The sequence below is a fragment of the Gopherus flavomarginatus genome, chromosome 22, assembly GCF_025201925.1.
Source record: "Gopherus flavomarginatus isolate rGopFla2 chromosome 22, rGopFla2.mat.asm, whole genome shotgun sequence".
Classification (NCBI taxonomy): Eukaryota; Metazoa; Chordata; order Testudines; family Testudinidae; genus Gopherus; species Gopherus flavomarginatus.
The window spans coordinates 12,659,730-12,939,485 of record NC_066638.1 but is presented as its reverse complement, the minus strand read 5'-3'; the positions used below and the strand labels follow the sequence as shown (position 1 = coordinate 12,939,485).

Genomic DNA, 279,756 nt, shown 5'->3' with positions numbered 1-279,756 from the left:
TTATGGCCATTAGATAAGTTATTGTAGCCTGAAAGGATGAAATTTCTCTTCTGCTTTCATGCCTCTAAACTTTTGGAGCCTCCTGTATTCCTGTGCAAGGCAAAGAATGTGGGAAAGCCCCCAGGGGAAGGGCTCGAGAGTTATTTAAATTCCATGAGCCGGATTTGCTATTGCACTGCTCCAGTTTTATTCTGGCAGAACTCCAGTGGAATCAGTGGAGTTACATCTGTGGGAAACTGGACCATACCACCGTCATCTTAATTCCCCACCCATGAGTTGTTTGTAGAGAACTTTTGGAGGCTCAATCTCCTGGCAACCAGGAAAGATGTGCCAAAATGACGCCCATATAAGTGGCTCTGGAATGATGCAGGAGGGCAGACAGCAGGCGGTTGATATTTTGTACTGGCACCAATTTCAAGGGGACAATTTTGCATCCACAATTAACTGCAGTAGAGGCAGAAATGGCTGTGGGCATTTACTCCAGAGGTTTTCCAAGCTGCCTGGAGGAACTAGAAGCCAAGTTTCCCATGGGATTAGCAGGAGTTGCACATTTTGTAAAATCTCAGCCTGCCAGACTATATGGCCGCCGCTGCAGACCACTTTGACCCCCTTTTAGGGACCAATTCACCGCTTCACTCTGCCTTGCGTTTCCATTTACACCAGCGCAAAGGGGTGTAAATCAGAACTGTAAGACATTACACCAACTGCAGGGGTGGATGTGTGACTAAACCCAAAATCTGCTACTCTGTAACTCAGAACTTCTCGCCACACAGATGGGCAGCAGCTTAACTCAAGGAGATGTGAAACCCATTTAGTTAAACCAATGCAAAAGGTTTTATTCCTGTAACAAGGTGGCTCACTCCTTAACAGCTGGAGGGCCTGGGGCTGGCCAGCCCTGATTGCTAAAGGGCGTATACCTGTGTGAGCAGTAGCCAGTAGGTAGCTGCAGTGAGGGGAAGATCCTCAGGAGCATGAGAAGCTGCAGCTGGCCCCCCATACACACATTAATGGGAGAGAGACACTGAACTGGGGGTTGGGACCTGGCTGGCCGGTTTATACCTAAGGACTGAATACAGTAGACTCCAGGTGAGGAAATGCTTTAGCTTCCTTTGGACTGTGTGGAGTTTGTTTGAGGAGCTCTGAAGAAGGGGAAAGCAGGTGGCCACTGACCCTGCTACAGTTTGGGTTTAGCTTAGGGCAGTTAGGAACAGGCTCCAGCTAAAACCAAACAAAGCCACTGGTAAACCAGAATGAAAGTGTCCATAAAGCGGTTTGTAACCCTGTAAATAAACTGGTGCAGATGTGTGTGTGGACAGGCCTGGGTTCATAAATCCAAAAGGGAGCTGGGGGGGGGCTCAGCAGAGCAGGGGGAATGTCTTTCACGTCCCAGGTCAGGTGGCCGTGCCTTGTTCGCAGGTACACTGCTGGAGGCAGCTCCTGCCGGGAAGGGATATTTCGATTGTAAGGTCTTCATGGCAGGGGCTGTCTGCTGGTCTCTATCTGTGTAGAGCCTAACACCCTGGGACCCCACTTTTAGGTGGCCCTGACTCACTGCTGTCATGAATGTGATCAGTAAGGTCACATATCCTCCTGTGGATGTAACTATGGTGCCTTCAAGCAGCTGGAGACTTCATTAAAGGTGCTGCTCCTTTAGCTTGAGTGGTAGTGTAAAGCTAACAGACCCTAGTCATCAGCAGGATGGATTGAACCTGGAACCTAGTGTATGAGCCTCTACCACGTGGGCCAAAACCCAACTGGCTGCTAGCTCAGGCTGTAGAGAGAAGTGGTCTCCGTGCCACTAAATGGGACAGAGCACCACCCCTAGCCCACGGTTTTAGAGCCCAAGGTTTCCAGCTCTGGTAGGATGGTGTCCCTGGCCACAGATCTGGGGCCTCCGTGCCCACAGTGTGCCATTTCCCTTGCTACAGTGACTCGTTCCAACAGCAGGGCGGCCGCGAGATCCTTCACCAGGCCTTCCCCGTTGCAGGGGAGGAAGGCATGGGGGATAGTGTGCATTCACCTTCTAAACATCCCATCTGCCATGTCTTATTAATCAGTAATTGTTACCACACCCAGGCAGCTACTCTGCCAGCAGCAGCTCTCCTTCTGCAAGCTGGAGAAAGGGCCCTGTTTTAAAGCCATGTGTTAGGCAGAGCATGACTCCTCATGTGATAACAGGACAGTTTCTGATGTGCAGAGGCAGCTGATAAAAAAACCAAGGCTAGTGACTAAGCCAAGAGATGCTTGACACGATACATCCCAGGCTTTTACCTCACACTCTGTCCAAGATCTAAATCAAGATTCCACGAGGCCGAGCTCCCCGCTCATCAATTGCAATACGAGGCAAGGCTTTGAAAATGACAAGAAGCTTTCCAACGCAGAAGCTGAGATTTAAAAGTGAAAAAAACAACGCTCTGGGATGTTATTAGGGCACTTCACATATATGCTGGGTATATTTAAAGAGGACAGGAGCTGAGGAAATGACTAATGGTGAGTAATTCAGTGAAAGAGAGTCTATATTCCTAGCAGGACAAATGTTCTCTTTCACCGGCAAGGCGGCATTATTTTAGCTCTGCTTAATGCTATCATACCCTCATCCTGTTCTAGCAATACCTGCTCCCAGCTCGTATCCTGATGGACATGTGCAAGGGCAGTTAATAGCAGAGATGGTCAAAGCATCTCCATCCCCGAGCTGATTAAGCGAGCACAAGTTGAAGCCCCAGATCCCAGTAATGTGGCACGGAAGAGCGGGGCTGCCCAGAGGATTCAGGGGGCCTGGGGCAAAGCAATTTCAGGGGCCCTTTACATAACAAAAAGTTGCAATACTATAGAATACTATATTTTCATGGGGGCCCCTTTGGGGCCTGGGGCAAATTGCCCTACTTGCCCCCCTCCAGGCAGCCCTGTGGCAGAGGACCTTACCAATCCCAGGGCAACAATAGCATAGCTTAGCAGGTAGGTCTGTCTGTGTACCGTCCAGGAGAGAGGTCACTGAGTCCAGCTGGCAAAATATCCACTCGCAACCGATATGCCAGGTTTTAATCCCCATCTTCCAGTAAAAAGAGGGCGAAGGGCCTGATTTTAAAGGTATTTAGGTGCTTAACTCCCATGGAAATCAATAGCAGCTAAGTGCCTAAACAGCTTTAAAACTCTGGTTCTAAGGACTCTATTATTACAAGTAGTGGGGGTCTGAAAGTTGTCAGCACCAGAGCCCCCACTCAGTGAATAAACGCTGCCACCTCCCAAGCCCAGGTCCAGTAACACCCTGGTTATTCATTATTATTAATAATCCCGTTTATTGCGGTTGTGCCTAGGCATCGATCAGGAATGGGGTCCCATGTGTGTGAGGCCCTGCTCTTGCATAGAGTAACAGCGTCCCTGACAGACCCTCCTCGCTCGGCTATAACACAATCTCCAGGATCATGCAGCTAACCAGTCAGCGAGCTGCATCATCATCAACCACTCCCGAAACAGAGAGTGATTCCTGGAGCTAAATCAATGCCTCTGACCAAACCCACCTCTCCCCAGGCTCATGCTGAAAAGCTCCCCTGAGCCCTGCTGGTTTGGGCTTCAGGAACGTGACTGACACCAGCATGATGAAGGAGGAAGCTTTTAACGAGCATTAGTAATAACGGATGGCAGGACCGGCGCTAGGGGTTTGAGTGCCCTAGGTGGACGGCAATTTGGCTGCCCCACGCGCAAGCTGCCGCAGTGGTATCTGCTGAGGGTCCGGTGCTCCGTGGCTCCGGTGGAGCTGCCGCAGGCATGCCTGCAGGAGGTCCACCGGACCCGCGCGAGGAGCCGACCATCCGCAGGCACCACTGCGGCAGCTCCACCGGAGCCGCCTGCCGCCCCTTCTGGCAAAACGGCTCCCACCACTTATTCTGGCGCCCTAGGCGATTGCCTAGGCTGCCTAAATGGTAGCGCCGGCCATGACGGATGGACAGTGACAGGGTTGTTTTCCCCTCCGCAGCCCACAGAGAGGTAGGGCTGATGCTCCCGTAGGTCAGACTCTGCCTCTCAGCTTCTCAGTGCTCGATCGTGCTAGATCAACCCGAACAAGGCCTGGGCCCAGTTCTGCAGCCCCTGGTGAAAGACATCTCATGGAAGGCACTAGGACTCCTTGTGGAAGGAGGGAGGCTACACAGACAGGAAAAGGTTCACAGGATCCAGCCAGAGCAGCGCGATTGCGTCGGTTCCTCTCACTAGTGGCACTTCCTCGCTCCAGGCAAGCAGGCTGTGGTGCCCGCACATGGCCCCAGGGTGGCGCAGCTGGGCACTCTGCCACAACAGGAGCACTGCACACGTTGCCAAAGGGAAGGGTTTTCCGAAAGTCCTTGAGAGACACAGCACGTGGGGCAAACGGACACTACACAATATAGGGCAGGACCTCCTCCCACCTCCATCCTAACAAAGACCATTCCCTGCCCCTGGGCAAGACGGAACACCTTCCTTAGCCCGGATTTCTGCTGATCCATTTCCCCTTTTCCCCTTCTTTATGGAGGCAGCCTGACATATTTCCCCTCCAAACAACAACCAAAGATTTTTAAATTTGGGGGAGCTGGGGGGATGTTTTGTTCCTAACAGCTTGGTGGAGGGGAGTTATCTTACATATATCGGGAACATCAGGTCTTGTCCTCCCTGTGTTTCCTGGATAGCTCTTTGGAGGACACAGGTGTGGTCTGGGAATCTTCCCAATTCCAAGTTTTCCCTGGGGGAAGGCGATCAATTCTTTTAGCAAAAGGAATTTTATCCCTACTGTTAAACAGGTGTTTGAGTTAAATAGATGCACACAAAAACAAACACCTTTTTAAACAGGCTGACTGCAAACTGCTTCCTCTCCCAAGTGAGCAGATTTCACACACGTCTGTGGTTTCCTGCAGTGATGTAAACCTAGCAGGTCTCCAACTGGCCACAGAATCTTCCAGGAAAAATGCGGCAGACAAGACCTGAATCTCTAATGTAGAACAAGCTGGGTTGGGGGAAGAAATCGCAAGGCTGTTAAAATCCTTTCTCTGGCCTTCTTCAGCTAGTATAAGGAAGCAACAAAGAGGAGTCATCCATTATTTGTTTTTCCTTTGCAAGTCACCTTTTCAAGATACAGACAGCTCCTCTTTCCCGCAGTGGGATCATTCCTTGTACTGCTGGGCAGCCTCGTCACATTGGCCAAGATGACAAATTCACAGCTGGTGTTTTGCTTTGCTTCATGTTAAAATACATATATAAATGCTGCTCCGTATTCCCTCTGCTGGGGCTTGATAAGGGATATTGAACAACAAGGAGTTATGGCAGGGAACTAAGAGGGAGACGAAAGCCTGTTACGTTTGGTGGCTCTTTGAGGAGTCCAGGTGGGAGAAGGGAAAGACACCCACAGTGAGGCACTTGAAGAGTTTGGTGCTTGGGCCAAATTGTCAAAAGGCCCCGCCCACGTCCACCCATTGCCACCACGACCCTTCTGCCCTGTGCGCACGGCTGCAGAGCCAGGCACATGCAGACCCCTCAGCTGCGTGGCGACCGTGTAAAGCCCTCTGCACCGGGCACTAATGGGGAGCTGCACCGCCACTGGCGCACTTCTCATCCGAGTGCAGCACTATCCATTCCATCACCGGAAGGCTCAAGCCGTTGGTGCAAAACGCTTGTCCATTTCCTCTGCACAGGGCCTGGTTTACCTGCTTCCCTTCCAGGCTGCACTGCAACAATGGTTTTACTTTTCTGAGCATGGGACGCACGCTAGCTGCCCAGCCATGCGGTATGCAAGCCTTCTTCCCCACCCTCCCTCTGAGGGCCTTAGCTAAAGCTCACTGGGACTTCATGTGGCTTTGAATCAAGCCCCGAGAGCCCCCACACATAGCTCTGCTCCTGCATTTGAGTCCTGAGCTCTAACACGTTTGCCATTCCATGGGGCCTCCCCTGCACAGAGATTGCCGCTATGGGCCACTCGGCAATACTGACAGTGATCCGACCAACAGGAGAACCAGGCCGCCACTGATAAAGGACATGCTCTCTCTATGTGAACGTAGTGGTGGTGAACAGTGCTGGATTGAAAATCCCGAAGAGGGAACGTCTCCGGGACCGATCTCCTTTAAACCGCTGTCCACCTGGATTAGCTCCAGCGAAGCAAAAAGAGTTACTCCACATTGACACTGATATGAGAGTAGAACCAGCAGTAGCGGATGTAGTGGAGGCAGCCGCAGGGCACTGATGGGCCAGTGTACCCCCCTCCTGACCTGGAGATGAGGGGAAATCAAGGTCCACTCACTCCTTGACCTGTCTCTTGAGGCTGCCAAGAAAGGAACCCAGACCCAATGGCTCTTTGTTACAAACATCTGTCCACTACCAGTCTCCTGAGCCAGAGCCTGCTCAGATTGTACAGCACCTAGCACAATGAGATCCTGGCCCAAAACTAGGGCTCCTAGGCGCTATGGTGATACCAATAACAATTAACTTGAGGGGCTAAAATTAATCTCTGCTGTAAGACTAGAGTGGCCCCAGGGCTGAATCTAGCCCGGTGCTTGTGAAGGGAGCCCTGTTGCACAGTCAGTTTTGACATTTGCTGGTGCTTGTTGAAAGCACAATAGCAGCGAAAGGGAAAGGAAACAAACCACAGGATTCTGTAAAGTCTCTTTGGCGATTGTTAATACCATAAGCTCTGAAATAATCTATTGACTTAAAAAGTATTTCCTCCCTGCTTTCTTCTGAGTAATTTCTGGTTTTGTTCTGCCAATAAATATTCGTTCCATAAAAGCCCTAAAATCTTCTTGGGCTGTTTTTTAATCTCAACTGCAAACGGCCAGGCAATGGGTGCCAGCTTTCACACCATGGCCAGCGCTCCAGGACAGATAGGTGCGTATGGCCGCAGAGCACAGATCAGAATCCTGGTCCAGATCCTCAGCTGGGGTAAATCAATGGAGCTGCACTGACTTCACTGGAGCTGTATCAGTTTACACCAGCTCAGGATCCAGCCCTGAGCATGTGGAGCTGTGGATCAACATGCAGGTGGCGTTTAGAGAGGGACAGCTGTGCCCATTCTCACTGGGTATGTCTTCACTGCAGAGCGAGGCTAACCCAGGTGCCAATTGTCTAGGCCAGGGGTCGGCAACCTTTCAGAAGTGCTGTGCGAGTCTTCATTCATTCACTCTAATTTAAGGTTTCACATGCCAGTAGTACATTTGAACATTTTTAGAAGGGCTCTTTCTGTAAGTCTATAGTATATAACTAAACTATTGTTGTATGTAAAGTAAATAAGGTTTTTAAAATGTTTGAGAAGCTTCATTTAAAATTAAATTAAAATGCAGAGCCCCCTGGACCGGTGGCCAGGGTCCAGGCAGTGTGAGTGCCACTGAAAATCAGCTTGTGTGCTGCCTTCGGCACGTGTGCCATTGGTTGCCTACCCCGGTCTAGGCTAACTGGGGTGTGAGCTGTGCAGCCAGCCCACAGAGCCCTGTCTGAGTGATTGGGTCATCCTTGGGCTCCAGGGGGAATTACAGACCAGTTAGTTTAACTTCTGTGCCAGGGAAGATAATGGAGCAAGTAATGAAGGAAATCATCTGCAAACACTTGGAAGGTGGTAAGGTGATAGGTCAGTGGTCCCCAACGCGGTGCCCATGGGTGCCATGCGCCCACGGAGGCATCTTAATGCACCTGTGTCCTGGCCCCCAGGAGAGCACCAGCCGAAATGCAGCCGAATTTCAGCGAGATTTCGGCGGGGACACCTCTCGATGGCACCGCTTGCCATCGACAAGTGACATCATCGAGAGGCGTCGCCCCTGAATTTCGGTGGCAACACCTCTCAATGATGCCGCTTGTCGTCAAGAGAGATCATCGAGTGGCGTTGCCTCTGAAATGCCGCCGAAATTCAGAGGCATTTTGGCAGGTGCTCCACTGCCGCAGCAATCCTTCATCTGGCACCCGCCAGACGAAAAGTTTGGGGACCACTGTGACAAGGAATAGCCAGCATGGATTTGTAAAGAACAAATCATGTCAAACTAATCTGATAGCTTTCTTTGGTAGGATAACGAGTCTTGTGGATAAGGGAGAAGCAGTGGATGTGATATACCTGGACTTTAGGAAAGCATCTGATATGATCTCGCGTGATAGTCTTGTCAATAAACTAGGCCAGTGTTTCCCAAACTTGGGACATCGCTTGTGTAGGGAAAGCTGCTGGCGGACCAGGCCGGTTTGTTTACCTGCCACGTCCACAGGTTCGGCCGATCGCGGCTCCCACTGGCCGCGGTTCGCTGCTCCAGGCCAATGGGAGCTGCTGAAAGTGTCACGGCCTGAGGGACGTACTGGCCGCCACTTCCAGCAGCCCCCATTGGCCTGGAGCAGCGAACCGCGGCCACTGGGAGCCGTGATCGGCTGGACCTGCGGATGCGACAGATAAACAAACCAGCCTGGCCCAGCCCACCATGGGCTTTCCCTGAACAAGTAGCGTCCCAAATTTGGGAAACACTGAACTAGGCAAATACAATTTAGATGGGGCTACTATAAGGTGGGTGCATAACTGGCTGGATAACAGTACTCAGAGAGTAGTTATTAATGGTTCCCAATCCTGCTGGAAAGGTATAACAAGTGGGTTCTGCAGGGGTCTGTTTTGGGACCGGCTCTGTTCAATATCTTCATCAACGACTTAGATGTTGGCATAGAAAGTACGCTTGTTAAGTTTGCAGATGATACCAAACTGAGAGGGATTGCAACTGCTTTGGAGGACAGGGTCATAATTCAAAATGATCCAGACAAATTGGAGAAATGGTCTGAGCTAAACAGGATGAAGTTTAACAAAAGACAAATATGAGTCAACAGTGTGATGCTGTTGCAAAAAAAAGCAAACATGATTCTGGGATGCATTAACAGGTGTGTTGTAAACAAGACACGAGAAGTCATTCTTCTGCTCTACTCTGCGCTGGTTAGGCCTCAACTGGAGTATTGTGTCCAGTTCTGGGCACCGCATTTCAAGAAAGATGTGGAGAAATTGGAGAGGGTCCAGAGAAGAGCAGTAAGAATGATTAAAGGTCCAGAGAACATGACCTATGAAGGAAGGCTGAAAGAATTGGGTTTGTTTAGTTTGGAAAAGAGAAGATGGAGAGGGGACATGATAGCAGTTTTCAGGTATCTAAAAGGGTGTCATCAGGAGGAGGGAGAAACTTGTTCATCTTAGCCTCTAATTATAGAACAAGAAGCAATGGGCTTAAACTGCAGCAAGGGAAGTTTAGGTTGGACATCAGGAAAAAGTTCCTAACTGTCAGGGTGGTTAAACACTGGAATAAATGGCCTAGGGAGGTTGTGGAATCTCATCTCTGGAGATATTTAAGAGTAGGTTAGATAAATGTCTATCGGGGATGGTCTGGACAGTATTTGGTCCTGTCATGAGAGCAGGGGACTGGACTCAATGACCTCTCGAGGTCCCTTCCAGCCCTAGAATCTATCCCACGTTTCTCTAGGGTGCTATGAGCTGAGCTGCTCTGGGATCCTTTCCCAAGGCATTTTGGGAGAACTTGTCTGTCCATCTGGGCACACGGGGGAATTGTGGGAAAGGGCTGGAGGACTATCAGCAGAGTGGTTTAGCCTGCGTCCACACTGCAAAGCAAGTGGGTTACCAGACTGCATGAAATCCAAGCTTTAACCTATAACCCAGGATAAGCCAGCTAGCCTGGGCTGAAAGCACCATCACACTAGGACTGGGAGGGATGGGGGGGTTAATGAGCGGGGCATTATGGGGCAACACCTGAGCACGAGCCCGCTTACTTCTGCACTGGAGACAGACCCACCCCATTTCACTACAAAACCGCCACACTCACTCAGTAAACCAGGCTGAGATTTTCAAAGAGCCGAGGAGAGCTGCGTACCCAACTTCCGTTCTGTTCCACTCTTGTAAAGCCAAACTGCTTCCTGACCCACTCAGTGACTTTTGACTAATGAACACAAACAATTTTGCCTGACGAGGGGCCCTGAAGCATGTGAGCAGAGCGAAATAAAGATGGGACTGAAGTTAAAGCACTGGACAGGGACTCAGGAGATCAGGGTTATATTTCTGGCTCTGCCACAATCTCCCTACGTGAGGTTGGCTTAATCACTCTGCCCCTCTGTGTCTCAGTTTCCTCATTTGTAACTGGGATGATGCTCCCTCTTCTCCCTGGGATGCTGTGGGGATGAATCCATTAATGGCTATGGAGTACTCGGATAGCATGGTGATGGGGCAAGAAGTCACTAGACAGGCAATGGATAAACAGCACAACAGAATTTCTGTCTCCCAACCAGATTATTTCCATGGTATAACTGCAGAATGAGGCTTCCTTTCATCATCTCGCTGGCAGAGAATCAGAACTCATCAATTCTCAGTTTTCATTTTTTTTTTTAAAACAGCAATGACAGCAAAACAATTCAAAGCCGAGAAATCTGAGTGGGCTCAGAAAGTGCAGACAGAATTCCTCCGAAGTGTTTATAAAACTAACCCGACCCTGGTCCTTTGAAAGACTCTTGTGAAAGATCTGTTTGTGAGCATGGCACTGATGCGGGGCACGTCACAGGCGTGTCTTTTGGGTAAAGGAGCTTGAATTAAATAGAAATGATGGGCTTGCCTGGTCCCTTTAGCAGTGGTGTTAAATGAGGATTTGGTGATAAACCACAGATTACGGCACGTCGTTCTTTACGGAAAATGTGACTTTTTATTTTAAAATTCCGGCATGTCTAATAAAAAGCAAATCAACTGATCTCGATGACTCCTTTCACTTCCAGCGAGATGGAGATTAGCCAGCTCCATTGTTTTCGGATGAACATAGCCCCGGCTCAGCGACAGCAGCAGCTTCACTGTGTCTTTAGAGGCCCTCCAGCCTCTGTTGTGCAGCACCAGGCCTCTGACAGATACCACTAAAACTCAGGAGTTGCAGGGGGCGGGGGGACAAACAGAAATGGATTAAACTGTGCCCCCTCGAAGCTAGTATTGCAACAGTCTTGAACCAGGCCCCATGGACAGTCACTGCCCCAAGGCGCTTACAATCTCTCCTGCACACCCCATGATGAGTCTATGCTCTTCTGCTGGGAGCAAGGTTCTCATTAACACTAAGGCCTTAAAGCTGGCTTAATCTTACACCTTTATGGCTTCATTACGCTGCCCAAGAGGCGTACAGGGGCCGGAGTGCCAATGAAAATTAGCCCCTTGAGGTTTACGTGCAAACAGCCTGTTTCATCAATATGGATCTGCTAGCACAGGCACCCACCGCAGGGCAGTGTCATCGGGCAGCTGCCCCACTCCAGTAAAAAGGGGTTCGAGCAGCCCTGCAGAGGACTGCGGCTGGGAAAAGCTGGGCTGATGAGGAAAGCAGCCACAGCTGTGGCCAGCTCAGTCAGGGCCCAGCTGGCCCTTATGAGAGGACTGCGGGCCAGAAGAAGAGACTCTCTCTCTAGCTTCTGAGAGAGAAGAGCCTGGCTGCCTGGGAGCTGAGCAGGGCACCTAGGGTGGAGCAGGGCTGGGGAAGGGCAGAGGGAGCTGGGGAGCTCCAGCCTAGTAAAACCCCAGGCTGCAGGCCTAGTTGAAGGCCCACAAAGGGGTACTGGGGCTGCAGAGGGGCAGCCCCCCCTGCCAATGATGAGTGGTTTACAGACTGCGTCTGCCCCAGTGAGCCGGGGGCTAGATGGGGACTGGCAGTAGCCACTGAGGCTAGGTGGGGATAGAGGGTTGGGGGTTCCCCTGGGAAAGGAGACCCAGATTGTGGATTACTGCTGGGGGCAGAACATAGAGGGACATGGGGGCCAGCGGCAGGTGAGACACAGGCCAGCAGAGGGCGCTCTGGGCTGGAAGAGCTAATTCCCAGGATGACCAGCAGGAGGCGCCACGCTGGTGAGTCTTTGCTTCACTACAGGCAGGATTTTACTCAAAGGGTCCAAGTTACCCCAGTGGCACCCCACGTGGCCCTATGGAAGACACTGGGATTGTGTGGAGTGACAGTCAGTGCAGACTGACTCACTTCACAAAGTCTAAGGCCAGAAGGGACCTTGGATCCTCTAGTCTGAGCTCCTGTATGGCACAGGCCATTCCATTTCACCAGCTACAGCTGCATTTCAGTCCCCGGGAGACTGTGTGCCATGACCAGAGAATAGGACAGAGTGGGGCCAGGGCTATGCCAGAAAATTGTCAGCCTAACTCTGTAGCTCAGGGGGGGTGAAAAATCCACACCCGAGGGCATTGTTAAGACAACCTAACCCCCGTGTAGGCAGTGCTAGGTTGATGGAAGAAGTCTCCTATCGGCCTAGCTGCTGCCTCTCGGGGAGGTGGATTATGGGAAATCCTCTCCCACTGGCGTCGGTAGCGTCTGCACTGATGCGCTACAGCTCTGCTATTGTAGCCTTTCATGTGCACACACGCGCCTGAGGTGCCAGCAATGCCCATGGCACCGGCGATGGTTGGATTCCTATAGCTACAAAAACTGTCCGTTAAAAGTTACGGGAAAGTCCAGAGATTCGTACAAGTCTGCCAGTGAAAGCCAGCAGGGAACGGCATGCGTCCCAGGCTCACATTCAAATGTGAACTCTGACTTCTCCAGAGTTCAGCTGAGGGTACCTTGGATCTGGGCTTTGGGTTTAGACCACAACAGAGATTAGTGCAAACTTCTGATCCAGCAGCCCATTGGCTTAAAACAAGCTCCTGATCGAATCTAGATGCTGTCTGTCCTTGCTGGTGGAGGAGGTTTTGTTTTCAGTCTTGGGCTCGGCTCGGGGGTGCAACGCAGGGAACCCCAAGCTGGGGGTCTAAGCTCCCTAAACCCCCAGAAGGACTTGATTTAGGGGTTCTGACTGTACCTACACATTCCGCTTAGGACTGTGTTCCTGTCATCTAATAAACCTTCTGCTGTACTAGCTGGCTGAGAGTCACGGTGAATCTCAGGAAGAGGGGTGCAGGGCCCTGACTTCCCCATGCTCTGTGACACCAGGTGATTAGAGAGACAAGGTGGCTGGGGGAATATCTTTTAGTGAACCAACTTCTGGTGGTGAGAAAGACAAGCTTTCGCGCTACACGGAGCTCTTTGTCAGGTCTGGGAAAGGTACTCCCAATGTCACAGTTAAATACAAGGTGGAACAGGCTGTTTAGCAGAAGTAGTTCATGTATAGTCTAAGAGCACATCTACCCCACAAACTTTTGCTGACCTAAGATACATCCGCACCAAGCTGCTGCAGTTAGTATATCACTCGTCTGCGGACATACTTGGCTCCTCGTGGTGGCACTGGGCGTACCACCCAGGAGTGCTTGTGTTGATGCACAGAGGGGTGCACCATGGGTGAGCATCCCAGCATACAATGTGCCACCATCTAGCAATCCGTGGTGGGGCAGAAACGAGCTGCAGCAGGATGGCTGGGACTGCAGGGTCAATTTCCCACCATGCAATTTTCTCCAGCCCATAATTTTTGCACCTATTTTGAAAATCCCACAAACCTGCACCGCAATTCTAGCTGTCCGCCATCTGTGACAGGTGCATGGAGCCTACATGGCTCTGCACAGCTGTCATGAGCAGGAAAGGTGAACCGCGGGCACTGGGAGTTATGGGGGCCTGTGCATGCAGACGGTTAACATCAGCAAAATGTCTTGTGGCCTACAATCAGCCTGCCCCAATGGGCCGCAGGTTGCCCATCACTGCAGTAGAGGTTCCTGTGTTTAGAGTCAGATGTCCTGGGTTCAATCCCAGCTGCAACCCACGCACCCAGAGCCATGGTGCTAACACTAGCGCGGCCCAGTTGGACAGTGAACAGCCATCGCCCAACCCTTAAACTCTGCTCAGTCGCATCACCTCCACCTAAAACCAGGGCTCTGTTATTGCCATGCTTGTCCAGTCACTCCCCACCCCATCAGCTCAGGGGCTCTCTCAATTAACCCAGTAGCCGGATGCCATCTCCTGGGGCTTAGCTGTAGCAGTAGATGGGTCAGACTGCTCATCCGTCACTTTCCTTCTCAGACTGGAGGACAAAGTGGCGGGCACCAGAAGACGAGGATTTTAGAAAAAAGTTTAAGGGAGTTGGAGTGTCCCTCCCGCAGCTAGTCTCGTTATATGGGGCTGTTTCACCCATTTGCCTGCGCAGTAAGTATGCAGGTCTGGGAGGGTGTCTAGGCTTTGAGATATTACTGCCATCTAGAGGAAGAAGAGCAGAATCACAACACCATTCCTAGCTGAGATAGCACCCAGTCCATCCTAAAAAGGAGTTTCCTCCAAACTTTTGCCATGGAGCTGTGAACAGGCTCTATAGGTTATTTGGAGTCAGCTTCTGGCCTTTAGTAATAAGGGCAATGATTGGAAACAGCAGGAGCAAGATAAAAATAGAGACAGAAAAGGCCACATATATTGGGAGATGAAAACAGGATGGCAGGAGCTGTTTCACAAGACAGAACAGCTGAGTCATCAAATCAGAAAGAAGCAATATAGAATGGATACCGCTAACAAAAGGGATGCAGGGAGGCAGCAGAGTCTAGTGGTTAGACAGGGAGTGGAGAAAACAAGATGCCTGAGTTCTGTTCCCAGCTCTGTCACCAGCCTGTTGGGTGAGCTTAAGCAGGTCAGTTCTCCCCTGTGTCTCAGTTTACCCCCTCTGCAAAATGGGCATAATGATACTTACATTTGCAAAGTGCTTTCAGATCCTGGGAAGTTCCAGAAGACTGGAAGAAAGCTAATATTGTGCCAGTTTTTAAGAAGGGTAAACAGGATGACCCATATAGGCCTGTCAGTCTGACATTAACCCCAGGCCAGGTAATAGAGTATCTGACGTGGGACATGATTAATAAAGAATTAAAGGAGAGTGATGTAATTAATGCAAATCAACATGGGTTCATAGACAATTGATCCTGTTACTCTAACTTGATTTTTTTAATGAAATTACCTTTATCAACCCAATATGTGATATTGTTGATGTAACAGACTTAGATGTGTGTAAGGCGTTTCACTTGGTATCACATGACATTTTGATTAAAAAACTAGAATGATATCAAATTAACCTGGCACACATTACATGGATTAAAAACTGGCTAACTGATAGGTCTCCAAATATAGTTGTAAACAGGGAATCATCAAGTAAGTGTTTTCATGGGGTCCTGCAGGGATCAGTTCTTGGCCCTATGTTTTTTAACATTTTCATCAATGACAGGGAAGCAAACCAAGTCACTGGTAAAGTTGGTAGGTGACAAAAATTGGGGGGAGTGGTAAATAATGCAGGGGACAGGTCACTGATTCAAAGTGATCTGGATCAATTGGTAAACTGGGCACAAGCAAACAATATGCTTTTTAATATGAGTAAATGTAAACGTATGCATCTAGGGACCCAGAACGTAAGCCAGACTTAGAGGCTGGCGAAAATCGCTCCTGGGAAGCAGTGACTCTGAAAAAGATTTGGGGAGTTGTGGATAATCCGCTGGACATGAGTGCTTGATGTGACGCTGTGGCCAAAAGAGCTAATGTGATCCTGAGTTGTACAAACAGGGGAATCTCGGGAAGGAATAGAGGAATTATTTTACCTCTGTATTTCGCACTGGTGCAACTACTGCTGGAATACAGTGACCAGCTCTGGTGCCCACAATTCAAGGATACTGATAAAATTTTTACTCCTAGTGGAATTCTGCACCAAAAAAAATAAAATTCTGTGAGCAATATTTCAAAATTCTGCATACTTTTTGTCAAAATAATGCAATATAATCCAGCTAGTTTTAATTATTTTGGTCATTTATTTAAACTACAATACAGTGGATGGGAATGGGAGTGGGGAGCATTGGAGGAAGTCACCAAACCCACTCTGTCTAAAGTAGTGTAGCTAGTGTTGACCCTTCTAGTTATTAGTCAAAACAAATAGATGCAGCCATACGCTGTGTTACATCATAGGCAAGTGAAGAGCAAATGAGGGCTGGGGACTCAAACTCACAATTTATGGTGGCTACTGAGCATAGGTCAGTAGCAAACAGTTCATGGAGCACATTTTGACAGGAAATTTTTTCAGTCCAAAAATGGTGACCAGTTCGAATCACTAAAGCACCATAAGCATTATAAGGCCATGCTGTCCTTTACAATAAGGCTCCTTCACACCACTCTGGCATGTAAAGGAGCCTTACATTTTAACACCTGTTTTATGCTCCAGGGGGAATTCACTAAAAACAATGGGAACAAGTCACTAACCAGCTAGGCTGCTATATTCTCCTCTGCCAGAGGCAACAGAGCCTGCCCTGCGCCTACCTCTTCAGAAATACCCCAAAGCCCTGCCTCTCCACGCCGAGCGTGCTGTAATAGCGAGCAAGAGAGACAGTTTCTCTCTCACACACACACACACAACTACCAGGGCCGGTGCGAGGACGTTTCGCGCCCTAGGCAAAACTTCCACCTTGCGCCTCCCCCTACGCCCCCGCCCTGAGGAGCCTCCCCCCCAGCAGCAGTTCCTCTCCTCCGCCCTGAGGCTCCCCCCTTGCGGCAGCTCCCCGCCCTGAGGCACCCCCCAGCCCCAGCTCACACCCACTCCGCACACAAGCACGAGCACAATCACGCCATCGCTGCTTCACTTCTCCCGTCTCCCAGGCTGGCGGTGCCAATCAGCTTAGGCGCTGCCAGCCTGGGAGGCGAAAGAAGTGAAGCGGCCACGGCGTGCTCATGGAGGAAGCGGAGCAGGGATGAGGAGTTCCCCTGCGCGCCACCCTCCCCTTACTTGCTGCAGGAAGCCTTCCCCGCGCTCCCCTGCCCCAGCTCCCTCTGCCTAAACGCTGGCAGCGACCAGGGAGGCCGAAGATCCGTCCGCCGCGGTCGCTGCCGAAGAAAATGGCGCCCCCCAAATCCTAGTGCCCTAGGCGACCGCCTAGGTCACCTAAATGGTTGCACCAGCCCTGATGACTACCCAGCTCCTGCCTCGCCAGGTGGTGATTTATGTCTCTACTGGCTGCTCTGGATGCCCAAATCAACCTATCTGCACTGCCAGGGCACGGGTGCATGACTGCTCTTGCAGCTGCTCTTTCCTTCCCCGTCAGAAGTCATTTTTCTGCAGGCAACCAAAGAAATCGGGGGGTGGGGGGGCATTAATTCTGCGCACTCTCGGTGACACAGAATTCCCCCAGGAGTATAAACTGGGGAGGATTCAGAGAAGAGCCACGAGAATGATTAAAGGCTTAGAACACCGGCCTTATATTGATTGAGCTCCTGGAGTCTATTTAGCTTAAAGAGAAGGTGACTTGAGGTCTATAAGTACCTACAGGAAGAACAAATATTTAATAATGGGTTCTTCAATCTAGCTGAGAAGGGTATAATGTGATCCAGTGGCTGGAAGCTGAAACTAAACACATTCAAACCAGAACTAAGGCATAAATTTTTAATGATGAGTAATTAACAATTGGAACAACTTACCAAGGGTCATGGCGGATTCTCCATCACTGACAATTTTAAAATCAAAATGGGATGTTTTTTCTTAGAGCTCGGTTCCAGGAATTATTCTGGGGATGTTCTCTCGCCTGTGTTATACAGAAGGTCAGACTAGATGATCACAATGGTGTCTCTTGGCCTTGGAATCGTCCGATGAATGTGAGGGCTAAGTACTCTTGAAAAACAGCTTACTCCATTGCTACTGCAGAACCTATCTAGAGATTTGGGCCCAGATCCTCAGAGACATTTAGGTGCCTAACTCCAAATACCTTTGAGGAGCTGGTCCCTGGTGCATTAACTTCAAAGGCCAACAGAGGTTCCTGATTTGCCCCCCAGGGGTGGAGCTCACGCATTTTAATAGACCTGCACATAATAAGCCAACATAAGCAATTACAGCCAAGTTCTATTCTCATTAGTAGAATTATGGTAGAACCCAGAGGCCCCATTCAGGATCAGCACCCCATTGTGCTAGGCGCTGTACATACAGATCAGAAGCCATGGAAGAGATTACACTGCCCTGATGTCTTTTGGCTCCTACTGAAGCCAACATGCCTTAGCCGCGTCAACCCGATAAGCCATTGCCACGGGGGAATTTTGACTACAAAGCCATCTGACCGCTGTTTGTGGCCTGTGTAATACATGGCCAGTGGAGAACTCAGCTCAGACAGCAAGTTTCATCACCTCAGTGGACTCTCCCTTTGCTGCCAACCTCACTAGAGAGGATGAGCATTCAATGGGGCATGGAGGGGGGAAGCTCCCCTCTCACCTGAGAGGTGTGCTGCAGCCCAGAGCTGAAGCAGACATTGGCACATTAGCATATGGGGGCAGATGAGCTACTCCAGTCCTTGACGCTGCCCCTCCAGCACCTTTCACCAGCATTACATTTGCTTAATGCTTTTTAAAAAAATAAATCCACCAGCCCGTTAGCAACACTTCAGCTTTCAGGACATGAACAAGCAGGAATTATTCATATCAATCAACGGTCATGATAAATCATCAGCTCATAATTAACAATAATGGTTATTAGCCAGGAAAGGCAGAAGGCAGCCAACAGCATAATTTATCTATGCACTGGCCGCTTTCTTTGGAGGAACAGGACCTACAATTAGCAAACAGCTCTTTGCATAGGCAGAGTCTATTTCCCCTCCTCTCATGCCTCACCACCCAACCCCCCCCAAACACAAATTAGATTTGCACGTGTCTTTTAAAAGCCATGCAATTTCAAGAGATGAAAAAATCATCAATCATAGAAAATTGTACTTGTTACTGGAAATACATTAACAAAATAATCATAAATTGTCTGCCAGCCCTGATTTGCAAATGCATACATTTCTAACAATATGGAAAGGAATCTCATCTTGCTGGTGTAATTAATTATTAACCCTTTGCCTCAAGCTCTAAAAGGCTGAGGTTGGTTGACTATCACACTGCACAAGTCCTGTTTTCCTCCCTGGTACTCTTGATAGATACCTGCCAAGTCCCTAGCCATTGGCCGTCTTCTCAAAAGTTGTTCGCTTTGACCACCTGAGCAGACTTTCACTCCTTAAAGCAAAACAGGGGCAGGTGAATATAATGAGTGCCACGCTGGTTCAACTCAAGGGCCATCCTCGGTGCTAGAGAAACTCAGCATTTCTGCTAGACCAACCACGGAATAATTAGGATATAGAGTAGTTGACGCAGTGAGAGGAAAGGGGGTGTTAACATCTAAGCCAACAAGCCAAATTCATCCAGGTGCAGAAGGATCAATGGTGTTAAACCAGGGATTTAGTTGAAGTGGGTTCTGCTGTCTCAGTGACACAGGTAGCTCATTACCCCACCTGGATGCAAGACAGAGGCTTTCTGGGGAGAGGGGAGGTAGGGTGTGTGGACTGAACAGACCTGAAGAAGCCAAATTGGGAGCAGCTCAGCCAGTGTTGTCAAATTTGGGTTGGATGGATTCCTGGAGCTTTCATCACAACATAGTGGTTAATTGAAGACTGATCTTTAATTCTTGGAGACTCCAGAACATCCTGGGGGAGTTGGCAACCCTAGCCCCAGACTGGAGATGAGGCCTGAGGTGAATTTTATGTTACCTCGCTGATTTCTTTGTTAAGAAAGCCAAAGCCCAGGGAGGGGGGAATTTGGAGAGCTGTGTATGCAGAGAAAGCTGGGAAAGGCTCCCAGTCATACAAAATAACAAACCTAGCTGGTGACTCAGGGGAGCTGGAGTGGACACTTGCTGGGTATCAGAGACAGAAAACAAATGAGATGGAGGGAAGCGGAGGAGAGAATAGGAGAGGGAGACAAGGGGAGCCTAGGCCAACAGAGCGCTCCACAAATTCAAACCAAGACACCGACGCAGGGTGAATTTTAAAACTGTCACTGGGGAGCTGTGACTTGCCTGCTTGACACTGACACAGCAAATCCCCTCCGGTCTCAGGGCCTTAATTGGCAGCCAGCTGGGCCTTAGCAGCTCCTGAACAGGAGTTCCAGCTTATTAGGCACATGCTGACTTGTCGTGTTGTCAGGAGCCGCATCTCTTTCCAACTCTTTTTTTGGATGGGGGTGGGAAGGGAGGAGAAAATTGGCTCCTGAGCCTCGCCCACACCAGCATAGGAGACCAGCAATATCCTGCATTTATAGAGCACTTGTCAAAGGCATGGTTAGAAAAGGCATTATCAGCCTCCCTGGCAGCATGCACTCACCACGGCACACTAGGCTGTCCTCAGCCAACAGCAGGTCTGCTTCTTTTCACAACTAGGCCCTCTAGCCAAGCCACTTGTAGTCCCACTTCCTGCAGGTAACAAGGAGCCCAATAACCAGTTGGGCCAAGTCTTCAGCCCAGGTCCCAACTCACTAGTCTCCCTCCCCCCCCGTACTCCATTCTCCTGGATCTTTGTGCTACTTTGTCTGGTAGCCCATAGGTGAACCCAGGTCCTGCTTCTCTTGGTTCCACTGATAAACAGCCAAGGTCTGTCTAGCCAGGCTTCCTGTTTCCACCTCCCCATACATCCTCCTACCTCATGCCTGGAGGCCTTCCCCACTCCCCAGCCCCTTCGCATGCCTGTCTTCCTCTCAGGTTCCCCCCTTGCTTCAGGGCCATGGCTCACAGGATTCCCCTGGGATTTCCCCAGCAATTCCCAAAGAAAAAGCACAACTAAGACCATGTCCACCAGTCCAGACTGCAGCCTTAGTCCTTCCGAGGTCTTCCCACTGCTCTGCTCCAGAGCCAAATATTGACACCACAGCTGCCCCACGGGAGCTTTCCCTTAGCTTGAAACCCCTGCCCCAAAGCTGTAGCATTGACACTTCTTGCTCAGATGGAAGGGGGTTTTCCATCAATATAGTAAATTCACACCCTTGAGAGGCAGTTGCTAGGCTGACAGATGAATTCTTCCAGCAAACTAGCTGCATCTACAATTGGCATTAGGTCAGCCTAACTACTGCACACAGTATGAATTTTTTCACAACCCTGAGCAATGTAGTCATGCCATAGCTACAGCACTGCAGACCTACCCAGAGAGGGTTAACAGAAGCCTGGCTGAGAACTAAATTATCCCCCTGCTGGCACCTGCAGAGGTGGTAAGAGGGTCAATTAGCAGGTGCACCTGGGAAACAGTCAGTTTTTCCTTACAAGCACTGAGCTCTTGGAGGCAGAAATGGTGGGGAGCTGGGAGACAGGAAAAGTTGCTTCTGGGTAGTCTCAAGCTAGAGGAATGCTCCAGAGAGGTAGTTAGGGGTTTGATTTTACTGACATATTGGTATAATGCCTTGTGTGGATGCAGTTATACTGGTATGAATGTATTTATGGTGGGTATAGCTTATCCACCATTCCTGCACAGGAACAGTGACACTTGTATCAAGCAGCTGTATTCCCTGCTATGAGGATGGATCTGCTTTAACTGCACTTAAGTGGTACAACTCAGGTGTATACAGTAGGCCTATGTCTTTCTGAAGGAGAAGTGTGGTGGGGTGGTTACAGGTGAGTTACAAAAGATTTTTAAATAATTAGGCCTAAACTCTCTCTTTTTTTTTTTTTTTTTTTTTTTTTTTTTTGCATCTTTATGGGGGAAAAAGGAGGCCTGGAAGTGTCTTATTTATTACAACTGTCCTTGTTTTGTTGTTTTAACTTTAAAACTACCAGGTCTTGTCTGCACCCTAAAGTTATAAAACTTTTGTTGTTTTGGTATAGTTAAAGTGATACAATTTCCCCCCTCCTCCCTACACACAGCCAGCATAAAGGTAGTTATACAGGTATAAAGGGGTGTAGGGGACCCCAGAAGACATTGTTAAGGTTTAGCTAGGGCCTGCGCTTTCTCAAGGAGGGGTTATTAGCGGACAGAAGTTGCTAGCAGCTGCTGTTTCTAACCGGTTAGAACTGCCCTGTGTGGGAAGCCCCGGTGTTTTGGGGAACTGCAGAAAGTCCCTGGCCCGAGGCCAGGGGAGGCGGACATTGCTATTGGAAAGTCCCCCATTGCATATGTAGAGACTGCTTTGCATGCTATTAGCATAATGCTATAATTGCTATGGGCTGGAGCTTGCGCGTTGGACTTAGCACCTGACCGGATGTTCGGACGTTGGACTCCCCAAGCCAGTGGCAGCAACGCATGGAGTCCCCGTTGCGGGTGTGTCACTTAACCTTCATTAAAGCCAATTAATTCACCTGTGTGTGTGGGCCTCGTCCTTGCAGAGCATCCAGGCACGCAACAAGGGGTTTATACTGGGATAGCTCAGGTTGTGTCTCCCAATAAAATATTTATTGGTGTAGCTCTGCTGGAAAACCTTCCTATTCCCCTATGAGAATAAGGGCTGGGCTGCACTCATAAGTTTTGCTGACATAGCCATGTTGGTTAGGGGTGGAGGTTTCTGATGCCATAGCTGTGCCAGCAAAAGCCCTGGTGCAGATGCAGTTACACTGGCAAATAAAGTCCTTTTGTCAGTATAGCTCATTTCACTGGGGAACTAGATTAAGGCTTGGTCTGCAGTAACCCAGCTACAGTGCTCAGGGGTGTGAAAAATCCTCAGCCCTGAGCAACACGGTTAAGCCAACCTAACATAACCCATGGTGTAGACAGCCCTAGGTTGACGGAAGAATTCTTCTGTCCACTTAGCTACCACCACCTGGGGAGGTGGATTAGCTGTGGTGAGGGAAGAATCTCTCTCGTCCTAGAGTGAGTGTCTACACTGAAGCAGCCATAGTCTGTACCTGTACTGCTGTAGAGGTTTAAGTGTAGACAGAGCCTGAGTTTCCTCCACAGTCACTTTTAAGGCATGGGGTTGGGACTCAGGAGTCAGTTCCTGGCTCTGCCACACCATAGAGTGCCAGGTGTCCAGTTTGCAACCAATCACCTGGTTGAAAAGGGGCCCTCCCCAGCCCAGTGAAAGTGAGTGAGCGAGGGTGGGGGATGTTGTCAGATTCTACCAGTGTGGTGCTCTGCTCTGTTCAATGTCGATATCGCTCGGCTGTGTGCGTGTATTCCCTCTGTGTGCTGTCCCAGCTCTTTGAAGATAGCTGACACAGCAGACCCGAAGAGAACCCCCAATGACCACAGAGTCTAGTAAGGTACGAAGGCACATCGGCCAGGTTTATTGCCGTATTGGACACAATGATAGTTCCCTGTAGATTTCTTAGTCTAACTCAGGGCATACTATAAATATGTGCCCACGGTCAATGGACTCAGCTCAGTCAGTGGCGGGACTTTCCACTGCCCCCTCAGCTGGACAAAGACACCGCCCCAGGGATGCATTCTTATACACAGGTACAAACAAGTTACACATCACTCCTGACGTATGAGGTGCAAGCCCTCTAGGTAGCGAGGTGCAACCCCTCTACGCAGTAAGGTGACGCCTCTCACCTTGTACGTGTTGTTAGAACAAAACAAGAATATCCATCATATTACCCTTTTGGCCCTGTCATTGGGATGAGTCTGCCTGTTCCTTGTTATCTGTGTGGAATGTGCAAGTATGTGAATGTTCTGATATCTGGTGCCCAGTATCTTTTAGGTATGTCTCTTTCTGCAGCATCAGCCCTTTCCTTGCCAGCTTCTGTGAGCAGGGCCTGCCTCTGGCTCACAGCTTAACTTTGCTTTATGTTAGTAAAGTCTTGACCATTACTTTAGTTCAGGCCTGTCATAAACAGATAGTTAAGGGTTAATGTCTCTTTCATCTGTAAAGGGTTAATGAACAGTGAACTTGGAACACTTGACCAGAGGACCAATCGGGAGACAAGATACTTTCAAATCTTGGTGGAGGGAAGTCTTTGTTTGTGTGTTCTTTCTTTCTTTGTGTTCCCTCTGGGTTCTGAGAGGGACCAGATATGTAAGCAGATTCTTCCAATCTTTCTGAAAAAATCTCTTCTGTTCTAATTTTAGAAAGTACCAGGAAAAAGGTGAGTTTAGTCTTTTAATTGTTTTCTGTATTTGCAAATGTGTATTTTGCTGGAAGTATTTTAAATTGTATTTTTGCTGGGGGGAGGCTTCTCTGTAGTGTCTATAAGCTGAAAGACCCTGTAATATACCATCTTGAATTTACAGAGATGATCTTTACTCTTTCTTTTATTAAAAGTTTTCTTTTTAAAAGACCTGATTGATTTTCCCCTTGTTAAGGCTCAAAGGAAATTGAGTCAGTACTCACCAGGGAATTGGTGGGAGAGAGGAGGGGTGGAGGTGGAATTCCTCTGTGTTTTAAAATTCAAGGAGTTTGAATCACAGTGACCTTCCAGGGTAACTCAGGGAGGGGAAGCCTGGGAGAGGCAATAGTGGGGGAAAGCGTTTACTTTCCTTGTGTCAAGATCCAGGGGATCTGGGTCTTGGGGACTCCAGGGAAGGTTTTGGGGGGACCAGAGTGTACCAGGCACTGTAAGTTCTGGTTGGTGGCAGCCTGTTAGATCTAAGCTGGTAATTGAGCTTAGAGGAATTCATGCTGGTACCCCCACCTTTTGGACTCTAAGGTTCAGATTGGGGATTTAGGCCATGACAAGGCCTCATACCGAGCCTCTGATACCAAGGTTTATATCTTAGGGCCTCTACTTACTACAGGGGATGGCAAGTGATGGAGGGGAGAACAGGGTGGGGCCTCAGAAGGGGAGGGCAAGTGTGTTCGGTTTTGTTTGGTCAGAAAGTTGGTAACCTTAGATTCCTTTCTGGTCTTGAGCAAGTAACTTAATCTCTTGGTGCCTCAGTTTCCCCTCTTCTGAAAAACAGGGATAACGCTACTTTCCATCCCAGGGGTGGTGTAAGGAACAGATCGTTACTACATGGGAGCTGCTCAGATACTATAGTGATGGGGTGGGCATATACGTAGATGAGTCCAGACTACTTTGGAATGTTCCAAATAGTCTTTCCCACGGGGCACTAGTCCCCAGCCCCAGAGCCTTCTTGGGGATCTGTGGCATTCTCCCTCCTCTTCAGGCTAGCGGATAATTCTAAATTCCAAAGCAATTATGTCTTTCACAACCATTCCCTTACACTGCAGCATTTGTACTAGGGCAATTGGCCTTCCCCCCCCCCCCCCGCCCCGCCCCGAAAGTGACTAAAAATGACTGTTTTCATTGTCCGAAAGCAAATTGCTAAGTGGCAAAAAGTAAATCAGATCATCTCCATTGTTTCGCTTTTCATAATCTATTATAGCAACCCAGCCGAGGAAATTTGTTCTGAAATGGAAATGAATTGTCCATCACATTACACCAGTTTCATTCCAGTGGCAGTCCATTAACCTCAAGAGCTGCCCACTGGCCCAAGACTATCAGGCACCGGATTGTTCACCCGACAGCATCCAAATTGATGAACTCAGAAGGCAGCTTCAGTGCCTCTGGGAGCAATGAGAGAATTCCTGGAGGTGTCAGTAGCACAGGCAACCATCAGCTGCCCGCACACTCCTGTCTGGTGTAGTGGAGAAGAGAAGCCAGTGCTACCTCCAAAGCAGCTTAAAAGTGCCCAAGGTCCGAGTCCTCCCTTCCCAAAGAGCAGCAGTTCAGATTTCAGAGCCTTGTCAGAATCAAGCGGCTACAGTAGTAGGCCTGGCAGAGGGTGCTCTGGTTCTGTCGGAGGAGGCAGAGATGAGGGGCTATGGGTGGGGGAGACAGGAATGGCAGGTCAGAGGAATGATGGGTGGAATCAGAAAATAAGAAGAAAGAACACAGGAGAAAGGGGTAGCACAATGGAGCCCTGCTCTCGGTTGGTGCCTGTGCACTAACATAATCGATCACCGTACCATAACATACACACAAGTGGAAGAACTGAGCCTTGAGCCTGCAGTAGCAACCCTAATTCTGGCATTTCCTAACTTAACTCACAAAACATCCCTAAACCACTGATACAAGAGGACTGTTCCTCTCATCAGGGGAAGAACACAGTTTTTAGAAAAAAGCTTGAAAATCACCAGGTAATGCAAGGGTTAATAAATAGCATTTACCGTTTTCTGAGCATCTCTTTCTCTCTCTCTCTCTCTCTCCCTGTCCACATTTAGAAGTGGAAGGGGAAGGACTTTATTCTCTATCTGTGAAACAAAACGCCCACGTTGTAAGCTGATTTTTTTTTTCTTTACAAGCTGGCGTGTGTAGGAGGGCAAATATGCATAGCAATGTGCTTTTCCTACAGGACTCCAGCATCTTTTCAGAGCATGGGTCTGAATTTCCATATGGGTGGGCTTAAAATTCTCAACCCAAGCATTTTCTAGCACTTTGCATCGATACTGCACTTTTTATCAGAGCATCTTGACGTGCTTTACAAAATCTTTAAGTCCCACAGCACCCTGGGAGACAGACAAGAGTTATACACATGCCAGAATTCAAGTGTTATGATTAGGGTTGCCAGTTTTGGTTGGACATATTCCTGGAGGTCTAATCACATGACACAACCTTGTATTAAAGCTTAATCTTTAATTCCTGGAGACTCCAGGACAATCCTGGAGGGTTGGCAACCCCAGTTTATGATAAGCCCCTAAAAATGTGTATTTTACTCATATGGGGCCTAGGGGACAGAGTCATAGACTAAGGCAGGGCCGTCCTTATCTATACTCAAAGTACGCAATTGCATGCTGTTCCGGCCCCTGCTCTGGCTCTTCCCCATGGCCTCTGCCCCACTCCACCCCTTCCCCTGAGGACTGCAGCAGGGGTCAGGCCTGCCCCGCACTCACCAGGCAGCAGTAAGTGGAGCGACTTGGCCCCAGACCACTGGAGCCATGTCGCTGGGGAGCGGTTCACCCGGCCTCCCAAGCCTGGAAACCAGGGGAGTGGAGTGAAGCGAGCTGAGGCCGGATCACTCCATTTCCCGCTGCCCCATGAGTGCAGGGTCCGGCCTGCCCTGGACTCACCGGGCGTCAGGAAGTGGAGCAACCTGGCCCCAACCTGCTCCGCTGGCTCGTGCTGGGGGGCGGTTCCCCCTTGCCCCCCAAGCCTGCTGCTGCCCCCTGTGGAGGCCTGGGGCTAGCCCCCCCTTTCAGGGGGGCTGCATAAGGCATCAAAATGGCTAGAGACAGCTCTAGGGCTCAGAAGACCTGGCTCTGTTTCCAGCTCTGTCCCTGTCATCTCCCTGTGCCTCTGTTTTCCCATCTATAAAATGGGGAGAGTTATGCTTATTTCCTTTGTAAAGCACTTAGAGATCTACAGATGAAAGGAGTGAGGTGTTATCGTTGTTACTATAAAATACCACACAGCCCTACACAATGTCTGGAAAATTGACTAGACCAGTCACAAAAGATACTTGCCCATCTCGTGATAGTGGGATGTGGGAGACATAATTTAGTTATTCATTTTACTTTCAAGGTTGGTCTGGTATTTAAAGGGACAACTTCAACTTGGAAATCACAGTTGTCTGAAAATTGTTTACACCTCCTTGTATTACGAAGGACATCTATGTTTTATGTTACTGAAAAGAGTGAGTGAGAAAAGTTATTTTTTCCCTTTCCTACCCCGTTTGTTTACCTTAAAACTTTGACAGCACTTTGTGTAGAGCCAATTTTTCTGTTTCCCCTTTAGAATCAGTCTCTTGCTTCCTTCAAACATCACCAGAGGAGCAGAAAAATCCTGATCAGCATCTCTGCAAAGAATTTTTTTTTTTTTTTTAAATCTGGGCTTGTGTCTCTGTTTGAATCTTTATGGTGCACAAAGAAGGTCTGCAAGATGGCTGATTTTATTATTTTTTGGATTTTTTTTTAAAATCATTCAAATATCAGCCAGGTTGACTCTAGATCTGATGGAGAATCTATTAGGATGTGTATTGTTAGCTGGCTCACCTGTATTGAAGAGGTGGAGATGTTTGAATTTTTCGCAGTGACTTCTGTTCTCCACAAAGTTAATTAGTCGTTTAAGTTAGTATAAACAAAGCCAAAAAACTAAGAGTTGGAAATAGCTGGCTAATAATTCCCTTTGTCCCTCCAGTGTTCAACTTTCACTCTCTTTAACTTTTTTGATGTAATTTTACTTGTTCTTCAGTCATGATGGACTCTTCCAGGGAGCCAGGATATACATTTATAACATATATAAAAATAAGCAGCATAATGGAGGGGAAAAAAATCCTTCACACAGCAAGCCATCTGGAAGGCCTTCTTTACGTGTCATAAAGACACAAACGAAAGCCCATTTTTATTCCAAATACTTTGCTGCTTGTTAATTGGTGCTCAAGAATCCGGAGAGTTTAAAATATTTGTCAATTAGACAAAAATTATTTGAAGATGTCCCTTTAAGGATGTGGCTGGGAGTCAGGACAACATGGTTCTATCTCTGGCACTGCCAATTGACTCTTTATGGTGTGGGCAAGTTAGTGCAGGCTAGATTTTCAGTTTCTGAGCTCCCACAATCAGGGGCAGATTTTCAAAAGACCTCAGTAATATTGCCAACACCAAGCATTCAAAAATTATTAGTCAGCCCCCCAGTAATCATGAGACTGGCCTAAAAATCATGGCCACCTAAACATAATACATTTGGAGTTCTTTTTTTATTTGCCTTCTGAATTTTGAGCTCTTAGGGTTCATGTTTTCAAGCTTTTCTCTGCAACCAGAAAGGCTAGAAATCTAAATTTCATTTCAGTGAAAGCTGGGAGTCTGATGTGATCACCTGACTCCAAGAGCTAGAGCTTTCGGCAAAACATTGTGATAAAATTACAAGAGTTTGCAATACTAGCTCACTCCCATTCAGGCACCTAATTAAGGGACAGATTTTCCAAAGGGCTTAGAACCTGGCAGCTCCCATCGTTACAGTTATGGCCAGATTTGGCGCTGAGCTGTTTTGAAACTCGATTGTTCTAGTGTAGACACTGCCCTTACATTTGCTCCTAGCTGTGTTTCACCTGAGGCTGCAGCACTCTGTTACATAACAGTACACTAGAATTTAGTCATGTTAGTTAAAAGGTATGGGTACACTGCACACTCCTTTTGGCAGAGTGCAGAGTACATACACTACCCACTGCAAAGGCATAAATAGCAGTAGATGGTGAGGCACTGCTTAGCTGAAGAGAGTAGAGACATGCCTGAACCCTGCGGATATGTATCCTATACAGCTCTATACATGACATAGGAATGGCCCTACTGGGTCAGATCAAAGGTCCATCTAGCCCAATATCCTGTCGGGCGACAGTGGCCAATGCCAGGTGCCCCAGAGGGAGTGAACCTAACAGGTAATGATCAAGTGATCTCTCTCCTGCCATCCATCTCCACCCTCTGACAAATAGAGGCTAGGGACACCATTCCTTACCCAGCCTGGCTAATAGCTATTAATGGACTTAACCTCCATGAATTTATCGGGTTCTCTTTTATCCAGTTCTCTAGTTCTTTTTTGAACCCTGTTATGACCTTGGCCTTCACAACATCCTCTGGCAAAGAGTTCCACAGATTGACTGTGCGCTGCGTGAAGAAATACTTCCTTTTATTTGTTTTAAACCTCCTGCCTATTAATTTCATTTGGTGACCCCTAGCTCACCATGCATTGCCTCCCCTGTCTACACTGCTATCTTTAGCAGTGAAGTTTCCTGCTGCCTCCCCAAAGCTGGAGCTTTTCCACACTTTAAGGAGCTGCCAGAACCTTTCCCCGCTGCAGCAGGGAAAGACTCCGGCAGCATGGTAAGGCTCTGGTGAGGGAAGCCAGTAAAGAGAGTGTCCAGAAATCCCTCTCCGCCAAGCCTTTCTCCGCTACCTCCCCCTACCAGAGCCTTTCAGTGATGCATGTAGCTACACCACACAGTGTGGACACAGCCTGCTTTTCACGGGAGTCACTACACGTACTCGACACACCACCACAAGAGGTGTGCAGTTTAGATGTAGCCAAAAGGTGTTAAAACAGGACTACTACTTAAAGGGAGGCAGCCAACTGGAGAGTGGGTGGAGAGGGCCAGTTTGTTCAGCATCATTTTGTGTTACTTTCTAAATCGGGGGTTCTCAAACTGGGGGTTGGGACCGCTCAGGGGGTCACGAGGCTATTACATGGGGGGTCGCAAGCCGTCAGCTTCCACCCCAAACCCTGCTTTGCATCCAGCATTTATAATGGTGTTAAATATATAAAAACGTGTTTTTTAATGTATAAGGGGGGTCACACTCAGAGGCTTGCTGTGTGAACGGTGTCACTAGTACAAAAGATGGAGAACCACTGTTCTAAATGGATGTGAAATACCTTCTTGGATTGCCAAGCACAAGCTGACTGCACAGGCTCTCCAGACACACGTGCACACCAGACAACCATTTAAGCAAAGACAGCTATATTCCAGCTGAGTTTCAAAGTCATGGACCTTAATAAAAATAAAGGATCGGTGAGGTTTTAAATCTAAAAGGCTCTAGAGTCACACTTTGGACTTTCCCTTCATCAGGCTCCTGATTCCGGTGTAAATCAGGACAAACGCCATGATGTCAGCAGAGTTACACAGATAAGAAACTGATGTAAGAGGAGACATGGGTCTCAAGGGTTTAATAAAACACCCTTTTGGCTGAAACTCACCTCATCAGCCTAAGGACCGTAACATGGTAAATGCTCAAGGTGAAATCCTGGCCCTGGTGGAGTCAATAAGAGTTTTGCCAAACTTCCTCCAAGCTATTGCAGAACAAGGGACTGATTAATCTTGTGACTCTCCCAAACAGTTTGCTCTTGGCTCTCTTTAGCACAAGTTACTTGGCTCTGCATTTCCTAATTAACCAGCATTCCCTGTCCATGTTCTGTACGCCTTGTTGTTCACCCAGCTGCCTCTGTTCCACCCCAGAGGTGGCTGCAGGGCAGTGATGGTTGTAATGATTCCTGTATCTACAGTTTGGAAAGTGCCTTTGCATCCTTTGGAATGAAATCAAAGTTCCCTTGAGACCATGTCTACATTACAGACCTATACCAGTATAACTATGTCACTCCAAGGTGTGAAAAATCCAGACCTTTGAGTGACGTAATTATACCTACCATAGACACCAACTTTCTCCGGTGCCAGTGAGCGCCTGTGCCCCTTGCCCTGATTCCACTCCATCTCTGCCCCGGCCCTACCCTCATTCCAACCCATCCCCAAAGTCCCCACCCTAATTCCACCCCCTCCCTGCCCCTGTTGGGTCCTTCCCCAAATTCCTGCCCTGGCCCTGCCTCTTCCCCCACTGTGCCATGTTCTCCCTCTCTGCCCCACGAATCAGCTGTTTCACAGTGCAAGCACTGCGAGGGAGAGGGGAGAAGCAGGATGCGGTGGCGTGCTTGCAGAGGAGGCAGAGATGAGCTGGAGGAACGGGGCAGGACAGGGCCCTGGGGAACTGCCGGTGGGTGCTGAGCACCCACCAATTTTTTTCCGTGCGTGCTCCAGCCCCGGAATCGGTGCCTACGATACCTACTGAAGTCCCTATGTAGATAGTGCTATGTTGCAAGGAGAGCTTCGCCTGTTGCCATAGCTACCGCCTCTCAGGGAGGTGGATTAACTACGCCCATGGGACAGAGCTCTGTCTTGTCGGCATAGAGCGTCCTCATTAAAGCAATATAGCGCACTTCAAGTGGCTCGTTGGGCTGACACGGTTAAGGCACGTTAGTTTCACAAGCCAGCATCACATCCAATCCCCTTTGACTACCCTGAGCCGATGGATCTGGTACCTATTTTGCAGCTGAATCAGCTGGCAGGGAGGCCTTTCAGTGTGAGCACACGTGAGATGAAATGCATGTGCGACATTATTCATTATGTCATTATTGGGGTGGTTCTGCCTCCAAACCCCCTAGGGTGCCCGTAACCTGCCTGGTGTCCAGCAGCTCAGAGTCAAGCACCATAGGCACTTCAGCAGCTAGACCAGGGGTAGGCAACCTATGGCATGGGTGCCGAAGGCGGCACGTGAGCTGATTTTCAGTGGCACTCACACTGCCCGGGTCCTGGCCACCAGTCCGGGGGCTCTGCATTTTAATTTAATTTTAAATGAAGCTTCTTAAACATTTTAAAAACCTTATTTACTTTACATACAACAATAGTTTAGTTGTATATTATAGACTTATGGAAAGAGACCTTCTAAAAACATTAATGTATGACCGGCACGCGAAACCTTAAATTAGAGTGAATAAATGAAGACTCAGCACAGCACTTCTGAAAGGTTGCTGACTCCTGAGCCAGGGCTGGCGCTTCCATTAGGCGACCCTAGGCGGTCGCCTAGGGCGCCAGGATTCAGGGGGCTGCATTTTCTGCTCTCCCCACGAGGGGCACAGGAGCTTCTGGTTCCACTCCAGTCGCACCGCCGAAGAAGGACCTTCTGCCAACGTGCCGCGGAAAACAGTGGCAGGCAATTGAGCAGTTCAATGACTGCTGTTGTCACCTGCGGCATTTCAGCAGAGGGTCCTTCTTCGGCGGTGTAACGGGAGCAAAACCAGAAGCTCCCATGCGCCCTGTGGGGAGCACACAAAATGCCACCCCCAAATTCTGCCTAGGGCGCCAGAGTTTCTGGCGCCCTTCCTGCCCTGAGATAGACCTTGTAGGCGGTAGTCCCGGGGGATCCCGATAACCGCTCAGACACAGGGCCAGGGTAAAGATTTGACTGGGGCTGGCTGGAAAGGGAAGGTACACAGAGGCTTAACAGTGACAGTTCAAAGTAGCAGCAGTGGTTCCACTCTGGGTCAGCCCTGTCGAGGGTCAGGGCTCTTCAAGCCCAGGGTGTGGGCTGCCCTCTCCAGTCCCATCTCTAGCAAGCAAATTAAAGCATCGGGGGGTTTCCCAGCCAGGCTCAATCAGGGTCTCTCATTGGAGCCCCTTTGCGCTGCCCAGCTGCTCCCACGTAAGGCATATACAGACCCATGTAATGCTGACAGACCCCAGTAACCTTGCTCAGGTTAGTCCTGCCCACTGCCTCGGAGACCCTGCCCCTCGCCTAGGTTAGCCCCTCCCCTCTATTTAAAGTCACTGAGTGATTAGGTGCTTGGTGCTGCCAGGGCCCCCTCCCTTCCCAAGAGGACTGCAAATTGAGGGCTTCTGCCAAGCCTGCTGAGCGGGGATGTTGCCTCTGGGGTGCAGGGCCTAGGCTGGGAATTGTGGGGCATCTGGGGGTGCATGGGCAGAAGGCAAAGGTTCCCTGGAGCTAAAACCTATAAGATCAGCCCCCAACCCCTGTGGGTGCAAGGCTGTGCCCCTCCAGTTACTGTATGAATGGGCACCACAAGGTAAGCACACACTGATTGGTGCAAAGAATCTCTGAGCCTTCCCAGCAGCTCCACTGGAAGCTCCTCAAATGGGATTGCTCAGGGTTGCTTTCCTGGTGTTTTTCCCCCCTGCTAAAAGCCTGTAGGAAATGAAATTCTGTGTTGAACCATCATCCTCCATTCCTACTTTTCTGTGAAGGGATCATTGCTGCAATTACTTACCATTGAGTGAAATATTACTGACCCCAAAGAGTCTGGACCTAAAAAAAAATCATTATTTTAAAATAAATAAATAAATATTGGGTTCTCTTTACTGGCCCTTCTGGTTTTTCAGCCTTTTGGGATATTGTCATGCAATAACATGATTCCAGCAGCTGGGGCTTTAAGAAATACATTAAAATCATGGGACTGTTTACATTAAGGAAATTTGCAAAGGTTTTGTTACACCACTGGAAATTTCCCTTCACCTCCACAATATAAATATGCTGAACTGGTGCAATTTATGCTGATGTGGCTCGGTAATTTATCAAAGTAAACTCCACTAATTCAAATTATCTAGTTACATAGGCGTAGCTATGCTAGTGTAAATTTCCTAGTGTAGACAGGCCTGTAGTTTCCTTGATTTCAGTGGGATGACTCATGATGCTAAGCACTAGTAAGTTTTGGTAGGATTGAGTTCTGAAGACTGATTTTATGGCCTCAGTTTTGCACATGCTGACCATTCACAGGTCCGACTAAAGTCAATGGAGTTGTTTGCGTTCAGCAAGTCTGAAAACAGGCCAGTCCCGTCATCCTCATTCATGCACATTAGTTGAAATCAATGGGAGTTTTGCCTGAGCAAGGACTCCAGGATCAGCCTTGGATTTGCAGTGTGGATGAGCTATGGTTGCTGTTGGAATCTTTAATTGATTGATTTCCTCGCTTATTTAATAAATGAAAAATCAATGCACTTCTTTGCATTAATATAAGTACATAAACAAAAGCCATTTTCATGTTCCTAAATCTATTTCATGTAGCAGCAAAACTTTCTTAGGGCCAGATCCTGACAGGCAATGAGCATCAACGACTTCCAGAGCTAAGGGTGCTCAGCACCACACTGAAACTGGCTCTGAACAAGGAAAAACATTTTCTTGCAACTAGGTTTGCTGCTAACAAGTGTGGCTTATATGTAGGAAATGTTGCATACGAATGTTAATCGGATGTTTATTTAAAACAGTAGATGCTTGACACGAAAGCAATAAAAAGTGCTAATAGTAATTTAATTCAGTGTTTTACATAACTCCCTCCAGGGAAAGATCTCATTTATTCTTTATAATTAAAAGCAATTATAAAGGGGGAAAAAAACCAAAAAGAATAAAAGAAAACAACCCACAGGAACACTAGAATGTCTCATTTACAGATCAGCTTGTCACAACAGGCCAAATAGCATTTTTAAAAATAATTTCTTATTTCATGTATAGATTTGACTTCCTGACTAAACTGTAGAAACAAGTCAATACATCATCAGCCTTCTCCTTCCTCCTCCTCTCGGATCAGGCTACAAGTAAATGAGGCAATCTGCAGGCAAAATAATTTGGCGTAGACTGTAAGACCTGGGGAGCTCAGCGGGGAATACAAGGTGACCACTTTTGCTGTTGCAGCACCTCTAGGACAGTGTAAACATTTCCTCCCTGGCAGAACATTGGAGAGGAGATGAAAAAGGAGCTGAGGAAATGAAGGAGATGTTCTTGGCACTATCCAATTAAAAAATGAAAAAGCCAGGAAAGATCTGAAACTTGGCTGGGTTGGAGCATGGCTGCTCTGGTTTTTGAAGAGGTATGATCCCCCGGTGAAACATTGGCTGGGAAGGTAGCAGATCAATTACCTTGACAAGCCAAGTCTCCCAATGATCAATTTCCCTTTAAGACTTTTCTGATTGCTCTCAGTTCTGTTCCTCCAAGCTCTGGCTTTTCAGGCAACCACATCAGCTTATTCGTACCAGCCAGCAACCTCCTTATGCCCTTTCTAAGGCCAATGTCTTTCTTGGCTCTGTTCCTCTCCCCAGTTGTCCCCACTTCCCCTGAAAACAAGGATCCCTTGCAGCTTGTTACCCCTTTGTCCCGGTCTGTTTCTGTGCCTCCAACAACATCCTTGCTTAGTGCTGAATTCAGAGCCCACCTTCTAGAGACTCCAGGGTGTAGTTGCTATTTGTCTGTTATTCATCTGTGTGCACTCCAACCCCAGAGCCCACTAGGTTACACAGACTGATTTGGAGCCTTTCAAGATGCATAGTGGGTTAAAATCCACACCGATTGAATGGGAAGCATCCCAGAAAATATTGGGAGAGCAGATCATTGGACCCAAAAGTCAGTCAGTTTTTCCTTGGTCAAACTCCTTTTCAGTGGGAGTTTTGTCTGAGTATAAACTAATTAGAAACTGAGTACGACCTCCAATTTGGGGCCTAGTGGGATTGCAAAGAACCAGTCAATTACCAGCAATACTGGCCACAGCTTGAAGTACCAGCACTGGGCTATACACCAGTGTTTGGTACCACCAGCTGCATGGGAGGAAGGCAGGCAGGTCTGGTGGTTAGAGCACAGGAGATCTGGGTTCTGCCCACAGCTCTGCTACTAACTTGTGGTGTGACCTTAGCCAAGTCATCATCCCTTTCTGTGCCTCAGTTTCCCCTGCTGTAAAATTGGGGTAATAAGATTTACCTGCTTCAAAGGAGAGTTATGAGGCTTACTTCATGTTTGTAAAGTGTGTTGGAATCCTCAGCTAGAAGATACAAGAGAAGAACCAAGTATTTTTGTTAAAAAGGGAGGGAACATCTTAAAATGAAGCTTACATTAACAGCAAGGCTTAAGAAATACCATCCAAATAAAAAGATTTTGCCTGGTTCACATGATGGATAGGGCTGTGTGGAATCAAATTACTGCAGGGGCAGAGATCAGCTCTTTTAGAGGTGCCCTGGGAATAATCTCCTACTGTGCCATTGCGGGGGTCGGATGAAAAATTGGTGCAATGAGGTGCATAGACACATGAGAGAAGCAAAGTGGTTTTCTTAATATTTTTGATGGCACTGGATTCAGAAATGTGAGCTAGCTTTCGGAAGACACCTCCTATCTATGGCCTATAGAGGGGTTTGTGAGCTTTGATGGACAAAGTAAAAGCAAGGACAGTTTCCTAATCAATGAAAGTAAGTAACCCCATCCTCTCCCCCAAACTAGGTGATGATGGGAGGAGATGTGAATGCATTCCTTCTTATTTCCCAGTTCCCTTCCCACCATGGCCACTGAACAGCTGCGTGACCTTGGACAAGTCACTTTCAGTCTCTATTTCCCCTCCCACCCTTTGTCTTGTCTCTTTAAATTGCCTCCTTTTTGGGGCGGCAGCTGTCTCTCATTGTGGGTTTGTTCATCACCTAGAACAAGGGGTCCCTGATCTCTGTTGCAACCCCTTGTTATAATATTAAATGGCAGTGTGGAGTAGGCTTGTGATAGAACATCTGTCCATGAGGAGCGAGAACCACCAACTCCTATCACCTAGGCCACTCCACAGCAGATGGTAACAGCTTTCAGTTATTTCTGACCCGTGCTCGCTTCTAACTGATAAAGCAGTGTAAGCCAGTGGGTCAGCTTGCCAGCCAGTACATCAAAATACTCAGTGCCCATAGGATTCCAGACTCATTTCTTTAGGGTTTGACTTTTATTTCTCCCAAATAAGATAGTTTAACATAAATTCCACCCACAATCCACGTCCTTTCCCTTGCCTGCAGGAGCCTATCTACTCCCTGTGGGTCTCACTGCCCCAGCCTGGGAGGTAAGGCAAGTCCCTCTACTCTCTTCTGCTGCAGCTTTCCCCCAACAGACTGGCTTCCAGCAGGGTTGCACTCTCAGGCCCCAAACTGGGCACCAAGGAGAACCTCCCTGTACTCAGCCTACCCTTTATATCCCAGCAGGATTGGCTCCGAGTCCCACTTCTACCACATCACCCTGGCACTCCCTTCACCTGGGAAGGTGAGCTGAGCCTGGCACAGGGTGCAATTGAACCCCAAATGCTTTAAAGGTTAGCTAACCCTGCGCACCAACCTGAAAGGCTCCCTACCCCAGACCTCCATCCCTGCAGCATCTGCTTTCCCAGGGTGTTATCTTCTCTTTGATGTTATTGCTGTAATGATCTTATCTGAATGGAATCAAAATAAAATGAAAGAGAAAGCACTTAGCCACTGAGCGATATCATAACCACTAGCCTTTTCAAGCCCCTCCGGCTGCTTTCAATTTAGGGACGGGTGTGACATTATTGATAAAATCTGGGACAATATAGGACATGGTTGCAACCAAGGTTCTGTAGAGGCACCAAATCTTATGTAAAGGGGGGTCATATAAAGTGTCTAAGATCAGGTTATGGGTTGCTGGTTATGATTATGGTGTCTATATGTATGTATCATTTCGTAGTTGAAGTTATGAGTATTGGATCTATACTGTCTGTATTTCAAATTCGTGCTGTGTTTCTGGGAAACATCCCAGACAAGTTGGTGTTAGCTCTGCCTAGCCTGCTTGATGGCCCATTAAGGACCATCAGCTACACAATTAAGCCATGGAGAGAAGGCAGATACGCCTTGTAACTCAGCAAAGTATGCAGGGACTTGCCCATGTGACTCCAGACTCCATTTTGCTGTAAAGCCTATAAAAGGCTGATGCCTCATCTCCATTTTGTCTTCAGTCCTGCTTCTTACCTTTGGAGGGACTTTGCTACAAACTGAAGATCTGAACAAAGGACTTTTGACCCATCCCAGCTGTGGATGTTCCAGAGACTTGATTTGAACCTGCAGTTTACTCCATCACTGCTACAAGCCTGAACTAAGAACTTTGCCATTACTGGATGTAATTGATTCCATTTAACCAAATGTAGCTCTCATCTCTACCTTTTCCCATTTATGAATAAACCTTTAGATTCTAAAGGACTGGCAACAGCGTGATTTGTGAGTAAGATCTGATATGTATATTGACCTGGGTCTGGGGCTCGATCCTTTGGGATCGAGAGAACCGTTTTCTTTTATCGGGGTGTTGGTTTTCATAAACATTCATCCCCAGGACGGGTGGGACTGGTGGTGATACTGGGAGACTGGAGTTTCTAAGGAAATTGCTTATGTGACTTGTGGATGGCCAGTGGGGTAAAACCAAAGTCTTCTTTGTCTGGCTGGTTTGGTTTCCCTTAGAGGTGGAAAAACCCCAGCCTAAGGCTGTAACTGCCCTGTTTAAGCAATTGGTCCTGAACTGGCACTCTCAGTTGGGTCCCGCCAGAACCGCATCATTACAGGGTGTCTTTGCCCAGACTCTACTGTAGCGAGGGGTGAGCTCTCCCTGGCAGTGGACATGGCTATCTGGAGCGAGGGGAGAGGCGGGGTCTCCCTGGCAGTGGGCGGGGCTATCTGAAGTGAGGGCGGGATCTCCTGGGAAGTGGGTGGGGCTATTTGGACAGAGGGGAGGGGTGGAGGGGTTCTCCTGGGCAGTGGGAGAGTAATCTGGAATGAAGGGTGAGGTCTCCCGGGCAGTGGGGGGGGGGGGCGCTAGCTGGAACAAGGGGCGGGGTCTCCTGGGCAGCAGGCAGGGCTATCTGGGGTGAGGGGCGAGGGGCGAGGTCTCCTGGAAAGCGGGCGGGGGTCTCCGTGGCAGTGGGCGGGGCTATCTGGAGTGAGGGCGGGGTCTCCTGGGAAGAGGGCGGGGTCTCCTGGGAAGCGGGCGGGGCTATTTGGAGCGAGGGGAGAGGCAGGGGTGGTCTCGTGGGCAGTGGGGCGGGTAATTGGAATGAAGGGCGGGGTCTCCTGGGCAGAGGGCGGGGCTATCTGGGGCGAGGGGCGGGGTCTCGGTCCCCCGGGCAGCGGGCGGGGCTATCTGGGGCGAGGGGCGGGGTCTCGGTCTCCCTGGCAGTGGGCGGGGCTATCTGGAGTGAGGGCGGGGTCTCCTGGGAAGCGGGCGGGGCTATTTGGAGCGAGGGGAGAGGCAGGGGTGGTCTCGTGGGCAGTGGGGCGGGTAATTGGAATGAAGGGCGGGGTCTCCCGGGCAGCAGGCAGGGCTATCTGGGGTGAGGGGCGAGGGGCGGGGTCTCCTGGGAAGCGGGCGGGGTCTCCCGGGCAGCGGGCGGGGCTATCTGGGGCGAGGGGCGGGGTCTCGGTCTCCCGGGCAGCGGGCGGGGCTATCTGGGGCGAGGGGCGGGGTCTCGGTCTCTCTGGCAGTGGGCAGGGCTATCTGGAGTGAGGGCGGGGTCTCCTGGGAAGCGGGCGGGGCTATCTGGAGCGAGGGGAGAGGCAGGGGTGGTCTCCTGGGCAGTGGGGCGGGTAATTGGAATGAAGGGCGGGGTCTCCTGGGCAGAGGGCGGGGCTATCTGGGGCGAGGGGCGGGGTCTCGGTCTCCCGGGCAGCGGGCGGGGCTATCTGGGGCGAGGGGCGGGGTCTCCTGGGCAGCGGGCGGGGCTCCCGGCCGTGACGCGCATTGCAGTGGCCGCCTGGCAGAGCCGGCCGCGGGCTGCAGGATGCGGCTGGCGAAGGGGCCGGGGTTGTTCCGCGGGGCTCGGCCCCTCCTGGGCACCTTCCTGCGCCCCCGGGCAGCTGTGACGGCGGCAGCCCCGGCCCGCTCCCTGGCGCTGGTCTATGCGCAGCACGGGGAGCCGGCTCGGGTTCTACAGTAAGGGCGGGCTGGGCGGGGGATCGCGGGCTGGGGCAGGGCTGGAGGAGGTGGGGGGGGCACGCTGGAGGGCAGGGGGGCTCCCGGGCAGGACTCCAGGAGATGCTGGGGGGCGTGTAGGGGAGTCCTAGGCTGGGGGCAGGGGTAGAGCAGGGCTGGAGGGGGTAGGTGGAGGGCAGGCAGGGGTATAGCGGGGCTGGAGGAGGCAGGTGAGGAGGTAGACAGGTGGGTAGAGGGGGATCCTGGGTTGGGGGCAGGGCTGGAGGAGGTAGGTGGGGGGCAGGCAGGGGTATAGCAGGGCTGGAGGAGGCAGGTGAGGAGGTAGACAGGTGGGTAGAGGGGGATCCTGGGTTGGGGGCAGGGCTGGAGGAGGTAGGTGGGGGGCAGGCAGGGGTATAGCAGGGCTGGAGGAGGCAGGTGAGGAGGTAGACAGGTGGGTAGAGGGGGATCCTGGGTTGGGGGCAGGGCTGGAGGAGGTAGGTGGAGGGCAGGCAGGGGTATAGCGGGGCTGGAGGAGGCAGGTGAGGAGGTAGACAGGTGGATAGAGAGGGATCCTGGGGTAGGGGGTAGAGGGGCCTTCCAGGCAGGGCTGGAGGAGGCAGGTGGGTAGAGGGGAATCCTGGGTTGGGGGGCAGGGCTGGAAGAGGTAGGTGGGGGACATGCTGGGAGGCTAGAGTGACCAGATGTCCCGATTTTATAGGGACAGTCCTGATTTTGGGGGCTTTTTCTTCTATGGGCACCTATTACCCCCCCATCTCGATTTTTCACACTTGCTGGCTGGTCACCCTATGGGGGGCAGGGGGGCTCCTGGGCAGGGCTGGAGGATGTATATAGGGGGCAGGCAGGTGGTTAGAGAGGTATCCTGGGATGGGGGTTATATTTAGCAAAATGGCTGGTTGGCAGTGTGGGCTGGTCTCCTGCATTTCCCCTGTAGAGTGGGGCAGGCCAGTGGCTCAGGGGAAAGGATCCTGATTGAGCATCCATGCCCTGCTGCACGGCCCCCATTGCCCTGGCAGAAGAAGGTGCAGTAAGAGACCTGCTGATTAATGCCGTGGCTGCCCCGTTGCATTCCTAGCTGGGGTGTGATGGTGCCAGGGCCACTGCAAATGCTTTGTACCAAGCCTCCTCTGGAACATGAAGTTTCCAGGATGTGCACATGCTAGCTCCTCAAATCCCAGCATCCTGGCCTCTGTTCCAAATGTGGGTTGGATCTGAGAGATGGGAAAGGCCCGTGGTACTGTGGAGCCTGTGTAGGACCAGAGACTCATCTCACTTATGCTGCGGTGAATATGGTTTAACCTCAGTGACTTCACTGAGACAGGGATCTGGCCTGCTGCTCTTGTGGCTGACATTTGGCATGGTTCCCCTCTGGAAGTAGAGGAGATGCTGAGTGCACTAGCTAGAGGACGAAGTTGAAACTCTTCGATTTCTGTAGCTAAGTGACCTTGATCACTCACGCTATTACTGTATTTTCTGTAATATACATGTTGCCACCTCCAGTACTGTCAGGGTTAAGTAAAGACGTGCTGTCAGGTCCAAATTGAAAAATCACAGATTCTGATCGAGTCCCCTTTATATAGTTTTCCTGAAACTTTTTTATAAGTTTCTTTAAAGAAATGTAAAATGGAGATTTTTTGCTCCCCTGATTATGTTTGTAAGGGTCAGCAACAGTGAAATAGACTGGCTATACCAGTGGCTTTCAACCTTTTTTAAATTTGCAGACCCCTAAAAAATCTCAAATGGCCTGTCTTGACAAAGTCCTGGCTGGGATGTGGTTGGTCCTGCTTTGAGTTTGGGGTTGGACTAGATGACCTCCTGAGGTCTCTTCCATCCCTAATATTCTATGATTCTATGTGGACCCCTTTGGAAATCTTAGACATAGTCTGCAGACCCCCAGAGGTCCGCAGCCCACAGGTTGAAAAGCACGGTTCTATGGTAACAGCAACCTTTTGCAGACCCCGTAGACATAGTGTGTGGACCCCCAGGGGTGTGCGGAACACAGACTGAAAACCACTGGGCTATATGAATGAAACAGACCTTACACAAAGTGCTGCCAAATGCCTAAAGTAAATCAACTGGGGGAAAAAAAAAAAAAAGAAATCTTTGTTAACTTTCCATTGCCATGATTTTAAGTGGTGTTTGTTAATGCAACATTTTTAGGCGGATGTAATTTTGCAAAGATGACTGTATGTCTAACGTTTGCACAATCGTTGCATGGTCAATATATGCGTAAGTCTCACTTGGCACTGGTGGCTCATCTGATTCATTTTCAAAACTGTTAGACCATTCACACTTGGCTGGGCAATCTTTATTTCCCGCAGTTAAGCATTTGGTGGAGTTGGATGCTGTGAAGCTGAAGCTATGGACTGATTATTGATTCTTGTCATATCTTTAGCTGAGTGAGGCTAGTAATACATTACTGGGTCAGTTGGAAAATAAACTAAAAACAGGCCTGCTAAACCCAGGGTTGAGAGTTCAATCCTTGAGGGGGGCCACTTAGGGAGCTGGGGCAAAATCAGTACTTGGTCCTGCTAGTGAAGGCAGGGGGCTGGACTCAATGACCTTTCAGGGTCCCTTCCAGTTCTAGGAGATAGGATAGGTACTTGTAGTATAAGCCAACTGCCAAATCATATAATTGATTATCACTGGGAGTTTATTCTGCCCTCTGAGAATCCCACTTTTTAATAAAAACAATGAGGAATCCAGTGGCACCTTAAAGACTAACAGATTTATTTGGGCATAAGCTTTAGTGGGTAAGTGGCTTTTTACCCACAAAAGCTTAAGTCCTCCTTGTTGTTTTTGTGGATACAGACTAACACGGCTACCCCCTGATACTTGGCACCACTTTTTAATATAATATTTTGGTCTCTAGCAAGAGTTACAACTCCATTTGAAGATGTTGGTATTTGTGCTGTTTTAAGTTAGATTTTATTATTGATGATTTTAAACAGCATGTGCATACTGGCAACTGTACAGCTTTTTAAATTATGACCTTGTTTTTTCTCTTTCTCTGCGGAATTCAAGCTGTGGGCAATGTGAAGGAATCAGCATTACTATGTCTAGTTATGTATTACATCCAGACCACAAAGTGAGCACTTTCCCCAGGGAAAGAGAGTGCAGATTCTGTGTCCCAGTTGTACTTCAGAACAATCCATGGCTGTACACCTACACACCAGTTGTCATATGACAACACATAGGGTACGTCTACACTACAGGATAATTTCAAATTAACTTAAACTGGTTTTATTAAACAGATATTATAAAGTCGATTGCACGCGTCCACACTAGGCACATTAATTCGGCGGTGTGTGTCCATGGTCCGAGGCTAGCATTGATTTCCGGAGCGTTGCACTGTGGGTAGCTATCACTATAACTATCCGGCCAATAACTTCGATTTGCGGCCACACTAACCCTAAATCGATATGTTAATATCGATTTTAGCGTTACTCCTCTCGTTGGGGAGGAGTACAGAAATTGATTTTAAGAGCCCTTTAAATCGATTTAAAGTGCTTTGTAGTGTGGACTGGTACAGCGTTAAATTGATTTAACGCTGTTAAAATCGGTTTAACAGTGTAGTGTGGACCAAGCCATAGACAAGTTAGCCAGTGAACGGTGTCAATAGTGGGAACTAAGACACTGAAGCAGATCCAACGTATTCCATCCAGTAGAGAGCAGTTATAACCGGTATATTAATCTTACTGCTCCTCACCTGGTGTGACAGTACGACTCAATCTGTCCTGGTGGATGGTATGCATGTTTGATTCAGTTTATGGCTGACACATACATCTTAATGAGTGCTCCTGTCTCCACTTCAAATGGGAGAGGGAGGCAGTTTAAGAAACATATATTTGCAAGGTTTTTATATGATCTTTATGACTCTTCCCCCCACCCCACACTCTGTCCCCTGGTTCCCAGTAGTGTCCTCGCCAGTAGCGCCTGCTGAAGGTCCCAGACTCCCAACAGCAGTGGAAAATACTGGGAGAAGCGGGTGCTTAAATATCATCCCCCACCTCCAAAATGACTGGTGCTGCGAGCACATGGCATGAATGCAGTGGCGCAGTTGACGTAAGGGCTTGTCTGCACTACAGATGCTTTGGCTGGCGTAGCTATGCTGGCGAAACCCGCTAGTGGAGATGCAGCTTACGCTGACTCAGGGAGTTCTTTTGCCGCTAAAGGTGCCAGCATAGTTAAATCACCTCTGCAAACAACATAAGCTATGCCAGCACAAGGGCTTCTTTGCTAGGACAACTGCATATACACACGGGCTTTTGTCAGCATCACTCTGTTGGTTTGGGGGAGGAGAGGATCTTTTCTTTCCATGTTCCTCGCTGACATAGCTTTTCTGTCAAAACTTTGTACTGTAGGCCACGCTTATACTTTTTAACCCTACTGAGGCTTTAAATGTTGGCATTTCTCTGGTATCTTAGAGTTTGGGGAGTGACTTTTTTTCTCTTCTGCTTAAATGTATGAAAGTTCTTCACTTCTGCGTGGTCCAGGGGTTTGCTGAGCATCTTCAGCTCTCACTGAAGTCAATGGCAATTGCAGGTGTCTAGCATGCCCTAAATGCCCTGAAGCTGTGATCCTTGAGAATTCTGGGTCCAGTCTTTATGCTCTAAGTGGTATTGGAGAAAACATCCTAGACTTGTGCGATTGTACCTATATCCCTAGATGACCCAGCAAGCGTGTGTTCTGGGGACATACAGGTACGTATTCAAGGGCTTTTTGTATGGCTTGTAAGGGATTTGAGCTAAAACATGTTTCACACCCGCTGGGTAAACATACCCTGAAACAAAGAGAGGAAAGAAGAAGTTATCGAACAAATGTACTAAAGCTTTTTCCCCTGTTTCTTGCATAAGAGTAAATCTTGCCTAATGATGATCTGGCTCTCTATTTTTCCAAATCCTGTCCTGCTTTCTGAAAGTGCCAGTGCTGCTACCATATGCAACTTCCTCCTGACACCAAAGCAAGTGCAATGTTATCAGTGAAATATGCAACCAACATTTCCTAGATTAAGCAATGGATTTCTTACACTATTTCCTGATTAGTTAAGGCTAGTGACCATTATTCAGCTAGATGTCATAATAATGCCAAAGTTGGGTGATTATAGCAGCGTTCTGCTAGTACTGTTGTAATTATCAGCTGACAGCATTTCCATTATAAACCCATTTTTTCAGGAGAGTTATAAATTAATTGTAAAATATTGTTCCAGACTGAATTTTAGATTAAGGGCTCACACAGGATGACTTCTCTACTGGCTTCTAATGGGATTCCCTGTATATCTAGGACCAGTCTGTAATAAGTTTAGCTAGTATGTCAGCATCCCAAAATGGCTGCACTATATTGTAGGAGGGGCAACACCCCAATCCTCTGCTCCTAGCACTGGCAGCTGATTTCTAGATTCTGATTTCCCAGGTTTCCCCAAACCTAGGGATGCAAATAAGCGTGTGAAACTTAATCGTGGACATACCAACCTGGTTTAGCAGACAGCTGTGCCGGGCCTTGTTCATTATAAACGTGTCAGAATCTGGTTAGACGGCATGATTCTAGCTGTGGCATAGAAGGTTTGTTTTGAGATGCCAGCTGCTGATTTAAGAGGAAATGTGATTTGAGCTTAAATAATATGATTGAATCAGTTGTGATCTTTTCCATTATCTCTCATAGCCTTGTTATGGAAACACTGGCAAAACACTTAATCTTCCAGGGATGTTGTGAAGCTTAATATTTAATGGTGCTTTGAAATCCTCAGAAGGAAAGTGCTATGGTGGATGTTTCCAGCTTATCAAACAAACTGGAAGGATGTGCATCATGTCCCACCTACTTTTGTAGCTGTCATATTCTCTCTTACTTAGCATATTGGATCATAATATAATGGCCTTTGACTTTTATGCAGACCTTTAATCTATAATGTGGGTCAGAGCCCAAGGAAACTTCAAAGAAATTAAATAGTCAAAATATTCCATTTTAAAAAGCAGCAAGGGTGCATATGCAGCAAATGTATTTTCAAAAACTTGATTTTTCCTGTTGAGAAAATGTTGCCTTTAGCATAAACAGTTACAAAACAGCCACATAAAAGCAAACTGCTGCTCTTTGTCATGACCCCTCCTCCAGTGTCCCAACTAAAATACGTGTCCCTGTGTACGCGCCAGATCTGATCCTGAATTCTTTGCACTCTCAGGACTTCCATTGACTTCGGTGGGAGTTTTGCTCAAGGAAAGCTGGGATAGAGGTACAATAAGTGCCCCCTTTTTAAAGACTCTTGTTTCACTATCTCCATAAAATGAGGGAAAGGAGTAGAACTGAAACCGCAGTGAGAAGAAAAAGACAGAAACTGAAACATTCGCCATTTAGCAAGGCAGGTAAAATAAATTATGTGGAAACTGTATTGTGCACATAACAGCCATGCACAGCATCCCACAAGGGTGATAGATACAGTGTACCAATTAACTCCAAACAGATATGTAATTCCCAGCAGAGCCAAGCAATAAAATCACTCTGAGTGTGGCACAGATGCTGTGCAGGACTCCCGCTACCTTTATCCAGACCGACTTTGATATATGTTCTTATTGTGCGTGCATACGTTCCCGTTGACACTAATAGCTGTAAATGAGCCATTGTGTCCATGATCTGTTGATTTAAATCACTGGGATCTTACAGCTTTGAATGGAGTCATTATAGCTTCAATGGAAGAGCCTTAACAATTCTGTTGAAATAGCATCATGTCAAACCTAATTCCAGTAATTCTGGTCTGCGTTCGCACCAGCAGCTGCCCGTACTCTCTTTGTATAGACGCTAAGCATGCAAAGAATCTGTTAATATTAACACTAAAGCTACCTTGTCTACACAAATTTGCCACCATTTCTCCTCTGTAGACAAAATTTTAGAGGTCTGACTGAACCCACAAAGACTAGAAAATCCAAAGCTTGTCCCCTCTGACTGCGGCAGCTGTTGTGTATTGCAGAATTGTATCCCTTCAGTAAATGTTTTAATTTGTGAATTAACTTATCGTTGGGACACTGTGTGGATAATTGCCTTGGGGACTGAATGATCTGCATGGTTGCCCCATACCAGCTCTCTTCATTCTTGACCCACGTAGCCACCTGCAGTTCCAGCCCTAGCCATCCCTATATCTCCCTTAACTCTGCCTATGTATCTCTCTGTCTGTTGACCTTAGTTGAGCTCAGCAGGCTTTGCACGGTTCTGACTTGGGATAGCATGGTTTGGTGAAACTAGCATTGTGCTGGATGCCAGGAGCTCCTGTATTCTAATTAGGGTGACCAGATATCCTGATTTTATAGGGACAGTCCTGATATTTGGGGCTTCGTCTTGTATAGATGCTGATTACCCCTGCCCCCATCCTGATTTTTTTACACTTGCTGTCTGGTCACCCTAGTTCTAATCCTGGAGTTACCACTTAACAAGCCACTTAACATCTGTGCCTCAATTTTCCCATCTGCAAAATGGGGATAAGTTCCCTCAGTGGGGTGCTGTGAGAATATATTCATTACTGTTATTGTGTTGAACACAGTGCTATGCAGCTGCTAAATATTCTTGCCTTGGGAACATTTAAATCTCCTGCTAACCTTTGAACAGTTGTATCTGATACCTTGTGAAAGATTTAAAATGCATGTCCATCTTCAGGTGACTCCTTGAGCCTGCTCACCCTGCAGGTCACAAACAAGGCTTGAGCCAAGGGAGAGGGGAGAGCGCAGCCTGCCTCAAGGATTTGAGTTTGCATCGAGAATCCTGGTCCCTCCCTTTTTTGACCAAGATCCATGCTAGGCCTGGGCCGCTCTGGAGGAGCCAACTGTCCGTGACAGAATTGGGCCACAGTCACCCCTGGTGTAACTAGCTGGTTACACTAGGGGGGGATTTGACCCAGTGTGGACAAATGGCTTTGAAGGCAAACTCTTGTTTCATTTGTGACCCAGTCAGACAGACTATGAGCCCAGGTCTCTACGGATGCATTAATGTTGTGGCTCTGAACCATTCCAGACTTTGTACCCCTTTCAGGAAACCAATTTCTCTTGCATGCCCTCAAGTTATGACTCACTTAAAAACCACTTGCTTACAAAATCAGATATAAAAATACAAAAGTGTCACGGCCTCACTATTACTGAACAGTTGCTTCCTTTCTCATTTTTTACCATATAACTATAAAATAAATCAACTGGTAAATAAATACTGTACTTACATTTCAGTGTATACTATGTACAGTAGTGTAAACAAGTCGTATGAAATTTTAGTTTGTACTGACTTAACTGGTGCTTTTTATGTAGCCTGTTGTAAAACTAGGCAAATATCTTCCTGAGTTGATGTACGCCCTGGAAGAGCTCTGTGTACCTGCGGGGTACATGTACCTCTGGTTGAGAATCGCTGCTTTAATGCACTGTTTCACGCTCAGCCCCCTCTTTAAAATGCATGATTACAGGATGCAAATTCCTAAGTGCTAAAAGCCTTCTAACAAGTACATCTTGCTGTTTCATTGAAAACTCAGATTTATCTAGACATTAGCCGTGCAACTTAAATGGAGGGAAAAAACTTTGCCAGCACAGGACAAGCTGTGAAGAGAATTCAATTTATTGCTTCTAATGACACACACTGAACAGGATGTGATCATAGCTAAAGTTGTTAAAATTGGCAGCCCATACGCAAGCTCCACATTAGACTCTCTTCAACTCCCTTAACGCTTGATTCAGTTCACAGGTAGTTTAAAAAAAAAAGCCCTAATTTGTAAAACCTTTAATGGACTTGCTCCAGCTGACCCATCTGCAGTAATCTAGCACTGGGCTTCTGTCTCTCCTTCCATTATCTCACTGCTATTGGTGCAAGAGCTGCCTTTGTAGCTCCTGCTTTCTGGAGTTGCTCTCCTGTGTGTATCTAACTTGGCTTGCATCTCATCTGAAAGCATCTTTTCACACCTTGCCAATACCTCTGTATGTTGTGTGACTCTGTAATGCCAGTAGGTCCCCTTGTACAGTTATGTGGCTGCAGTATCCAAGGCTTTGTCTACATGGGAAAGTTTTCATTTATACTGGTATAACACACACACCCAATGTGGACACTTTTTCTGGTATAAGAGTGGCTTTTTTTTGGATGAACTTAAACCCCTTTCCAAGCAACATAATCTAAATTGGAAAAACGCACTTGTATTCCAGTATGAGTTTTCACGCAGGAAGTTATACAGGTATAATTATATTGGTTTAAATTCACACCTTAATTTATACTGAAAACCTCTTCCCCATGCAGAAAAGTCCTAAACTTTCCTTTTAAAAAAATGCCCACCAGTGCAAACGACTTTTCAGGCTCTTTCCTGACGATCTCTCTCAGAGGTATGAACCACTCCAGTCACGTCAGAGACGTATGAACACAGCCACTGCTCATTCTAAGGAGAAACAAACCAATGTGCTTGTTCTTGGCAGTACTAGCAGATATTAACAACAAGGAGTCCGGTGGCACCTTAAAGACTACCAGATTTATTAGGACATAAGCTTTCGTGGGTAAAAAACCATTTTGGGCACAAGCTTTCGCGGGTAAGTGGTTTTTTACCCGCAAAAGCTTATGTCCTAATAAATCTGTTAGTCTTTAAGGTGCCACCAAACTCCTTGTTGTTTTTGTCACTACAGACTAACACGGCTACCTCGATACATAGCAGATATTGGGGTGGATTGGTGGATCAGTATTTCGAGTCTTTCATTCCAAAAGGGGAAGGAAAGTGGAGCTGTGCTGATTAGACTGGGGAGCATTGTAGGCTTTGGGAAGGCAGTACTGCATAACTGGGGGCTCCTCCTTGCATAATATAAGTCTAACCTGCCATGCAAACTATGGAGCAGTGTGATGGGGGATGGTCTTTGTTCTAGGATACACTTTGCGCCAAGAACACTCGTTATACAACAGTTAGTGGTAGTAACATTTGTATATTTCTTTGTTTAGACTAAAGGATCTAGAACGAGCTGAGCTAGGCCATTCTGGGGTTCACGTGAAGATGCTGGCAGCTCCCATCAATCCAGCAGACATCAACATGATCCAAGGTAATCTTGGTTTCTCTGGTTGAATTGACTTTTTGCTTACAAACTACTGCTTTTTCCTTCCATTTCTGACATGCGTGTGGAATACCTATTGATTAGCCACATGTTGTCAGATGAGTAGTTACACAAACCGACTGTCAAAACTTTATTGATGTCCCCTAGGGAATTTTTATACAGGAGTTCGAGCTGGATTCCAGAGCTGCAGGGGTGTAGAACCAGGCCTTAGAGAACAGAAGTTGAGAGAACAGTTTGTTCCTTTTTCTAAAAAAAATGCTGTGATGTTTCTCCTCCTCTTACAGGAACTTATGCCCTCCTCCCTGACTTGCCTGCAGTAGGAGGGAATGAAGGCGTTGGACATGTGGTAGAAGTTGGCAGTCATGTGACTTCTCTGAAGCCTGGGGATTGGGTTATCCCAGCAGATGCGGAACTTGGTGAGGTTTTTACATAAATCCTCATAAATAGTCATAGTTCTGTTGCATTTGTGGAGCTGGGGCAGTTCATTCCAGCTGAGCATCTGTCCATCGGCCTCTCTCTGGCGTCGCCCATCTACAGATCTCAAAGCATTTCACAAATGTTAGTGAGATAGATAATTATCTCTCTTTAGAGATAGACTCAGGGGAGAAATGAGGCATGGTGAGATAAAGACTTAGCCAGGTGAATCAGTCACAAAGCAGAGCTGAGTCTAGAACCCAGGATTTCTGGTTTGCGTTCCCCACCTCTAACCATTAGACAATTGCCTATATGCTCTGGGTAGGATTGCAACAAGCAACTGCTTAGCCACAGATGTTTAAACTCAAACACGCACCTGTTTTCACTGGCGATAGATAGTCACAAAAACATTTCTATTCCTATAGGAATCCGAATTATGCTTTGTATATTTGAAAACTTCATTCATTTAAAATAAAGTCTGAAGCAAGCCATTGTTCTAACCATCCCTGGAAATCTGACTATTCATGTGGCCTTAATCCAGCCTCCAAAACCTCTATGAGATAGGGAAGTATTATCCCCACTTCAGAGTGGGACAAATTGAGGCACAGAGTGAGTTTTCAGAGGGACTCTACAGCTCCATCGTCCACTGTAGTCCCTTGTCCAAGGTCACACAAGAAGATAAACTAGATGCTAAAAATCATTGTTTTGATAAAGACACCGAGTTTATGGTTTACTACAACAATCGGTAGCCCACTAACCCCCTTTTTTTGTCCTGTGATGACAGGGGTGTTAACAACTCACTTCACCTTGAATGGTCTCCTAATTACTTATGCTAAACAATCTGTTTGGTCTTGTATTTAGCGGCAACACTCTGGGTACCATTCCCAGGCCTGCAGAAGAGCTCTGTGTAGCTCAAGAGCTGGTCTCTCTCACCAACAGAAGCTGGGCCAATAAAAGATATTCCCTCCCCCACCTTGTCTCATAGGAAGCTTATAATGGAGCTGGGAATTGAACCCGGATCTTCCTAGTGTACAGTCCTAACCACAAACCATCCTTCCTCTGCAACTTACACCCATGTGCTTTGCCTGATGAGCTCATACTTTAACACTCTGAACAGAAGGGTTGTGGGATCTTAAAACACCTGGAGATAATGTGATGTCCTGAAACAAGTTTGTTACTCTCTGAAGTGCTGTTTTAGCTTGGTACAGCCTCAGTCATGTACGCAGCTTAGTTACAGCAATTACGTGTAATCGGATGTGATTTAAAAAAAACATACACAAAAAACTCCATTAGAGAATGTTCCAGGCGAGGGAAGCAGCAGTTGGAATCCATTTAGCACCATATTAGTCAAATTGCAAATGTAATAGGTTATATTGTCTCCAACGAGAAGCATCTGTGTAGCCAGTGGAGTTGCACAAGGCACTCAATTTCAGAGCTGTTTTTATACTGCTTTAATCTCTGTTCTTGTCGTATTTTATACTATTAAGGATTTAGAACTCTTTATTTGATGCAGCCATACTGACTCAGGCTGTGGTCTCATCAAGTTTCAAAGCTAAATAGAGCCAGTTCTAGTCTGCATAAAGGAGAGATGGCCAGAGAAAATCCAGGTGCTGCAAGGAGTGGTGCTGGTGACTCAGTAGTTAGCACAAGTTATTTTGAGTCAGTACGTAAAATCAGACATCAAGACCACTCATGATAAATAAAGTTCCCAGGACACTTTTGCACCATTTTCCATTCTAAATTCTACTTTCTATAGCATAAGCTGGATATGGTGATTTTTACTTGCATCCTGACCTGTTGAATAAAGTTACCACATCACATTCCTCCCCAGAAGTAGCTGCAGTTTCATTTGTGAGTGCCATTATCCCTCTTTTGCACCTGTGTAAAGGCTTTGGCTTGTCAAGTTTGCTTATAAACAAGTTTGTTATGTTTAGCTGCTGTTGTCTCCTTAGGAGTCTTTCAGTAAAAATGTTGGGGTTTTCAAAACAAATGTCTCTTGGGCCACTGACTTTTCTGGCCACCTTTTGCCAATTCCATCCATTCTGTGCCTGTTTCATTTCAAATGTCTTTTCTGCTTAATCAGGAAGGTAAACAATCCGCTGAGGGGTTCCAGTTAAGAAGATTCTACTGAATCAAGTGTACCCCTCATGCATAAACCGTAATGGGAGACAGTAAATACTTGTAGGCAAAAGTGAATAATTTTCAGTTGTGCCTTTGTCTCACTGAGAAAATGCCAACTCTCCTGAACTTCTTTTTCCTGAGTCTTCCCATGGGACCTACCTACCAATTCTGAGTTTGTTAAAGATTATTTGTTTGTTTTGTTTTAAGTCCATCCTCCTTATTTTGCTGCTCACTCCTGTCTTTCCTTAGAATCATGAAATCTATCATTTCATGATCACTTTCACCCAAATTGCCTTCCACCTTCAGATTCACAATCAATTCCTCCCAGTTGGTCAGAATTAAATCTAAAATGGCTGTCCCCCAGGTTACTTCCTTCACTTTCTGAAACAAAAAGTTATCCCCAGTACATTCCAAAACCTTGTTGGAAGCGTTGTGTTTTGCTGCATTACTTTTCCAACAGATGTCTGCATAGTTAATGTCTAACATTACTACCAGGTCTTGTGTCTTGGATATTTCTGTTGGTTGTTCTAGAATTGCCTCGTCCACCTCCTCCTCTTCCTGACTTGGTGGTCTATCATAAACCCTATTTATTACCACTTTTATTGTTTTTGAATGATAGGTAGTTGCCTCATTGCTAACTAGCAACCTTAACTGTTCACTGTTGTGTTTTAAAGCAGCTTTCTGGTTTTGCGGGGAGGACTAGTTCTTTGACTACTTTTATTTTTTCTTTGGTGCAGGTGAGTGAAGACACAACTTATAAAAATAAAAACTACACAGGAGGGACAGATTCCTAAATAGGAATGAGTTATGCTAGCCAAGCTAATAGAGGCAGCTGCAGCGTCCTACCTCATTCAGTGCGCACCAGACAAGATATACACGTTTCCTGGAGATTTATATTAACTATGTACATAGCTAATTAGCACCCCTGGAAAATCAAGCTTCAAATGGCTTGCCCATAGCCAGAGATGGAATCTGTATCCAAACCAGGACTGCAGTTCAGGAGTCTTGCCTCCCTAGCCTATGCCTAGCCACATTTCTCTCTCCAACTTCATTGGGCCTGAAAACTATTGCCTAAGCAGTTACTTGCTCAACTTGCCCGCATCTTTCTAACGCTTCTCATAGCTTGAATAAGCCTTGTCCTTTAAACCAGGAACATGGCGAACGGATGCAGTGTTCAGCGAGGAAACCCTGGTGAAACTCCCACGTGACATCCCTTTGCTGTGTGCTGCCACCTTGAGTGTCAACCCCTGCACAGCCTATCGGATGCTGGCTGATTTTGAGACCTTGGGGCCAGGTACGTCTCTTCACCGGTGCTGCGTAACTCTCCTAACACGTGACTGACTTTTACACTCCAGTGGAATATCCCCTGCCCGGATATTGGCCCTAAACAAGTTTAACAGAATTTACAAATTCCTTCTAATTAACAGTGTATCCAGGTGCATAAACAAAATTCTACCTTCTTCTGTATGGAAAGTACTAATATTGAGTAGTTAGAATTGGGGTTTGGGAGATAGGACTGCAGGATTTATCCCCAGCTCTGCCACTGACTGCATGACCTCTGGCAAGTCTCTGCACCTGTTTTCTTACCTGATGGTTCAGAGTTATTTATTATTTATATTGCAGTAGCACCTGGGAGCCCCAGTTAGGGACAGGTCAGCATTGTGCTGCATGCTGCCCGAACACAGCCGAAGATATGGTCCCTGTCATAGTTCGCTATCTGAGAGTACCTCCTAGTGAGATCCAGCATTGCAGCCCCTCTGCCTCACCCGCCTTCTCCGGACTTCGGTGGTCTGAAGGTGACACTGAGTCCCACTCTTTCTTAACAGCGTCCACACTCAGAGGAATAGAAACTCATAGACTTTAAGGTCAGAAGGGACCATTATGATCATCTAGTCTGACCTCTTGCACAATCCAGGCCACAGAATCTCACCCACCGACTCCTGTAACAAACCCCTAACCTATGTCTGAGTTATTGAAGTCCTCAAATCGTGGTTTGAAGACCTAAAGCTCTTCCACTCTCCCTGGGCGCAGTCCTCCACGGATCTTCACCGCCTCTCAGGTTCTGCATCTTCCTCACTTTATTACAGACACTGCCTCTGAGGGTTTAGTTTCTGGTGGCATGGCTGATTTTGAGCTACTGACCTTTGGGGCAGCTTCCCTGGAGTCCCCTCGCCGGCTTCCCTCTCCTTTCAGGGTATAAGCTCCTTCCTGCACACCCCTCGATGGTTCCTTTTCCAGAGAGAGGAAATGCCCAACTACCTCTTTCCTCCAGCCTTTCTTTCTAGGAACCATGCAGCCTCGTTCTCCCCAGCTGGATCTAATCCTACATTACCTGTCTCTCCTCCAGGTGCCATAGAATGGGTTAACTGGGCTCTCTGGTTCCCCTTAAGCCTATCATTGCCAGCGTGGAGTTTAGATACACCCATCACAGCCTCTGCCCAAGGAGCTTGCCAGCTGAGGGTAAATGAGTGTTTGCGAAGTACTTGAATAAGAACATAACAATGGCCCTACTGGGTCAGACCAAAGGTTCATCTAGCCCAGTATCCTGTTTTCCGCCAGTGGCCAGTGCCAGATGCCCCAGAGGGAATGAACAGAACAGGGAATCACCAAGTGATCCATCCCCTGTCGCTCATTCCCAGCTTCTGGCAAACAGAGGCTAGGGACACCATCCCTGCCCATCCTGGCTAATAGCCATTGATGGACCTATCCTCCATGAATGAATGAATTACTTGATATGAGGGCCAAATTTTATGATCAGTATCTTGTGCCTTCAAGGTTCTAGTTCAGATGCAAGTCCTTGCAAGCCTAGAGGAAATAAGCAGCAGGTTATAAAAGGTTCCCAGGAATAAATCAAAGCCACTCCAAAAAAGTCTTAGTAAATGTGTCTAAGGTGAATGAAATTCTCAGATGAATGTATTGTGAAGGAATTAAGCCTTTCAATTGTAGTTCATTAGTTTAAATGTGGTCATAGTGGCTGAAAGGTTGTTCCCATCTGAGGTCCTGTCTGAAATAAGTTGGTGAGTCTTAGTTCAGCTCTTGGAAACATCTCTGCATCAAAAACCACCACCTCCGTTGACCGTAGCTAGCACTTAGCAATCTCACTTATTGGCTATCTAAGCGGTTGAGTTATTTTCTCGCTCCTAGAACTAGCCAGCCAGAATGAGGATGAGCCATGCTGATGGGACAGCATCAGGGAAGATTGCCTTGCAGCAGTCTGTGCTGTCCCTGTTCTTGACCATATTCTCAGCTCTGAAGACTGAAGGTCTCCACACCTTTCTCCAGCACTAAATTTGCTTCAAGCCAGAGCTGATTTGGGCTTCTTTATTTCGCTGCAGGTGATTCCATCATCCAGAATGCAGCCAACAGTGGCGTGGGACAGGCGGTTATTCAGATTGCAGCAGCTTTAGGCATCAAAACAATCAATGTGATCCGAGATAGGTGCGTGTACAGTGGGCCCTGGTTTTTAGAGACTCTTACAAACTGGGTCATTTGTTAAAATTGTCCTGATCGAAGAACTTTTTTGCTTTATCCTGGACTGTTCAGTTCCCCCTTCCTTTCACCCTGCATTCTGCTCTATGTGCCTGAGTTAGATTCTGAGTAGCAGGGGAGAGGATTCTCTCTTGGAAACGAGGGAGATGGGCATAAAGGTTGGCTTGTGGCCAGTTAAGAGTAGCTGCAGTTAGAAGTTTGTTTGTCAGTCTGTCTCAAATTTTTCACTTTAACTGCCCTGATATGAATCTACATGAGGGAACCCCTCCTGCTGGAATTATGCCATAGAAAGGGGTGGGGCGAAGACAGGTTAAAGGTTAGCAGGATCACCATCTCAGAACCTGCATCAGTTTTTGTCTCCAGTCTGCAAATAGTCCAAAGGAGGCCGAGAACCTGTGCTGTAAAACTGGGCAATACCTCATGTTGATAGAAAAACTATATTTGTGTCTGAATGGGCAATGGGGGGTGTTCATTCACTCCGGCAATGGAGTTCTTCACAATAGACCTTCCCTTTCCTCTCTGAATGAGGCTGCCCGTTCAGTGATTAGCGAATGTTATTAAATGTTTCCCTTCCGAAGATGAGTGTTAAAATTCCTTTTGGGAGAGGGCGTGACTAGCCCTTGACGCTGGCTAGTCCCGAGGGATTTTTAACTCCAAGGTTGGCCAGTTCCAAAAGGCTAGGCGGGGGGGGAACCATTAGTGGATCTGGACATGGGATAAGGAGAGACTATACGAAGAGGGACCTGGTGGCTCCTCGGAGAAGCTAGTTCTGCCTGCTCCCACTTTGTGGCCTGCTCAGGAGGCTGGTCCTTCCTCACAGTGCTGCTGGTCCCATCCCTTTCTCTTGCCTGGAAGTAGGAAAGTGGGGTGTGGTTTGGTTTGGTGGTGCAGCATCAGCTGGTGGTGGTAAAACAGGCACTGAGCTGGGAAGCAGCAACCTGCTCTGTGATTGGTAAGTGGCTCTTACTCTGAGCAGACAAGAAGCCCTGTCTGGAGCTTGTGGGTGAGTGTTCAGGAGCCAGCAGATCTTATGCAGGAACAGCTGGAGCCGGCATCCGAGTTCAGGGTAGGAAGCTTTGCAGAGGAAAGCATTTAGGAGAGGACAGGTACCTGTGTGTAGGAAGCAGAAGAGGCAGTATGAAAGAAAGTGCAGACTAGAGCGGGAGGAGGAGACACCAGGAGCAGTTCTCAGGACGACTGCTGGAGGGTACACAGTGAAGGCTGGGATGAGGGCAGAGAGAGAGGTTGGATGGCACCATGTAGAGCCTTGAAGGTGAGGCTGAGGGGCTTATAGCTGATACAGAAAGTGAGGAAGCCAGTGGAGGAAACTAGGGGACAGATGCAGGAGTGGCTTGGTCAGTTAATAACAGGACAAGGGAAGGAGGAGATAAATCCCCCCCCACCCACCCCCCAAAGAGCCTTGCTTTTGGAAGGGAACGTCTTCCCCAAAGTTTGGGCTGAGCCCAGTTTGCTCGTCCTGGGTCACAAGTTACAGATTAGAGTTTATAGAAACTATCCATCTTGGCTTGGGAAACATGCCAGTTATTTCTGCGAATCTCCTTTTTTTTTTTTTTTTTGTCCTTCCTTTCCAGACCCAATCTCCAAGAGGTGGTAGACAGACTGACGTCCCTTGGTGCAGACCATATCCTCACAGAAGAGATGCTGAGAAAGCCAGAGATGAAAGACTTATTTAAGGTATTGTAATGCTGAGCTCTCCAGAAAGAGGAAGCTAATTCCCAGGATCCAAAGACAATACAGGAACCTCTGAATAGCCGTATTGGATCAGACTGTGATCTGTCTAATGTAGTGGCAAAAACTAGATGCTGCAGGGAAGGGTGCAAGAATCCTATTATGGACAACTCTGGAGTAAACTTCCTCAGAGGAAGCTCTTTCATAACCCCTGGGCAGATGAGCAGTTGTTTTAGGTCCAGATTTTCAAAGGTATTTGGGCACCTAACTTCCATTGAAATCAATGGAAGCTAAGAGCGTAAATATCTTCAGGATCAGCGCCTTATTCCGTAAATCAGGAGTGTATATCCCTTACTTTATCTTCTCATGTAACTGGGTGTTCTCATTAATCCATTTAAATGCCAATTAAACCTGCTAGGAGCTTGGTCTCAATAATATCCTATGGCGGTGAGTTCCATAGGTGTAAAATAATAAACGGTTTCCTTTTATGATTTTTAAAGTTGCTTTTTAGTTTGATTGCATGTCCCCTTGCTCTTCTATACTGAGGATAAATTGGAGTGTCTGACCATGTCTACATCTTTCGCTGTTTTATATCCTCTCTTGTCTCTCTCACTTATTTCCTCTGTAAACTGAACAGTGCCAAGCCGCAGCCTCTCCTCAGACAGAAGTCTCTGTACCTCAAATTACTTTCATTGTCCATGTTTGGGCCCCTTCTGTTTCGACTGTAAGTGGGAATTGAGGTGACCAGGGGGGAAATGCAGTATTGATGATGATGCAGTAGCACTAATAGTGCCACAGGGGAAGTCCCACATTGGCAGAGAGATGGACTAGCTGAGGCTCTGTAGATGTCTGATATCTAGAATCTGTGCTCTGATATACACCACCGTTTAACATGCAGACAGAAGAGTTAGTGAGGCCTTCATTCTCCCAGGGAATTGTTTCCCTTGGACTCCTCTCTCTGATTCTGGAGGCTGCCCCCGCTGTTTTGGGCAGGTGTTCATTTCTGCTGTGGTGTCCAGATGGTAAATCTGGCTGTAGGTACATTTCTGGGCCTGCCCTCGGTTTGAGCAAACTTTGGGGCTAAAACATATGAACTTGCCTCTCTCGGCAGACAGAGTCCTGACCCCAAGAGAAGGTAACCTTGGAATTCAGAACATAGCTACTCAGTGTTTCTTGCTGGACAGAAATCTGGCTTGGTGGGCAAGAGTTGAATCTTCTTTTTTTTTTTGTCTGTAAAACATTGACTCTTCCAGAAAGTCCCTAAGCCCCGGTTAGCTCTCAATTGCGTCGGAGGGAAAAGTGCTACTGAGATGCTGCGCCATATACAGTAAGTTCAGCTGTTTTCCTCCTTTGACTTGGGTTTAGCACTTGGAGAAGTACATGTTCAAAGAACTGGTTTGTCCAGACTGGGGATAGCGGTCAGGACCAGTTGAATAAATGGATATAAACTGGCCATCAACAAGTTTAGGCTCAATATTAGGCGAAGGTTTCTAACCATCAGGGGAGCGAAGTTCTGGAACAGCCTTCCAAGGGATGTGGTGGGGGCAAATGCCTGACTGGCTTCAAGACTGAGCTTGATAAGTTTATGGAGGGGGATGTGATCCATAGGTGACTACCCCGATGGTTGGAGATGGGACACTAGATGGAGAGGGCTGAGAGTTACTACAGAGAATTCTTTCCCAGGTATCTGCCTGGTGGGTCTTTCCCACATGCTCAGGGTCTAACTGACCACCAGATTTGGGGTCTGAAAGGAATTTTCCCCCAGGTCAGATTGGCAAAGACGCTGGGGGTTTTCACCTTCTTCTGCAGCTTGGGGCACAGGGTCACTTACACATTTCAAGCAGTGTAAATGGTGGGTTCTCTGTAACATGAAGTCCTTAAACCATGATTTGAGGACTTCAGTAACTCAGCCAGAGGTTAGGGGTCTGTTTCAGGAGTGAGTGGGTGAGGTTTTGTGGCCTGCGTTGTGCAGGAGGCCAGACTAAATCATCACAGTGGTCCTTTCTGACCTTACAGTCTATTAATACAATTATCTTAAACGGGTCACTTGTTAAAAATGCAGTGGGGGTGGGATTTTCAGAAGATACAGTAACTGAAATCTAAGACCTTACAGCACTGTAGAGAGGTTTCCTCTCCATTGACACACAATAAGAGACTTCTAAAGACTAGTAAGAGTGGAAGGTCACATCCAGCTATGAGGTCAGAATCCCTGTAGTATCTTGCTCATTGTCTTGGTGGGCTGTAGCAGTGGGAGTGGTCCATTAACTCTAGGTGAGCATTTCAGCTAATGGTTCCTGTGAGAAGGAGGGGAAGCTAGAAAGCAAGGTGAGCAAGTAACAAAGTAATTGAAAGAGCCGCCTGTGTGAGGGCGTCTGTATCTGCAGGGGTTCGGAATTGGAGGAGGAGAGCAGGTCTGGTTGAAGACCCTTATTAGGGGAGATCGTTAATTGCCTGACACCTGATTCTCCATACAGACAGAAAGGGACCATGGTTACATATGGCGGGATGGCAAAACAGCCTTTGACTGTCCCTGTGGTAAGTAACAGATGCTTGCGACATGTTCTCTGTATTCATATCACATAGCCCTTACTCCACAGCACTGAAACTTTCCATCCAACACATACACTGCGAGCAACTGGCTGCCCCACGGGGTTGGCTTCACCACATCTATATATTGTCCTCTAACTCCCTATAGCTCCTCAGTTCCCACGCAGTGGCATCGCTACCATTAGGAGTGACTGGATGAACTGTGCGCTTGACTTCCAAACTATCTCCTTGTGCCATTTGAGCACCAGAACCAGTGCCCCGTGGTCTCTTACTGGATGAGAATGTGGCAGGAATGAGCTAGTTCTTGCCTGTTTCTGGTTTACAGGGTTTGGGAGGGTGTCTGCAATACTCATGACAGTGTTTATGAAGTGACTGATTCCAGTGTGTCACTGACCCAGCTATTTAGCATCTGCCAGGCAAATCCTCACTACAGAAGTTGTCTTCACTCTAAGGTGCACCCATAGGGCAGATCTTCCTGGTGTCAATCCTTGCTCTGACCTGGAGTTAGTAGCTAAGGCGTCTCTTGCCAGGACAGAACAATCTTTAACGTTCTTAACCTTAGTCCTGTATCCTCTCAGAGCTCTACTGATCGTGGGGACTCGTTGCGAACACAAAACGCTTTATGAATGTGAATTTTTAAATTTAGTGCCAGATTGACAGCCAGAGAGCCTGAAATCCTCTTTTGCCACAAAACAGCCACTGTATGGGCAATGCATGTTTGCAGTTATCTCAACTCTGGCAAGAATGTGATCATTTTGGAAGGAACCAGCCCTTGGTTCTTAATCTCCTATTTACTAGCCACTGTACTGTGAAGAGGATTAACATTCTGCTGGTGTGTAAAAGAAAAAAATCTGCATTGTCTGAGTGAATTTGCCCCAAATTAAGGCTCTTCTAAAAGCAACAGTCATTGGCAGGGAGGCAGAATTGCAGATCTTCATAGCAGCAGGAAAGTGACTGTCAAACTCGCAACAGCGTGTGAAGTGTAGTAGCAGCTGTACAAGGACAATCTTTTCCCATGGCCTGTGTGCAGCAGAAATATGCTAACTGAAGAATGCCCAATGTAAACAGTTTCCCTAAGAATCATGGTGTGTCTCACCTTGTTTCTACAGAGTGCATTCATCTTTAAGGATGTGAAGCTGCGTGGGTTTTGGATGACCCAGTGGAAGAAAGACCAAACCCAGAGTAAGTTGAAGGTCATTCCAGTGGGGATGTAGCCCATAGGAAATCTATGAAAGTATTAATATGTTCTCTTAAGGTTCCCCCTTCCCCCTGAGGAAAGTAAGCATTGTCCCTGCTTCTGTTGGTGCATAGGCTGAGGCACAGAGGTGGAGCGATTGGTCCAATGCCACAGAAGAAGTCATTGTCAGAACAAGAATTAGCACTCGAGTACCTGGCGTCCTGTCCAACCTGGACAACAAGATAATGCTTCTCTCATCCCAGTTCTTAGGGAGGTCCTAGAAACACAGAGCACAGAACACATCCTGCAGAATCTCCGGTTTTTAGTTTAGCATAAGCCCTCCTCAGCAAGTACTGGCAAAGCAGCCCTCAAACTCAGCGTCTGAAGAGCAGATAAATCTTTTTGATAGCTGGGTTTCTAGACATCAAAAAGCACAAGTGGGTGAAGGCTGGTGAGAAGTTTAGACCCAGAGCGTTTCCTTCATTAATCCAGGGAGAGACAAGCTGTATCATTCCCCTGTCATGCCCCTGAGCTACAGCCTATGTGTAACCCACAGAATCTGTAATCGGCCCTTGGCATCAGTACCTGTTAGTCCATTTGGCCAGGAAACCACAACAAACTACAATGTTGAGTTTAAACAATTGCGACTGATCCAGGCCTGTCTACTCAGCTCCACTCTGATGTTGCTCAGCACTTGCAATTTAAAAAGTCAGGCATTATGCATGTAACATGTTTCAGGCCCTCCCTGCTTTGAGGCTATGTGGACTGGGCAGAAGCTACCTAGACACAGCCTTGAGCTCAAAGCAGCGTGTGCCAGATGGTTGCTGACCAAGCTGCAGTGCAAGTGACAGGTAACATCGAGTGTAGTGAGCAGGGCAGGCCATCAAACAGGACGCTAGCTACCTACCTGTAGCATAACCCCGAAGGTCAGAAAGGTCACAGGGGACTGTCTCCCCTGTCAACCGAACAGATCAGTTGTCCAATTTGGCAACACTGCAGTCAGTACAAGGGAGTCTTGTGGGACCGTCTGCCTTGTACCAGCCATACAAACTGGGTGCATTTCCCTCAAAATCAGTGAATGCTGCTGCATGTGTTGAACAGTGTGGAAGGAGTTGCTGAAGGAACTGAGATCGTTTGCCCCTGTCCCGAGCTGCTGTCCCAGGGACACCTGAACTCTGCTCCCTTGTGTTGTGTTGCTAGGTGGCCAGGGCAGCCAAGACCAGCTCATTTTTTGTTTGTTTTGTCAGTTGTCTCATTTCCTCTGGGTGGCGTTGTGGGTCTTGTTCACCCTCAGCTCTGGAAGGGGCAGGATTACTCTCTTCTGTCTTTCCCATGCAGACAAGGACAGATTGACTGGGATGATTCTGACCCTGTGTGATCTTATTCATAAGGGGCAGCTCACTGCTCCAGCCTGCACACAGGTCCCACTGAAGGACTACCGAATTGCCCTGGAGGCCTCCATGAAGCCATTCGTCTCATCTAAACAGGTACTCACCATGTGATCCTGCTCCCATGGACAATCATACGCTCTTTATTTCTAGAGGATTTTTAAGAGGGAGCTGAATCCCAGCCAGTTCTGGTGCCATTGGAGACAATACAACTGGTTTCATGCATGTTTGCTTCAATGTATCCTGTCTTCAGGAGAGAGCTGTTGAAGAGGAAGAATCTCTAAAATATTGTTTCAAGTGGGCAAAGTTGACATAACAATCACATCTGAGGCTAATACGTGACTCAGAAGCATACAGTAGATCTCTGCTTTTGGAGATGGATCCTATTTTCACATTGGCTAAAATTAATTGCTTTGCAACAGAAAGTTAAGGGTGGCTAAGGTGCAGTCCCTGGAATCCTAAAAATTAGGGTAGGGGCAAGGCCGATCAAATTCCAGCGGGTTGCTGGTGAAATCAGTCAGTCAAGCAGGACACAAATAGAAATACTCTGCTCTGGCTGTGTGTAGTCACCCAAATCGGAAGGCACTGGGACGCCCAACAAGACACTAATGCAGCCCTTACTGTAAATTTTGCCTGCCCCAGCGTGAGCTTTAAGTGAGGAAGCCTCTATTTTTCTGTCTCTGGGGCTTCTTCCCATGACGGACTCCTCTAGATGTTGAATATTGTCCTAGATTGTGTCCTAACACCAATATTGTCATGTACAATCCTTAGGGAAGCTTACATCTGTAGTTTGATATTGAGGCAGTTGCGGCTGAAATAAAGGCACTTCACATTGTGTTGCAAACCTGTCGTCCAAGAGCAAGAATTGTGAAATGGGCTACTGAAATGTCAATGATTGTTCAGAATAAATGCTAGAATTTTTGAGAGACTGTGTTCTCCCTGGGGTATTTCTCCATCAGCTGGGTTTGTGCTGTGTAATAAGATCTAGTTCCTCTGCTGCGCTTCAGTCAGACAGAAATACAAACTATCACAAGTATTTTACTTTGTACTGCTTCAAAATGTCATGCCGTTGTCTCCAAATGTTCGTATTCCAACTCTTTTGCGGGGTTGCATTACAGCTTGTTCACATAGGCCACAACAAAAGTCCAGGAGGTATAATCAACAGACAGGCATTGATAGCCACTGCCTTTGGTTACCTCTGGGCTAACGTGTGCAAAGCTCGCTTTCAAAATATGACATGGGGTTCTGCCTTCCCACAAGTGAACTTTATTTTTTATTTCCCCTCAGTGAGATCTCAGATAATGAACTGTAAGGCCAGGGACAAATGGTAAACCTCCTATCACATTGTTACATGCTCCCCTCTTCTGTGCCTAGTGTGTCTCATTAGGAATGCTGGTTCTTGACAAGCTGTGGCAGGGAGAAGGAGATGCCAGTTTAAGTAGTCCAGTGACTCCCATCTGTGTGCTGCTATCCTGGCAAGCTGCAGAATGGAAGTTCTCATTGCTCAGGACCTGATACTTTGACACCATGTCATCCACTGCTGGGATTAGCAAAACTACCGGCTGCACTCCCCTCTCGTATTAGTCCCTCTTAGAAACTAGACTGACTAGTGTTCTGATCCAGTATAGCAATTATGTTATAATGTCAAGAGGGGGATCTCAAGTAGAGAGGTTATATTACTTCTGTTTTTGGCACTGATGCGATCGCTGCTGGAATCCTGTGTCCAGTTCTGGGGTCCGCAATTCATGAAGGATGTTACTAAATTGGAGTGTGTTCAGAGAAGAGCCAGGGGAGTGGTTAAAGGATTGAGCTCCTTGTGTTAGCCAATGCGTTTAGCTCAACACAGAGAAGATTAAGGGGTGACTTTGATCAGTTTGTTAGTACCTGCTTGGGGAACAAATATTTGATGACAGAGGGCTCTTCAGTCTAGCTGGTGAAGGAGTAACAAGATTCAACTGCTGAAAGCTGAAGCTGGACAAATTCAGACTAGCAATAAAGTACAAACTTTGAAGTGAGGGTAATTAACCATTGGTGGATTCTCCATTTCTGGCAATTTTGAAATCAAAGTTGGATGTTTTTCTACGGGTATGTCTACACTATGAAATTAGATCAATTTTATAGAAGTTGATTTTTAGAAATCGATTTTATACAGTCAATTGCGTATGTCCCCACTAAGCACATTAAGTCGGTGGAGCGTGTCCTCACTACCATGGCTAGCATCACTTACGGAGCGGTGCACTGTGGGTAGCTATCCCACGGTTCCCACAGTCTCCGCTGCCCATTGGAATTCTAGGTTAAGCTCCCAATGTCTGATGGGGCAAAAACATTGTCGCGGGTGGTTTTGGGTACAAGTCATCAGTCGCCCCTCCCTCCGTGATGCAATGGCAGACAATCATTTGCTCCCCCCAAGAGACACTTCATCATGTCCGTTTGCTCCCCTATTAGCCTCAGCATCGTTTCCTGCCTCTGCTCTTCGTGCTCACTTAATTCTTTCCTGGCCTCTGCCACTGAACACCTCCATGCATTAAGCTGTGCCCTATTAGTGCAGGAGGACTGCATGAGCTCGGAAATCATGTCAGCGCAAGTGCTTTTCTTACCTTCTAATCTGCGATAACCTCAGGGATGGAGATCATAGGGAGAGCGTAGAATATTTCTACAATTTTGGGGGGACTGCATGGTTACCTGTGCTGCTGAGTTTGCCACGCTGACCAAACAGGAAATGAAATGCAGAAGTTCCCGGGGCTTCTCCTGTGTACCTGGCTAGTGCATTGAAGTTCAAAGTGCTGTCCAGAGCGGTCAAAATGGAGCACTCTGGGATAACTCCCAGAGGCTGATACCATCGATTTGTGTCTACACTATCCCAAATTCGACCCAGCAAGGTCGATTTAAGTGCCACTCCCCTTGTCGGGGAGGAGTACAGAAGTTGATTTTTAAGAGCCCTTTAGATCGATGGAACGGGGTTGGTTGTGTAGATGCAGTCATTTTTAAATCGACCTAATGCGGCTAAATTTGACCTAACCCTGTAGTGTAGACCAGGGGTAAAAGATCTGCTCTCGTTCAAACAGGAATCAACTCCAGGAAATTGTCGCCTGTGTTGTAAAGATCAGACTAGATGACCACCACAGTCCCTTCCAGCCTTAAAATCCATGAGCATCGCTATCACCCTATGCATTGCAAATATAAAATCTACCTCTGTCATAAACAGATAGTCAAGGGTTAATAGAACAGAAGTACTTCATGTCTCTTTTGCCTGTAAAGGGTTAAGTTCAGTGAGCCTGGCTGTCACCTGACCAGAGGATCAATCAGGGGACAGGATACTTTCAAATCTTGAAGGAGGGAAGTTTGTGTGTGTGCTGTTAGATTTTGGTGGTTGTTCACTCTGGGGGCTCAGAGGGACCAGATGTGCAACCAGGTTTCTCTCCAATCTCCCTGATACAGGTTCTTATAGATTCAAAATAGCAAGTACTAGGTGATAAGGCGAGTTAGGCTTATGTTTGTTTTCTTTATTTGCAAATGTGTATCTGGCTGGAAGGAGTTCAAATGTGTATTTTGCTGAAAGGATTTTTATTTGTACTTGTATACTTAGGCTGGGAGGGTATTCCCAGTGTCTATAGCTGAAAGACCCTGTACCTATTCCATTTTAAATTTACAAAGATAATTTTTACTGTTTTTCTTCCTTTAATTAAAAGCCTTTTCTTGTTTAAGAACCTGATTGTTTCTTTATTCTGGTGAGTCCCCAGGGGACTGGGTCTGGATCCACCAGGGAATTGGTGGGGAGAAAGGAGGGAAGAGGGGGAGAGGTTAATTTTCTCCCTGTATTAGGATTACTTTCTCTCTCAGGGAGAGTCTGGGAGGGGAAGAGAGAAGGAGGGGGGAAGGTGCATTTTCCTCTCTGTTTTAAGGTTCAAGGAGTTTGAATCACAGTGATCTTCCAGAGTAACCCAGGGAGGGGAAGCCTGGGAGAGGCAACGGTGAGGGAAAGGGTTTACTTTCCTTGTGTTAAGATCCAGAGGGACTGGGTCTTGGGGTCCCCGGGCCAGGTTTTGGGGGGGACCAGTGTACCAGGCACTGGAATTCCTGGTTGGTGGCAGCGCTACAAGTACTAAGCTGGTAATTGAGCTTAAGAGGAATTCATGCTGGTACCCCATCTTTTGGACGCTAAGGTTCAGAGTAGGAAATTATACCATGACAACCTCATAACAGTAGATCCTTTTTAAAACTAAAAAAAACTCTGCAAGGCTGGTTGCTATTACCAGGAATTTACATCTTATCTGTGCACTTTATGGTGAGACGCACCCTCTTCTCCCATGGTAGGAGTAATAGAAGCTCGTCGTTAGAGCACCAGCTGCTCGTTTGGAATGATCTTTAGGGGGGACAGGCACAGCAGTCTTAGCCCCCTAGACCACGACTAGGATACAAGTGCCAGTTTCTATGCTCTAGTGACACTCTTGAATCAAATTATCAGTGTGCTTATTAAATACAAGACACAGGACTGGATTTGAACATGCACTTTAAACAGCGGAATAGGGAATTACAGAACTCCAAATGCCTAGAACTACACAGCAGTCCATGGGGGAAACTTGACCAGGCTGTCAACACCGTTCAGCTTACCCACAGAGGAATGGTCCATGTTTCTCTAGTACGAGCTTTTCTCTGACCTTCCTCTCTCAAATGAAAGGCGCTTAATGGCTTTTATTCATGCCAAACCGTGCTGTATCCGATTGAGGTGGCTAAATGGGATTTAGGGCTCTTCAGTGCTTGTGGTGCACAGTCGCACAGTTACTCCTCTGCAAGCACTGTACATTTCTTCTTTTTAGCCCGGCTACTTGAACTCACGGCAGCCCCTATAAATACTGCTCAGATGAAATGCTCAGGTTTGGAAGTCTAGGAAGTAAACTACCTTGATCCTTAATCCCTGAAGAATGTCAGTAGCTGTCCAAAGTGGGATCACTGGAGTCAGGGCAAGCGAAGTGGGTCACAAGTTGTCCACTGAAAATCATGATAAAGAGGCCACTGCCTGGAAGTAGGCAAAAGTGTATTTGAAATGCAGTGCCAATATCTGATACTGCATCCCCCTCCGTCACTAGCTTACAAACCAAACTCCCAGGGCTAGAAGCCAGGTGGTGTGCTTCAGTAGTTTTAAAAATCACTTGTGGTTGGCTCAAAGCAGTTGCTTCTAGACTAGTCAAAGCATTTCAGCTTTGTTATAGTGGTAGGGATGGCACCTTTACCCGGGCCCCTTCTCAGCTGGGAAGAGAAAATAAAGGGGGCCCACCTGGAAATGAACTGAATGCTTACCGAGTGCTAGCCACCAGTGCCACACCAAAGGGAACTGCTCCATCACTGTAAACAACAGATCAGACACGTCAGTGCTAACAGCCTCTTTCTCCAGAGATTAAAACCATCAATGATCTGATAAAACAGTGCTGGCTAGTGATTAGAGCTAGGGCCTAAAGAATCAGGACTCCTGGGTTCTATTTCTGGTTCTACCACTAATTTCCTCTATGTGTGATGTGGTGTTGGTTGGGGTTTGCTTTTTGTGGTTTGGGGGTTTGTTTTTGTTTTTTGCAGGTGCACAAGTCACTTAAACGTCGTCATGTTTTTACCCATCCCTAAATGGCTAATTGGATTTTTCAGGGTGGGCAGTGGGGAAAGTTGTGTGGCTTAGTGTGAAAGATGTTGAGAGTCATAGACAAGAAGGGGGCAGTATTTCTGCTGAAGGGTGTAGTCATGTGTTTTAAAGGGCATGCTTAAGACAGCATTACCAATCCCAAGCATTCAAACATTACGGCAAGCTCCTCCCCAAAAACTCAAAAGTCTTTAAAATAGTCTGGGTTCTTTTTATGTGCTTTCTAGTTCAGAGCCTCTAGGGGTCACATTTTCAAGCTTCTCTTCACAGTCAGAAGGGCTGGACTTTTGTATGTGTCTATTAAAGCTGAAGCTATCTCAAACACCTGGCTCCAGGAGCTGGAGCTTTAAGAAAAACACCACATATAGTGAGACTTACGTACACACAAAAACCACAAGAGTTGGCACTGCTTTTAAGATTAAAATCAGATTTTAAAGACACTTAATTTGCCACATCTTCAATATAAAAATGGGGGGAAAAATGCCCTGTTTGAGTGAATCTGACTCATCCTAAACAATGAAACTAGAGTGGACCAGTCAGTTTCACTTCCTTGTGCTTTCAGAGTCTTGGTACTGTTGTGTTTGAGGTAATAATGGTTCAGGGGACTGTAAGCGTGGGTTTTTTTTAATTGGCTTCCTAAAAATATTTAATATTAATTTCTGTTAATTAAAATTGAAATAATCTGTTCTGCACCTAAAACTGATGGCATGCATCCCTTTCTGAGACATTTGGACTTTGATTCCTGCAAACAGAGAGATCTTTCTTTATACTTCTAAGTTCATGAATAATGAGAGGTCTTGAGGTTAAAATGCAGGGATGAAATCTTGGTCCCACTGGAAGGACACCTCTACCTCAATATAACGCTGTCCTTGGGAGCCAAAAAATCTTACCACGTTATAGGTGAAACCGCGTTATAGCGAACTTGCTTTGATCCACCGGCGTGCGCAGCCCCACCCCCACAGAGCACTGCTTTACCAAATCATATCTGAATTCATGTTATACTGGGTCGTGTTATATCGGGGTAGCAGTGTATATGGGAGTTCTACCAGGACTTCACTCCAGGACCAGAAGGCAGCAGCAGGTAACATCACCTAGCTCTGATTATAGCACTTTTTCATCAGTAGCTTTCAAAGCACTTTACAGTCTTTTAATGCATAGATCTTCAGAGCACCCTTGTGATGTACTGTTAGCCCCATTTTTCAGATGTGGAACATGGGCCCAGAGCCACAAAGGGACTTAGGCATTGTAATGCTGAGCATCACAACACTTAACTTTGAGGTGCCTGGAAAATCACAGGAACAAAATGAAGGCCAAGTGCTGAGTTAGCTGCCCAGGTTTCCTGTTCGGTGAATGCGGGGAAAGAGGCACTGTACAATGTGATCCACATTAGGCGGGCAGCTGCCTACACTAGCCAATGGGAGGTCATAACAAGAAGGTTGTGGCCTCAGCCTTGCCCCCTCATGGATTTAGGCACCTAGCTTTGCTTGCAGGAGCTCCTTGCCTCAGTCATTTCTTGTGGGAATAAGTTAAGCACCTGCAACACTCCACACAAAATGCAGGGAGGAAGAGGAGCCAGTGGTTAGAGCACTCAGCTGGGGGACTCCAGTTCAGTTCCCCTGATGGGGAGGAAGGATTTAAACAGGGGTCTCCATGCAGGAGAGTGCTCCAACTGCTGAACTATGGGATATTCTAATGGGAAGGGCTCCCTCCATCTCTACTGTGGAAGCTGTTCCCTTTTTAGAAACAGTTAGTCACTGGAGTAGACAGACCAGCCTGGGTCCTACCTTCCACATGGGTGTCCCAACTCCTTGACTATCGAATCATTCTTACTCCTTCTCTCTGGCCCAATGACTCTTGAGGCATTTATCCAAAGCACACCACCGTCAACGGGAAAGACTGAGGTAGTCTCACCTTGAAGTGTCCTGTAGCTCAGTAGTTAGAGCACGCTCCTGAGGTAAGAGACCTCTGTTTGAGTCCTGTGTCCCCATCAGACGGGGGGAGGGAATTGAACCTGGGTCTCCCACATCCTGCATGAGTGCCCTAACCACTGGGCTAAAAGTGATAAGATGGGCAGTAGCACTTCCTCCTCCTCCAGCCAGATTTTGAATGGGACCTGATCCAGTAGGCAGCCTCTGAGCAGCACGTCTGCTGGATCAGGCCCCATGGGTGAGATATAGATGCTCCTCTACCTCTCTTCTACCAAGATTTAAGCCTCTTTGTGGATCTGGGCCACAGAGACTAAATGAGTTGTGCAGGGCCACACAGGAAATCTGGGTAGAGTAGGGAACTGAACTGCAGTTTTATAAGTCCTAGGCTCAGACTCTAGACTTGCTACAGACTTTTTGTGGGCCGTGTCACTTCCCTTTGCTTTGACAGTTTTCCCAAATGTTTATAAAAAAGGAACTGCTGCTAGCTCCGGCTCCGGAGTTTGGAGGTTTAACTCATGAATGGGTTTTGAGATCCCACAGGGAAGGTGCAAGAGAAAGGCATGTCCGTGCTTTATGCTCTCTTTTTAGTAAGGTTGGTTACTTTGATGTTCTGAAGGCTGGTTTTCTTAAAGGGGGAAAAGCCATTTAAACACCTCACTTAGATTCTGAATAGCAAGTTACATTAAATGGACTTAAAGCACCCTGTGTTAAGAGTGTTAATTGCTGCGCAGAGATGGGCTGTGTCTAAAAATGCATGTATGGAAAAGCCCAGAGAAGGGCAGGGGAGGTAGGCTAGACATGTATCAGTGGGAAGGAGGAGGAGTAAAAGGAGATGTGACCGAGGGCTTTGAAATAATGACTGGGACACAGAAGGGCAGTCAGGCTGCTTTCTATCCCCTCTGTTACCAAAGGGCACTCCCAAGCTAAAGGCAGTAAAACAAGGGATATATTAAATGCCCATCCAAATTTAAAATGGCTAAATGCTAGGTTGCAATGTGGCGCAAGCCAAAGCCTACTGCAGTCTATGGAAAGACTCCCATTGATGTCCATAGGCTTTGGATCAGGTCCTATACACAGGATGCTGCTGTTATGGCAAGCAGCTTAGTGCAGCTCAAAAAGGATCGGCCTTGTCTATGAGTGAGTCTAGCACCACAGTACCCGGAGCTGGGACAGGAATTACAGATGCTCCTGAATGCAATGTTGTTGGAGCCGTGCTAGTCCCAGGATTTTAGAGAAATGAGATAAGATCATATGTTTTATTGGACCCACTTCTGTTGGTGAGAGAGACCAGCTTTTGAGCTGCGGGTATTACCTCACCCACCTTGTTTCTCTCAGATCCTCGTGAAAGCAGAAGTCCTCTAGAGTTTAGTATTGCATGACTGGTCAGGTGCAGTCTGTGCAGCTGAATGCATAGGGGCGAGAGAGGCTCGTTACTTTCCTCTGGAACATCCACTATTGGCTACACCACGATGCTGGAGTGAATAGGCTATTGTTCTGTTCTGCGACAGCTGATCCTAGGCCATCTATCTCTTCGCTAGTCCATCCATCTGTTCATATATCTGTTCCTCATTCCTTCCCTCATGTGTTTCTTCACTCATCCGTCATCCATTAATTTGCCTTCCCTACTCTCTCTGTCCATCCATCTCAATCCCGGAGCACTAAAGTTCCTCTCTGACTGACAGGGAGCTGTGCGGTTGCAGCAGAAGCAGCTGCAGTCACTCACGTCAAGGCTTGAACATATAAATCATGCCATCTCAGAGATCAACGCAATGGCCCTAATAGGCAGGCAGAATAAATGTGGATCAGAAGTTGCATGGCCTCCCCATGGATAAATGGGAGCTGTTTTTCACCTGGTAAAAGGGCTTTGTTTGTGAGTAAGCAATTAGTCTCTCTCTAAAAACAGAACCAGGAAGCTAATGGACGGGGGTGGCAGGCTCTCAGCCCCTTTGCTGAGGAATGATGGGGCCGTTTCCACTCCATTAGCACCAGTGGGATGCAGATGGTGGCGTATGCCTCGCTGAACTTGTGCTGCAAGACAGATGAAGCCCTCTTCCCCCATGTTCATCGTAGCCACTAGGGGTAGGAAGGAAGAGGCTGTTCCACATGGCGCAAGAGTTAATGAGACAGAACACACACACAGGCCAGGACGGGGGAGAGGAGGGAATGGAATTGACAAACCCATTTGGAAGCCATTTCAATAGCTCTGGTTTTTGTAATGTTCATATTTTCTTTGAAGCTGTTTTCAATTTTTGGTCTTGCTGGATCATTAGTCTTCTAAATATTATGATGTTCAGTTGTAGTGGGGCGTAGCATGGGGAGGGAGAAAGGAATAGAAAGGGAGTTTGCATCAGTGCATTCTGATCTGCCCCCTGCCATGGACTCTTTAGAGCTCTGAGGTTCCATCCATGGACCCTACAGACCCCCAAGGTTCCATCCCCCAACTGCCAGGGACCCTACGGAGGCCCAAGGTTCCATCCCTCAACTGCCAGGGACCCTATAGGGCCCCAAGATTCCATCCTCCAACTGTCTTGGACCCTACAGAGCCCCAAGGTTCCGTCCCTCAACTGCTGGGGACCCTTCGGAGCCTCAGGGTTCCATCCTCCAACTGCCATGGGCCTTCTGAGCCCCAAGGTTCCATCCTCCAACTGACAGGGACCCTACAGAGCCCCAAGGTTCTATCCGCCAACTAACAGGGACCCTACGGAGCCCCAAGATTCCGTCCCCCAACTGCCAGAGACCCTATAGGCCCCAAAGTTCCATCCTCCAACAGTCTTGGACCCTACAGAGCTCTAAGGTTCCATCCTCCAACTGCCGAGGACCCTTCGGAGCCCCAGGGTTCCATCCCCCAACTGCCGAGGACCCTTCGGAGCCCCAGGGTTCCATCCCCCAACTGCCAAGGACCCTTCGGAGCCCCTGGGTTCCATCCCCCAACTGCCGAGGACCCTTCTGAGCCCCAAGGTTCCATCCTCCAACTGACAGGGACCCTACAGAGCCCCAAGGTTCTATCCGCCAACTAACAGGGACCCTACGGAGCCCCAAGATTCCGTCCCCCAACTGCCAGAGACCCTATAGGCCCCAAAGTTCCATCCTCCAACAGTCTTGGACCCTACAGAGCTCCAAGGTTCCATCCTCCAACTGCCGAGGACCCTTCGGAGCCCCAGGGTTCCATCCCCCAACTGCCGAGGACCCTTCGGAGCCCCAGGGTTCCTCCCCTACAGTCCGGAGCCCCAGGGTTCCATCCCCCAACTGCCGGGGACCCTTCGGAGCCCCAGGGTTCCATCCCTCAACTGCCAGGGACCCTACAGAGCCCCAAGGTTCCATCCTCCAACTGCCAGGGACCCTACCGAGCCCTGAAGTTCCATCTACCAGCCCCACCAACTGCCACAGAACCTTCAGGGATCTCTGTATTCCACCTGACAGCCCCTTTTGCTGTGTCCAACTGCCACAGAGCCACCAGGGTCTCCACAACTCACCTGAAGCCCCTATACGACCTCCAGCTGCTATAGGCAGATTTCTGAACAGTGGCTGGCCCCTGTTTACTCCTACTAGAGAGCAGGTCAAGCCACAGACTTCAGATCTTGGTTTTGAACAAACAACAAAAGGAGGGTGGGGAGGCAAGGGCAGGGAAGAGGAGAAAGGAAAGGAAGAAATCAGAGGATGTACGTTTAAATACACAGCACTGGAAGGAAGGCAGCTTTTAAAAGAGCAAGAGAAAAGTGTGTGGGTGACTTGGCAATGGCACATAAGCATTTTGCAAAAGTCATGGTCCAGTTAACTATCAAAGTTGCTGCATCACCAGGGCAAGTTTCAGGTCCAGTTATAGGGAAACTGTGAAATTCCTGCTGGATTTATTCTTAAAACCATGCTAGGGCATGGAGCTATTCGGAAACACGCACCTGCCACTGAACAGCAGCCATTGCTAGGGTGGAAAACAGCAGTGGTGTAAAAACACACAGCACTATAATACTATAGCTAAGGACAGGAAGGAAAAAAACCCACTTCCAGTTGAAACTGTATTGGGAATTGAAGTATACAGTAGAATTCATTTAGCTAAATTACTTTGACTGGAACAACCCACCCCTTACAAGAAGTGCCCTGGGATGTTGTGGTCAAGACCTGAGTTTTATCTCTCATGCAAAAGACAGCAGTTCTAGCAGCACTCTTCCCCTTCCCCCCGTATAGCATGACACTGGCTTGGTATTGACTCAGAGGGAAGAGTGCTACCAATGGAATCATCAGCATCACTTCTTCTAACACCTGGGTGTGCCTTGGAGGTCTCCCATCCAAGCACTGGGACAGCTTGAATCTGCTTAGCTTGGGAAGAAGACTAGTAAGATCTTAGCCTGAGCTTGTATGGGTGCAAAATGAAAAGAGCTCTTTTTTCTCCAGGTTACTCAACACATTTTCAAACATTATATCATGTATGGAATCCATCTGGCTCAAACTCACCTACAGACGTCAGTGCCACGTGGATGAGTGTGACAGTGATGGCATAGTCCCAGACCCATCGCTTCAGCAGAGCAGCAAAGAGAAGGCCACTGGTGAAGTAGGTCAGTTCCATGGACAGCAAATTCACTAGAGAAATGAGAAGGGAAAACAACCCTTATTCTGGAGTAAAGGCAGATGGCATTTCACAACAGGAAGCCCTGGAGGTACAGAGTGCTTGCCCATGGGGTGCAAAGGAAAAACTTCAAAATTATCCTGGAGTTAATGTTCTGACACAGTTTATTGGAATACAGATTCGCTGATTCCAATGGGAGGTACTACCAGGGGATGTACACAAAGTCCATTCCCATAAGGCAAAGAAATACGGTGCTGTCTCCTTGCAATAGCTAGGGACCACTTCACTGGTTTCTCAGTGGCTGTGCTCAGAGTCCATCCCTCCAGCCTCACACATCCTGGTCTCTCCCAGTCAGATGTTAACACACTTTTGGCCTTGAAGGATCCCTGTGGTTTTATCCATTCCAAAGCAACGTCATTGTCCTGCACCACTTACCCAGATATTTGGGATTTGAGTGAGATGCTTCTGTGTTAAATTCAAAGGGGATAAGTCCATCAAATGTGTCCATCCTGGAAGGGAGAAAAAAAAAAGGGAGAGAGAGAAGACTTTAGGAAATTAAAAAATGATCAAGGGCTGTTACACAGATCCCCACTAAAAAGTCAACATTTGCCAAGGGTTACTGCACAGGGAGATCTGAGCTACTGCATGCCATTGTTACAGGGCCAACTGCATCTCTGTCCCCTCTGTGGTCTCTCTGAATGCTCTCCTGCAGGTGTCAGGCCTTGTGCTATTACCCGCTCCTGGAGTGGAATTCCATACAGTGATCCAACAGCCTTCTTAAACCAAAGCATTGTCTGTTTTTCAGTAGGAAGAAAGCATTTAGAGAAAAAGACATTTAAAACAACAGTCTACACACATCTATTGAACCAAAGACTTGTCATCCCCTGATGGTATCCTAGGCAGGCCTAAATTCTTCACGCCCCTTTGGGTGCCTGTCCCTCACTCTGGTTCCTCCAAACAACTCCTCTCTCCTGAAAGAGTGTTCCTTCTTCACCCTCCCAGAGGTCTTTTGTTCTTCTGCATTCCCAGGTCTTTTCCAGCCTTGGCATTGCCTCAACAACTCTCAACAGTTTGCTTAGAAGTGGCTTATCTTCTGCTATTCTTTCCCTTCCTGCTTGTTTCCCCCTATTAAACTAAGCCAATGTATTCATGGAGTAAACATGCCAATAACCAGGTCAGCATACAGTGAGGGATAACTCAGTGGTTGGAGCATTGGCCTGCTAAGCCCAGGTTTATGAGTTCAATCCTTGAGGGGGTCATTTAGGGATCTGGGACAAAAATCTGTCTGGGGATTGGTCCTGCTTTGAGCAGGGGGTTGGACTTGATGTCCTTTCCAACCCTGGTATTCTATGATTCTATTACAGAGCAACTTCACAGCCCCCCATCCAGAACAGGATATAAACATGACGCATATGTAGTATTGGCTGACAAGTGTTGATATTTAAATGGAACCCACTGTGCCATCTGCAAGCTGGTTTCCTAGTCTGTGGGGTACCCTGTCCAGCTTCCACTGGGCTGGTATCTGCTGCACACAAACTGCCTCCTCCAGTTCGTGCTCACTGGCCCCCTTTGGTGATACTCTCAGCAAAGAGGCCAATCGTTTACACTGGGATTTTCAAAAGAGACTCAGGCATTAAGAGCCCAGCTTCTACTGAAATTCAGTGGGAGCTGAAGCCCACATCTTCAAAGGTATTTAGGCTCCTAACTCCCATTGAAATCATTGGGAGTTAGGTGCCTAAATATCTTTGTGCATCTGGACCTGCATGCTTGACTCCTTTACATTCCCTTGAAAATCCCAGCCCAACTGTTCTTTGAAGATGTAACTCTCCTGTCAGCCCTTGAGGTGATAGGTGCCTTAGCTACCCAGAGATGGCCTTGCTGGACCAGGGTGAGGCACATGAATGAGAAGCTCACCTTGCCGCTGTCTGGATTGTCTTTGTTCTGTGGATAAAGAGACCGCCAGGCTCCAGGGCTGGCAGCCTGGTATGTTTCATCAACACTAAACTAAACTGAAAATAAAATAAGTGGTCAGCAGTGGGACAAACCACTGAGCAAGAGCCACATGGCTCTGGCTGGGAAAAGAAAAGCAGGACTCCCACACCCTAACCATCACATTTTGGAAGGGTCCAATCAAAGGAAGGCAACACTGTGTTGACCGAATCAGATCCCTTTATTTCACTCGAATGAGCTCAGCATAAGATCTGCTCTGCTCAGTTCAAAAAGAGCAGCCTCACCTGAAAGCTCCAGAGCAGATGCTTCCAATCATGTAATAGACTGCGTAGAAAGTGACCAGGCACAACAGCAGGTGAATGAGGATGGTCTGTCAATCAGAGCAGAAAAGCACAAAGATCAGCACATGCAGCAGTGAGAGGGACGTTTATTCTCATCTCACCACAGAGAAAGAATCTTCAGCAGAGGAGAGTTTCCTGGGACTTCTGTGCCTGCTGCAAACAACTGGATCTGGGCCACCTATGAAATGAAAAGCTCTGTTACGTTCATCCAGCTGGCCGCCTCAATGATAGGTATTTAAATAAATGTCACGGGGGTTGTGCAAGTGTCACAGGGACTCTGGCTGGGTCATGTGCAGGGACTGACGCTGGGAACTCTGCATCTAAAACCACAAGCCTCTGCTGTCTGAGCTAAAGTAACAGGTTTGTATATTTCAAGGCAGTAGCGGACTCACAAGCCTCAAGGGAGACAAAAAGCCACCCTGTGACAAGGTGATTCCACAAGAAATTACTCCTGGCAAGCATGATGCAACTACAAATGGATTGTTAATAATCTTACATTTCTGCAGCTCCTAGCAAGGATCCCCAAGGGCTTCACAAATTGGGCCTATCCTCTACCACTGGAATGCAGCCACCTCTGGGTTGGAGGACGACAGCAACCACACGACTTCGGGAGGGAGCATTTTGGTAGGTACCAGGGAAAAACTCCTCCTCTTCCAGTAATTGCTCTGGGATAGTTTGTGTCCACATGTGACAGACAGGACTTGGTTTTTATCATCTGCTTCAGGAAGACGATGCAGGACATACATTCTGCCAGTCCACTGAGGTGAAGGGATGTTCCACTGAAAAGGTTCTCAGAAAAGGGCTCACAATGGCTGTACTGTGTGCTTTAGAAGAGGCAACAGATCCAGTGCAACCTGAAGGAACGGCTAGTCCCTCCTGTCTCTGCCCATACCATGGGGGATGGGGAGCAGGGCTGTAGAGTCTTTGCACCAGCTGGGACATCCCCCTGCACAGGGGTAGTCTCAGAAGGTAGGTGTATTCCTCTGGCCCCCATCACCACAGCTACTGAGCACCTCACAATTTTTAATGTGTTCCTCTCACAACCCCTTTGTGAGGCAGGGCAGGGCTGTTAGCCTCTCCATGCCTCAGTCTCCCATCAGTATTGTGGGGATAAGAGACATACACAAAGTCACACAGGAAATCTGTGTCAGAGCAGGGGACAGATCACAGGCTTCCTGAATGCCAGGCCATCCTCTCTCCGTTCTAGCACCCTGCCCAATCTGTTCTTCACTTGACTTGACCCAATATTTTTGTGGGGATGGAAATGGTGGAGAATGTATCTAACTGCTACTAAGACAATCCCATCCTAGCAGCCGTGCAGAGGGTAATTGGACAAAGACAGGGCCAGAGAGCGCCCAGTGGAGGGCAGGGCCAAAGAGCCGAGAGCAAGTTGCAAAGTGCCCTGTTGGATAGTTCAGTATGAATGTTTATTGATCTTGGGTTAGCGCTTCAGAGGGCCCAAGCACCTGTGCCTTGACCAGTTATCGGAAGCACCCAGTCTGGGGAGGAGAAAGACAGGTGGGGGCACATCAGGTATCTGGCTGGGAAATGCATCCAAGGGAGGCTCCTGACACCTGTTTCCTGTAGCTGGGAATTTCACGTGCATAGTCAGTTTCTCGCCCCTGCCCCCTATCTCCTTTTGGATCTATGGGGTGAGGAAAGGGGTTATCTGGAGCACCAGGGAGAGATGATTCCTGCTTCCATCCCAGAATTAGCTCCAGTGTGAATTAAGCTGCTTGAAACAATTTCACTGGCTGCCTTTTATGTTAATGAAACTTTGCCTTTAATTAACCCACTCCTGCTGCTGGCTGCTCTCCCATCTGCCCCAAGCAGCTCGCCAGTAGGGCTGGAAAAGCCTTGGGCTTGAGCACCTTTGGGAGGCCCAGCTTTTGTTTTCTGAAGCAGCAAATTCTCCCACCACCCTGGCTCCCTCCCGCCCCCGTCTTTTGCCTTTACTATTTACAGCAGAATCCAAGTCACATGATCCTGCAATCTGATCAGGCCCAGATGCCACTGCTGACCCATAAACCCTGCAGCAGCCAACACTGCTGGGCTTTGCCGTGCTCCCCAAAGCAGGGCAGCAGTTCCTATGGGCTTTACCTTGATGCCTGGCACTCTGCCGCTGTGGAAGGCCATGCGTAGGGAAGGTTCATAAGAGCACAGGCCAGGCTCCAGGACGTATAAACTGGGGATCTCTCTTGCTGAGATGCTCTAGGAGAGGTAGCCTGGGCTTCTGTGGCAGGGAAAGTGAGACGACGCTGCAACGCCTGCTAGAGGCAAAGATCAGACAGGCAGGGAGAGGAGCCAATGAAGAGAAAGAAGCCAGCCGCTGCTCAGGCTGTGCCCAGTCCTGGGATAATTACAGGACATCAGTTTCCAGGGTCTAACACCAGCACCCCAATTCACTGCTAATTCTATTTTTAAAGACACCAGAATCTCCTGGTCCATGTGGAAGAGGATGGATTTGTACCTGATGTATTTCAAGCCCCTTCTTTACTCACTAGTGTAGTGATCGCTGAGGATACAAAATTCTCGTGGTGATCTTGCCAGGTCTCGAGGCATGACGCACCCATTGACTTCACGCTGGACTCCCACTGGCTCCAGTGGCAGTGCCACACATGCAGTGCTGGCAGGATCAGGCCCCATGTTTTTGAGAGGTGCTAGTGTCAGGAAAGTCTGGGGATGGTAGGGTTATAGACTAGCACAGAGAGTGACAGGTCACAGGGCTCCCTAGCTTCACCGAGTCTAGTGTTACTGGATCTCCCAACTGTGATCATTTACACCAGTGTAAAATGGCATAACCCACCACCAGATAAGGATTGACACATTTTACATTTAATGGTGTAAGTGACTTTACAAGGTGCAGAGCAAGGCAGGCAGCCCCTCTAACCCCACTCTGGGAGGTACAAAAACAGGCTGGGGCAGGAAATGAGGCCAAGCGATAAAGGAGAGTGAGCTGCTGGGACTACCGAGCATGAGAAGACAGCTGGGCACTTTAGCAAAGTGGGGGAACTTTTCTCCTGGATTGGCTGAACTACTGGGCAATGAGAGAAGCACCATCCGAGGGGGTTCAGGGTAAATCCAGGCTGGGAAGAGTGCTGCCCAGGAAGGAGATCCAACAGCTGTGAATTTAAGCCAAATTCAGGCTTCGGGTTTTTTTTGTTCATTTTTTTGGGTTTTTTTTTTTTTCGAGAATGGGATAGCGGTTGATAGTCCCAGCATTAGAAGGAGGAGTTGGGGGGCTGGGGCAGTTGGGGCAGCACCTGCTCGCCTGGACAGTGTTTTAACAGGGAGCTGCAGCAGAAGGCTCTGTGGCAGAGCCAGTTAGCTCTGGACGGGAGCAGAGGGGAGTGATATAGGTCTGAACAGAGGTGCAGGTGGCTGGCTGAGTTATGTGGTGGGGCTAAGACAGCAAAAGTGGTAGTTTTGGTGCAGATGCATTGGCAGAGCTGCTGAGAGGGGGGACAGATCTATACTAGCAAAGGGGTTTGCAGGCCTTGACTGAGGCATGGATGTGAGATCCTGCCTGGCCCTGCTGTGTCCTGCTCTCATTGATGCTGTTAGGTCTTCACTTTGATCATCTCTTAATTTGTTCATAGTGCCTCAGAAGAGAAGAAAAACCGAGACATACGGATGGTTGCAGCCATAGCTTTGTAGCCAGTGAAGCACGCAGGGCTGCCCCGGGGGGGGGGCAAGTGGGGCAATTTGCACCAGGCCTCGGGCCCTGCAGGGGGCCCCATGAGAATATAGTATTCTACAGCATTGCAACTTTTTCTTATGGAAGGGGCCCCTGAAATTGCTTTGCCCCAGGCCCCCTGAATCCTCTGGGCAGCCCTGGAAACACGTAGCTCCAGGACTTAGAAGTGAGGAAGAAAGGATGTGTCTTATTAGAACGTGAACAAGATTTGTTATCAAAATGGACCCGTCAGTTTTTTAACACTCAGAAAACTGCCACAGCAAGAAAACACATCAGAATGTCACCCGTGTCAGGGAAAGTTATTGCAAATGACAGCTGGTGCAGCTGGGTCTGATAAGATATTACAGGAAGAGAGTAGAAGTGGCCTGGGCTGGCATGGTCTGCTATGGGGAACTGGAGTGAAAAAGCTAAACACCTCCCAAGTATACACAGGTGTTTGGAGTCAATGGGATTTGGGCTCACTTACATCAGGCAGTTTTTGGCCCAATGTGTCTTGTCCACGGAAAAATTAGGGCCAGATCCTCTGCTGGTGTAAATCAGCATAGCTGTATTGACTTTATTTTACTCCGTCAACTTCAATGGCCCTCTGCTGACTTACAACGGTTAATGAACCAGCCTTTTGTCGCCAAAGAAATGATAAAAAATGATCGGTGAACTGGGATTTTATTTCAAAATCTGAAGACTCTAGCACAGGTGCTCTCAGAATAATAACACTGTCTACTGCTGTCTGTAAGCCTGAGATCCCAAAGCACTCTACAGACGCCACATATTTTACACAGGGATTGTTTCTTCCACTACAGCTACAGTTGGGGGGGAAATGCAGCAGCTGTTTGACTGTGCATGTTACAGGGTGCCTGGCCCCTTATGGGGAAATGGGCTCCAGCCCCACGTGTGACAAGACCCACTCACTCCCCAGGTGGGAAAGTGACTTTGGTCATGTGACCAACTCAGGCCAGGCCTAGGGATATATGGTGGAGAGGCCTGTGAGGGAGACAGTAACTCTGCAGCTAGCCAGGGCTTGGAGTACCAGCTAGGATGGATACCTATGAAGCTGTAGCTGGCCTGGGGAAGCGGCTACAGGGAGAAAACTGGCTACTGCAAGGAATCAAAGGTCTGTTTGATTCTAACCCATCTCAAGGAGAGTGAGGTGCTTGAGTGACAGCTTGAGAAGGCAAGGCCGGCAGGAAGACACTTTATTTTGAACTTAAAGTAAAATCCCCAGCAGGGGAATTTTGTTATACCTTTTGGATGGTGTGGAGCAAAAGGGGAAACTGAATAGAGTGCTGCAGAGCCATCCCTGACCACAAGGGCGTGCTCAGGACACGACCAGGCCTTTTACAGTACACAACAATGGTACACCACAACTGAGGACAGAAAGTGACTAAGACTGTTGTATAGCCAAGTGAAATTCCTTCTCTCTGCAGATAGTACACATACTAGAAGACTTTAGCAGTGTCAGAGCTGGGATTATAACACAGGATCCTGGGTTACAGGTTGGAGCTCTGCCCACTAGGCCATGTGACCACTTTTTGGCTATACGGATTTAGAGGAGATGGGACAGGCCACTCCTTTCTGGTCCAGGACTAAAAGGAAGACAAAATGGAATCTTTTTATCTAGAATTAATTTTTCCTTCCTTTCTCCAAAGCTCATTGCTGGCTTTGGGGCAAAGGCTCCTGAAGACATGCTTTGCACTGGAGAGCTGGGTGGTGTTAGATAATAGTAACATTTTATAACATTAATGCCTCATCACAATGCAATTCCACATCACATTACGTGATCGCCTCACATAAAGACAATTTCACAGGATTACAAGGGATGAGATGTAATGATCTCATTAAGTTGTCCAAATCGGTAAGTCTTTCACAAAAAAAAAAAAAAAAAAAAAAAAAAAAGGGCACTCCCAGCTGTACCCAATACATTTCCTACAGCTGTTTGGCTCACCAGCGTGTGCTGTGACAAAGTTCCTCCTCTACCTTGGTGGGTCCTGCGCTTATTGGAAGATTTGCTCACCTCAGTGATCTTCCCCACAGTCTGGATCAACTCCTCCCGTGTCTGATCAGGAGTTGGGAGGTTTGGGGGGAACCTGGGCCCACCCTCTACTCCGGGTTCCAGCCATCTATAGTGCCTCTTGCATAACAGCCAAAACTCTCTGGGCTACTTCTCCATGGCTTCCCCCAAACACCTTCTTTATCCTCATCACAGGGTCTTCCTCCTGGTGTCTGATAACGCTTGTACTCCTTAGTCCTCAAGCAGCGCACACCCTCAGCTTCTTGTGCCTCTTACTCCCAGCTCCTCCTTGCCTGACTGCTGTGAGCTCCTTTTTAAACCCAGATGCCCTGATTAGCCTGCCTTGATTGGCTGCAGGTGATCTAATCAGCCCGTCTGCCTTAATTGGTTCTAGCAGGTTCCTGATTACTCTAGTGCAGTCTGTGCTCTGGTCACTCAGGGAACAGAAAACTACTCATCCAGTGACCAGTATATTTGTCCTCTACCAGACTCCTGTACCCCACTGGTCTGGGTCTGTCACAGTATGCTATTGTAACATAAGCTTTTTTCAGCTGTGTTGGACCCTATGGTAGCTACCTACATGGAATTTGGAGGGAGGAGCCCAGACTGTAGGAGGGAACAGTGTGGAGGAGGCACCAGGATGTCAGTCTGTGTGCACAGCTAGAATGCTGGCTGCAGTGGCAGCATCTCTGCAAATGGTTCTCTTAATAAAGAGCCAATTTAGTTTTACAAGCCTGGAGTTCTTTCATGTTATTACCCAGCATGCAGTTACAAAACACCTGCTACCTCGTTTTCCCTCCTTCTACAGGGAAACAAAACCCCCACAACTGGTGCTTTGGTGTTATTCTCCCATTTTAAAGTCTGGCTTATTAACATAAAAACTAGAAATTCCCAGCCTTTTTCTAAAGGCCCAGCAGTCCATTATGTCATTCCTGGGCTTCCAGGCTTTTTCTTGAGGCTGACATGGACAGCTTCTTCCACATCCCTCCCTGATCCTGGGTCCCCTGGAGGTCTTTCTATTCTTTACTCTGCTGCCCAAGCCCACTCCGGAGTAACCTCCTTTAAGTCTGTCATAGCCCCTGGTTGCCATCTTTAATGCAGCAGACTTCCTCTTTTAGGAAGCACTCCACCCACCCACAGGCTGTCATCATGTGATGCCTGTGCACATGATCCAACAACTGGGCTAAGCCCAAACCCCTTCCCTACAGGTGACCAGGCATTAGGTAGGCTAAGAGGGGCACGAGGTGGCATTATCCCACAGAAATTTCTTTGCGCCCTCTGTAGAATGTGTTCCATTTTCCTCACGTTTCTTAGTCTGAGGCCAGGTCTACACTACAGACTTATATCGGTATAACTGCGTCACTCAGAGGTGTGAAAAATGCATGAGACAAACTCAGCAGTGGCAGATATGTTATCAAATTGTAAGATTCTATACAATTTTTTTCACAGGCATGAAGTGAGAGTGCTGTACAAGGGCCAGCACTGGAAAGAGTCATAGAAACAAGATAGACTGATCACCTGAAAACCTTGGTAATCATCCTCAGTAATCTGGAAGAGATTCAGAGTACTCTGTCAAACTGTGTGAATGGATATTAGGAAAAACTATTTTACTAAGAGGGTGGTGAAGCACTAGATGGGTTACCAATGGAGATGGTGGAATCTCCATCCTTAGAGGTTTTTAAGGCCCAGCTTGACAAAGCCCTGGCTGGGATAATTTAGTTGTGGTTGGTCCTGCTTTGAGCAGGGGGTTGGACTAGATGATCTCCTGAGGTCTCTTCCAACCCTAATCTTCTATGATTCTATGATATGGTGACCTGTCCATTGAAGCAAGAGGGCTGTTGGAGGTTACAGATTCATCCAAATTCTTGTTCTTAGCTGAGGTTATGAGAACGATTTTGAAAGTTTTTTCTCCTATGAACAATCACCTTCAAAAGGAACTAATGCACCTTGCTAAAAGAGTTGAACTGATAACTGTTGCCTGTGAAGAACTTCAACAGAAGATTTTTCTCAGAGATTTCATCCAAGCACTTGATTTTGAGAGATGCATGTGATGAAGCATCAACATTAAGATGTGCCACCAAAACAGCCAAGATTTTGCCCCCAAAATGTCAAGATTTCATAGTCACTGAAGATTTACCAGGATTCCAAAGTGCAAATGAGCATCAGTAGTCCCAGACTTATCATGAATTGGTTGCAGAAACCACTGATGAATTGCAAAGGAGATTTTCTGCAAAGAACTCCAAATTATACAAAAGCTTGTCAGCAATCTATTCCACCAGCTCTCCAGACTTCTTGAAATTGGAATTAATGCATGCTTTGATTGACTTGTTTGGATTAGATATTGAGAAAGTTGAAGTCAAAATGGCTGGATTTAAATCACTGATAGATAAGAGAAATTGCAAAGAACTTGAAGAAGTTCTAGGTGCTGCCAAGGAGGCTTTCCCATGTATTTTTGAAATGTCTACAGTGGTCTTGTTTGGAGCAACAATTGCAGCTTGTGAAAATTCCTTTTCTTGTTTGAAAAGAATTTTATCACATCAGAGGATGAGCATAATCCATTAAGGGGAGAGAAACCTAATTCTCCTGTCATATGAAAGTGATTTGACTTCAAAACTGAATGCAGATGTCTTTGTGGAGGAATTCAGACATCATTATCCAAGAAGACTTCAGCTTTAATGTCCTGAACAGTCTTTACGTTACACAGCACTTTCATGTGTAGAGCTACACTTTTTATATTTCTGAATTTTTGAATTTTTTGAATGCTTGAGTATTTGTTATACAGAACAATCATAAATATGTATTTTATTCTTTCTTATTTAATAAAACTAAAGTTAAAAAAGGCTCCTGAGACTGGATTTTTCACTAAGTTTGTGAACTTCTGAAGGCGAGCACAACTGCTCCTCTTGTCATGCAGTCTGCCCCCTTGTCATGCACATGTTGATGTCCAAGCTACGGGGCTGTGCTGAGCCAAACTCCTCCAACTCCACCCCAGTGACAACTATACATAATATAAATCCTAGGCCTTGACTATTTCTGGTCATTAAAGATACATTTCACTTTAAGCAAGTTATCCTGGTATTCTGACCAAATTCCAACTGGAAGGTAACTCCATTCTACCCCTCTAAATTCCCCTTGGAATTTCAACAGCATATGATATATTTCCTTCACTTCCTGCTGTAAACTTCTGTGTAGTGTCACTATGTTCTGCTATAAAGCTGCCATGTTCCACCTCAGAAATAGCTAAATGTCATTGGTGGATGCTGTGATTCTTATATATAGCTGACAAAACACATTGGTCTCTTCTGCGATGAATGGTGCTTGCAAATGAAGATATGTAAAATCACTATTGTTAGTATAACACCTGGAAATCTTTTGCTGTCTGGTTCTGCTCTTCCAGCTTTAGCTTTGTTAAGTGAAGCTGATACACAATATGCAGAATCATCTCTGAATTTATCCTAAGAGGTGATGAGTGTGGTTCTGGCCTAGTTCTGCTTAGCACCCCAGTTCAGCTTAGCAATAACACAGCAAGGCCTACTGGTTAATTTACTGGCTAGGGTAGACAGGCCAGCACAGACATCTGTGTGACCTTGCTAGATAAGAGAATGCTTGTAGAGGCTGGGAAAGAAAAATGCTTACAGACACTTTTTAAAGTAACATTCTTTTTTGTACTAAGCATGAAGTTAACAAGAAGTAACAGTTGTTCTTTGTTTTGTATGCTGGGAACAAATGCTGGAAAGGTACAGTGATGACGCGACGTAAGTAATGACGCAATGGAATAGCTAATAAAAAGCAGTTTGAATTTGTGAAGAGGGGGCTGGTTCTGTATGGAGTGAGATGAGCAGTTCTCTGTTGTATGGCATGCTACAATGAAGAACGTGATAGTGGGATTCTTGCTGCTCGTTGCCTGTCTCTTTGCGGTCGAACAATGAAACCTGAGCCGTCTGGGATAAGAGAGATCCCCGACAGAGGATTCTGATTTCTCAGCAAACATATGCAGCAGCCTGCAATATTCCATCATTAGTCCATAGTACAGGACAGGTTATAGCACAACAAAAAGTCATTGCTAAATTGAGGTTGGTCTGAAAAGTGACAGTGAAAGTTACATCCTCAGCACCTCACGAGACCCTAAATTGCCAGTTCAACCTGACCCCACTGATCAATCCATCTGATTGATCTTGTGAGACTGTTACCTGAAATGAGTTTGGAGGTTCTCCATGTCATGGACAAAAAAATCATAGAAATCTGCACAATTGGCAATAAACTGACAAACTTAGTGATCTGACCAGCTAGATCCAGGACTGCATTGGCCTTAGAGACTGAGGGCTAGATCTACAAAGGGATTTAGGTACCTAACTGCCAATTTAGGCACCTTAGTCCAAATGTAGATCCTCAAAACTCAGCAGTCACTTAGCCTTGAGGCCCCTAGGAACTTACATTTCTGTCCCCAACTGAGTAAGTCAGAGGGTAAAAATAAGAGCTCTTTAAACACAGTATTAAGATGTACATAGACAAGAACAAAATATTCATATTATTTTACTTGACAATAAAACACAGCAGGCTTCAGAGAACTTGTTACTTTTACAAAATGTTACAGAACATTTACTCTTACACCATGTACCAACATAATGCATAATTAATACTACACTTGTCAAATGAACAAAGTGCATTGGGTGATTCAGACACACTTTTTTTTTTATTGTGGCATCCACTAAATTGAAATATTCACAAGAGTCCCTTCTAGTCATTAGTGCATCTTAGGAACTGATTTAAAGCCCCTTAAGTGAAGGGTGTCTTTTTATTGATTTTAATGAACTTTGGATCAGGCTCTTACAGCTTCTGTAGTATTTACTTTACCATGCAGATTAAGTCTCCAGAACAGGACCTCTAATAGAGCACTACACAAATTTGGAGTAAGGATAACACTTAATTTGTAATGAAAGAGGTGCCACGGCTATGAACGGTCAAGCCTAGGCACAAATTCAGCACTGATTACATCCCCACACCCCATGGTGATATCACCACCGTTGGCCATGGCTTTCGGTGTGTCATGACGCCACATCACTGCCTCTTAATGTGGCATCTGGCACACTGCATGGCCACATCACCCATCCTTCACTGTTGCATCTAGTGTGCCAAGCTGCCGGTCCTTCGCTGGTGTGCCCAGTGTACCACATTACCCATCCTTCACCAGGGTGCCCAGTGTGCCACGTCACTCATCCTTCGCCATGGTGCCCAGTGTGCCACATTACTCATCCCTCAGCAGGATACCCAGTGTGCCACGCGGCCATGTCACCCATCCTTCACCATGTCACCCAGTGTGCCACGTTACCCACAGGGCCGGTGCAAGGATATTTTGCACCCTAGGCGAAACTTCCACCTTGCGCCCCCCCCCCCCCCAAATCACATACATTATACACAATACACGGTCACAAAGTAACATGTTATAATTTAGAATTTATGTTTCCACGCTTTAAGTTTAACAAATTTAGAAACAAAGTTCCTCCAAGTCAATGCTGTGAGCAATGTCATGTTCTATTGACAAGGTAGATAGCCCAACAAGTCTTTGTTGCAACATTGATGTTCGCATGTATGTTTTTATCAACTTGACCTTCGAGAAGCTTCGCTCACGGCTGGCCACAGAAACTGGGAGAGTCAAGAAGATGTGAAGAGCAATAACTGTGTTAGGGACACTATCTGTCAGCTTATTTTCCCATATGAAGTTCAATACACCTTGCAGTGATGAACTCCTTTGGACTCGTCTTGCAATAGCTTGCAATTCACTGCACAAGTCAAAGGCATCAATATCTTTGGATTCACCATGTTGCAAAGCTTTCTCCAGATTCAAGCAATGTTCCATAATGTGCTTTGGTGTTTTATTTTGCAAACTGTAAACATCAAATATGAAGCCAAATACTGAACTAATTTGCTGCATCAATGTGAATCTTTCTTCAACCGAATGTATTGCTGTGTCAATGACTGCAAAGTAAAAGTTCACTTTGAATTTTTCTTTCGGATCATAAATAGGTTCGTCATCTGCTTCATATGTGAACTGCTTCCTCTTCTTTCTAACACAGATTGGATCTGGTTCAAAAAGTGCTGGTACATCCAACTCCTCTGCAAGTTCACCTACATCTACCAACGTTTTCTCAAAGGCTGCGTCACTTCTGCAGCCCACAAGAAACTTCTTGGTTTCTCCAAGTTGATTAATGGCATCACATATATCAAATTTTTTTGCCTGAAGTTGTTTGCTAGTTATGTTGATCTCAAAAAATATGTCATACCACAAAACAAGAGAAACAAGAAACTTGAAACTAGAAATGGCTTTTGTAAGAGCCTTTGCATCAACTCATGATGTATTGCCAGATGATCCTGTCAGAGTAGTGTCTTCATAGATTTCTACCAGAGCATCATAGATGTCTCCAAGCTGATAGCGAAGAGGTTTCAAGGCATCGATTAAAGCTGATAGCGAAGAGGTTTCAAGGCATTGATTCGACTTTCCCATCTTGTTTCACTCAATGGTTTAACTGTGAGATTAGATATGTGACGTGTTAGAACTTCCCAGCGATGTGCAGAAGCTGAGAAATACACATACACAGGTTGAACTAAATCAAAGAAGGCAGTTGCCTCCAAGCAACACTTTCCAGCATCATTAACAACCAAATTCAATGAATGTGCACTGCAAGGAACGAAAAAGGCTCATGGATTAATATCCAAAATTCTTCGCTGGACACCATTTTCTTTCCCTTCCATATTGCTCTCATTGTCGTAGCCTTGACCACGCAAGTTTTCTATAGGCAGTGACATCTCTTCTAACTGGTGAAGAATAGTTTCTGTCATACCAGCTCCAGTTGTCTCCGTAAGTGACACAAATCTCAAGAAGTGTTCCTTTATGCATACTGATTCAGTCTCATTCTCAGTCTCTGAAGTAGGCCTATCCACAAACCGAATGATCATGGTCATTTGTTCAACGTGGCCTGCATCTGGTGTACAATCTAGAATGATCGAAAAGTATTTTGCAGCACGAGCAGATGCTAGGGTTTTTTGTTTGATGGCATTGGATAGAAGCTGAATAAGCTCATTCTGTATGTCTTTCCCTAGGTAATGTACATGCATCTCTTGGTCCTTAATCCTGCGAAGATGCTCATCCATAAGTGGGTCAAACAAAGATAGATATTCGACAAATTTGAGGAAATTTCCATTAACAGAAGTGTGCAGTTTTTCATATGTTCCCCAAAAGGCCAGGTTTTGCACACCAAGAACACTGACCAAAGCAATCAGACGTTTTAGTATTTGCTGCCAATACTTTTCTTCTTGCTTAATCAAGCGCAAATGTTCTTCATCAATTGTTCTCTTGTATTTCAATCACAGTTCAAGTTCCTTCCATGTCTGAACATTCGTCAAATGTTCACTGCTTTTCTCGTGCCGTGAAAGAATTGCAGACGTGTTTCTCCAATCCCTTGAGCATTTTTCAGAAAGAGATGATATGCCAATAGTACTACTGCCAAACAACTGGCAGCAGAAGCAAAAGACAGAATCACTTGATGTGGAATACTGCAGCCATTGACGGTGCATTTCTTCTCCATTAACAAGTCTACGTTTGTAATGAATTGTCGAGAATTTTCTTTGCTTACTGTCTTTGGGAAAATCGAAGTGCTGAACTTCTTCCGGCCCATGTTCCACCAGAATTTGTTGGACTTGATCATCACATTTGGCCCAAGTAGCAGGATTACTAAAGCTCAAATTCAAACGAGTGACATTTTCGCTTTCACGGTCTTCCAAGTTTTGATCCTCACGTGTCTCATTTGATTCGTCTTCAATATTCAGATTATGTTCTTCAAACTCTTCTTCAACTTGTGAAACTACCACCTCCACCTCCATCTCTGCTTGATCCTTTGGCATTGAACTACCTTCATCTCTGGCCAGTGGATGGAGATATTTCAGAAATGAACCTTCTTGCTTTCTTTCTTCTTTTTGCTTATCAGCCTTCCGCTTACGAAATTGTGCCCCAGACCGTTTTTTATTATCTGCCATGAGGCTACATCAACTGAAAATGAAAAAAAATGAAATTTTATTCCTATCAGTCCTTTTTCTTGTTCATTATTAAAAGTAAAGGATAGAGAATGCATCACTTACTATAATTCCCTATTTGAATTTCATCAACTGTTTGACGTAAATATTGATTAAGAGATCAAGATGACTTTCCCTTAAAATTAAGCAATGTTGATTGTAATCAGAAATACACCTTTTTTAGTCACATATACTTCCTTCCTTCATATCAAAATATGACTGGGAGTGCTGCGGAATCCATTCTGTCTAACTAGCCATGCACCTCCAAATGATTAAAAACATCAAATGGTACAAACTCAATTTGAATGAACAGTTCCATTTTCTAACTAAATAGGTCACACACACTCAAATGGTTGCCAAGTGCTCTCTGTGGTGGTATACTCATCTGCTCTAAATGCCTACTAACTTCCCTGTGAAAATAATCTTTGACTTTGATCCAATGAAAGCAGGATGGAAAAGCTCCCCCCCTAAGAAGACCTAAGACATGATGGCTGGATGACATAAACAGACACCTGTCCCTCACAGGCACTACCTCATAACATGCCAATTTTGCTCAGGACAGAACATCATAGAGGAATATTATGCATTCAGTGGTCTCTACACTGGCCAAGCAACAGCATGAGAACTAACCTAACTAGTCCATCCAACTTTTTTGACTGCTTCTTGGGCACTGGTGAGGGGTAGCGGTGCCAGACTGAGCCCGGTGACAGGGGTGCACTACAAGTCTACAGACTGAGGCAAGGTGCTGGGTCTAGAGTCCTGCTGAGACTGCTGTCCTGCACCAAGTGGAGCACAGCCTCCATGAGGAGAGAACTCAAACAAATATCACGCTCCTTCTGCATAATTCCCCCAAGCACTTCTTCAGGCAGCTGCTATGGAGGTCACTCACAGGCTTAGGCCTGCCTGTTGCAGGCATAACACAGCAGCAGGGCTTAAAACTCAGACAGGGCTGCCCAGAGGATTCAGAGGGCCTGGGGCAAAGGAAATTCGGAGGCCCCTTCCATAAAACATTTGCAATACTACAGTAACATATATTAGGAAATGTAAAAAATAACTAGTGAAATACATTCAAAAATTAATTTGTAATAATTTGAAAATACATTAAATACATTATTTAAAAACATTAAAAGCTGTAATAGTATGTATACATTTGCAATTACATAATGGGCTGTTGCTGGGTGACAGTGATGGTTGGTACCAATGGGCTGTCGCTGCCTGGGGGTGGTGCTGCTGTTGCCCAGGGCTGCGTGGGGAGCTGGGCTCTGGGTTCGGGGGTGCCCAGCTCACATGGGCTGGGCTCAGGGATGTGGGGAGATGGCGTTGAGGGAGGTCTGGCTCAGAGGGGCTGGGCTCTGAGCTGGGGGTCAGGGCTGTGGGGGGGATGGGGTCAAGGGGGTGCCTGGCCCCAGCCCCTTATCATGCCGTTTACCTCCTCTCCCAGGAACCTCTGACATACTCGTGGGGCCCCCTGCGGGGCCTGGGGCAAATTGCCCCACTTGCCCGCCCCCGGGTGGCCCTGAACTCAGATATCAGGCAGGACAGAGGCTGGAGCAGGGAGAGAGGGGCACTGGCAGCAGGGCACCCAGTGTGCCACGTCACCCAGCAGCCCTCAGCAGGGCACCCAGTGTGCCATGTTACCCAGCCCTCAGCAGGGCACCCAGTGTGCCACGTCACCCAGCAGCCCTCAGCAGGGCACCCAGTGTGCCACGTCACCCAGCAGCCCTCAGCAGGGCACCCAGTGTGCCACGTCACCCAGCAGCCCTCAGCAGGGCACCCAGTGTGCCACGTCACCCAGCAGCCCTCAGCAGGGCACCCAGTGTGCCACGTTACCCAGCCCTCAGCAGGGCACCCAGTGTGCCACGTTACCCAGCCCTCAGCAGGGCACCCAGTGTGCCACGTCACCCAGCCCTCAGCAGGGCACCCAGTGTGCTACGTCACCCAGCCCTCAGCAGGGCACCCAGTGTGCCACGTCACCCAGCAGCCCTCAGCAGGGCACCCAGTGTGCCACGTTACCCAGCCCTCAGCAGGGCACCCAGTGTGCCACGTTACCCAGCCCTCAGCAGGGCACCCAGTGTGCCACGTCACCCAGCCCTCAGCAGGGCACCCAGTGTGCCACGTCACCCAGCCCTCAGCAGGGCACCCAGTGTGCCACGTTACCCAGCAGCCCTCAGCAGGGCACCCAGTGTGCCACGTCACCCAGCAGCCCTCAGCAGGGCACCCAGTGTGCCACGTCACCCAGCAGCCCTCAGCAGGGCACCCAGTGTGCTACGTCACCCAGCAGCCCTCAGCAGGGCACCCAGTGTGCCACGTCACCCAGCCCTCAGCAGGGCACCCAGTGTGCCACGTCACCCAGCAGCCCTCAGCAGGGCACCCAGTGTGCCACGTTACCCAGCCCTCAGCAGGGCACCCAGTGTGCCACGTTACCCAGCCCTCAGCAGGGCACCCAGTGTGCTACGTCACCCAGCAGCCCTCAGCAGGGCACCCAGTGTGCTACGTCACCCAGCAGCCCTCAGCAGGGCACCCAGTGTGCCACGTTACCCAGCAGCCCTCAGCAGGGCACCCAGTGTGCCACGTCACCCAGCCCTCAGCAGGGCACCCAGTGTGCCACGCTGCCTGTCCTTCCCCAGGGTACGCAGGTGCCACATGGGCACATCGCCTGCCCTTGACCCCTGGTGCCCAGTGCGCCCCGTGGGCACAGCGCCCGCCCTGGCCGTGGCACTCCGCGCGCCCCGTGGCAGCGCCCTGGCAGGGGCGGGGGTGCGGCTGAGCGAGCGCCGCCCTCGGCACGGCCGCTCGGTCCCGTTCCGTGTCGCGGCCCCTTTAAGAGGAACAGCCGGCCGCGCTCCGGGCGGCGGGGAAGGTGCCGGACGTGACGTTACCCCGTCCGCGGCGACGTGCGTCACGAGCGAACGGCGCCCCGCCCCCTCCGTGTGCGTTACGCCGCCGCCGGCCGCTGCCCCCCATCGCCCCCCCGCGCTGAGTCAGCCGCCGCCGGTCGCGGTGCGGGAGCGAGGCGATGCCGCGGGTCTACATCGGCCGCCTCAGCTACCAGGCCCGGGAGCGGGACGTGGAGCGCTTCTTCAAGGGCTACGGCAAGATCCTCGAGGTGGATCTCAAAAACGGGTGAGTGGCGGGCCCGGGCCGGGGGGCGAGCGCGGGGCCCGGCGGGCGAGAGCCGAGCTGGCCCGGCCCGGCCTGGCCCCGGCCCGCGCCTCCTGCCTCCCCGTGTGCGCAGGCGCCGACAGGTGGGGGTTGGATCGCTGCCTCTGAGCCTCGCCCCACGCGGCACCGCATGGGCGGGGGGGAGCCAGGACTCCTGGGTTCTCCGCCCAACGGCCTGGCCTCGTGGCCAAACCTGGGGCCAGGACGCCTGGGTTCTCTGCCCAACGGCCTGGCCTCGTGGCCAAACCTGGGGCCAGGACGCCTGGGTTCTCTCAGTCGCTGAGCCCCAGACTTCCCGGGACCCACAGGCGGGTCATGCCCTCCCAGCGGGCAGTGGCTCTAACCCGGGCTGCAATAGGCTGTGTAGAGAGGGGCCAGCACCTAGTAGGGTATTTCCCTTAGAGGGCCCCTTGCTGGGGCTGTCATAGCCTGGCAGTCCTGTGCACAAACCTTTTCCCCCCATTTTTCCTAACTGGTGCAAATTGATGTCTGGGTTCGAGGCTAACAGCCCTTGATGATAGTATCAATATTTCCTTTCTCCATCAATCCCACTTAAAGGGTGTGATCGCTGTGGATTGGTAGATAGGGGGAAATGGTGCGGTGGGGGAAGATCACTACTGATCCATGCATGCAGTAGTCCTAGCATAGCTCTTGCTCACATGTGCAGTTCTGGCAACTGACATCTTGTCACAGCAGGATCGTTTACATCCTGCCATTGCATTGCTTTTCCATCCATCCAAGCTTGGATTCTTAATGTGGGCAAAACTGGTGGTTTAGATTCAGGAACTTAGTGAAATGAGTCTGGAAGTTTTTCTCTCTCAAGCAAGATTATAAGTAGGTGGCATGAAAAGCCTAACTGGAGTGTAGCGTATATAGTTAGCTAGGGCTTTGTTTTGGGAATGGGGGTGAGGAGCCTCTTAAAGTTATTTTTTGAGCTAAAAGGAGTTCTCAGGATTTAATACTCTATGGTCTTATTGGTGGTTTGGCCCATAACAGGTTTAAAAGGTAACTAAAGGCACAGCCTTTTAAAAAAAACCTGTGTCCCCCTTTATCCACTATTGCACAAGGTAATACTAAAGATTACTGTTACTGAAAGATTTGAACATTTGATTTTCTGGTTCTACTGCATACACTTGAAAGCGCTTTGTATGCTCTGTATAGAGAGTTGTGCTGTTGCTTTCTGAAAGCTCCATAGGGAGAGACAGAAAGGAACATTTCTTAAAGTAGGAAGTTGTTTAACTACAAAAATAGGCTGAGGAACCAGACAGTTGTTGTACCTACAGTTCATTCTCTGAAGTTGCCTGGATTTCAAGTTGGTGCTCCTCTAAGAACTTGCTGTTTGCAGTCTAGACAAATTAGGAACCTAATAGTGAACTGATATTTAAATACAGAATCTTCCCCTCTAGGTTACTGCTGTGCATGTGGTTTTCACTACGACAGTACCATATGGTATGTGTTCAGCCTAGGCCAGAGATTCTCAAGTTTTCACATAATATGGACTGTGTCCTAATAGCATTTCATGAGTCAACTCCCCACCTGCTTCACATCCTTAGTAACATCCCTGTGGCAACTATAATTGCTTATTTGGGAAAATATTTATTATTTATCTTAATGTGTTTAGCTGCTTGAAACTAGGAAAGCTAGCACCATACAGGCCTATGGACCAGCAGCAAATGCTCCGTATCACCAGTGATTGATCCACAGATGATAGTTTAAGAATCTCTGGCTTTGATGTAATAAACTGGAGGCGTCATTCTGATTCCTTGCTAGCAGGCAATCTACATTACAAACCCCACCCTAATAATTGGCCTCTGGACCTTAGCTCTGCTGGTGTTGGAGATTGGAGTCCTTCACTTGCATTCTTTGTGCTTCCACATTTCCTGTTGATTTCACTTATGCTGAGTAGGATTGGGATTCATATTAGCATCTTCTAGAGAACTGTTCTGAAGCACAACTTCTGATAGGACGATGCTAATACTATTTTCCTAGATAGCAAAGTGGGGCTTAACCTTTAAAGTTGTCTTCAAAACTTTATAAGGGCCTAAGGATTGAATGGACCCTGGACACTGAACTTACCTTTTCTTTCTGGGACCCTGCAAGTCAAGGTTGAAGCACGTGCAGAATTCCCTACAGTTGCTGCTCAGCCCAGTCTGTTAATAAGATTTAAACTTCCAGGACTCTCTTGGGCATCTTTGTATAGTTTATTAAAAGCATTAGATTCAGAATCAGGAGATTCAAAATCAGAGTGATCTGAAGAAAGTCACCCAGATTTGAGTCACGAAGAAGATGAAATCAGGTATTAAGGTTTACGCACAACTAGGAAAACAGCATTAGAGAATGGTACATATGTGCAAGATGCAGTATGATCACTGAGGAAATAGAAACCTTAAACCTTGCAATTTCCTGACTGTCCTGTATGCCTGATTTCTCAATCTCAGGCCGGATCTACACGAGGGGGCACAAGCTAAGTCGGTCTAAGTTATGCAACTTCAGCTACGAAAATAGCATAGCCGAAGTCTATGTACTTAGAGCTACTTACCGCAGTGTCTTCACTGCAGTAGGTCAACCGCTGACGCCCCCCCTCAATTCTGCCTGCACTTCTCGCTCCGGTGGAGTACTAGAGTCAGCCGGAGAGCTCTCGGCAGTCGATTTATTGCGTCTTCACTAGATGCAATAACTTGGCCCATGCTGGATCGATCACTCTGGAGGTAAGTGTAGACATGCCCTCAGTGTTGCACAAATGCTAGTTTTATGCATCAGATTTCCCTGGGAGAGAACTGCTGATTAGTTGAAGCTCCTAACTGAAGTTGCCCCAAAATAGAGAGCTATCTATAAAATTTAACTAGCATCAGTCAGATTTGCTAGATTAGCATGGTCATTAAACTATGCAACCAGCTTTCATCCTACTCATTTTTCTGCTTCATTGAGAACTATGTAAATGCACAGTCCCAATACAGCAGTTGGACCTGTACAACTCCCTGTGTTCACTTGACTCTGGGGCTGCCCATGGGACCCATTCGTAAAATGGGCCCAAGTCTGAAATTTCTGTCTTTCAACATTTTAAAGCATAGAACATGCATTATAATTTGAACACATGGGCATGGGGGAGGAGAATGTTTTTAAAACTCAGAAACAGTGGATGAATCTAGTTTGCTCCATTTTCAAGAAAAAAGCCATTCTGGAGCAAAGATATGGAGATCTTCACTCCAAAAAGAGTTCAAGAAAGCTCTGGATGATTAAAAACTATGGGGGATATAAAATAGGAATATGGAAGTCAGCTATTTCTATCATTAAGTTCATCTCTTCAAATAGTTAGGTGGCTCAGCGCTATGTATATTTCTCGGAGTAACTTAACAATTTCTCCTAAAAAATCTCCTTTTAATTTCAGCATCTGTTTTGAAATCTTTCAACAAGCTGCTGTTAACTTGGCTTGGATTTCAAATGGCAGACTGACAAAAATCTACTTTTAAAAAATATCGGGTGTTATGTCTTTATACCCAGTATAATCTTGCATTGAACTATTGTCAGGGTACTTTACAATTTGCTTTGTTTGCCCTTTGCTCCTTTCTCCATAACTTATTTTTAGCAGCGCTTAGCAAATGATTAAAAATTACTGCACAGTGTGTGATTTATGAGATTCTGTTTCTTTCTTCTAGAAAGTTGCGGGTTATCTTAACTGCTTAGCCTGCAGGCGATTAGCTATTCAGTATTTTGGCAGTTGGTGAGGCTAAGATTAAATGCATTGGCAGAAAATGAAACTGGAATGCAGTACTATCAGAAAGTCCAAAAAAGCTTAGTTGGATCTTGATCACCACTAATGATGATTAGAGTTTATCATCCAAGTAGTTAAAACAGCATTTACCAGAAAGGGAATGAAAGCCTAGTTCATACTGGAAGTTTCCATTTTAGTTCCAGCACCTAGATTCCACTCGCTTAGGTTCCATCTTCACCTTGCTCTTAGCCAGTGTTGTGCTGATGACAGCTGGAGCCATGCATGTCAGAAGTGCATGAATTAGATGCCTGGAAAATTGGGCAGTTTAGCTTGCTTTTATCTTTCTAAAACTTGCTAAAAGCAAGCAATAATAATTTGAAGAGCTGGAAACTTTCACTTACAGGGACACCAACTTGAAATCTATTAACTTTTTAAGAAAAAAAGCTTCTACGTAGGTGCTTATCTACCCTCCATCTGAGCATCTCCCAAGTATTTATGTATTTATCCTCACAATACCCCAGCAAGGTAGCAAAGCATTATATCCTGCTCAACAGATGGGTAACTGAGGCACAGAGATCAAAGCCAGGAGTGTCAAACTTGGGTTCCTAGAGGTAAGTTCCTAAATCCTTATTTGTCTAAATAAGGATGGTTTGATTTCCAAAGGTGCTCAGCACCCATTAACTTTAAAAATCAGTCAAATCAATGTGGATGCCACTGAATGGCATTTACAATATATCTAGATGGTAAGTAAGTTTTTAAGTTGACTTGCAGGTGATTTAGAGAGAATTCTGCTGGTGTCTTTCTTTTCTGCTTTATTAATATGAAGTCCTCGAAGGTGTATTTCTGCTTGTTTTTTACATTAGAAATACATGGAGTGTCCAGTTTACTCTTCCTCAGCTTGTTGGAAACTTTCTGGGATTTCTCAGGGCCATTTCTTGTGAACTCTAAACAGTTTAATTGAATGAGCAAGATATTTAAATCTTAACAGAAACTTCCTTTTTCCAAAGTAGTAACTAGTCACTAAAATTAAATACATGTGAAATTTCAAACATTCTTAAAAAAAAAGTCTTCCCCTGTTAATAGTTCACTGTTGTACTTCTGGTTCTGGTTATGTTGTTTTACTAGTTCTCCAGTCAGTCTCCATGCTCAGACAGGACCTGAGTTTCTCATGTAAGAAGGCAAGCAGAAAATACCTTTGCAGGTTGCCTTTATCCCTGATAAAGTAGCAAACGAGGCCCATTTTTTTCCTCCTTTTGCAGGCCAACTTTAAGGAAGTCTGTCTTTGGCTGTTTAGTAGATTAGATTATGGCAGTATTTCTATGGAGCCTGTAGTCAAGTGTTTCATTATTGGGTAAAATCTTTAACACTTGGTTATGTAATCTTTTCATAAGAACTTTAGCTAGGAGTTTAGCCAGGAACATTTGAATGTTCTGTGTCCCTGGGACAGATGCCAATTTTGAAAAGATGGTCAGGTTTAGTAGTTCTTAATGTTTGGATGGCTGTAAATATTTTTGTTCTAAAGAAATCTGAAACTTAGCAAGTTGTGTGCAGAACTGATTACCTCTATATAGAGGGTTGAAACTATTAACACTTGCTTCTAGTTCAATTTATCGCTGGTGAAGGGTGCCAGACTGACAACTCTGAACACAGAACAACCTGGGGCCGTGGTGGAGCAGTCCGTCCCAAGGTGTGAGGGGAGTTGTTTCCGTTCCCATTCAGTCCTCACCTTTTCTGCAGAAGCAGCCAACGAGAGGGCCAGTTAGAGCCAGTTGTGATCTTGATTATTGTCGTCAACACCTGCCTGGTGGGAACTGGACTGAAACCCTCTGCTACACAGACCAAACAGCTGTAAGATGGTAATGATTACAAATGTGCACTGTACTTTGAACCAGTGACCTAGAAGTAAGAGGCTCTGTATCCCATTTTGGATAAGGAATGGGACAAAACATAGTGGTATGTTTTCCACTGAAGAGGCTAGGCACTTCTAGCAGCAGTAAACCAGGAGAGCCAGCACCATGAACCTACCTGGTCTTCTGTAACACCAGCCAGTGTTCCATGGTCCAGTTTGGAAACGTCACTGGTTTTCACAGTGATATTGGTAGCTTGTATCAGTGCAGTTCTTAATGTGTTCAGAAGGTCAAACACAATTTTTAACTCCACAAAAACGGATGCATTGCCTTAGGCTGGAGGTAGGATGTACATCTAGGGTATGTGGGAGCTACGGTATCATGGATGAATTCAGTACTTGCAGTCCCTGTAAACTTTGTGCCCATACCTTTGACAAGTGTCGTGGCCCCTACCAGCCCAGATCACATGGAGTTCATGGACAGCTTAGTTATTAGCATCTCTCCTGGTTCCTGCTTAATACCTCTCTTCTCCCTCCGGATGTTGGTACCAGTTCCCTTTAGAGCAGTGGTTCTCAAACATTTATACTGATGACCCCTTTCACATAGCAAGCGCCTGAGTGCGACCCCCTCCTTATGAATTAAAAACACTTTTTTATATATTTGACACCATTATAAATGCTGGAGGCAAAGCAGGATTTGGGATGGAGGCTGCCCACTCACAACCCCCCATGTAGTAACTTCTTGACCCCCGAGGGGTCCCGACCCCCAGTTTGAGAACCCCCCTGCTCTAGAGCTCAGAAGTTGGAGGTGTCATTGTAAACATGTTCTTATTACTGATTCCCTCCCCTCTTCCCTTCCAGTTACCACTACTTTCTGCATCTTGCCTCAGTTCAGTTTTAAGCTCTATGGTGCTCGGTGTGCTTAGCCCAATAGAACCATTATCCTGGCTGGGGATTCTCAGGGATATAATGCACATACCTAGGTATCCAGTAAAATAAGCACAGCTAATGTCCTGCATTAGACCACTGAAGTGTTCTGCAGTGAGCTATCTAAGTGTGCATGGGATTTATAACAGTATAGTTAGTGACAAATCCACAGGTACAGTCTAACATTTAATAAAAACATCCTTTAAAAAAAATCAGGAAAACTTCATAGGCACAGTTGGGTGTTCAGTTTGATACACATTATATACCTTAACTGAACTAACACTTCAAAGACCAGATTCTAAAACCACGAAATCGAGAGTAAAGATGCAATTTTACAAGAACACTTTAATTTGCCATCCACTGTTGGAAGTACCATAGACAGCTGTAACTCTGTCCCCGTGCCCATACTTGCCATACATGTTAGCAGCACATGTAGCTTGGAGTCTCTGCTAGAGGGTGAAATCTTAAATCTTAACATGGGTTTATGTAACACACAAGGCCTTTGGGAATTTCATCCTGAGAAGTGGCCAGAGAATAACAGGGTAGTGCAGCTCACCAGTCAGCTGCATTTGCTGAGATGTAGTAATTACTCAAAATAACAGCATGAACCTAACCCAGAGAATTAGGATCACAGGGTTAATGTGCATGCTCTTAACTCAAACCCAAGAGGTGGTAATAATCTCAGAACCTTTTCCCTAGTGCATGTTTACCAGCATTGGTGCCTGAAGGAAAGATGCCAAGAGCTGTTGATTATAGTCAGTGCTGTCACAGATGATGGCAACTGCACCTGTATTTTCCACTTAAGGTCCCTCAAGAGCACCCACTCTAAGCCCTCAGTTCCTCAGCCATCACCGCTCTTGGGTTGAGACCTACATCTGTCTCCCTCTTGGCTAGGGGTTTTCCAAGCTCCACAGTTCCCTGCTTATACTGTGATGTCCTCAGCAAGCCAGACTGTCTACACAAGCCAGCATCTGTACTTTGCTTTCTCTCTGAAGGCTATAAACAGTTGTAATTGCCAGCAGTCACAGGTTACCACACAGATCTTTATAAGCAAGCGTATTTCTTTTGAAGGTGAGAGCATAACAGAGAAAACATTAAATAAAGTAAATAAAAGAACCTACATGCATGCCAAAAAGCTTACCAGAGGTCACCTCAATCTCAGCCTTTCTCTCTGGTAGGTGTCAGTCCTTCAAAGTCACCTGCTGGGTTTTCCCTGTGGTTACAAGTTCATAACTGCCTCCAAGTCAGAACCAGAACTAGCACACCCATCCAGAAAGGATGGTCTTTCCTTTATATAGCTTTGGCATTTGATCTTGAGACTCTGGGAATAGATGATCAGCAGAGAATGGTCTTCTCAGAGCGTAGCTTCCCAAGCCTGGGTTTTTGCATAACCAGAGGTGGGGAATTTGCATTCACCTCCTGCTAGAGCAGAGATGGGCAAACGTTTTGGCCACATCTGGGTATGGAATGCTCACGTAATTGGGGTTGGGGTACAGGAGGGGGTGAGGACTGTGGCTGGCGGTGCAGGCTCTGGGGTAGGGCCAGAAATGAGTTCATGGGGTGGGAGGGATGCTCCAGCTGGAGGTGTGGGGGCTGGGATGGGGCTAGGGATGTGGGGTGCCAGGAGGGTGCTTCGGGCTGGGACTGAGGGGTTTGGAGGGTGGGAGAGGGATCAGGGCTGAGGCAATGGGTTGGGGCACGAGGGCGTGGCTCAGGGGTGCAGGGTCCAGGCGGTACTTACCTCAAGCAGCTCCCGGAACCAGCAGTGTGTCACTTCTCTGGCTCCTGTGCGGAGGTACGGCCATGTAGCTCTGCTGCGTGCTGCCCCATCCACAGGCACCGTCCCACAGCTCCCATTGTTCCCGGCCAGTGACAGCTGTGGGGGCAGCATGTGGAGCAGAGGCCCCTGGCTGCCCCAACGCATAGAAGTCAGAAGGGGGACATGCTGCTGCTTATGGGAGCCACGCAGATCGCCTGACCCTGCTCCTTGGCTGAAGCTCTGGAGCGGGGCAAGCCTCAGACCCTGCTCCCCAGTGGGAACTCGAGAGCCGGATGAAAACAGCTGGTGCACCGGATGTGGCCAGCGGGCCATAGTTTGCCCATCCCATGCTAGAAAGGACCCCGATGGCAAATCACTTGAAACTGTATGTCCCAAAACTCGATTTTTGTCTGGCACATTGTTTAATAGTCCTTTGAAGTTTTATAACATTTCCCAGGGTTCACATCACATTGCCGCCCTGGGGAGGTTACATACAATCCTGGCCCACAGTAATACATACATGCATTTATTATAGTGCACTCCAAAAATAGTTAATTCAATAATAAGAACTTCATCGGATGCAAGTGGGCTGTAGCCACGAAAGCTTATGCTCAAATAAATTTGTTAGTCTCTAAGGTGCCACAAGTACTCCTCTTTCTTTTTGCGGATACAGACTAACACGACTGCTACTCTGAAACCTGCTAATTCAGTAGGATTTCTCTAGGACATTGAAGGAACTTGCAATATCGGTCACTAGTGCTACAAGTTAATGGTAAATAATGATGGGACTTGAGACCTGTCTCTTAAAACTTTTTTTTTTTTTAATTCCCCTTCCCAATTTTTTGCAATTCTCTGAAACCAGAAGTAGTTTCAAGATAGTTCATCATCCTACTCCCCCGTAACCAGCTGTCATCAGAATCCCCAAAGACACTCTAGGCCATGATGCTATCAGTTCAGCTCTTAGAGTAAGCCTGTTTGTTGGAAGGTTTGGGGAGTTGGGGCACCTGCCTAGCTTTCAGCATGTCACAGGTTAGTAAGGAACATGCGTGGTAGCACAGAATTAGGATCATGGCCCTGTTATGTAAACAACCAACAAATTCAATGGCACATTTCTCTCTTATTGCAGAAGCTCCTGGAGGCTGGTAAAGAAATCCCTTCTTTGGAATTTACCATATACATGGATTCAATGGTCCTACAGTGACTTGGACAAACTAGCTTCCTTAACTATTACTTATAGAAACTGTGGTCTGGTGCAAGAGTAGGTGTTGGGAAAACATGGGTTCCATTTCTGGCTCTGGCACTGGTTTGCTATTACCTTTGGTAAGTCACAGTCTCTGTACCTCAGTTTCCTCACTTGAAAAATGGGGTAATTTACCAGGCACGTTTCAGAAAAGGATAAAGACAAAGTTCCCCTGCCCCAGAGAGTTCCCCCACCTTTGTGAAATGCCTCAAGATCTGCAGATTAAAAAGCGCAGTAGGAGCCAGGCATCTTACTATTTTTCACCATTTATGTCGTCTCTCTACTGTTTGCATTTAGCTCAGCTCGGCCAAAAACAGATTAGTGTCTGACTTTCACATTCTCCTGTGCTAGCACTGTAGTGCAGTGTTTGTAAATACTGTAAATATTCTCCCATTGCATTTATTGCTTGTAGGCTCAGTAAAAACAGGTCTTTAAAAACAAAACCTAACCTTTGGGCCAGATTTGATCAGAAATTGGCTTACTTGTTTGATGGACCACAGTCCTATTTATGCAGACTCTGTAGGAAAAGGAGGATTGTCTTTAAGAAGCTTTTGTAACAGTAAAAATCAGCTGAAGTCTTTCCTATAATCCTAGTCCCAGTGTGTCCAATTCATTACTTTTTATCCAGCTGCAAGGATGTCCTAATGGCAATTAAATACGTTCCTTATTAGCTGAAATCATTACAAGTTCTTATACTCCATGGGCCATCAGTCACCTTGAGATTTGTTTCCAGAAGATCAGTTCACATAACTTCCTTACAGTAATAGGCAGTTTTCACCACTTTTCCTTCATTTTCAACAACAGACATGAAACAAAATTGAACTAAATGGGACCATTTGCTCTTCCCATCACCACATTTGAGATCTCTTGTGCAAAATGCTCTTGAACAATTTGTGGTTAGTGTCCAGTCAAAGTTAGAAGATGGGCAGGAGTGTTTGAAATCAGCGAAGTCTTTCGCTGGTTTGAGAGAAGCATTTGTGCTGAATTTCTGCTCCCTCCTTCAATCTGGGGTCTTGCTTTGGCTTTGTCTAAGAGGGCTAAGTCTGTCTTTATAAGGAGGGCTGATCAGACTACCCACTTAAACTGAAAGGAACAGCATTTTTCCTCTTGGTGAACAGAAGACTTTACACAACAAATACTTTAACTGGGAACTCATTTCATACCTATATCTCTAGCTCAATATATCTGGAATATAAAACACTTGTTAGTTGATTGATTAAATTGCATTTAAAACTGTGAATGCAAAAGTAACCTTCCTACAGCAACTAACTTGGCTTCTGTACACATTCTGTGCCTCTTAAGACATTTAACCACGTAAACCATTTAACCCCATAAAATATATCAAAGTATACTTCATAATGGACATATATGCAGTGTGCAATTTTCAGATGTTAACTTGGAATGTCCTGTCTCCTCCTTCAAACTTACTGCTTGACTTTTTCTTTGGCAGCTGTCTGCATGACATTTTCAAGTTTATTTCAAAGTTTAGTAATTTGAGTGTCTCATTTAATAGCAGGAAAAATCTCTCTTGTTCCCTCTTTCCCTTCCTCACTACTCATAGTTCAAAAACAGCACTTCTTTAAGAAAATCTGTAAGAAATAAAATATTTCACTTTTACGCAGAAACCAAGTCCGGGTGTTCGAGCTAGGTGGGAGTACAAATGAAATAATGGAAACTTAACTAGCACTTGCTATCAAAGGGATGCTCTAGTAAAGGAAGAGTCCTTGTAGACTGCTAGATTGCTACTGTAAGCAGCATTTCAGAGTGATTTCATGATCCATCGTCTCACAGAACCCTTGTAATTCACTGGAAGAGCTTTCCTACTAGTTGAATTCATTGGATTAACTCACGTCATCACATGTGGAAAATAACTGCAAGAAAGTCTCAGCAGATGTAATTAGAGTATTTCGAGCCATGGCAAGAATATTGATATTTTACCTGACCTTGCCCGTGCCAGTTAAGTGTTGCCATCAGAGCAAGTAATGTTTAACACAGCAATTTGCTCAGGTGAACCTGTTTCTGCTACAGGTGTTTCCTCAGGCTGAGAATTCCCTAAACATCTTCTTGTAGGCACAAAGTCCAGCTTTGGGAAGCATGCAAACTAAAACTGTGGTTTGGCTGAAAATAAGGAAGACAAATCTGTAGCTAGGTTTTCTTTCGTTTGACTCTAATGAGATTCTAAACACTAAGCAACCTTGTCAGCAATATAAATTGGCAGTAACTAATTAAGCCACAGGAGACCACAAGCCCAGGTGAGTCCTGGTGTAGACCCATGCAACTCCATTGAAGTCAATGAAGTTCTAGCATAAATGGCGGTGGGGAGAGTGACCATTTTTGGGTTCCATCTGAAGTATGTGATTTTAGAACTCTGCCAGATCTCGGTCTGTCAGGGGCTGCAGAGCTGTCCATTCACAAGCACCAGGAAAACTTGTTGGACCCTCCAGTGTCTCAGAAATTGTCTTTCAATACATTGGTGTATGGAGAGGAGTATGTAGGCCCAACTGGGATGAATCCAGTGGCCCCAAAGCATTGTATAGCTGGAGAAATGGCAGAATAAAATGGAGTCAATTTCCTGTAACGATTTGGGACCTTAAACAAGTTTTAAAAAATCCCATTTGTCTTCAGCTTTAATAAAAAGCTCCTTCAGATGGTTTAATCTGTTGAAATTGGCTAGAAATGGGGGGTGTGCTTTTGAGGGTTTTTTTTTCTGTTTTTGATACATGGACAGTAAAATGATGCAGCTTCACACAATCTGAAGTAAATGGTATTGAGGCTTTTATTAGGTAGGTTTATGGCACATTTAAAGCAGTAACAGTAGACATTTAAAAGAAGATTTACTTGTGCTACCACCGTATAACAGCAGAATCAATCGCTATAATTAGGCTGCATCAGCAGTTGTCATTTCTTGTGGTGTGAAACTACACTTCTAGGTATTTATTTAAACCATGTGGTGTGCGATACATATATTTTAAGGAAGATGGCTCAGTATTACCTGTGTATCTCCGGGTTGCGTGGGATGACTTTAATGTTCTTTTAAAAACAAGTCACCCCCCTCTGATTTTATAAAAATTTGTTTACTGTTTATAAATAAACCTTTGAAAGTTTTCTCTAGAAAATCTATTTCTCTCACTCATTTTTCCCCCTTATCCATCATGTGAATACCTGCTTATTCTAGGGTTGCTTGCATGTTACATACTGATGATACTGTTTTTATTGGAGGTATGGGACAAATATTAAAGAATTCTTTTTGGGGGTGGGGGAAGGAGGAGAGAAGGTATAACATGGTACCTGTCACATCCTGCTAAGCAGGACTTGTCCTGATCATGTCTTATGTGGGAAAACTTCAAGGAAAATTCAGGTTCTGTAGAAGGTGGTGTCAGTGACTACTATGTTCTCCAGGCAGTCCTAAACCAGTGCTCAAACCTGGTGTTAGATTGTGCTGTGGTGCCGAAGGTGCTCTATTTTGGTGTGAATGTTTTGGGTACTCATCATTAAAAGTACCCTTGACACTTTTAGAAAGAGTAGGTTTGTTGATCTGGTATTAGGACCACATTCACATAATCCTGTTCCTCAACCCTGAAATTCCACCCACCCCCCGCCACCCCCGAAGTTTAAGTAAAAACATTATTTATTTCTTGTGTCAAAAACTTTGTATGGTATTACTGGCACGTAGGGAGACAACTACTCAAGGGTTGGAGTAACTATAAATATAGTGTTACAAAGCAATTGAGTTCTTGTATCAGTGTAAGGGATATTGCTTTATTTGTGCAAACAGAAGAGGGGTGGGGTAATGACAAAGTAAAGTTGTATTGATCAGTTTCACAGATGTATTTATTGCTATGATTAAACAGTTCCAAGGGACAGCTCCAAGCCACAGTTGAGCACACATTGCCCCTCTTCTGAGACCAGCTTTTATTTACATGAAAAAGCAACTGCAATGATGCTTGCAGTGACCAGACAAGAATTTTCATGTTAAATATTTAATCAGAATGTTTCACGTTTGCATAGTAAAGATCTTCTAGTGTTAATGGGTATTAAAGGAGGAAATGAAAATGTTTATAAACTAAACAACCCAAGCTAAGAAATCAGAATTGTGTACACTAAAATTTACATAGGTTTAAATTTGAAACACAGATACATTTAAAACCATTTCTTCCTTTACTTGCCTGCTCAGACCTTAGTTCAGGATTCTGTTTGCCCTACAGCAGCCAGAGATGTTGCAGCCAGCTGAAACGGGGCTCCCTGTGCTGTTGTATGGGGCTGTGATGCCATCAGCTATTGCAGGGGAGACTCTGAAGCCTGAACTGGGGTCTTGGAAGGTAAGTAAAGGGGGAATGGATTTCAAATATAGGTGAACTCTGATTATCTGAACCTAGATTGCCTGTAATTTCTGGTATGTTCCCCCCCACCCATTTGGATCATTGGGGTTTACCTGTGTGGTGGTGTAAAATATCTGTGTGTTTATACCAGTTCGACACTGTTACTTCTTTGGGGGTCAGGAGGTCTGAGTTCTTTTCCCAACATTGTTGCTATGCTGCCTTAAGCATGTCACCTCAGTTCTCAGTGCCTCAGTTTCCCCATATGTAAAATGAGATTATGGTTACGGTTGGCAAAAAAAAAGGAAAACTCTTATTTTTAAAAAAAAAACCCCAAAAAGTGTCCATTTTTATCAAAACTTCAAATTTCAAGATTTTCAACCGTGTCCAATTATGATCTTCACCTTCCTTTTATGAAGTTTGTTGAGATCAGTATAACTTTTTTTTTTTTTTTTTTTTTTTTTTTTTTAAACCTACAGCCACTGTTCTCAAATGTGGGTGACAGAGGTTAGCTACTTTGCAGCCTGACCTTTTCATTGACTTCAGTGGTTCCTCTGAACATTGGGCCACTTAAGGATTTAGATTCCTGAGTCTCAGCACTCACAATTGAAAATTTTAGCATTAGCTTTTCAGGGCATCTTTAAATCAGGGCAGCAAGTGGTTTCCAGTCTTCTATACCGCTCCTATAGTGTTGCTGTCTTGCAGCAACGAACAAAAAACTGTATGTTCAGAAATGCCCACTCAAATTAAAGTCTTAATTTTAAGATTCACTTCCTAATTGGCATCTTCCCCCTTGTCTCTCCTCTTGTGTGCATCCAGAGCCCCGAGCAAAGCTGGTGCAGTTTTTGTTTGAAGCACAAGCTAAGGCCCTAACTGCAACCTGATATACACTGACTACTAGTCCTGAGCTTAGCCTCTGAACCTCCGTGGAATTTTGCATGGGTGTTTTTTGTGGAAGGTTTTGTGGGGTCTCTATATAAAGGTCTCATTTATGACTAATAAAACACCATAGGGCCAATTCTGCAACCACTCTGCACACTGCTTCCAGTTTCAGGACTTGAGATTTCCACCCACCCAGCACTTGCAGGATTGGACCCATACATATCATATTCACATGTTTCATTCATATCAAATGTTAATTTCTAGGTGACTTGATAGAGCAGTTTGAATGGTGACTTTATGGGAAGCTCTTTGGTACAAGGCTAACTTGAAAATCCTAATGAATATGTGCCCAACCTCATTGCCATAACATCTACTCGCATTACTCAGACACCTCAGTGCTGTCCCCAGTGCAGAGGAACATTACTCAACCTCCCTGATAAACTCCCTTTCTTGACATGCCTTAATACTTTACTTTCTTGTAGCACCTTCTGTTTCAGGAGCTCAAGCCATTTGCAAACACTGATGTGGGTGAATACCTCTGGTTCAGAGTTCGAGGAAACTGTGCTAGCGTGAGATTACCTAACTTCTAGCAAAGCCTGTGACAGAACCAAGAATGGAACCCAGGTCTCGTAATAAACCAGTCACTTTCACCAGAACCACCAGACCGCTTTAGCTTTACTGTAGTAAATGATGAAAGAAGAGTGTAGCGCTATGCTTTGTAGGCCAACAAATTGGGGAGCATGTTTGTTCTGTGGCCTGGGACCCTTGGCCAAAATCTCCCTGCCTTTGGTCCTCAAGAGTTGGCTACTGTTGGTCATTAAAAGTCTGGTGCTGCCTTAGGTAGCCAGGCTCCATGGGCAGCGAAAGTACATATGTGATATGATTTGCTCTCGGTGAATATCAGTATCTTGGGCTGTGCAACTTTGCCTAAGTTGCTTTTGTCTCCTCCTAGGTATGGTTTTGTTGAGTTTGACGATCTGCGTGATGCAGATGATGCTGTTTATGAGCTAAATGGTAAAGACCTTTGTGGGGAGCGAGTTATCGTTGAACATGCCAGGGGCCCCCGACGTGACAGCAGTTATGGTTCTGGACGCAGTAAGCACTAAAATGCATTTGTATCTCGGTGACTTTTTTTTTAATTAAGATATTTCACTTAAAAAAACACCGTAATTTGTTAAGACAGTCATGATATTAAGTTTAATAATTTGTTTTTGTAATTGTTAATGTAAATATTTGAACATTTATCAAATTGCTAATTGTATGATATTTTATTTTACTTAATTAACTGATTAATAAATGTATGAATACAATTTCTTGTACCATTATTATTAATTTGTTTATTTTCTAACTTTGTTTATTTGTAATGTGATTGTTTAACATAGACTTAACAAAGACCTCAATGTTTTAATTAAAAGAGTCCTTTGAGGCTAAGATGACTGCCTGTTCCATTTGCTGACCTTGGGTTACCTTTCCATGCGTGGCTCTTTGACCTTTGTGGCCCTTGGCTGACCAAAAAAGGAAGCCATGTGACGACCGCAACCTTTTCCCATTAGACCTGGGTGGTGAGGATCCCAAGGGTTAGAGACAGATGAGATTAAACTGAAATAGGTGCCTGAAAATCTATATTCATGTCAGATATTCAGAAAACCTTTAATCAATGTAAGTAACATTAGTAAACTGGCTTTAGTGATTTGGTTTCTTGTTTCAAAAGTTATTTTTTTTAATAACTTAAATTTAATTGCATGTTTAACTGTGACTGTAATTATAATTATACATCCTTGTAATTATGGGCTAGTATTGTAGTTATATATTTTTTAATGTTTTATCTCTGTAATTTTATGCTTTAAACAAAGAGAATCTAGCTTAGTCTAGAGGGTGGGGCAAAGATTAAATGTATTTGCTGACATATTGGGCAGAATAGTTTATTTATCTGGAGTGTAGACTAAGCCACTCCACCTCCCTAGCTGAAGTATTGCTGTCTGCTTGTCACCTCCTAAAGGTGGATATGGTTATAGAAGAAGCGGAAGAGATAAGTATGGTCCACCCACCCGTACAGAGTACAGATTGATCGTGGAAAATCTGTCAAGCCGTTGCAGTTGGCAAGATTTGAAGGTAGGGGCCCCTTTCTTTACTCTGCCTGAGTTGAAGATCAGAAAGGGCATAAATGACATGATGATTGTGAAGCCAAGGAAATTTTGTGTGATCCTGTAGCCGTGTCACCAGCTAAGCATTGCTTGTTCTGAGGGAACACTCTGTTTAGAACAGCTCCAATCAGATCCTGTACTCTGGAAATATTTGACTATTTCAGAAGCTCTGTTCTCTCCTTTTAGTAAGTGTGTAAATACTCTCTCGCACACACGGACTTGAGAATACACATTTGAAGTAGTGCACACATACAAATACATGTCTTCAAAAGCTGTATGTCATTATATGGAATCTTGAGACATTCCATTTCATTTCCATATATACACATGTATGTTGAAAATGGACTTTTGGGAGAACATACCTAAAGATTCAAACAAACAAAAAAACTTGCCTTTAAAACTCTTCCAAGTCAAATCAGACTTTCATCAGACCTAGGAATTGAGTCCTATCAAATTTGAAGCTTCCTCCATCAACTTCTGAAGTTCTGGTGGTGGTTGAAAAAAGTTTCAGACTTTTGCCAAAAGACTACATGTTTTCACATGAAAACAACTCACCTGTTTTTGTGGAAACTTTCTGAAAAATTCTCTTCCAGGCTGAGAACAATCATACCAAACTTCAGTCAAAAAGGTAAAATTTCAAGGAGCTGAAAATGACTCTGTAATAGAAAATCTTGGGTAACTCTAACTATAGGCCAGAGCACATATAGGGATTATGGAAAGGGTTGCCGGGCGGGGCGAGGATGTCTTCCTGTAGCTGCTTGATTACCCTGTGCCCTCTCTTGTGTAAGAGGTTAAATAATACTAATCAGCCGTCATCCAAGCTATGGATGATTTAAAAACATTTGCTTGTTCTTCAGGTGACTCTTTTTATTTTGTGCTTTTCTCCTTGAGTTTCCAAGAATTCATGTTCTCACTTGCTGAAAACTTGCAAGTGGATCAAAGGTCTGATCTTTGGATCTGAGTGGGAGCCAGGAATGCCAGAGAGCTAATCCTGGCTCTGCCATGGACACCCTTGAGCAAATCCCTGAACTCTTTTGCCTTAGTTTTTCTTTTGGTAAAATTGAGCTAATACTGATCTACATCACAGGGGTGTTTTGAAGCTGAATTAGTTCATAGTTCAGATATAAAGCATATCATCAACTGCTTATTGTTCTGTGGAAACTCTAACTTGCTACAAACCTGTCATGTAGGTCTGGGTTAAATAGCATTTTATGTTGTTGAGAACACTTTACACCACCAGTAGCTTGTCTTCAAAATATATTGTTTTAATACCAGAAGCAATTGGAGTATGTAATGGACTAATCCTGTGCTGGATTCAGGTTTGTGTGGGAGCAGAAAGGGGGTTGAGTTAGCACTAAAGCATCTCAAGACAGGCGTCTGGTGACTCAAGAACTGAAAATGATACTGACCTCTACACGCTGTTGGTACTGCAGCCTAAATCAGTACCATCTGATAGGCTGTTTGGGGTAGGACAGAGTCTGTGTGGTCCTGATACACAAATGTGCACATCACGCAACCCACCACCATGTTTAGCAGTCTAAGAAAGGGAGTGAATGAGCTGGAAAATGGGGCCTCCAGGCCAAGTCTGAAGTATACTAGCTAGGCAGTAGGGTGAAGGAAGCATGCCTGTCGGCCTGTGCTGCCCCTGTTTTGTTGTAGGGCTTCAGTCACTTTTTACTGGTTCCCTTTTTGAAAAACACGGCTTCTTAAACTTGAAGGTAAAAAAATCAGAGTGCAAATCTTACGTTTTTAAATCACCTCAATGAGAAGAAACTTGCTTCAATCCAGAGCATATTTTACTGCATCCAGGTTACTCCTTTCAAATAGGGTTCAGACTGGTAGCTGTGTTAGTCTGTATCTGCAAAAAGAACAAGTGTACTTGTGGCACCTTAGAGACTAACAAATGTTATTTGGGCACAAGCTTTTGTGGGCTGAAACCCACTTCATCGAATGCATGCAGTGGAAAATATAGTAGGAAGATACATATATACACAGAGAACATGAAAAAATGGGTGTTGCCAAACCAACTATAAGGAGACTAATCAATTAAGGTGGGCTGTTAGCAGCAGGAGAAAAAACTTTTGTAGTGATGATCAGGATGGCCCATTTCCAACAGTTGACAAGAAGGTGTGAGTAACAGTAAGGGGAAAAATTAGCATGCAGAATTGGAATTAATTTGTAAAATGAACACCCTTAAATTAGGCTTGAATAAAGACTGGGAGTGGATGGGTCATTACACAAAGCAAAAACTATTTTCCCATGCTAATTTTAGTCTCTCAGGTGCCACAAGTACTTCTCGTTCTTTTCCCTTTCAAATAATAATTTGCATCAAAATTACTATTGCAGTGTTTTTACTTGGCTTGTTCAGAAACCTGGACCTGCTCCTGCAAAAATCCTTTTTGGATAAAATTTGCACTAACATCAGTGGGTCCCTTGCTGATTGGTTTTGTTTATTTTGTGTGGGCTGTTGAGCACAATTACAGGAACCTGCAGTAATCATTAGGACTAAGACGTGCAAAAGGGAACTGTTCCCCCCACTTGCCTCAGGCAAGGCCAACCAGTGCTGCTTTCTGCATGGAAAAGAAAAGATGAAATGAGCAGTGAGGGGGAATAAACAGAACCAGCATGAAACCCTAAATCTGTGGATTCAAAGGCAATGTTTTTGTCCTTTCCTCCCAGGATTATATGCGTCAGGCAGGCGAAGTGACATATGCAGACGCACACAAAGGGAGAAAAAATGAAGGTGTGATTGAGTTCAAATCCTATTCAGATATGAAAAGAGCCCTTGAAAAGCTGGATGGGACAGAAGTGAATGGCAGAAAGATTAGGTTAGTGGAAGACAGGCCTGGATCCAGACGGCGCCGCTCCTATTCCAGAAGTCGAAGCCATTCGAGGTATGTTTTCCATAATACATCTGTGGCTCTTACAGTCTAATCGAATAGCCAATGTCAACCCATGGATGCTTGGAGGTACACTGGGTCCCCAGGAAATGGAGTTTTTGGTGATAGCCCAAATAAGTTGGAAGTTAATGACAGAGGAAATTTGGTTCACTGCTCATTGGACGGTGTGCTCCATAGTGGACGCTTTTTAATACCTGATGCAGTAACTCCCCACTTAATGTCCTCTTGCTTAACGTTGTTTTGATCTTACGTCCCTGCTCAGTTACAGAACATGCTCTATTTAATATTGTGCTGTGCTTCAGTATAACGTCGTTTGGCTGCCAGCTTTGTCTTCAGTTGGCAGCCCCCCATCAGCTCCCCTATGCCTCCCCCCACCCACAGTGCCTCCTGCCCACCAGCAGACCCCACAGATCAGCGCCTTCCCCCTGCTGCCCATGGCAATCAGCTGGCTTGCGGCATTCAGGAGGGGGGGGGAGGAGCGAGAACTAGGTGTGCAGGCTACCCCACCCTCCCTTGCCTCCTGAATGCTGCAAACCAACTGATTGCCATGGGCAGAAGGAGGGAGGAGGAGCGAGGATGCAGCATGCGGAGTAAAGAGAGAGGGGAGAGAAGAGGCAGGTTAAGGGTGGGGGCTTGGGAGAAGGGGTGGCGTGGGCGGGCCGAGGGTTGAACACCCCCCCCCCCGCCCCTGGTGCTGGCAGAGTAGGGGAAGCTGCCGCTACTGCTGTGCATTGTGCTTCTCCTAGCCTACAGCACCTTCAACCTCCTTGCCTGCCTCAGTGTCTCCAGTGCCAGTGAGCTGTATCTGTGTGGGGTAAGGCGGGGGCACCTCCCAACTATACTACTGTACTGTATAGCAAAAAAAAATTCCCTGGAACCTAACCCCCTGTTTACATTCATTCTTATGGGGAAATTGGATTCCCTTAACATCATTTCACTTAGTCACATTTTTCAGGAACATAACTACAATGTTAAGTGAGGAGTTACTGTATTTGTTTTACCATAATACCAAGGAGTGCCAATCATTGACTGTAACTCCACTGCGCAAACGACACTGCAGTGCTGTAGGGTTCTTGCCAAACTGTGTGCCCTGTACCACAGTGTGAAAGCACATAAGTGACAGAAGTAAACATACAGAGGTGTCTGTAAAACTTCTTCTCTTTGAACGTTCATAAATTTCCCACTGTACCATTTGTTTTTTGGGAGACACCTCCTGCTCTTCTGTAGAAGTTGGCTATTTATATTGTGCAATATGGCACAAGAAAAGGGCTTTAACAGAAAGGAAAATCTTCATGTTCAACTCTGTAGGTTAGTAGCGTTGGATTTTGTAAGACGACCCAACCAAATACTTTGATACCCAGACCCTTAAATTTACAGGCAAGACTTGAAGCTTTTACTCCTGTAAAGATATATGTTCCGCTTTTGGGGGGGAAATCTCTGCTTAGGTGGAAAAGGAAACACTGTCAGACCCCGGCACTCAAGTTCATTTCGAAAGACCTAGTCTTCACTTGCCTCCCCGCCTAGCTCCCCCAAACTGTTGTGCTTCTGCTTCAGATTGGTAGCCCTGTTCAACTCCAGAAGTGGCAGCATTTCTAGTGTATAGAAGCGAGAAATAAGATACTGTGCTGTGGTGATTTATAGTTATTTCTAGAGTCCCCAGCTATAGTCTGTAAAATGCTTTGGGATTATTCCATCTGAAAGTGGCAGAAGATGTTACTGATGTGCTATCACTCTCTTTAGTCATGTGGGATTTTACTGAACCAGGATCAGAAGTGTTTCTCTTTCCATGGGCTTGGAATGACTTAATACCAACTCCTTTTGTTTCAGGTCTCGGTCTCGAAGCAGACACTCTCGTAAGAGCAGGAGCCGTAGTGGCAGTAGCAAAAGCAGCCATTCCAAGAGTAGATCAAGATCCAGGTATACTTTTGAGGGGGAGAACCCGGGGATGTGTAAGAGGCATCAACCTAATGCTGCAGCATGGGAACTTTCTTGCTTCATTTGTTTACCAAAATTTAATAGCAAACGAGAGCCAACCCATATTCAAAAGGCTGATATGTGTCACCATCTGCTTGTGCTTTTTCAGGTCTGGGTCCCGTTCCAGAAGCAAGAGCCGTAGCCGAAGCAAGAGCCATAGCAGAGGCCAGAAGGACAAAAGCCGGAGTCCAAGCAAAGACGATAAAAGTAGGAGCCGCAGCAGGAGTGCGGAGAAAACCCAGAGCAAAAGTAAAGACAAAGCGGAGGATGCCGTCCAGAACAACGACGCCGCAAAAGCAAAGAGCAGGAGCCCCAGCAAGGAAAAGAGTAAGAGTAAAAGTAGGAGCAGGAGTGGGAGCAAGGAGAGAGTGGAGGAAGAGAAGGAGAGCATGAGAAGGAGTAGGAGTAAGGAGAGGGAGAAGAGCAAGGCTAGGAGCAGGAGCAAGAGCAGAGAGGGGAGCAGGAGCAGAAGCAGGAGTCGTAGTAAGAGTAAGGACAAAAGGAAAGGCAGGAAGAGGAGTAGGGATGACAGCAGAAGCAGAAGTAGGAGCAGGAGCCACAGCAAGAGTGAGAAAAGCAAAAGGCGCAGCAAGCGAGACAGCAGGTCTAGCAACAAGAAGAAAAAGAAGGAAGACCAAGAGCGGTCCCGGTCCAAGTCTAGGTCTAGATCCAGGTCCAGATCGGAGTCCAAGGAAAAGGAGCAGCTAAAACCAGAATCTGACAAAAAGGAGGTAAAAAATGAGGGTGAGGAAATGGACAAAAGTCACGAAACTCGGTCCAGATCTAGGTCAAATTCTAAATCCAAACCAAATGTCAAATCAGAATCTCGGTCCCGATCAAAGTCAATTCCAAAAACTAGGTCCCGGTCCAAGTCTAGATCTAGGTCTGCCTCTAAATCCCCATCCCGATCTAGATCAAGATCTCGTTCGAGGTCCTAAACTTGCTGCAACCACACTTGAAACTATATGAAAAGTCTTTTGTACATGTTTGGTAGTTGTAGCACAAGTGATTGAAGTAGAACACATGTCAATGCTGTACATTTTTAACTACCGTAATGGTGTGTCTGTAATTGTTCAGTACAGGGCTCCCTTTCTGCAGTGCTTTCTGGATCAAGGCTCTGCAGCTCATTTGCTGACTTGTAGAAAGATCCCCTTTATAACACAATTCTCACTAGAACACCAAAATCACCTTGTTTTCCAAGAACAGCCTTACAGAGAGGAAGCGCTGTACTTTGATGGGTTTATAAGGTTGGAATGATGACTGATAGGTAGGTATGGTGACTTCAACTATTTTTGCTCTTGAACTGATGCCCTTTGATGTATGCCATTTAGTGGAAGTGCTAAGTCTTAAGTTTCATACTACTTTTGGTTTCATATTTTTGGATTTACAGAGTTGTGAATAGCACAGTCAAGGAAATAGATACCTGCAGTAACCCATAGGGGAATAAAAAGTAGAGTTCCATATTCTGGTATTGTGACAATATCCTTGTTTTATATTAAATTTTTTTATTTTATTTTTCCCCGTCTTGCAAAGTACAGTGATCCCTGTTTCCATGAAATTTGAATAAAGACTATTTTTGCTTGATGACATTTGGTGGTGGTTTAAATGAAATTATGCCGTGATTAACCGCTTGACAATATAAAAGAATATATATAAAGGAACATGCAACAACTTAGGCCCAAAATACAAGTTCTAGATTCAGAAAACCCCAAGACGGTTAGAAGAAATGTCTTCCTGAACACTTATTTTAAAATCCAGTGGGAATAACTTGTTCAGATTGGAAAAACTTTCTTGCATTGCTTGGAATGGCATCATTGTATAGAGAAAAGAATTATAGCGAAACTGACAAACCTGTTTTCATTGGTCAAATGGAGTGAAATAGGAGCATCAGTTTTCATAACCTAAGGAAGAAAATGTTTCATGAGTTTTTGTTTTGATTTTTTTTAACTTGAGTCCCTTTTAAGGGACATTGTCAGCATAAATCGCCTCTGTCTGAAAATGTTTTATCTCCCATTGGTACAGCTAACCCCTAAGATTAGTCTGTCTGAAAGACTGGGCAAAACGCAGGTTTCTGTTGCTCAGTTTTACTTTGTGCATCTAGCCACACTTTGTACAGTCAGTTCCATTATTTCCTCTGTATAGTCGGTCTCATTTGTTCAGGTCGTCTGCATAGCAACAGAGCAGAGAGAAACATTTGGTAAAATAGAAACAACTAAATCTATTAAAATTGACAGAAAGTCTTAAAAGCAGTTTCAGATCCTGTACCTGCTCCTCACACTGGCTAGATATAAGGTGATGGGGTTCCAGTACTTTACTTGTATTAAGTCATTTTTAACATGGAAAATCCACTTTTTTGTTAAGTGTTTGTCAGAATTGTGCTACAAGAAAGCTGTAAAAGGAGAGAGCCGGTCTCTTGGGAAGCACACAATATGTATGTCCTCATGCCTGCTTTGGTCTAGCATTCTTTCCTGCTTCATAGCCTCATGGTTCAGATTGACCATTCTCAGTAATATGGTGGGATGGGAAGAAAGCCTCCAAGAAGCGTAGCAGCTTGTAAAGTTAGTTTCAGCTGTAGCATGGCAGGCTCCTTTCATGCTATTTAAGAGAGCAGGAATTGCTCTAATGGCTCAGGCCAATAGCAAAGATTCCTATGCTGTTTTTCATCCCTTTTAGGACTTCTGCCTTAGACGTGTTGTCAGTAAAAGAGACAAAAGAGGTCATAAACTACTGCATGAATGCCTGAATATACTATACTACCCACTGTTCAGGGATACTCAAAATTTGTAGCACCTTGTCTAAGGGGCACCTGGAACAGATCAGGACTGGGCAAGATTTTCTCCAGAGAACAGAGTGCAGAAGTTGAGTCCTTACTTGCCACTTTGAGTTAATACCAAAACGGTGCTCCAGCATCTTACAGCAGGTGAATTGGGGGACAGACTGACTTGCTCACTTCAGAGAGGCGCCTCTTCATGTAGGCCTAGCAAAGGGTGTGTGTGCTGGGGCAGGAGATGCTAACTTTGGAGAGGGAAGGAAGCTGCAATGGAGTGAGGGTGCAGGCCAGGGCTGCAGTGCCAGAAGGTGCCCTCAAGCTCCCTTGCATGTTTCCTCAGTACACCTTGTGGAAGAAAGTGTATGACCCTAAGGTGTAATAAAGAGGTACACATAGTCTTAAGTGGTCATATTTTTAGGGCCATTGTCACTGGCGCAGACTAAACAAATATTCCCACACGTTAAACAGACAATGGTTAATTGGTATAAAGTCATATTAGGATCACTTTTTAAAATCATGTGGCTCTTTTCCGAATACAAAATACAACTCTGTCAGAGTTTACTAATGATACAGGGGCCAAAACCCTACAGCACTAATTCCTGTTTACTCAGTGCAGTCACTCTGGGTGGATGCCGTTCAGCCATGATGGATATGTGTACATGTTCAGCTCCCAGACGTGGAAGTGGCCAGTGAAGCCAGAACAAGCAGGAAGGTTGTCACAGGCTATTGATGCTCCAAACTGCTTTGAACATTACCAGTTAGAATAGAAGGTTGCCATAAGAGCTGTTTGCCTCACATCAAACTCGGTTGTCTTAAGTAAACATAACTCCTGTGACCAAGGACTTAGCACTGGCCAAAACACACACTGCTTTTGACTGAAATCCTACAAGGCCATCATCTTTCCAGACTTGTGGAATTCATCTGGTCGATTTCCTCGTATGCAAAGCATCTATCCCTACTCTAGCTGCTTTTACAAAATTAAAAATCCTGCAGAAATCAGACATGTCATACTGCCCTACCAGTGCCCCTCCCCTAATCATCTGCCAGCCTGCCCACTCCCTTCATCCTCCCATCATATCCTTCCTTAAAATGCTTAGGACATGCATCAAAGTTCATGAACATGGGACTGTATCAAATACTGAAGAGGAGGGAGAGAGGGGAATATCTAAGGGGACTGATACTGAAAAAACTTGGATTCATACTAAAGCAAATGAAAATGCCTCTTGCCAATTCTCTGGCATATTTTAAGAATACTAAACTAGTCTGGCAGGAGAGATCTGTGGCTGAGCAATATAATGCGTAGTGCTTTCTGGCCAATAGGGATAATTTCCATCTTTAAGTGCTTTGAGATCAAGTACCAATCTTCATTGTACTGGGGGAGAGCTGAGAGCCAGAGAAGTGACCACATTTCCCCAGTGAATTAATAATTGACCCCAAGTTTGACTCCTAGGCCCTTATCCTATCCATGAGATCATGCTGTCCTGAAATCGAATACACCGTGTGTACATATACCTGGTTTTACTCTCTGACATATTAGCTAACACTTGTTTAATGCTATTCTAGCTCATGTGTGAGTTACAGAGCATTGAGCCAAAATTTTGATGGAAAAACATGGTGGCAACCTGTCATGAGGAGCAAGACCATATTGTCATTTGGGCCTTGAGTGATTTGAAGGAGAGAGACAGAGGTCCTGACTACTTGCGTCTACATGGATTACATGGATCACAACTCAGAGGCACTCCGGGTGTCAACCCTGTTGTCTCGCCCATATCACAACTTAACTAAATTACAAATAGCTATCGCAGATTGCCCATGCTGTGTCATTTGGACACAGTATCCTTCACTTCTTTCCTGAACTATTCTCTAGTGTCACTGTAATCAGGGTGCTCAAATACAAGGTGCAGGATTTGCTCCAAAATAGACCATGCCCTAAAATTCAATGGTCTTATGGATGTAGTGGATTCCAGAGTGGGGATCGTCCAGTGAGAACATCCTGCCACCAGCCTCGTCTCCAATTTGGAGGCTACTAGCAAGAACACCCCAGCTAATGTCAACAGTGATGCTGTTCTACAAGTATTGTCCCTGTTTTATACATGGGTAAACTGAGGCATGTTGATAAGTGATTCTCCCAAGATCCTACACTGAATCAGTGGTAGAGGTGGGAGTAAAAGCCAGGAGTTCTGATTTCCCCAATACCCTGTTTTAACCACTAGAATCAAAACTGCTGCTTTTACAAGTAAAATACCACCTGCCACATGTTCATTTTTCTTCTAACAGCTAAAGATAGGAGGTTTTTTTAAAAAGCCTTTGGGGTCACCAATGCACATAGCATTACCGGGTGAAAACAGCAGCCTTTATAACTGGCTATAGCAGCAAGGAACTTCCTGTACAATTCAGTATTTTAAAATATCCATCGCTCTGTAAAAGATGAAATAATGATAAATGGACAAAAATAATTTTCAACATACAAGAAAAAATGTGTAGAGTTTAAGAAGTGTCACAGCTAGCTGACTCACTCTGACTTAATCAAATGTCATATTGTCAAAGCATCATGAAAAACCTCTGTGGAAACGATATTTAATTTCCTTAGAAGTCTAAAGGAAAAATCTTTTCAACTATGGGTTCAGTGCTTGAATCTCTCTGGCTTTTATAAAAACATTCAGTCGAATCCCTCCTGATTCGTAACCTCTGCAGAAATAAATCAGACCGAGGCATATGTTTGCTAACAAATGGGTGGGGGGCGGGGACACACATTTAAGAGGATACTGCAAATGGAAGATTTTAGGCCGAGATTTTCAAAAGTGACTGATTTTGGCTGCCCCACTTGAGACCTTAATGGCGCCTACCTTGGCAGCAGGTGGGTGTTCCCCACTTTCTGCAAAGAAGGTTTCTTTTGAAATGTCTACAATTGGGCACCAAAAAAATTGAGACACCCAGAAACACTAGCCACTTTTGAAAATCTTGGTTGTAACTTTCATTGTCACTGCATCTGTTACTGAATATTCTGTATGGTATTAAGCGCAAAAGCCTGCATTAACATTGCTTATGTGAACCTTTCCGAGGCAGTGCTGCTGGTATAGCGTCTGCGACTGCTTTGGCATGAAAGTTACCATAACCATGTAATAAGATACTCATGTCAGACTGGGGACACTTTGGGGATCTTCATTGATTCTCTGCTGGTGGTCCACTCCTGCTGTTTTCAAAGCAGCTGATCAATCAGTCACAGACAAGTTACTGACAGTTGGGTAAGAGGGATGGTTAGGGCCTGGCTCTGGGAATTGGAAGACGAGCTCAGTACCTGACTGCTCCTGCAGTCCAGGGTGACTTTGGCTTGCTGCTTTAGAGAGAGATTTTAAAGGTATTTAGGCATCTAATTCCATTGATTTCAATGGAAGATAGGAGCCCAAATACCTTTGAAGGTCTGGGTCCTAGAGCCACTCCTATTGATTTAAGTGAGAGTTCAGTTTTAGGTGCTTTTCAAAATCCTACTAGGCACCTATCAGCCTCTTTAGATTCCTAAAACATTTAAAAAATTGGTGCTTCACCCCTGCTCCAGCCAGCATGCAAGTTAGTGGATCTACTTGTGTGCTTGAAGCGAAATGTGCTTTAAGTGCTTGTTGGATCATGGCCCATATCTTTGTTGCCTCAGTTTCCCCCAAATGTATATAAGATCTGTGGGCACAAGGCACTATATAAATTCCAAGGGTTAAGAGTCCTGATCCAAGACCCCATTGACTCAGCCACTCATTGACTGCTGGGCTTTGGATGAAGCGCCATTAAGAGGGATAGAGTGTGGGGAAGATCCCAGTGTTTGGCTGGGCTGTTCAGTATGTTTAGGATGCATTTCTGAGGGTTTAACACCAGCATCTCCCCCGTTGCTCTTGTGAAAGACACATGCAGCTCAGGGAGTCTGTAACCCCACGTCAGAAGATCAACTCCATCCGTTTCAGAACGGACGCAGTCCCTATGGGGATGCAGCAGGAGCATCACAAAAAGTTCCCCCGATGCGTTCGGCCGCAGGATAGTGAATGTCTCCGAGGGGGATGGGGGTGAGGAAATGTTTCTAACAACGCAGCTAAGCTGCCTAACAAAGTGCGTTTAAAGAGTCCCTGGCCTCATTACCTTGTGTCCTTCAAGCCATTGCTTTCTTCCTTGTCCACAGAGGGATGAAATAAAAGACGGCATTAGCAGCCCAAGCTCCAGGAGGGATTTAGCACATGAAAGTGTTTATTTCTTCTGGTTACAGATTCCCCAGAAGTTAATATTAAAACATTATTTCTTCTGGCCCCAGCCTCTTTGGAAGAGGGAGAGAAGCCATTAAAAGCTGCCTTTATTCCCTCTCCCGCCAGCCTGACACCCGAGTTCCTCGGCTACAGTTAGATTTAATCCATCAAACTTGTTCTGCTCGAGCACTGCACTGAAATGGCCTTTCCTGAGGAAATAATCCCTTTGTTCCCCACTGCTCCAGCCTGGCGCCCTTGTGCTGCGATGGCCCCTGAGTCTCGCATCTGGGATTATCCCTGTCTCTCCCTTTGGGACTGGCCTGTGGGTCAAAGCCACAGGGCTTCACCTCATGTAGTGCCGACGAGCTGCTGCTAATGGGTGATCCTCAGGCTTTTGCCTCCAGTTGGAGCGGCTTTTCTCTCGCCTGCGTCCATCTATGCCCCTGCCTCCCTGATGCCCCTGAAGTTGCTTTGATTGTGGTGTGACCGTGTGTACCAACACCACAGTGGGCCAACAGGACCCGGCCAATCACTGTGGGGCCAGGAGACCACACCCATGTTGTGCATGCTCCAGGTGGAAGGGGCAGATAAAAGGAGGCAGCCCAGCTCAGTCAAGGCTGGCTGAGGAGGAGGAAGGGCGTGTGCTGCAGATGCCTGCAACTCTCCAAGCAGTGGGAACCATGGACCCGGGTCATGCCGCGGGCGACCAGTCGATTGTGAAGACTGACTGAGATGCCGAGGAGATGCCTGAGAAGACCCTAGTGGTAGGAAGTGACGCAGGGAATGTGTTAGAAGTTGATGCTTAAACCCTTAACTGGGAATTTCCCAGCTTCATAGGGCCCTGGGTTGGAACCCGGTGCAGTAGAATGGGCCCAGGTCCTTCCTGCCCCCAGCCACTAGGTGTGGCTACTGTTTGTTTACTCTGCCCTGCCCAAGGGGCTACAGAATGATTGTTCTGCCCTGCCCCGAGGATCAGAACCCCCAACTGCTGTTCCCTGCCCCAGCCCGGAGGCTGAGGGGCTGTAGACTGTGCTTTGTCCTGCCCTGCCCTGCCCTGCCTGGGGGCTGCGGACTGATTGTTTGTTCAGCCACACCAGGGGTCCGGAGCCCTCCTTATTGCTATTGCCTGACCCCACCGGGAGTCCCAATGATTGTGTGATGGGGTGTAGCAACCCTGCAGTGGACCAACGGGGGCGGCCACGTGGGACATGCAGAGCCCCCCAGGACATGTGGCATTTAGCCTGCAGCCGGGAAGCTGTTAGACTGTCATGTGCCTCTGTGAACTGGGCTGCAGCTCTGCCCCTAGAGCTTTGGCTCCGGATAACCTTTGTGCTCCGTGTTTAGTGCCGAAGTCTGGCTGGGCCTAGGAGGTGCCAGCAGTGGTGGTGGTTTGTGCTGAGAACTCTTGTCTCTGAGTCAGTAGCCTGAGTCCCAGAAAGGGACTCCATGGTGTTTAACAGTATCCCTCCCCCCCACCCCGTGAGAATTACGAATCTAGACATGGAGGAGATTGCTGGTGTTACTGAGTCGACTCCAGGGGTCAAACTCCACCATCAAACTGCAGAAACTGCCTGAAATAAATAGGATGACGTTCAGTAAGGGTAAATGCAAAGTATTCCACTTAGGAAGGAACAACCAACTGCACAAATACGAAATGGGAAATGACTGCCTGGGAAGGAGTGCTGCGGAAAGAGAGCGGGGGGGTCATAGTGGCTCACAAAATACTCACCAGTCAACAGTGTAACACTGCTTCCAGAAAACGAGATCATCATTCTGGGGTGTATTAGCAGGAGTGCTGTAAGCAAGTTACAAGTCTTAATTCTTCCGCTCTATTCCGCACGGATAAGACTGCAGCTGGAGTATTGTGTCCAGTTCTGAGTGTGAGGGGTTGGATCACAGAAACCCTCGGGAGCTGCCACCTGATGTGCGAAGACTACTTCTACCCCTGCCTTCTCTGCCAGCTCAGGACTCCAGCACCCTGTCTTGCTGAGCCAGACACTCCCATTTGCTCCAACACAGACCCAGGGTCTGAATTGCCCCAAAGCTGCAGGTTTACCTGAAAGCAGCTCGTAGAAGTGTTCCTGTCTTTAACACTCAGATGCCCAACTCCCAATGGGGTCTAAACCCAAATAAATCCGTTTTACCCTGTATAAAGCTTATGCAGGGTAAACTCATAAATGGTTTGCCCTCTATAACATTGATAGGGAGATATGCACAGTTGTTTGCTCCTCCAGGTATTAATACATACTCTGAGTTAATAAGTAAAAAGTGATTTTATTAAATACAGAAAGTAGGATTTAAGTGGTTCCAAGTAGTAACAGACAGAACAAAGTAAGTCACCAAGGAAAATAAAATAAAATGTGCAAATCTGTGTCTTATCAAACTGAATACAGATAAAATCCTCACCAGTTCCAGAATGTTCCCTGTTACAGACTAATCTCCTTTTAGCCTGGGTCCAGCAATCACTCACACCCCTTGCAGTTCACTCACTGCCCTTTGTTCCAGTTTCTTCCAAGTATCCTGGAGGGTGAAGAGGCTCCCTCTTTAGCCAGCTGAAGACAAAATGGAGGGGTCTCCAAGGGGGTTAAATAGACTTTCTCTTATGGGTGGAGACCCCCTCCTCACTCCAATGCAAAGTCCAGCTCCAAGATGGAGTTCTGGAGTCAGCTGGACAAGTCACATGTCCATGTACGACTTAGTTTTTACAGGTCGCATCCATTGTTTACACGCTACCTTGAACGTCCTCAACTAGACTTCTTTTGTGGCTTGGAGCATACCAAGATCCATTCTCCTTTAAGTGTTTCTTGATTAGGTACTTAAATTCAACATTCCTTTCTCCAGGAACTGACCAAATGCTTTACTAAGGCTATTTAGAAATCAAACCAGTACACAGCCAACATTCATAACTTCGAATACAAAAGTGATCCATGCATACAAATAGGATTAATACATTCAGTAGATCATAACCTTTACAGAGATATGTTACATGGCATATGTAGCATAAAACACATTCTAGGTATATTTTCATAAAGCCTTATGGGAGGTACCATCACATTGGGTGCCAGACTTCGAGAAAGACATGGACAGATTGGAGTAAGTCCAGAGAAGAGCAACAAAAATAACTAAAGGTCTAGAAAACATGACCTCTGAGGAAAGATTGGAAAAAAATGAGGTTGTTTTGTCTGGAGAAGAGAAGACTGAGGAGGGACGTGGTAATAGTCTTCAAGTACGTAAAAGATTGTTATAAAGAGAAGGAGGATAAATTCTTCTTATCCACTGAGGACAGGACAAGAAGCAATGGGCTTAAATTGCAGTAAGGGAGATTTAGGTTAGATATTAGGAAAAGCTTCCTGTTGGAGTGGTTAACACTTTAGCAAATTACGTAAGGAGGCTTTGGAATTGCCATCATTGGAGGTTTTTAAGAAAAGGTTATACAGACACCTGTCAGGGATGGTCTGGATAATACTAGTCTTGCCTCAGTGCAGGCGACTGGACTAGATGACCTACTGTTGTCCCTTCAAGCCCTACATTTGTATGATTCCCTGATCATAGCTTTCTCCAGGTAGGATGGAGTGGACAGTGTGCATTCTTCTGCCGGGGTTGTGGAAGAGTCTCCCCTGCCCCAGAACAAAACACCCCAGCCCAACTTTGGAGGTAGTTTGGGTCTGGGTCCATCATTACTGAATTGCCACATGCCCCTGGGGCGTATGCTTAGTGCGTGTGCAGGAGGAAAGGGGGCTGGAATTTAGATGCCTCTTAGCCGCAACTGAAATATTTTTTACTGGAAAATTCTATGCTCTTTAACATGACGTAACAAGCGCAGCTGTAATCAGTCTACACATTCAGGTGGATTTGCACTCTCAGCGGGCCAGATGCCCAGCTGGTGTAAATCAGCATAGTCCCATTGCAATTAATGGATCTAAACCGATTTACATCAGCTGGGGAACTGGGCCAGTAAAGGATTCCCAAGCACCAGGACATCATATTAGTTCATGTATTGTTGTTTAGTGTGTGTAGCATTTACAGGTGTCTTACAAATGTTGCAAATACTTGGGTGCCACAGCTAGGGAGTCCAAATCTAGCTAGCTAGCTTTGTCTCCTTGATACCCAGGCACCCATTTCCTCACCAAAGAGAATAGCTACTCAAAGAGAGAGTGCGCAGGACGAGTACTCAGATGATGCTGTAGTTTTAGAGCAAAATAAAGGAATGAGAAAGCCGTGCTAAGGAAGGAGTTTCTATGATTCGCTGCTGTCGGGTTGGGATGTGACCGGCAGTGCTGCTGCCAGAAGAGTCTATCCCCAGCCTTCTTCGGGTGCTCAGCCCACAGAGCCAAGGTACTGTGCACTGACACGGCAGGTGGAATCCAGCTGTTCCCCTGGGCGGGCCTGATCGCGTGTGGCGAGCAGCTGGAATGCACATAGAATCCTCTTCCAGAATTACACCGGGAGCTCTTTGTGCTTGGCAGCTGGCAGCAGCAGCAGAATGGTGGCACCGTCCAGGAGCTGAGGTGGTTAGGGGTCTTGGAGGTGTAGCTCAGAGTTCTGGAAAAAGGGCACACAATTGGAAGGTGGCTGGTGATGGTAAGCAGTGCCCTACAGACAAGTTGCTCAGCATCCTGACTATGTAACCCCTTATCCCACCCCAGCTACTTTAAAGGGTCATTGTTCCCCTGGGCAAAAACTTCCAGGACAGCAAGCGAGTCTGCACCTGACAGCCAGCCTGGGCTGCAGCTGAAGGCGATGGCATCATTGTCCAATGGAATGAGCATGGGACTGGCAGCCAGGTTACATGGGTTCTGTTCCTGGCTTTGCCGCTGATTGGCTTTGGGCATGTCCTTTCCATGCTCTGGGCCTCAGGTTCCCCAGGGGGATAATGATACTCATCCCACTCCCTGGGAAGGAAGGTTTGTGAGGATTAATTAGCTAATATTTATAAAGTGCTTTGTGTCATGTGCTGCGTAATAACATGAGAAGACTCCGTGCTTCTGAAATGAAACTGCTCTTATTAAGAGAACCATTTACAGAGCTGCTGCACCTACAGCCAGCATGCTAGCCACGTGCACACAGACTGACTTCCTGGTGCCTCCTCCAAACCCTTCCCTCCTGCCACCTGTGGTCTTCCCTCCAGATTCCATGCAGATGGCTACATGCTTTGAAGCTCTAAAGTAATAAGTGTTGTAGTGAATTGACTTGTGTGAGTGCACGTGTGTGTGTGTGTGTGTGTGTGTGTGTGTGTGTGTGTGTGTGTGTGTGCAGGAGCATTTGTACACACTTATCATAGTCATCTGCTGGATAGAATCAGAGCAGCAATCAGTGTAATATACGTAAGGCAAGGATGGATGGGCTAGGAAGGGGATTCCTCTTGTGAAGCAGCCCTAGATATGACTGACATTAGCAAGGTGGGGAAGGTCCTAGAGGCTGCTCTGTCCTCCACCCCCATGCCCTTGACTCAGTGTACAGCTATGTTCTGTTATCAGGCTTTCCCAGGCTCTGGATGCTGAAGGCAACACCCAGCGGTGCTCATCTAGCTCCAGCCACAGGGCTAGCTGCAGATAAAGCTCTAGCTACAGTGATAGCAGGCTCACGTGCTGGGTGGATTTTAGCTCTTGTGTGGATTTTAGCTCTTGTGTGGACATCATCCATCATGTGAAGCCAATAGTTTAAAACAGAGGTGAGGCAAGGAATCCTGTTAGGATCTGGATCAGGGTTTGGCTGGGTCTGTGTGGGTTTGAAGCTGAGGTCTGGTCTACACTAGGAAATTAGGTTGGTATAACTACATCACACAGGGACTTGAAAAATCCACACCCCTGAGCAATGAAATTAAACCCACCTATCCCCAGTGTAGACAGCACTAGGTCAATGGGAGAATTCTCCTGTCACCCTAGCTACCGCCTCTTGTGGTGGAGGAGTACCTCCGCGGATGTGAGAACCCCTCCTGCCGATGGAGATAGTGTCTTCACTGACGCGCCACCTCTGCGTCACTCCAGCATTTTAAACGTAGAAAAGGTTTGTGTTCAAATGGTGCAGAGGTGGCAATGGCTGTTCTCACGTGGCGTCAGCCCAATCAGGTAGCAGTTTCATGAGATCAGGTGTTCTTGTGAGATGGCCACCATCTTGAACCAAACGGGAATAGGGAAATTGGCCTTGTCTGGTTCTGGATCCAAGTTGAAACTGAGCCATCAAATGGGCTCTGATCTGGGGCTTGGAACTGAAATCACCAGAAGAAGGGGCTTTGGGGCTGAGTTCATTTTTATCCATGCTGAACTCCATCCCCCCAGTTAGGTACAAGCCAAGGGCCATGTTAGTTGGAGCAAGTGCAATTCTATTGAAGCCAGTGGAGCTGTACCCACTTATCTGAATTTGCCTTCAAACATTCAGGCATGCATTTTTCCCTCCCAAAGAAAGTTGTAGAATCCACACATTGCTCCACAACCGTATAGCAAATCTAGGGAGGTTGGCCTTCTCATTGGTATACAACTCACTCTCCAACTTCTGTGAGCCAGGAGGAGAGGGGAAATTTGCATCCACCTATTCAGAATCCCCAGGTTGTACACAATGTCTGATAAGCATTTAATGACTAACGAGGAGAGCTTCCAAGAAGACACCCTATCTCTCAGGTTCAAAATCCCTGTTTGAAAACATTGCCTGGCAGCATATTTGACTGATTGGCCAGAAGGGCTCAGATGTGCGGCTCTGTTGGAGTGCGAAAGTAAATATTTCCTCAAGAGATCAGAGTCATTATGAAACAGTGGGGGGAAAATAGAAACGTGGAGAGAAATCACTGATTTAACTCCCATTCCACTCTGCCAGGTATTTAAAGATCGATATAAATATGTATTGCACCCAGACATAAAACAGCTCTGAGAAATCCCACTGGATTAATTTCATACCCATAATAATGATAGACTGAAGGAGTCGTTTGGGCTGACTGCTACTCGTGTGCTTCAAACCACTGCCCAAATACAGATGAGAGGTGTCCTGTGGTTATATTCTAGTCTATATAGGTCAGGGTTTCTCAAACAGGGGTCACCGCTTGTGTAGGGAAAGCTCCAGCAGGCCGGGCCAGTGTGTTTACCTGCGCCGTCCTCAGGTCTGGCCGATCGCGGCTCCACTGGCCGCCGATCGCTGCTCCGAGCCAATGGGAGCTGCTGGAAGCGGCACGGGCCGAGGGATTTACTGGCTGCCACTTCCAGCAGCTCCCATTGGCCCGGAGCAGCGATCGGCGGCCAGTGGGAGCCGCGATCGGCCGGTAGGTAAACACACCAGCCTGGCCCACCAGGGGCTTTCCCTATAGAAGCAGTGACCCCTGTTTGAGGAACCCCGATAAAGGTTCTTATACTGCACTCATGACCAGATATCTGAGGCCCAGATTTTTAAAGGTATTTAGGTACCTAGTTGCCAAATCAAATGGAAATAGGCACCAAAATACCTTGTTAAAAGCTGGCCCTGAATACCTTAAGCCATGTGACTAACATGGGTCATGCAGAAGCAGGTATCAGGACTCATAGGTTCTATTCCCAGTTCTGCCACCAATTTATATGTTATCTTGGGCAAATGAGTTGGGTTCTAACTGTGAATGTCCAATTGTGGACCCTGGGGGCCTGGTTTTCAGAAGCTCCAAGCACACTGCCACTGACTTCATATGGGATTAAGGATTCTCAGCACCACTGGAAATCAGACCCTAGAGGGTTAAAGTCAAACACCAAAAAATTGAGGCACCTTTGGCAAATGTGGCCATATTCTCGCTGTGCCTCCTCTGTGTAGGAAGTGATGCGAGTGATTCAGTGAATGATGTTATTCCATCTGAATCTGTATTGAACCAATAGCAAAGGAGTTAAACTAAGTTACTGATAGTTTGTGACCATTAAAGATTGCATAGAACTGTTTGTGAGGGAAGGCATCCCGGTTGCATTTCAACCTGCCTAATTACATTCTCAGTATTATTGACCCAAGGGTTCGCAAACCATGAGTCAGATTCATATGAGGGGCTTAAACCATGAGATTTAAAAAAAAACAATCAAAGGTGGGTTATTTTAATTCGCCTTTTGGTTTTGAGCCTTTAGGGTACCCTCAGTTCACATTGTCCAGCTTTTCTCCACAGCCATGACAGTGGAGATTCTCATATAATCACATGACTCTAAGAGCTGGGTCATTAAGGAAAACACTATATATTGTGTGGTCAATGTGACAGCCTGATTCTCTGCATTCTCCTTGCACTTGCAATTGGATACGGGATTCTTTACTTCCTGTCCGAAACTGTTGTGCGATGTTGTGGTACGTTGCAAAAAGCCTGGCTGAAGTACAGTGGTGGTCAAAATGAGCCCTGCGTGGCATCTATAGAGCAGGTTGGTGGATTTGTATAATACATTAGCTGCATTGAGGATGAAATGTCATTTGTTTCCCCTTCTGTAAAATGGAGAGACTGAGGACGGGTAATCTTGCGGTTAAGGCACTGAGCTGGGACTCTGGAGACCTGGTGTCAGTTCCTGACTCTGTCACTGACTTACTAAGTGACCCTAGGAAACTCCCTTCATATCTGTGCCTCAGTCTCCCATCTGCAAAATGGGGATAATAATCCTTCCTTTGTTTACAGTGCAATCCATTTGGGGCAGAAATACTGTCTCTTACTATGTGTGCGTACAGCGCCTAGCGCAATGGGGCCCTGATCTAAATTGTGACAGCTGATAAAATAACAATCCCACTGATATCAATAATAAAATGCCTACACTACATTACCAGCCAACACCCTTGCCTGACAATAGCTGATCACTTTTCTTTCTTCCCCAGGGTGAGGGAGGGTGATGTAACTACCTGAAATACATGCTGGAAGAGAATCAACACATTTATAGGTGGGAGCTGCTGACAGAGCACTGGAAAGTTTGGCATCTGCCCACAGATGAGCACAAGTCCATGGGGCTGGATGCGCTGCATCCAAGAGTGCTAAAGGAGTTGGCAGATGTGTTTGCAGAGCCATTGGCCATTATCTTTGAAAACTCATGGCGAACGGGGGAGGTCCTGGATGACTGGAAAAAGGCTAATGTAGTGCCCATCTTTAAAAAAGGGAGGAAGGAGGATCCAGGAAACTACAGGCCAGTCAGCCTCACCTCAGTCCCTGGAAAAATCATGGAGCAGGTCCTCAAGGAATCAATTCTGATGCACTTAGAGGAGAGGAAAGTGATCAGGAACAGTCAGCATGGATTCACCAAGGGCAAGTCATGCCTGACTAACCTAATTGCCTTCTATGAGGAGATAACTGGATCTGTGGATGAGGGGAAAGCAGTGGATGTGTTATTCCTTGACTTTAGCAAAGCTTTTGATACAGTCTCCCACAGTATTCTTGCTGGCAAGTTAAAGAAGTATGGGCTGAATGACTGGACTATATGGTGGATAGAAAGCTGGCTAGATTGTTGGGCTCAATGGTAATGATCAATGGCTCCATGTCTAGTTGGCAGCCGGTTTCAAGCGGAGTGCCCCAAGGGTCGGTCCTGGGGCCGGTTTTGTTCAATATCTTCATTAATGATCTGGAGGATGGCATGGACTGCACTCTCAGCAAGTTTGCAGATGACACTAAACTGGGAGGAGTGGTAGATAGGCTGGAGGGTAGGGATAGGATACAGAGAGACCTAGACAAATTAGGGGATTGGGCCAAAAGAAATCCTGAGGTTCAACAAGGACAAGTGCAGAGTCCTGCACTTAGGATGGAAGAATCCCGTTAACTGTTACAGACTAGGGACCGAATGGCTAGGAAGCAGTTCTGCAGAAAAGGACCTAGGGGTTACAGTGGACGAGAAGCTGGATATGAGTCGACAGTGTGCCCTTGTTGCGAAGAAGGCTAACGGCATTTTGAGCAGTGTAAGTAGGAGCATTGCCAGCAGATGGAGGGACGTGATCATACCCCTCTATTCGGCATTGGTGGGGCCTCATCTGGAGAACTGTGTCCAGTTTTGGGCCCCACATTACAAGAAGGATGTGGAAAAATTGGAAAGAGTCCAGCGGAGGGCAACAAAAATGATTAGGGGGCTGGAGCACATGACTTATGAGGAGAGGCTGAGGGAACTGGGATTGTTTAGTCTGCAGAAGAGAAGAATGAGGGGGGATTTGATAGCTGCTTTCAATTACCTGAAAGGGGGTTCCAAAGAGGATGGAGCTCGACTGTTCTCAGTGGTACCAGATGACAGAACAAGGAGCAATGGTCTCAAGATACAGTGGGGCGGGGGGTTAGGTTGGATATTAGGAAAAACTTTTTCACTAGGAAGGTGGTGAAGCACTGGAATGGGTTACCTAGGGAGGTGGTGGAATCTCCTTCCTTAGAGGTTTTTAAGGTCAGACTTGACAAAGCCCTGGCTGGGATGATTTAGTTGAGGATTGGTCCTGCTTTGAGCAGCGGGTTGGACTAGATGACCTCCTGAGGTCCCTTCCAACCCTGAGATTCTATGATTTTAGAGTAGCCCCACTGATGATGATGGGGTTTCTCCAGGTTTACACTGGTGTCACTGAAGTGAATCTGATTTTATGTCTTCAGGAGCAGAGCTGGTCGAAATTGTTCAGAGGACTGATTTATTCCACACAAATACAGTTTCCCTCGACCTGCAGCTAGTTGTGAATTTATTACCCTTTGTCACCACCCCCATAACATTTAACCCAGTGGTTAGGGCATTCCCCTGCGTTGTGGGAAACTCAGGTTTTAATCCTCACCCTGGAACAAGTGCAAAGCAGCTATTTTCAATTCACAAGAATTCCAGAAGATTTCAATTTGGTTCAACCTGAATCACATTCCAACCCCCGTCCCCCCAGTTTTTCAGAACTGCCCCTGAACTGAAAAATCAATTACTCGTTAATAGAGAAAACCAAGGGAGAAATCCTGGCTCCCTGGAAGTCAATGGCAGAGCTCCCATTGATTTCTGTGGGGCCAGGATTTCAGTCCAAGCCCAAGTGCTCACAAGAGCATTGTCCCAAAGCCTTACCTGTGACACAGTCGTGCGTGGAAGGAGCAAGTCACTGCAGGGAGAGGAGTCAGCATAAAAATTGCCCCTAAGAAATGTACTGTGGAGTACTTGTGGCATCTTAGAGACTAACAAATTTATCTGAGCATAAGCTTTCATGGGCTAAAATCCAGTTCATAAGATGCATGTAGTGGAAAATACAGGAGGAAGATATATATACACAGAGAACATGAAAAAATGGGTGTTGCCATACCAACTGTAATGAGAGTAATCAATTAAGGTGGGCTGTTATCAGCAGGAGAAAAAAACCTTTTGTAGTGATGATCAGGATGGCCCATTTCCAACAGTTGACAAGAAGGTGTGAGTAACAGTAGGGGAAAAAAATTAGCATGGGGCCCACGGACCCCATGCTATTAACCCTGCCAGGGACACTGCATCAGGGGCAGCAAAGGCTCTGTAGGCAAGATAAATCCATTCTAACCAAGGCTTGAGACAAAGCTCACTGAAGTTAATGGGAGGGTTTCCAATGAGTTCAGGGGCTTTGGGTCAGGCCCCGTGCTCACTCTTTCGACACTGAAACATTGGCCAGTAAACCTAGTTCTCCATCGCTTGGCTTTCCTGTCTCATCAGCCCTGTTAAAAGGACTCAGCGTGAGGGTCTAGTCTGCCCAGTAGAAATGGGAACCAGTTAGGACTGAATTGGCAGATAAATGACTGGACTCTCAAAACTAAAAAGGCCCCAGGTTGTTTTGGTCTCTAATTCATGGTAATGCCATGGTTCACACGGAGCAGATTTCTGTGTGAAGACGAAACACTGCTGTGATTGAGGTGAGAGGAACTACCTTGCCAATCATTTTGGGCGCATTATGCTAAACTCTTATCTAAATTTGCCAGCTTCAAGAGGTGGCATCTAAGCAGGACGCTGTTTGAATTTTCTATGTATGTTTGAGTTTTTCTCTTTCCTAATTCTACTTTTGCTTTATGTTTTGTTCAAGGAAAAAGGAAAGTATTAAGCTCATCTGGAAGGGAAGAAAAAAATGAACATGGTTATTTTCATGTCAGCAGTTTTTTTGCAGTACAACCCATGACAGATTAGAGGGACCAGAACTCAGTGAATTCTCTGCAGTTCTTTGAGAGGGTGACAAGAAAGGTAAAGACTTGCGGAAACATGAACAACCAGTTCGGATGGGGAGTTAAACTTTGCAAGTTTAGACAGTGTTGTGTAATGGTTAGAATAGTGGGTTGGGAGCCAGGATTCCTGGGTTCTTTTCCCAAGTTGGCCACATTTAACCGTATGGCCTGGAGCCAATCACCTAATGGCTCCGTGCCTCAGTTTCCCCATCTGTAAAATGGAGGGAATGAGGCTGACCTGTCGTCTGTGAAGCTTAATTGATTCATATCTGTAAAGTGCCTTGAGAGCCTGAGAATAAGGCACCGAGACAAGTCAGTTATTAATATCCGATACAAAGCTTTTATTGTATGTAATTGGTGATGTAAACACTGAAGCAAAATCACAATGGTACACAAGAGCGGCCAGACTGGGTCAGACCAATAGTCCATCTAGCCCAGTATCCTGTCTGCCGACAGTGTCCAGTGCCAGATTCTTCAGAGGGAATTAACCAAACAGGGCAATTTATTGAGTGATCCATCCCCTGTTGTCCACACCCAAACAGAGGCTAGGGACATTCAGAGCAGGGGATTACATCCCTGCCCATCCTGGCTAATAGCTATTAATGGACCTGTCCTCCAGGAACTTGTCTAGTTCCTTTTTTAATCCATTTATAGTCTTGGCCTTCACAACATTTCCTGACAACGAGTTCCACAGGTTGGCTGTGTACTGTGTAGAGAAATACTTCCTTTGGTTTGGTGTAAATCTGCTGCCTGTTAATGTCATTGGATGACCCCTGGTTCTTGTGTTATGTGAAGGAATAAATAACACTTCCTTCTGCACAGTTGCTGCTTTCCTGCAGAACAAAGGGTAACACAGAGGACCCAGTTCTGCTCTGACTTTCTACCTGAGAAATCCCATGGAAATCAATGGTGACTCCAAGGTGAAATCAAGGGGACTGTCAGAAGTCGTCTGGTCCCTTTAAGAGGTAGTGAATCCAGTTTCACTCAGTCCTCCCCAGGTAGGGTTGTGAACTTTCTAATCACACAAAACTGAACACCCTTGACCTGCCCCCGCTCCTACCCCTTCCCCAAGGCCCCGCCCCTGCCCCACCCCTTCTCCGAGTCCCCACCCCCCACTCACTCCATCCCCACCCCATCACTCATTCTCCCCCACCTTCACTCACTTTCACTGGGCTGGGGCAGGGGCAGGGGGTTGGAGTGCAGGAGAGGGTGTAGGCTCTGGCTGGGGATGAGGGTTTGGGGTGCAGGAGGGACTCAGGGCTGTGGCAGGTGGTTGAGGTGCAGGAGGGGGTGTAGGCTCTGGTTGGGGATGAGGGTTTGGGGTGCAGGAGGGACTCAGGGCTGTGGCAGGTGGTTTGGCTGCAGGAGGGGGCTTAGGGCTGGGGTAGGGGATTGGGGTGCAGGAGGGGATTCAGGGCTGTGGCAGGTAGTTGGGGTGCAGGAGGGGGTGCAGTCTCCGAAAGGGGGTTCTGACCTGGGGCAGGGGGTTGGGGTGAGGGAGGAGTTCAGGGTACAGGCTCCAGCTGAGTGCCGCTCGCCTCAGGCGCCTCCCAGTTGGGCAGCACAGCAGAGCTAAGGCAGGGTCCCTGCCTGCCCTGGCTCTGCACAGCTCGCGGAAGCAGCTGGCATGTCCCGCTCCCAGTTGCAGGGGCGGCCAGGCGGCTCTGCGTGGTGTGCTCCGGCCAAAAGCAGCTCACAGAGCTTCTCTGATCACCCCTGCACCTAGGAGCCTCAGGGACATGCCAGCCACTTCCAGAAGCCATGTGGAGCCAGGGCCGGCAGGGAGCCTGCCTTAGCCCTGCTGCATTGCTGACCAGCCTTTTAGCAGCCCAGCCAAAAACCAAATGCCCAGGAACCCTATATGGATGGAGAAAGATCTGGCACCCACATGGCAGGCAGGTCAATTGGCTAGATCAGTGATAGCCTAGTGGTAAGAGGAGCCTCTAGAGAACCAAATGGGGAGAGGGTGAGCAGGCAGCTTGAAAGCGGGCTGCTTCTCAGGGAAGGGGCCCGCTTGGAGGAGCTGAATGAGGAAGGCAGCTGGCCTGAATCAGCAGCCCAGCCTGTGTGTGTGTGGAACACCTGATCTAAGGATGGGAAATCTACCTGAAGATTTGCACAGGCTCAGCAGGAGGATGGTGGGATCTGGGAATCACGGGGAACAAGGGCTGGATGTGACACACACGTGTCTTAGGGTTTCCCTGCACAGCTCTGAGTGTGGACTACAGGGGTGTGAGCCGCAGCGCACACTGCAGTGTTGCTCTGTAACGGCCTTGCATAGATGCTGCTAGTGTGAACTCACAGGTAGCTGCTGTGTGGGAAGGTAGCCCTGTTTCAGGGCTCTGTTAACAAGCACTAGCTACCTTTGAGTTTAGAATCGCACACAGGCCTGGACCAGGCGAGCTAACATTTCAAAATGTGGGTGCCTAAAGTCAGGCACTTCAACACATATTTAGGCAACTAAATAAACACGACCTGATTTCCAGAAGTGCTGAACAGCTGTAGCTCCCTTAGGTTGACCAAGTTATAAGCATCCCCTTAATCACTGGTAATGTAATAACCATAGGATCACTAATACTTCCCCCTCGTTTGTTTTATCTGATAACCACAAAACGCTTTACTATAATTAATGAAGTTAGTCCCACAGCCCTCCTGATTGCTCAGGAATATTATCCCCATATTTAAGGTGGGGATACTAAGGCAGAAAGAAGTAGAACATCTTGCCTGACACATGAAAGGGATGAAATTAACACGGAAAAGTTAGGCTGAAGATCAAGAAAAACATCCTGGCGGTGAAGGATCGATCAGGCTACAAAACAGCCTTCTGGGGAGATGGCAAAATCTGGACAAGATTCTAGTAAAAGAACCGTAGGGCACAGTATTGCGTTGGCTGGGAGATAGGCTGAAGTATCTAATAGGTCTTTCCCACTCGTAACTTCTGTGATTCTGTCACACTTGGTACAGATCCAGGTAATTTTAGGCTCAGCAGTAATAGTGCCCCAGAATCACTAAAGGATTGAGGGTCCTCACTTCTAACTGATTTCAATGGAAGTTAGGAATCTGGATATCTGGGAGGATCTGGGCCAAAACCAACGCATGTCAGCCCTGACTTCTGCCTGGATATTGGGAGTTTGAAGAGAACTAATACTCTTTTCTCTTGGTACTTTGTAGTTCAGTGCTCTGGTACTATGTTAACAGGTGTTCTAGACAAACCATCAGTTGGGTCATATAGATTCTCAGGCAAATTCATATATCACCATCATTCACGAAGGACCATGTTTTCTGTTGCACCCTCAGTGAGATTGTGTTCCTTGTGGGGTGGAAAGGACTCACACAGCTAAAATAAAGTGTGCCTCTGTACAAAGGTGTTCAAAGCCATGCTGTTTGCTAGTGCCCCCTGCAGCCAGCGGTGGCTCCAGGCATCAGTGCTCCAAGTGTGTGCCTGGGGTAGCAAGCCACGGGGAGCGTCCTGCCGGTCCCTGTGAGAGTGGCAGTCAGGTAGCCTTCGGTGGCTTGCCTGCGGGAGGTCTGCTGGTCCCATGGATTCGGTGGCAATTTGGCGGTGGGTATGCCGAAGGCGCAGCACCGGTGGACCTCCAGCAGGCATGCCGCTGAATCTGCAGCACCAGTGGACCTCCCGCAGGCATGCTGCCGAAGGCAGCCTGCCTGCCATGCTTGGGGAGGCAAAAAAGCTAGAGCCGCCCCTGCCTGCAGCCTGTGATCCCCACAGATTTTATGTCTATACTTGAATGAGAGCCCTCTGAGGTCCTTCTGGGAGCTTGCTTTGTGGTTCAATAGGTAACACTCTGATCTGTCAGGACCAAACCAATACTGAAGGCAGTGTTAGGGGTGGTATGCTGCTGGACGTATTTAGACTGAAATCGAAATCCAAAGTCCTGACCACTTTTGGCCATCTCACTAGAAGTGTAGGTTTCAGCCCAAGGCCCTGGTCTAATTCCAGCTCAGGATAATAACATTTTGCCAAACTCAACACCCCCTTGTGCTTTCAAATATAATATCACGTACCTAATCTCCTGCAGCGTTAACCATCTGCTGTATCCCATCCCAGAAGGGACCTCATGTCAATGGTGAGTAAAGTCATCCCGATGTACCCCTCATACACACCGCAGGAGTTGTGTAAGGTTTAATTAGCTAATGCATGCAAGGTGCTTTCAAATATTCAGGTGGAAAGTGCTACAAAAGTGAAAACTCTTGCATTAGTTGTAGTAACTCTTTTCTGCAAAAGTAAGAGAGTGATTTTGAATTCAGCCTTAACCTTCACAGCAGCAGACACATGACACTTGCTTGGCATTACAGCAAGAATTTCAAATAAGGGTCTTTACGGGACACACCTTCCCACGTAATTCTAGTGAAGCACCACAATCATCTCTCGCAGCATATCTGTGTGGCTTCATTGTTGTCACTTTAGCAGTTCACGTGGGTGGCAGGGACAGAACTCAACTTTTGCACCTCAGACCTTTGTCACTTGACAGAGAATCTCTATTGGCCACCTTGTGGCAGGTTCTCGGGCCATTCAGATTCCTGCAGGGATGGGCTAGCCAATTCATTACAATATAATATGATTTTGCAATTGTTAGCAGATGGTTGAGAATGTGACTCTATTAATCTGTTCCTCAGACTGGGACCTCCACTGGTACAAGTATAGCTGAGCACCATGAGGTTTATGTAAATTAGAGGGTTAATCTCTTCTCCAAGTAACATTGACAAACAGAAGGAAAAAAAATACATCACAAGATCAAAAGAATCAACTAAAAAGTCTGTTTCTTCATGACTATTTACTCTTATAATCGAGCAGGAGCTGTATAAATAATAGTAACAGCCAGCTTTAAAATGGACCTTTCCACCCAGTTGCATGTCTAAAAATAGCTTGAGTTTAGGACTGGGGCAGCTGTGTTCACAGGAAGTGAAAGTTAAAAGCCAGTTGCAGCCAGAGAGAGCATGAATTAGAGTCACCGCAGGGGGCAGTTTCCGTAATTAAATGACTCAGGACAGACTGGTGGCGCACAGGCAAAAAGGGACCTGAAACTTGTTAATAAGTGTGTGTGAAGCTAGTGCTGGTAAAAGAGGCCAGCATGACAGCCCCGGAGATTGATGTCCTCCGTCTATCCACAGAACAGGACAGCTGGAGCCATGATGTTACAGAGTTCTTCCCACCTTACCTTGCCAGTGCATCTCACGCCTGGAGGGACATCCATTAGGGGTGATAGGTAATTTAGACTCCATGACCCATTCAGTCCTTGGCCCCTTTGTTGAGTCTGCCAATTAATGACAAATATGTTGGTATCATGATGAAGACATCAGTCCCCTGGGAACTAGACTTGAGCGCCCAAAAATTATTTTCACACACTGTATTTCACAGAGCCACTATCGGATGGTAATAATTTCCAGTCACAAATGATTTGGGCTGGATTTGAACCAACTAGAGACAAAATCCCATTGCAGATCCCACGAGCCGTTCAGTCCCCCATAAACTCTTTACAGGTTTTGTTCTAAATAATAAGTTACACTAATGATGATACAGCAAGTAAGCATTGAAAGTGTTCTAACAGCATGCACATTGGTGGTTCTGAAGGAGAGAGAGCACTGCTGGGCTTGCAGCCCCCAAGCATGGGTTTGCAAGTAGAGACATCAGGCCTGATTCTCATTTTACTTTGGCAGTGTAAAGGGGCCTGGAAGGAGTGTAAATGTAATTTCTGAAATGGCATTGCTAGAGCAGTGGAAAGGGTCCTAGTGTCAACAAGAAGCAGGCCCAACACCTTCCAAGCTCTGCGAGCTGGAGCCAGAATCAGGTAGGGTTTGATCCAGCCAAGTGTCTCCTTTGAAATGCTGAGCACACTCAGCTCCCAGTTCAGGCAATGGAAATTAAGGGCATTCAGCACTTCCCAAGATTAGGCCCCGAGAGGAGGTAAATATGGAATCTCATACTGTGACTTTTACAGTCGCTTTTTGCTATCAGAATTCCGTCCAGAGTTGCAATCTCAACAAAATTCCACAGAATAAGTGGCTACAATGTGTCCTGTTCGTCCCTGTGTGACTTCTTCCTTTTCATTGTGCCATTTACAAAGAGAAGAATAGGGCAAACTTGGAAAAAGGTAGTTACATGACAAGCAAATGCTTTTGCAGTTTCCTTTCTATTGATGATTGTAGGTCCCCGTTACTAGGAAGAGCCGCTGGATGCTCCCTTGGTGTGATTTTCACAGAGCGAAATGTCCATTCCCTGACAGGAAGCTCCTTTAATGTGTCTCCAGGTGGGCACCCAAAACTGGAAGTCATTTATGAAAATCTTGCCCCTTCATTTTTAACCTGAACATTTAGTTCTAAATAAAAACAAGCCACTTTTTACTGAAATTAAAAGAAAAACTTTTATCTTTGAATGACTAAAAATACATAATCTGTTTGAATAGTTTTTTGTCATTTTTTCCTTAATAAAAGCCTATTTTGGGGCTCTAAATTACCTGATTATTATTATTTATTTGCATTACAATAATAACCAGAATCCCCAGTAAAGTGTGGGTCCCATTACTGGTTTACAGTAGCACTGGATCAGGGCCCTAGCGTACTAGGTGCTGTACAAAAGTACAATAAAGGAGAGTCCAAGGCCCGAAAGAGCTCAGTCTTAAAGTGGGCCTACTTCTGATTGCCTTTAACTAGCATTACTCCTGGAAATCTGAGGCACTGGACGATTGCGAAACCAGTATGAGTTAAATTTCAAGCCTAGCTCTTTAATTTAAAGTAATCTAAAATTTAGAGAGCCCTAATTTCATGAATCAGAAGGTTGTGCATTTGGTTTATACTGTACCTGCCACATCCCACTCAGAAAACAATATTTACTCACTTTCCCCCACCTAGGAGCTGATCCTGCAATCTGAGCCATACATGAGAACCCCTGCACCTGTGGAGAGCCCCACTGGTTTCCATGGATCTACCCATATGGATCAGCTTGCAGGACTGGGGTCAAAATTAGGTCCTGATGCTGCAAACACCTAGGCCCAGATTTTGAAGGGATTGCTTAACCGAGTGAAGCAGCGCCTGACCCATGGACGACCCACCTCCTAGTGGAATTTTCAGCCCTGAGTTAGGTGGCTCTGGAGTGTGCAACCGTTATGTGCTTAAGAAAGGGATTTTCAGAAACTGGCCAGCTAAGCAGGAGCTGCCTAAGAGAGCCGGGGGTGAAATGCAAAGGAGAGGGGCTTAGATGCCAAAGCAGCTGACCTGACCAGAGGTACAAGGTGGGTGAGGTATTATCTTTTATCAGACGAACTTCTGTTGGTGAGACTGAGTGATGAGCTTTCGAGCTTACCCAGAGCTCTGTGGGGCTCGAGAGCGTGTCTCTCACCAACAGAAATTGGTCCAATAAAAGATATTCCCTCCCCTACCTTGTCTCTGTAATCTCCTGGAACCTACATGGCTACAACACTGCATGTCTAGACCAGAGGGAGGCAATTCCTGCTGAGGTGCCACAGCTGCAAATCCTTTCCTGGAGTGAGGCACCTAAAACAGGCCAGCTGCTCAGGTAGCCCAGGCCCCAGCAGCCAGAACTGCCTCACTCTTTCTAGACAACTTGCTCACGCTTGCCCTGCATTTCCCTGCACCCCCATGTTGCCTGTCACCTGTTGGTGGCCTGCCTCTGACTGTCCTGATGTGGGAGCTGGCAGGGAACAGGCGTTAGGTGTGCTCTGACATGCTAAGGGGATCAAGCCCCACTGGTGAGATATGCAACCCCCCAAGGGGCGCTCTAGCTTTTATGCCACTCCAAGTATGGCAGGCAGACTGCCTTCAGCGGCATGCCTGCGGGAGGTCCACCGGTCCCCAGGCTTCGGCATACCAGCTGCCGAATTGCTGCCGAATCCGCAGGACTGGCAGACCTCCCGCAGGCAAGCCTGAAGGCTGCCTGTCTGCCACCCTCACAGGGACCGGCAGGGCGCCCCTCGCGGCTTGCTGCCCCAGGCACACACATGGAGCACTGGTGCCTGGAGCCGCTGCTGCATCCCCCACCTTGGCTTTGAGGTCTCTGAGGTTTCAAGTGGGACTAGGGCTCAACCTGTGTGGGATGGCGTCAGCACTTAGCTGGCTGTGCAAATACTGACCAGCACTTGGACAGCTATGGTGTTGGTCGGCAGCTGACCAGTGGCTTTGAAGATGTCAGTGGTGCCTAAATGATGGCCTTAGGCAGGCCCCTAAAGAGGCAGATAGGTGCCTTTCAAGATCTGGGGCTTGCACGTGCTTAAAGAATCAGGCTCTTGGAATGAAATCATGGCAGGAGATGAGGTGAGAGATGATGTTGGTATCTCATGCTAGTGATGAAGAATGTGTTTCAAATGAGCCATTTCAAATCTCACTTATTTTACTGAAATCCCATTCCATTCAAATTGTCTCAGTGTGAGGCCTTCTTGTGCTTTTCTCTGTCTTACCAATGCAGAAAATTGAAAATAGTGTCATTAAAATAATAATTTTTATTGTTTCAAAATTCAAATACAAATGAAAGTTAAATCATTTTCAGGTAAGAAGACACTTCTAACAAAATGCAGAAAGGTAAAATATTTTACATTTAAAATTGTCAAGGTTTAACAATCTTTGTCACAAAATCCATTGGGGCTGGAAGTATCTATAAAAAAACAGCATTCCCCAAACCTACACTTGACAAATTAACATGTCCTAACATTCTCAACAATTCTGTCCTCCCAGATGGTGTAACTTGCAGGATCAGGACATAAACAATCCTGTCAAAACCATGTATGAAGTGTACAGACTAGGGGATTGGAGGGTGAATCCCTAGCTTTGCCCCTTGCTAATAAATCACTGCCTTGAGAATTGGTTTGATGTTTCCCTTTGTCAGTTCAGGAGGCCAAGAGAAGCCACTCTCTTTACAGAAAATGTCCTTGTGCATCTTTCTCCACTCTCCTAAATGTTCCCTACTTTTCCCTCCCCTTCAGATTCCCAGACACACTCTGTTTCTTTATCTATCTAAGATACTAGTGTAATGGGTTCCTGATAAACATCTGAGCACCTCATAATCTTTAATATATGTATCATCACAACACCCTTATGAGTTAGGAAAGCATCATTATGCCCATTGTACAGATGGGGAACTGAGGCACAAGAGAGGCTGAATGACTTCCCCATGCTCACATAGGAAGACTTTGGCACAGCAGAGATTTGAACTTTGATCTCTCAAGTTCTATGCTAGTGCCCAGACCATGGACCAGCCTCAGCCCCCATGCACTTCCCTCTTCTATCACCCCCAATATCTGTCTCCTCTTCCTGCCCCCCAAGACCTCTTACACTGCTCCTGAGTGGCCCTCCTCTGTCCTGCCCCCCATTTTTCCCATTCTTCAGCTCTCATTTCCTTCCCCCTCTTGCTCTCCTTCACATCCTTAGGGACACCCCTTCCCTCCGCCCTGTGCCCCCTTGCTACAGCCCAATATCTCGATCCCAGTCTGTCCCCCTCCATCTCTCACATCCTTCCCTTTTCTCTCTCCATCCTGTCCACATATCCTGTCCCCTCTGAAACACCCCCCCGATCCCGCCCTCTCTGTCCCCACTCCCGCCCTCTGCCCCCTTGCCCCCTCACTCTGACCCCCCCACCTGCCCACTCTGAAACACCCTCCATCCTGCTCCTGGGTCCCCTCTGAAACACTCCCCATCCCACCCTCTCGGTCCCCCCTCCCACCCTCTGCCCCCTTGCCCCCTCACTCTGACCCCCCCTCACTCTGAAAAACCCTCCATCCTGCTCCTGGGTCCCCCCCATCCTGCCCCCTCTGAAACACCTCCCCCATCCCGCCCTCTCAGTCCCCCCCATCCTGCCCCCTCTGAAACACCCCTCTGATCCCCCTTCCTGCCTTCTGCCCCCCCTTGCCCCCTCACTCTGACCCCCCCACCCTGTCCCCTCTGAAACACCCCCCTGACCCTGCCCTCTACCTCCCCTTGCCCCCTCCCTCTGACCCACCCCCCGCAGCTCTCCCCGCCGGAGCAGCGGCCGCGCATGCGCGTTGGCCGCTCCCGGGCCACTCCAATAACAAACTGTCCTGAGGAGAGTTAAAGAGCCGCGAAGGAGGGGGGCGGTGAGTGGGGCGCCGTGTGCGGGGGGTCCCAGCCCCATTCCCCCTGGCCTGGAGGGGTCCTGCCCCCCCCGGGAGGGGCTCCGCCATGGCCCCCCAAGTTGGGGAACGGAGGCGACGGGCGGTTGCCCTATATCCCCCTCCAGTGACTCGGAAATGTCCCGGATCCCGGGGGTGTGTTGGGGGGGTCCCAGTGAGGGGGGGGCTGCCTTATTCCCTTGCCTGGCGGGGGCGTGGGGCGGACCCCCCCGGAGGACTGTAGGGGGGGGCTGCCCCGTTTAGCTCTCCCCAGGTTGGAGTGAAGGGCTTTAGGGGAGTCCCAGGGAGATAGTTCTGCACCCCCTGGCCGGGGGGGTCTTAGGCTCGATGGGAAGTGACTGCAGTTTGCCATCAGCTCTTTGGAGAGGGGTACAAGGGATAACAGCCGGGGGGGGGGGCACAGGGAATGTCCTCTTGCTGGGTGGGGGCAGGAGGACCCTCCCTCCTCTCCTATGTAACTTATGTGTTTCCTGATCCTGCCACATTACAGGGTGGATGCCGAGGCAGGAGCAGGAGGCTGCTCCCTTAGCGTCCACACAGCAAAGCCCCCTCTGTTCAGTACCTGCCTATGCCTCCCCAGCATGCTCCGGTGCTTGGCCTCAGTTCCCTTCCTTCTCCATTCACGCTGTCCCTACCTTCACTTCATGTCTGGCTGGCAGAGGACCCTGTTCATCCGAGAGGCACTGATATACCATAGTGTCAAGGATCTTTTGATGATAGTCCCCCCCATACTCTGGGGGAAAGTCTTCTAATCTCTCTGAGCTGGAAGTCGTGTTTCACTTTGATGTTATTTTAACACTGCCAATTGGATGGTTGAAAGCATATTTTAAAATATAGTGAAGTATTTACTATACAATCTGTCTCTTTTTAATACTCTTGAAATCCCTGGACAGGAATACCTTCAGAGCCAAGTGGAAATTATTCTATTGACTGCATTGTTGCTAGCACAGCTCATTATTATTATTATTTATTATGAGGCTATAGTTGTCATTGCTACTGTTGCCACAAACATTATGTATTTTTTAAGATATCTTAGTTTGTACAGAACCCAGTATATAAAACAATTTGAAAAAACTTTACAAAGTAAAATAATAACGGACAGACATTTTTGAGATTTAGGTAAGACAAAAAAAAGTTTTCACTTGAGATGGAGATTTGATGTGTGGGAGAAATGTTATAAGGTTCTTCTAGAAGCAGAATCTTTAGAGGAAAAGGGTTTTTTTTGAACCAGCAATATCTTGATTTTATTAAAGGAATGGATGCTAGTGGCAGATGAGTGGAGGGATATATTTATTAATTCAGAAATATTGATTATAGCTCTTGATGAGGATCATCCTAGTATAGGGTTAAGTATTATTATAGGACAATCTGTGTGATGTTTGGTACTGGGAGGAATGGGATTACATTTTTAATCTGCAAATGTTTAGTGTAATTTATTCAACCACTGACAGGACTAGCAAAAAAAAAATTTGATATGTAGTTAGGATTAAGGGATAAAGAGCTCTGAGCTTTTGTGCTGAATTGCACAAGGTCTCTTCTCTACAGCCAGCTTCCTGAGTGTTTTAATATGTAGTAAGACAGAAGTATAAAGGAGGACAAAACTTGTGCCTGATATTTCAAACACTACTGTGTCTGGTGTTTGCTACTGTGAATAGTCTCATTAATGGCCCACTTGTGCCCACTATAACACTGTGGGTCCAATTTTGACATAACATTGACCTTACCTTTCTCTGCAGGTATACCCATTAAAATTGAATAATCTTGGAATAAGATATAATTCAGCATGAGTATTGATGTCGAACTGAGCTCTATTCTATGTTTAGAGTTGCTTAATAGAACTCCAGTTTATATATTTGACAGACTGTGCAAATTGATTCCCATTTGTTTTAGTCAGAATTAATTTATTTTGCTTTCTTATATTATTTTTAGTGCAAGTAAATGGCAATGATGAATTTTAATATGATGAATGTGACAGAGGTGTGTTTTGCAGTCAGTTACTGTCTCGGCCAAACTTCTCATGACCTCAGGCTATATCTTTATTGCCTCAAGCATGGTATTTAACGGTCTATACTAATATGTAAACGATAGCACATTTTTTGGTTTACTTGCTTCTTGAGGAGTTGGTAGGGACTCAGACTGGAGGCATATTATTGCAATAGACATTTTGTATCGAGTCTAGATTTCTAATGCTTGCTATTGTTTTTTGTTGTGGTCTAAGTTCCCCTGTTTTCTCCCTTCTGTCACACAACAAAGCTTTTCATCTGAACATCCTGAGGCTTGATGAGGTGTTGATCTTTGGGGAATGACTAATGAATTTAGGACCAAATCCTGATCAGTAAAGCAGAGCCTGTGTAAGCAGATAGCTTGACTGAGAGATGGAATCTGTTTGTTTGTCACTGGAGTGTAGGACCTGCCACTTGTTGCACATCCCATGTGGGGAATGGGTTTACTCTACTGGATCTGCAATAAATACAGATTCACTCAACCCACCTTTATCTCCACCACCACCAAATTCCAGTGCATCTTGCCTTTGACTGCCCCACCAATAATCTCCACCAGCTCATTGTGGATATGCAGGATTTTCTCTGCCTTTGGTAGAGTGACCAGATAGCAAGTATGTAAAATTGGGATGAGGGTAGGGGTAATAGGCACCTATATAAGAAAAAGGCCTGAATAGCAGGACTGTCACTATAAAATCGGGACATCTGAGCACCCTAGCCTTTGGGGACTTTCAAGTCTAAGACTGGGGTGCAAGATGCGATTCTCAGTGCCCAAATAACAGGGAAGAGATTTTGAAGTCCAGTCAAAGAAGAAACCAGAATTATTTGAAATCTTCATAGTTCTGCTGTTGAATAATGGAGATGAGCTGGGCTGAAAGATCTGATTATGTTGAGAAGAAAAGTTTGGTGATAATGGACTCCGAAATGCACATGGTGTTAATTTCAGCATTCAGATATAGTTCTTTAAATATTTTGATGGTAGACTGATAAAATTTCATGCTATTTTACTAACTATGCTCTGTATCTGAAGTATCTGTGCAAACAAGCTTTTCTTTTGTACTGTTGACAACGTTAGGATGATTTTTGATGGAGAGACTGGAATATTCCAAGACCCATATATTGGGTCATTTTTGAACCCCCCTATTTAAAATATTTTGATATTTCTATTTTAAACTCAAGGGAAGGGAAAGAGCAACTGTAATATATATGTGCCTGAAGTATTTACATATCAGAGTAAGATATGCTGTTTTGGAGGGAACAGTAGTGCTTCCCTAGTTCAGGTTGAGGATTTTCACTTGAAGTTAAAATCCCTGTGTTTCACAGTATAATATATTTAATTTCTAAATTTGACACAATTACTTCTGTGAGGACAGCTGAACTCTACAGCTCATTTACAGATAAAATACTTTCTTTCCTAAAATATTTCAAATGATTTTTTAAAAGTTTTGTAAGGCTTTTTTTTTTCCTGGTGTAGTCTGAATAATGGAGTACAACAGACCTTTCAAAGTATAATATATACTTATGATGCATAGGGTAATTTCCCTCCAAAACTATTTAAAATATAGTTTTTAAACACCTGTAATCATAATTTAATTTACAGTAAGAAATGATTACTTTGGCAATAGCTCAGGTCATTCTTAAGAGGTAATTCAACCAACTACCCTTTTTCTCCCCTTAATTTGTATGTTGCAGTTCTCTTAGTTGAAGTGAGAGAGTGGAGGGAGATGGACTGTACCCAGGTGTTAGGATTTCTCATTGGTAATTACTTGCTCAACCTTACACAAGCAGTTGACCCTAACTGTCACTGCTTTTAAAAGGTGTGTGCCACATGCCTAAGCTAGATTCCTGTAGTGAGGTTTGTTTAGAACAGTTGAACAGGAGTTGTGCAAGTTGGGTACCCCTCTTTTCAGTGGGATTTATTGTGTCTTTCTAAACATAGACAGTATCTCACTTTGACAGATTATATGACAGCCACCCCTATATCCCTGTTCTCTGAACTTGCCTCCTCACATTTCCATTCACACCTCCATGTCCTCCTTACACAGTTGCTTTTGCTCCTTTTCCCCATCCTTGCTTCCCATGGTGCCGCTTTCTGGTGTTGGTAGGAGCTGGGGGGTGAGTGGAGCTGTGGAAGGAAAGATGTGGAGGCTTCTGATATGTACTTCTAGCCTTAACTCCAGCATAATATAACTTTTTTTTAAAATCTGGGAATAATAAAGGAGGACTAGTACACTTCTCAGATTAAAAACTAATCCTATCAAGCCAGAAAAACAGACCAAATCCCATCAAACTGCATTTCCTTATCTTTCAAACAGCACGAGGCCCTCTCTGAGTTTGCCAGCACATTCATTTCATTGTATAACGCCGTTATATTTAAACGAGGTGCAGACTTCCATCTTTTCAGTATGTTGCCTTTGGCTATGAGGGAGCCTGTCAATAGGAACAGCTTCTACAATACCTGGAGAGGGCCTGATGCCACTGACCTTACTTGGTCAAAACTGCCATTGAGTAAAGATGAGAGGTTCGGGGATGGAATGTTATCCAAATCTAAGTCCTTGGGCTGTTTGGGATATCACAGATCAATACCATTTGAAGACTGGTTTATAGCTCTTAAAACACTTGTGGTTGTGTCCAAGTCCCCAGATACAGTGAGTGTTTGATTTTTGTTTTATAAATTGTACTTGATATGAGATCCAGAAAACATTAGTACTTGGTGTAGTAAGTTGGGCTCTATCTCTTTAGGTAGAAAAGTAAGTTGTATTATATAATATAATCATTCAGATCTGAATAGTGATAACTCTTACAAACTTAAAATAAAGACCTAATATTAGTTTTGCAGGATTGGAGACTGGGTATAGGGGATGCATTTACACATTTAATCAATAATATTCTATTGTTTTACAAGGTCCTGATCTAGCAAAACTTTTAAGCATGTGAGATGTCTGTGAGAAGTCAATAGGACTATTCATATCCTTAAAGTTGTTTATGTGCTTAAACGCTTTGCTGGATTGTGGCCTTGCATAATAGTATATTATCAACTAAATGTGCAGTTTCCAAATTGCAAATCTAATATGTTTTTTTTTAAACTTCTAATGGATGAAGGTGGATGGCAAACACTGTGCTGTGTAATGTATAAGAATGTTCATATTCTCTGAAAAAGTGCTTTCCTGGTGTTTTACTTATTTTAATCAGTAAAGTGAAGTGATCAGCCAAGGAGCAGAATCATTCTGTAGGAGGGCGTCATTTTTGTTGTAACTTTTTCCTGATATAGTAACACTTGAGCTTTTGCTGCTTTCTAGTATATTTAATATGGAGAAGACATTTTGATGTTGTATTGTTTTTGCTATGTAGGGCTAGTTTCCTGGATCTTGGAATTTTGTTATACCACCCCCAGATTTTACTTTAATTACTTCAAATTTTAGTATTGTTGAGCAGAATCCTAGACAGTTTTACTATATTCCATCATTAACCAGTTTAGTAAGTAGCTACCAGATTTTTTAAATTGCATTTTGCAATTTTTATTAGGCTACTGGTAGATAGAATATGGGTGCTCCGATTAGTTTTGCTAGTGATTTCAAGGTCAGGTGAATTTTAATATACACACGTGCAGACTGGTGATTAAAAATGTTTGTATTGGTTTGTGCTTATTTTGGCCAATTCTGTAAACACTTTTATATTTTTAAGGTTCTTGTACATATTTGACCTGAAGGTGAATTATTCTAGCCCTGAAAAGAGCAATTATTAATGTCTGCGTAGTATACATTAAAAAACAATTCTTCCAAAACTGAACAGTGAGAAGCTGTATTATTCTCCTTAACCTCTCACCTTGTAGGTGATCAGTCAAACAGGTGCATTCTGACCTCTTTTTTCTCATGTTACCAAAAGGTTATTTGAGGAGAACCAAATGCAGCTTTACAATTCCTTTAACCTTTCTATTTGGGAACCCATATCCAGCTATTGTCTTAAACTTCAAGAGAAATTTTTAAGGACAACAAAATATTATGGAGAATGACATTTTCCTTTGGTAGGAAGGGTTCACTAATTATTTTTCATTATTCACTTTAATTTTCTGAACTTGTAATGGAAGTATTTCATAGCGACATTCCTGCTTTGTGTCTCAGGTAAACTTAAACACATTACTTTACATTTTAGTTTCCCCTTGGAAGAACCATTATGATGCTTTTTTCAGAATTGTGACTCTTTCAATGATGTCACCAGATTGATGTAATTCAGAACCCATAATTTTATTGTTTATCTTTGGGTCATTAGGTCTCAAATGAAAATAATTCAAATCAAAACTGGTAGAGAAATGGCTATACCTTCTCGTGGTAAATTTATTCATTTGGGAACAATGCAGATTAAAGCATCCAGATGATGGATGTTTCAGGTAAATGTTTTTACAGGAAATTCTGAAAAACCTGTTTCCAGATGTGTCTCTTGTCAGGTTCATGCTATGTTGGCTTAAACTCGTAAAATGTGTGTACTTTTTTTGTGTACAAGTCGCCCCTTTGATCGCTGACAGTAGAGAGGCTGGGACTGGATGAGCTAAGTAACCTGAATTCCCAACTTTCCCCTCTTCATGCACATTGGTGAGTCAAGGTTGTATTGCCACTGCTTGTACTGTACTTGTTCATTGACTATCTAGAGGAGGACTGTCAGCGAGCATTAAAAAAAAATCACCAAAATCTTCAAGATAGGGGATTAGAGGGGAGGAAAAAGCCCCAGCAGGACAATAGTTTAATGCAAGCCACAAAAATAAGTTAATGTATTGTGTGGTGCAATTATCACTTGGAATAATTGAACACAAACTATTAACTTTGTGGACACACAAGTAGGTTTTGTACCTCCTTTTGCTTCCATTCTCCTCTTCTGGGAATAGACTGAAATATTTTTTTCAGCATAGCACTGAATGCCTCATTGAGTTTCTGTAATGAAAAAAGACAGGAAATAGACTGCTTTCAAGTTAACTTCAAGATGTTATACAATGTGAAGAGAAGCGTAGCAAAGCAAGTATGATCGCACGCTGAAGGAAACTTAACTGGAGGAGACTTGAAGAACTGAATGGAAAAACTGAATGGAAAACCTGTGAATCGGGGGGAACATGTGAATTGAAGCACTGACCCTTGGAATTGCATTTGCTGCACCTGACTTGATGTATGATTTCTTTTCACTACGTTTCCTACTGAAACTTTGCTGTAACGTACAGTGGCTGGTGGTTGGAGGATGGGGGGTGTGAGTATGAGAGAGGGACAGAATTTCTTAAACTACATAAATGCTGGTCTAGTAATTGTGTTATATTGGATCTTTGCTTCTGTCAGATGGCGTATGTGAATATTTGACCCGTGACTTTTAAGAGAAAGACGTTCTGTAGACTCTGGTGCTAGTCTGGATTTACTGCAGGAGTAAGGATTGGGTTTAGAAGTGTACCCATATAGTATTGCTGCCTTATCTTGTACATTAATAAGGGTTGGATAGACTCTAGTGCTATTTTTATCTATCTCCCAACATCATGACAGAACACCACACAGATATAATGAATTTATCCTCACAACATCTATGGGAGATAAGCATTTTACACATGAACAACTGAAGCACCAAGAATTAAAGTGGCTTGCCCATCAGGAGTCTATGGCAGCACTGGGAAAAGACCTTGCATCTCCTGAATCTCAGCTCATTGTCTGAACCAAAAGGGCATCCTCCCTTTCCTACACCAGCCTTCTCTAGTCTTTCAGTCTAATAGCATTTGGATTGCTTTTGTAGTCATAACTTAACTCTTTTCTCTCACCTACTGTGAACACATGTACGTACTAAGAACGGGAGAAGCAAATAGAAAGCATAATGAATGAAGGCGGTTAGCATTTTGTTTGAGTATGTTCCATGATGTGTTTTCTAGGTTGAGACAGAGGACAGTATGAGCAACTGTATCTTATTGATGTACTAAGTGCCTGCTGTGGCTTCTTGTAATTTATATTGAAATTATGGTGCAACTCTAGTTCCACTGCTGGTTTTGATCATCCATTGTGTTTTGGCTAGACTGACAGGATGCCAGTGGTAAACTGGCTTTCTTGTTAAGAGAACTAGTTGAGCCTTGCAAAATATTACTTGCCCAGAGTGAGTAATTGTTTTTGATGGACAAGTAAAGTATTGTCAGTTGTTGTCATCGTAGTAAAGGGCAGGCAAACAATTGTGTGTCTGGTTGATACATTTTCAGGGCAGTTTTTTGAGGTTAGATTAGTTGTATCCTAGGAAAAGGCCCGAGTCTCTTCATTTCTGGTTATAATCAGCAGAGAAATAGTCATTTACAGGCATTATGCGCTAGATATTTGTTAAATACACCTAAATAAGTGAGGTAATATGGAGCTTTGAAACAATCACTCATGCAAGGCAAAGACGCTTACAGAACTTTTGTTTGTTTGTTAGTAGATTTATTCTACTGAATGAAATGTCCAGCTCTGATAGGTTCCCAGTTCTGTTTCTGGGCAAAAAGGAAATTTATAATTCCAGTCATTCTCAGAACAGCAGAAAATCAGGTGGTTTTCTTGACTCCCAGGTATTTTTCAGTTGGGATTCTGCTTCTCCTTGTGTAAAGGCATAGTCAGAAGGGTTGAAAGCTTGAAATTGTTACTTGATTTTTAGAAGTCTTTGGTGTTAATTCAGCTCTGTGTTGCTGCAGTTTTACATTGCTGTAGCTACATTGAACTCCCTGCGTAGTAGGGATTCAGGCTGATTGCATGTGAAGTAGAACTCTTCTTGAAAGCAGGTCCTTTCCCTGGAAGTCTAATAATATTTAGATCTTTTGTATTGTTTTATATTTTGAAAGCTATTTACAAATATAACTAACCCTAACAGTTTTGCTGGAGATGTCTGTATTATTTATCTGTACTTTACAAATAGAGTGAGACAGATGTTAATGGCCACATTTTCAATATGGGTGTGTAAAATTAGTCACCTAACCCCAAATTCAGACACCTAAATAAAAGGTGACTGATTTTCATGGGTGATAAGCACCCACAACTGCCATTTCTGAAGACAATGGAAGCTGTGGGTGCTCAGCACCTCTGAAGATTCAAGCTGTCTGTCCTAAGTGTGATTTGCCACAAGGTAATTTGGTGCCAGAGACAAGATTAAAACTGTGGCTTTCCTGGCTCCCACTTTCTGTGCATCTATCCCCTGCCTTTGAAAAGCAAAGTGTGCTATGAACTATGTCCAAACCTGATCTATGATGAATTAATAGTAAATTATTCTCTCTCCCAGGATGCTTGCATCATTTATGAATCAGAATTTGCTGTTTAGAGCTGAAATTTCCATTCTAGTTTTGCCATATTTTAAATTACAGTTACAGGACATCCAGCCTTCTGGCACAGTAATGTGTTTTGGGTCTTTCTGAAAGTTAAAAGAAGAACAATCAGATACAGGGGCAAAAGGGAAAAGTTCTTGCATGACTAAAGCTTTTTCTAATGTTTCAAGCTGGTTTCTGTCATCTCTTTTAATTGAACATTTTGTTTCCCTTTCTTGGTTTTATTGTAATGTAGATTTTACTGGTGGTAGATTATAAAATGAGTATTATAAGAAAAGTAATTTATTTCTTATAATATTTTTCTAGTTTTTTTAATTACATTTATGAAAGATAGAGGTGAAAAAGACCTATTTTAGCTAGTCCTGTTCTGGCCAGCACGAGCTTATTCCATACATTGTGTTTTCTAATGCTTTGGTTGGTCTGGTTTTAAATAACGCTCATAGTTTAAACCAGAGGTTCTCAACCGGGGTATGTGTATCCCTGGAGGTACACAGATGTCTTCTCGGGGGTATGTCAACTCATCTTGTGGGCCTAGTACAACAAACTCTAGAGCCCTGCAGCAGGTCTGGGATCTTTTGAATCCCACAGGACCCACTGCCATAACAGTGGCAGAGGGATAAAAATTCAACAAACAACATGGGAGCAGATATTGCAGGTGGGGCGGGAGTGGGATTTTGAAAATAGTACTCCCAAGCCACAAAGAGTGGCTTGCCACCTTTACTTCTGTGCTGCTTGCTGGTGGTGCCACTGCCTTCTGAGCTGGGCTGCCAGAGAGTTTTTAAGTGAGGTGAAACTTGGGATATGCAAGACAAATCAGACTCCTGAAAGGGGTACAGTAGTCTGGAAATGTTGAGAAACACTGTTTTAAACTAACGTCTTCCAAGCTGTTCTATCTGAGTGGCCTCAAAGTCTTCTGCTCCAGTGAGACCTCTGCAAATGTTCTTACTGACTCGGGACCCAATCCTGCTCAGTGCCAAGTGCTTTCTGCTAATTCCTCCATGTCCCATTGAGTGCAGTGGGAATTGAGAGTACTCTGTACCTTGCAGCACTGGGCCCCTTGCGAGTGTGGTGGGAAACAGTGCTGAGCATTTGCCTAGTGCTTCTTGTGCCCAAAGATCTGTACAAATGTTCATTAATCCTCTGATGAGATAGGTCTGTATTATTAACTCTTGTTTTACAAGGGGACAAGCTCAAGCACGAAAGGGTGAAGGTGACACAGTGAGAACCCAGGGATTCAGTCCTCCATCTCTTGTTCCACCTATTTATTAGGAACCACTCTTTCCAGTACTGCGATAATACTACTCTGGTGCCATCAGTAAGAACGCATCAAATGTAAACTCTGATCTGGTTGGGCTTGAGGATATTTTGCTGAAGTTAAAGATCCTTTAAAATAGAAGATGAATTGGACGAATGACAAATCCTGTGGTACATTGTATCTTTGCAGGACATGGCACCAAATTGTAGACTACAAATAGGCTATTACAGCTTTACAAGTCTGTATCAAAATATTAATGTATTGGGTTGGAACTGGATGAAGACGACTTAGATGAAGGATGACCTGAGTAACTGTACCAATGTGTCTTGGTAAAAGAGTGTAATGCTATCATGTGATCTCTGTTTTGACGTAGTGGAATCAGGGTCGGTTCTATGTTTTTTGCCATCCCAAGCACGGCAGTCAGGCGGCCTTCAGTGGTGGTTCTGCAGGTGATCTCCCGGTCCTGCGCCTTTGGCGTACCTGCCGCTGAATTGCCGCAGAAGCCGTGGGACCAGCGGACCTCCTGCAGAAATGCCGCTGAAGGCTGCCTGACTGCCACCCTCACGGCGAACAGCACGCCCCCCGCACCCCCGGCTTGCCGCCCCAGGCATGCACTTGCTGCGCTGGTGCCTGGAGCCGCCCTGAGTGGAATCTTTGTTTGCTCATCCATTAGCTAGTGGTACTAAGAGCCTGATGGTAAGATTCTGTATCTCCTGTTGAAGTCAGTGGGACCTGATGTTCTTGAGCACCTTCAAGAATTGGGCCATAAATATAGCTAACAGATTCCCAATTTCATCAGCCTGACTCATCATGATCACAGTATATGGTGCTTGTATCTCTGCCAGTCTCTTGGGGTGAAAAAGCAATTGTCCTTGTTTGATTTTTAAATTTAAAAACGTAGAGAAAATAAACCTGCCCCAAGGGAAATAATCAGATTATGATGCCTACTAGTTGACAGCAGTGGACTTAGTTTTGTTCAGAGGTGCCTGGAAGTACTGTTTGCAAATGTCCATCCCACAAATGAGTTAATCAAGTTAAACATACAACACTCCCTAAGCTGCTTGAATTGGAGATACATGATTGCTTGGACAGTGGGACTTGTCCTACCTCAGAGGTGAGCTTTTGACCTCCAGTAAAATGAAGTTCTGCCTTGGAACATGCTGATGATCTGATGTGTAAGAGACTTTGGCATCAAGTGGTGGTATGATTTCCCCACTGCAGTTGAAGCCTGTTTCTGCAGGACAAGGATTAAATTGAATTTGTCACTGGTATGGCCTATTTTTACTAAGGTAACGTAGGTTATGTGGTCAGAAAGGAAAAATAATAAAACTTCCAGTTCAAGAATGAGAAGTGAATTTCCTTTTTTTAAGCAGCCAGGTTTTTTCAGTATTCATATTATTCAAATTGTATATGCTAGGCAATGAAGTACAATTTATTGATGATTGATTATTGCATGTAAAATGCTATATTTGTATTATTGTTGCTGCCATCAGCTACACTTAGTCCACATAGCAATATAGCTTTTAGTTGATTCTCCTGCTGGATACTTATACTTAACTTTTATATGGCTGCAGAGCAGTCTTAGGATACGTCTATACTACTCGCTGGATCGGTGGGTAGTGTTCTGTGTATTGGGGATCAATTTATCGCATCTCGTCTGGACGCGATAAATTGATCTGCTTATCGACGCCCATACTCCACCTCGGCAGGAGGAGTAAGCAGAGTCGATGGGGGAACCGTGGCAGTCGACTCGCCGCCATGAGGACAGCCAGGTAAGTCAAACTAAGATACTTCGACTTCAGCTACGCAAATAGCGTAGCTGAAGTTGCATATTTTAGTTTGAACCCCCCCTCCCCACACACACACACACTAGTGTAGCCCAGGCCTTAGAGTTTAAACACTGTAGGAGGTGAGTACCAATAATACTACAATCTGCCAGTGCTGCTAAGATGATATTGCTCTTTAAAGTTGTTTAACGCACCCCAGTGCCACAGCAATGTTGGGGTATCTGCGCATGTGTGTGTTGGTGTTGACAGGCCCAAATCCTAGTCCCATTTAAAATCAATGGCAAAGCTCCCATGGACTTGAGAGAGACCATGGTTTTGCCCATAACCTGTAAAATGGACAATATTTATGCAAACCCAATTGAGTGTCACAGCTTTCTGTTTTGTAATTTTGTCCTGAAACTGCAAATTTTTTCACCTCCACTCCACTTTTTTTTTTTTTAAATAAGTGCCTTGGGGAAATTGCAAGTTGACATCTTTTTCCATCTTTTGAAAGCCATTAACTATTTGAAGCATAAGCAGCTTCACTCTTAAAATCCTTTATGAAAGGTAAGTGACAGGCCTGTTGATTCTGTGCCTCTCTTTTGTTTTTTTTACAACCCCCCCCCCCCCCCCCCGTTTTCTTTCTTAAATATTAAAAAACAAACAAACCCAAAGGCTAAGCTGAAAGATGGAACAGAGTGTCTCGGAGAGACAACCCACCATCACCCTGACTGCAGACTTCGATGTAATGGGTGCCTTAGACTGGAAAGACGGCATTGCTACCTTGCCAGGTAGCAACATACAAGAAAGAAACCAAGGAACAGGGTAAAGAAATGATCGCGCCTTTAGTAACGCACTGAAGTTAGCACATGTTCTTTTCTTTGGTTAAAAAAAAAGACTTGCTTTAAAATAATTATCCCCTGTCAGCTGCTACTGTGACAAAACAGAGTTGGAGTCACCAAACAAGTAGTGAATTCCTAGTGAGATTTCTGGTAGCTTGTTGATTTTTTCCCCCCCCTCTTGACTCTTGTTCAGTTAATTTCGAGTGTGTAAATATAACTGCAAGGAGGTATTTAAGAACCTTCATTCATTGCTGCTCAGACATTTAAGGCCTGAACTTGCCATTTCTCCGCTGTGTGGGTACATCTTATTCAGGCAAGAAATCCTGTTAAATTCAGCCCATAATGAACAAAGGCTTTTCTCACAAGTGAATATTTGTAGAACTGTGCCCATTGGTTGCTTTAGTGTGTCTGTGATTATTTTCTCAGCTATTGTCTATCTACACTTTTCTTATTGGTAGTGGCTATAGTGTAACTTACGTAAATCGCAGCTGAGATTTTAGAGGAGGTTGCTCACAAATATGGTAGACAGAAAATGACCCCATCAGTTGATTGTGTTTTCCAAGTTACCTGACAGACTTATTTCAGTTGTACTTTTAAAATTAAATATTCAGGCCACATTTTCATTGAGTTTTTGGATGTCTAATGTGATACCCCGAGCCTATTTTTTTTTTAAAGGTGCTGAACATTTACAGCTTCAACTGAAGTGAATTGGAGTGGTGGGAACTCAGAGCCTCTGAAAATCAGGCTCAACACATCTCAAATTAGGTATCCATTCCAAAATCAGTGGCCTAACTGGAAAACATTGGTCTTTTTCTTTCACTTTTCCCCTTCCCCTTTTCTTTGAAAAATCTGCAACTCGGTCCTTCAAAGCTTACTTCAGTCCATGAAGCAAATTCTTCCATGCTGTATCTCCACAGAAGTAAAAAGAATAAGTGCATGCATGACCCTGTGTGTCTGAAGTGTTTTGATCAACATATGGGACCTGAAATCAATGGGAATTATACTAACATAAAACCTGAGTAATACAGAATCAAGTTCATGGAGTTCCTAGGAGTCCTGCGGTTTTGTTCAAACTGCAGTTTGGATAATTACTTTCTAATGGCTAACTTGGCTCCTGTATTCCCCTGTACTTTCATTTGGAGACATTTTTCTTCACTTCCTAAAAGAAAACCTCTTGAGAAACATTGCTGTGTTCTCTTAAATAGCAGTTCTATTCCTCCCCAGAGATGGCTGCATTTTGATTCTGGAATAACAGTGTATGTAGTGTCTACAAAGCATGATGGGATTTATTCAGAACAATGTAAATACAGGATTATCAAATACAAAGATGAGGCCACAGTGACTGAGTGTGGTACAAATGTCCAGGTTGTTCATTATTAACTAGCCTCGCGGGTGTGCCTGTCAGTAGTATGATCCAATAACGGGGTTTGGTTTTGTTTTCACTGTCCAGTTCCCTTTTATTTTTTGCCTTTTTTTTTTTCTCCTTCATGTATGTCAGAATTCTTGCATGTGGAGAGGAAAACAGCGCAGTTACGTTTTTTGTAATTTCTACTTCTTTTGTCTCTTATTAAGGAGAATGTTTTTAAAAAATTTCATGTGACTTTAGAGTTAGTGAATATGCTTTACTGGCAGCTCTGCAGATTGAAATCCTCCATTTTACTAGAGAGCAGGTACAGTGCAGGCAGTAGCAGAATCAGCCACTCCATATGCTGATGTGCCTTGTCCTTGATCAGAAGGAACCTCGAGGAGTCAGAGTAGAGTTCAACCCCATGGTTCATTCAGTATTCAGAGACTTCTAGCAAACAAACTAGTTGTGGTGGTGGTTTTTCTGATACGAGTGCTTGTCCGCTGGAAAATGAACTGAGCCTCAGCAACGCATGTGCTCTCAGGTGAGCCATCAGCTGGTAACAACCTTCTGTCACTACTGGCTTGGGCTGGATTCAAGTTGATGATTTTATATCTAAAAGACTCTATATATCTCATTATCCTCAAGAAACTAGTCCCTTAATAGAAGACTGCTTTAATATCCTTGCTTCCTTCAGTAGTTAGCTCTGCTGCTTAATGGGACATCAGAGCTCTAGTGAGGCTTCCCATTCTGACCGTCTGTTCACAGTACCGATCTGTTACTATTATATGCGTTTCTGAGGAACCCTCAACCTGTCATATCTTCCATCCATTCCACTACTGTGCTTCCACCGTGTCAAGAAGGAGGCAGTGCTCTCATTAAACCGATGTAAAGACTCCTATAGAAAAGCCCATCAGAATCCCATGTATATAATTACCATTTGTTTGGGGTGGATTATCTTTGCTCTCAGTTAAATAAAAATAATACTCTTGGTTACTTTGGGATTCAGGGGCAGAAATATGTTTCTTCTGGTGCAGCATCTTTGAAGCTGTGATGAATACAAGCTGCAGCTCAAATGAGTGGGGAGAGGGTTTTGGGGAGAGCTTTTGTAAGCTATGGGTGGAATTGAGTTAGCGATGTCATGAACAATAAGGGTGAAGGAGAGGAGGAAGATGATGCTTCCGCCAGTGGGCCTAAGAGGTCAGGGCTAGTGCTTTTGTGAACCTGGTTTGGTGTGGTGGAGATTGGTTATGATTTTTAAGGTGTTTTATGCAACCTATGTGCTAGTGCAGGGATCGGCAACCTTTGGCACGCGACCCGCCAGAGTAAGCACCCTGGCGGGCCGGGCCTGCTTGTTTGCCTGCCACATCTGCAGGTTCAGCCAATCGTGGCTCCCACTGGCCACGGTTCCCCGCTCCAGGCCACTGGGGGCTGCGGGAAGCAGCACGGGACGAGGGAGTCGCGATTGGCCGAACCTGCGGACGCGACAGCTAAGCAAACTGGCCCGGCCTGCCATGGGGCTTACCCTGGGCGGGCCACGGGCCAAAGGTTGCCGATCTCTGTGCTAATGTGAATGAAAACTCTGCCACAGAGTCTGCTAGCATGAGTGACCTCTGGTAGTTTATTTCTCTTGTTGTTGGGTAGCCATCTTCATACTGCAGAGGATACTGAGATCGAGGGGCTGGCAGTTAGTTTTTGTTGTACAATTAATTCCAAGATCATAAGAAAGTCCTTCTTCCTTGTGGTGATCTTTGCATACACCCACTTGTAGACTGTGCTTACTGGCGCTGTGCAGGAACCTGCTAGAAGAGCAGTGTCTGCTCGGACCAAGCAAGCACCCCACTAGCAACGCAGATATTTGAAGCCCAGGTTGTAAGAATCTATGCGGTTCCCAGCTGCCTCAGCTCTTTCCTTTTCCATGGCTAGCTGTGGGTATAGACACTTTTGCTCTGTGTCTGGAAGGATTTTCTTGTTTGTTCTCTTTTTACCCAAATCTCCTGATAGCTTGTTACAGTTATTGATCGTGTAGATAGTTTAGACAGATTTTAATCAGTGATACAGTTTGGATTTCCAGAATGACTCAATTTTGGTTCTGGGTTTGTATCCAATCCAGAGTTTACAGGCCCAGAGAGATGGTGTTTAAGTACCGTAGTATATGTTGTTTTCTTCCAGCTTCTGGGATTTATAAGCCCATACCTGCTGTTATCTGTTCCTCAGGGGGAGCTGATCCCTGGACTGTTGTTCTGCATGCCGGATCTTTATACCTTGAGCTTGAAAAGACAGTCTCCAGTCTGTCCTGAGGAGGGGGCCCTGTGAGCTAGACTCTCTGATTTTTCCTATTTGTTAGACTTCTACAAGTAGGATTTTGCAGAGACCACCTTGAAGAAAGAAGTTACCACCTAGTAACTGTAGTTCTTCATAAATGTTGCCTCCGTATATTCCCACATTCCTCCCATCTTCCTGTGAAGTTCATTTGCCATTGGACTCTTGAGTTTAGTTGAAGGAACTAATGGGATTGAGAACTGCATGGCCCCTTATAACTCTAACTCCAAATACTTAGTGCTGTGAAGGACCATGTGTGCAATCCCTGCTGATGCTGCATTTATGGAAGGTTCCCAAAGCTCAAAGACATGGTAGGGGAGTGGAAGAGGGGAAGGCGGGAGTTTGGTTGTATGTGAGGAAGAGGCAGCTCATCCTACAGGTGTGTGTGGTACTCTCCAAGAACTGCAGTTACTGGTAAATAACCTCTTTCTTAACAGTCCCTACTTGCTAGAAGATTTTTAGGTGGGTTGCTGCTGTTGTCTATTTATTCATCATAGGCTAATCCTGAAAACTCAGAACAGGGATTTTGGCTAAGTTGCTGATCTCTTTCAGAGGGCAGACAAATCGCTCCATTTGTTTCCTAGAAATGCTGTAGGTTTGAATTAGATAAAGGGAAAAAATCTGAAGCACACAAGAATAAACTTAGCTTTTCTGTATTAACACTGAAGCAGATCAATAGCTTTTTTTATGAGACCACCACTGAACAGGCATTTCCTGGTAAAACAGGATTTTTTTGTGACACGATGTTGTATGGAAAGCAGTTTCTCTTGCCAATGGTGCTTTTTGTCCTAGCTCTTACATATTGAATCTCATGCACTATCATTCGTCCTTTGAAGCCTGTCTGCTGCTGTTCAGTTTGCTTGTCTGCTTTAGCCGCTTTCTTTCTTTTGTTACCTGCAGTTCCATTTAAGTGAGTTTGGAACATTAGAAATCATTACTGAAGCAGAAGCCGTAAAAACTCTCTTGGCTCCAGCAATAAATGCCAGCATAGCCGGCCTTAACCTTGGTGCTTCCACTCTGGCTGCTACCAACACCACTGCTGCCTCTGGTGCTGATTCTGCAGGTGAGCTTTGTGCACTGCCAAGGGACCAAATACACAGCTTGATAGGACGCTGGAACCCCATGTTTTAAGAAGTGCTTCCTGTAGCAATACAGTGCTTGCTTGCATGAGCTGTGTGGTGGTGGTTATTGTAGTGAATTACTGTATGTTTTTGAATATATATACCTATTTTGAATGAATTTAGTTCCCATATAATCATAATACTATTTAGTGCTTATCTAGCATCCTTCATCTGAAGATCTCAAAGCACTTTATAAAGGAGGGAAAGACACTGGGCTAGATCTTTGTCAAGCACCCACTCAAAGCATGGCTCAGTTGCAAAAGCCACCAAGAGTTCGTTCTTGCAGATGGGGATCACGGGAGTGCCTGGTGATTCCTTTGCCCTGGACACACACCTGATGTTGGGTTGGAGCAGGAGTAGATATCATAACATTGTACCAGCCAGGAATTCCCTGTGCAGTTGGAATCCTCAGGTAGCCAGCTGAGCTGGCTTTGTGTTTGCTTGTGCTAATTCTGTCTTGGAAAGCAGGGCCAGGATCTTGCCCATTATCTGTGCAGGATACTCACTCTGGAAACATATGCCTCTAGCATGAATCATGTGGAAACAACCCTTAGCTCTAAGAATTTTGGATCCCTGAGGCTACAATAATCCAACTCCAGGGAACTGCCCTAGTGAGCAAAAAGTACCTCAGGCACCAGGAACATTTCAGGCAGTTCCTTTCAGACCTGCTCCTCCCCCAGGAGCTGCTGCCCAGCAATTCCAACCAATGCAGCTGCCGTAGCTCTTTTGGGTCTAGGCTTGTGTCTTGTCCTCAGCCCCAGGTGGTGTACATTGAACTTGCTAAGTCCAGTAGTGGATCTTCCTTCGGCTCTTATTGTGTAGAGGCAGTTTGAGACTTGGTCACCACATTGAGTTGCTTCCTGGTCATGCCTTGGGAGGCTGAAGGCTGAGGATTAGGGCTCCTGGCACAAAGTCCTGTGGCAGGCCCTGCATCACAGGATCGTGTGTAAAATGTGTCCCAGCTTGGTGTTTTGGAGCCCCTGGTGTATCAGCCTCCCTTGGTGCTAGGGAGCAGCTTTTGCACTAGCACCTTGGAGCAGTTCAGGGCATGTCACTGCCTTGGAGCACATAGGAGCAGCGTGGTTTGCAAGACATACTGTCTGCAGCACTGCAGGGAAACTCTGACATGTTCTTCTACCAGCACTTCTGGTAGCAAAATGCCTGGTAAGCTCAGGAGAGATGGAAGACCATACATTCAGATATACTCATCCTGGCTTTATTGGGGGTGCATCTCCTCCCTGTCAGAGAGACTAGTAGGTGTTTTTCCATCAGGCTAAGAATCTGGCCTTGGATGATGACTCAGCACTAGGACAGCCTTGCTCCGCTTTAACCCAAGAACACTCCCCCTGACAGTGGGTCTTTCTACAGAGAGAGTTCTACAGGCACAGCCTTCTATATAAGTGTTTTTCCTTACCTGCCTTCCCCATGTCTTGAATCAGCAAGTCCTCAAGGGCAGATGGAAAGGGCTTAGGATGTAGTTAGTACAAATGGACTGTCTCTGCTGAACTCCAACGAAATCCATCCGGCATCTGTATTGGCCTATCTGAGGCATCAAATATAAACCATATTTTTCGGTCTTCCAGCAGGATATTACAAGCCTTGGTGAGCCTTGGTGAGTGAGCCTTAGCATCTGAGGCCACGTTTTAGCAAACTGTGTCAAAACAGTCAATTGTGAGCCCAAAATATGCAGCTATCCTTATGTTAGGTATAGTAGATTGCACCCAGCCCACATGCATGCCCCAGTGCATAATTTGTGCACAAAATTAGTTGGTTATAGATGAACAAAATGTGAATTACTTTGATGCTAAGTTTTGGAAATATGGACTTTGTGTTTTATAATGTGATATTAGATCAGGATTTAATTTACATTAGGAAGAACCTAAATCAGGGCAGGCTGTAAAATTGTTATACTGGGATCAACATGCTCATCATTTAAGTCAGTTTTGTTGTATTCAACTCATGTGTTTTCCTTGAAGCATGCAGCCATTTATATAGAGAGATTTTCAGACACTTTTAATAGGATACCTATAATGAGGCGTTTCGAGGGCCTCTTAATAGAGATTTTCAAGAAATATGAAAAATATATGTAAGTACTGACTTTTAAAACAGATTTGCATGTTACAAGCACCCCCTAAAAATTTAGACACTTTTGACACAATTTCAAACAAAAGTTGCACTTGTCTTGAAGCTATAGGGGCACTTAAAAAAAGTCTTCTAATTGGACCCTGGTTAGAGCCTTGAGATTTAATTTTCTTTGATGCTTTTACAGAGGAGCATGAGTTTCCCTAATATTAAAATATCACAACTTCTTTAGATCTGAGTGGTTTGGGCTTTAATGACAGAAAACACTCTCTTTAAATACCAGATCAGATCCTTTGAAGGGGGTGTGAGGCTTAGTTAATGAAAGTTTATAAAGGGTGTTGGGAGAGCTCCTTGGATGAAACTGAGAGGTGATAAATTTAAAAACTTTACAGCTTTTTCTTTAATCATTGTCCTCTTCTGCAGGGCCCAAAGACAACGTGCCTAGTTCTGACATCTCAGCCTGTGAAAACTGTGGGCAGATGGACTGCTTGGAGAACGGGAAGTTTTGTACTCGAACCTGCTCTCAGCAGCATAAAGACAAGTAAGAAACCTCACAGCATTTTTCCATTTAATGAGAATTTTGCATCTGTGGAAGGTGTTGCAGTGACAGCAATAAATCAACAAAGCAGGTATCAGCACAGCACTGGCAGCAGCAGTGCAAAGCCTACTGATCGCCCTAGTCCTGTTCTGAAGGTACCATCTATAAATAAGAGAAGAGAGTTCGCTCTCCAGGACCTCAGTTTTTGGCCTCTCTGCCAAGTTTGCCAGCAAAGAGGTCAATTAGTGCCAACTGCTCAAGTCTGGCTGCATTGCCACTCTGTGTGCTGTACCTGCTCAGGAGATAAATGCAGGATTTAAGCCTCCCAGCCTGTCAATCTGACATTTCCCATGAAGAAAGATGGTCCGTTGGTTAGGGCATTAGGCTGGGACTTGGGAGACCCAGGTCATCTCCCTGCTATGCTACAGATTTCCTGTGTGACCTAGAGCAAATCATTTAGTCCTTCTACGCCTCAGTGCTCCAGCTGTAAGACCGAGATAACAGCACTGTCCTACCTTACAGAGATGTTGTGAGGGTAAATACATTAAAGATTGTGAGGCGATCAGATACTGAGGTAACAGGGACATAAAATTCTGACAATTCTACTTTTATTTTTATAATTTCAACAGGTAATATCAATGTTTATTTTTAAGCATTTTATTAGATTTTTTTTATCTATTTAAATTTTCACAGTTCCGCAAAATTAGAGAGGGTTGTCAGATAATTTTATGACAGTAGATGCTGAGATTTAAAAAGTTAAAGCTTTGTAACTGTTAGAACACAGTCAACATCCTATATCAAAATAAATATAGTAAATATCCTTCAAGCAAACTCTAATAAGGTTTCAGGCATCATTTTTCTTACTTTGCCTAGCTGCAAATGTATATTATTATTGATGAAAAATCTTTTAGTTGATTTGTATGTGTACAGTGAAATCAATATTTACACACATGTACTGATAAAAATCTAATCTTGCCATGCCTATATAAGTATCTAAGCTAGATAAACAATCTGTCTCTTCCCACCAATATTAAATTCACTTCTTATTTGCCAGCCAAGCCCCACACACAATCCATACACTGCTTATAGAACAGGTTTTTTATTTTAAATTGTGACTGTTTGCAGTGACTCTAAAGACATCCCAGCTGATTGCAGAAACAGAATAAACAGCAGAAACCTTAATGTCAGCACTGGTTGCCAGGTTAATGAGGCTGACAGACCCCTCAAGCGACTCCGAAGGAAGAGGAAACTTCTTCTGGATTCTGAGGACGAGGATGAAAATGTAGATGATGATGAGGTAAACGAGATTGGCATGCACTTTTGTTTGAATGGAATTGTAACGAACGAGGTTACTTGTCAGTACAAAGAAAATCAAATCAAAGGGTGTATTCTATGTACTCTAGTGGGCTCCATGAATCTTTCAGACTTGAGTCTGACCTCATTACACCGGTGTAAATCGGGAAAATCTCCATTGAAATCAATGGAGTTATGCTGGTGAAAAACCAGCAAGAGGTCACAATTCAATTTTTAGACTATAATTTGTCCACACCTATAATTTACTTGTCTTGTGCCAGAGGGGTACAGAGTCCTTTACAGTAGTAAAAATAAATGCACCTAAGAGTACAGCCACATTACAGAAAACTATACTATGAACATTTGAAACAGACAGTGGAACTTGAGTTCAGTGTTACACATGCATTAGATGTGCTATCTGCAAACCTTTCTATACATTAAAATATCTAGAGACTAATAGTGGGAAAACAAAAATATCCCAGCAGTGTTGAAAAAACTGTAGTGTGTCTGAAGTCACAGGTGAAATAAATCACTGATATTTTTTGATTGAGAAAATTGCATCTGTTTGCCACCAAATCCCTCAGTCTTTAGGAATTGCACTGCATGGTTTTCTTCTTGTCCTTCAAAACACTGCAAAACAGTTTCTGAGGCATGACTTGTCTGTTACGAAGGCACTTTCACCAGAGCATGGAAAGGTTGATACACCCATCCTCTGAGTGCTTGTGACCTCTGCTTGCTGTTCAAGTATATACTCATGTGTACCTTATTGATCAAGGGAAAGAAGCCGTTACAAGATTAGTGTTCATAAAACTAGAACTCCTCTGTTTGAAAGGTCCATACTCTGCTACTTGATATGCAGGCTGCCATGTCAGAGTATTTTTATTTGTATTCATGTATTTTGCTTGTTTTGTAACACTGAGCTCAGCTGGAGCAGTTACTGGTGAACCGGCTGAAGTTTCTAATGGTGCATACAGTTTAATTTATCCCATAGTTCAGCTGTTATCTGAGGGATTGTATGCAAAACGTCAAAACTACTTTCCTTCTTCCATCTCTCCCTTTCTTTTCCCTACCCCCATTTAAAAAAAAAACCTTTTAAAGGGCATGGGACATATTTTGGCTCTGATTTTCAATTTTTTCCTTTCTTGCTTTTTGCTTCAAGAAGTGACAACCCTGGGTGAACTAACGTGATGTTAGTATTTCTTTTTTGTAGTTTACAAGTTATCGGCCATAATCTGTGATGTTTAAAGACAAAATACAGTTTCTAGAGGTGTCTTTGTGACAGCAGTTACTTGGAACTTCTGTTTCCTTCAGTGGCTGGTGAATATCCTTTCTGTGTATCCACGCACTAGCATAGATGGACACACATTTGTGTGAATCTAATGTGTAGGATAGTAATAAAGTTGCTGATTGTCTGCACTGCAGGATTTGTAGCAATGAATCCAATCCACTACAATAGAGAGTTCAGTCTTTACTATACCATGTGACTTATTTAAATAATCTTTGGTGGAAACAATTTGTAAAGCACTTTGTGATTCTTTAGGATAAAAAGTAGCTGTATATGTAAGATCCTGCTATTACTGTAATGCATTCACAGATTTGATTTAAGAAGAATATTTCTATTAGTAATATGTTACATCTTTATCATACCTACATTGTGAAATGACCTGTGGGGGGGGAGACAATAACGTGGCTAAACTTTTTTTTTAATCTGTGTCTAGGAGAAGAATAAATCAAATAATATGAAAAGTCGCAGAAATACTAAACCTCTAAAACAAGGTGAGCTGAGCTCATGGTCTCTTTTCTCATTGTTTGCAAACTTTACCAGCTATTACAAAATGGATCATTGTAAACAGAAAAAACAAGGTCAGTGGAGCCCATTCCACTTTCAGAGTAATAGTTACCTTTGTTAGGCACCTATTCCGCTTTTTGTACATCAACCTTCTGCAGTGTATCAGGTGGAATATTACATTGTGTTTAGCACAGTATAAGAACCTCGAAAGAGTGGGCCTGATCCAAAGCCCAGTGAAGTCAGTAGGAGTCTTTTCCCATTGATTTCAATGAGCTTTGGCTCACACCTGTACGCAGCAAATTCTGAATAGAAGATGTAATGTAAATAAATAGGGAATTGTTTACAGATTTTGAAGGTGCTGGGTTTGAGATTTATTATATACTTGAAGGGAGATAGTTATAGATAATTTGGGGTAATTTTTAATATCCATTTAAAATGTAACTTTTTCCTCTTTGTTAGTGTGGTTCTACTAGCCTGACTCCAGACACCTGCTTTTGTGATCGTATTCACTATCCATGTACTAATACATTTGCTAAACAAAAGTGTTTGTTTGGTTTTTCATTTGATTTATTTTGAGTTTGTTTTCAGCTGCTATGTGCCTTTCCTGTGCTGTTTTTAGTTTGAACCCCACCCTTATTCGTGCTTCCAGATATTGGGTGGAGAAATTCTTTTCCTCCTTTTGAAGTTCCCGTTCTAGCGCTGTCCCAGCTTTGCAGCACCAACACTCCAGTGCCAACTTGCCAGCAGCCTGTGTGCCACAACTAATTGGCATATAATTTAACATAATTTTTTCTAATGAAAAATAGTTACAGTCAAACTGTTGCCTGGGGTTTGTATTTTCCTCAAGATGGGTAGCTGCTTAATGTAATTCACCAGCAATTTAAAGTGATGGGGATAGCAGTCACCAGATGTGTTTGGCCCCCAGATTGAGCTTTGAGCTCCTCTGAGGCTCTTGTTACCTGCTCTTTAAGCAATCAAGGAGGGCTGGGCTGGCATCTGGATCTGCTCCAGATGGTGATAGTGGCCGTTCAGTGAGTGGGAAGGAAAGGGAGGAGATGGCTGCTCTCCATTCAGCATTCTGTCCTCCATGAGATAAATGTTCTCTCTTTCTGTTTTTGATTATTCAGTTGTTCCTGGAAAGAAGATGCTGTGGAACTGGGTTTCTTACTTGGAAGAGGAACAGATGCCAGCTGCTCCCCTAAAACTGTTCAAAGAGGTTGGCAGCCCCTTGGATGCTTTTTCTGCTTTGATAATTCTAATGCAGTGTCACCAAATTATTAACCCCTTGGTGCCAGAATTGGGGACTTCCCTGACACCACCAGTTGCAAGTAGTGCTCGGATTGCTATAAGCAGGTAGCATAAAAATATTGACTTCCAGCACCGTAAGTGGTGTAAAAAAAACAAAACCCCACACTATGCATCTTCTATGGAGGCTGTGTGCTGTGGTGGTTAGAGGGAAGGGGCTGGTCAAGACTCCTGTGTTTTATTTCCAGCTGTACTGCTGACTTTTGCTGCATTGCAATAATAATATTTTGCCCTTAAAGCACTCTTCATTTGTAGATCTCACAGTCCTTTGCAAAAGGAAGCAAGCACTGATTTCCCCACTTTCACTTTACAAATCGGAAAACTGAGATACAGAGGGGTGTTAAGTGGCTTTCCCAAGGACAGGCAGCGAGTCAAGAATAGAACCCCACAGCTGCAGATTAAACAAGTCAGGCAACCTCACTGCCTCAGTTTCCCTACCTGTAAAATGAATAAAGCTGGTCAGCAGTTTTTTGACTCAACATTTTTTCGTTGAAAAATACCAGTTAATCATAACAAACTTTTTGCGGGAAAGCGTTGATTTCAACAAATTTACAGTTCAAAAAAATGTGGAGTTGTTGAAGCATTCCATTTTGACACTTAACAAATACAAAATTGCAGATTTTTGGTTCAGACAGACATCTTTTAAAAGTTAATTAATTCAGTTTGAATAAATAAATACGTAAAAAGCAGTCAAAATCAGATTGAAATGTTTTGCTTGACCTGAACAGAAAATACTTTTGGATTTTTGGTCTGTGAAAATTTTTGAGAATTTTGACTTTGTCCCAATTCAGAACAGGGAAAATTTTTGAAATCTCAAAAAACTTTGTGGGACAGGAAAACTGTTTCCCACACTAAAAACAAATCTAATAATGTACCTTCCCTCATGGAAAGCCTGTGAGGCTCAATTACTTAATGCTTGTAAAACAATTCGAGATTCTCTGAAAAATAGTATAAAGGAGCAAAATATTATGACTGAAGTTAATTCAGGGCAGGAAGAGTTAATTCTCTAGATTTCCGATATGATTGACTAATATTTGATTTGTTTTAAATCTCTTATTTTTCTTTTAAGGCAACAGTGGGACTAGGTGACATTTACACACCCTTTATATAGTCCTTGCACTTGATCTTGGCCACAAATAATGTTCTAGTCTGCTTCAATTAGTTATAAGTAAATCAGCTATTAGCAGATCACTCAATCGTGTTGGAGGGGGGCAGTTTAGTATCTTTTTATATGTCCTGCTCATGACTGGTGGTTGTGTGATGCTGATTTTAGCCTTACTAATTAAAACACTGTTAAAATTAATTGGATCCTTTAATCTTGAACTGCTATGGATTATCTTATTAAGAGGCAGTCGTTACAAGTGAGGGTAGAAGTAATATCCAGTTGCTGTGTCTAAATCAGAGTACAGAGAACTTGGATATGATGAAACTTTATCTATAGGCCCCGACCCCGTAGGGTGCTGAGCTCCCACAAATCCCACCGACTTTGTTGGCAGTAGAGGGTACTCAGCAACTTGTAGGACTGAGACCACCATAAAGTGAAAGGAAAATCTTTTAAGGTTTACTGTATTGTAGTAAGCTGTTTGCAGTTCCAGTTATAGAGAACTTATTCTTTAGACTTATCTATAGTTGAAAGTTAATTTGGATTGAGGTTGGATGTGAATTTAGAGTGCAAAATCTATTCCCGAATCATTGCATGTGTGGACACTTTTTTTTTTTTCAAAGTGGATTAAGCTAAACCAGAACAGGGTACTCTTATTCCAGAATAGGAACATCCACACATGGAATTATTCCAGAGCAGCTAGTCCTGAATGAATGTGCTCTGTTGGGATAATAACTGTAGTATGGACCCAATCCTGAAACAGGCAAAAGTCCCCCTGTGGCAGGCCTTCTGGATTGGGCCCTATAAAGGGTCCTTTATGTACAAATTAAACTTGCCTTAGAACATTTTTAAAAGATTTACTGGTACCTGCAGTTAATTAAAACAGACTTCCAAGTTAGTTCTTAAAAAAATCAGATACTTTTGACAGAGAGTGTTTAGAATATCATCTGCAGATATATTAGGGACACATGATGATGCGATTTTTGATCCATATAACTGTGCTTGACCATTGGACATCACTTCTCATTTTAAAAGGGATACAGAACAGGAAACAGTTGCAGGCACCTGCATCCAGTCGTGGGAAACAATTCAAAATTATGCAAGAGTAACACTGAAGTGATTTCTAGTGATGATCTGGTTTTCAGTTTAGAAAAAACTAAGTCTTTAGTGTTTCTGGTGACTATTCTGAAATAAGTTGTCTCTCTAAAAGTGAAATAACTTTTTTTTCTTCCAACATTAATTTCCCCACAGTATCAATCTTTCCCACAAACTAGGAATGGATTTAAAGTTGGAATGAAGTTAGAGGGACTGGATCCTGGACACCCATCTTTATTTTGTGTCCTCACCATTGCTGAGGTAATTGTTTTTCCTGGATTTGATTTCCTTTTCATTAGAAAACAACATCAGAAGTCTAAGGAGGACTTGTTAAAGAAATAATCTTTTAGATTGTTTAAAAAAAAATGAAATAAAACAAGCCAAGTAATGTAAGGGTTGGGAGAAGTTTGAGCTGAAAACCACAGGAATGTAGTTGAGGATCTAAATTTGGGACCATATCCTTCAGCTGTTACGTAAATAATTCTGAATCCAGAGCGTAACTGTAAGGGGCACACCCTCACCTTAATAGAGGGGAAGTTAATGAGCTTCTCTGGACTCAGCCAGCACTAACCGGACTGTAGGCCTGGTTTGACAAGAGTAATTAGACATGGGTGATGCCTCATTTTGTGGGAAACAGCATTAAGGAGGTAAATGGATCAACAGGCTGGAAACAGAATGTCTGTACTAGCTCAAATCAGGGGGAACAACCAGGGAACCATTTACAATGGACACAATAACAATGGATAAAATAAGCCAACACAGACACACCTACAAGGTTTGCTCTGCCTAGCAGAGGACGAGGCTGAAAAGGGGAAAACCTGTCATGGCAAGGAGTGGCAATTAGGGGGATGACTGCTATGCCTCAGATACGACTGATTACAGGAATAGATCAGTGAAGAGGAAGATAGTCTGGGACCTTGCCGCTCCTGAAACTGTATAGACCAGGTGCTGAGTAGGTTTACTGAAAGGTGAGGGCATAAAGATGGCCCCTAGCCCTGATCAAGAATGCTAAAAAGCAGACCCACGGAAAGGTGTTGGAGAAACTGCCTACGAGGTTGAATACTTTTTTTTTTTTTTAACTTTAATTCTACTAGTCCCCAGGGAGGGAGAGGGAAAGACCCCTTTTCCTTGGTTTGTTTGAAGAAACTCTTGTATACCACAAGCAGGGGGAGAACTCTGTGAGATCCAGAGAAGAAATGTAGCCCCAGACTGTGGTCCAAGAGGGCTTCCCCCTCCACAGTGCCCCAGTCAATCCCAGTGGATGGAAATGGGCAAGGATTTCAAAACCGGGACTTAAGGCTTCGCAAAACCTATACGAGTAGAAATGTTTTCATAGTGTCTTTTTAAAGCATTGAAAAACTGGGTTGGGTTGGGTTGGACCCTCTGCAGTTCCCTGCAGCATGTGCCACCCAAAACATTGCAATGTAGGGCTACAGTATGAGAACAAGAAAATGAAACAGACAAGTCTTATTTTACATTGTCCAAACTGAGAGGAAATCTAAACTACAGCATTACATCGGCGCAGCAGCTGTGCCATTGTAACATGTCTGGTGAAGACACGCTATGCCTATGGGAGAGTGCTCTGCCGTCGGCATCATTACTCCACCTTGACAAGAAGTGGAAGCTATGTCAGTGGGAGAGTGTCTCACACTGACATAGCGCCGGTGTGGACAGTGCAAAACGTGCGTCGCTTCAGGGGGGGCGGGGCTTTTTCACAGCTCTGAGTAACGTAAGTTAGATGGACTTAAATGGTAGTGTAGACCAGCCCTAAGTGTAATGGGAAAAATAAGCAAACAGCATAAATGGAAAAAGTAAAACTGAATTTTCTAAAGGAAATTTTTTTTTAAAGTTCCTTTCAGTTTTACAAACCCAAAGAGAAGAGAGTTAATGGCTTTTAAAAATAGTATTTTTGTCACTTGTCAATGTCCCTTTAAGATAATACAATCTCTTGTGGTTGTAGGTGCAGGGATACAGGATGCGGTTACATTTTGATGGTTATTCTGAGTACTATGACTTCTGGGTTAATGCTGACTCTCCAGATATCCACCCTGTTGGCTGGTGTGAAAAGACAGGTCACAAGCTGCTGTCTCCGAAAGGTACGTGGATAAATAAATGTGTAAAAGAAGCAATGCATTTTGCTGTGAACTGGCTGCCCTTAGTGTCCATGTTTTGTTTCATGTCAAACCCACTTTGAATGATTTGAAATGTGAAGATAATTGCCAGAAGAGCAAACCAATTTCTTACTGATATTCCCAGGGTTTGGCATTGTTAGTCAAAGTAATTAGTAACTCTTTATTAAGTGAGCATGCAAATCAGTGAATATCTTTGTTCACAACTTATGCTTTCTTTCTTGCATTCAAATGTTTCTAAGAAATGAAAGTTTCAGATTAATGATTAGACAGTGCAGTAAAAGAGGGAGTAATATGTTAACTGAAATGCCTAATTCTTGACGAATGTACAAGGGCAGGTATCATGCAAAGTTCAAATCCTTCTCTAGGTTATTTCCATTTTTGAAAAACCAGTCTGAATATAGCAGGAACAATGTAAAACAATCTCTGATCTCTTTTTCTAGGTTACAAGGAAGGGGAATTTAATTGGGTTTTGTATTTGAAGAATTGCAAAGCTCAAGCAGCCCCGAAAAACCTTTTCAAGACCTTCAGCACAGTAAGTGGTGGCATCGGGTATAATGTCTTTTAAAATACGACTGATATTAAGTAAGCACTGCCTAAAACTTTGGCCAGAATATAAACGTGTCCTTTTTATATGCTCAGGACAGAAGCTGTAACACTAAAGAACTTGGTAGAGTCATGTGGGAGCAGTTTCCCACAGCAATTTATTTGTAGGCTGAGAAACCAAAGTAATTTTCTTACTTCTCCACCCCAAGCCCTCCCAACATTCACTAACTTCCCAGACAGAGACTGTTTATTTGCCCTCCTCCTTGATCTCTTGTCTGCTGATTTACATTGGCATTAATTAAATACATCGTAATACTCTGTTTTTGCTTGGGGCCTCAGCTTCTAGATGTTTGTGATACTTCTCTGTACTCTAAGAATCTCACAAGTCCTGTTTGTTCTGCACTATACACAAAGGTGTTCATCCCTGTACATATCTCTGTTTGTAGTGTTTTTATAGCTGTGTTGAGCCCAGGATATTAGAAAGACAAGGTGGGTGAGGTAACATCTTTTATTGGACCAACTTCTGTTGCTGAGAGACAAGCTTTCAAGCTTATCTAGATCTCTGTTGTTTTTTCTGTCTTCACCACCATTGTTTTTTTCCCCATCCTGAGTTAGTGGTCTCCTGGTTTCTTTGCTGAACACCATTTCCCATTCAGCCTAATCAAAGTATTCTTACCCAGATATTGCAAAAGGATGGAGGATTTGCTTTAGAGGGATCGAGGCCTTAGCATGTAATTCTGGCTCTGCTTTTTGGACTGACCCACCTGTATACCCTGGAGACTCTCACGAGCCATCTGACGTATCCTTCTCCATTAATATGGTAGGGTGTGCAATGCTAGTATCCATCCTCTATCCGTACTCATCATCAGAAGGGCCCTCTGTATCTCTATCTCTGAACTGTCTGGCTCTGGTGTAATTGAACATAAGTATTATTCAGATTGCACCAACCTATTGTTAGAAATCATAGGCATTGTTGCCAGAACACATGGAAATCTGGGCTTTAACCCTCATGACAGATGTTCTAACAAGCAAGTAGTTACAGTATGATATTGTTTTCTGCTACTACAGGATTTTGTTCAAATAACCTGAGCCAAATAGGTTTGGAACAGTAATTTAAATGACCTGGCATAGAGCTTGACATATCTTTTCCCTCTATGCTATTCCTTAGCCTGTCACACCATCCGGTTTTCGGGTGGGAATGAAACTAGAGGCAGTGGACAAAAAGAATCCATCTTTGATGTGCGTGGCAACCATCGCTGACACGTTGGATAACCGGCTGCTAATTCATTTTGACAACTGGGACGAGAGCTACGACTATTGGTAAAGAAAACTATTTCCAAACTTTATCCGCAAATACTGTGATATTTTTCCCCTTGTAACATCTTGCCATAAAGTGCATGATCACTAATACTTAACTGCTAAGATTTTAAAGTGTGAGTGCTTTGGGGCTCCTGAATCCATTTTCAGGCTTCTAAATAAGTAGCCTTGTCACAGTTTTGAGGTAACTGCACCTGTATTTCTCTCTTCATGGTCCTTCAAGGGCCATCTTCTTAAAGGTTTCTGGCTTCTAGCTGTCACCTCTCTTGGGTGGAGACCCATGTCTCATTGCCTTCTGTGAATATATTGAAGTCCATGGAAGTCTTTCCCTTCTAAATCCATTGAATTGATCAGAATCTTACTCATTTTTTGAAAATTATGTCCTGTTCTTTTATTGCACTTTTCATCTGAGAATCTCAGGGTGCTTTTTATTTTTTAGATGCTAACTATTTAATTTTAATAATTTTAAGACAGAAAATATATTGCCTCTATATAAATCAAGATGTGGATGTACCATGGAGTACTGCATGCAGATGTGATCACTCCATCTTAAAAAAAGATATTGGAATTGGAAAAGGTTCAGAAAATGGCAACAAAAATTATTAGGGGTATGGAATGGCTTCAGTATGAGGAGAGATTAAAAAGACTGGGATTTTTTAGCTTGGAAAAGAGATGACTAAAGGGGGATATGATTGACGTCTATAACATCATGACTGGTGTGGAGAAAGTAAATAAGGAAGTGTCATTTACTCCTCATAACACAAGAACCAGGGGGTCACCAAATGAAATTAATAGGCAGCAGGTTTAAAACAAACAAAGGGAAGCATTTTTTCACACGATGCACAGTCAACCTGTGGAACTCCTTGTCAGAGGATGTTGTGAAGGCCAAGACTAAAACAGAGTTCAAAAAAGAACTAGATAAATTCATGGAGGATAGGTCCATCAATGGCTATTGGCCAGGATGGGCAGGGAAGGTGTTCCTAACCTCTGTTTGCCAGAAGCTGGGAATGGGTGACTGGCTCACTTTATGATTCTCTGTACTGTTCATTCCCTCTGGGGCACCTGGCATTGCCCACTGTTGGAAGACAGGTTACTGGGCTGATGGACTTTTGATCTGACCCAGTATGGCCATTCTTATGTTCTGATGTTCTTATGTTCATGCCGCATTCCATGTGAGGGTCTCCCTAGTCCTGGTCCCAGCTAACCAAGAGACCATATTGAATATTTGTAAAGAAAACACCTTTCCTCTCCATTTCATATATCCCAATCTACACTATAGAAGTGTGCCCAGTTTTTAGTTTAATTTCTAAAAAAAGTTAGCTTTTGATCTGTGAAAGCAATACAAAGCATTTAGATTTGCACCCATCAGCTCTGTGTGTGGTGGTGGTTTCTTTAGTGTTACACTCTTTTCACAGCTGTTTCTTACTCCAGGAAGGCAAACTTAGATACAAACAAAAAAACCATCGAAGCAAAATTTGGCTGAAGCTGCATTGTTTTGCCTGGTTTGGCATGAAACCATCAGTCCCTTCCCCAGAACCCATGGGAAAGAAGGGGCTTTCTCAGAACTTGGGCCAAGTTCTCTCAGGATTTCAAGCACTTGGACCAAGTTTTGGCTTTGTAACCAAATCAGAAGCCAGGCAAGTTTCAATTGGCTTCACATTCAGTTAATGAAATATGTACACAGTTCTAAGCTCAAGTCTTCAAATCACCACCCTCCCCCACCATATTTATTTCTTGCATAGGCTTCTTATGGTATGAGTTTTAGCATTTTTTTGTTTGCTTGTTTCATATGTTAGTTTTGAAAATCTGTGCCCAGACTAATTCAGTGGGCTCGTTTTTCAAAGAACAGCACTTAGAAAGGATGCGTTAGCTACACAAACACACACTTCGGCTCTTTAGTATTCACCTGTCTTGCTGGGGCAACTTGAATGTCAGTTCTTGAAAATGTAGCTTTTGTGAATTCCAACCAGGAAGCACTTGTGCTGTACATCATGATCACACACGCTAAAAGCATCTGCTGCTCCAGCAAAGAAACATCAGATCGGATTTGATCTGCTGTGTTTCTTCTCACATTAAAGTTGACTAGAGCCAATTCTTTCCTTTTGATCCAGGTGTGATGCTAGCAGCCCATATATTCGTCCTGTTGGTTACTGCCAAGAAACTGGAACCCCACTGACAACACCACCTGGTATGTTAAAAGCAGGATTGTGTTTCTTGCTTCAGTCAGAAGACCTGCAAGCTCTATCTCCTGCATAATTATATATTTGCAAGTTATGAGTGCTATTCAGTATCCTTTCTTTTATTGGCTGAACAGGTTTATTATTAATGCACACTGAAGTACAACTATATTTGATTTCTATAGCTCTTTCAAGCCACTGAGAGAGGGCTTGATCATTTGGAAACAAAACTGAATTTTTTGTGGGGAAGTCTTTGGAGGTAGATGCAGTATTTCCTTGAAGGCGAGCTGGGAAAAGGAGGCTCAGTCTCATGCTCCCAGAGGTGTGGGTATGGAATTCCTGGAAAGAGAGGAGGAAAAATTGGAGTCCTGTATGTTTCTTCTGCATTGAAATTGAGATATTAGCAAATTGAAAGGATAAAATCTGCAGGGAAATTGTGTTGTTTTCAGGCTTTAGCAGGTTTTTTTTTGTTTTGTTTTTTGTTTTCTTGCCTAAAAAAAATATTGTCCACTTGGTGCTGGATTGACAGCCTTGTAGCATGACGTCCTTTATTTGCTTAATAGGTTTAGCAGCATCGATGGGAGTGGGAGCTTCCTTCAGAATGGAAGGCTAGTCTCTGTTCAATTCCTGACTTCTCTGGGAGTCCTCAATTTGCCAGTTGCGTAGTTTTGTGATGTGCACGGCTGTCCAATGGGAACAACCGAGACTCACAAATTCAGGCTAATAAGATGGTGATAAATAGCAAGGATAGAAAAAAAGACGTAGAACACTTTTTAAAAATGTAGTTTGCGTTGTGCTGCCAAGGAGAACATATCCCACTGTGGTTGAAATACAGGAAATTAGTTTACCATAATCTCAGGAAGTTAATGGGAGAGATGGAGCCTTTCCCTTCCAGGCTGCTAATTTGCATCCAACCCATAGATATGTGGGAAGTGATGGAAAGTCTCTACTATCTAACAGCTGTTCAGAAGCCTGCAATATAGGAAATTAATTTGGTGATCTCAGTTCATATCACAAAACCCCATGACTGGCTCTATCTGGCAACTTACTCAAGAGACGAAGAATTGGTGGAGCAATAAAGAAATGAACAGTGTGCTGGAAGTTTGCACTGCTACTGCCTGTGCTGTAAATTTTCTGTGTGAATAAACAGGTGGCTTAATTCTGCAAGGATGTCAATCTGCCATCTTTTGTGAGAGCTCAGTTCACAGAATAGCCACGTATTACATAGCTGTGCTCCGGTGGTGGTGGTGGTGGTGGTTTTGTAGTTGATTGGAGTTTTTTATAATTTAACTCTTAAGATAGTCCTTCATCTTTTCCAGAATACAAGGATTCCAAAAGCTTTTCATGGGAGAAATATTTGGAAGAAACCAGTTCCCAGGCAGCCCCAGCAAGAGCATTTAAATTGGTTGGTGAAGTTCTTTTGTCTCACTGGGTCAGAATATTACAATAGAGTGTACCATTCTCAGCCCCGTTCATGTCAGGCAGGCTTCACAGTGGGGTGTTCCCCATCTCCACGCTACTGAGGCACACCGGATCTTTGCTCTGAGCCTGGGTTTAGCATGGCCCCTCAGGAGAACTCTCCAGAATCCTGTCTCCAGACATGGCAGACTCCAGGGCTCCCTTTGGAGAGGAGCTTTTGCGCAATTCGTAAAAGATTTTTAACTGAATGTCTCTGTTTATTCATTGGCTTTGAAGTTTTTCTCCTCAAAACTGCTAAACTAAAAAAAAAAAAAATCTTAGTGAGGAGGGTATGAAGAGCCACACCTCCCCTAACCCACAGAAATAACCGATCAGACAGCAATCTCCTGGCACACTCGTTAGGCGGCTCCTGGGAGCAAGGGAAGCTCTCAGCCAGCGAATGAGAGGTCCATGCTGAGATTGTTAGGCAGGCCACATGAAAGCTCCCTTCATTGAGTTAGAGCAGGCTAGAAACATTTGCATGGAATCAGAAGGTAGCTTTGTTTTTGTTTTTTCCAAAGGCGCCCCCCCCACTTACACCTCTTAGGCATGCGACCCCTATTCCCATGGCTTGCCAAGGAGGAAACGTTGGCTGGAGTCCCCTGAATATCAGGGGAAGATGATGTCCCACAGCAACAACCCAGAGGAGCAAAGCCCTGCTCCCAGCCAGCCTGTAAGCAAGGTCCATGCTCAGATGGTTGAGAAGGCCGCAAAGATTCCACCCTCCGTACAAGCTGTTCTGCCTACAGGAGTTCAGCTGCCATGAAAGGTGTGGGCGGCTGCAATCTTTCTGATACCAGAGCCAGTCTCCACTGATTCCAGCTCACTGCTCATGCTGTGTGGTCAGTGCTCACTCAGCCAGCAGCAGATGAAATGATCTCCTTCCATGGGAGATGGACCTACCTCCTTTCCCTTTCCAGTCTCCAAGAGGCCTACAAGAGGGAGTGACTACTAGTAATTTTCCTTCAGGAGACGTGCAGGATACATGCCTACAAACTGTCCTTTCAATCTTCTTGGTAATGCGCTCTCCCCTTGCCTCTGCCCCTCCCTCACCTTGTCAAAGGGATTTGGCCCAGGACCTGAAGAACATTGTTCACAATCAGCTCTTAATGAGACAGCACAAAGTCTTAGCACCTCCAGCAAGAGAATCTTCCCACTAGAGCCTCCTAAGAGGAGAAATTTGTAAAGCTAGCAAGATATCCCAGACTTTCAGCTAGCTTTTTAGAATTGAGATTGAATAGAGGACTAACTTCACAGGTGCTTGTGTTGTTAGAAAATGAAACAGAAAAAAAAATCCTTAGAAAAACTGGCAGAGTTGGCCAGGAGCTGTGTAATTCTTCCTCACCTGGTTTATGAGGGTCCGATGAAGGTGGAGTGGGAATTCACTTTCAAGACTTACTTGTACCTAATGATTAAAAGGGTCTTCATTACTCTGCCTAAAGTTAAACCTACTGCAGCCTCCTTCTTAATGGGCATAATCATACCAGTTGAAGGAGTATTCCTGCCAAACACACGGACGAGAGAATAAGATCACTCAGACTAAACTTGGATACAGCAGTCTCAGCGCTGAGGTTATTGGCTGAAGTTTTTTATCATGGAGGTCTGTGTGCAACTGAGGAGTCATTGTGAGTGGGCAAAAAAGCCCTGGAAAAACCACTAAATAAAATCTACTTAAAACTAGATTTCCCTAGTGGCTTTTTCAGCATTGGTGCTTCAGCTGGCTACATTTGTAGTACATTTAAAACTTCCAGAGATGTGTCCCAGAAGTAACTGTGGCTTCACTTGAAATATTTTATTGGTATACTATTTGGGGAGTGTGGAGACAAAGTAGCCACTGTGGCTTTAGACAAGAGAATAAATCTCTCGCTCTTTCCAGTGAGAGAAACTTCAAACTATCTTATCCCAACAAGTATTCCCTTTGAAGTCACTGCTCCTTCAGGTCGTAGCACAGAGATTATACATGAGGAAGAGGCCATTGCTGTTGGAAGACCACGTTTGGGGTTGCAAACCATCCAGTCCCAATAGCTTCTCTTGGTTTTGGGTTTCTCAAGTCTGAACCACTCCCCCCTTTTATGAGGTGTACTTCAAGATGGGCCCTCAGAAAATGGATACTTGAGGCAATCAGGGAAAGATGCTTGTGATCCCAGGGTCAAGTTCATGCCTTCCCCAAAGTTAATTAAAATAAAACACTAAAGACCCTTCACAGCATCAGAAGACTAGCGATGCAATAGTCCATCTCCATGTTGGAACGATAGAACCAGTTCCATGGAGAGACAGATATTTTGGAAAGAGGGCAAGATTTTTGTAATTCAAAGAGAAACAATGGCCTCCAGCCTCTTTTATATCTCAGTTCTCTCAACAAGTCCATAAGGAGATCAATATTCCAGGTAGAAATACTGAAATCCGTCATTGTGAAAATAATCCTCCTGAAGATACAATCGGGGCGAGTCACCCAGAGATACTTTAGCTTCCTGCTGCAATAGAAGCATCTCAGTGTAGAGTTGTAACTTCTACACAGGAAGGCACAAATGCCAAGGTCATTCCTCCCTTCAAGTGAAAAGAATATGTGTCTACCCTTGTCCAATGACCTTCTCATTATGTTATGCAGGGTCTAGCAGCCATTGCCAAAAGCCTTCAGAAGCACGACTTTGAGCAAACAAGTGGAAGGGCCAGTTACAGCCCTCATAAAACTCTAGCATATAAGTTATTGTCAAAGGCATTCTTTATTTCAGAAGAGAGATGGAAAAAAGAGAGTCTAATTTGTCCAACATTAGCACTCATCTGCTGAGATTAAAATCTCTGACTCAGCTCCGGGGCTACTAGGGCTCGTGTGTGGGACCTAGCACAATTCTTGCTTTGCTTCCAGCCAGCAATTGCAGCAAATGAGTATATAAAGATCTTGGTCCAGATCCAGTACTAGCATCTCTTGATGAATTCATTTTTTTGTGTATGATTAGTTCTGTATTGATTTCCATAAAGAACCAGACAATGAAAAGTACAAAAAGGTAAATGACCTGCAGTTTGTATATGTTTCAAATACCACATGGTTTATGGGATCTCCAGTAGAATTATGCAGAGTTACAACTTGTCAAGGCTGCAAGAGCAGACAATACAAAACCAGGCAATACTACATAGACATAACATGTTAGGAGGAGGGTAACAGTAATAAAACAGGAGAAAACGTAGGTGAATAGGGAGAAGGGATGGGGGAAGGAAAAAGATGAGGAGCTAGGAAGAATGGAGGCCTGGCTTTCTTCGAGCCGTCTCAACATTTTTTTTTTATCCAAATATATCTAGACACATGGTCCAAATTTCTTCAAATTAATTGAATTTACCTAGAAAGCGATTATTTCTTTATATTTAACAGCTACCTCCTGTTGGGTCCGGAGAAGCTGATCCTCAATATAGATATAGATCCCATGTTGTGAGAACATATCTGGACTCCTATATTACCTGAGGGAGAGGGGAGTGGTCCAAGGAGGAGTCATGGAGTGTAACCTGTCTCATGCTTTGGGCCGTCAGACACTCCTCCATTTACAGCAGATGATTCTTCAGAAATCCAGTGAACACGTAACTGCTCAGAATGCAGAAAATCTTCAGCTCTGCTTAAAGAAGTAACCTTGTTCCTGTCCTGGGCAGAAGCTCTCTTTTCCTCAGGGTTCAGTGCCAAGAAGGAAAGTCAGGGTCAGTCAGCTCAGCAAGACACTCTCAGAACTGAGGGAATGCAGTCTTGATCAGCTCACCTTGCAGTGCATCACAGGCCAGGTGAGCAGCCTGTTGAGGAACCTATTTGCATCCAAGTTCAGTAGGAAAACCAAAAGAGGTGCTATATGAGGAAGAGAGACTCAAAAGTAGAGGCCATCGTCCTCTTATCTCAGACATGTGTTGAAAGACCCTCCCTTATGCCTTTCCCCTTCAGCCACTGAAAGTAAAGATGGTAAAGAAGATTGTGATTATAACCACCTTCAGGTCTTGGTTCTCAAACCTGAGTTAGGCATAACTGGAACTTCCTCTCAATCTATATATATATATATATATATATATATATATATATATATATATATATATATATATATATATAAACACACACTCTCTTCAACAGGGACTTATCCTGAATCAAAATCCAATGCTGCCTAACCCATCAAATGAGAATGTGAGGTGATGTACCTATAGTCACTCGTTCTAAGAAAGTGATAAACACCCTCTTGTCTTGGAGGAAATTCATTAATTACACTGCTCTACAGCCAAAATGCTTCTGAAATAAATGTAGTCCAACTTTACTAATTCTGGGTCACTGAGAACGAAAATAATGTTTAAAATTGTTGATTGGCTCTAGTTTTCAAGATATGCTATTGGGTCAGTATATATGATTCTTGACTTGGGAATGGCGGAGGGTAAGTGAGTTATAAAGGGAAGGGATCTCAATTTAAACCAGAAATGACTAAAATACATCTTTGACTGGAACTATGAATAAATCTCTGACTGGGTTTGGACAGTACTTGCTTTTTAGGCAAAACAATGAATGATGCAATCTGAAGCTGGTATTGTGTCATACATGATATGAATTGCATCATGTTATTCCTAGAAGTCATGGATGATGCAATCATAACGAAGCTTACATCACTCTGCTGAACAAATTGCCCTATATCAGCTCTAGAATTCATACAGTGTTGTGCTCTTTTATTTGTCAGTGTTTGATTTTGCAAAGGGACACATTTCTGTTTAGCCAAAGTGAGCAGAGATGCCTCGTACTTGTGTGAACAGTGCAGATAACTTCTGCTATGTTTGTGGTGAAGTGACTTTTGCATCACAAAAGCGCAGTATAACCACTATGGTTAAGAGAGCCTATCACCTTTATTTTGGCTGCAAAATTGGAGATCAGGACAAGAGGTGGGCCCCACACATATGCTGCAACACTTGTGCAACAAATCTTCTTCAGTGGTTGAACAGGAAAACGAAATCTATGCCTTTTGCAGTGCCAATGATTTGGAGAGAGCCAACAGATCATACAAATTGTTACTTCTGCATGGTGCCTCCAGTTGGGAAAGGTGTGTCAAAGAAGAAAAAGTGGACTGTGCATTATCCAAACATTCCATCAGCTATACGCCCAGTACCCCACGGAGAAGGACTGCCGGTTCCTGATGCACCAGTATCATTCTCACTTGAGTCAGACGAGGAAGAGGAAGAGGATGACACTTCTGGTCCTGAACCATCTATGTCACAGGACCCACATTTTCTCCCATCCTCCTCTTCTGAACCACACCTCATAACACAAGGTGAACTGAATGACCTTGTCAGGGATTTGGAACTACCCAAGAGTAAGGCAGAGCTGTTGGGCTCCAGACTACAGCAGTGGAATCTCCTGGCAGGCTATCAGGGCAAATGGAGCCCATCAATGCTTGCAGACTATTGCTGGACAGTGACAAGAGGTGCTCCATTTAATGAATACAAGAGACAAGCCAAGAAGCGCCGAGTAGACACTGAATAGGACTAAACTATGTACATAATAGTTTTTTGCCTTTTGTTTCATAATAAATTTTATTTATATAACCCTTTTGCTGATTTTTAAAGTGTTACATAAACAGTACAGGTGAAATATTATCATGTAAAGCAACCATAAACACATGAAAAGACCTAGGTTTACAATTTATGATTAAAACTCTACTATCTACACAATATACATATACATAAAATGTAAAAACTTAAATATCTTAGAAACAATAGCCAATCAGTTGTTTTAATTGTCATATTTGAATTCAGCTCATCAAAATACATAATAAATATCACATTTTATCTCTGAAGCAGACGACTTCTCAAAAATTGTAGACCAGTGTAATGTCTGTGTCACTTGAGGTTTAGATGTTGGGGTTATAACGGACACATCAGAGCAAGGTCAGCTGAAACAAAGAACTCTCGTGGTTTTACAAGATGATCTTACCGGGGGCTCAAGACCAGCACTTTTTGGAAAGACAAGTCAATGACTGCAGGCATATTGCACTGTAATAAACCTATGATAATCTCATCACAGTCACATAACACACATCGGAGGACCACTACTCTTATCAGTCCTCCTGCAATGGGCAGTTCCCTGCCTTGATCTTGATCTGTGGGCTACAAGTCCTAATAAAGCCGCCTCTCAGCTTCATAGCTAGTAGGTCTCTTCCTTTTCTCACTGAAAGTATCTCGCCTGTTCGCTACCTCCTGGTCTAAGGGGGTTTTGGAGCTTGCTGTCAATGAAAGTGCAGTTGCACACTCTATCAAACATGGTATATCAGTGAACTAACCAGCTCCACATCTCCAGAGTTGCTAAAGTCTGTCTCGCACCATAGGAAGTGGTATGTTGCCCTGCTGGTTGAATCCAAACATCCTAAGGAAGTAGAAATGCAGGTTCGATGTGAACAGAATAAATATAGGAATAAATATAGCAAAGGTATTCAAAGCCTCAGGTAGAACTCCTCTTGTTACTACGCAATCTGAAAAGAGCAGCACCTTTTGTGGGTGGAGAGATCACACACGTTCTGAGGAGTTCCATCATTCTCAAACATTTTCTCAGATACTGTAGAATCAACATCCTCAGCCCTGCTGGTGCAGTGTTTGGTAGAAGGATGTTACAGGACAGGATGCCCCTGTAGCCCTTAAGTTCCTTTTCAGTTCTACATGGGTGAGCTGAATCCACAGGAATGATTTACTGTTTTCTACATCCTACTGTGAAGGCTGTCTGACAGGGAGAAGACAGAGAAAGGGAAAATCCTGTCTTACCTATGAATTTTCATTCGAGGAGCCTCCATGTCAGTCAGTCTGACCCTCCCTAAGAGGATTGTGTTATACTCAAGCTTTTTTCTGACTTTTGCTAACTTGTTAAATAGTTTGAAAAGGAATAGGGTGTTCTTCCAGGGTATCATGTCCCGGCTCTGCTGCAAATGGTTTGAATTGAGTAGCGCTTGTAAATGTTTTACAGGTAGTATTTTTCAGCTTTGGAAATTGTTCTAAGCCCAGGGTCAAAGCAGCAATCTGCCCTGCATCCAGTTGCCATGGAGAGAGGATGTGACTACATGTAGTATCCAAAGGCTTAACTAGAGATAGCTGCATCCTGAAGCCAATGAGGCTACATTACCAAGAACTTTTAAAAACGTTAAGTGATTTTCTTGCTGGTAAAAGGTGCCAGATTGACAACCTGGGATACTTGCTCTCTCTGTTTATCTGCAGAAAAGGAACAGCACTGGTAACAGCAGGGCCATCTTCCCCTATGCTGCATGCAGTGTACGTCAACCCTGAGATGGTGGGACTATATCTAGGATGCAATAGTAGCAGGGTCTCCATGCCCATTAAATTAATGGCTTATGCTGAGACTACCAGCAGTAGGACTGTTTATTGCCAATTTTGACAGGGGTTTATGTGATGTGAACACATGTTCACAAGTGACTGAAATGAGATCTGCCGAGTCACAGCACCTAAATTATGGAAGAGAGCTGTCAGATGATGGTGTCTTTCAGTCACTACCATCCTAGGCTGCATTTAACTCAGTTACATAGTAGTGAGCTGTCCAGTGTCCTTCTAAAATACCTCAGGAGGTGAATGGATCATACCCTGGATCCCAGTAGGAGTTCTGCATGCAGACATATGGTGGTTAATAGCCCTGCGTCTTTAAATCTATGGTGCCAAGGTTATCCTGAGAAGTCTAAATTATTCTTTTTTTAAGCTTTAAGAAGGAAATAAAATCTGCCACCAGTATGGAGTACGAAAAACTCCTCTCTGTTGCTCAGATTGTCTCATTTGTGGCCTTTGGCAGCTGGCAAATTGCCAACATAACCCATCAGGAAATCCTGATTTTGGTCTCAAAAGCAGTCAGTGGCTTGCAGGAGTGGGGCTCAAAGTTACAAAGGAATGTTTGTGGTATGTGGAAGAACTTACCTATTTATCCAGAAAAGATAACTAGTACTATACGACTTGAAATGATGGACTTTTCACAATTCCACTTGCAATCTTCTCTTACAGCGTCCAGCCCACGGATTCCAGGTTAACATGAAGCTAGAGGCCGTGGACAGGAGAAATCCCATGTTAATAAGAGTGGCAACAATAGCTGAGAAGGAGGACCATCGTATCAAGGTATGCCTTTCAAAGAAAGCACAGTGCCCTTCTGCCCAGGAATACAGATGACTTGAGATACAGAGTGTGCATAGATTGGCTCCTCCTTGTTATGGAAATGACAACAAGCAGGAACACCTTACAAATAACAGATCTGGAAAGCAAAGCTGTCCAGTCTAAAAATGATCTTTTGCTTGTTAGTTCCATGTGAGTCGTCATGTTACTGCTCACTATTGTCTGATACTAGTTTAATTTAACTTATTTTGGAATGACAGTTGCTGAAATAGTTTTGCCTTCCCTCGAGCAGTTTCTGCATTATCTATGTGAATTAATGCAACATTGATATACTACTAATGGGAAGTTCATCGGCAGCTTCTGAGCTCCCCTTAACAGTGAACTGAAAAGGAAAACCCATAGTCAAGATGAGCCCAGGTTTATGTCATGAGTGGCTCCACTCACTATCATGTAATCGGCACATAAATGCATTTTAATTTGCCTTTTGATTTCATGTAAATATACTGCTGGTGAAAGGTGCTGGTTTGCCAGTCACAGAGACCGAATGTCAATCCACAAAACGGGGACAGTAGCCATGTGAGGTCCCTCAGCAATATGCCTCTGTACTGACATGGAGGGACCACCATTCGGATGAGAGTGGAGTTCTATCCATGGCCCATTCAATTCTTGGTCTCTCCCCTGAGATCACTAAGGAGAGCCAAGTTTTACAGTTATAGTTCTGTAATTAGCATTGTGGCCCCACGTTCATTGGAAATGACCAAGAACATCAACTCATATTGTCTAAACCACCAAACAACCATTAGATGGAAACATCTTTTATTGGACCAGCTGCTGTTGGTGAGAAAGACAAGCTTTCGAGCTTACTCAGAGCTCTTCTTCAGGTCTGGGAAAGGTACCCAAAGTGTCACAGTTAAATACAAGGTGAAACAGATTGTTTAGACTATATTAACACACATTTCAAGGAACAACTCAAGGTGAAGTGGCCTGTTACATTCCTTCTATGACTGCAGGGGTGTTAAGGGGCAGGAAGCAGCTGGATGGGGGTTGTTAGTCGGTTTGTTGCTGAGATCGTTGTAGTAAGCCATTAATCTAGTGTGTCTCTCTTCAATCCTTGTTTTTTATTACCTAGCAAAGTTATGAATTTAAGTTCCCAGGCTCATCCTTTGAAAGTATTATGCAGAGGACTGATAGGTCAGATAAAGAATGATCGCTTTGTGAAAAGTGTTCACCCACAGGTGATGTGGTGTTTCTGTCTTTTATCCTTTACCCGTGTCAGTTCATTTGAGAGCATTGAGTTTATTGTCTGGTTTCATCCACATAGTTGTTATTGGGGCACTTAGTGCACTGGATAGGGTACTCCACATGTTGTGATAGGCGTGTGTAGGACCCATGGATCTCGAAAGGTGTCGTGTGGAGGTGTTAATCATTGTAGAAGTGGAGTTATGGCTGCAGGTTTTGTATTTGTTGTTGTGGCAGTGTCTGGTGCTGCTTTGACTTGGTGTTTGCTGATCTGTGGGGAGCCTGCTTCTGATGAGCTTGGTAGGCAGTTGTTTGAAGGTCAGAAAAGGGGGTTCAGGAAAGATTTCTTTCAATGTTGTCCACATCAACCATCGGTTGTAATTGTTTGGAGATACAGTGTGTGGGTTCCCATGTGGGTTGGTAAGTAACAACAAGGAATGTGCAGTCAGAGGGTTTTTTTGGGGTTGCGTTTATTTTTTTTGGTCTTGAAGCAGGTTCTTGTGGGATATTTGAGTGGTGCATTCTATGAGAAGTAGATTACAACCCATACTTGATGGGGACAACTTGCTGAAAGAAATCTTTCCTGAATCCCTCTTCTGGCCTTCAAACAACTCGCCAAGCTCATCAGAAGGAAGCTCCCCAAAGACCAGCACGCACCAGCTAGAGTGGCACCAGACCCTGCCATAACAATAGATGCAAAACCTGCAGATATTGCTCTACTGCTACGATGATCAGTCCCCAAAGGAAACTTGCACAACATCTTCAGAAGACAAGCCTGGGAAATTAAATTTGAAACGTTGCTAGAAACTAAAAATCACAATCTTATAAAGACACTAGATTTATGGCTTGTTACCAGGGATGCTAGAAATCCGTTTGCCACAGAAAAATGTTGAATTTATGTTTTTACAGAGAATCTTTAGCTTTTACATTTTGTGAAAAAATAAAAATATATACAGGAACCCCTGTTATCTGGTCAAATTGGGACTGGAGCCAGATTGCATAATCAAAAATTCAGATAATCAGAGAATGGGCGGGGCTCCATCTGTCAGTCCCGAGTGGTGGGGCTTGGGCTGTCAGCTTAAAAATTGTAAATATATCAATAAAATATTGCGTCCAGCCTACATATATTGTATCTAGGAAAACTACAGTTCAGCATTTCAAACATGGATTTTTATGGTTTCTTACTGGAGAATATTGGGGTGGGGGGGCGGGGAGTATCACAGAAAACTAAGATCCGTAGATCCCAAAAATCTGTAACTCACCTAACCCTCTCTCTCTCTTTTTTTTTTTTTTTTTTTTGGTCCTATGACTGAAGAGGTTTTAATGAGCCACTTCACCTTGAATGGTCTCTTATAATATGTATTTAGCTGTGCCGCTCTGGCTTAGTCTACGCTATCAATTTATGTCGGTGTATCTACATCACTCAAGGGTGTAGATTTTCCACACCTCTGAGCAATGTAGCTATACCGACTAATCCGCAGTGTAGACAACACTATGTTGATGGGAGGACTTTTCCTATTGACATAGCTACTGCCTCTCAGGGAGGTAGAGTATCTGCACCTCCTGTCGGCACAGGTAGCATCTTCACCGAGCCCTACTGCAGCGCAGCTCCACTGGTACAGCTGTACCACTGCAACGCTGTAAGTGTAGACAAGCTCTCTGGGTACCTTTCCCAGACCTGGAGAAGAGTTGGCCCAGTAAAAGATATTACCTAACCTATCTTGTCTCTCTAATATCCTGAGACCAACATGGCTACACCAACGCTGCAAATAGAAAGTTCTAGTTAGTCCGTGCAAAAGCTGTACTAACTCATTTTCTGTAACAACATTTTTGGATTCCTAGAATGCAAACCAAGTAAATAAGCAATTGAACTTGCAAATATTAAGCCCGAAGATAAGATGTGACTAAATATCCATGTGTCCTGTGCTTTGTTGAGGGCCCAAAGGTTTGATTATGTCTCCAGAATCTTTGTTCTTTGTAACTACAGATGCAGGGCTCAGGAAAACAGTAGTTACATTGACCAGGTCAGAGGGAGGATTGTGTGACATACAGCATGGAAAGTTGCCACCCCAAAGGAAATTTTTATGAAAAATTGAGCAAGTTAAAACAGCCGGGGGAAGGGCTAAAATGAAAGCTGAGTCCTAACCTTAACTCTCTCCCTCACTGCTGGTGTGGTCTGTACTTGTTTGGCTTCCCTTTTAGATACATTTTGATGGTTGGGACCACAGCTATGATTTCTGGGTCGACGCAGACAGCTCTGACATTCACCCTGTGGGCTGGTGTGCAAAAACCGGACACACCCTGCAGCTCCCGCTAGGTGAGGGGGATGATGTCATGCCATTGCATTACATTTTTCTTCTCTTGCCTAATCTTCAAGTGCAAAAAATATATTGTTTAACTATTTTCATTACTAGGTGCTGCTGATATGATGGGAGTAGCAGGGCAGGGGTGTCCTACCCCCGGCTGCCAGGGTATTGGTCATGTCAGGGGACCCCGATATGGAACACATTATACGTACGTGCACCTGGGCTATAAGGGATAATTTTCAAAGCTTGACACAGGTGTTTTAGCTGCTTGACTCCTATTGTCCATGGGAGCAGTACAACTATATCCCCTGGTTATTCTGTAGATACTATCATATCTTTGGTTGCAGCTCCCTCTTGTGTCTAAATGGACTGATTGACTATCAGTTCAGCTTGCACTGTTGGTATCGGAAACTAGATTGTATTTCAGTGGGACGATGATTTCTACCACCCCCTGCCATTAATGTTGTTCCTTTTTATAAAATAACATACCTGAAAGCAGCACACAAGATTTAAGGGAGAGAAGGCGCATGGTGTAGTTGTTAGTGTTTTGCTCTGCTACTGATTTCCTGGGGGAGCTTGGAGGAATCAAACTCTCTGTTGTCTTAATTTTCTTCCTCTGTAAAATGGGATCATACTTGCCTACCTCATGTAAGGGTTGCAGAGATTAGATACTTATTGTCTATAATAATACCTAGCTTTTATGTGGTGTAAAGTGCTCTGAAATTCTCAGATAGAATGGGCAATAGAGGTGCAAATCATTGCGTGAATTTCTGCACAAGCCAGGAGGCTAATGGAGAATAGCTATGGTTAAGCAGTCGGTGCTGTCTAATAGCTAGAGCTCAGCACTCTGAATCATGTGATCTTGGTTTCTAATCTTGGCTCTGTCACTGGCACTCTGTAGCTTAGTTTCTCTCTCTATCTCTAAAATTGGGCTAAAAATACCTAGATCCCAGAGAAGTTTTGAGCCTTAATTTATTATTATTTGTAAAGCTGTTCCCGACAGAGCAGTAGAGTGGGCATACACCATAGTGGAGAGGGACTGCTAATGGAGGGCTTACTCTGTACTGTCACTTTCACTTTTCTTGTTAGGAAACTCACTCTTTTGTACTTTGCAGTTTCACTTTGCTTGTCAGATCAGCTCACCTTGATGCTCTCTTTGTCTCCTCCTCCCACAAAAGATCTGGTGCCTGGGTTTGTGCTGCTCTGTGCCTGAAACACCCTCTCTTGACCCTGTGCACCATGCAGCCTTCCTCTCCTCTTTCAAATCCTTCCTCAAAACTCAACTTTTGTCTAGTTGTCTATCACTGACCTCTGCTCTGGGCCAGATTGTGCTCTCATTTACATTGGTGTCAGCCCATTGAAGTCACTTGGGCAACTCAGAGCAGAACCTCCTTGACAGGTCCTCCTCTGGTCTGCCTTCCCTCTTCCATGCCCCCTAGCATGCCTGTCCTTCCAATTGCACAAGTCTGGCATGCAGCTGCTAAACAGACTGTCTGCTGCTCCTCAGGGGTCTTCTGCCCACATGCTTTCCCTTGCTCTATTCCCCCAAACGGCTGTACTCTCCTGAGCTCGTTGGTGCATGCATCCCTGATTTGGGCAGGGTGGGCATGGCAGGGCTAGATGAGGCTGTAGTAGAATGTCTTTGTTTTCAACACAGGTTAGTTGGCTGCCCGTATTCTGAAGTTAACCTCAACAGAGAAAGCTCATTACAGGATCGCCTCAGTGGGGAGAGGCCTTCACCCAGCAACAGTGTCCAGAAGCCCAAGAGACCAGAGACTCCTGCTCCATTCATAGACCTACAGGAGGACTCTCCACAGTCCAGGTGAGGCTGACTTTATTGTTGACCAGAGCTCTGCTGATACCCAGTGTCTGCATTATCTCACAAGACTGAAAGCCGGGAGTTAACAGAATAGCAGTTAAAGCACTGGATTCATCTCTCCTCTTTATACCTGTGACAAAGAGCAGGAGTCACCAGGCTGCGGTGTGGAAGGCAGATGTATCAGCCCTAGAATGGTAAAGGCCCTTTTCCTCATGAGCTGAAATGGGGTTACCTCCGGTCAACTAGGGACACCTGAGGGCTGCTGATGGACCTTTAAAAAACCTCTTTTCTGGTGAGAGGTTGAGGAGAGATGGGAGACAAGCTGCAGCAATGAGAAAAGGCTTCTCCTGGGTGGAAGGCTCCTCTCCTCCCTGCAGGGGAAGCAACCCCCCAATGGACTGTTTGGGGAAGGGCTGGCATCCAGGGGCTAACATAACAAGGCAGCACCCCTAAGAGGAGGCAGGGAGAGAGATTCCCCTTTTGTGTTATGAATTTGTTTCTTTTTGTTTGGCTGAAAAGCACTCCTGGGGCCTACCCTGAGGCCCACCCTGTAAATACTGAAGAGTAAAAGCTCTCTGGAGCGGGACTAATTTACTCCAGGCCTCCACCACCAGAGGGGGGAATGCTGAGCTCTGCGAGGTGAAGCAGGAATCTTGCCACAGTACCATTAACCCTTGCCTTGCACAATCTCAGTATGGGACACTGCACTTGTATACTCTATACATGCTCTAAATAGGTTTTTTCCCTCCTTTATCCTGTTGCCCTGGTCAAATTCCAGTAAGGAAATTACATTCTATTCTATTGCCATAAATATTTCCCTTGCCCTTTCAACTGGATATAGGCTTTTTCTTTACTTCTTGTCCTGAAACTCTCAACCAGGGTTGCTATGTGCTGTTAAACTACTGCAGCATTCCACCCTGGAGGTGGCTGCATTTCAGGTGCAGGAGAAATGATTTCTTATCATCATGAAGTGCTTTGGGAGCCTTTATGACAGTGATTTATGAATGCAGTTGTTGTGGGAGTTGAGTATCATTCAGGAAAATCTGTGTATCAACCCCATGGCTGCAAGAGTCAACTGAAACATATTATTAAGAAGAGCTGGGAACTAAGGGATTAATTGCTTAGGCCATGTCTACGCTACAGAATTAAGTCAACCTATGTTAGTAGTGGACCTGCAGTAATTACTGCTATTTTTCCTGTCCACACAGCCCTCCTTCTGTCAGTAGTGTGCATCCTCACCAGGAGCACTTGCACCGACTTAAAAGGGATAGAGTGGGGGGCTGAGAGCCCACTCCACTCCACTCCACTCAGTTTCAAAACAGGGAGCCTACCAGCAGTGAACATTCTCGACATTCACGGCTCCGACTGTCAGCCCCCTGACAGCCAACAGGTGATGCAAGGACCACAGTGACTATACAGACACTGCATCACCCAGACTATGTCAACCTAAGCTTTACGCCTCTCATCAAGGTGGATTTACTGGATCGGCATAAGGGGCAAGTTACAGTGGCAGGAGGAACGCTCTAGTGCAGGGGTCAGCAACCTACAGCACGTGTGCCAAGACAGCACGTGAGCTGATTTACTGCGGCACGCTGCTGCCAGCTTGGGGTCCTGGCCGTCGGCCCCACTCAGCCTGCTGTCGGCCTGGATGGGCGGAACCCAGGGCCGGCCACGGGCTGAGCAGGGCCGGCAGCTGGGACCCCACCTGGCAGGGGCCAGCAGACAGAATCCCAGACCAGCAGTGGGCTGAGCCACTCAGCCCACTGCCAGCCTGGGGTCCCAGCCGCTGGCCCCTGTAAATGTAAAATGTATTACTGGCATGCAAAACCTTAAATTACCGTGAATAAATGAAAACTTGGCACACCACTTCTGAAAGGTTGCCGACCCCTGCTGTAATGTGTACACTTACATAGTTAGGTCAACTTAAGCTGCCTTACATAAACTTAACTTTGTAGTGTAGACATGCCCCTAGATTCCTGTAGAGCCAGAACTGCAGATCTCAGCAGTTTGATTCAGTTGTGCTGTTTGTTGTGTATGTGGGGAGGTGGGAGGCTGTTGTCGTTTTGATTAAATGTTAACGTTCTGTTCACTTTGCGTGGAGGTTAAAAATCCCTGGACATATTTAGTAGGAAGAGGGTTTGCCTCCAGTGCAATGTATTTGGCCAAATGTCTCTTCCCCTCCCAGCACTGTTCTGTGTCCCCTGTTGCCAGCCTCATTCCCAAGGTGGCTGCGTTTCAGTGGTGCTGTACATAGGAAGATTGTACAGAGCTGTGGGACCCTTGTGGGAAAACAGGCAGGATAGAAATGTAATATACTCTTGTTTTAAACAATTCATTTCTTGCTAGTGGGAGGTTTGAGTTTCCTAGCGCAAATCTTACAGTGCCCCACTGCTTCTCCCTTGCCTTGCACATCTGCTGCAGCTCAGTTTATGCACCAAACTTAGCTGTGAAAACTTATTTAAATATTATCCAAAGGTATCAAGGTTTAAAGCTCTTGATGCACCAGAATTAATGCTTCCATGGTCCCTTCCTGCTGCTGAGATCAGAGCCTGGGCTAGCAAGGGATGATTTCTCTCACATCATCTCCATGCGTCAGCGCTAAGAAGAAAAGTGCTGTGCATCACTAACCAGGGGATGGGAGTGTAAAGTTTAAACCATGAAGTGGTGCTTAGAAGTTGTTTTCACATACAAGTCAAACAACATCCAGCATTTCTGGAGAAGTGGAATGTATGAGTTAATTAGCTTCAATTATTGTCTCTCTAGAAAATCTTCCATGCAAGATAGCGAAAGATCGGGCCGAAGCAGCATCCACAGTCTGTCAGAGCAGTCTGAAAACAGTCAAGAGCAGCCTTGGATTGAAGAGGAATCATCTGCAGATACCATTGCTAAACCAAAAAAGTGAGTGAGACTTGGCAGCATGTTCCACTGCACTAGTGGGTAAGTTTCCCACAACGGCAGCTATACCTGAAATGGGAAAGAGAAGGAGTTGCTCTGTGGAGCAGCCAGTTTGTCCAGAGGTTACAGTTTGTATAGTAAGATGGTGAGGTCCCATTTAAATTTCCCCACATTTGGTGGAGGATTTCTTTCCTTTGTCTGCCATGGACCCAAATCTGTATCTCCTCCTGTGAATTTAGCAGCATGGCACTTACCCAAGAGATGTCTGGTGATGGGTGGAGGGAGATTAAGGGGTGTGATTGCCAGTTCTAAGGAGGAAAGTTCTTGGTTCTTGTAAAACTCCCATTAACACTCATTGCAGAAAAACAATTTGTCTCTATTGCTTGCTTTGTTACCTTTACATAACTGATTTATGCTTTCAGGGTTGGGTGCTCGCATGCCTATAGAAAGCTCCAGCTAGTGAAACAGGAATACGAAGGGAAAGGTTGGTTAATTTTATGTGTGTGTTTTAGGTAAAGAAACCATCAAACCATTTGGTACTTCACAGTTTTTGAATTTTAGTACTTCACTCTGGTGACTGCTATAGGCAATTATCTCAAGTATGTGCTACAGTCCAAATCCCTCCCCTCCCCGCACAAATGTATTAAAGCAAATGTCATGGACTCTTAGAGGTATCAGAGTCAGTGCCCTAGAGTTACACCCTTCTTCACAGCTACTGCCCAGGAAGCAGGAAGGCAAGTTAGCTGGACCTCTGACACTGTTCCACGATGGGCCCTCACCCCTTTTATGGAGAAACTAGTTTCTAAGGGTGAAGGGGGGTTCATTCCCCATTCACTCCTTGACCTCTCTGCTGAGATGGCTTTATGGTAAACATGTGTCCACTAGAAGCTGGACCAAGAGTCACTGTCTGCTTTCCCATGGATCCCATCAGACAGGCATCACATGGTAGCAGTTTTCAATCACTCCTAATTTTTTTTTAAGGCTTTTAAAAATATTCTAGTTTTCAGAAAATAAGAGACAGACCACAACAAAGCAAGGGAGGGAATATGGAGTTTTTCCTCTGGCAAGTTGTGGGTCAGTTTTTAAAGAAAAGGTTCTTACTGGTTGTACTTCTGCAAACTGCGTGTTTAACTTACAGATTTACTATAAAAAGCCAGTTCAGATAGCCGCTCAGACCTAGCGTTTAGCAGGATTTAACACTGTAGTATGGTCCAAGTAAAAAATAGCTAAACAGGCACAAGCTGGGGCAGATGCCTTACTTTTTCTTATTTTTACCTTGTGCTCCTCACTATGGTCAGTCGTATATGCCCCTGCCAGCCAGAAGGGGCTCTGGCCTTCTAGGGAACGTCCATCTGTTCCAGTTAAGCTCAGCTTAGACAGAACCACAGACAACAGAGATGGATAGCGCTATTAAGTTATTTACTGTCATGCATTGACCTACCAGTGCCTGATAGTGTCTTATTCAGGGCTTTGTTCTGTCTGACATTAAAACAATGGAGCTGTCACAGTCACTAGGCAAACTGCACCTGCAACCCCTCCTGGTCTTGTCTAGTGCACCTTTTCTTGGGTCTTCAACCATCACTTGGCTCCAAGTGGACTCACAGTTCTGTCGCTCTCAGACCAGGCCCTGGGTTACAATGCCATGTATATTAACCATGATTATCTCATTATGTCTGACTTAAGCTCAGACCCTGTTGTTATTGCTCCCTGAGGGAACAGAACACTGGTTAATACAGGTTTCAGAGTAGCAGGCGTGTTAGTCTGTATCAGCAAAAAGAACAGGAGTACTTGTAGCACCTTAGAAGAGTGACCAAACAGCAGCTGTGGAAAAAACAGGACAGGGAGTGGGGGATAATAGGTGTCTATATAAGAAAAAGTCCCCAAAACCAGGACTGTCCCTATAGAAACAGGACATCTGGTCACCTTACACCTTAGAGACTAACAAATTTATTTGAGCATAAGCTTTCATGGGCTAAAACCCACTTCATCGGATGCATGCAGTGGAAAATACAGTAGGAAAACATATACACACACAGAGAACATGAAACAATGGGTGCTACATACACACTATAATGAGAGTGATCTAAATCGGACAGTCTCTATGTAAAAGAATATATGGACACAAATCAGACGTCAAGAATTATAACATTCAAAAACCAGCTGGAGAACACTTCAGTCTCCTCCGTCACTCGATTACAGACCTAAAAGTCGCAGTATTACAACAACAAAAAATCAAAAACAGACTCCAATGAGAGACTGCTGACTTGGAATTAATTTGCAAACTGGACACCATTAAATTAGGCTTGAATAAAGACTGGGGGTGGATGGGTCATTACATAAAGTAAAACTATTTCCCCATGTTTATTTTTTCTCCCTACTGCTCCCCACACCTTCTTGTCAACTACTGGAAATGGGCCATTTTGATTACCACTACAAAAAGTTTTTTTTCTCTCCTGCTGGTAATAGCTCACTTTAACTGATCACTCTCGTTACAGCGTGTACGGTAACACCCATTGTTTCATGTTCTCTGTGTGTATGTATATATCTTCCTACTGTATTTTCCACTCCATACATCCGATGAAGTGGGTTTTAGCCCACGAAAGCTTATGCTCAAATCAATTTGTTAGTCTCTAAGGTGCCACAAGTACTCCTGTTCTTTTTGCTGGTTAATACAGTGATTCCCCCAGCCTCCTTAGAGCAAATTGCTGTTTATTTAGAACAAAAGCCTTTTCGACTGCATGCATGCCTAACTGGCATCTTATCTAACCGTCTTCCTCATGGCATGGGGACCCAGGTAGAACCAGCTCCCCTTGTGGCTCTTCCACAGAGCACTCCCCAGCCCCCGTGCCCTGTGTCAGCTTGTCTCCCTGTCTGAGCTGCTGACAAGTAACCCCTCTCTCTTCTCCTCCTGAAAAGTTTTTTTTAGCTGTTTAGTGTTCTTTTGATCTCCACCTTCCTAGCTTTGGCCAAAACAAGGCTTGCTGTGTGTTAGAGACAGATTACAAGGTCCTTGAAGCTAGTAGCTCACCCTATTGTCTTCCAACTGTGTGCTTGAAGCTGCTTATCAAGATCTGTGTTGTGGCTTTCCTGTTTGCTCTTTCTACAGCCTCTTATTAAGGCTGTCTCTACACTACCGACTTTACAGAGGCAGGAGAGATCTCTCCCTGATGTCATAATTAAACCACCCCCAATATATTGGCTGGAGAACCTCTCTCATCGACACAGTGCTGGCCTCACCAGCACTTTTGCCAGGGAAACTTATGTCAGTTGGAGTGTGTGTTTTTCCACACCACTGACCGACAAAAGTTTTACCAACAAAAGCACTAATGTAGACAAAGCCTTAAATCACTACATTCACCCAGGACAGTCTGATCACATGTCAGTTATATCTCATTGACCAAGTCACTTACAATGTTCATCCCATTATTGTGTATCAGTATTGATAGATTAACAGCTTCTCATCCAGCAGAGGGCCTTCCACCACTTCCTCTTCAAATGTCAAATAACCTCCCTATACCACAGTTAGGAATGTTCCCCACAACGTTCACTTAAAACACAGAAATCTTAATCCTGATTGTTCCTAGTTATTACCCCATCCCTCAGTGGTATTTATAACACCTCACATACACACGCAGACTTTTTAGCCGACACACACACATTTACCTTACTCCCTCCCCTGCTCCAAAGATAAACAAAAGGTATCGTATGAAGGATTAACACTGGTGAATGCTGGGGCAAAACCACCCAAATTAGAAGAATGGAGGGGACTGAAGGAAAAAAGGGACAGGAAGGGAACCAAACGGGCCACATGAAATAACAGTGATGGAACAACACTGAAAGAAATAGTGACCAAACAGGAAAATTATGTCAGTAAAATTGAGTATTGTGAATAAATCTGAGGAACTTTCAAATCTTTTATGAATATTTGAGTGAGGAGGGGTTTTTAAACTCTCAATAGGTAATTTTATGCCTTTTAAAATATGTATAGCTTGACATATGACATGTGTCTTACAGTCATGGAAGTTTGAGATGGTGGGAGCAGAAGGGGTAAACCTACTGGTGCTCCCCCTGGTGGCCAGTACAGGATTTCTCCCTAAATATAGCCTCTGCTTTGCCCTGTCTAGTTTTAAAATAATCCAAAATATAGTGCTTTCACTATGTCTCCCGTTTAGGATGTTATCCCACAGTCCCTTGAGGGAGAAGTAGTTGTGACTATTTATAGTTTCCTTTCTCCACACCCCAAAAAGGATATAAACCAGCCCCTGTTTTATATTTTGGGATGGTTGCTTTCCTGTAGAATATTCTGCATTGTGGGATGTGTTTTTTTACTTTCATTAATTTCTCATATATGGATAGAGATTCTGATCACTGCCTGACTTGACTTTATTTTTGTCTGTTTCCCCTTTTGATTTCTGTATCTAAAAATGAAGAGTGCATTGATGCTCTGGTCTAAGGTCTGCTTCTTGTGCTGCTTTCCCATGGTCTGATGAGGATACTGCAGGTCTTGGAAACTTGCCTTTTCTTCTTTGCATGTTTGTTTTTTTTCCGTTGGAGCTTTTCTTCCGGTGCTCCATCTTTTAGTGATTTTATCCTCCCCACTCCCCCCACCCCCTGTGGATTTCATAGAATGGTGGAAATGTAGGACTGAAAGGATCCTCAAGAGGTCTGGCTTTTAGATGCTGAAAAACAGTTGTGGCACAAGTGGGCTATGGAATTTTTATAGCATGTTGTGGAGGGATCAGAGGGGAAAAAAGATTTGAGAACCCCTGGTCTACTCAATTCCCCCACAGTGAGGTCAGATTAAATATACCTAGACCAACCCTAGTTTGGTGTTCGTCTAACCCAGGGGTGAGCAAACTACTGCTCGGGGGCCACATCCAGCCCTTCAGATGTTTTAATCCAGCTCTCGAGTTCCTGCTGGGGAGCAGGGACCAGGGCTTGTCTGACTCTGTGCTATGGCTCCCAGAAGCAGCAGCATGTCCCCCTGCTGGCTCCTATGGGTAGGGACATCCAGGGGGCTTTGCACGCTGCCCCTGCCCCAAGCACCGCCCCCGCAGCTCCCATTGGCCAAGAACTGCAGTTAATGGGAGCTGCAGGGGTGGTGCATTTGGACAGGACAGCATACAGAGCCCCCGGCTGCCCTTATGCATAGAAGCCAGAGCAGGGACATGCCGCTGCTTCCGGGAGCTGCTTGAGGTAAGCACCACCCAGAGCCTGCACCGCTGAACACCTCCTGTGTCCCAATTCCCTACCCTAACCCTGATCCCCCTCCTGCCCTCTGAGCCCCTCAGCCCCACTCCAGAGCCCGCACCCCCAGCTGGAGCCCTCACCCCCGCCATACAGTTTCCAAACCCAGATGTGGCCCTTGGGCCAAAAACTTTGCCCACTGACTTGTTCTTATAATCCTCCAGCCACTAGCCTGTGCTGGTGCTACCCAGCTTCACTGCTGTTGTTACTGGTGCTAGCTAGATCAAAGCGAGCTTGGGTGCGCTTCCCTCTGACTGCAGTGTAGACGTACCCTCAGTCCGTTTTCTACAGAAACATCACCAACCACCACCAGAATGAGCACCAATTGGTAGTCTCAGTAGGAAGTCCAATACTGTACCTAAATGGCCCGTGGAATCTGCAGTTCCTTCTCACCTCTATGGGTGGCCCTCCAGAACAAGGGTGAAGCACATTGCCAGGGCAATGCGGGGCAGGCGGTACCTCTTCTCTGGATAAAATCTGCAGGACTTTAATCACAAGAGCCGTCCCAGCACTTGTCAGCGGCCCTGGAGGGGTGACAAGGGAGGAAGCTGTATCTTTGCTATATGCTTTTATTTTTTGCCAGTAAAGTAACAAAGCATAATTCTTTGTTTCCACATGGTGGCACCATTAACCTTGACCATAATCTTACATGAAGTATTCCAAGGTTTAGAAATGCTTCCCTTTTGTATTGGTGGGGGGGGAGAGGGGCCAGTAAACATTAACCATTATAACCCAGAGGAACGTGTTCTATGTTGTTCCATCCTTTGCATCAGTTCCCATTTTATAACCAGACAAATCCCTTTAGGACCATGACTCTGCATTTATCAAGTGAGCTCATTTGGTGGGGGGGGAGGCGGGGGAGTGATCTGATTTATTTTTTTATTTTGTTTTAAGCTTCACTCTCATTTGACAAATGGAGAGCAATATTGGTGTCTGGGGGTAACCTAGAGCATTACTGGCTTTGGAGTCTCTTGTGGGGGAGGGAGTTGGTCCAGGCCATCATCTGGCATGCGTCGCACTGTTAGCAAGCCGATTACGGGCTGTGAACTGGAATGGTGCCATTTATTTCCAGCCAAAGATGCTGTTACCAGAACTCCTCCACCTTGTCAATAAAACGCTGCAAACATCGTCTGTGTTAGCAGCAGGACGTCATTTTGCCTAGAAACAGCTAACGATCACGTCGCCAGCCTGGCAGCCTTGCTTTTGGTTTTTTCCTTCCCTTCTTTGGGGGCATGCTCACAGTGCAGGGTGCCAAGGAATAGCAGTCTGTGCTCCTGCCCCACCTTTCTCCCCTTCCAAAGTGTTACCACCCGCTCCCCGCCACACACACACTCATTGGTTTTTGTGTTTTTTTGGTATTGCTTCAAATTGAAGACTGACTACTGACTCTGACTCCTCTTGTTTCTGTTTCCAGACACAGAATTCACTCTGCAGCAGGCCCTCCATCAGTCTGTCTTCATGCCCTCCCTGTCCTCCAGCCCGACCCACCGCCTCCATCTCTGCTGGGAGCAGCACTGCAGGCTGCTGCCGGAGGTTTCGGGCCTCACTGCCAGGAGCGTGGCCAAATGGACCGTGGAAGAGGTGAGTGCTGTGCATCTGCCTTTTCTGCTTGTTCTGCTTGATGGAATCTCGGGTCACTCCTTTTTTCTCTGGTGCTGATTGGAAGACATCTTTTTTCCTCCCCTATGTAGGCAGTGGTTTATCTGTTTACTTTGCAGTGATGGCTCATGCAGGGAAATAACTGGCTCAGTCAAAAGTTTTTATCTTGAGTCCCTGAAAAAATTCTGTATTAACCCCCTACTGTCCAACCATGTGGTGTCTCCCTGATTACGGATCTGTTTCCCACTGCTTAGTCCTGACCCTTTTCGTTCTCAGGCCTGAAACAAAACGTTGACAATGGACACTGGCTTCCTCTGGTCTGTTCCTCCCCTGACTGTGCTGCTGACTCACTTTACGTTGCAGATAACAGTAAAATTGTGCTGTGCATGCTTGGAGTCCTTCTTCCTTCCTCTCCCTGCCTGTTTCACATACAGAACCAAACTGGCCACAGTAAGACATGATTTCTGAGAGGCAGCATTCGTGCTGTCAGAGATACATTTTTTCTGTCCTAGCTTATGAGATGCAGTGCTTGTAAATAAGATGTGTCCCCTGCGGTTAGGTGGTCTCTGATAAAGCATGTCTGCTGCTGTGTGCTGAGTAGCTCGCTTTGCTTGGATGCCTGGGGCATTGATTAGAATTGCACCACCAGCTCTGAAGTGTCAGAGACTTGACTCCTGGAGCGTGATGGCTGGCCTTCTCATGCAGGAGGAAATCTGTGGTAATGTGGGTTGTGAGGTGAAAAATTCTTGCAAAGAAAAAATAAAGTTTGTGACCTTTTTTGCTTCTTTATGATTCATAGAGAGGCTTCACAGATTTTCAAACAAGTGTTTTTTCCCTCCTGCCTTTTACACTATGAAAATCAGATCTCAGCTTGTCTCTTTATGCTGGTGGATTCGTCAGAAGACTGGAGACTAGAGGGATTAAGACATCACAAGAGAGTGTGACCTGAGCAATTGTGACAGGGTGGGTTACTTAGTCTGATTTTTTTTAAACTGAGGGGTTCTCTTTTGGTTTTGTGAAAACTTGTTTGAATTCAATTCACAACTAACTTCCAAGAGAAAAAACTCTCTGTAGAAGATTCACCATCCCTGTGTCCTGCTTTTCAGAGCTGAGAATGCTTCCACTTCAGCTTTCCAGTAGATCATCCATCAAAACCAGGGAGGGCAAAAATTGTAACACCTGATACTGCTAATGTAAATAGAACAAATGGAATGTTGTTCTTCTTTTGGACAAAATGTTGAGGCTGTTTCATAAAAGAGCAGAGTGGGGGACAAGCCTTTGTGAGGACAGGGGTGAAGCAGGGGCAGTATAGCTGCTGAGCACTGAACATCAGAATATGCCAAACTATGCTTGTCTGTGCTACAGTCTTTGCTACATGTTATGACAGTGACCACCAGGGATTTGGAGGAGGAGCAACACCAGAGACTTTCGAAGGGCGATTGTATTCATTTTGATAGAATATATGGGCCCAAAGAGTTAAAGGTGTTAACATAACCCAGGCACTAGCCAACATTAAATGGTGTTAAACTGGGTTCGGGGTTTGGTATTCAGAGACCTCAGCCTGCTTCTTCTCCGGCAAACACTATAAAATTCATGCCAAATGTTAGAAATGTATTGATTGAACCACACAAAAAGAAAAGAATCAAAATGAGATAAAGAGCACTGAAACAGAAATTGATTATTTATGCAAAACAAACTTAATCAAAACCTATCAAAGTCTGTTTTTGGAGATAGTGAATATTGGTTGGTCTCTTATTCAGTTAACCAGTCCCCCTTGGCGAGAAAATAAAGTTTAGTTCTGCTGTTTAATTCTGAATGGGGAATGATAGTTGCTTTCCTTATTTAAACAAAAGAGACAGACACAGAAGAGAGAGAAGAGAGAGGATAGTGGAGATGGGGGAAATGCAGCATTTGTTGATGTTCTCAGGATACAGGGCGCCTGGTTAGTCACAGACAGATATTTTGGGCTGGAAGGTTGGTCATAACAGCTGTTGTTCTGGACCTGGCTCAGCACGCCAGTCAGGGCCAAAGTCTGGTTGGTCTGGTCTGGTCCCTCTCCTGCACTGGCCCTTCTCCAGCTGAGCAGAGCTGGATGGGCTGGCTCATTTCACCGTGCGGGTGCTGTGCAGTACAGTTCATTTCAGGATCAGATGAAAAGCTTAGAGGGAGAGAGATGGCAGAAAGGGAGCACATAAGGGAGGGAAAGACAGATGAGGATGTCACTGTATCATGTTGGGATCCTTGCTGGTGCAGTAATGATGAACAGGCCTCTCCACTGGAGTATCAAGGTCTAGAGTCCTGGCAACAATCCTTCTGCTGCAACTGCACTGATATTAAAAAAAATAAGTTTGCTTTTGTTTCCCCTCACCCCACTGCACCCCCCTAAAAAGTCTTTTTTAACAGCCCCAAAAAGATAGTGTGTGGAATAATCCATCCTCTCATTATTTTGTCCACCAATTAGGCCTCATTTCTGACATTGCAATTTTGGTTAATTGATTTCTTAACACAGTCTTTGGAGTGGTGTCAGTGGATCCTTTCTGTTTAAATGAATGCCATCTGTCTGCCTCCTCTGCACATCTTTTCCTAAACAGTTTTATATAACAAATCATTGTAACACTTCATGAACATTTACCTACTTTTCACCAGTTAGGCTAGCAATGAAAATAGGCCTGCTTGGCTTTAATTGTTACAACAGGGCATATCAGATTTTGTCCTCAGTATCAGGAAAAGGATCCAATCTTGCAGAATTCCCATGGAGTCAATGAGATGTCCATGAAAGAAGCAATTGGAGAACCAAGATGTACAATATAATATAGGCCTGTGAAGAAGGTAAAGACACCAGGACTTTCTAGGTTTTAGTGGGCACAACTAGAGCTTGTCCCTGGAAACCTGGACTTGTAACACCTTCCTGACAGGCAGTCGTTGGTCAGTGGTTGGTGCTAGGAGCCTCTGAACTCTGAAAATTCTCCTTTAGTCTGAGAATTTACACAACCCACATTAAAGAAAAATAATTTATTTTAAACTCTAAGGTCAGAGAGCAGCTGAAATAAATGACCAGCAGTAATCTGAGACACCCAAGTAAAGGCTTGCCATCAATAATACTGACCAGTCAAAAAGAGCTGTCATTTGAATGAGGGCTTGTTATTTATTGAAAGCTTCCTGTCATGCTTTCAAAGTGTAGTTAGATGGTAGGGTTGGGAGGGTCGAGTCCCAGCCCAGGGATATATTAATAGGTGACAGAGATTGAATTCCTCATTAGTTAATCCCACATGAGATGTTAATACAGAAGGCTGTGGGAGATTGTCCTTGTGCAAGCTGCATGTGGATTATAAAGCTCTTGTTAATACTAGCTCCTATTTGCATATTTTCACATGGTCTTGTCACTCCTACTTTGATATGTTATTACAAGGAGGCCGCATGCTGGCTTAGCCCTCGTCCAGACTAACCCGCGGCATCGGCGGGTTAAAATCGATTGCTCGGGGATCGATATATCGCGTCTAGTCTGGACGCGGTGTATCGATCCCCGAGCGCGCTTACATCGATTCCGGAACTCCATCAATCCGAACGGAGTTCCGGAATCGACGCGGAGAGCCGCGGACATCGATGCCGCCCCGTCCAGACTGGTGAGTACCTCGATTTTAGAAATTCGACTTCAGCTACGTTATTCTCGTAGCTGAAGTTGCGTATCTAAAATCGATTTTATTTCCTAGTCTGGACGTGGCCTTAGACTCCAGCATCCCACTACCTTCAAAACTGTTATCAGGTATAATAATAGAGATCTACGCAAGAGGGAGTATCCATCAGAGGAAAGGGGTATTTAAGATGCCAGAATTATGGAGACTTCAATATCCTAGCTCAAATCTAAGACCCCATTACAACCCTTATGGAAGAAGCCCTACAGAATTTCATGCTATTGAGGATGTGTGACGTTCCCCTGGTGTTCTCTGGACCGGTGATCTGCTAGGCCACTCCAGTCCCCGACTCTGGAAGCCAGCCTTACCCTGCTCTGCTGTGAGAACCCCCACTCCTGGGATGTTCACACAAGCCTCTGGCACATAAGCTGCTCCCAGCTACGTGAGTGGGCACTTTTGGCCAGCCGCTGCTTGGATTGTGCAACTGAATGACGCTAGCCAATAGCTCCCATACCAGACACAACCCTAGGAACCTCCATCTTGCAGTGTCCAGTTATGCCTGCTGGACACTACAAGCCTATATGAGTTCATCAGTTTAACAAAGAAATTGATAAGCACCAGGTTTGTTATCCCAAGGGGAATCTCTGACATGCTTCAAACCAAATGCACTGCTTCAGGTAGAATAAATAAACAAATTTATTAACTATAAAGATAGATTTTAAGTGATAAGTCAAAGCACAACAAGTCAGATTTGGTCAAATGAAATAAAAGCAAAACGTATTCTAAGCTGATCTTAACACTTTCAGTGCCCTTACAAACTTAGACATTTCTCACCACAGGCTGGCTAGTTACCCTTCAGCCAGGCTCTCCCCTTTGATCAGTGCTTCAGTCGCTGGGTGGTGGTGTCTGTAGATGGAGGTGGAAAAGAGGGGAAGAGCATGGCAAATGTCTCTCCCTTTTTATCATGTTGGTTCTTCCCTCTTGGTGTTTCCTCCCTCTCCCTCTCCCCCCACCCCCGTTCAGAGTCAGGTGGGCATTATTACCTCATTGTAGTCCCAAACTGACCAAGGGCTTGTCTGCACTGGCAAGTTTTGTCGCCAAAAATTGCCTTTTGGTGACAAAAGAGCAAAAGCGTACACACTACAATGGGACTTTTGTCACGAAAAACACCCAGTTTTGGTGACAAAAAACTTCCACCCCTGCAAGAGACTTTTGGTTTTTCCCCTTCCTTTATTGTTGACAAAGAGCCAGTGTAAATACTTCTGATTGTTTGGTCCACAAAACTGGCTTCCACCAGTATCCCACAATTCCTGCCCCGATTGCTCTGCTCAGTGTTTTGATCTCTGCTGCCCCGCAGGCATGCGCATCTCCCTTTCAAAGCTCCAGGAAGTATCTGTGTGCTGCTCCCTTTGGGGAACAGACAAAGGGCTTGGCTACACTCACACTTTACAGCGCTGCAACTGGGGTGTGAAAAAACACCCCCCTGAGCGCTGCAAGATACAGCGCTGTAAAGCATCAGTGTAATCAGGGCAGCAGCGCTGGGAGCGCAGCTCCCAGCACTGCACGCTACACCCGTAAGGGATGTGGTTTACATGCAGCGCTGGGAGAGCTCTCTCCCAGCGCTGCCGCTCTGACTACACTCACACTTCAAAGCGCTGCCGTGACAGCGCTTTGAAATTCTAAATGTAGCCATACCCAAAGAGCAAATCATTGGAATGCTCCTGTTCTGCCTGGCACTAGGAACACAGCAGCAGGCAGACTGCTGTGCTGCTTTGCCATTCCTCAGCACGGAGATCTCACAGAGCTGCTTGTGATGCTGCTCTCGGCAGCTGAGGGGGCTGTGGGAGAACTCATGCAGCTATCAGCTCGTTCTTCTCACAAGACCCATTGCTCACCCTGTCGATGATGGTGTCCCCAATGTGGACATGATCTGTCGACAGAGGGAGGAAGTGTGAGCACCCTTTGGCGATTTTTGTTTTGTCGACTTTTGAGTGTTGACATAAGTTTTGTGAACAAAACTTGGTAGTATAGACAAGCCCCAAGGGAAGGGGCATGACTCACTCGAGAGTCCAACAGACAGACCCTTTGTTGCTGCCTAGGCCAGTGTCCTTTGTTCCTGTGAGGCTGGGCTGGGTTTGTCCCATACATGCCCTGATGAGGTGTGAACTGCCCCTGTGTTCCTGGAAAAATTTTCCCTGGGCTTGTTTTAAGTCATGAGGACACATTTTCAGCCTCATAACTATATATGTGAAATTACAACCTATAACATTACTGTAACAACAATGCTCAGTGCATCATGAGCCTTCTGAAGACACCCAACATGACAACTTTGCATTGGATACCACAGAATCATTTTATAAGGATGAGCATTGAGGGTGCAGGGTATTTCCCCCAAGGTACAGAGCATCACAGGATGTTCTCTAGAAACTACTCTAAAACTTGTATATCAGATCTCATGTTTCCCTCCTCAGCATGCAGAGCCACAGGTGGGGACTTTTCCCGTGGGCATCTCTGTCATGTCCTCGCAGAGATCACACAGCATGTGGGGGGCTCTGTAGCTTTCCCTGTGGGAAGGGCAGGTTGTGGTTTACCATCCCACAGGAAAAACCCTAGAGCCCACCCACAAATCTGATGATCCCTGGAGGTCTGCAGGATGTCAGAGGTATCCATGCACAAGTCCTGTGTCTCCAATACAACTCTGATCACTGACAGCCCCCACTGGGTCCCTGGCACTGTAGCTTTCCCCCAGTCTCATTCCTGGCCATACATCATTGCTTCCCTTGGCCTTCCTTGATTCTGCTCCCTACTCCCATGCAGCCCTGGACATTGCAGAGCACCCTCTGCTGGGCCAGGAGTTGGGAAAGGATGTTGGCATGAAGCACCTGGGCCCTTCTTTCTCATGGAGGTGGAGAGATCTGTGTGTGAGGAGGACCCCCCTCCATATATGGATGGAGTGCTAATGCATGACCAGGCGTAGGATCTTAGACAATGAGAGCCTTTGAACCTCCTATTACTGTATTCTAACAGGTCTCATTGCATGTGATTCAGGCAGGTTTCCCTACCCCACCAGTATCCAGCATCTGGTTCCCGTTCCAGGGAGCTGCTCTCTTGCAGTTCTCCTGTGCCCCCTGACAGTCACCTAAAGCTGACTTTTATTATGTTCAGGCATAGCCACTTGATTAACCCTTGCTCCTGTTCCCAGTTTGTCTGCTAGCCCCTTACGCATCTGTTTTCTTAAAGGGCCCATATCATGGAACAGGATTGGCTGGCTCTGGGCCCCACTGCCCTTTAAAGGAGACAGACCACCCTGTTACATGTACTATAACATGTAGGATACATTTTTCTATTAAATTCTGTAGCACAATTCAGAAACCTATAGAAAGGTCTTCATTTTTGTTGCCATTCTGCAGGACTTTTCCATAGAGGAAACCAAGGAGAAATTACCTCTGCAAACAGCCCAGGCTGCTGGATTCACATCTCACTATTTAGAAACCCCAAATTTCCTCTTTGTATAAAGTTACCATGTTTTGTGTGGATCCTGTGAAACAGAGCTCTCCCTGCTGGCCCGGCAATAGTAGTTAAACCCTGGGCCTGATCCTAAATGGTGCTGGGCACCTACAGTTCCAATGAAATCAATGGGAGTTTTCTGTAAACAGAAGGAACCCTGTTTGTTTTGTTTCTTTATAGTCTCATGGGAGTGAGAGAGAAGGATGAACGTTTGCGAAATTCAGAAACAGTAGAATTAGTAGGAGAAGGCATTGTGTATTTTTTTTTTTTTTAAGGAGAGGATGGAGCTGGACAATCAGGAGTTAAAAAGAAGAAAGAGGAAATAGTATTTGACAGTGTCCCTTTTAACTGCTTGTCCATTTGTATTGGTGGGAGAAAGTGAACGTGCCTTCTGAAATAGAGCCATTCCCTGTAGGAACATCCAATTGGAAGAGATGTTTGAACAGATTATGCCTTGATATACAAATCTTCCATGAACCATGGAAGTTAGAGACTGAAACAAGACATAAAGTCATCTAGTCTATTTCTTCTTCTCTCTCTTCCCTGATATAGTGCACAGTGTAGTCTAGTTTTAAATAACCTAACTCATGGGGCTTTCACCACGTCCCTGGGGAGACTATTCCACAGTCGAACACATCTCACCGTTAGAAAGTTTTTCCTGCTACTCAACGCAAAATTCACTTTTCCTCATTTAATCCCATTGGTTCTAGTTATACTCCCTTGCTTCACCATAACTGAATGGTAGTTTCTTTCTCTCCCTAGTGCTTCCACTTTTCACGTGCGTGTAAACTACTGTTCCCCTTCCTCAGGCAAGCCATACATATTTAGTAGTCTAAATCTTGCCTCTTAAAGGGACACTGTCAACTCATTTAAATTATCTTAATTTCCAAAAGTTCCATTTGCTGACAGAGCGCCCTCTAAATCGTACTTCCTGATTGATTTGATTTGATTTGTAAATCCTTAAAAATAATGTCAATGTTTGTAAGGGCTTTTTCAGCAAGGGAGAAACTGGCTGACTCTCCATGGGAGACCGTGGAATTGATTATGAGCACCGTGCTGTCAGATACCCAGAGGAGACAAACAGAAAAAGAGACTTTTGCTATCATCACTTTCAGCTATAGACAGTTCAGATGTCATTTGTAACTATAATAGGTAGAACACTATTAAGATGGAAATATGTTTTTTGAGTTGATGGTGTCCCGTTAATCTCTCTGTTATCTGCATTATTTCCACTATTTATTTTAGGTGGCTAGCTTTGTCCAGCGTTTACCTGGCTGTAAGGAACAAGCTTCGGTATTCAGGGAAGAGGTAAGAATAGCCTGATTAAGTGTTATCCTGTAGCACTGCCAGCTATGTGCTCTTGCATTTCTAGTGATTTGGAGTCATGGTACCTAGCTAAGCTATGATTTCTGCTTCTGAAAAAGAATGTGGCACTTCTGGGGAGCTGCAGCTTCCTAGCCAAATTCCAACATGAGTAAAACTTTAAAACTGGAGGGTGAATTTAAACTTGCATAGGTTATTTTTCAGGTCCTATCTTGGACTATTATGTAATGTAGTGCAATGCAATGCAATGCAGATCTCATCTGCTTCTTCAAGTGATGGGATATGACTACGGCTACATTTTAGTTATGGATATTTTTAGTAAAAGTCATGGACAGGTCACAGGCAATAAACAAAAATTCACAGTCTGTTACCTAAGACCTGGGCCAGGGTTGCTCTCGGGGTGGTGGTCCAGAGGCATCATGGATGCTGGGGGGTGTCCCAGGATCCCTGATACTGAGGGGGAGGTGGGCGGTGCATGGCCCCAGTACCCCTGCTCCTGCTGGTGGGGGAGGTTTCACGGGGCTGGCAGACTCCCTGCCTGGCTCCATGCAGCTCCCTGGAAGCAGCCGGCAAGTCCCTGCAGCTCCTAGGGGGAGGGAAGGCCAAGCGGACTCCGCACGCCACCCCTGCCACATGCGCCATCTCCGCAGCACCCATTGGCCGGGAAGCACAGCCAATGGGAGCTGCGGGGGTGGTGCCTGCAGGCAGGGGCAGTGCGCAGAGCCCCCTGACCCATCTGCTTAGGAGCTGCAGGAATATGCCGGCTGCTTCCGGGAGACCCCCCCCCACCCCCAGCCTCCCCGAGGTAAGTGCTTCCCCTACCCCAGTCCTGAGCCCTCTCCCACATCCAGACTGCTGCTCATGATAACCCAGGGGCTGCCCAGCTCAGGCAGACCCTGAGCCAGCTGTACCAGTCACTGCAGAAATAAGGGAGGTCACAGAAAGTCACAGAATCTGTGACGTCCATGACCTCCATGATAGACATGCAGCCTTAGGTATGTCTGCCTTTGTTAGTGAGCTTGGCAGCCTGGGGATTCTCTTCGGGATCGCTGGCTCTTCCTGCATTCCTAGGCAGCAACAACAAATGAGACTTTTTTGAATCTGCAGCTATTAAGGAAGTTGTAGCCTTTCCTCTTGGCTGCAAATCTTGCCACAATTTTCCCTGCCTTTGTCACTCCCAAGTTGGATTACTGCACTACACTCTACCTGACCTTTTAACACCACTCAAAAACTTCAGCTACTGCAGAACCTGCCTGTCTGCTTGCTTAGCAAATTTTCTCTAATGAATCATACCTTTGCTCTCTGGACTCTACTGGCTTCAGTTACATTTCCAGGTGCAACTCAGGGTGTACTTAAGACTCCTTTGATCAGCTTGCTTATTCCTGCTTCCCTTTTGCACCATCAGTGTGTTGTCTATTTCAATTGTACGTTCTTGAGGATAGGGACTGTATCTTCTCTATGTTCTCCGAGGCACTTAGCATGTTCTTGGGTTCCAAATAAATAATAGTACATAGTGCTCATTGTAATGGGCGTACTTCTAATAAATCCAGAAATACATAAATGATTGCACCCCTGAGATGGCTGCATCTCAGTGGCAAGCAAATGAAGGTCATGCTCATAGTTCTGTATATTGGCACATATTTTCATTCTGTAAAGCAGCTTGAGGCTTTCAAAAAGTACTGTACAGAAGGTAATATTAACACTGTTTGTTTAACTAGAGTGGGGGACATGGAATTTAGCCACAGAAATCAGGGACTTTTCAGTGTAACTGAGCACAGGGAAATAACCCAATTCCTGACAAAGTATGTAGATAACTGAGATTCTACTGGTAAAGCTACTAATAAATCCACCATTCAAACTTTTGATATTGTGTAGTTAGAGTTAATTTCATTTCCAGCATAGCCACTTCCTATTTCACCTCTTGCCTCCAGCAGTCCAGAGCCCTGCTAAGCGCCAGGCCCTAACCTTGGCATGAAGGGGTTCATGTATTTTCAGACTTGTATTCAAATTAAATGGTCAAGTTGAAATTAAGACCCTTTTAATAATGGGCTGAGCTTTAGCCAGAATCTGGCAAGAATTAAGGTATGACCGACAGAACCTCTGAACTCCACTAGAATAGTCCATTAGCTGTAACCAGGCCTGTAACTGCATTCTGTTTAGGTAAATAAATCCCATGCAGGCTTTGGGGAGAAGAGGAAGTTGATGCTTTATTTTCTTATTGAGCTATCTTAGCACTAAAGAGAATGAATCATGCAGAGAATTTTAGAAAGAAGCCAAGGAGGATGGAACAAAGTGACAAAGTGTACCCTAGGCATTGATATTACATTTACGTCTGGGACTAATTCAGCAATGGTCTCTTTAAAATAAAATGACTTAGAAAGTAACAGGATCAATGTGAAGCTGTAATAATTGTATCAGACCCAAAATATCATGCTGAAATATACGACTGCTTTGCTGCACACTTTTTCTTTTAGATTCATTTGGTTTTATTTAAGCAGCTCTCTGTTTATTTCTGGGACTCTCGTCACAGCAGTCCTGTACCTGAGCACCTTACAAACATTCCTGAATTAAGTTGCGTGACCCCCTAGGAGTTAGGGAGCATTGCTGCCATTCCCATGTTACAGTTGCAGATACTGAGGCACAGAGAAGTTAAGTGACTCGCATAAGATTGCGCAGTGTTTTTATGAATAGGAGGAATAGAAATAAGATCTGGCTCCCAGTTCATAGAATCATAGAATCTCAGGGTTGGAAGGGACCTCAGGAGGTATCTAGTCCAACCCCCTGCTCAAAGCAGGACCAATTCCCAACTAAATCATCCCAACCAAGCCTAACCTTGAAACCCCCAGTTCTTTCTCTTGCCCACATGACTGTCCAGTGTAATTAGACGGACCCACACTATTCAGCCAATTGTTAAAATCAATAGATTTCCAGTTAGAAAAAATCCTAGGAATGTAAGACTTGTCATCCTGTATCAGAAATGTGCCATGCCTAGTCCAAGACCCTATTTCCGACATTGGCCAGTGCCAGACGGTGCAGAACCCTGTAATGGACATCTGTGGAGTAGTTTGCTGTCGCAGGGTGGTCCCCCAGAGTGTCCTTTCAGGCCTTAATCACAGACCACAACCACTCCAGGTTTCCTTCACCACCATGCTTTGTTATGTTCTTTCAGCAAGCCACAGCCTTTAGTGTTTTATTTACGTATTTGCATTCCATAGCCAGCTTCCTTGCAGCCAGTCCTGCCTTCCTTCAGACTCCCTCCTCTCTTGCACTTCCTTCCTGTCTGTGTGTATAGTCCCACCTGCCAGGGCTGCTTTCCTTTCAATTAGCCCTTCAGCGGTAGCTCTACTCAGTTAATTGACACCCTCTGTCAACTACTTGTCATCCAATTAGGTCCCAGTTAATACCAAATAATACAATACCGATGGGTATCAGAGTGACGGAATGTAGTTAGCTCCTGACTCAGCACACCTTGTCACACTTGCCTATAACGGAAATGCCTTCCTTGCCACTATCAGTTAATATTTGGCTTAGGCCCTGAAGCACTGGGGGTCTATAGGAATTATAACTTTATCCTTTCTAGGGTAACTGTGAATGTTCTTGTTAATCCATGTAAATATCTACTCCCTTTTAAAAAAAAAAAAAAAATTGCTAAGGTCTGAGACTCAGTGATACCGGGTGGCAGTGAGTTCCACAGCTTAAATATGTATTTTGTAAAAACATAAGAAGAGGGTTACCATAATCAGTTTTAAATGTGCTTCCTTTCAGTTTAACTGGATGTTCCCTTTCACTTGTATTACAAAGGAGGGTAAACAGGAGCAGACACTTTTATCTTCACCGTACCCTGCATTGTTTTATATACCTCTCTCATTTCTCCTTCCTAAACAAAACACTCTCATTTTGTGCCTTTGAAACTGATTTTTCATGAATCTATTTTGTTTTCTGCTTACATGGAGACTCCAATTTATGGGCAGAATTGTAGTTCTGAAAATAATCAAACATTTAAATCGCAGGAAACTGTTTCTCAGCTATGAGATTTCAACATCTATGACCAAAGCATTAATGCAGATCTGCAGGTCAAAGATCCTTCACCTTTAAGTTTTGCCCTGGGTAGTTTTAATGGGACTCCAAGAAACTATATAAAGTAGAGCAGCAAAGAATCCTGTGGTACCTTATACACTAATAGACGTATTGAAACATGAGCTTTCGTGAGTGAATACCCACTTCGTCGGATGCATGAAAAGTAGCAGAGTGTTGTATTACTCCAGCCCATGATTAGTGTGGTTTCTGAATAACATCCTACTAGAGATTTGCTTTTCAGGATTTTTCAGGATTTTTTAGAGTCGGGTATACGATTTTACTTTCTGACTAGTTTATAGGATACTTGATTGCATCTGAATTTTAAAATAGAAGTAATTCTTAGGCCACAATATAGTTCCTAATGGACATAACCCACCATCATAACAGCCACTAACTGCACCCTTTATAAGTAATCTCAGCATAGGCGCTTTCACTTCCAGAGATGGTCCCTCTGCATTAGGATTGAGTCATGTCGAAAAGGGCAGCATTTGTGGGAAGTTTACCTTATGCATGTCTGTCTGTCTGGATAAATACAGGAGTTCAAGGCTCAAGGCCTGTCACTCTTTCTTTCATCAGCACCTAATACGTTATTTTTATGTTAATTAAAAGCTGGGAGCTGGGGAGGGAACCATGGAAGTTTCCTGGCAGTAATCTTCATTTCGTACTGTTTCTCTGTCCTACAGCAGATAGACGGTGAAGCCTTCCTCCTCCTGAACCAGGCAGACATAGTTAAAATACTGAGCATTAAGCTGGGTCCTGCACTGAAAATCTACAATGCCATCCTCATGTTCAAATCCGCAGAAGAAGACTGAGAAGATCCCTCTTCGATGCAGGCCAGGAGGGGAAAAGAGGAACAGGGGGAACGCATCAGCAATCGAGTGCTTAGTGCCTGCTTTACAAAGTGCTGAATAGACTGACTGGAACTTCTGTAAGCCGGGGCCTGATCACGTTTCAGACTGACTTAACGTGAAACCTGTTGAAAGGATATCGAAGATGTAAAAATCCTGCCCCAGCCTGGGATGGGGGTGGTGTCACTTCCAGGAAGAGAAGATGATTATATTTTCTAACTGAATTTGGTTTTGGTATATTGATCTCTTTTTAAGATCTAGAAGAAACCTCTCGTTATAAGGGGAATCCAGGGTGATATTATTAGAGGAGCTGCTATCTCAAGCAAAACCCTCTGAGCAAAATGACTGTTCTGTCTGACGATAGTGCCTGAAAGAGTCTGCATGATCACCAGCGTGTTCTATGTATTCTGTATGTTTAAAACTTGAGGGGGACAGTAGGAGAACAAAAGGGGGCAGGTTGCACTTCAAAGCAATGCACTTGAATTCCTCACCACTAGGAATCAACTACTGACCTTTTCTAGACTGGTTTTAAAATCCCACAGTTGGTCTTCTTGCTCTTGGCTGTCAAATACTCTCAGCTAATGCGATGCCTGCAGACCAACAGAACCGCAGCATTGGGGGGTCAAAATGGCTCCATCACAGAGATGGGTTATGTTGTTTTTGGAGAGAGCTCTAAGATAGGCCTGTGATTGGAAGAAGTTCTGTTTTAAGACAGGCAGTGGTTGAGCAGAGATCTCCATTGAAGGAGTGGACACGCTAAAGGTATTTAGAAAAATGATCCTAGCTCATGCATTCCCACGAGGGATAGTATGGACTATTGTCATCTCTATGCCATGGAGATCTTACTGAGAAATGACATGGTAAAGAGCATTCATGAATTTGGTGGTCTCACTAAGACCCTCACCACTTTAAGAGCTGAGCCATGTTTAAACAATCACATTTAAACCCAGTTGTAGCTAGCATGGTTCTCCTCCCATTGTGAACAGGACCCTCTAAAAATATTTGCTTTAGTTTTTAAATAGCAAGCACTGTGTTGAATGACTAAAGCTTGTCATGACACTGTCATGTCAGAGTTCCTCGGAGCATTCCAGCATCTCTGCAGGCAGAATTGGCAGAGAAGGCTCCTTGGATGAGGCTGAGGATTTGAATGGAAAGGGAAAAGTGCCTTTTGCATGCAGGGATGAGATGAAGCTTCTGCCAAGAGAATGGGAACAGAGCGAGGCAGCCACCTCTAGTTAAAATTCCCTACCCCCAACTTGCCAATGGCACCAGACATTCCCATGCTTTCTGAGCATATTTGGGGAAGGCAGAGGTTCAAATAAGGGAACTAGTTTGTCCAGAATGAGACAGGTAGCAATTGTATCGGGGGGGACAACGTGTGTAGTTACGTCCTTGTGCAATACATAACAATCCACACACTTTGGTACCAATAAAGTACTGGCAATATTTCCTGCTCTTCCAAAAGTCACAGTGTCATTTTTACGGGCAGAAGGCCCCTTGTGAGATGCCCAATATGTGACAATTACACACAATTATTAATACACTGAAAACTCCTTTCAATATAGCAAAATCTGGAGGAAGTGATCACTTCTTCCATCCCCAAGAGCTCTGTTCTGTGACCTCCCATGCCCTGGACCATCATGGCATCATCCCTGGACAGCCTGTTCACTGGGTAGTTGTATATTGGAAATCCGCTTGGGGATTTTGTGTGCATGTGGGAGAAGGGGGTGTTCAGAGGGATCCTCAGGAGCTTGGACAGTATCTGTCCTCACAGAATCCCACCACTCAAGCCACGGTATATGTGTGAGAGTGAGCACTTCTGGATGCTGTAGCCATGCTGATGTTATGTGACCTGGCTCATGCTTGCCATCAGTCAAGACCAATACTGGATGAATTTCCCAGGGGGCTGTAAGATGGGAAGATATGAACCGCCCTCAGATACCACCAAAAACCTCCAGTTATTGTTCTTGGAGTCTATATCACCAGTGTCGCTGCCTTTGTCCTAGTCCCACACCTACCGCAAGAGCTGAGTTATGAACTACCAACCTCTATTTAAACACTTCGTACGCAACTGTGTGACACAAACATAAGGGCAACTGTTGGTCTTCCAGCTACACCGCCGCCACATCCATGTTCCAGCTTTACCTTTCAGCTTCTGATAGCAAGGTCTCCGTAACCTTCGTCAAGTAAAAAGTCCTTTAAAATTGTAAATAGAGCAGAATCCAGGCTGCTGAATCTGTTCAGTGTAGGATTAATTTGTGGAGCAATATGTCTCCCAGCTTTCTATTTTTGTATAAGGACTTAAGGAGTTTAAGCCTTCCACACCGAAGAGTTACTGAAAGTGAGTGGTGGGAGGGAGTCGCTATGATTAATCTGAAATATTAAATAACAGATGCATATGCCACTGCAGTAGAGTTTAGTAATTTAATGCAGCTTTGTGGTGCTGGGTCAGATATGCACTTTATAAAATAAGTACATTTCCAATTTGATAACGGGATAATCACCAAAGAGCGCAATTTTATTATCATAGTCTAAGCATACTGGTACTATAGAAAGAAATGCTGTGGGGTGACTTAGAATATGGTGGACTCCTTTTTTATGGTGAAGCTTTTCATTTTATGGTAAACTTCACCCTAAGCAAAGGGTCCCTCTAATAGGAATCACAAGTAGCACATCTCATGCACCGACACACTTCCCATTCTAATTGAGGCACAATTACTTAGTGATTAGAGCAGAGGAGTAGGAGACATGACTCCTGGATTCAGGTCCTGGTTATTCCACTGACTTGCTGGTGTGATGAGTGAGTCACTTCATCACCATGCCTCACCAGGCTCTGTAACCAGGATACAACTTACCCATCTGTGTAAAGTGCTTTGACATTGTCTGATGAATTGTGCTATGTTTCACTATGTCTCTGTTCCCAGTAAGCAGGTCCTACTGAGTTTCCTGTTTGACTTCCTTCCCTAAGTTGGGACCCTCAGTGGGAACAGAAGATTGTCTCCTGGCAAAAAAGAAAAAAAAGAAAGAATGAATGAACATTGGTGAAACAAGCCATGAGGATTGCAGTCACTGGAATTATTCAGAGAGAAGTGAGATCTTTAGGGGCTTCCCAGCCAGCTGCATCAAAGAAGAGAATGTGTTCTTGTCTGGAATTTATTCAAGCAGAACAATAGCAGTTGCTTCCAGACAGGAAGAAGGAAGGGAACCATTTAGGGATATCAGGAGGAGGAATATGCTTCTTGTGCCTATTTTTCTAATCTGGTAACTTTCTTCACAGAATAAACCAGAACATGTGCATCTATTATTAGCTCTATTCCTTCCACATATATATCTATTTTTAATAAAAACAAACAACTTTACAATAACTATTCACGATTTCAAATCTTTTTGCCATCACATTTCCAATAATTTCATTGGAAAGCTAAAAAAATAACACACCAAAGTTTTATTCAGCGTGCCTCTCAGCTCAGGCAGAGGGACGTGCACCAGCTCTGCTCAACCTAGCACACTTCAAATAGCAGCATAGCCAGGGGTAGTACAAACAGCAACTTGGGGTAGACCCCTAAATACAAACCCACCCAAACCCTGGGTATAAACTTGGATGGTTAGCTCCCAGCTACCCTGCTGTTTTTAGCATACTAGTTCAAGTGGCGTTCGTGCGTGTCTGTCTGCCCAAGCTGGGATGCACACTTTCAGCTGCAGTGGAAACATCTTTTGTAAATGCTAGTCAATATTTGTGTCTTTAAGCAAGAGGTCTGAAAGCACATGTTTGAATTATATTTGTTTGTTAGTTTGAAACCTGCTTTTTAATTTCCTTTAAAGTAGAAAGCAAAAATTTTTGACTCTTGTCACTTGGTTTGAGGGTTTTCATGTTCGGACCGGTAACATAAGCAAAAAACCAGCTGTCTGCCTGGCTGAATTTCAGTCTCAAAAGACAAGAGCCATTTAAAAAAACAATCAAAGGATAAATCTATTACTTACCAACACAGCAATACAAAGCATGACAATTATTAGACATGGATCAGCAAGGCAATTGGAAAGTAGACGTTCTAAATTATTTTTGTTATATTTGTACAGTATGTTGTATTCCTATCCCCTTTTTAGAAATCCAAAATGTTCAGGTCTTTTCTCTTTAATCCCTCTTAGCAGGGAGTCTTGTTTTCAAATTTCTGTCATCACAAATGAACATCCTTGTAAACTGATGGTAGCAAATTTCTGCTCTGGGTAATTAATCGCATTAGAGTTGGACAGAAGCAGTCGGCGCCACTGATAGCAAAATCATACAACCAAAGAAAAAGAATTGAGCCCAGGGGATAAGCCAGTTCCGCTGTAGAAGATTTCCTGCCTGCTACTTTTATGCCCTATTAAGGGAATGATCCCACAGAAAGCTTTAAATTTTTTGACATTCTCTCCATCATGTGATGAGCTAGTTTATTTTCAAACTTCTAGGACTTGAATGGGAAATATGAGTAAAATGGGGGAATTCACAGTGAGGTTTTCATTTCAGTGTTTGAAAGTTGTTTGCTATTTAATACTTGAACCTTTCATGCTAGTTGCCCCATGTTTGACATTGAGCTACCACTGATGCTTTCTTCTGGAAATGTGAATAAAATTAACTTAATACTTGTTTCAGTGTGACTGATTCTTCCTGAGTTTACTGTAATAAGGATCTGACACACATGGGTGCTGGTAAGGAAGTGGGCTTCGTTTCTTGCTTGCAGTCATACGAACGGAGTGAGGGTGACAAAGGTGAGAATCTGCTGACTTGCGGAATTGTTTGTGTCCATAACCATACCTATGAAACTGCTTACAGCCAAAGACAAGTTCCAGGATTTTTGCTTCAGATCTGAGTGTATTTCAGTTGCGGATTAGTGCTCCAGGCAATTGTCACACAGGTCAGCTCCCGTACAAATGGGAACTTGTATCAGCTGAGATTTTAGGCTCTTAATCTCAGAACATTTTGGGATTTTTGTTCTTGTGACAACTACAAGCCCTAAAGTTTCTTTTCTTGCCTCTCATCCCAATGCCATTCTGTACTATCTCAAGAAGAGCTGTGATTGAAATACCTAGTTTGTAACAAATTAGAGAGGACATGTTAACATCAGCATGAATCTGTGCAAGGCCTGTTCATCTGAGGGTCTTTCTATTTGTACAGTTGTTTCTGCTTCCTTGGGGTCTGGCTGGACTCTGGTCACTTATTATCCGTCTCACATAACTGATTTCAGTCAGCCCAGCCTGGCATTCATTCCTGTTGAGTTTAAAGTTCTCTTCTTTTGATATGTTGCAAACATTATGCAGCATGGTGGTGGTCACTCTCTTCCCAAATTAGCAGATCAACAATTAGTTCCAACCATCCAGATAGTCAATTCTTGTAGATGATGCTTTAATGTAGTTCAGGTGTGGAGAGATGCCCAAAGGAAAGTCATTTAAATTTATACCTACCAAAAGGGGGGAGTTGAAGGTGCAGACTTTTGACTTTCTCAGCTGAAGCTGGACCTGCCAAAACCCTTGTCGTGCACCCAAAACTAAAAACACTGGCGTTTTGAAGTCTAGACGTAACTCCCAGAACTGTTCCTATTGGGATAAGGAGTTGTAGCATTCACATTCAGTGACTTTATTCAGATATTTTGATCTGCACTAACCCTTGACTTTTTTTTTATTACAGCATCTAGATCATTTAGTCAGTGTCTGGTGTCTGTCCAGTAACATCTCATTTTGACCCCCTAGTCAAATTGAGCTTTTGCTTTATTTCTCAGGGCTCTTGTATTTCTATGCTCTTGGAATGTTACATGCTGCAGGTATTTTTGTCAGCAGAATGAGCTTGGTATCAATATGTTGTGTTGTAACCGTAATGTGGCTCATTCCATCAAAATCTTTGAGAATACCTTTGCCTCCGGTGCGGTAGACAAGCTTTACTCCCATTCACCCAAATGCAGACTGTTCAATTCAAGTGCACGTGGAATTTTTTGTCCCATTCGAACTCTGAGTATCTCTTCTTATACAGATATAGGCACATAGCTTATTTTGTGCCTGCTAAATGAAACAAGCTTTGTGTTTGGATTTTAACAAGCTTGTGTTGGACTGGTTGATCGCTAATCAATCTAGGCCTGATTCTTCCTTACAGTAAGGCTTTTGTTTGCCCCTCTGGCAGTGTTTTGAATCGCAGCCCCCATGTGTGAGGAGTCCCCTTGTTTTAAGCTGAAGATAAAACAGCAGTATGGGTGATATGGCCCTATGCAACATCATCTAGTTATCCTTTCATATATAATATTACTGCTCTTTTGAACTTCATGTCCAGCACCATACTTCCTCACTGCTTTACAGATCACAGCTAGTTAAGTGGTAGTCAAACCTTCTGTCTCTGACTAAAAATATTTAGACATTCTGCCTGTCCTCAGTCTTCTGCTAAGCAGTGCAGTATTTATGCTTCTCTTTGGCTGCCCTGGGCTGACCCTGCTGTGAAATAGTAGATTGCATGAAAGGAAGGATACGGCTGGTTATGAGAGAAAATAGTACCCAGATTACTACTCACTAACCAGCATCTCCAGGGGCCTGGAGATAATGTCCTCCTTTACAGGAATCCTATCCAGAGACCGAATGAAATGCACTCTATTTGCTGAAACAGCCGGGAGCAGGGACACGACTTGATGACTCATTTACTCAGAATTCTGGCTGGGAGTTATGTACAGAAAGAGCCGGCTTGGTGCTGCTCTTAACTGGAAACATGCCCTCTTGGAGTGTGCCATTTTGTGGAGCCTCGCCTGATTTTGATGGACCCTGCTGAATTGGTGAGTAATATGCTGATATCCTAGATGCTTGATGCTGGCTGAGCCTCACATTTTGGTAGCAGTGGTGCATAGTTGTTACTGCATTCGTCCTCTGTTCCAGCCTTTGAATTGCCCGGCTTGCTGGTTGAATCCTTTTTCTACCCTCACTTAGGCTATGTCTACATTACGCACCTTTTAGCGACACAGCTGTGCTGCTACAGCCATGCTGCTAAAAGATGCGCGGTGTAGCTGCTCTTTGTCGGCAGGAGAGCTCTCCCGCCCACACACACAATTCCACCCCCAGCGAGCGGCAATAGCTTTGTCAGCAGGAGAGCTCTCCTGCCGACAAAGTGCTGTTCATGCCAGTGCTTTACATTGGTAAAACTTTTGTCATTCGGGGATGTGTGTGGTTTTTTTCACACCCCTGAACAACAAAAGTTTTGCGGACAAAAGTCCAGTGTAGCCAAAGCCTGAGTTGTTAGACATCTGGATATTCCTGGACAGTTTCAGGACATGCTTGGTGGAAACACAATCTTTTCTTTTCCTTTCTCTTCCCCCCCCCCCCCCCCCGCATGGTTCCTGTTTATGTACTCACCTGGATGTTCAAAACAGTGATTTGTAAAACTGTTAAAGCTTTTTTAAAAAAGTGATAAAAAGAAATCTACAGATTTGGTACTTGTACTGCAACTTCTAGGAGGGAAGCGTTCTCTAGTGGTTAAAACAGGGAAACACTTCCTAGGTTCTGCTCCAAGCCCTGTCGTTAACTCCCTTTGTAAGCCTGAGCAAGTCACTTCACCTCTGTGTGTGTCACTTTCCTCATCAGTACAAGGGAGGATACCTACCTACCCCACAAGGGCACTGGGAGACTAGTTTGTAAAGTGCTTTGAGATCCTCCTAGGAAAGACATTATAGACTGTGCAAAGTATTGTACTAAGGCACCAGCAGTCTGTGGTCACTACTTGGCAATGGTTTTACTGAGCCTTTGAGAGCTGGAGCAGCAGAGAGATGGAATCTGTCATAATTCTGCCCTAAAGGCCTGACGTGGCTGCAGTTGCTCACGACCAGTCCAAGAGTGGAAGAGTGTGCCTAGCTAACATTGGTTTAGTTGGGAATGTGTAGGTGCATTCCTCCAGCTAGCAAATTCAGGGCATGACATGGAATCCAATCCTCTCACCATGTTCCTCTTCTTTAAAGTTTCCAACATTAGCTCTTGGGGCTGATGGAACTACTGTCCTGGTCTCTTTCATTTTTCTAGTCATTGCTGAGGGGGTCCTGCAAAAATCCATCCGTTGCTGCAAGATCAAGAAGAAAGCAGGCACATAATTTTAAAAATAATAATGAAAATGAATTGTTCATCACAAAACTGCCCTTGGACAACCCAGTTGTTGTTTGCACTCAGTTGCACAAAAGTCCTTATTTCAGTTCAGGGAGGAGGTATAGGTGTTAAGACTGGGCCAGCATCACTCTATTAAAGTCAGTTTACACCAGCCAAGAATCTGCCCCTCTCTTTTTCTCTTAATAGGGAATTCACTGCTGGAGGCAATTGCTGCACACTCAGCCCTAAAGCATGAATTCTTCTGCGTCTCCCCAAACAGCTGTGGTGCAAGCTTCCTCACGCTGCTTTGCCAAGGTGAGTTAAGCCTGAAGTGGAGGGACTCATTCTTGAAAGAGGAGTTTGGACTCTCTGGTTCAGTGAGTCCTGAGTGTCCCCCTGGGACTGTGACAGGGAGGGGGTTACTGAGGGCCTGTGGACCCCATTAGCCCTGCCCCACTGCACCTGCCGCTGATATCAGGTATGGAGAAGGCTCACCTGAGTTGGGGGCTAGCGAGGAGGGAGGGCAGAGCTCTGCTTCTTCTGGGAGGGAGGCCTGATTGCAGCAGAGAGACTGAGACAGCTTGCTGGCTGGATGAGCCTCCCAATGGGTGGGATGACTGGACCTTTGGCGACCAACCAAAGGATGAGTTATTTGAAGAGTAGGACGGGCTCCTAGACTTAATGGCTGACTCAATTTTGAGTTCTTAGTTTCCTTTTATCTTTGGACTTTTTAATGCCTCAAAGGGGTGAGAGTGAAGAGTGTAATAATGTGACTTCATTGTGTTACTTGGGAAATAGCATAAGCAATTTTTCTACAACCATGTATACTCATGGGTAGCATCCTCTAACAGTTTGATTCTTATATACTTAGTATTGGGGACAGTGTAAGGGTCCAGTCTAAGTCTGACTTAAACTTTTTATATGATACATTCTGTTCTCGGCTGTATTCATTTGATCTCCACCCAGGCACTGTTAATGTAAATGAGATTTTTTTTCCCCCCTTTGGAGATAGCTACATTTGTTATTGGAATATCTCCAGCTGTTTTCTAGAGAAATACACTTAGAGTCAATTCCACAGCACTTAGAAATCACAGTGATTAGCATCTTAGAAATGCCTGAGTTTGTTTATGATTTGACTATATCCTTTGTAAGAGGGTCTCATTGGTATCTTTCACGTGACCTGTCCTCAGACTAAGTTCAGGCATTGCTTTCTGAGTACTGGGTGTGTGATCTCCATTGTTTAACCGTTTATTGTCCCAGAAGTACTTGGGGACAGAATGTACACTTGTGCTCTGATATGAAAGTTATCAGTATCTTCCTGACCTTCAGTATAATCCCACACTTTTTCATAAGCCAATGTAAAAATGGGTGCTCTTTTCTGTGTTTGATCTCTCCCGCATTAGAGAGAGAGGATTTCCCAGCTATTAGGGGCCAAGCCTAGGATTTGGGCTCAACTCCCTGCTTTGGATGGGAGTTGGATTTCAAACACCTGTGAAGTTTGGATCTGGGTTTGTTTTCTTTAAAGAGAAACCAAGTAGCCAGTGTCAGGGACTGGATATCACTGGGCATTCAGGGAATGAGGTGCTCCTCTTGTTAACCTGCAAAGCAAAGCAAGAGTTGGCATAGTCCGGAGGGGAGTGCTTGAGTGGCAGTGGGGTTAGGGAGGTGACATCCAGTTACCACAAGCAAGACTCCCTCTGTCGAGAGCAGTGGTCTCCAAAGTGGGGTGCGCACAGGAGGATCCTTCGGGGTGAGCAGCAGGAGGAGCACCGCCAGAGCAGTGCCGCCTTTTTTTTTTCCCTCCCTCTGCAGTTTGGCCAGGAGTCCGAGCAACCTTTTTTTCTGGTTGTTTGGTTTGGTTTTTTTGGCTTCGATTGTTCAACTGGGAGCAGGGGGTGGGTGCTCAAAAAGTTTTTACTGATGGGGTGCATATTCAAAAAAGTTTGGAGACCACTGGTCTAGAGGCAGGGGCTAGCCAGGTAAGTCCCCATCCTGGATACCCCAAGAAGCATCACACTGGGGCCTAGGGAGTCTTGTGCTTCTGTAATATAGACCTGCCCGCTGCAGTAAAGATTTCAGGCTGGCTCACGAGGACAAACGCCGCCTGGAGGTGAGGTTTGAGAGTTTCTAAATAGCTCACATTCTTTGTCTGAAATTGTGACATTTGAAAGAGAATTCACCAGAGAAAACAGCTCTGAGAAGTGCCCTCCAGCAAGGCAGAGGAGCTGGTGGTTGAACTGAGGTGGGGGTGTGGAGATTAGAAACCTTCCATCTATACATTGAGAAAAGAGGATTTCAAGTTCCTCCCAAATGCTTTCTCTACCTTGCCCCCCAATACTTTGTAAAACTTTCTGATTAGAGACCCATTAAAAGCAAATGGCCTTGAACTCCCTGTGAACTGGGCGTTAGGCAAAGGAATAATTTACACTTCAAATAAATGAAGCAATTTGGCTGTGGATCAAAACATAGTTAAGTTCAATGTGATCAGTTTTCCAGTGAGTCATTTTTTATGCATAGGCAATTTTTATATTTTCTCTTATAAAATTTGCATGAGAACATTATGTAACCAGGACAGGGAGCGGAAAGCAGACGTGATCTGTCAGTATTGCAGAAAGTGATCATCTCCAACCAAGGTCCTACTGAAGCTATTCTAGAGCCCTGAAGCCTGTGCCTGTTCCTGTGTTTAAGTTCAAGTTACATTGAACTAAGCTCTAAATAAGACGGCAGTACTAAGGGCGGATTAAAGCACAAACATCATAATCCCAGGCCTAGGGCACCAGCTCCTGAAGTCGTCGTGATTATATCAGACTGTAGGATTTCATTTTTTCTTAACAAAAGTCAGTTTCTGACCCTGGATAGTCGCAAAACAAAGCTTGAAACTGTGACCCAACTGTAACCAAAGCAGCGACAGCTGCCTGAGTCTTCAGAGAACCCATAACAAGAGCTTTGAGGAGTGTGATTGACCCATTCATCTCATTACGGTGATCGCTTCAACACCCAGTGCTTGAGGGCCCTGCCAACACCACTCCAGCAGAGAGGTCTGTGTGTAGCGTGAGGAGGCTGCAGTGGACACACATCTCTCATCCCAGGTCCGCTCCAGCGGCTGCAGGGACCCTGCAGCCAGCCGTGCTCCTAAGGTGGAAAGTTGGAGCTCATGCTGTCCTGACACTGCTTCTCCTGCTTTTCAGGAAGGGCACGGAGCCCCTGCCACCACAAAGTGGGGGGCCTTCTTGTGTCATGGTGTGATTGGGGCCTGGACTGCTTTAATCCAGCCCTGGCTATGACCTGCTTTTACAGTCCTAGGGTGATAAACTTTAAGGTGGAAGGGCCCACCAGATCATCCAGTCTGACCTGTGTATCACAGCCCACCCGCACACTAAACCCAACAACCGACATTAGAACAAAGTTTTACAGCCCAGAGGGGATGAGACTATTTCGTGCCTGTAGTGAGGCGGAGTGGTCTCCCTTCGAACTGGAGTGTGAGGGGTCCACTACACTCCCCTGGTGGGTGGGGCCAAATCTGCCCCGCCCCCCTCACTAGAAGTACCAGAGTGGGACAGGAAGTAGAAAAGTAGAGCCCTGGAGCTCATTTGCTGCTGAGCCACGAGAGAGAGCGGACGTCTCTTCTAGGGAGCAGATGGCTCTGCAAGAGTCTGGCCCAGCCCCCGAGTGGACCAACGCCTTGCCGTCGGGGGAGGCAGACGAGGATCCTGAGGAGGCAGAGGATCTTTGGACCACGGGACCGTACATCCAGAGTCTGATAGGAAGCAGAGCCGGGGGACCAGACTGTAGTCTGGTTCCGATGCCAGAGTGTGAGTCAGCGGGTTGCAGCTGGATTCCCTGTGCTGGGACCCATTGGCGTAGGGTGGGCCTGGGTCCCTCTACCTCCTGCACCGAGGGGAGCATGGCTGCCGGTGGAGTTGGCGCCTATGGTGGGCTGCAGGAAATAACTCTACAGGTCGCATGCAGCCCAGAGGCCGTGTGTTTGAGACCCCTTCTGTAGAGAAAATTGTAACCCCCCCCCAAGGTTCCTGCCAATCTGAGCTGGGGGAAATTCCTACCCGGCCCCATATAGAGTGATCAGTCAGACCCTGAGCACATGAAGGACGGATAGCTCAGTGGTTTGAGCATTGGCCTGCTAAACCCAGGGTTGTGAGTTCAATCCTTGAGGGGGCCAGTTGGGGATCGGTCCTGCTTTGAGCAGGGGGTTGGACTAGATGATCTCCTGAGGTCCCTTCCAACCCTAATAATCTATGATTCTATGAACAAGAACCAGCTGCCAAGCACCTGAGAGAGAAAATACTCAGTGCCCCCTGAGAGTCCTGGCCCTCCCTGTTCTATCTTTAGCCAAAGGCAGAGGAAGGACACAAAGGACACCCCCAGAATACATTGAGGGGGGACCTCTTTTTGCCTGGATTTCTTTCTTGTCAGGGCATCTATTGTTCCTTGCACTCACACATGAGAACTACCATATAGGTATTAGGATGATTCCTGATTGGGTTGAGAGGGGCTTCTTGGATCATCTCCCCTACCCTTTAGGGTCTGTGATAATAACTCATCTGGTCACCGTCTCTGACTAGAATCAGATTCTGATCTCATTTGCACTAAGGTTACTCCACCGAAGTCAGTGGAGTCACTCTCTATTTTCAGTGGTGTAAGTGGGGTGAGAATCTGGCCCTTGCATTGTAAAGTCTTTGGGGCAGGGATCACAGGCCAAATTCTGACCTCAGTTACACAGTTGGTGAATCCAGAGTGACTCCACTGATGTCAGCAGAGTCGCTCTGGATCTACACCACTGTAACTGGGATCACAATCTGGCCCTGTGCTTCACTGTGAAGCCCCATATGTGTTTGTGGCACTATATAAATTAACAATAATAATCTCTTCCCACCTTTCCATAGCAAACCGTGGGCTGAAGCCAATTTTTTGCTGCATAGCTCCCCACTGGCTAAATTATGTCTCTGGCTGATAGACCCCCCTGTTCCGAGGAGAGATGGGAATGAATCCCATGCATCTCGGCTCATGTCATCAGACCGCCTCAGAGCTGTGACACTGGAAATCTGTCGAGTCTCTGACTGTGCCACATTCAAAAGAAGAGACTCCACTTTTGTTTTCTAATCGCAAGCCCTGGAGATGCACGTACAGCCAAGATTTAATCATTGACAGTTTTCAGATAATAACTTTGTTGATAATACTTAAATGTTCTCAAAAATCTTATCTGAGGTATTTGCACAGATATAATAATGCCAGTGAAGAGGAAAGGTAACATTTAGCAGCTCCAGAAAGGTTTGCAAAGAATCTGCTTTCTGTTAAGCATGGGTCCTTAGGGAAGGGTAGCGCACGCAATATTCAGAGGGATGTGGAAATCAACAAGGAACAAGGCATAAATAGCTTAGAGGAAATTATTAATGGAGATTATGAATCTGAAAATGATCAGAGGCATCAAGAGATTTCCATGTGCGCAGAGATGGAAAAGTTGGAACTGTTTAGAGAGCAGACGGATAAGAGGCAACATGATAAAAGTATGTGAGAGTGGCTGGGATATGGCTTATTACAACAATCTGTAACCCACTACACTGGCAAGTGAAAGACAAAACTTTTGTCGTTTAGAGGTGTTAAAAGAACACACACACACATCTCCAAAAGACAAGAGTTTTGTCGACAACAAGCGCTAGTGTGAACAGCTCTCCTGCCGACAACACTAACACAGCTCTTTGGGGACGGAAGTTTTGGTCGGTGGGAGAGCTCTTGCCTGGTGACAAACAGCGGCTACATGACACACATTTTAGTGGTGTGGCTGTAGTGGCACAATGTAGAAATAGCCTAAAAATCTCTCCTCAGCTTTTTCTTTTCCTTTCCCCCCTGTAACTGGAGAGATGTTAACAGACGACTTCACCCTTGAATGGTCCCTTGAAATATGTGTTAACTACTTATGCTAAACAATCTGTTCCACCTCGTGTTTAGCTGTGACGCCCTGAGTACATTTCCCAGACCTAAGGAAGATCTCTGTGTGGCTTGAAAGCTTCTCTCGTTCACCAACAGTAGTTGATCCAATATAAGATCTTCCCTCAGCCACTTTCTCTCGCTAATGGGATAGAAAGGTAGTTTGAGGGGCTTCTGTTTATTCAGTGACATCAAAAGGCTGCAAACTTTAAAACGGAGAAAAGGAAATGCTGTTTTATGCAGTGCAAAGCTAGCCTGTGGAACTCACTGCCACAAGAAAGCATGAGGCCAAGAGGACTGTGCATTTGGAGGGATAATTAGAATGCCCACAGCTACATTTGAGAGCTTAAAAAGGCAAGTGGACAAACAAAATGTGGAGGAGCTATAAATATTCCTGCTTCCAAGGATAAGGGGTTAAAAAGTTCCCCTGTGTGGGGTAGGAACTTCCCACTTGGGAGGCTAACCTAGATGGACCGCTGGAACGATCTGGCCTGGCGATTCGTGTGTGACTGCAGTGCAGGGAAGACAGCATCAGTTCCCCATCCTAAATCCTCAGGAAAGTCTTAGTAACACTGCTCTTCCAGGCCTCCACAATAGAAATTGTGGAGGGGTTAGTCCCAGTCAATGCTGGAGAAGCCATGTCCACACTGCTGTTTTTCAAGCTAGTGCAAGTCTGTCTACCTGGGCTGGCTGGCTTGCTCCCAGCTGCAGTGGAGACGACGAACCCTTAAGGGCCAGGACTCTGGGGGTGTCTACACAGCAGCTAGACCCTTGCCACTGGCCAAACTCAGACTCATGGGATTGTAGACATCTGGGCGTGGGCTGCAGTCCAAGCTCTGGGACTAGAGTGACCAGATGTCCTGATTTTATAGGGACAGTCCCAATATTTGGGGCTTTGTCTTATACGGGGGCCTATTACCCCCCACCCTATCCCGATTTTTCACACTTGCTGTCTGGACACTCTGGCTGGGACTCTCCCACCTCGCAGGCAATAGCTAGAGTCTGACCCTTCATTTACCATCCTATAGTATAGGCCTGTCCTTGGTCTCAGTGCACTGTGCAATCCTTGGTTAACTTAGCTTCATTATCTACCCCGAGTGAGGTGGATAAAGATCATTGTCCCCATTTTACAGATGAGGAAACTGAGGCACAGAGACGAGACATGACTTGCCAAAGCTCACCCAGGACCATCAGGGAGCTGGGACTGGAACCCAGGCAACATCCTGACTTCCAGTGCTGTTCCTTGGCCAGGGCCTCTCCTTCCTCCCCTCTCACAACGTTTACCCCAAAATATGAAAAAAATGGAAAACAAAAAGCCAGAACAAAAAAAAAAAACCAAATATCGAAACATCTGCTGGCAGCGTCCAAACAGGCTGGAGGGCCAGCTAGCTGCAGGGCTGTGTGCATATTTGTTGCACTCTTTTCTATAAGAATGCCCTGCATACATAATCACATTACAGCTTTTTCCATAACATTACAATGCTGACATAATTATATCATAGTATTTTCCGTAAGCCATTATATAATTGAAAACTGCCCATGGAAAGCAGCATCAGTTTCCTTAAATGAAAGCATCCAAGCCAATCGGGTGTAGTATTGCCGACTGCTGCTTTTTAACCCTTTTTTTTTTATTGTTATACTTATTTTTTTCATTACTATTATGAGCTCTCATCCTGCCATCTGACCCACTCAGGTCTGGTCTACACTAGGATTTTACATCAATATATCTGCATCTCTCAGGGATGTGAACTCCATGCTCCCGAGAGACGTAGCTCCACCACCCTCACCCCTGCTGTGGACAGCGGTACGTCAGTGGAAGAATTCTCCCATCGACCTCACTACTGCCTCTCAGCGAGGTGGGGGAACCTCTCCCCTTGGCGGAGGGTGTGTCGACACTGAAGTGGTGCAGCTGCGCTGCTGTAGCATGTTAAGTGGCGACGTACCTCAGGCAGATGCTGGCACAGATCCCCCAGTGGCTGTAAGTATCCACTCACTCCGATCGGATTGCAGGGTTGAAGCGAGGATGGGGGGGCCATGGCTGCGCTGCAGCCTACGCTGAGCGAGCCCAGCTTTGGTCCGTTACTCAGCGATTATCCGAGGCCTTGTTGTTCGTATTGTTTTATAACCTGCCCGTTCCAACTCCGAATCGCCCTTCTGTTTTCACTCTTGTTGAGCCAGTGCCACCACTGCCAACCACATAGGCCCAGATCCTCCAAGGTATCTGGGTGCCTAACTCCCATTGGTTTCTATGGGGGTTAGTCAACTTGCCTGCTTAGGCCTCTCTGAATAACCTACCCTCTACCTCTGCCCAGGAATAAATTACCACCACCATCACCACGGGGTCTTTCATAGCTATTCCCTGCTCTGCCACTGATTCACGCTGTGGGTCATGGCCAAGTCACTGCTCATTGTGCCTCAGTTTCCCCTCTCTGTTAAAGGGGGAAATGATACAGCTATACTGTACAGGTGCATTGTGAGGCCTAATTAACACTTCTAAAGTTGGTTGAGACCCTCAGCTGGACTAGCCTCTCTCCCTGCTATTGTCTTCCATGGGGTATAACACCAGCTGCTCTTTGAGCGTAATCCATCACTGTCCCTCCAATCCCTCTCTTGGTATTCAACCAGGCCACTCTCATTGGCTAACAATTCCCTCCCGTCCCTTAGGAGGTGGTGCCTTGGACTGTGTCCCATTGCTTGCTCGTATCATGTGTTAGTTGCATTTCCTCTGCCAGCGTCTTCCCACAAGTCCACGTTCTTCCCAGCTCGGGCTAGATTCCATCTCTTGTTTCCGGTCTCTGACAGTCTGGTTAACTGGGAGCAGCATCCTGTTTTCCTTGGGGGCCTAGATTTTCCCCTCCCTCCACCACCACCCCTGCACCCAAATGATTTGAGTTGGAAATATCCACTCCCCCTACCCCCGAGTGACACAGTTATACTGACCTAACTCCTGGTGTAGACAGCTCTACGTCGACAGGAGAGTGTCTCCCGCCTCTCCCGGAGGTGGGTTAGCCACACTGACGGGAGACGCTCCGTGTCGTAGCATCTTCATTAAAGCACTACGGTGGCACAACTCTACTAGTGCAATGCTGGCAGTGTGGACCAGCCCTCAGAGAGTTACTGCTGTTGCTTCTCTCCCTGCAGGGCGCGGGCGAGATTCACTTCCTCTCACTTTGGTGCTCCGAATCATAGAGGCCACCCTGGTGAATGAAGCTCTCCATCCGGTCACAGCACAACGATGGCAGGGCAAGCTTCCCTATTCGCTGCCCCGCCGTGTGCCTCTGCCCTGTCTGTAGAGGTGAGAGGCTAGCAGCTCCCCCTCTCTTTATCTTCTTTGCTGACATTGTCTCCTAGGAGGAAGTCAGTGCAAAGTGTGGCTTTTGCCTTGTGAGATCCTGTTCACTAGGAACTGGACTGTGACCACCAACACGTTTCAGACGCGCCATCAGACAGCAAAGCGGCCTCTGACTTCAGCTGAGCTGGGGTGGATTCAAACCAATGGCCTAGAGGTGTTTGCCTTCCTATTCCATTATTAATCCCCTGCGGCACCCAGTCATCGATCTGTTGTAACAAATCTGGGACCTCCTTGTGCATCATGGCCACCAGGAACTTCCCAGTAGTGGCCAAAGAGGACAGGACTCAGACCCTCCAGGCATGGGATTCACAAAGGTATTTAGGTACCTGACCCTGATTGATTTCAATGGGAGTTAGGTGCCCAAATACCTTTGTGGATCTCACCGCAAGTCTCTACCACTCGTTCAAAGGAGGGTGTTCACTAGCTACTAGTGTCTGTGACACGCAGTTGAGCAGATCTGCTCCCTACTGGCTAGAATCAGGTCACCCTCCGCTCCCTGCTTGTCGGAACTGCATTATACATAGTGGACCACACTGATCCCTGGTCTAGCTGTGTTGAGGCTACAGTCATACCAGGGATAAATCCTGCTCATTAACGGGCCTGACTCCATCCTATAAGCTTGTCCCCCGGCCTCTTAAATGTAGTCGCCTTTTGCGTTTGAAATACCAGTTTCTAATGGGCAGGTTCTTCCTTGCCACTTCCCCCCCTCCTGCTCAGGCTCCATAAAACTCCTTGGTTTCTGAACTGAGCCCGGCTTAGTCTTCTCCATACTGATAATTACTAACGTTATTCATGGTGGCTGTTGCCTTTACTCCCAGGAGGACGCTGCAGGATGCTCGCTATGATCCCGTCCAGCATGGTTTGCAGTGGGTGAATGAGCCTTTGCGTTTATACAGCACCTTCTACCAAACAATCTGGAGGGCCTGAGAAAGCTGGTGTTCTGTCCCCTAGTCTCACTGTGTGAGCAACTGAGGAGTCAAGTGACTTGCCCAAGATTAAGCCTTTGCAGAGCTGGGAGATAGAACTCAGGAATCCTGACTCCGAAACCCGGGGGTGAGGAAGGGGACGGCAAGTGGAGCAATTTGCCCCGGGCCCTGCAGGGGCTCTGTGAGCCCTGGCCTACCATCCCTTCCCTGGCTACTCACCCAGTGGCGGTTCAGGTCTTCGGCGGCACTTCGGCGGCAGGCCCTTCACTCGCTCCGGGTCTTCGGCAGCACTTCGACGGCGGGCCCTTTGATGCTGCCAAAGACGCGGAGTGAGTGAAGACCCGCCGCTGCTGACAACATAGAGCAAGTGAAGGACCCGCTGCCACAGGCTTGGAGCGCTGCCCGGTGAGTACAAGCGCCGCAGCAGGTGGTGCCTTTTTTTATGTCCACTCCCCCACTTTGCCCCAGGCCCCCTGAATCCTCTGGGCGGCCTGCAAACAAGTAGACCTGCTGCCTCCCTTGGCGTGCCTGGAGATCCGTTCTGCTGTGGGAGCCAGTCTAGTCAACTCCATGGAGAGGAGCTTGGGGCTTACTCTGCAGTAGATGTCCCAGTCTGGCTGGGGTTTTCTTCTCCAGCTGAGCTGCTTGCTTCTCTCGCAGAAGGCTGGCTCAAGAACTTGAGAGATCTTGGTTCTGTTCCCTTCTCTGCTGCAGACTCTTTCTGTGATGAAGGCACAGTGAGATGAGAAACTGTAAGCAAATCTCTTCATCTAAAACTTCGGATGATAGTTCCCTACTTAACGGGGATGTGCTCAGGATCAATTCATTAGTGTGAGGGGGACAGCTTGATGGAGTTCAAGCTCTTAGCATAATCTGATGCCAACCGTGGGAACTCCCCATGTGCTGCCTACATGCCAGCACTTGCTGCGACAAAGATTGATCCTCTGAACCATTTGCCACTTCCAGTGAATTACCTGCTTTCCATGATATAGCCTGGTACAATATCTCACTAGTCATTCTCTTAGGCCAGCGTACTGAGGGAGGGCAGAGCCGTTACTGGCACTGGGGGAGGGCTCCTCTGAAGTCAGGAGGGCCTCTTTACACCAGCACAAAATTTGGCCTCTGAATTTTCATAAGAAGCTTACCTGGCTCTGTATGTGTAAATTCAAACGACACCTGCAAACTACCTCGATGTTCTTTTAATGTTGCAAAGTCAGGCACTCAGACATAGGAAATGCCAGGGTTAGGGTTTCCTGCGTAACCCTAATTCAGCCCTCTTGAAGCTATGCCTTATGATACAGTCTTTAATGACATGATCACGTACTATTTTTTTTCCCCCCAGGATCCCTGCCTCCAACTCTCAGGCAGCACTCCAGGCTCCTGGAGTCAATTTCATCCCTTCATCCCCCACCCACCAGGTTTAGTTTTTGTTCCCTCTGTGGTCACGCAGCTTCCTGCTTCTCTACCTGGGCACCAGCAGGGGGTGGCGTTGAGTGCCTGGGGCAACAGTCTCCCCGCTCTCTGCTCCTGTGCCTAGCACTGCAGTGGCCCCTGGCTGCCATGAAGAGGAATTGCAGGGGAAGTCCTGCTCAGGTGCCAACTCCAGGACGGGGCATGTTCATTTGCTCTGTGGGGATGGTGCACATTCATTCTGGTCACATACAGAAGCTGTGAGGGGCTGGAGCTTGCTCAGTAAAGATGGAATCTCTGGAGAATTTAGCTGCCAAATTCTGAGGCTGCACTGAGCATGTGTGAACTGAGATCTATTTTTTTTTTCAGAAGCTCATAACTTAGCCAAATTTGGGCAGATTTTCATGGAAATGTCAAAAGCCCATCCATGATGCCAGAGTGAACCTTGCCCTCTGCCAAATGTCAAGTCCTTGTGCCAAAGCGTGGAGGAGCTAAAGCTTCCCAACAAAACAGCTCCGTGCATTTTTTTTGACATGGGCAAAACACACCTTCCCTTAATGTTAATCTCATTCTCCTAAATGACTGGACAACTTTTGCTGAAAGTTTAAAAATCAGCCTGAGGCAGATACCTGGCATGAGACATTTCAGCCTTAAGACTTAAAGTAGGAGAAAGTTTTATAAGCAATTGAAAACAGGGTCTTATAATGGAAAGTGCCAGCTCACCTTAATTTTAGACGATGCTGCTGGACCTGCCTACAATTGCACTTCTGATGAAGACTCAAAAAGTCAAATTCTCTTGCATACCTGTGTGTGTGTGTGTGTGTGTGTGTGCGTGCGTGCGCGCATCTCACACACACTCTCATACTCACATACTATTTATATGGCCCCATTACCACAGCATCTCAACCCCTTCAAGGGATTATGGATTTATAACTAATGTTCTTTGGAATTAGTGGGGGAGGTTTGGATTTTAGCAGTTTTCGTTCTTAAGGAACAAAATATTCAGCACATTGAGATCCTGAAAATCTGAAATCTCCCAGGCAAGCGACTATGAATGAAATGGCTTGTTCAGTAATGGGAGCTTTGTGGCGATATACTGCAAATCCATCCTCTCCCCCTCTCTGTTCTTCTGGATTGCTCCGCTTTAGAGATGCTGGCTGCTGACTCCTGCCTGGAGCAGACTTTGGGTCAGGTTTTTGCCCTTGGGTGAGGCTGCAAGGAGCTGTGCACAGGTAAGAATGGCAGAACCTGGCCTTGTGTGCAGCTGGCACTTCTAACTCTGTCCTAATCCCTACTGGCAGGAGCTATTTATAATCAATAGCAGTCCAGAAAATTCCCGCACACTCTGGAATTCTTGTATCATCTGTTCCTGTGTTTTATGGTCCCTTCAAGGCAAACTCTGAGGCTGGGTTTGTGTCCACGCTGGTGTTCGCTGCAGGTTTGACTGACACGCCTGCTCATTGGGTTCTGCATATGTGGTTCATTAGGCACAAAGTAGGGCCATTGGTGCAGACTATTACAGTCTTTGCAAACAGCAGTGTAATTATTGCCACATGGGACGAGATGGCTGAGTCCATGAAAGGTTTGATTTGCACGGAATGGGTAAGGTACTTCTCCAGGAGTGAGCGAGATGGGGTTTACATACCCGACACGGACCTAGGGTTAACGAACTGTTCAAAGCTCAGTTAGTCCCCCTCACCCCCACCCCCTACATCTATAGTGGGTCAGGCCCAAAGAAGAGGGTCTAGGGGACAGCCTGGCACCTGCTCAGCTGGCTGGGACCATGACAGTCCAGTGGCTCTTGCTGGGGGAGAGCCAAGGCCTGAGAGAGATTGCAACCTGTCGGAGCCTCCCACCCAGGGGGGGAAGTAGGCCTGACATGGGACTAGCTGGAGATACCTGGGATCTGTTAATGCTGGTTAGGTGAGGCCATGGCAGTGGGTGCCTCACCCAAGGGGAAGGGGAGCAGGACTGAGAGCTGAACCCAAAGGGTGGAGGCACAAATAACCAGCTGGGACAAAGACTCCTGTATTCATTGCTGGATTTTCACCTGTGACTTTGGACTCGGCTACCTCAGAAAGGAGATGAGCTGCTGCAATGGCCTGGCTGGAGGGCTGAGCCATATAAGCCCCCAGAGCCAGCTGGAAACTGCTTCAGTTGTCCAACCACCAGTGTGGCTGCTGCACTGTTCTCTGCCAGGAGAAGGAAAACAAGGGGCGGCAATGGAACAACAGGGGGTTAAACCACAAAGTGTTTGCATGTGTGTGAATACACAGAGCCGCGGTGATATTCACTCAGTGTTTCCCATTATGGTAAAATATACCAATAAATTATGCCGTACTCCCTAACATCTGACATGCCTGTGCAACCTACTTGAAACCTCTCCGAAATGTAACTTTCAGGATCAGCTGGAGATATAGGGAGTGTGAAATAGACAAGATGTGTCTCTTCGCCAGTGGACGCCGATTGGCAGATTCCAGCGGATCTCTTTCTGCCTTGAACACTCTCTTCCCTCGCCCTTCTGAGACACTGCATTGGCGATAGCAACGAAGTGCTAGCGAGACAATGTTCTGCCAGCCGTCTCCCCGCCACGTGGCCCAGCTCTGTGAGTAGAGCTCGATGATGGTGGTGGTTCAGACGGCATTGGTGGGAGCATGACTGGAGACCAGCCATTGCTCGCATCAGTGGAGCTGCTCCACTTGAGAATTCTAAGCGGGGGAAAGTCTAATGTAGACGCCACAAAGCTATGCAGCTATCTTGCTCTAAAAGAAACCCCTGAGGCCTTGTCTACCCCCAAACTGGTTTAGTTAAGCTGCTGTGAACCTGTGTGGACACTCTTGTTTCACTTAAGAGCAGTTTTCTCAGTTTAACCCTGTTCCTAATTAAGCTAGACTGAAATAAACCTGATCTAAACAGAAATAAGTGTTCGTGCTGCCTCTTTCACCAGTCCCAACATGGATGGGCCCCCAGGGGGTGGGGAGCACATGCAGTGATCGGGGCCACTCTGTCCTCCTTTCTAGAGTGCTAAATGAGAGGAGAGTTGTAGAAGGAGGGGGTGTAAGTATGTAAAAGGCCTAGTATGGGGCACTCATCAAGTTTTAAAGAGGTTCTTTTTATTTTGTCTTGTTTTGTTTTTTGTTTTTTTAATACACCTTAAACTAGAACTGTTTTAAAACAAACTTCTACACGTCCCAGAGGGTGAGTGGCTCATTGGCTGGTGGAGTGATTTACAATCTTGGTGCCGTATCATTGGTCTTCTTTGGGCCATTAGTCATCTGTTGATCACAGACAGTCTCTGACTACATGGCCGTCATATTCACAGCCACCATGGAGAATAAGAGTCAGTTGGTCCCTGGAGAGTGAGAACAAACCCAGGCAGTGGGAAAAGCAAGTCACGCTAATGCGCTCTGAGAGGGCTGCCGATGATTAAGGTTGAAACATACAGCACAATACGCAAGAGCGGGCCAAGTTGTGCTCACCTTGCTCCCGTTGTGTTGTCGTTCTGAGGCTGCTGCCAGGGGGAAGCTCCTGAAGGGAAATCGAAGGCCTGATCCTAGCAAATCTCAGGCACATGAGTAAGGCTGAATATGGACTATTTACGACAGGGCTGGTAGAATCTCAGACCCTATCACAAGCCGTTCCCCACTCCCTGGAGTCCCATCGCATTGGCAGTTTTACCTGGCAGGCTCCAGCCTGTCTGTTTTATTCTCGGGGCTTTGCGAGGAGAGGAGAGGATTGCATTGTTGTAAATGTGCGTGTGGTTATTCAAAAATTCCATCTTCTTGATGAGACATAATGGAGTGTGCCCAAAATGTCCTGGTTGGCCAGAAAAGCAGACAACGAGAGCAACAAGTACCAGACAAGGCGGTCTTGGCAATCAACAATTCCCGTACATTTTGGTGGGGGAGTTCCGGATAATCAAGTCAGGCTGTAGGGAAAAACGATGGCCACATCGTCATGACTAGCCTCATCATCTTTGCCTGGGGCTATTAGCAGGGTGGGAGCAGTCTGAGTGGACAGCAGAACGGGATAGTGCTAAAGAAGGGGGAGCAGGATGGGAGTGGAAGCATGTGGAAGTGGGATGAATCCTTCCTTGTGGGTCTAAATGCTTGTGAGGGAAGGTTCTCTGGTGTTGCCTCTCCCCTGCTCATCTTTCTGATTGCAGATGAGAAGTTGAAAAAGACCATCCCTGCTACAGCCCATACAGAGGCGCACACTGCAGTGCTTTTGCTGGCTCGTTTTAATGCCTTCAGGCTGGAGTTTCCACAGTTTTCCTTTGAAGGCTGAGGGACAGCTCAGTCCAACAATCTCACTTGTCAGGGTGGCTTTTCCTGATGCTCGTCTGACTTTAGCTCTGTTTCTTCCCTTTCCTTTTAATTACACCTATCTGAGCCACTTCGAGCAATTCCCCTTCCTCCTTGGAGTTCACCCCACACAGGGCTTGTATCTCTACCAGACACCCTCGCCCCCACCTCCTCAGCACACAAAAGCATCTGATTTTTATTCTTTGAGTCTACAACTCCAGTTGGCAAGGGCTTCCCCAAGCTCCCTAAGCTTAGTTGCTGCAGTTTCTTGTTGACCATCAGATGTGTGACACTGGCAGGCCAGGTGCCAGCCCTTGTTCAGGCTACAGGCATTAGTTGAGAGCTGATAGTCTCCTAGCTGAAGAAGGTATTTCCCTTATAAGAATGTAATTAGTGTTTAGACCAGGAGTAGGCAACCTATGGCACGGGTGCCGAAGGCGGCACGCGAGCTGATTTTCAGTGGCACTCAGTGAGGTCCTGGCCACTGGTCCAGGGGGCTCTGCATTTTAATTTAATTTCAAATGAAGCTTCTTAAACATTTTAAAAAACTTATTTACTTTACATAAAACAATAGTTTAGTTATATATTATAGACTTATAGAAAGAGACCTTCTAAAAACGTTAAGATGTATGACTGGCACACGAAACCTTAAATCAGAGTGAATAAATGAAGACTTGGCACAGCACTTCCGAAAGATTGCCGACCCCTGGTTTAGACTCTGTGAAATGCTTGTATGTTACTGCCTGCACTAATCTCACTTATCATATCTATGTCCTATGTTATAGCGTAATATTTAAGTGTTTGCTCTGCAACTGGAAAATCCCACAGACAGGAGCGATGCATTCCCAAGTGTGAAACATTTGTGATCTCTTGCCCAACAAAAGAAGGTACATAGACTGTACCAGACAAATCATCGTGGAACATCAGAAGACAGATTTTGTTGATTGTTCCCCTCCTCACACACAGACCCTTATGAAGAGGAGATGTCCCGTCATCTTGAACTCTGGGGGAAGGGAATAAAAATTCATGGCAAGAAGAAACTGCTTCTTTTTGGCTGTTTGAAGGGTCAGAGACTGTAAACTGAGGCCAAAGATCCCCAGGGGCTGCCTCCTGGGTCAGCCCTGAAAGACGCTTTGAATAGACAGCTCGCTACAACTCTGTCACTCTTAGGATTTAGCTGGTAATTCACTGGTGTGTCTGTGTAAATCACTCTTAGTTCTTTTTCCTAGTTAATAACCTTTAGGTAATTTATTATAGGATTGGCTCCAGGAGTTGTCATTGGTGTAGAATCTACAGTGCCAATTGATCTGGACTCTGGGGACTGGAAGCAACCTTATTCTGGTGTGATTTTTTTGGTATAAGAGACCATTTATCACTAAGTCCAGTCTGGGTGAAAGCAGATTGGAGAGTCTAGAAGGACTGTTTGACTCCGTGGTAAGACTGTTATAGTGATCCAGGAACTCACATTTGTTACTGTCTTGGTGAAATCTCATTATAGAACGTGCCACCCTCTGGGGTGTCTGCCCTGTTTTTGACAGCCTTCCCTGAGGTAGGCACTCAGTTGTGTGCCACTCCAGACAGTGTGACAAGGTGTCTGCATGGAACAAAGCAAGGCTTCCCTCTGCATCCAGGACCGGCTGACTGGGTGAAACTGGCTAGAGGATGCACGTATGGAACATGAATCTTGCTGTAGGCTGCTGTAAAATGTTTGCTTGCAGTAAATTGTTCAGCCACTAGATGTTGCTATGTGCTGTATAGACTTCCAGGCTGGGTGTTCTTCCTGGTAAACAAAGGAGAAGCAGCTGGAATTCAAGCTGTGTGGAAACCTGTTTCAAAGGTACTTTCTTCAATGCACCACCTAATTCAGACAGTTTGTGTGATTTTTCTGCACCATGCCCACTGTGACTGTGGCCATCTTGACTATTTTTCTAAGAGGATACAGTGAAGATGCTACACGCCATCTACTAAAGGGTGTTTCAACTGAGACCAAAGTACATCATCTTATTGTGTCGGGGGAGGGGAAATCCCATAAAAAGCCATTGCCTCCATTGCTAGTAAATAAAATAGTGCATTAGCCAGAGCCTCTCTACTTTGAGACTATTGCAATCCCTGAGTCCATGGGAGAGTTAGGCAAATCCAGAACCCCGTGCTGTAGCTGGCTTGGTGGTTAAATAGGTGATAGTCCACCTCAGGGGGCTCCTTTCTTGGGCTGCAAGTGAAGAATTAAAGCCCCCTGTACATTAGAGGTTAATAGGGGAAAGCGAATCATTGCAATGGGGAGACATCCAAATGGCTGCCTGTGGGCCATGATAATGGGAAGCTGCAGGCACAGAAGCAGAATGGTCGGGGTGGGAGGCACAGTGGATAGCTCTTCTCTTCTCCTCCACCTAGGATTGGACTAACAGAGGGGCTGCAGGCTGGAGCTACAGCACTGGCAGCCCCACGCATTCAAAAATCATGAAACTGACTTTAAAAAATGCCGGGGGGGGGGGGCAGCATTTCTTTATTCGCCTCTCAGTTTTTGAGCCATTAGGGGCCACTTGGATCACATCTTTAGGTGTCTCTGCAACCACAAGAGCTAGATCGTCACTTTTTGTTGTTTGTTTAAATGGAAACTGGGATGCTCTTGTAATCACTTGACTCCGGGAGCTGGGGCTTTAAGAAAAACATCAAATTCCCTGAGACGACTGGAAATGGCAAGAGTTGGCAATGATGGGCTGGGGATGAGCTGAGTGGGAGGAGCATGCACCTTTCCGGTCTGCAGCTGGTGCTGAATGTCCCTCCTTTACTTAGCACAAACCCTTTCCCTCCACCCCACACCCCACCATGTCTCCATACCTGTAAGGACAGGCAGCACCTCTTGCTCATATTCAGTGAAATGGCTGGCTGTTTTCTCCTTGCTCTCTGAGTGTTAGGATGACACAGAGTATGTGAAGTATCAGGCCACGCTGCACTCAGGGTCACCACAACACTGGCCAGCACTAGGCCAGTTAAGTGGGGCTAGGAACCATGGACCAAATGGGCCACGTTCTTAGATGGATCCTGTCCTTGACAGCTTGGGGACATCTCCCTGGGCTGGTTAAATGGGTGTGCGCCGATGGGCTCTGTACACTAAGGCTGGGGGAGAAGGACAAGGCACCCAGGGAAAGGTGGGTGAGAATGTGTCAGAGGCAGCAGGGAGAGGGATACAGAATCGAGTGGGGTCATGGCCCTGTAAGAAATTGTGAATGGGACTGGGCCGTGGGCAGGCTCCATGAGCACAGCTTGGCCTCTCTGCCTGTGGGGGGGGGGTTACTCCTCCCCAGAGCTATTCCCCATTGCTTCTCGCTGTCCCTGCAAGGCCCAGGCCTTGAGCTCCCATTGCATTGCTGACCTGAGTTAGCAGAGGTTCCCTGTGCTATTCTCCTGGGCTCGAGGCTGACTTGGGACCAGAGTCCAGCAACCCTGCACCACAGTCAGGGGGCATCAGTGAGCAACTCTCTGCTCCCACCTGCCTAATGGGAGCGCAGGGGGAGCCTTGACAATGGGCAGCTGCACCCACTTTCCCGCCTGCATGCTGGATTTTCAGAGCTCTCCTTCCTCAGCCACTGATAGGGGCTCCGAAGGCAAAAAACAACCCTTGACTCAGTTTGGTACCAGATCAACCCCCCCCCCCCCCCCGCCTCCGCCCCCCGCCTGCATCATGGAAAAATGTTAACAGGCTTCCAGCAGAGGCCACTGGCAGGTTTCCATCAAACAGCGGCTCCACCATTGCTTGTGCCAGAGGCAGACTGAAAAATGAACAGAACGATCCCTGTGTACCACTTCCCCCTCTGGCTGTGCTGATCAGTTCTGCACACTCCCCTACCCTGCCCCCTCTTTAGGCAGATGCTTTTTTCCCCTCTTTCTGTCCCCTCTCTTTGAAATAACTATGGCTACACTGGGAATGTTCTGTAGCTCCTGAGCGGACTGCGCGTGCAGCCGACACGCCTGTTCACACGGAATCCTCGGCGCGCTCCCGGGAATGCTCCGTCCGAAGTGGAGTGAGTGAGTGAGTGTACTAGGTGTGAAGGAAATCCTGCACAGCAAGGCCAGTGTCAGGGCTGGTAATAAAACTCGGGTCTCCTGAGCCTCGGTCCAGTGCTCTGCGGACTAGACCGGACTGCTTTTAAGGACTAAGCTGGTCATGGCGTCTGAACTCCGCTCTCCCCTCTGCAGGTCAGGACTGTGGCATGCTGACAGGGTAGCATGTTGGCAAAATTTGTTCTGTTGCTGCCTGTGCTGCAGAGAGAGGGCTCTGGTCACCAGAGCTGTGGTGTTGCAATAGGACTAAATGTGCTTGTACTAATCGGGGCGGGGGGGGAGCAGCAGGTCTCTTTGGGCTAGAAGGAAGAGCAGTTCCAACGGGCGGGAGTGGCATCCTGGTCAGCAAAGAGTCACACTAATCCCATTGCAGCACAGGCGCATCGCTGGGGCTGGCTGTCCTCTGGCGCATCACCAATGCTTGGTGCTTGCTGGATGGTCCACAGAGATTTAATCTCTGCTCCGGAGAAAACAGCAGCCTGCTGTGTAGCTCCACTGAACGATCTCCCTACGCTTAATTTATTAAGTGTACTAACGCAGGGGCACCGGAACGGGGAGTGGGGACCATGGCCCCATCTCCTTTTACTGGCCGTAAGGGCAAGGAGGGACGGAGAGGAGTGAGCAGGGAGTGGGGCCTTGGCAGAAGGGGTGGCTCATGGGTGGGGGGCTCAGGGAGAAGTGGTGGCGTGTTGCGTGGAAGGAGCGGTGCAGGGGTAGGGCCATGCCGTTTCAGGTACCGGGGATCCCCCCACATTTAGGGTGCTTAACGAGGATGTATTCCTGCTCCAAGTGGTGTCTGCTCCAGGCCAACGGGCCCTGCTGACAAAAGGCCTCAGCCAGTGTGGAAGGGTGGCCCCTTCGTTTGGTTGCAAATATTTATTGGTGAACATCAATTTCACCGTACACGCAAACTGACAAAAATATATTTCCATCCATAAGAAGTGAAATTGGCTGACAGGCAGAGTAAGAAATGTTGCTTGAGAGCACATTAGAGTCCCACCTTAACGTGTATAAAATGCTGGAATGCTGCTGTTAGCTACTTATTGTCTGAACCAGCAACATTTTGTGCAGTTGTGGACCTTGAAAGAGACAAATCCAAAAGAAACGTCGCTGCTACGAAATATCAATCGAACTCAGCCAAACCTGCCTGTAGCTAATGTGCAGCTTACTCATGGGAGGCCAAACTCTGCTCTTGCAGCAAAGCCACAACGAGGCCACTGAACTCGGGGAGTAGCTCCAGCATTACGCGGATGTACATGAGAGCAGAAAATGGCCTGTGGTCTGCTCCATGAACTGGGGTGTGTTCAGGATGGTCTAAGATATCAGACAACCCCATCTTGTGGTCAGAGCAGGTGGCTGGGAGTCGGGTGGGACTCCTGGGTTCTATCCCTGGCTCTGGGAGGGAAGCTGGGGGTAGCGGTTAGACCCAGGGGGCTGGGAGTCGGGTGGGAGTCCTGGGTTCTATCTCTGGCTCTGGGAGGGAAGCTGCGGGTAGTGGTTAGACCCAGTGGGCTGGGACTCCTGGGTTCTATGCTCTTCTCTGAGTGGTGGTGTCGATTCCTACTGGTACTTAGTGTTGCAATAAGAGGGAGGGGTGAATGGGAGACTTGGAGGGGGCATGAGCCATTAGAGTCAAATCCCACAGAGAGACTCAAAGGAGGAGTGCGATAGGCTCAGGAAATACTGTGAGGTTGAGCTTTCCATCAAAGGGGAGGAGTCTGCTTCCCATCCCTGCAGGCCTCCAGGAACCACACAGCACCACGGAGGATCAGCTACCTTGGGCTGCTGCATTTTCTGCCCTCCTCCTGCCTGGCAGGGTCACATGGGATCTGTGCTACCCTGTCTCTGGAGCAGGAGTTCACGCTACTTGGATAGCTGATGGGCCAGCATCAGGGGATGATGGTGGCGCATGCAGTGTCTGCTCCCCTGCTCTCCCCAACCCTGGCTCCACATTTGACCCCACAGCCAGAACTCTGAGGAAGAGGGATTCTATGGTGTCCTTGGGAGGTGGGTGCGATGCCCTGGAGGAAGCATGCCCTCCTTTCCACCCCTGTGTCTGCCCCACCAGACTGTCATCCCCTGCTGCCCAGGGAAGTGAAGTATGGTCTGGCCCAAAGAACCTTTGTTTTATTGGAAGCTTGATCTAGTTCATTGAGTTGGGAGCTGGGAGCCAGCTTCTTGGGCTTTGCTATACCTGAACTGTATGATGGTTCCACACGGCTACAGAAAGGGGAACTTTTATAAACTCCAGCCCAAATCCTCAAAGGAATGTAGGCTCCTGACTGCCATTTGTTTCTTGTGTTTGAGTTTATTCTCACCTTCTTCCCTGTGCAACCTTAGGCAAATCAGCTACTTTCTCCGTGCCGCAGTTCCCAGTCTGTATGATGATGGGCGATCACTCGTTATCACTCAGCAGGACGTTGTTGGCCATGACTGGAGACCAGTCTCTCCTTCCGCCTGTGCCTCTTGTCCTCTTCGGCTTGTCGGTGAGCAAATTCAAGATGCAGGGGACCAACACGTAGGACTTCACTCCATTTTAAGCAATCCTGGGCAAGTGTCTTCCAAGTATCAATGTCAATATTACATTTTTTTTAGGTTGTCCTTCAGCAATCCTTATAACGCTTCCATTGTCCACCCATGTTATGGTACCCTTCTTTAAGCTGAGAGAACAGGACCTGTTTTGAGAGGCGATGGTCTGGCAACCGGACAACGTGACTAGTCCAGTGGAATTGCTGATGGATGATCATTGCCTCGATCCTGGTGGTCTTTGCCTCTTCCAGAACACTAATATTGGCGCGCCTGTCTGCCCATTTGATCTTCAGAACCTTACAAATGCAGCGTTGATGGTGCCTCTCAAAGACTTTCAAGTGGTGTCTAGAGGTTGTCCAGGTTTCGGACCCGTACAACAGTGTTGGGAGAACAATGGCTTGATAAACAAGAAGCTTTGTGTCTGTTCGAATGTCATAATCTTCAAAGACCCTGTGCCGTAAACGACAAAAAGTTACACTGGCACAGCTCAGGCAATATTGAATTTCTGCATCAATATCTGCCTTGGATGAAAGATGACTTCCAAGGTAGAGGAAATTATCGACATTCTCCAGTGCCACTCCATTGATTTTGATAGGTGGGGCATGTAATACCTCATTTGGAGAGGGCTGATAGAGCACCTTAGTCTTCTTGATATTAAGGGTGAAATCAAGACATGCGTAAGCATCGGCAAACACATTCAAGATAATTTGAAGATCTTTCTAAAAGTGGGCAAAGATTGCATTGTCATCAGCGTGCTGAAGTTCCACAATAGATATTGTGGAGATCTTAAGCTTGGCTTTCAGCCTGCTAAGCCTGAACAGCTTCCCATCCATTCTGTAAGTGATTTCAACGCCAGCTGTAAACTTCCCAGCAATTAGGTAAAGAATGACGGCAATAAAAACCGCAAACATGGTTGGAGTGATTATACAGCCCTGTTTGACTTCTGTTTGTACTTTGAAAGGTTCACTCTGAGAGCCAGTGCTGCTCAGAACAGTCGCTTTCATGTTATCATGAAGCAATTTTAGGACATAGGTGTATTTATCAGGACATCCAATCTTAGAAAGTCCAGTCCCGAGGGCACGGCGATTCTCTGAGTCAAAGGCTTTAGGTAGATCAATAAAAGCCATGTACAGTGGTCGGTTTTGCTCCCGACGCTTTTCTTGCAGCTGCCGTGCTGAGAAGATCATACCCACAGTTCCATGACATGGTTGGAAACCACTCTGTGACTCTGGTAAAATTTCTTCTGATGAGGCAGAAGGTAGGTTGCAAGGATCTGTGCCAGAACTTTGCCTGCAATGGCTAGGAAGGAGATACCATGATAATTTCCACAATCCACTTCATCCTCTTTCTTGAAGAGTGTGACAATCAAGGCATCCCTCATTTCACTGGGTATCTCCTCCTTTCTCCAGATTTTAAGGATAAGCAGGTAAAGCTGCCGAATTAACTCTGGTCCACCATTTTTAATGATTTCAGCAGAGATCCCATCTCGACCTGCTACCTTTGTTCTTCATCTGCCTGGTGGCATTGTGTACCTCATACAAATTGAGAGGGTCTCCGAGCTTGTCCCTAAATGGTCATTGAGGGATTTGCTCAAGGACTTTTTCTACAACCATAGAATTACAGTTAAGGAGATCTTCAAAATGTTCTTTCCAGTGAGAATTGATGGCTTCGTTGTCCTTCAGATGTGTGGTTCTATCCTTGGAGTGAAGAGGATTCATACCATGACAAACTGGCCCATAAACAGCCTTGGTGGCACTAAAGAAACCTCATGTATTGTGGATGTCTGAGAGATGTTAAAGTTCTTGTGCTTTCTCAGTCCACCATTTGTTCTTAAGTTCTCTGGCTTCACTTCGTACTTCCGCCCTCACCTTGGTGTGGGCTTCTCTCTTTATATTACAATTTATGTCATTCTGCCAAGCACGAAATGCCATTCTTTTCTCATTGATGAGTTATTCAATTTCAGCATCATTCTCATCAAACCAGTCCTGATGTTTTCTGGTTAGGTAGCCTATGGTTTCCTCACAGGCACTGATGATCACTGCTTTCAACTAGTTCCAATGTTCCTCAATTTCTTCCGGAAACTCTGATGGGAACTTTTCTTCTAAGACTGCTTGGAAGCTGTCACACTTAATAGAGTCCTTCAAATCTTGAACCTTCAGCTTGCGCCTGACCTGCTTCTTTTGCAGCCTCCATTTGGGGGTGATATTAACTTTCATTGTGGATTGAATAAGGTGATGATCAGTCCAACAGTTATCTGCATTTGTCATTGCTCTTGTGAGAAGTATGTCACTACAATCTCAGGTACGAACTATGATGTAGTCGAGGAGATGCCAGTGCTATGACTATGGGGCCACGTCTACACTACAGCATAAAATCGAAATTATTAAAACCGGTTTTATAAAATCGATTTTACACGTCCACACTAGGGCACATTAATTCGGTGGTGTGCGTCCATGGTCCTAGGCTACCATTGATTTCCGGAGCGATGCACTCTATGTAGCTCAGTAAAAGAATGAGACCAATAATTTCGATTTCCATCCACACTAACCCTAAATCGATATAGTAATATCGATTTTAGGGTTACTCCTCTCGTTGGGGAGGAGTACAGAAATCGATTTTAAGAGCCTTTAAAATCAATTTAAAGTGCCTTGTAGTGTGGACGGGTACAGCGTTAAATCGATTTAACGCTGTTTAAATCGATTTAACGCTGTAGTGTGGACCAGGCCTGGGTGTCTCCAAGATGTTTTGAACTTTTCCTTTTGTCAGAAAAGTGTGTTCGTAATAATAAGTTCATGTTCAGCACACTCGGTCAGGAGCAGAATTCCATTTGAATTGCTTTTGCCAGCTCCTTCTTTCCCGATTGTTCCTTTCCACAGGTCTGAGTCTCATCCAATATGTACACTGAAATCCCCCAGAAGGATGATCTTGTCGTCTGAAGGGGGTGTCCAATAAAATGGTTTCCAACTGAGAATAAAAATCTTCCTTTACATTCTCATCGGCATCCATCGTTGGTGCACAGGCGCTCACAATAGTTGCCTGTTGATTTTTAGTGAGCCTCAGTCGGAGTGTCATAAACCATTGATGCCAACTGGTACCTCAGAGAGGCACCTTACGGGCTTATTCTTCATAATAAAGCCCAATCCATGCAATCGGGGTTCATATATAGATTTTCCCTTCCAGAAGTAGGTGTATCCTCCTTTCTCCTCCCTCACCTGTCCTGTCTTCTAGTTTTGGACAAAGCAGCAATATTGATATTAAACCAACTCAATTCCTGAGCAATAATGGCTGTACGTCACTCTGGTCGGTCACTGTTTGAATTGTCCATCAGGGTACATACGTTCCAAGTTCCAAAGTTGAAAAGTTTCTTACATTTTCGACCGCTGAGGTGGTGCTCCTGGTGGATGCAGCTATCCAGCCAGTAAAAACAGAGGCAAGACTATTTTTAGAGTACCTTTTCTAATCCCTTCCCCATGTGGGGTGAGCAGAGTAGATCCTAAAAAGGACTGCTGAATTGTGAATGCAGTTGCTGAGATGCTCGACCCGCCTCAATTCTCGAGCAAGACAACTGTATCACACACCCATCACCTGTGTGTCGGTCTGTAACTAGGAACTTCCAGATTTCACTATCCTGTTCCCATTGCCACTCTCCAATTGCCACCAGACTTTTGACTTCTGCAAATGTTATTTTCGCCAAAACTGGAAGATGCCTGTGCAGGACTTCTTTTAAATTGGGGAGACTGGTGCACAACAGTCACCACGCTATTCTTGACAGATAGAGGACTTGAAACCAATGGTCTGGACACCATAACGATTGGAAATTCTCTGTTTGCTGCAGCCTTCATCCACCTTCACAGCCATTGTAACATTACACAACAGTTTCACCTCCATTGTGCAGTTATCCTCCATCTGCTCTGCTGTTAGGAACAGTCTATATAGTGGAATAACATCTCAGGTAGGGAAATATGATGAACGTTTGTGAGGTGCTGAGATACTGTGGAGATGTGGTCATAGAGACATTGGCTTGAGAGCCAAGATTAGAACTTGGGACCTCCAAGGTCTGTGCTCAGACTGCTACCCAACACCTTTCTTATACCAGTAAGCATTCCACTAGGTGATGTTTCTTACTTAACCCTTTAGGGACTAAGACATCAGAGCTGTATTCTCCTACACTTTCCCGAGGTGCCCTGGAAAATCTTGCTGTTCAGACACACAGAAAATAGCAAAAACAAATAGATGTGCAAAGACTCTTAAGAGTGAATCTGGCTGTGCTGATTTTCATTCCTGTGTGAGAGCCCCTTGACATTTTGCACCTTTTATTTACCTGGTAGAAAAATGTATCTACAACTAAATAATAGAATGGTGCTGAAAAAAGAATTAAATAGTTTAGTGTCTGGAAAATGTGTGACTCAGTTATCTAGCTCATTAATAATGCAGCTTTTGTATGCTTGCTGCTCTATCCTCTCTTAACCTAAGATAGGGCTTTATTTGCACTGTATAATGGCAAATAGGGACATCTATGTGACAGTGGCCCAGCTGTGATGCATATGCTTCCTACATTGACGGAATAGGTTTCTGCATCAATGTCGTAAAGCTATCTCTCATAGAATATCAGGGTTGGAAGAGATCTCAGGAGGTCACCTAGTCCAACCCCCTGCTCAAAGCAGGACCAATCCCCAGACAGATTTTTACCCCAGTTCCCTAAGTGGCCCCCTTAAGGATTGAACTCACAACCCTGGGTTTAGCAGGCCAATGCTCAAACCACTGAGTTATCCCTCCCCTCATTTCTGAGAGATGGGAAGCCAGGTCAATAGAAGAATCCTTCCATCAACCTGACTGTGTCTGCTCGGGGGCTAGGTCCATTTTTTCACAGCCCGGCGTGACATAGCTGGATCTAAGTTTTAGGTGTAGAACCTGCCTAAGTGTGTTAGTGTCACTTAACTTCCTATATTCACAAGGCCAAAGTTAAATCTCTTATGCCTGTCCACTGAGGCTGGTGGGTTTCCTTCCATGTCATTGAGATCAGAACTTACCCCGGTGATATTAATATGTTTCACTTCAGTAGCATTCTGTAAAGCACTTGGAGCTTCCTCAGATGCAAATGTTACTTGGACTGCAAGCTCTCTTGGGCAGGGACTGCCTTTTTGATCAGTGTTTGTACAGCTCCTGACGCAATGGCGTCCTGGTCCATGATGGGGGTGCATAACACCAGTGCCAAGATGCTGAGCATCTTAAGCCCCCCGCCGCCCCGACTTCGGCTAATGGAGCCACTGTGGGTTTACAGTAGCATAAGTGAAATCAGAATCTAGCTCACTGAAGTAAAGTGACTTTTGATACAGTCTTCCACAGTATTCTCACCAGCAAGTGAAAGTAGTATGGGCTAGATGAAGGGACTACAAGGTGAATAGAAAGCTGGCTAGATCATCAGGTTCAGTGGGTAGTGATCAATGGCTCCATATCTAGTTGTCAGCTGGTGTCAAGTGGAGTGCCCCAGGGGTCCATCCTGGGGCCGGTTTTGTTCAGTATCTTCATTAATGATCTGGAGGATGGCTTGGACTGCACCCTCAGCAAGTTTGCAGATAACACTAAACTGGGAGGAGTGGTAGATAGGCTGGAGGGTAGGGATAGGATACAGAGAGACCTAGACAAATTAGCGGATTGGGCCAAAAGAAACCTGATGAGGTTCAACAAAGACAAGTGCAGAGTCCTGCACTTAGGACGGAAGAATCCCATTCACTGCTACAGACTAGGGACTGAATGGCTAGGCAGCAGTTCTACAGAAAAGGACCTAGGGGTTACAGTGGACAAGAAGCTGAATATGAGTCGACAGGGTGCCCTTGTTGCCAAGAAGGCTAATGGCATTTTGGGCTGTATAAGTAAGGGCATTGCCAGCAGATCAAGGGATGTGATCATTCCCCTCTATTTGACATTGGTGAGGCCTCATCTGGAGTACTGGGTCCAGTTCTGGGCCCCACACTACCAGAAGGAAGTGGAAAAATTGGAAAGAGTCCAGCGGAGGGCAACAAAAATGATTAGGGGGCTGGAGCACATGACTTACGAGGAGAGGCTGAGGGAACTGGGATTATTTAGTCTGCAGAAAAGAAGAATGAGGGGGGATTTGATAGCTGCTTTCAACTACCTGAAAGGGGGTGTCAAAGAGGATGGATCTAGACTGTTCTCAGTGGTACCAGATGACAGAACAAGGAGTAATGATCTCAAGTTGCAGTGGGGGAGGTTTAGGTTGGATATTAGGGAAAAACGATTTCATTAGGAGGGTGGTGAAGCCCTGGAATGGGTTCCCTAGGGAGGTGGTGGAATCTCCTTCCTTAGAGGTTTTTAAGGCCTGGCTTGACACAGCCCTGCCTGGGATGATTTCGTTGAGGATTGGTCCTGCTTTGAGCAAGGGGTTGGACTAGATACCTCCTGAGGTTTCCTCCAACCCTGAGATTCTATGATTCTATGACTTGCCCAGGGCATTCAATAAGTCAGTAGCAGAGCTGGAAATGGATCCGAGGAGCCCTGATTTCTTCTTCCTCTGTCCAAAACACTATTTGTATCCCTTTCCTGGTGCCTGGGGGGTATCTTGTCAGCAGCTATGTTATTTATACTGTACGTTCTTCAGGGCAAAGACCTTCTACTACTCTACCATGTCTAGTGCAGGGTTGGCTTAGTCCCTACTGAAACAAACGTGATGAATAGACTGGGCCTTATTGTCAGTAGAAGAAAAATTCATCAATTTCCCCCCGCCCCGTCCCCAGTGAATCAAAATGAAAATGTATCATTTCAAATCAAATGTTCGTAGTTCCCATGGAGGTGGGGGCAGAGAAAAAGGGGGAGAACCACAATGAAACCAAATATTCCAGTTCAAACAGACATGAACCTTTTCCTAAAAAAAAAAAAAAAAAAAAAAAAAAGCATTCTATGAAAAATTTCAAGAAGCAAAAAATGTTCCTTTTACTCAACCAATTTTTGTGCAGAAAATACTTTTTTTTTTTTTTGTTGACCAGCCCTAGATTTAATGTTGTAAACATCTTTCTGCTTTGCGTTAATTCACTGCTTTGTTCCGTTTGAATTCGGCTCACAGAATTCTGGGTCCCTTTTTGAAGAGCCTGCTGGACTGTCTGGCCTGTGGCACCTCTCCTTGAGAGAAGGGGTTTGATCTGATGAGTTGCTGGGTATGCTGGAGGACACGCTGGGGGAACTTGCACAGTGTCGGTTTGCACCATGTCTGCCACTAGACAGAAGTTTGCAGTGTTGTTGTAGCCACGTTGGCCCCAGGATATTAGCGAGCCCAAGGTAGGTGAGGTTTTCTCTCTTACTGGGCCAACTTGTGTGGGTGGGAGAGACAAACTTTTGAGTGACACAGAGGTCGTCTTCAGGCCCAGGCCTGTGATTCTTGCAAAGCTGTAGCTGCTTATGCTGTACTTGTCTCTAGCTCGGGCTTGCATGAGTATTAACGGTAACTTTCCATTGCTTTTCAAGATTTAAACTAAAAAACTATGCCCAAAAACTCAGAAATGCGTTTAATACACTTTATTCGAGGCTTATAAAATGGACTCATCGGACTTTGAAACACGTTCATTAAACAACAGTGAACACGCTGGCCCGGTGTGACTCAATGGGCTCCCTGCAAACCCCAACAAAAGCTCCACCCCAACCCCTCTCCCAAACCCTTCATCCTGTCGTGCCAAATCATCTGCCAGCAGGTGGGCCCAATCCTGCCAGGTGCACTCAACTCCTTGCTTAGTAAGGGAAAGTTAGGTCTCATGTTATGGGATGGGGAGGAGCTATGCAAATGAGAGAACACAGGTTGGTATGGGGATGGTGAGCTCAAGACATGTTAAGGCTCTCGGCACACTCAGGGTAACCTGGATGTTTCCTGAAGCTTGAGCAGACTCAGACTGATCAGCATGGGGGGAGGGATAGCTCAGTGGTTTGAGCATTGGCCTGCTAAACCCAGGGTGGTGAGTTCAATCGTTGAGGGGGCCACTTAGGGATCTGGGGCAAAAATCAGTACTTGGTTCTGCTAGTGAAGGCAGGGGGCTGGACTCAATAACCTTTCAGGGTCCCTTCCAGTTGTAGGAGATAGGTATATCTCCAATTATTTCTTATTTCATGCTCCTGCACTTCAGCACTGGGCTTTCTACTAGCTGCCTGTGTGTACCAGCACCTCTCAGGATGGGGCCCTCCAGCTCTTGCCAGCCCAGTAGCAGGATAGGAGTATGTTCTGTTGTTTAAGGCTCCAGTTGACTTGTCACTGTCTCCTCTCCCCCTCCCCCTTTATATCCCCTCTTCCCCCTTCCGTGACTCTGCAGCGATGATTACTCTACCATCTGCCATCAGCCAAGCAGCTATCCGTCAAGCATCTCCACAATCTCTGCTTACTGCTGTTTTCCTTGTGGGAATTTCTAATTTATATTACACAACTCCAGGAAACCTCCTCATCTTAATGGGTTTGTGACTTCAGCACAGTAAATCACTAATAAAATTAACCTTATATAACCAGCATAAGCCACCGGCCTGAGCTGTGAGCTAGCAGAGAAGGTTAGGACTCCTATCAGCTGACTCTAACGAGGGTCAAGGTGGGTGAGGGAACATCTTTTTATTGGACCAGCTTCTGTGGGGTGAGACACCAGCTTTTGAGCTGCACAGAGCTCTGCTTCAGCTCTGGGAAAGGTGCTCAGAGTGTCACAGCTAAAGAGAAGATGGAACAGATTGTTTAACGTATTTCAAGGGACCATGCAAGGTGAAGTGGCCCATTAACACCTCTCCAGTCATAAGGAGTAGCAGCTGTGGAGACGTTGTTAGTGTGTTACAGATCATTGTAATACATTATAAATCTAGTATTTCTGCAGGTTTTCTTTGAGGATGAGGCCTGGCATGGACAGAGTCCAGAGAAAAGCGACAAAAATGATTAAAGGTCTAGAAAACATGACCTGTGACTAGGGAAGCTTGAAAAAACTGGGTTTGTTTCGTCTGGAGAAGAGATGACTGAGGGAGGACATGAGAGCAGTTTTCAAGTACGTAAAAGGTTGTTACAAGGAGGAGGAAGAAAAATTGTTTTTCTTAACCTCTGAGGCTAGGACAAGAAGCAATGGGTTTTAACTGCAGCAAGGGAGGTTTAGGTTGGACATTAGGAAAAACTTCCTGTCAGAGTGGTTAAGCACTGGAATAAATTGCCTAGGGAGGTTGTGGAATCTCCATAATTGGAAATTTTTAAAAGCAGGTTGGACAAACACCTGTCAGGGATGGTCTAGATAATACTTAGTCCTTCCATGAGTGCAGGGAATCAGACTAGATGCCCTCTCGAAGTCCCTTCCAGTTCTATGATTTTATGATTGTTTTGTGAAAAGTATATGAAAAAAGACAAAAGCACCACATCAGCTGGCGGTGACCACCAGCAAGTCTGGCCTAGGGCAAAGGCACTGAGCTGGGTCTCAGGAGATCTGGGCTCTGTTCTTAGAGCAGCCACTATCCTGATATATGACCTTAGGCATGTGCTTTCCCCTCTCTGTGCTTTGTTTTTCCCTCTTTAGCTGCTCTGTCTACTTACTACTTTGGGGGAGGCTGGAGCTGATAGGAAAATGAAATTTTGTCTCCCATCAGAAATTCTAACATTTCTAAATTTGGTTTCGTTCGGAATCAGAGAGAAAAGTCAGTCTGGGAATTGTTCACAAAATGAAATACTGTGTTTTGACTTCATGGTTTCGGAGTTAATGGTATAATATAGAAATGAACTTTTATAGGTTTTATAATTAAACGTCAAAGCAAAACATTTTGTTAATTTCTCATCAAATTTCCACTAAATCCATCCGTTCCCACAAAATGTTTTTCATTGGAAAATGCAGGGTCCCCAGAACCGTTCTGTTGGAGAACTTTAGACCCGGTCCAGGGCAGGGACGGGCTCTCACTCTGTGCATGGAGAACTCAGTACCATGGGGCCTGAGCCCAGCTGTATCCTCTAGGCACTATAAAATCCTGGAGAAGACCCCAGTTATGCTAGTTTTTTGGGTTGGGAGTTTTTAGGGAAGCTACTTTGGTATTTCCACTCATATTTGCCCCTTTCTAATTCCTTCTCAAAGGTATCTCACACTGCAATAAAACACCTGCAGATGGCCCATGTCACCCGAGTCAGGCTCGGGCTTCAGGGCTCGTAGGCGCCGATTCCATGGGTGCTCTGGACAGGGGTGGCTTTATGTATTTTGCTGCCCCAAGCACGGCAGTCAGGCAGCTTTTGGCGGCATGCCTGCAGGAGGTCCACTGGTAACACTGATTTGGCGGCGTTTCTGCAGGAGGTCCGTCGGTAACGCAGATTCGGCGTACAAGCCGCCGAATTGCCACCAAAATCATGGGACCGGCGGACCTCCCACAGGCATGCTGCCAAAGGCTTCCTGACTGCCACCCTCATGGCGACCGGCACGCTGCCCCCTGCAGCTTGCTGCCCCAGGCACGTACTTGCTGTGCTGGTGCCTGGAGCCGCCCCTGACTCTGCAGCTAGAGCACCCACAGGGAAAAAATGGTGGGTTCAGAGCACCCACTGGCAGCCCCCAATCAGCTTCCCCCCCCCAGCACCTTCCCCGTCCCTCCCCGTGCCTCCCACCTGCCGCGATCAGCTGTTTCGCAGCGTGCAGGGAGCCTGGGAGGGAGGGGAAGGAGTGAAGATGTGGCATATTTCGGGGAGGGGGCGGAACTAGGTGGGAAGAGATGGAGTGGGGCCTTGGGGGAAGAGGTGGAGTGGGGATGGGGCCTGGGGCAGAGCCAGGGTTTGAGGCCCCTCTCCCCCTGGTAGTTTGAAAAGTCAGCGCCTGTGGGGCTATGAAATTGCAGTGGAGAGCCTGAATATCTGCACTGTGATTTCATAGCCCCAGAGCCTGAGCCCCATGAACCCAAGTCAGCTGTCACGGGGCAGGCCCGGGGGTTTTATTGCAGTGTAGATGCACCCAAAGACACCACAACAGGCTGACCCCAAATTCTACCAAGGTAAGACAGATACAGCTGGTGCTGGAGCCCAGTAACACTCCTGCCTCCCCAAAGGCTGGCAGACAGCGAGGGAGATTTAATGGGCTGAGAATGCTGGCCCTGCTGGCCTGCGATCCCTGCATGACCAAGGCAAGGGAGCTGTTGGTCAGTGATGGTTCTGCAAGGCAAAGCCCACAGAGCCAGAGGTGGCCATCCAGTGCAAACCCCAGGGAGCACGGATCAGCGTTCGCATTGCACTCCCTTTCAGAACCCGGCCCAGGCCAGGGGAGCTAATACTCCAACCTGTGGCCCAAATTCAGTGATGAATCCTGGTCACAGGCAATGTTCTCTCCAATTTTTCCCATCTATGTGCGTAATGAATGTTATGTGCACCAATATGGAGGTGATGTGGAGGGTGAGGGGGGTGGAATGTGGGAGGGGGCTCAGGGCTGGGGCAGAGAGTTAGGGTGCAGAAGGGGAGGGCTCTGGCTGGGGGTGCAGGCTCTGGGGTGGGGCTGGAGATGAGGGGTTTGGGGTTCAGGAGGGGGCACAGGGTTATGGCAGAGGGTTGGGGTGTGGGAGGGGAAAGGAGGGGAGGGCTCTGGGTTGAGGCTGGGGATGAGGGGTTTGGGGTGCAGGAGGGGGCTCAGGGTTAGGGCAGAGGGTTGGGATGTGGGGTGAGGGCTCTGGCTGGGGGTGTGGGCTCTGGGGTGGGGCTGGGGATTAGGGGTTTGGGGTGCAGGTTTCCCCAGGGCTGCAGTGGGGAAAGAGGACTCCCCCCAGCTCTCTCTCGCAGCAGCAGCCCCGGGGCCTGGGGAGAGCAGCTTAGAGGGAACATAGGTCACCTGTCACCTAAGGTACATTGCACGTACACTAAGAAGTTCAGCCCCCCTTGTTTGACATTTCCAGTGGCTTGCAAGTGGCCTGTTAATCCCATCTCAGGCTGTCCGGAGCGAAGGAGCTGAAGTTGCTCAGTGGGATTGAATTCTGTCTCTACCCTACTCCCTCCGGGCTCCATCTGTATATTCGGTTAATAACGTACTGTCTGTTCCGTGCTTTAAAGAGACACTGAAACTAAAAACTGCTTGAAAACAGACTTCCTCCTCCTGCTTCTCCTAAGCCCTCGCTGTCGGAACCGAGGCGAGTCTACGCTACAGAATTAAGTCAACCTAAGTTATGTTGACGTGCACTGCAGCAATGAAAGCGGTTTTACACGGCCACGCTGCACTCCTTGTGTCGGCGGCGTGCGTCCTCACCAGGTGCCGGGTGTACTGAAGGGGCTGCTCACTATGGATGCCGCTTGGCATTTCCTTTACCTTGTCAATTTCACTTACAGTCAGTTTCGCCTTCCCTTTTCCATTAGCAGGATGCTGCAATGTGTAAGTTACAAAACACCTTGCATGTGCCGTAGTTTCTAATGAGCATTTTAGTGAACTCCTGGGATATATTTCTGGTCACCTTTGCTTGTATGAAAACTTGTTTTATGGAGCTCAATTCTAGCTCTTAGCGAAGTTCCTTGAAACTGATTGTATTGAGGGCTTAATTTTTCAATCCTTTCCTGGAACAGTACTTTTGAAATCAATGGGCTTGAGTAAGTATCACTTATGGGTCTGATTCTCCACTGCCTTGAAAATCAAATTTGGATTCATTTTACACCCTCCTTCCAGAGGTGTAAATTATGTCCCAAGTCATAAAGCAGTGGAGCCTCAAACATAATACAAGTGAGGATTTGCAAGCTAGCACTCTATTTCTCTGGAAAGCCCCCTGCCCCCGCCCCCCGATGATCAGTGTCATATAACTCAGCATTTTATAAATTAATGAGTTCTGCTGATTTGAGTTTATCCTTGTAAAGGAATAAAAGTCTAACCAACTTACCAAAATGTGTAAGTTTGCCTGTAAATGGAGACTGGTTAATATCTTAGGACGTCAAGTTCTCAGGCCGTTTCCAAAACCTTATTAAAAGATTAGATATAATTCCTTTTCCAGTGACATGTAAAGATAATGAGCTTTCAATTACAGAACTCTCCTCCAATCTGATCTCAGTACAATTGCTCAGTCAAAATTTGAACTATTTATATAGAGGTTGCGTCTCTTAACCACTGAAATGGTGCTACCTCTGGGGTGGAAGCTGGCAGCTGTCCAACTATCTACATCACAATTTGAGTCCAGTTTCCAAATCAAACTACAATGACCCAGTTGGAATGCGGACAGGATATGTGGAGGCTTCATTTTCAAGGGTACCTAAATAAAGCTAGATTGACAGAAGTGTTCCTCCTGTATAAACGTGAACTCCTAGTGGTATACGTGTGTGTCTGCCTGTTCACACAGCAACAAAAGCCCAGGCTGATCCCCCGTCAGCCAAAAATGGTTTGGAACATCTCCCAGACCTAGGAAGTCCATGGCCACAGGCGACAGTAATTAACCAGTGACTTTCAGGACCATTTCTTCCTCTGCTATGGATTCACCGTGTGACCTTGACCACATGGCAGCACCACTCCGTGCCTCAGTTTCCCTAGCCATGGGGATAAGAGCTAGCTGCCTCTCATAAGCGCCTGTGGTGTCTCATTCTTGGCAATCCAGCACTGAGAGCCTGCAGCAGGGAAGACTTCAGCGTAGGCAGGATAATAACTGAATGCAGCAGTGCCCACAGCCACTGTGAGTACCACTGGCTGGGGTGAGGGGGACCAGCACCAGCTGCTCTGCGGCCCACTCAGGTTTGGCCCTGCCAGGCCTCCATCATAACTAAGGACCAGCATGGCCAAACCAGAGTGGGCACACTGGGCAGTGGGTTGGGCAGCACTGGTCTTCCTCGCTGCTGCCTGCACCAGGGCTCCCCCCGCCCACAGGTGGGCTGCCTGGCCTCGGCCCGCATCCAGCTCGCTCTCTGGGATGGGGAGTGACACTGCAGCTGGGCAGGGGGGATGAACAGGGCAGCTGAGGGGCTGGGGCTAGAGGCTGCGGCAGGGGCAGCGCCTGATGATGTGTACGATGCAAAAGGTCTGGGAGCATGTGGCAGTGACTTGGCTGGAGGGGAGGAAAGCCCCAGGCAGCCCCTTCTATGGTACGTCTACACTGCACACTAACCCTGGGACCCGGGCTTGTGGACGCAGTGTTTCCAAGCGCCTGCTTGAGTGTCCAGGCTGCAGTGTAAACCTGGGCTTCCCATTCCTGGCCTCGGACTCCCAGCCGTGCTAACGCATCCCTCCTGCACTGCGCAGACCTTGCATCTCGCGTCTGCGGCTTGAGCTGCAGCTTCACTGCAAAGTGACAGGACTTGGACCCAAGTCACAAAGGGACTTGAGCTCTGACCAACCCCCCTCTCAGGGGCCTAGGACCCGGCTCCTGGGTGCTTCCTGACCCGAGTCAACCTGAGGTGAGTGTGAGTGGAAGAGGGCTGGGGCTCAACCCCAAGTCACAGCCCAGGTTTAGTGTGTAGTGTAGACATACCTGTAGGGTCCACCCTACTGTGTCAGGCACAGAGCTGGCGCTAGGCCCTGGTCAGGTTACCCCTCACCTTCCCCTCCCTCCCATGGGCAGCTGCCCCCCACCCCACAAACTGAATGGCGATGGACCAACCCCCCCTTGCATCCAAAACCTCCCTCACCCCTTCTGACCAGCCCTCTCCCTCTACCTGCCTCCCACTGGGGCATCTAACCGCCACGTCTCCGCTTGAGATGTGCATTTGGAGCAGCTGTTTACTGCTGCTTGGGCCAGGTCCCGCTGTGGGGACACCACTCTGGCCCGAGGGAGCAGCATACGCTACTGCTGTCCAGTGCGGCCCAGCCTGGCCTGATGCTGGCACCCAAGCAGGGCTGATTTCCAGCGGCTTTGCTCCCAACTCCTGCTAAGGAGGGAGGTTCTGCTGCCTCTGAAAGCTTGCACAAAAGCCGGCTCTAACAGCTGTGTGTTCTCCAGTGTGAGTCATCCCCAACTCCCCATAACAACATTCCTTCTCTGTGAAATAAGGTCCTGGCTGTGTTAAAGCACCATGCAGTTCTACTCCCCCCACGCACCTCCTTGTAGCCAGTCTGGATGCCTCAGGCCCAGAACAAGGTGCCAAGGAGCAGGGAGTATAATCATGCTAATGCTTGGACCTCCCTGAGCATCTGGGATGTAGGAAAACCTTTTCAATGGCTGGGAAAAGCGAGGCACAGAGCTTGCAGAAGACAGCCCAGCAAGGCAGTGGCAGAGCTGAAACTGGACTGAAGATCTGCCTCTCGGACTTGGCACTTACATCTGGACCGTGCTTGTAAAGCAAATGTCAAGGTGATGTTTATTTGCAAAGCAGGAGGAACCTGGGATAACGTCCTAGCAGGGAACTTCCTCTAGCATCCAAAGTGCACCTAATAAATCATCTCCCCTCTGCTGTTGGTTCTGGAGTCTGACAGTCCTGAACTGGGCTGTTATGGATCAGAACCAGTCACACTGCTGGCACCTGCTCACTCACCCTGAGGTAAATCAGAAGATACCCAGCTCCCGGAGCAGACACTAGTGCTTCAGATCTAGTGCTGGCCTTAGAGGAAGGAAGGACTGGCCTTTGGGTAGACTCTGAATATAAATCAAAATCTTTCTTTAAAGAATTCTTTTTTCCTGGCACATGGAGCCAGGCTCAGATGCTTCTGCAGGGGGCTTTAATGTGCTGCTAAGTGTTAGAAAAAGCAAAGTCAGGAACAAGGAATCCATGGTGTTTCTTTGCTAACTTTCCTCCTGGCAGAGGGCTCAGCCATGCAGCTTTCTGATTCAAGGGTGGAGCTAGCAATTTGAAATGTGTCATAATAACTCTTTGCCCTTCCCCTGGGCTTCTCATCCAAGGACCTCTGAAGTGCTTTCCAAACACCACTTGAATTAAGCCTTGCAGCATCCCCAGGAGGAAGGGACTGTGAGAGAAACGAAGTGGTTTGCACGAGGCTGTACAGCATGTCAATGGAAGAGCTGGGAAGAGAACCCAGGAGTCCTGACTCCTAGACCCCTGCTCTACCCCTTGGACCACTATAAACAAATGGGCAGGTGCCCCCTCTAGCATACAACAGGAGGGCATGCAATGTACGTCACTGGTGAACCCAGCCCTATATCTCCCAAAGCAGACCTGCCATGCCCCAAATCCTGCAGCCCTGACTGCTTCAAACCTGCCATTGATGTTACTCATATGGACTGTGGGATTTGATCCCTATACCGAGTGGGGGAAGGGCAAGGTCCAGCAGTGTTTTAATGAAAGGGCTGAGGAACAGGCTTTTGCCTGCTACAGGTCAACAGGAATTTGGCTCCTTAAAACTGATGGACATGGCTGATTCCTGCCTTGGTGCAGGCTGGTGTGAATGTGATATGCTGTTTGGTGCATTAGCACTTCACAATTGCAATTTGTGTGTGTGTGCGTGTGTGAGAGAGAGAGAGAGAGAGAGAGAGTGTGTGTGTGTGAGAGAGAGAGAGAGAGAGAGAGAGAGACTTTTGTTATTTTTAGGTCCACTCTTCCTGTACATCCTGCTACTGATTTTAGGACCAGAGGGTCATCCAAGATGGAGGAAAAAATACACACACCAGCACATTTGAAACTGTTTAAAAAAATCTTTCCTTTTCATCGTTAGGCAACATAGGACATGCCTTGAGACCTTAATTTAAACATCCCCTCCAGGCCCCTGTCCAAGTACGTTAGTTCCCAAAAGTGACAATGCATTTAGTGCAGCAGGCTTTCACGGTGAATGATAAATTCACATAGAAGAGGTACATTTGGGAGGCAGAAGGTAAAGAGAGTCTATGTTAAAACAGGTTTCAGAGTGGTAGCCATATTAGTCCGTTTCTGAGAATAGGCCTTAATTGAATTGGCCTCGTTAGCACTGACCCCCCACTTGGTGAGGCAGCTCCCATCTTTTCATGTGCTGTAATAATTATACTGTTTACTGTATTTTTCCTCAATGCATTTGATGAAGTGGGTTTTAGCCCACTAAAGCTTATGCCCAAATAAATGTGTTAGTCTCTAAGTTGCCACAAAGACTCCTTGTTTTTATAATGAAATAGCAAGTCTGTCTGTGACCCGCTGCCCTCTTCTGGGAAAAAAATCAGAACTGTTCCACTCTGTGTCACAGGCCCTGTACTGCTGGCAGCTGTGGGAGACTCCCTTAGCTTCTGTGTAGCAACGTGGTCTTTCAAATCAGCAGGATCTATCTCTATTGACCTCTCATCTTAGTATCTGAGTTTGCTCAAATATTTATAAAAAGAACAGGAGTGCTTGTGGCATCTTAGAGACTAACAAATTTATTTGAGCATAAGCTTTCGTGGGCTACAGCTCACTTCATCAGATCCATAGAATGGAACATGTAGTGAGGAGACACATTATATATGGGGAGAGAGAACATTAAAAGGTGGGAGTTGTCCTACCAACTCTAAGAGGCTAATTAATTAAGAGAAAAAACGTTTGTAGTGATAATCAAGATGGCCCATTTCAGACAGTTTGACAAGAAGCTGTGAGGATACTTAACATGGGGAAACAGATTCAATGTTTGTAATGGCTCAGCCATTCTCAGTCTCTATTTAAGCCTAAATTGATGGTATATAGTTTGGATATTAATTCAAGTTCAGCAGCTTCTCCTTGGAGTCTGTTTTTGAAGCTTTTCTGTTGCAAAATTGCCACCTTTGAGTCTGTTCCCAGCTGGATTTCGCTCTCCCGCCTCCTAGGACGTTGTAGCCAAGTGGGCAAAAGTGTGACTGGAAATATTACAACCTCTTTCCAGCTAGCAAGAATCCAAAGCACTTTTTCCTTTTATCCTCCTTTGACTCACCTTAAACTTGCTAGACTCGGCGGGGGGACTGTCCTCAGCCTTTCCCACCTGCCTCTCTCTATTTTTAAAACTGTTCCCGGACTGATTTTTAATTAACCTCCTCACTCCTGCGCTAAGAACCAGCCCACAACCGAATTTCAGCCAAAAAGGGCTCTCTAGTTTCCCCCCTCTCCTTATAAAGCTGGGGGAGGTCTTTTAAATTTGTATTTCTGTCACTTTACGGTGCAGATGTTTTTAGAAAAAAAATACCCGAAGAAAGCTCCCAAGGCAGCAGGGCCGCGCGGGGAGGCTGGCGAGAAATCTGAGCCCTGCAAGGGGGGAAAGCGGGCGAGGGAATGTTTGCGCCCGAGGGGAGAACGGCAGAGGAGGCGGAGGGGAGGCAGGGTTTTAAAGGAGGCCAGCGGAGGATGAGGGGGAGGAGATCCCGGGCAGGGTGGGGGGCGCCGAGCCCCTAGCTGGGGAGCGGCAGCCCCACGAACGCAGCAGGGCGGAGAGGCTGGAACCGTGCGCCCCGGCTGGTGCCCCCCGCAGCCGCTGCCCGTGCGCTGCGCCCCGCAGTCGGAGGCGCCTCTAGGGGGCTCAGCATGGAGCCTCGGCCCCGGGGGCTGGAGCAGCAGCGGGAGCCGGGCGCCCCCCGCAGCGGGTAACTGCCTGGCGGGGGCAGCGCGGAGCGGTCAGTGCCTGGGCCGGGCGCTCGGGCTCCCGTGGGCACCTGGCTGTGGAGAGGGGGACCCGGGGCCACCTCCTGTGCCGGGCGCTGCAAGGCGGGGTGGAGAAAAGTGACCCTTCCCCTCCCGCCCCCGTGCGGGCTGAGCAGCCCCGGCTCCCCCCTGGCCACCGGCCGGGCGGGGCCCTGCACTTCGCTGCCGGGACTCGGCCCAGCCTGGCGCCCCGAAAAGGGCCGAGCTGGCCCAGGCGGGTGTGGGTGGGAGCGCCTGGGCCGCGGGGGACCCCTCTGCCTCCCGTTCCTGCGCTTTCGTCCGGCCTCCCGGAGAGGGCAGAAACTCCGCCGGGGACCGCCTGCTCGTCCCCCGGCCGTAGGTTCCCCCAGCCGGCCCCCGGAGCAGCGATTCGCCGCCCGGCTTTGGAAGCGCTTCGCACGGGGAGAGCAGCGGACCCAGCGCGCTGCGGGTGGCTCCGCCGCAGCTGGTCGGTGGCGATTCAAAAACCCAACAGATCTTGTCAACGCTGGGGCGGGAGGTGGGTTCAAATCAAACCTCCCTCTGCCCACAGGGGAGAAACGTCCTGGACAAACTCCGCTGGGTCCGCAGTGAAACCCCTGGAACTGTGTCGTGGGGCTGGGGGAGGGAACAGCCACGCACCCACCCAGCCTTGTTGTCACAGACTACGTGCAAACTGCAGCGGGAAGGCAAGTTGCTTCTCTCGGCTCCCCAGGGCCAGTCCCGGAGTGTTTACGCGCAGATTGATCCCGGAGGCAGAACTGGGCTTGGAAGAGAGACCGAGGATCTAGGGAGGCTGATCTAGCGCCTGACTCGGAGGCTGTTGGAGATTTCGCATCTGAAAACTGCAGTAGAAAGAAACTCTGACTCCCTCCCGCCCTTTGCACAGAAACCACAGGATCAATCTTCATGCAACTTCCCCCTGTGTTAAGAGGTCCAGGAAGGGACAGAGGGAACCGGGCTGCTGAGGCGAAAATCTCAATCTCATGCATTGACCTAAAGGTGGGTTAAACTCCTGTTCATAAAGGTGCATCCTCTGAATTTAAGAGGTGTGTGACAGGGCTGGGGAAAATGCAACAGTGCCTGCAGCGTTTCATTGCCGCTTGGCCATGTGCCTGGGTGAGACACCCTTGGCCAAAGGTCTGTCCCCATATTCCACAAGGAACAATCTCCTGGAATGGCCAATGGCAGGGACTTTGCATGGACAGTCACAGGGGAGCTGGGGTAAGAGGTGGAGGGGGAACAAAGGGGGTGCCTGGGTGTGTGTTCAAAACAGGGGACAGGGATATCTCAGTGGTTTGAGCATTGGCCTGCTAAACCCAGGGTTGTGAATTCAGCCACTTGGGGATTTAGTTTGGGATTGGTCCTGCTTTGAGCAAGGGGATGGACTAGATCAGGGGTTGGCAACCTTTCAGAAGTGCTGTGCCCAGTCTTCATTTATTCACCCTAATTTAAGGTTTCGTGTGCCAGTAATACATTTTAACATTTTTGAAGGTCTCTTTCTATGTCTATAATATATAACTAAACTATTGTTGTATGTAAAGTAAATAAGGTTTTTAAAATGTTTTAAGAAGCTTCATTTAAAATTAAATTAAAATGCAAAGCCCCCTGGACCGGTGGCCAGGACCTAGGCAGTGTGAGTGCCACTGAAAATCAGCTCGTGTGCCGCCTTCGGCACCCGTGCCATAGCATGCCTACCCCTGGACTAGATGACCTGCTGAGGTCCCTTCCAACCCTCAGTCCTCTTCTGTGGCCCTGGCTGCACTAGGGAAGAAATCCACCCTCTTCGGTATCTCTTCCCCATCTCTGAACATTCAATAACTTACGAGCCCCATAGAGGAGCTCTTACCTTCCTCTCCTCTATTGCTGGAATTTTCAAAGGCACCCAAGGGACCAAAGTCAATGGGAGCTGAGCACCCTGCCAACTCCTTGAAAATCACACCCCCATTTTCTTTTTCTGTGACTTCTTTTTGCTGGATCGCTTGCTAAATATGTTCGTGTGTACATTTCCCTCTCTCTGCAACTCTGAGACCTCTGTGCTGCTTCCAGTGTGTAGGGATTTTTAGAGGAAATGCTGCTATTTGCCCACTTCAGTTAGGTGAAAGAGCTAAACAGAAATCCCATTCTAAACTCCCTGTGAATATACTGTTCTCTTGAGTTAGGATTGATTTATTGTTTGCATCATGTTTGTTAAAAAGATGAGCAAGGCAGGTGTCCTTGCAGAATCTGCCCCGAGAAGTGCAACCTCAGCCCATGTTGTCTTGTTGGGCAAGTGGGCCAGAGTAGAGACAACTAGATGAAAAACCCTTTCTAAGAAGCCTGTAATGAGTTATGTGGCCATCTAACTGGCTTGACCTGCCTGTGACAGATTGTAGTTCAGTTCCCAGCCATGGTGATTTGTGCAATTAGCAGAACAAATCTGCCTAAAGCAGGCTTTGTAATTAGCAATCAGATGGATGCTTGTGCACATCTCTGTGTTAGGGGCAGTAAGGAAGAGACCCATAAACTCCAATAAAGCCAGAGTGAATTTTCTGCTGGGAACAGTCCAGGAAGGCTAGGTCACTGCTCCCTGGGTATGAAGTTTCCCTATATAGAACCCAGGCTCCTCTCCACTGCCTGCCTTGTCCACATCTCTGATCTTTCTGGGTCACTCTGCTGTTTGGTTCTTTCCTACTAGTCCCTACCTGCTCCAGTTTGTCTGTTCCCTTCATCCTGGGCTGAGAGTCTGATGATGAGCACCCATGAAAATCAGGCCATGAGTAACTGGCGCATGATCCTAGAGTGAATTGGTGACTGAACCCAGGAGCTCTGATTTCCCTGTCCCCTGCTCTAACCACCAGACCATGCTCCCTCCCAAAGCAAACTCCTTTAGGCTGCTGGCCCTTGCCTGACTTTTACAGTGCAGTGATGAGCAGGGGCAGCTCTATGTATTTTGCCACCCCAAGCACCGCAGTCAGGTGGCTTTCGGCGGCGTGCCTGCGGGAGGTCTGCTGGTAACGTGGATTCGGCGGCGCCTGCGGGAGGTCTGCTGGTAACATGGATTCGGCAGCACCTATGGGAGGTCTGCTGGTAACGTGGATTTGGCGGCTTGCCTGCGGGAGGTCCGCTGGTAACGCGGATTCAGCGGCATGCCTGCGGGAGGTCTGCTGTGCGGATTCGGCTGCATGCCTGCGGGAGGTCCACTGGTAACGTGGATTCAGCGGCATGCCTGCGGGAGGTCTGCTGGTAACGTGGATTCAGCGGCATGCCTGCGGGAGGTCCACTGGTAACGCGGATTCAGCGGCATGCCTGCGGGAGGTCTGCTGTGCGGATTCGGCTGCATGCCTGCGGGAGGTCCGCTGGTAACGTGGATTCAGCGGCATGCCTGCGGGAGGTCCGCTGGTAACATGGATTCGGCGGCTTGCCTGCGGGAGGTCTGCTGGTAACGCGGATTCGGCGGCTTGCCTGCGGGAGGTCTGCTGGTAACGCAGATTCGGCGGCTTGCCTGCGGGAGGTCCACCGGTCCTGCGGCTTCGGTGTACCCGCCACCAAATTGCCACCGAGAGCGTGGGACCGGCGGACCTCCCGCAGGCATGCCACCAAAAGCTGCCTGACTGCCATCCTCACGGCGACTGGCAGCTCCCCCCACCCCACGGCTTGCCGCCCCCGGCACACACTTGGTGTGCTGGTGCCTGGAGCTGCCCCTGGTGATGAGCCTGGTAGCTCCTGCAGCTGGCTCTGGTTTGGATCGTGCAACCTAAAAATGCAGCGAAACCAAATAGCCCACTCGGTTGCCAGCCCACCAGCTGGGCAGAACAAGTGACTGCTCGGGTCACCAAAATATTCAGGGACTGGTTAGCGGCTGCAGGGTTGGAGGGAGCTGATGTGTGCAGGAGCCCAGGGTAACTTCAGTGCGGAGCCCTGCACCGCGCTGCATAAACAACACTGATATTTTAGATGCCGAGCTCTGATTCTTAGAGCAGCAGGCCCTGTTCCCAACCCATCGCCTGAAGGAGGATTAGCAAAAACACCAAGGAGTCCTTGTGACACCTTAGAGACTAACAAATTTATTTGGGCATAAGCTTTCGTGGGCTAAAACCCACTTCATCAGCTGCATGGAGTGAAAAGCTTCCCACGCACGGGCCTCTCCTGAGTGGGACAGACGGGGGTCACAGCCGCTGAAATGACCCAGCAGCAGAATTAGGCCAAGGTACTGGCCACTGGGACGCCTGAGTCCTACTCCCAACTCTCTGTGGCTCAGCTTACCTGTCTGTGAAATGGGGATAATGCTTTTCTGTGTCCTAGGCTCTGGCGGTTAATGAATTCATGTTGACACTTGTAAAGCCCGTTAGATCCTTGTGTGAAAGGCGCAGGAGGAAATCTACTTAACTGTGATTAATTAATAGTCCCCAGTTCGTTTGGAGGCTAATGGGAAAGTCATCGCAAGGTGACACTGCATTGGGGTATGCTGATGGCACGTGAGCTGCAAATATCGCAATTGTCATGACACACAGACTTTATCCCGAGGGAGGATGCCAAGAAAGTGGCAGCCCTAGGGATGATAATGGGCAGTGAGCAATTAAACAGGCTTTGTTTCTGCTGAGAAAATGCCATAAAGACCCCCCTCCTTATTCCCCACTTTGCCCATTTTAGTTCCCTCTGGGCTTGGCAACTGAACTCTTTATCCCCAGGAAGAAATGGAAGTGGGCTAATGCTGATGGAAAAGGGGTAGGGGCAGTAGCTGTGATGGGGGCAAAAGCCAAGGGGGCAGAGGCATTATTTAGGGCAAGAAGGCCTCGCTGAGATTAGCAGGGGAAATTGAGCAAAGGAAAATCTAGGTTGGATACCAGCCAAAACACCCGCTCAGTGCTGCAGAAGACTCTGCCCCGTTACCGGAGCTGGACTAGACGAAGCTCTGGGAAGTACAGAGCGCAGGGAGAAAGCCAGCACAAGTTCTGGGGGGTCTCTTCTGTTCCTAACTTCTCAGCTAAAAGACTCGCTAGAGATGAGTGGAAAGACCCACACGAGCTTCTGTGCTAGTAACCCTTACTCACGGGAGCAGCGCTGCTGGAGCCAGCGAGTGGGGCTACTCAGGGGAGCAAAGAGCAAGCCTGAGATCACATCTCGGCTGATTCCCGAGTCTCCCAGCAGCCTAGCGTTCTTGTCACGTTCCTTCTCCCTAGCTCTAGGGGCCAGAAATAGAAGACCACGTCCAATTTCACCTGGTTCTATTTTCTTCACTTTCTCCTGTGGCTTCCACGACAGCTTTGATCCCCTCACATGCTCTCAGTGGCTCCCCATGCTACCTGCCCGCTCTCCCGGCCCCTCTCATGCCCAGCCTTCACCCCTGCTCACCCGGCTTCCAGGATGGCCTTGACCCTGTCACATGCTCTCAGCGGCTTGCCACGCTACCTGCCCGCTCTCCTGGCCCCTCTCGTGCCTGGCCTTCGCCCCTGCTCACCTATCCGCTCCAAGCCCGTGGGCGCTTCCTCCGAGCAGAGAGGTTGCTCTGAGCCTTCCAGCTCTGCTCCCTGCCTGGGCGTTGCGGGGTAATGGAGGCCTCTGCTGCTCACTGTTGGCTTTGAGTCTCACGCCAGGGGTGTTCCTGGGGGACTCAAACATGGCTCTGAGATGGGGGATGGCATGACCCCACTTCCCTGCCAGCTCCCCCTGCCCTTCCTGCTGATTCCTTCCTCCGGCTTGGGTGCCATCCCTATACTCCCTGCTGCCAGGACGCGCCAAACTCCCCAGAGTCCCTAAATGCTGCTTAAGGCTGAGATGGGACCTGCTGCTGCCCAACTGCTGCTGGGGATTGTCCATTTGCAGCCCAGTGGGGGGGCCCTTCTCCCTCTTCCCAAGCAGCCCTGCCCGTTCTGCCCTTTGCCCCGGCAGCAGGCTCTGGGTGCTAGCCTGTGCTGGCCCGTTCTCAAAGGCCTTTCAATGGGGAAGCCTGGCAGCTGCCTCAAGATTGTATCTGCCCAGAGGGCATGGTGGCAGCACCAGGGCTGCTTCTATGCTCTGGCAGAGCTACTGACATTTCTTGCTGGGCACTGGTCCCTCGAAGCAGAACAAGGCAGCCCCCCTCCCAGTGCATGGCAGAACAGCGGTCACGCCCTCCCCAGACAGCCTTTTCGTGCGCACTTTGTTCTTGATGACTTTATGGTTGAGGGGCTGGCAGCCCTGGGGCTGAAATGCTCCCATGAGCCCCAGACCAGGGGGAGGCCTCCTCACGCACTGTGTACTCAGTTCCCATTTGAAGTGATCACCCGGCACGGGGAGCGGGAGGCCCTTGGCTTCTCTGTGGAGATGCCTAATTCCTGCCAACTCTGCTGACGTTCTTGTGGTGTGAATGCCGGTGCACTGGGCGCTGACCTGAGCCCTCTGATTCATTTCACACCAGCGGCCACCCAGCCGGGGGGAGCTAACTGTTCTTGGTCGTTATGGGCCCAGTCCGGACCCAAGCCCATCACAGAACCACCGTTGCAGTTAGCACTAAGCAACCCCTGTTGGCCAACTCCTTGGTGCAGCCACGGCCTGAATGGGCCGTGGAGGGGGAACTCGGCTCCCAGACGTGGTCCCCTTGATGTTGGGCATCCTGGCTGAACTCTGCCACTGGCCCTGCTCTTCTTGTCCTGGGAGGAGCGAGCAGCCTCCAGCCTCCCAGGGCTCCGAGTCCAACAATTCCGATATTAAAGGGGAAACTGACCAGGGGATCAAAGCAGAGCTAAGGATGGAGGAAGGGGGCAGCGCGGCTCTTGCACCGGCAGAGGTCTCCGGGTGCGTCTCCTCTTTGCCCCCTGGGCGTGGGTGGCACTGGAAGGTTACTCTGAAAGGGAGTTATTTTTAACCATCATATCTTGGTGCAGACTGTAATTATGATTCCCCTTTTCCTTGTGTGGTGGGAGGTGACTCTGGGGATGATTGTTCCAGCAGGAGCAGCGCTGCTGGCCCCTCCCAGCAGTCGTGTCTTGGATGCTTTGCCCACCTGGGGATGAGTGGGTGACAGCACAGTTGTGGAGGGAGCTCTGCGGCTGGGTGGGGGCTGGGGCACGCGGGGCTTCCAGGGCGAGGTGAACGCTGGAGTTCTTGCTGCCTGGCATCGCTGGTGGGGACTGTCACCGGCTCCTGTCCCAGAGGTGTTGGCAGGGGGGAGCTCAGCTCTTGCTCCCATGATGCAGCCTTGAGCTGCAAGGATCCCATCCACCTCCATTGACTCTGATGAGGCGCGGATCGGGCCCCGGGCGAGGCCCAATGCGGTGGCATCTTCTCCCTCTGCTTGTCTTGGGAAGACAAGGGTTTACTTGTTCTCTGGAGTCTGGAGCTGTCCTGTCTGCCCAGCTAATGGGGCTGGAAGGGCGCCGTCCGTAACAGACCAGTTCTCTTGAGTCACATGCATTCGTTCCAGTCAAAGGGGATGATCATTGTAGCATTTGTTCACTCAGGGCTTGGCACTCCCACCGCACACCGCAAGACTGCGCACTGCACAGCCTCACCCTGCTTGGCCCAGAGCACAAAGCAGATTGTGGGTGACGTGCCTAAAGCCACAGACAAGGACAATGGCAGAGCCGGGAATTGAACTCTGGCACTCGGTGCTAACGAGACCTGAACAGGAACTGGAGCCAGAATAGTGGTAAACCACTTTGCTGAACGCTGTCTCCTTGCCTTGCCCGGGCCAGGCCGTTGCACAGCGGAGTTGCAAAGGGAGATTTAGACACCCATTTCTAGAGATCAGGCTCTGAGCTGTGCATGGGCATAGCCGGGCAGCTAACTTACTTCTCTCAATCTCTCATGCTATCTTTCTTCTGAGACCTCATTCCTCCAGATCCCATCTCCTCTTCTTGTCTCCCTCCCCTCCAAACCTCCAGCCATTTGTTCTCCTGCTTGCCCAGCCTAACAGAGCAATTTTAGCTCATACAAGTTTGTGCCCTCAGTACTGTAAACCTCCAAAGTTCACAAAGCAAGAGTCCCCCCCAAAAAACCACGCAATTTTCAAAACTAATAATAAATGCGGGGGGGCTTTTTATTTGCCATGTGTGTTTTTGAGCCTTTAAAATGCACTAAGGTCACTTCTTCCACGATCACAATTGCTCGTGCAATCAGTCCTCTCCAGGGGCTGCCTGCAGCTTTAAGCAAAACATCAGATATGGTGAGAGCTGGCAATGCTGAGAACCCAAGTTGCATGTGGGCCTGGGACTGCCACGCTGGCCATATGGGAGGATGTGGCAATTGGCTTGCAAGGAAGTGGTCCCCAGGGTGGTATTGGGCTGTGTCCCCAGAAAGAGTGTGAGCACGTGGTCGCCAGAGGGCCCCTAAATCGGGTCCGTTCCACGTAGGGCATCAGAACCAGGAATATCTTTCTCCCCTCCCCAAGGAAGGCAGAGGTTCAGGCTTCCTGTCCTATAGCATTCTCTGGAGATACCGACGTTCCTTGGGCATCTCTCGCTGTCCAGGAGCGAGCAACTGTTTTGCCTGCAGTACGTTAAAGAGCAGCTCAAGCAGGCTACTTTGGAAAGCACGTCTCACAGGGACACTGAGGGGATTTGCTTGTGGGGACAGTCAAGAGGCTTGCTGGGGGAGTGCATAGATCCAGGACTAGAGATACTCTGGTACAGTAGCCGAGTATCCCATCTGGGCTCCAGGGCGTGGGCACAGGAGAAAGCTACCGGCATGCCTGAGTATGGCAGATTAGCCAAAGCTGTTCTAATGGGGTTCCACTGAAAACTCCCTTCTGGAGCCTGTGACAGTTCCGATGTTTCAGGGGTGCAGGAGCTGCAAAGCAGAGAAACTGCGGAATCTGCTTCAATGGCTTCTTATAGCGCTGCAGCCAAGGAGGGAGACAGCTGCACAGAGCAAACAAGCTTGCACGTGAGCAACACTTCGCTGGAAATGTAACAGACCCTGTTCTTGAAGAACCAGCTGAGTGTGGGAGTGGCACGGCCCAGTGCTCGGCCTGTGTAGTCTGGATGGTTTTGGAAGGGGGCCGGGAGACTGTATCTTGCCCGAGGAAAGTATTGCTTCATACTTGCCTGTTTGGTGCAATCTCATCCGTTCCAAAGGAAAACCCCTCTCTTTTGCGAAGCAGTGTTACGAGCCCCAGGGGTGAGCTGCAGTGAAAGGAAGGGACTCACCCCTGCCCTTGCTTCTGTTTGGAACTTTAACCAGGGGTTCCCCAGAGCCTCCTTTCACCCAGCAGCAAGCCTGGATCCAGGAGCTGGCACAGCCACTCGCCTGACTGCGCCTTCAGAAGTGCCGAGGAAAACTGGAACCGCCCTTCCCCAGCAAGTGGGGATTGGATTCCCCAGGTCCTCGGCCAGGTCACTCACCAAAAGGTGTCGTGTTTGGAGCAGGGGGTTGTGTTAAATGCTGCCAGCAGGACTGAGGCTCTTCCTGGGTGGTGGTGGTGGTGGGGAAAGTCTTATGATAATACCCAACTCTTGTCATCAGTAGATTTCAAAGCCCTTTACAAAGGTCATCAGTATCGTTATCCCCATTTTATAGATGGGGAAACTGAGGTACAGAAAGGGGCAGTGACTTGCCCCAGGTCACCCTGTAGGCCACAGGCAAAGCCAGGAATAGAACCCACATTTCCTAACTCCTGGTCTAGTGCACTAGTCACTAGGCAATACTGTCTCCTTCTTTGTGTCTCTCCTTCTTGTGGGTAACGCATAGGAGAGAGGTACGGGGATCTGGGCTCCTTTCCCAGCACTATTGCTGACTTGCTGTGGGGCCTCGGTTGAGTCTGTTTCCCCATCTGTAAAACATGGCTCAGGATACTGTCCTGGCTCGTGAGATGAGTGCGTGGGACGCTTCGGGTTCATGGGATGGACGTGCTGTGGAAGAGCTGCATCTCCTTCCAGCATGCTGGGCTTGTTCTATACCACCGAGCAGGCCAGGGGGCTGCTGCCAAAGCTAACATGTCTTTGTGTAAAGCTTTATAAACCCAGGCCTGTGGTGCTGGGCCTGCCATGAGGAATACCCCTAGCCACAGCCAGGGGGTGCTGGGAAGAGAATAGTGCAGCGGATCTGCAGAGAGGCTTTTCCCAGAACCCACATGCGTCATGCCAAGTTTGCTTTTGACAAGTCCTCCAAGGTTTATCTTAAGATTTTCGGCAAGCTTGGGGTGGGGGTGCCATCAACCTGGCTATGTGATGGGGGATTAGAGAAATACTTTTGATTTTTAATGAAAGGCTCATTGCAGGGATTGGAAGTTTAACTTCCAAACTCCCGGTCTACGAACTGAGCTGCTGCCTCGCTCTATAGCTCTAATGCCATTTCTGTAGCATCTTTCTTCTCATGGGACCCCCAAACTCTTCCCAAATGGCAGACATTCAGATCTGCTGAAATGCAGCCACCTCTGGGGTTGGCGGGCGGCAGCCGATAAGCTGCACAGCAAACTGCACTTCAGGAGGGATGGGGCATCTTTCATCAGTGACACTGGGGCAAACTCCCCTCTTTTACAGGGAGTGCAGTAGGGTCTCAAATGCCCACACAGAACAGAGAGGGCTTCAGTCTCTCTATCCATGTAGTGAGGTTTTGTGCTCCTGCTAAAATATCAAATTAATCAATTAACACGAGTGACAGTGTCTGGGAGTTTTAGAATCTGATGGCAATGCTGGATTTTTTAAAAAAGAAGCTTATGTAACCCTTGGGGATTCTATTAATAAAAGTAATGTTGCTGAACTCTGGGAACAGCCTCTCTAGCCAGGAGTATTAAATGTTCCAACTTTTAAAAACATGCCGCTTTGTGCTGATACCATCTATGCGCAGGAGAGGGCATTCAGGGAGGGCATTGTGGGCAGGGGAGAATGTCACATGAAGAAATTTGGGGGCAGGGTGGGTTGTTTCTTGCTGGTCTGTTGAAATGCCACGTGCAGTGATCGTTTGCAGGACAAACAGCCTTTTGGGGATCAGAGGATAAAATGATGGAGACTGTTCTGGGAGGCCAACCAAACCGGAGCACCCCTTTAAACGCAACACACCCTCTTCTGATCAGCACTCACCCACCCCACCACGGAGAGCTTTGGAGCACTGGATTGCAGAACTCACCTCCCTGCTTGGCCGCCTGGTTGGAGGGCTGTGCGGAAAAGCCAAAGACCAAGCGGATCATGGGGAATCAACTCCCTTCCCGCCTGGACAGCCAGCACCTCCTGCTCGGAGTGGAGGCACAGTTGTGTTGCAGGGACGGAAGCTCACAGGGCCTATGTGGTCCTAGGCTGGAGATGACCAGAGGCCTGCTGGCTTCTCTTGCCAGCACTAGATGAGCCCCGGAAGGCCACTAGCTTACTTACTTACCCTAGCTGCTGGCACCGTCCATTCTGTGTGCAGCACGACAGACGCCGCGCGCCTGATCCAATGCCCATGAATTCAGCGGGCTTCGAATAAGGTCTTGTGTGAGGAAACCAGAGGGTAAGTAGCAGATCGAGGAGCAGAGGGCATAGCAGCAGAGCCGGACACATCAATCCACAATTGTCATCTTTATTTTTAACAGCTTTGGCTTTGCAAGCAGGCACTTTTGACGCAGGTCATTGCCAGTAATGAAGGGTGGGAATAACAGCCAATCTGTTTGGGACACAGGTAAACTTAAGTCCGACTGACGGATGACCCTTGGAATGAGGGTCAATTGGGTGTGATGCTTGTTAGTCCCCAAGCAATTATAGGCAGTTGCCTTGAAAAGCAGCTGCGTCTCTGCTTCGCTGGGCAGGGCAACATGCAGGGCTTAGGGAAGCGAAATGAGATAGGAAGGGAATCAGGTTTAAAGAGATACAGCCAGAAATAGAACCAGCCCATTGTGTGTTTTAATGGTAAGATTGTTTGTGAAATTTACAAGAATCCTCCTCCCTGCAACTGCCAGCAATGGATTGCGCTCTGGGGAGTGGATTTCACTCAACCCTACAGCAGCCAAAGTCTGCAGCAGCATCAAAGAGGCTTCACAAAATCCAAGGAGTTTGGAGTTGTCAGCAGGACGTTTCCAAGTTTTAATGTAGCTTTTTAAAGGTAGGTCAAATCTAAGATTGTAATTGAGGTTAGTTGCTCTCCACAGCGGGCTGGAGACAACGCAATATAAACAGCACGCTGAGGAGAAGCAAACGTAATCCTAGGATATTAGGGAAGATTTAAAATGCCGGCTAACTTCATTTGGTAGCAGATGGTTTTAAGGGAGAAAATCTCGCTCAGTTTGGGGCTGACTGCATCACTTTAGGTGACTGTTAAGGCAACCTTTATAATGCCTTTCCCCATGTGATGAAGGCTTTAGCAGTATGTTTCAAAGGCAGATTTAAAATCTCGCTCATCAGTAGGCTGTGGGTTTTGTCGAGTTTTTTCCCTTTAAATCTCCCTCATTCAAATTGTCACAGCTTGACAGCCCTGTGCCAGGAACACACTGTCATCACGAAGCTTGTATATTTAATTTCTTCCCTCTGATACTAATAATGCCTTAAGATGATTAAAATTGGAAGAACTTTAGCATCTCATTTGCGTTCCATTGGTTATGCTGTTTGCTGGCTTTTTGCACTTTGCTCAAATTAGGCAGTGAAGTTAGGCAGGTTGTTTTCCTTCCTTCTTTCCTTGTGTGTGTTTTTAGTTTCTAACCAATTTTACTTTCTGGCTGTGGTGCGCAAATCCCCATCCTGTTGTGACTGGGTTCCCAGTTCCGCCAGGGAAGGCTGCGAGCTGATCTGCGCTCTGTCGACAGTTGGGTTTTAGAGATGTGGTCACTTTAACCCGTTTTGAGGAACACAATTCAGACTGCTGTAATTTTGCTGTCTCAGCACCATGGCGCGTCCACATCTACACACTGCGTGCTTGTTTCGGTGCATTGTGGGAGAAGCTGGGCAGTTCTCCAATCCTGCTTCGGCAGGGGATAGAGTGCCCGGAAGTCATGCACACAGAGGGAGAAAGGAGGGCTGGCCAAGTCAGTCATACAGGCACTGTTGGGGGGTCCTGTCCATGCCACATTAATACATTCCAGGAAAGGAGCCGCGTGCCAGCCTAGTCCTCTGACAGGAGCAAAATGCTGTTAGCTGCCAAGTTGGTGTATGGACACAAAGTTCCTTAGTGCCAACCAATGTTGGCAGCTGGTAAGCTGGATTGTGGCCGCAGGGTTATTTTTAAACCCGGCTTCAATCCACAACATGGGGGGCAATTATTCTCCGCATGTTCGATCTGAAACCCCATGTTTTTGCAAAATCTGATCATCCGTGGCTCAGTCAGTGCCTGTTCGCTAACCCAGCAGCCTGCTCCCAGCCACTGTCCTAACATCCCGACAAGCCGGGGTAAGGATCTGCCTGGGAGGTAAGAGCTGGTTCAGTCAGCTCTAGAACTGACCTAGAAAACAGGCTGTGCTCCTGCGTATTTCACAAAGACTTACAGAGTAACGCACACGCTGTACCTCCGTGGGAGAAAAGCCACTCAAACGTGGCTAACCGCTCTGTGCGTGCCAAGTACAGCCAGTCCATGTCTCTGCTCTGTGCTGAGGGGAATGTCTTGGTGTTCCTCTGGAAGGGTGTTTTTCTTGCACATGTGGTACCTTTGGGGTATATTGGCAGTTGCCCTTCTGGCCCCTACTGCACATACCAATAGAAATATACTGTCCACATGACAGGTTTCAGGGTCACAGCCGTGTTAGTCTGTATCCGCAAAAAGAACAGGAGCACTTGTCGCACCTTAGAGACTAACACTGTCCATATGTTTGTTTCGCTTCTTACTTTCTCAGTAGCTTAGCAGACGACTGCTACGCTTAATATGCAAGTGATCCAGGTTCAAATCCTGCCTGCCTTAGAAGAGGTGAATATTCTCCCCTAGAAAAATGAATGAGGAGTACTTGTGGCACCTTGGAGACTAACAAATTTATTTATCTGGGCATAAATTTTTAGTCTCTAAGATGCCACAAGTACTCCTCGTTCTTTTTGCTGATACAGACTAACACGGCCACCGCTCTGAAACCATTCTCTCCTAGGTCACACTAGATCAGTGGTTCTTAACCTTTACTGCAGCCTGCACCCCTTTGGTTCTCAAGATATATTCTCGCACCCCTTATCAAAAATCCTTGAAGTCAGTCAGTTCTTTAAAAATAGCTATTTTTTTTTGTTTGTATATTACAGTAAACTTTAAAAAATATATAATGTTAATAAACACATAGGTTTGAAGAAACAAAGTAGCTGTACTTACATGCCTGTGCTTCATTTGTGTTTTTGATGATTTACGTTCTAAAACATCTGGCAGAGAGGGCATCTCACACCCCCCAGGAGGTGCGTGCACCCCAGGTTAAGAACCACTGCACTAGATGATCTAATAATCCCTCCTGGCCTTACATTCTATGACTCTTAGGTTTCATTGAACGCAAGTGGTTTTGTATCAACCAATCCCTGAAGTTTTAGGAGCCCAAACACAACAGCGGGAGCTAATGTAGGGCCCCTGAGGAAATGCACCTGACTACGAGCGAAAAGCGAACCGGCTGGTTGAGCTCCACTTCCCAAGCTGAGCAAAGAACCAGAAGTAAATGGCAGAAAGATCCGTGAGACAGACTCTCCCGTTCTTTCAGTTCTACTGCCACTGACCCTGTAATACAAAAAGGGCTTTTTCTCTCACCCACTGGTGGGGTCTGTGAAGCCCTCCCGTGGCATTAATGGCAAGAGTTGTTTTAAGTGTGGCCACAAATCAGACCCCCCGGATTTGCACTGATCTGCTCCCTGTGCCTCTTTCAAGAGACTTAGCTTAGTTTGACAAAGCTCTT

At 46.2% G+C, this 279,756-nt stretch overlaps 5 protein-coding genes and 2 long non-coding RNA genes across 35 annotated transcripts in view; 5 read left to right on the top strand and 2 right to left on the bottom strand.

The window, feature by feature from the left end:
• Positions 1–39,440: 39,440 nt before the first annotated feature.
• Positions 39,441–63,357, top strand: MECR (mitochondrial trans-2-enoyl-CoA reductase). Its single transcript, XM_050932364.1, has 10 exons — positions 39,441–39,566; positions 49,497–49,594; positions 49,891–50,022; positions 53,292–53,435; positions 55,477–55,579; positions 57,223–57,325; positions 58,573–58,646; positions 59,794–59,854; positions 60,976–61,048; positions 62,382–63,357. The coding sequence occupies exons 2-10, from the start codon at positions 49,549–49,551 to the stop codon at positions 62,543–62,545; spliced, it is 900 nt and encodes a 299-aa protein (XP_050788321.1). The 5' UTR covers positions 39,441–39,566; positions 49,497–49,548; the 3' UTR covers positions 62,546–63,357.
• A 3,589-nt stretch (positions 63,358–66,946) lies between these two features.
• On the bottom strand, positions 66,947–93,565 carry LOC127039140 (transmembrane protein 244-like). Of its 10 annotated transcripts, XM_050932381.1 has the most exons (7): positions 81,004–82,743; positions 78,941–79,107; positions 76,784–76,869; positions 74,985–75,058; positions 74,438–74,563; positions 67,730–67,774; positions 66,947–67,448 (listed from the first exon to the last, which is right to left on the bottom strand). In XM_050932381.1, the coding sequence occupies exons 2-7, from the start codon at positions 78,974–78,976 to the stop codon at positions 67,357–67,359; spliced, it is 459 nt and encodes a 152-aa protein (XP_050788338.1). In that variant the 5' UTR covers positions 78,977–79,107; positions 81,004–82,743; the 3' UTR covers positions 66,947–67,356. The 10 variants fall into 10 exon arrangements, 3 of the variants coding, with proteins under 3 accessions (XP_050788338.1, XP_050788340.1, XP_050788339.1); XM_050932383.1 differs by lacking the exons at positions 78,941–79,107; positions 81,004–82,743 and adding an exon at positions 93,492–93,510; XM_050932382.1 differs by lacking the exon at positions 81,004–82,743 and having other exon boundaries at positions 76,784–77,018; positions 78,941–80,009.
• SRSF4 (serine and arginine rich splicing factor 4) lies at positions 93,565–117,058 on the top strand. 6 transcript variants are annotated; one of them, XM_050932333.1, is made up of 8 exons: positions 93,639–93,735; positions 107,464–107,577; positions 108,939–109,080; positions 109,409–109,551; positions 110,456–110,568; positions 113,280–113,494; positions 115,328–115,417; positions 115,584–117,058. In XM_050932333.1, exons 3-8 carry the CDS (start codon positions 109,070–109,072, stop codon positions 116,410–116,412), a joined length of 1,401 nt encoding a protein of 466 aa, XP_050788290.1. In that variant the 5' UTR covers positions 93,639–93,735; positions 107,464–107,577; positions 108,939–109,069; the 3' UTR covers positions 116,413–117,058. The 6 variants fall into 6 exon arrangements, with proteins under 6 accessions (XP_050788288.1, XP_050788287.1, XP_050788289.1 ...); XM_050932334.1 differs by lacking the exon at positions 93,639–93,735 and adding an exon at positions 99,323–99,342; XM_050932331.1 differs by lacking the exons at positions 107,464–107,577; positions 108,939–109,080 and adding an exon at positions 96,336–96,482 and having other exon boundaries at positions 93,565–93,735.
• Positions 117,059–123,101: 6,043 nt separating this feature from the next.
• Positions 123,102–224,337, top strand: LOC127039109 (lethal(3)malignant brain tumor-like protein 4). 11 transcript variants are annotated; one of them, XR_007770876.1, is made up of 22 exons: positions 123,102–123,231; positions 162,386–162,548; positions 165,112–165,229; positions 166,352–166,523; positions 168,238–168,295; positions 169,436–169,524; positions 171,967–172,071; positions 173,771–173,906; positions 174,383–174,474; positions 175,654–175,805; positions 177,914–177,990; positions 179,299–179,384; positions 187,433–187,543; positions 190,979–191,093; positions 191,191–191,290; positions 192,740–192,904; positions 195,665–195,799; positions 196,219–196,280; positions 202,458–202,624; positions 211,027–211,089; positions 215,865–216,791; positions 224,319–224,337. XR_007770876.1 is itself a non-coding variant. In XM_050932308.1 (21 exons), exons 1-21 carry the CDS (start codon positions 123,211–123,213, stop codon positions 215,991–215,993), a joined length of 2,316 nt encoding a protein of 771 aa, XP_050788265.1. In that variant the 5' UTR covers positions 123,102–123,210; the 3' UTR covers positions 215,994–220,661. The 11 variants fall into 11 exon arrangements, 6 of the variants coding, with proteins under 6 accessions (XP_050788265.1, XP_050788268.1, XP_050788267.1 ...); XR_007770875.1 differs by lacking the exon at positions 224,319–224,337 and adding an exon at positions 218,958–220,661; XR_007770877.1 differs by lacking the exon at positions 224,319–224,337 and adding an exon at positions 203,506–203,605 and having other exon boundaries at positions 215,865–215,900.
• LOC127039162 (uncharacterized) lies at positions 156,831–158,575 on the top strand. Its single transcript, XR_007770908.1, has 3 exons — positions 156,831–156,982; positions 157,652–157,801; positions 158,494–158,575. It is a non-coding gene; the product is annotated as an uncharacterized LOC127039162 (long non-coding RNA).
• On the bottom strand, positions 196,347–220,112 carry LOC127039152 (uncharacterized). Of its 4 annotated transcripts, none has more exons than XR_007770896.1 (4): positions 220,011–220,112; positions 218,885–219,030; positions 201,402–201,567; positions 196,347–197,503 (listed from the first exon to the last, which is right to left on the bottom strand). It is a non-coding gene; the product is annotated as an uncharacterized LOC127039152 (long non-coding RNA). The 4 variants fall into 4 exon arrangements; XR_007770897.1 differs by having other exon boundaries at positions 196,347–197,423; XR_007770895.1 differs by having other exon boundaries at positions 201,437–201,567.
• Positions 224,338–265,278: 40,941 nt separating the features above from the next.
• Positions 265,279–279,756, top strand: part of TMEM200B (transmembrane protein 200B) — a 21,077-nt gene continuing 6,599 nt past the window's right edge. The window contains exon 1 of one of the 2 annotated variants that reach the window (XM_050932517.1): positions 265,279–266,048. The gene's annotated coding sequence lies outside the window, so the exon portion shown is untranslated. Of the gene's footprint in view, positions 266,049–276,292; positions 276,432–279,756 lie in introns of those variants that run through there. The other variant, XM_050932518.1, reaches the window with a different exon arrangement.

Excerpts from the sequence above, each read along its gene's own strand:
- MECR (XM_050932364.1), top strand. The coding sequence starts at position 49,549 with ATGCTGGCAGCTCCCATCAATCCAGCAGACATCAACATGATCCAAG. Across the intron at positions 49,595-49,890 it reads AGACATCAACATGATCCAAG|GAACTTATGCCCTCCTCCCT; the intron begins GTAATCTTGGTT and ends CTCCTCTTACAG. Across the intron at positions 55,580-57,222 it reads ATCAATGTGATCCGAGATAG|ACCCAATCTCCAAGAGGTGG; the intron begins GTGCGTGTACAG and ends CTTCCTTTCCAG.
- LOC127039140 (XM_050932381.1), bottom strand. The coding sequence starts at position 78,976 with ATGGCCTTCCACAGCGGCAGAGTGCCAGGCATCAAG. Across the intron at positions 75,059-76,783 it reads ATCTGCTCTGGAGCTTTCAG|GATGGACACATTTGATGGAC; the intron begins GTGAGGCTGCTC and ends TCTCCCTTCCAG. Across the intron at positions 67,449-67,729 it reads GCACTGGTGGCTAGCACTCG|GCAGTGGCCTCTTTATCATG; the intron begins GTAAGCATTCAG and ends GCCTACTTCCAG.
- SRSF4 (XM_050932330.1), top strand. The coding sequence starts at position 93,629 with ATGCCGCGGGTCTACATCGGCCGCCTCAGCTACCAGGCCCGGGAGCGG. Across the intron at positions 109,552-110,455 it reads CAGTTATGGTTCTGGACGCA|GTGGATATGGTTATAGAAGA; the intron begins GTAAGCACTAAA and ends CACCTCCTAAAG. Across the intron at positions 113,495-115,327 it reads AGAAGTCGAAGCCATTCGAG|GTCTCGGTCTCGAAGCAGAC; the intron begins GTATGTTTTCCA and ends CTTTTGTTTCAG.
- LOC127039109 (XM_050932308.1), top strand. The coding sequence starts at position 123,211 with ATGCCTGAGAAGACCCTAGTG. Across the intron at positions 192,905-195,664 it reads GAGGACTCTCCACAGTCCAG|AAAATCTTCCATGCAAGATA; the intron begins GTGAGGCTGACT and ends TTGTCTCTCTAG. Across the intron at positions 196,281-202,457 it reads ACAGGAATACGAAGGGAAAG|ACACAGAATTCACTCTGCAG; the intron begins GTTGGTTAATTT and ends TTCTGTTTCCAG.